Source organism: Sparus aurata, chromosome 5 (genome assembly GCF_900880675.1).
Source record: "Sparus aurata chromosome 5, fSpaAur1.1, whole genome shotgun sequence".
Classification (NCBI taxonomy): Eukaryota; Metazoa; Chordata; class Actinopteri; order Spariformes; family Sparidae; genus Sparus; species Sparus aurata.
The window spans coordinates 15055239-15343596 of record NC_044191.1 but is presented as its reverse complement, the minus strand read 5'-3'; the positions used below and the strand labels follow the sequence as shown (position 1 = coordinate 15343596).

General features: G+C 43.0%; 3 protein-coding genes and 1 long non-coding RNA gene across 8 annotated transcripts; 3 read left to right on the top strand and 1 right to left on the bottom strand.

Moving 5' to 3' along the window:
- Positions 1-103014: 103014 nt before the first annotated feature.
- sema4c (sema domain, immunoglobulin domain (Ig), transmembrane domain (TM) and short cytoplasmic domain, (semaphorin) 4C) lies at positions 103015-213010 on the top strand. 2 transcript variants are annotated; one of them, XM_030417157.1, is made up of 17 exons: positions 103018-103660; positions 135482-135599; positions 153827-154035; positions 171043-171197; positions 176223-176285; positions 179172-179270; positions 179667-179760; positions 180321-180440; positions 182466-182617; positions 185460-185635; positions 198931-199075; positions 199655-199868; positions 204149-204264; positions 206335-206492; positions 207483-207574; positions 207803-210371; positions 212180-213010. In XM_030417157.1, the coding sequence occupies exons 3-16, from the start codon at positions 153912-153914 to the stop codon at positions 208696-208698; spliced, it is 2604 nt and encodes an 867-aa protein (XP_030273017.1). In that variant the 5' UTR covers positions 103018-103660; positions 135482-135599; positions 153827-153911; the 3' UTR covers positions 208699-210371; positions 212180-213010. The 2 variants fall into 2 exon arrangements, with proteins under 2 accessions (XP_030273018.1, XP_030273017.1); XM_030417158.1 differs by lacking the exon at positions 135482-135599 and having other exon boundaries at positions 103015-103660.
- On the bottom strand, positions 162907-191371 carry LOC115581776 (uncharacterized). Its single transcript, XR_003984067.1, has 3 exons — positions 191133-191371; positions 170302-170423; positions 162907-163108 (listed from the first exon to the last, which is right to left on the bottom strand). It is a non-coding gene; the product is annotated as an uncharacterized LOC115581776 (long non-coding RNA).
- A 2837-nt stretch (positions 213011-215847) lies between the features above and the next one.
- Positions 215848-234764, top strand: cdca2 (cell division cycle associated 2). 3 transcript variants are annotated; one of them, XM_030415660.1, is made up of 15 exons: positions 215848-216048; positions 216588-216780; positions 216934-217070; positions 223027-223192; positions 223559-223710; positions 224131-224277; positions 225240-225372; positions 225836-226167; positions 226377-226428; positions 226533-226607; positions 227071-227189; positions 227310-227375; positions 227611-227679; positions 232658-232823; positions 232988-234764. In XM_030415660.1, the coding sequence occupies exons 1-15, from the start codon at positions 216046-216048 to the stop codon at positions 233884-233886; spliced, it is 2709 nt and encodes a 902-aa protein (XP_030271520.1). In that variant the 5' UTR covers positions 215848-216045; the 3' UTR covers positions 233887-234764. The 3 variants fall into 3 exon arrangements, with proteins under 3 accessions (XP_030271520.1, XP_030271518.1, XP_030271519.1); XM_030415658.1 differs by having other exon boundaries at positions 215849-216048; positions 227608-227679; XM_030415659.1 differs by having other exon boundaries at positions 215853-216048; positions 225243-225372; positions 227608-227679.
- A 16704-nt stretch (positions 234765-251468) lies between these two features.
- Positions 251469-287785, top strand: kat6a (K(lysine) acetyltransferase 6A). 2 transcript variants are annotated; one of them, XM_030416464.1, is made up of 17 exons: positions 251469-251737; positions 253161-254708; positions 268781-268889; positions 269938-270053; positions 270770-270851; positions 271147-271261; positions 271546-271862; positions 273466-273578; positions 274737-274852; positions 275487-275628; positions 276615-276776; positions 277528-277621; positions 277763-277994; positions 280459-280660; positions 280749-281468; positions 281703-281964; positions 282067-287785. In XM_030416464.1, exons 2-17 carry the CDS (start codon positions 253917-253919, stop codon positions 285432-285434), a joined length of 6942 nt encoding a protein of 2313 aa, XP_030272324.1. In that variant the 5' UTR covers positions 251469-251737; positions 253161-253916; the 3' UTR covers positions 285435-287785. The 2 variants fall into 2 exon arrangements, with proteins under 2 accessions (XP_030272324.1, XP_030272325.1); XM_030416465.1 differs by lacking the exon at positions 251469-251737 and adding an exon at positions 251986-252107.
- Positions 287786-288358: the final 573 nt, after the last annotated feature.

Here is a 288358-nt window from a genome sequence, read left to right as displayed (position 1 = left end):
TAAAGACATCCATTGTGAAAAATTCATAATTCAAAGTCCTTTTAATGATGTGATTAAAAAGTCATTTGAGCTTCTATGAATCTCCCCCCCACCCTAATGCACACACACACACGCACACATTATTTTTTCTCTATCCTTCCTTTTTACCCTCTGCATTTTGTCTGCAGAGTGAAACTTTCTAATTTGCTCCTAATGAAGGCAAACTCCTAATGAGCCCCCGGCCCCCTCCACCTCGTCTTGTCCCTGTTTTTTTTTGCTTCTCTCCTGAGCAGCTTTGATCTTTTAGGGCGCACTTGATCATTTGTTGCCCCGTGTTTGGAGGCCGATCCATCGCGGCTCATTGCATAACAGAGTCCCCAGGGAGAGTGGCTAATGGAGGATGAGTGGCAAGGTGGCTGCTGATTAAGTTTTTTATCGTTGGGTATGGTTTTCATGTGATTGACTCTGATTCCGATTGCGTTCGGGAATAGACAGCTGAAATGAAATTCTTAGCACTAAGGAAACCCGGTTCACACTTCACAGTGGCATTCGAAACAACTTCATTTGAGCAGAGGAGCATCTCTTGTGGTTCATTCCATATGTCCAGACAATATAGGTGCATTGAAATAGTAATTCATACACAATGACATATTGAAGGACTGAGGCCAGGCGTGAGGCGGCCTATATATATATATATATATATATATATATACATATATATATATATATATGTATATATATATATATATATATATATATATATATATATATATATATATATATATATATATATATATATATATATATATATATATATATATATATATATAAGAATGAAGGTCGCCTCGGTGGATATCATGGAATCATGGATAAGGTAGAAAACCCTTATAATGACATATGTTCACAGCAGCAGTGGGAAAAGTAATTGAGGAGCTGTAGTTTTTTAAATGGCAACACATTCACTGTTGCCAGAGCCAGCACAAGCTGTACAGACAGGAGTGCCAGGGTGCTGAGGGGGCATAGAGATGATAATAAAACACAGCAGTGATACTGGCAAATTGCAGATCCATGTGCTCACTTGGTGCTTGTCAATAGATCGTGTCGACTTGCACCCCCATCTGCCCAGACAGCTAACAAGCAATTATAATAAACTTCTTAAAAAGAAAATAAGTTGTCAGTTCAGTTTTGCACTTTCACATTAACAGGTCTGTGACCATTCCACCTGGGCTTGTAAAGAGAACTACATGTGGAAAACAAAAAAAGTCAAAAAAATTATCTGGGACTTTATTTTGGAGATGTAAGACAGACTTCCTGTATGACATGTTTGTGCAGCCATTGCATTTCATCAAAAAATCCATGTGTTGTGTAAACTTCAGCCGTGCTTAAAGGATAAGTTCACCCAAGATGAAACAACATGAATTAACATAAGTCAAGTCTTCAGATGCTCAGAGGTGCAAAAGTGATGTAAAAAGACATTATTAACACCATCGATGTGCGGCCATGTTGGTGCACCCACTACAGACCAGATGCAGGCTCACACTTTCAGTTCAGCAGCCACAGTGAAGATTTCACCTGACTGTGCTGTTGGTGGAGGCACAGCAGCTTCAAACTTAACTTTGATTACCAGATGCAAAAAAGCATGTCCCTGTTTTTTTTTGTTTTTTTCGCAATTAGGTACTAGTGACAGTTCAAAACCGTTTCTCAGTACACAACCTTTCATATGACCAGAATCCATCGTTTAAGCTTTAGTGTGTGTGTGTGTGTGTGTGTGTGTGTGTGTGTGTGTGTGTGTGTGTGTGTGTGTTTAGAAGTGTGTCCGTGCCTTTAAATAAAAACTGGAACAACAGCAAGATATTTCATTGTTGTAAGTGTCATAACGTCAGATTAAATATCACAACACGGCGAACAAAAACCAATAAAAAGAGAGACTATCTATATTTCACAGCTGAATGGCGCTATGCTGTGTGGGTGTGTGTGGTGGCTAAGGTCAGGATCAGGGGTTGGAGGGAGCTGACAACCTAAGGAACAGGGCTCATTTATTTTCACGTTGGTATATTCCATGGCCTCCCCGACTGTCGTTCACTAACACTGTGTGTGTGTGTTCTTATTTATATGCAAGTACGTGCATCTCTGTCCAAGGCAGCATCAATCCTCGTATTGTATGCTTGCATTTATGTATTTCTGTGTCTCCCTCTGCATCTGTGTGTCTCTGTGATTTTGTGTGTGTGCTTGTGTGTGTGTGTGTGTGTGTGTGTGTGTGTGTGTGTGTGTGTGTGTGTGTGTGTGTGTGTGTGTGTGTGTGTGTCGAGACAGACAGATCCGTGGGCACAGTAGCTATTATGGAGCCGACAGAGCCAGGGCGCTCCATTAATAAAACAGGCAGAGGCAGAGGCAGTCGGAGGTCGGTCCCTGGATAGCTGGCCTGGCTTTTTCCATTGTGTGTGTGTGTGTTCGTGAATGTGTCTATGTGTTTGAGTGCGTAAAAAAAAAAAAAAAAAAGATCCGTCATTGAGGAAAGACCACAATGGGTTGGTTAGAATAATACGGTTACAGCAACCCCCTGCTACCAGTACCACCCTGCTGTCCCTGTGTGGTCCTCTGACTCATGTTGCACACACTACACACACACACTACACACACACGCACACACAAATATAAACACACACAGTCAGTGGTCATACGCCAGCTGCCGACAGAGTGTGTCCAAAGAAAGATTGTGGTTTGTCGGTGTGTGGTGGAAAAGGTCTGAGTGGGCGTATCAAGGTGAATTGTAGGTGTGTGTGTTTTTGTGAGTATGTGTGTGTATCCATTTGTGTGCGCTCGTGTGTGTGTGTGTGTGTGTGTGTGTGTGTGTGTGTGTGTGTGTGGACAGTTGTGCAAACGTGTTTCCTGCGTCCAGTCTTGCTGAGGGGTTAAAATAAGATGAAGCAGGAAAGGGATGAGGAAACAGTGTATCCTGCAAGAGGTAGCGCTAAGGACATGCGTGCGCACACACACACACACACACACACACCTAAAACATGTATTGAAGCACACTTGAAGACCACGCCTATGTGCAAAAGACGCACACTCCCTTTTCCCACTTCTCGCCCACACATCCACAAAACCATTTGTTCCCACCTTCCCCGGAATGAACAAAGACACAGAGACGCACAGCTAGAGTACACACACACACACACACGTCACCTCGTGAATCTGACTTCCCCCCCCCCCGCCAAAAAATTTAGCAACTTGTCCAACATAAGAGGTGAGTATCGCGCCGTGATGGAGCACTGCAAAACAACACCATTAAAATAAATGGTCAGGCTGTCACAGCATCAATTAAACTGGCAGCCTCTCTCTCATGCGCACACACACACGCACGCGCGCACACAGATCAAGCTGACTTTATTTCTCCTCCATCCAAGCTCTATCACTCATCCCACATCTCCTCCCAGCTCCCTGTAGGCCCCTCTCGTTCTCTGGCTCCCTCTCCTTCTCTCTTTTATTTCATCCTCTGTGGCTCGCTCATTATCTCTCTCAGGCAACAGTTTTGTCTCTCTGATCAATCCCTCCTGTCTTTCTCCTTTATCCAGACCGATCCTTTTCTCTCCCTCCTCTATTCCTCTTTCTTTTTTTTTTTTTTACCCCTTTCTGAATTTCTGACATGGCCATTTGGCCTTAGACATGACTAATCGCTATCACAGCTCATCAGACTGCTGCTTTGGCCCCACTGTTCTGGTTTGGCCTGCCTACTGTGTGTGCTTGCGTATGTCTGTGTGCGTGTGTGTGTGAGTTGGTGGGGAATAGGCTCAGTCATGGTCGGAGTGACAGTGCCAAAACTAAACATGGGGTTTAGAGATGAAGGGCTTGGTAGGAGCAGCACCTGGTGCCAGCTGTTGCAACACTTTCTCCCTCTCTTTATCTCACGCTCTCCCTGGCCTCTGGTCTCACAGCAGTACAGTGACGGTAACAGCCAGTGACTGCGGCGCACTTTCACTCTGGTTTGGAACCTCCTGTTTGTATTGGCCTCCACCACAGCGCCGGGCGTAGTGATCCTAATGTGGGTGTGATGAGAATCACGATTATTATCCTCGACGAGGCTGTGGAAACACATCTTCTCTGTCAGAGTCTCGTTACGAGTGGGCGGGCTGTGCTGGAGAAGACGACAACTGTGGGCTAACACGTCAATCGATTCCCATCAAGCCCACCACACCACCCCCTGATGAGTGTTGAAGTCTGAATAATGAAATCCTAAGAATTCAGAAACTTAAAATTTGATTCTTGCTTTTCTGAGTCATGCTTGCTTTATAATCATATTTAATTTTGAAGATGAATAATTCTGATTTGAACAAAGTTTTCTGTGGCTTTAAAAACAGTGACATACTCTCTGCGGTGTCCAGCTTCAGAACATAGGATACAATATGATAATGTCTGTCTGTTATTCGCAAATCTCCAGAACCATTCAACCAACCTCGGCAGGTTTGTTGCTGAGGCCACACAGAAGTGCAGTAACAAATTTGGTTAAGACATGTGCCATGTTCAATATCAGTGCATTTTGAATAAACACCACTCTATTCGGCAGCGGGGGGCGTGGCTTCTGCACTGGTTTTACAAAGCCCACAGTATTGACTTAAAATGTTCTCTTTGATCCAACCACCAATCCAAAATGTAAACGTATTGCATTTAATTTAATGCAAGTAAAACCTTAAAACCTCAAAAAGTAGCACGTTTTCACAATGGGGGAGTTAGAACACAGACAAAAAGACACAATTCTGAATTGTTATTTTAAATGTCTGATCAAATTTCTGTCAGTTCAGTAACAGTTCATTGTCTAGCTGTCTGAGCTCTTAATGCTCACACAAAACTGTCACCAATACATTTCGAAAAAACAGAGCAACAAGTTGCTTTACAGAATGGTTTCAATATTTGATAATGAAGTTACAAACCACATAATTAGATGACTCAATGAGCTCAATCTAATGTCACTAAACTTTCAAGATACATTTTGTGTCCCAAGAGGAATTATATAAGAATATTTTACAAGGCCTGAATTGGTTACATCCAAATGTTTGTAGTTTTAGTTGATAGTGTTTGCCGCCCACGTACTGTTTACATCCTGAAAAATGGATCATCTGCTGCTTTAATCAGAGATAAATATGCTATAGAGGCAATATTGGGAAAAAAACAAAAAACATTTATTCTAGTTGTTCTTTTTGAAGTGCACATAAAAGGAATTGGATAAATAAGCCACTTGCACAAAATTATTAATCTGACAGCGCAGGATTCCTTATTTTTAAAAAAGGGCTTTAAACTTTTTTTTCAGCCACTTTCTTGTGAGCAACAAGGTCTGCCATAAACACTAATAATTTTGTTTATTTCACATGAGCATTGTCTGTTGTTGCTGTTTATTTCTGTCTGTGTTTTTCTCACTGGTTTGAAGGGGGGCGGGGCTCAGTTTGAAAAAAGTGATGTCACATACATCCGTGCACCAATCAGGACTGAGCGACAGTGAATCAAGGTGGGGTTGTTTGCTCACGCTGACTGCCAATCAAATCTAATCAAGCACGCCCACACAGTCTGGATGAAGCAGATGAGCTTGTTTTTTTTACCGTTAACCTCAATAAATAAGACTTTTTTTTTTTCCAACTTTAACTTTGTGTATTTAGTCCATGTTATTAGTGTAGCATAATGCTTTAGGAGTATTTTTGGGAGCTTTCAGATATGTGCTTAACATCCCCACCAGACTCATGCCAATTAGTTATACATACTCTGTTTTTCTGATGGATCTTGGTGACTTTGTTAAACTGCGAGAATGATTCAGCTGCTGCAGGGACAACCCACGCAGGTTGTTATTTTTAATTAACCCAACCTTTCCAGTCCTGTTATTGCCAGCTTTGTACATTTTGCTTCTGCTCTCTCTCCCCCCCCCCCAAGCAATTACTTCGGACCAAGACATGAAACCAGAAGTCTGTCTCTCCAGCAAGCCTGTCCCGTCACAGCTGTGCACGATATACATCATGATGTAGTCAGCAGTACAATGCGTGTGTGTGTTTGTGTGTGTGCATGTGTGACGGTGACCTAATTGCGGGGAACTGGGGCTGGCCGTTTCCTGTGTTTATTTTCTTGTCATTAGCGGTGCACGGAGGGGAAAGGCAGTTCCTTTCTTGGTCACTTGAACACTCAGTTGGCCTCTTCATGTGACTGGAGACAAGGTGAAGGGGAGCAAACACAAAGCCCTTCTTACTGGGATTAGAAAAACCTTTTAATGAGGCTAATAAAATATTAGGCACGCTCCCCTGTTAATTTACTTATTGCTCTTAGCTCATGCCAAATTACAGGCTGAAGTGTGCTGGACAGTCGGTTAAACCACAATAAAAATTGTACCTTTATTTAAAATCCTGGCTGGTTACTTACAGAGCAACTTAAAAGTGCCACAATAAGACTTATATAAGACCTATATCAGCTCATTTAAAAGAGTGTATGGTAAATCTGAAATGAAGTTTACAATGAGGTAAAAGTGTCATGAAGCATTCAAATCAATGCCACGTTGCTTTATTACCACAACTTGCATAGAGGATTGGCAGCCTTATTTTCTATTACCCTTTCGTAGTTAGATTACATTTGGCATTATGTAATGAATAGATTTTTTCAATTCGTGACTCTCCAAATAGCCCAACTTTTCCATCCCTTAAGGTAAACGTGTGCTTCTCCACCTCTGTTCCTTAGCCTGCATAAACAGTGGCATAAGCCTGCAGATAAGAAAATAGCGTATCACTTGAAATCAATAGTCCTCAATAGTGCCTTATCTTTTCTAGCTGCCAATCCCATGTTGTAGCTGACTGGCAACTGACATATGTGTTGCCAGATTGGTTTGATACTTTCCAGCCCAATGATTGCTCAGACTCTAGCAAAATGTAATATAGGAAATATTTGCAATACACAACACAAGTGGATCCTGAAACAATAGCAACAATTTTGTGGTTAGGGCAGGATAGAGCAACTAACGTTATCACTAGGGCTGAAACGATTCATCGAGTTACTCGATTAACTCGATTATACAAATTAAAAATAACTAAAATAATAAAAAACTCTGCCTCGAAGCCTCGTTAAATTCCTGTGACGCGCACTATACGCGCAGGGATCTGATTGTTCCAGACGGACCGTTGTTCAGGAAGCACACCAGCGCGTCATACATTTTGAATTTAGCTGGCTGGGACATTTTAGCTCTGTATTTGTAGTGATATCGTGATGCGGTTTGACCAGATATGATGTTTAGCTTTGATGTTTTTAACCTCTTCAACCCGAGCTGCGCATGTTGCATTATACATGCGAGCATGCTAACCATTAACATATTAATTCAGCACACCCACTTAACGGGAAGAAGCTCGGCTAAACGCTCATGATAATCATTTTCACCTAATCGAAACTCAATTCCGACACCAAGCAACTAAAGGAGCACGTAGAAAAAACACGCTAATGGCGCATGTCCGAAAAATCGGCGTTAGCGATTACGCTACTTCATGCTAATGCTACATACAGCATGTCATATGAAAGCTGGGACTCTACAAATTTCAACGGTACACGTCTCATCACTCTGCGCCCAAAACTCACTGAAACAGCCGCCGAAGAAGAGCAAAAATAAACATCACTTTATACAGACATGATCATGAATTACGTGCTACATTGGCTGTTTTGTGATTATAAACTCTGTTTGAGTGCATTACACCGCCTCCACTGGCTAATCCAATGTGTCTGTGTCACTTTGAAATGATTCCTGACAGTTCAGGATAAGTTTTGGTTCCAGGAGGACAGGTATAGTGTGGAGTAGGTAGGACCCTAGTCTTCCCACACAGTGTATTTGCCTCCTTGTGATTGGCGGATTAGTGTGATTATCATGGATTTGGGGACTGAAGACTGAAAAAGTCTTATTTATAATTTACTTATTTTATTTATTTATAATTGTTTTATTTACATTTATTTTTTTTATAAATTGTACACATTGTGTACCTGTTTGGCTTGATATTTTATATTCATTCTTTGTTCTCAGGTGGGTAATTTGCAGAAGGTGCAATCCTTTTTTTGTAATGTTGTATGAAGAAAACAAAACCAAGGCCAAATGGCCTTTACTATTTAAGTTTGTATTCACAGTTTTACATGTTATACATGTTTTACAGTAAGTTGATTTAACTGTATTGTTGTTTAATTATTGGCACTGGCACTTAATAAATGGGCTTAGTTTTAGAGCCAAATGTTGGAGTTGGAATGAATACCTCTGTTTTTTTGAGAAATGCTTGATCATTTTACAGCCACATCATTTTCGTTATGCATCATTTGTTTTGGTTGTTTAAAAACGCAAAAAAAAAATGTATCCGATTACTCGATTAATCGATCGATAAAGTGCTAGATTAATCGATTACAAAAAGAATCGATAGCTGCAGCCCTAGTTATCACACACTATGTTCTTTTGCCTTGAAGAGACACTCAATTACGACTGACGATTAGCTAGTTAGCTGGACATGCTAACAATTGCAGCGTACATTAAAGCAGAAAAACACTGGATGTAGTAGATAAAACAGAAAACAACTTTGCTCCTGTGTTTCTCTTTAAATGAGTCTGGCTATTTCTCTTACTGCAGCCTGTACCACGGGAGAAATCTGAAGCTTATCAACCCTGTCATAAATCTGCTGAGCAATCATTGGACAATCCCTGTTTGGTGGACTGCCTTAGCGAATAGTCAATTCCTTGGATCGCTACAATAAACTCTGTCCAGGAAGAAGCATGAGCGCTCAGATGATGAGACACATTGTAAACAACCAGAGCTAGGAAAATACGACCCAAGCTGTTGAAAAAAATATTGCCACAAAGAGCCTTTTTAAATTAGGGAAACCCTCCTCAAATGCTTCTCTGTTAGCATGTCTTCTGTCTCACAGGACTAAGTGAAATTGTACATTGTATCAACTGGCAAACAGACCATCTGTAAATGATACACAGAGGACTCTCTGTGGACAGGGCTAGAATTATCAGGCAAGTGTGCTGAAAATTGCTGCATAATTGGTGCCCACTCAGGTTGGGGGAGGGAGTCTTTGACATGGTTGAATAAGAACTGCTTTTTCGGCTGGAAACCCAATTTTCTTTACGACATAAATGAATATTGGAAATTTGGACTTGTGACAAATGTGTTAGAGGCATGATCACATTCCCAAAATGATGATATAATTAGGAAGTTGTTATGAAGTTGAATATTTTTTCAATGCCAAGAAATGCAGATGTTATTGTACAAAGACCATCAGTGTCCTCTTTTTGCAGGCTTGTTATTTTTGAGAAGCTTATGATTAGGTGTCAGATTCAACTAAAATCCTAATCAAACACGGCAGATAGTTATTGTTGGACAATGTCAGTGTCAACAAGCACAAAGCCCTAGTGGGAAATGAACGTCAAGCTTAGATGTTTTCATTATTTAGTCAGCGTGCAACTGCTGCGTTTAGATCAAGTATTTCTGAGCTGTGTGCATTTCAAGTGGGACTGAAATCTGAATCAGACTCGCTAAACACCTGGAGTCAGTTGTACCTACTCTTCTGACATTTATGAATCACCAAATTAAAGCATGTTAGACCACACAACTCAATCTTATGCAGAGATTAGTTGTTACTTTACTTACCAGATGTAGACTGTTGGTATGGAGACTGTCACTGGGCGCCTATTGCCAAGCTTCCTAAACGCTATCTGTGTGAACTGTTTTCAAAATCCCCAGCGCTGTATGAAACAACAAAAACCTCTGAGTTAGCATATATGAAACCGGCAAAGTACCCGAATGCTATCCAGTTTGGTAATGGCACAAATGCAAACACCCAACACTATTTTGCCGGGGTAAACGGGCATAGGCAACCAGAAGGAATTTTGGCTGGTAGCCTATGAAATGCTAAGATGGGTCACCAAATATACTTCAGAAGCTGTTAATATACCTGGACAGCCTGCCCAAGTAAAATGTATGTGTGGGAAACACTGCTTCTTTTTGGCAATCATGGACAGGAGTACAGTAATTTTCTTCTGCATTGTCGATTGCTTTTGATTCAACAGCACGGCAGATGTTTACGAGCAACCTATGCACATATGGCTATCCACCTTATTCCTAGCCCCTATGAATACCTTGGGCAAATTATAGGTGTGATGTCTGGTGCATCCAGTGTGGTGTATCATTTATTCATATAGTTGTAGGTAAGTGTCTTCATAAAGTGAATATTGCTAATAATATTCTTAAAGCTCAGCTAACACTTACAAAGCCAGTCACTGTATTTCATTTCTTATGCTAGGTCACCCATCACCCATAATTGTTTGTCCAGTGACCTCGGGAAATGCGTCATTTGACACGGCATCACTGAGTGCCGTCCATCTGACTTTCTTAATGAAATGTACTCTATTTAATGTTAGAAAAGGGTATTGGTTCATGACCCAACTTTGGAATCCTTTAAAAGCAGCAGGGGAGGAAGATTGTTTGAACATCAAGGTAACCAACAAAATGCTGTATCTCCAGATAGATTCAAAGTTGAAAGTCTGAGGATTTACTAACAAGGGAAAGACAATCCCGGGGCATTTCACTTTGAAGTCAGCCAACATGGGTTTGTATTACTATCATTATAATTATTACCAACCCAGTAGAAGAAACTAATCTCAAACTTTGCCACTCCAGCTCTTATTGAACCTGTTCCAGCTGCACTCTGTAGAATCGTGTCAGCTCTGAAGTTTATCTTCAAGCGAGTGTTTGCTTGGATGCATTTTTGTATAGGTGTCAGCATCTAGCATCGAAGGTGTGTGTGTGTTGTTGCTAGTGTGAGACCATGACCTTTCCTATCCCACCGGGGACATCAGACTTGGCAGAGCAGCCAGCTTCTCGAAACCCAGGAAGCAGAACAACAAAGCAGCATATTCAGACCTTCCATCTCGCATTCCCGTTGATGAAGTTTATTGTGTGAATATAAATATCTCATAGTCCTGTGCTGCATGGGTTTCTCTGTTTCAGCTCTTTCGCAAGGCAAATTTTGACTGCAGAATACAAACACCAGATCAGAAATGAGCTTCCCTACAGGGAGACGAAACGGAGGCAGGCTCAAGGTTGAGTGGGTGAACTCCATCACCCTTGGACTCTGCAGGATCCGGTGGCATGCTTGAAACAAATCTTCTGATTGGCTGTAAAGCGTGAAGGCGTAAGGTTTATCATGACCTCTTCTTTTCGTCCTACAGCTTCCTCTCGATAGCCATCATCGTTTTTATTTGTACTTTTTCTACCTCCCTCTTCTAACTTCCTCCATTTTTACCTCCTCGTCTATTGTTCTGGAACCAGCTGACTATCCTTCCATTTCCTCTCTTTCACCCTTTCCCTGAGCCATCTTCACTTCCTGTGCACCCATTATATGTCTATCCAGCCTCTCGCTATGCTTCTGACATTTAAATATTATGCATCCAACCATCATTCTATCCACTAGTGCTCATCTCTCCAGCATCTTTTCATCACTCCTTCTATTTCTTTATGCTTCTGTGATTGCTCTCCCTTTCTTGCACCCCCCTCCACATTAACTCCCTCCCTCCCTTTCCTCACCACCCGTCACTCTTCGCCTTCCTGCCTTTGTCAGTCTGAGCTTCCAGGAATTCATTTGGAGGAAGTGTTGCTTTCCAAACTTGATAACATCTCACCTAATCTCAGCTGTTTCACGCACAGTACACATCAAGCTGATACACGGAATCCATACTGTACAAACGGCATTTTAAAGGACCAGTTTAACATTTTGGTTTTGCTTTTCTGTCTTTTTTTTTTTGGGGGGGGGGGGGGGGGGATCTTGCAAAGATTAAGGTGATAGATAAGATAGATATCACTTCCATGTCTGTCTATTCAAGCTGCACATGGATTCTTCAGCCAGCAGCTGGTTAGCCGAGCTTTAAAACAAAAATGTTTGTCAGTCTGATTAGACTGGATCTACCTGACCCACTGCAGACTATAATGCACTACTTAACATGCTATATATCATATAAAACCAAATACCACAGAAATGTAGGTAAAGGTAATGTGTGGGAGGTTACCAGGAAACCTCCAGGAAGTTTCTGCACTCAGCCAAGAAATAATCCAGTACATAACCCAGTGTTGAATCATTCAATTTATTCAACAGAAGTCATCAGAGTCAAAAGAATAATTCAACATTTTCCACCATGGTAAGTAAAAAAGAGTGGGGAAAAAAGAAAAAAGAAGTGGTGACTGTCTTTGAAGCATCCATGATGTCAAAATTTGAGTTCATTACTTGATCATTTATACTCCTTTACTCTGTGATGATCCACTGATCAAAAGAATGAAGAGGTGTTTTTAATCAGAATAAGTCCATCCCTCGTCTTCTTTTTGAATGGAGACATACTTTCTGTTCTTCCAGCACAGCGTAACGCTTCCACCTCTCTCTGTTTAGCTGTCACCACAGGACAGCCCCTGGAGGATTGCAGGCAGTTTGGACGACCAATCAGCTCTTCAATGTATCTTTGCTGCCATGGCTACCAGTAAATGAATAACCCTAAGATTTTGCTTCATATGTTAACGGATCGCCAAATATACTTGGGCCCGCCTTAGTAAAGTATATGTGTGGGAAACACTCATTTGATAGGCTACATGTATTAGGAGACAGATTGGGTTTAAGGTACCTTGTGTGCAACTCATAAGCTCTCTAAAAACAACCAGGTGTGTTGGCGATCCCTCTGCTCTACACAGACACCAATGTTGCAAAGTAACTTTCAAATGATAGTAACTAATGATATGTAATACATTACCTTTTGGAAGTAATTTACCCATCAATGATCGAATGTCTGCTAGCTTTAGCTTCCTAGTCTGGAGTTTCTGCTGGCTGCAGAGAAGAAATAGCCCGACCCCCCTCTAAAACCAACTTTTTGTTCTTACACCCAGGTTTTTGTATATTAAACAAACACGATATCTATGTCTATAATATGTTGATTATTATGCTTTATACTTATTTGCATTGAGACTCAGACTAGCAGTTTCCCCATGTTAAGGGCTGCTGGTTGTAGCTTCATATTCATTGTACAGTCATGAGAGTGGTATCATTCTTCTCATCTAATGCTCTGTAAGAAAGTGAAAAAGCACATTTCCCAAAAAGTGCCATAGCCTTACTGGTGTGATGGATAATAAAAGATGAGTAAGCTATACAATCTTCCTCCTATGTGTTTTAATGTGCACCTATTAAATTGGCATTAACCCACCACCACACTCCTGACCGAGGAGTTTTTAAAATGTTAAAGTAATTAATTGTGAGGTAGAATTCATTAAGTGTCACTTTAAATACTCAAACTGTTTCATCAAAGTGTCATTATTTTGCTAGCAAAGGTCTTAAGATGCTTCAGCTAATTAACTTTAATGATGTTCCATAATAGAGTTTAATAGTCATGCCAGCAATCAATTTGTCAGAGCAGGTATCGTATTATTTTTGGACAGTCTAATTTTGGAGAGAAACTGCACGCAAGTGAAAAACTGGAGGACACACAGAGAGAGAGACACACACACAGACACACACACACACACACACAGACACACAATGACCATATGTTCATATTCTCATCATCTCTCTCGGCGGCTAAATCTTGTAGGGCAATTCGATAGTTCCTAAATACTGGAATCTGATCGTGCAGACTGACTCACAGATAGTAATCATCACTCTAAAGAGCTTAGCTAAGCTGCTTTTAACACATGATCAGCGCTACTGCAAGCTGAGAGAAGCGCTACACACCCACTCCCTTCAGTTCCTCCAATTCCCAACTCATATCCTATGCTGCCAATTCCTCACAAGTCATACAGTCTCACATTATTTAGCCTGCCCTTTTCCTTCAAACGAGGTGAGAACACGTTTCGTTTTTTTTTCTTTCTTTTGATTAATTCAACAAGTCTTCAAACAAGTGGCATGGGATCTACCATACAGCACTCCTCAAGGCGAGTCAAATCATATCAGTTAATATGTGAGGAAATTACTTGGTGATGGGGTTGAACTTGTCTTGCACTTACTCTCTGTGTTTCGTCTTTTTTTTCAAGGCCATGTTGCATATCTAAAGAGGATTAAACTTTAAACTCACAACAAGGGGGAAGAATGCCCAGCAGCACAACCCAAATATGAAGATTAATCTGTTTCCCTAGCCTAAACCTTCTGCCAGCAAGATGCAGGTGAGAGGGTCCGATGTGGAGTTTTCTCCAAACACCTTTACCGAAGCAAAACAACAATACCTTTGGGTCACACAGCACTCTCTCCTAATGAAAAATAGATGTCCCAAATAAAATATGGATGCCCCTGAAATGGTACTACAAGTGTATATCACAAACATGTGTTGAGGGGAGGCGAAAGCAACATAAAACTGTCATAAGGCAGCCTTACGTTGAAAATGAGAGAAAACACTGCACATGGGTGCACAGGAACAATATAAATTACACACTTCCTCTTAAAGCTGAAAGGGAAAAGTACAGTTGGATTTTCCCTCTGAACACACAGTTTGGGTTTTCATTTCTACACATACAAAGTAAAGGGAATAAAAAATGAGTGAATTTTGTTAATATCAGCTACTAATCAACTTATGACTCATCGGTTCTGCTCACACCACAGCTGAAGTTCTTGCCTTAGCCCACTATTCCTCTGAGTTAAAATCTCAAGCTGAATATTACGAGGCTCTGGCCCATCAAATTTGTATGAGTATGCATTTTCAAGCTCACCACAGGTTTAAGGGGCCATCTTTATTTGTTGTTGTCCTGGACTGGTCTGACTCCTCTTTCTTACATGATTTACATTCTTAGCATTCTGTTTCGAAGTTGACATGGCACAGATACCACTGTATGTGTATATATTGTTTTTAATGTTACTATTGTTGAGTTGCCATCCCAAAAATAAACATTTTTGACAATTATGTGGTCCTGACACAGAAACTCACTATCTGTCAGTGTTGGGAGGTAACACATGAGTTAACGCATTACTTTATCATTTCAGCCATGAGTTGTGTGTTCACTCATGATAAGAAATTAACTAAAGACAATTACAGTGGTTAATTTTAGTGGTGCTCCATAACTTGGACATTTAGGGACTCTTATGGGTGATTGTCTTACCAGGATTTATAGGATGGTTGGCAATTTTTCTGAAAGCTTGGTGCAGGGGCTGGAGGTGTGTGGAGGCAGCTAGCTTACCAGTATGCTTAATGAGGAACTTGCAAAACCAGAGTTGTCTCTGTGGAAGTAGACTCTCCCTGTGTAGACATAAAAAGCTCATCCCAAGGTAACAGAAACACAATGGTTCTTATTTTCACAAATAAAAAAGAATGATGACTAGAGACCATCTTGGAGTGGGATCACACTAACCGCGGCACCCTTCAGCATGTAGTAATGACTACTTGGCACTCACAGGTCGGAACGTCAACATTATTACATGAGTACTCAGTACAGATGGGTCCAATCTTGTGCCCATCTTCAAACTCGGGTCTTCATTTTCATCTCAGCCACACGTTACCATCTTGCATGTCATGCAACATCTCCCACCAGGCCTACATGTTGCTATGACGACACACACATACACACGGTACACAGAAAGGTGGAATCATTACTAGCCGATTCAGTCGCAGCTAGTAAATATTTAATTACATTTTCTAATTTCTACCCACGGGACATTTACACCCACAATGGTAAATGTTTTTTTGCAGGCCCCCCTTTTAATGATGACAATATTTTAAAGCCCCTTACGCACACACACACACACACACACGTATATCCTCTGCTTGCAAACTCTGATACAATTCATTTTGAACATTGTCTGCAAATAATATGAAACTGAGACTTCACTGACTGACAACCCACTGCAAAAATTAAATAAGGAATAAGTCACTGCATCACCAACCTACTGTGTAGCAGTCCAGTAAAGTGACTCTGTTGTGCACGGCATTTGAGCATCTTTTTTCTTTTTTAAAGAAAATCAGCAGGCCTCTCTCTGTGTTCTGGATGTGTTGTCTCCATGTGGCGTCTCAACTTGTTTGGCTTAATACTGTCGGATAAGCTAATGTTTTGAGACACAGAACACACTGTGATCTCTCTTCATTATCCACTGTTGGTGAAGCCGAGGGCGAGATATGCCTCGTCATTTTCTATTCTCTTTGTTTTGGCTGTCTGGTAGCCCCCCCGTGATGACTCAGGCAGTGCAAACCTCCTCCCTTTTTGGGAACCACTGTGATGAATACAGACGATGTGACATGTGGGTATGGAGGCTTTGGAGTTGGTAGTTTATGCATTGGTTGTTGGATTAGTTACTAGTCTTTTTTCTTTTTTTTTTTTTATAAAACTTGATGTAGGCCATATTTTTTACATATTGGTTTGGCATAGAAGGAAAGGGGACAGAATTGTCAACCACCACTGCCAAGACCCTGGCACCCTCCCTGTGAGTGCTTGACTGTGTGCTCCAACAAACCCAGCTGCCACTATTCACAGCTGGGAAGGGAGTGAGGGATCATGTCCCTGTCACCACACTGTTCAGAAACGGGGGGAGTCTGCACGGAAGGAAGTGGGATCTGAGTGGATACCATGAACCCTCCATGTTACATCCCCCGGGTGACGTCCCTGACTGGAGGGAAAAACAATGACACCGGCTGACAATGAAGCATCACAAGTCTGCTTCTGCAGTCACAGTGCGGTGTTATCAAAAGGAGGCCTTGGCACAGTACAGCAGGAGAAGTGCCACGGCCTTGGCAGTGGCAAGCGTAGCCTGGTATCTTAAGAAGGATATCCCGGGTCAGAGGTTGCCCAGCGCTGACAGGATATCCTCCCCTCTTGTCCTCTCTCACTGTTCTCCCCTCACACCCGACAAACGTCTGTTTGAACAAAATGTTTAATCCCATTCTCACTGTTTAAATCCTGACTGTGGGGTGAAATAATTTCAATTCTTTCCACTATTGTCTCGTGTGGCACGTAACAATATGAGCCAAATTGCCCCACTTGTTTCGAGATAAAGCAACAAGGCGACAGTTGAATTGAACAAGTGAAAAAGTCTCAGCCCAGCAGCATATTTCTTTCCAACCTTCACCCAAAAAGCTAATTGTATGACTTGGACGGTAGATAACTTGATGAGACGGATCCTTTGTTTTATTCCTAGCCCCATCTGGACCGTGGGGGCAAAGCCTTGAGATCTGGAATATGCTGACAAAGTTCAGTGTGTGTGTGGGCAGGGATGTGCGTTTTAGTATGCGATGCACAAACTTGCTCTTCCTTCCACCTTTATATTAAGAAATACTACAGATCTCGATGATTCAGGCAGTGAGCTTGCTGTAGTCATGGACAATGAAGGCATCACCTCCTCCAGACACGGCCTCTTCTTCAATAGACCTGTTGTTTGTAAAACCCTGTGGATGACATGGACCGGACTACCAATCATTATCCTAATAATAACTGACTTTCATTATAACACAAACCAGCATATGACCACTGCAAGCAGCTGTAAATCACCATAACTCTGTCCCCAAACACACTCCCATTGAGCTACTGTGCCGCTCACTATTATAATAACTCTTATTGCCGTGAAATATGGAGCCTCTATTCATACCCGCCCTCAGCAGAAAACAGAAAGGGCCAGAAAGAAGACATTAAATATTGAAGTGTAGACCATTAGGAGTTTCCTCTCAGCATTCTGACGTGCCATTACTCTCCGTGACAGACTGTAAACCAATGCCCCTTCCCATAGCACGGCGCAGTTCCTGAAACTCCGCCGCTGACATCATGGGGTTTAATGAGCGCTCAGTCACAGCCCCGAGGATCATGACTCGGGCACTTCTTTCACGTCATTGTGGGGAAGGGAGTTTTAAATGTTTACATAATGACCGGCAGGGATGGGAAGAGTTGTAAAATATCCTTCTCAAGTGGAGACCCTTTTGCTGCCAGCCAATCACCGATGAACACAATGTTTCATTGTGTTTTGACCTGTAATTGTGTATTCACAAGAGGCCAACGACACATTGAGGTACTATCTAATTTTGATGATTTGCTAACAACACTTGACCCTTACAGGCTGACAACAGTGCTTACTCTGATAAAACATGCAATAAAGCAGCTGAGTGGAGGCTTCACACGTTGCCAGCAGGCCTGATGGGAAGGTTTTCTTGAGTGTCACTGTGAGACTAAAGTGCATAAGAGGGTATCAGACCGAGTATTAATGTTCGTTCTGAGTGACCTGACCAATTGGATGGCTTTACAGCCACTGGTTTTACACCCGGCACTCAAATGCATCTCGGCATACGTCCCGATTGACAACATGTGATCGATCTCACTTCCCTGCTCTAAATACAAGTAAACATGCACATCAATGGCACAAACAGATACAGTGTTTCTTTTTTTCAACAAAGAAATATCTTCATGTTTAACATTTGCCGAATTAACAAGAAGGCCCAAACAGTTAAGAATATGTTGCAAACGGCATTTCACAGTGTTTATAAAGTTTTTTAAAAACAAAGTTGAGAAATTATTTAAGGTAGTCTGGGGAGTTTCCACAGGAGTCAAAGAAGTTTCTTATATTGGTTGCTGTTTACTTTATTTGTAAAATATGACTGCATTGCCATAAATAAAATGCTATTGTCATATCCCATAAATGAATTAAATTAATGTAAATGGAGAAATCAGTGTGTTTCAAACAGCTGCTGAATGTTGGGATGTTAGATGCACTTTACACACAGAGACAGATGGGCTGGTACAGCAGTAACACTTTTTACAAGGAAAGAAACAACTTAATATATTGCATTTAATGCGGAATTTTCAAGAAAGCATGCATAATTTAGAATTTGTCGTAGCTGTTTGTTACTCACTCAACAACTCTTAAAATCATGTAATTTGTAAGGGTAGACTGGTGATTAATGCAGGTAATATTTTAATGCTTAGCTGAAAACAACAATGTGATCACTAACACAGAGTTTATGTCGCAGCGAACTACATAGAAATCAGAGGGTGTGTAAAAGAATGGCCTCTTGAATGTGATCCTCAGAGCGTCTTGAGGGCATTCACACCCGCACATAGATCTGTAGACCTGTGCTCGGATCACGTAGGCCGGCTCTTGATATCAGGTCTCAACAGCCTCTTAGTCTGAAAGTGCCTAGAAAAAAAGCACTTAACATGCAATATCCTAAAATCTTGCCTCAACCGAAATCATAATGTCTCTCAACATCTTATATGTGCATCTATTTAGATAAAGGGAAAAACTTATTTCTATGTCAGGGGACATTTAAAAGATACTCTGGCTGAAATTATGCAGCATGATCGTTCCCGTGCGATGCAAAAATAATGAGATGACAGAGAGTTTGAGCCAGATTCTGTTCATTAAAAAACATTAGGGGGGGAAGTTCATGGTGGTTCTCTGCGCAGACTGTCCCATTTTTTCCCTCCACCAAAATAGTGTTCTCAGAGCTCTTGATCAAGGCTATAGGTGAGGGTTGCGTAAATAATTTGGATGTGATGACCTTCAGAGGATTGTTGTTAACCTCATGTAAATCAGATTCTCTGCCTACAAAATTAATCAAAATTGGTTATATAGCACAACATGGTAAAAAGGGCAAAAAGATGCAAATGAAAGCTACTAAATTCTATTTCTAGCACCTGTGTAACTTATGTTCAACAGAGGCCATTAGTGGTATTAACAGGATAATGGTAAATGGAGAAGTAGAGAAAAAATATCAGCTAACTGATACAACTGACTGTAGTATGTCTTTTACACAGAAAGGCTTAAGTTTGCACTAAACCCCTTTAGCTACTGGTCATTATTGTTATTATTATCATTATTATTATTATTATTATTAGTAGTAGTAGTAGTAGTAGTATTAGTATGAGTATTATTATTATTATTATTGTTATTAATTATCGAGCTTTATTTTACCTAAAAAGACAGACACACAGAGAACGCATGTTTATCTACAGTGGTGTCAAGATAGAAAAAATCAGCAGACAACAAAAGCAACAAATTATTATAGCTAAAAGATAAAATACAAGATATGCCATGGAATAGATAAAAAACAACGACGAACAAATCAAATCGAAAAAAATTCAATAGATACAAGAATTATAAACAGATGAAATTACCGTATTTTATTTTGACAATACTGGCAGCTTCCTCCGGAGCCACAAAATATAATATAATACTTTTTTCCACATATGCAGTAGTACTCCCCAAGACCTGTAAAAACACTTTAATGTGTAACATTGGTGAAGTTTCCCTTTAAAAGCATTTACAATCAATTACAACAATATCTCAAGCAGTCGCTTCTAACGAGTGCAAGTTTACTCCTTTTTGCAAACTATGCTATCAAGAAGCATAGACAACAGACAATATCAGACAATAATGTTTTACCTAATTTGGTCGTGATGAATGGAATGTGAACACACCATGATGATGGGAGTTCACAGTTAAGTTGGCTGTCACGGTACAATTAAAGCCTCCTCATGGTGGCATTATCAAAGAAAGAAATGAAAAAAATTGGACGGGTACACAGACGGCACCAAGTTTCTGTGTAACTGTGTCATTTTTCTAAAAACAAACACATATTTTAAAAGTGCCATGGCTGCATAAAGGTTCTGTAGCTTTAATGATATGCTGTTTTTCTTCTCTGAAGAGTTGAAAATAAATTGGGGCCTGACCTGTATTATTTGTCTCAGAAACTTCAGAAAGTGGTTATCATTTTGTTTACTCACTCACCTCCACATGTGGCTGGTCTGGGGAGAAAGAAGCACCTCTAAGTTTCGAGTGCCTGGCATTTATTGGCACGTAAGATTGTCTCTTAAATGTCCTTTTTTGAAATGATCTTCCTTCTTCTTCTTCTTCTCTTTTTTATGGCTAACCAGCAGGCAGACTTTTTAAAAAGAGAGAACATAATAAGGAGGTAATGATAGAGAAATGGCAAAGTGCAAAAGCAAGGCAGGGAGGCCGATAGAAGTTTGAGAGCGAGAGAGGAAGACAAGCAGAATTAGACATGCAGGGGCCGAGAAACACTGAACGGAAAGGAGTAGCCGGGGAGACGGATACCTAGAGCAGTACCATGTTACTACACAGCGCCGTATCCCTGCGAAGCAGACAGCTCTGCGGGCCAAACAGTGTTTTATTCATGCAAAAGCCGTCACAAAAAAGTGCTAGGACTCAAGGCTGTTCAGGCTGTTGCTCAATTATTCATCAAGCAGAGAAATGTATCCTGATTGAAGTTGCTTTGAACTTAGGGCATAATTTTTCACAGCTGTTTTTTTTTTCCCTCCTTTTTTTTCAGTTGTGTGTAATTCACCGCCAAACAGAGCTGCATCTCTCAACCCTCCAACCCCATCGGGACTCTGACTGTTAATTTATACCACTGTCAATTATTTATAATGTAAAAAAAAAAAAAATCATTCATGCTAAATTAAGCCCTCATAATGCTTTAATAGCCAGGGAGTTACAGTATACCATGCTGCTCGTGCATAATGTCTTTTTCCCTTTTGATATTCAGCATTTCATTTTGACACATCAGGAAGTGAATGAGATTACCGCGCTATGCTTTAACTGAGGCCATTGGTGTTGTGGTATCTTTGTTGTGTTTTTGTTTTTTTACTCTGTGCTACGACTGAGCGTACCTCATCCAAAGGCTGCATGAGTAATTTGTCTTTGTCAGAGTCGGCGCGTGCGAGACACTCATTGAAATGGGTGCGCGCAGGAGAAAAGTGTATTTTGGATCATTTCCTGCCTTGTTACTTTCATAACACCTCACTATAGCTGAATCACAGTCCACATCCTTGGTTTTGTTTGAAGCCAGCATCACTTAAATTGCAGCAGCATAACCCGTGTATTTATTTCATTCCTCTCCACACACACACTTTTTAATGTACATTTCTGCTTGCCTTAGGCCAATCTGAGCCCATTTCACCCAACTAACGTGCCCTGACACTGTGCTGGTCTGAGTGTCAAACTGCAGCTCGGTGGAACGTGATGCCGGTGTCAAACGTGTCGTCCCTTTTTCTCTGTCGACTGCTTTTTCCCCTCCCTGTATTTCTCTCTATACCTCAGTCTCTGGCTCTGTCTCTCCCCAGCTCTGCTTTACCCTTTTTTCCTCTCTCATTTTCTCATTTTCCGTCACTTTCCCCTCTCATTTTCCCTCTAAATTCTCTTTCTTTCCCCTGTCTTTCCAAAGACAGGCTTTTGCGGCTAGCTCAGCGGGCCGGATCTTATTTCGGTGTCAAATAAAAAAAAAAAAAAAATCCCTGGCAAGCTTGCCTTTCTGTCCCAACGGTGGAATAAAAGCGAGACGCGTCGTGTCATTTGGAGGCGAATGACACAGATTACTCCACTGGCGCACAAGCAGACACGAGGCCTCCAATTAAAAGGCCGTTACGTGGCGGGGGTGCGCAGCTTGTTTGGGTTCTTTCACATACTCGTGGGCTGCGGCCAAGCCTTCCATCCACTCCTATTCCCTCTGTTGTGTTTTTTAATATTTGTGTGAGGGTTGAACAGTCCCCACACAGACAGACAGACAGACAGACAGAAGAAAAACACAGTCCACGGCAAGGTTTGCTCGTCTTTACTTCTAAAGCGATGCAGCATTGAGCTTGTGTTTAGATTTTTAGGATTATATTGAGGTTAGGGTAAAGAATAAAAAAAACCTATAACACTGACGGTGTTTACAGCAGGGATGGTTATTACATTGTTTTCTCTGTGACTTTCTGTTTGAAAGTTTAACCCACATGTTTCAAATAAAATAAAAAATAGATATATATCTGTCTGCATGATGGTGTGTTATATATGTTCCTTTATGACATGCTTGTTGTTAAAGATCCATGTGAAGTAAACCATGTCGGGTCTGTCAGAATTCTTCCCAGTTGCAAACTTGCAGGTAGGCACACATCACGGATAGGACGAGGGATGGGACGGTGTAAGATTTTATCACAGATGCCAATAAAAAAAGGACTAGAGTTGTGAATTAGGATTATGGGGACAACCATAAAGCGTCGTAATTGTGGCACTGATGAAAGATGTCTCCCCTGCCTACCAACACCTCCAGATTGCACTCCCATCTCCGTGACCACCATTTCTGGTGCTTTACAGGCTCACATTAGGCTAACTCATGCCCCGCCAACCTGCAGCGATGTCAGAGGAACGGTGTAAATAGCAGCAACTTCACTGCTTGAACTGGTTCAATTTTGGGCATCACATATAATCAAAGAGCAAGATGCAACATTGAAATATGTGAAAGTGTGGGACTGTCGTGCAATAAACCAGCAACAACGATGTCACATTAGCGAGCTTGCCAGTTAGCTACTGCATAAAAGTAGTTCAAAAACTTTCTTTTTAGTAAACTCTGTGGTCACAAACAATGTTCTCAATGCTCGTGTTCATGTGTAGAGACCCTGGTGATACTACGAGCAAAGTTTCATGTTGTGTTGAAATCACAAATAAAGCCTCAGTTGCTTTTTGGCGAGAGTTTCACTTTAAATAAGATCATTTTAAGGCCCCTCTGCTTGACTTAAGTATACGTAAAGGATTGGCACTCCCCTGTCGTTATTTAGTTTGGAATCCATAGTATTTCAACATGCGATTGAATTTCATTTGGAGCAGATACAATGTCCAGACTGTGCTCTCGGTCACGACAACAGGCTTACGGTTTTGGAATGACAAAAAAGAAGCAGGCTCCCCCTCTTGTTGCAAATTCAAAATGAATCTGAAAATCAATATAGGGTGTACATTAGCAAGCTAGACAGTTTTTCAAGTCACTCCCGTCAGGATGTTAATGATTATCCCAATTCATTATTATACGAACAACGGAAATCCGCCAAGATCAATTTATTCCCAACGTTTCTTTTTTTCTTTTAGCGCTCTACAATAAAATCTGATACCCTCCCCTCCCTGCTTGCAGGTTGTTTACTGTCTTGACTGACGAGATAGCTCTCATGCATTGCCCTGATTTCCAACATGAAGGTGCTGCATGTAAAATATTTACTTGCTGCCAGCTAGTAAACAAGCGCCCCTTGCTCGCTTGTTGGGACCAATCAAAACTTTGGTCTAAGGACATGAAAGCCTCAGACAGCATGTGGCGTGTGGGGGGTGGGTGGGGTGTTTATGTTTGCATGTGTGTGTGTGTGATTATGCATGTGTTCATTTTCTGCTCGTGTTCGCGTACTATCTGAGTAATAAACCTGTGCCAAAGAAGAGCCAAGAGCACCATGTGGCACCCCGCTGATCCCAGGAGCCTCGGGGCCTCTACTGCTGCATTTGTTTCCGTCAAATGAAGAAAACATGGCAATTTTCAACTCCACAATCACGAACATGAAAACATGCCCGGGTAATGTGGCAATGTTTAATTCCCAGCCTTGGTTTTTTAAAAAAAATGCACACGCTCGTGTCTCCTCGGAATAAGAAGCAGCCTCTTACCACAAAGAGAATCTTCATGTTTAATATATAGGGTGTTGTTTATTTAATTTCCATTGCATCACTATTTCTGTTACCAGGGGGAAACCTCAATTAAAAGGGTTACAGTTTTTGTTGCGCGGGCTCGGTTAGTGCGTTAGCGCTGGAGTGCGAGTTTTTATCTCCACTGCCTGATTAGCATATTCCATCATGTTAAACAAATAGAAGACAATGAGGGCCTTAGGGACGAGGGGCAAACGTGTGCACAGCATACAAAGAGATCAATCTGTTTCCAGTGGCATACAAAGGCCTGTTGTTAGAGAGCCCCTCATTGGCTATGCATTACAGATTGATGGAGTTCCTGTGTTGTCAGACCCGACTTTAACACCCGCACTGCACTAGCTAATACTGTATAAGCAGCAGTGTGGCGCTCTCTCACTTGTTATTAAGAAAAGCCATTTTGTTGTTTATGATGCAGAATAAAATCCAAATTGGCGGCGGAAAATACAAAAAAATATGAAATAAAAATCAAACTGCTCTGTGCTCCACAAAGGACACTCCGTTTTCCCCACATTTTTAATGGTAAGATACTCCCCGCCCGCCTCTCCACATACACCACTACACCACTCCTCCACTCTTCTGTACTTACTGTACAAGCAGGAGCTGCTGATAATTGGCTGATAGCCCTGCCTGCTGTTAGTTTCCTACATCCAGAGAGCAGTATTGTAGATCCCTATTGCTAATTTAAGGACTCAGTTTCTCAGTCAGCATCAAAACAAAGGCTCCTAATAAATAAGCAGCTCCTTAGCAACTGCCTATTAAAGACAGCAATCACCACTGTGGGAGCTCATGAAGCCTTGACAAGAGTCATGGGGGTCAATCATGTTAAGTGCACGTTTACTTTTCCTTTCAGTCTCTGCTTTGCTACTTTATTACCCCTCCCCCCCAACCCCCCAACTTCCCAGACCATAGTTGCCTTCTCTGACTTCCTTCTCATCTTGTCCTCACATGTTGTGTTGTTCCATTCACTCTAAATGCAACACATACCCAGCCAAAACGGTGCTTTTAAAGGGGCTCTTCGTACCGGTTTGCAAGAAAGTACTAAGCATACTACTAACTACTGTACTACTGTACTAACTATGTATTAATCGCTATTTTATTGGCAATATGTGGGCAGAGTGCAACGAAACATGAAAAATTTGGCCTTCCTCACCTCTCTCGGTCGTCTGTACAAGCATGTGGACAATTTGTTTTAGTTGTCCAATGCTGCTGGACTGTGGATTTTCTTTGTGCACGCCTCGGGTCGGATTCTGCGAGGCAGTCATGAGTATGTGACTGTTCAGGTTCCTCGAGTGTCTCATCTCCACTCTGCTAACAGAGAGCAACAGCAGCTAACATTAGTTTAGAAATCAGATAACAAAAGCAAACGACCGGCTTCCAGCACAACACAGAAGCTCCTTGAATACTCAAATCCTACAACTACAAATCCACTGCACCCGATGCTGTATACTCACACAGAACATTACCCACAAATTCTCCACATAAAATGAAAACTCACCATTTCTTCTCTGGGACTAGTCAGTCTCCCTTTCTTTGATGTGATTGGTCAGTCCCCCTTACGGTTCTTTTCAGGCACCTGTTTACAACGTTGCACAACATTTGTTCCTTGACAGATTAAGAGTTCACATTCTAACAACAACTGCAGACAACTGATTCGCCATTCAAGATTAAATAAAAACATGAAGAGTGTCATATCATGGCTCTTTAATCTTGATACTTGATGTTGTAATGAGTGCTTTATTAGCAAAGGCCTTCAATCTGTAACGTGGAAGGAGTCCCTCTGAGTGATGAACTCATCGAAAATGACCCCTCTCTTCGGCTCCACAGAGCTTTATAGTCTCTTTTTCCTCACTGCGTTGGTTTTACTGGCTTAACTTTACTGTTTTGTTCATTCTCACTACTCCCATCGACCTTGTTTCCAGACAAAGCACGGAGCTTTTTCCAGGAAAAATCTCTAAGAGAAAAGAAAAAACCACACACTCCACACTACCTTTTCAACACTAAAGCAAGCATAGTGGAGCATTTAATGGCTGGAGAGTTGGTGGAGAGCACAAACAGAGCTAAAAGGAGACTGAATGTTGGAGTTCCTTCTTTTTCCAGACATCACGGGGAAGATCTCCAGAGGACGAAAAGCCATATCATATCGTCATATCAACTTTGCAGTAATAAGTAAATTTTGTGGTTCCTGCCCTGAGTGGCTTAACATCAGATACTGTACTGTTTACATACTAGGGGTGGGTGATACTGCAAAATTTGGTATCGATCTGATACCAAGTAATTATAGGGCCAGTACTGCCGATGCCGATACCGATACTGATACGATACTCTTTACTTGAAAATTAGTTGATCATGATTATGATAAAAATGAAACACAGGACAAAGATTTTAGCAAAATAAGAAAATAATATTTAACATAATTAATAACCAATAATCTATAACCTATAATCTGCATGTAACCTAAATAGGAATACTAATGTTCCTACTACAGATACACAAAAGGGTTATTATATTCTGCCATATTCATACTTCAGAGTGAACCTGAGTGAGCGGAGTGAGAGAGGTGGAGAGGAGCACTGCGCATTGAGCGGACTGAGAGGGATGCTGCGATCACACAAACTCTGTGAAGAAATACAAGTGATTTGCTGAACTTATAGAAGAGAAACTACAACAAAAATATAGATCTCATCGCGCTAGTATTGATCCGATACCAATACTCACCTTGGTATCGATACTATCGATATTTGGATCGATCCGCCCACCTCTATTACATACAGTAGTTTACCTCTGTATTTTTACATAAATACTTTTATGAATGGAGAATTACTGATACTGTGGTACGGCTGCTTTTACTTCTACATGCTTCTACTTTCAACATTGTATAACAGGCCTATTTAGCTAAAAGGACAGAATTGATAAAGGTCGGGTACCAAGGGTTCAGACTTTTACATTGCCTATGTCTGACCAGCTTAAATGTCTTAAAAGAATGCACAATTGATTTTGTTCACTCCACTTTAGTTTTCAAAACTAAGTAAAACAATATTTCCAAAAGTTGCATGCACAAAAAACTATGCACCTTTTTGATCCTGGCAGTAGGTTGTCAGTTTGATTCTCCCATATCATCTCTGCTCAAACCGCCTGGGTTAACACTTTCATATAAAATAAGAGTGTTTTTGTGCCAAGCAACAGACATAATCAATGAAATGGGCTAATATGCTGCCCCACCGATATGATCAAAGGGCCAGCAAGAGGTTGTTAAAGGGCCGCTAGTTGAATAAGTCTGATGTAGAACTTTCTGGAGGAAGAAAGTTGAATCTGTATTCTCATCCCAAGGTTGTCAAATATTGATGCTTTGGGTTGTCGTTGGACCCTCCCCCACAGAGGCACAGCATCAGTAATTAAATACCTGGCTAAGAGAATCACAATTCATCTAAGTTTCTGCAGAAAGTTCCACATCGATACTGGAAATAAAGTGAAGAATGCAGCCAATAAATGTGTTTCAAACCAAGGGAAATGCAAATGATATCTGCTGAAGACGTTGGCAGTGTGTGTGACAGATCCACAGAAGCTCTGCTCAGTTGGGGAAGTGAATCACTACAAAAGCACAATTCAGCCTCCGTTACTCTCTCTCTTTGCAAAGGAAATGCCGCGCCATTTTGCAGGCAAGGCAAGATCACACGAAAGATACCGTAAAAAAAAACCCCGCCCCGCCTTTAGTTCCCGTGAGTAAACAAGGAAATAATTAGAGGTACGGCGCACTCATAAACACATTTATAAAAAAAATGCATTCTCACATTCATCCTATGTACTCAGAAAAAAAAAAAAAAAAAAACAAAAAAAAAAAGAGCAGCGGTAATCCATTGGAGCACTAAAATCAACAACATCGCTGTGAGAGGATTACAAAAGCAAGGATTGAATGAAGGAGAGCTTGGACAAAAAAATAAAATAAAACATGTGCCGGAGGATAATTGTAGGTTTAGTCCATTAATGCAGTTTATCTTTTTCATAAGGTTTACAGTGTTGCTCTGCCGTGTCCTTTGTCCTCCACACACTTTGCACACTGCGAAAAAAAAGCAACAACACAATCTGTTTTACTTGCAAAGCACACTTATTTCACACAGGCGGGAAAATGAAAAAAAAAGATAATTCGCACGCATACTGTACACACAGGCCCTCAGCAGCTGGCATGGACACGCCCAGTTCAAACAGCACAGACCTTCCCAGCTTCTGCAGTTGAAGATGCCAGGGATAGTTGGTGGGGTTGAACTTGTCCTTTTCCTGGTGAATGCTTTCCTCTGGTTGCATCATTGCATGTATTTGCGCTCCGTCGGAGACCCCTAAAACATGCAAACGTATACAACGCCTGTCATGCGCTGACGCCTCTGGAAGATAAAGACAAAGTGGGGAAAAAAAAAAAAAAAACGTGAGAACAAAGCAAAACAGATCATTATGATGCACACAGGTGCTTTTTAAATGTTCCATAATTGCTGCCATTTCACACACTTTGTCTATTGATGCCTGTTTCCTACACTTCCTCCTGCACACATCACTAAAACCCGTGTTTTCATTCACGGCACGTCACGTTGAAATCAAGTTCCATTCAGATTGTTATGCAGAGATCTGAACAAATTGGAGCAAAAGACAGAATTTAGTTTGAGCAATAAATAACAGTGATATAAACAGTTCCTATTTCGCACGGAGCGGAAGGGAGAGAGAATTGGGCTCCACGGCGACAGGCAATATCACATTTAAATGCTCTGCTGCTCGGGCAAGAGGGGAGGACAAAGGGAAGGAAAATGAGGAGAAAAAGAGATGCAAACAGGAACAGAGGATGAGGGGGAAAGGGAAGGAAGGGGGAGATCGATAGCAGGAGAGAGTAAGGAGCAGACACAAACAGTGGTGGGGAGGGGGGAGACGGGGGGTAGAAATGAAGTGGGGGGGAGGAAGGAGTTGATTTTTGTAAGGCTGTGCCTCCCTGGCAGTGGAGATGAGGTGGAGACAAATAGACATGGAGGCGTTTGAAGTCAAGACGGGCTCCTCTTCACTGAGCTCCGCTATCTGATGACAGAGGGGAGGAATGGATGGGGGGAGAGGGGGGATGTGGGACTTTCAGTGTGCAGGGAGACTGAGGAACAAGGCAGTAACAGGGTTGTAAATATTAAATGGAGAAAATGAGGAGAAAGTGAGAGCAGAGTGAAAAAAAACAAAAAAAAACAAGAGGTGGCTACAAAGAGCGACAAGGAGAGATGGAGGAACAGAGATGAGGCGAGAAGATGAGGGTTTTTTCTCAGCCAGAAGAGAGCGGCGAGGAGCGAGACAGAGGCAGCTTTTCATACTCCAGGATGCATTTAGCACCACTCCGCCTCAACCTGATTGAATTTTAAATTGCGTCACGAAGTATGTTTTATTAGCATGCCAATATACGTATAAGAGCATTATGATAGCAGCCCGCCTGCCTGCAGAGAATTTAGCTTAGCACTTTATGAAATAACACTTTGCACGATTGCCAAGCAATCATGGGTAGGAGCTTCAGGGCTGTTGCAAATGGTTACAATTAAACATATTAATAGGGCTCAGATTACACTACTATCCACATAATCACATTGCTTACAGTGCTTATCTGGTGTGATGGCTTTCTGTGAGGCTGCTCTCCACCTCAGCTGTTATTACCCAGCCTGGCATGAGGAGCTAATCTTTTGTCATTACACTATCACACAATATCTGTTGGTGCCGCTAAAGTCAATAAAAACCAATTAGGCATACTTTAGCGAGGCGGCTTTTCCTTCTATATGCGTGCGTAGTGTGTGCTGGTGTGCATGTTCCCGCAGTAGAGACGGGAGACAGCAGAGAGCTTTGAGAGGCGGCAGAGAGTTGCAGCTGGCACATGTTTCTGCTTGACTTCAAGGTTCAAGAGTTGAGGCCTTATCGGTCTGATTTTCCCTCTGAATCCTTCACGCTCTTTACAGAACACCACAGACCTTTAGGAATACCACTGTAGAGAGCCGACTACAGTATGGTGTGCTTGATACCATACAATGTAGCATCTGTGATATACAGTAATGTAAAATAAATCTACTATGTATCACTTTACTGTACATTGCTCTTTTGTATTGTGTCTTAGACTCTGCTTTGCTTTAGAGTAATATGAGCTGATGAACTGCTCTCTATACAATCCCATACTATATTTTAGTATAATATACTTCACTGTACTGTTCTATGCTTCACTGTACTATGCTATAATTTACTGTACTGCGCTGAACTATACTGTACTATATTACACTATACTATGACTTGCTTTACTGAACGTCACTGTTGAATAGTATTCTATACTACGCTGTGCTTTACTTACTACTACTTAATACTATGACTTGACTTACTATACTATATACTTTACTTTTCTGTGCTTTTACTTTGTAAATTCATTAAAAAAAACACCTCACTATACTATATAGCGTGCTCTGCTGTGGTCTCTCACATACTATACTACACCGTAGTAGTATATATTGCTATACCCGGCCTTATATTCTCTTTTATGCTGTGCTGTGCTTTACATGCACCATACTATACTAATACAATCAAGAAAGACCTCTTACGAATTAGATTATTCAATGAGATGTGTAGATCAAACATGATAAATGTGAATAGTGTTTGGCAATTAGAACCCACTGTGACACGCAACTTCATTTTAAGAGCGTAATGAAGCTGTGCATGGTGCAGGATGGAGTCCTAAACGTGATGGAACCTGACGCTGGTGGTGGTGGAGGTGATTAGATAAATGTTGAAATTTGGATGGGTTTGAAGAGGAGAGGCTTCCAGTGAGCTCAGACCTGGGGCATCGGAGGTGAATGGGGTGGACGAGGGGTGCGACGATTTGCACTAAAATGGCACCTGACATCAGCAGAGAGGAGAACAGATTCAAAGTTTGGTGGCACTGATACGATTGGCTTAAGAAGATTATGGCATAATCTGGTTGGTTGAACTGAAAGCACACAGCTAGAGACTGATGACTACGAAGGAAGCCACAGGTGAGGGAGAGAATGTGATGTGAATAATGAGCAGCACAAAGATAGTCTTCCTGGTTGAACTTGTGCTGTGGTGTACTACATGGTACTTTACTGTCCAAAACGTACGTGCTCTTAATTATTCTTCAGTACAATACTATACTAAACTGTGCAATGAGTTGCTATAGTGTGACACACGTCCAAGTGCTTTACAGCCTACCAACCTAATATTAAACTTTATGTTTTAATACTGACACTTGGTTCAGATGACAGGCATTGTTCCACATATTATAGGATCATGTCACGAGTCTGTAGCTGTAGCCTCAGTATGACTGTCTCTGTCTTTGGCTTCAGTGCTGCTGTCTATGTCTTTGTCTGTCTGGAGGCAAGTCACACAGTCTATTCATTAGCCCCCTTCCTGCTGCCTGATAGGCCAATTGTTTCTCACTGATGCACCGTGGGAGAGATCCACACCAGGGGCAGGCTGTTTTTGTTACATCAGGAACGAGCAGATAGCAGACATGTTGAGAACAGCATCCACGCGGTTTTTCCAAAGGAAGAGGCAAATCTGTCAGATAAAAAAGTACGAGTCCGTGTAGGGCTTTGAAGGCCAACGGCAGCTCGCTACATACTTATCAGGCTGGTGCTGACAGTAGCAAAGAGCTAATGGGCTCATCTGCGAAGCGTATTGACAGCGCAGCTTGACTCAGTTCTGTGCCAGACTACTCAAAGACAGCATTGTGCTTTATTAGAGGTGAACTGTGACAGTTTTGAGCAGTGCAGTGCAGAGCAGTGGTGCCTCACGCATCTAAAGACCCACCCCTCAAAGAAAAAAGTCAACTTCTTTGTTCACAGAATTATTTTGCAACCTTACGACGTTGTGAAAGCACTTTCTTCCGCCTCAGATCTGGATTTTGTATGTCGTTAGGATGATGGCTGCCGGAGAAGAAAAGGTGAAAGCAAGTAGATGTTTGGTTTACAATTCAAAAGGAAAATGGAGACAGGATCTTGCTTGTTTGCAATCTCAACAACGCTCTATAATTGCCAGGCTGTCTATAAAGCTACTTGGCGAGGCAGCCATTTGTGCTACAACTATGGCAAACTCATATCACTGTTGTTGTAGATGAAATACTACATACCTGCAGCCCCAGTGCCTTTGTTTTTCTCATTTGGATGAGTGTTACATGGTAATGTGGTTTACTGCTATGCTAAATGACCTTCACGGCCCTTAAGCCATTGGAAGCGATGATATCTTGCTCTTTTTTGTTAGTTTAGAGTTTCACAAATGCATTTTTTACTGTGGCCTTAAAACAAAAAAAAAGGCCTCTGCATCGATCCCGATATAACTCGTCCTCGACTCTGTCTCATCAAAGGTCATTTATTTCTAGACAGCTTCCAACTGCTCTAAACCTCAAGCACATGACTGAAGTCCTGACATTTGGTGAAGCAAAACAAAAAATTCACTTATCAGATCGAAAAGCAGAGCAAATTTCATTAGGCACTCCCTGAATGCTGCCGCTGTTTATGAACCGGTTATGGATTTAGCAAGCCAACAGGGATCGTCGGGATTACGTGACAAGACAACTCAAATTATTCATTATCTTGCTAGTCTTATTCCAAGATGACACAAAAAAAACTAATTATGAATCCTGGTAACAAGCTAGAACTGTTTTTCTAACTGTGCCCAAGGTCGCATTGCCAATTAATGTTTGCAGAGCTGTGGGTGTAATCCCTGTGGGGGGGAGAGAACCACTTCTCTTCAAGCTGTCATCTCCTGTGTTCTTTCATTATCTGTGCTAATCAGTTGTCCACTGTTGGCTTGTGAAATCTCTGTTGTGCTTCTCTTTGTCCCCAGTGCAGAGCTGATGTGGGGTATAAGTATTGTCTGGTGTTTAAACATACTGTCCATCAACTGGAAGACAAAGGATGGGAAGAGAAAAGCAAATCCTGGGCTCTGTTCAAACCTTGTGTTACTTTATTAATTCATATTTTGGATATGTCAACTCTTTTGAACTGCATACACACACACAGAGAGAGAAGGAACTTTCAATATTTGCAAATATAATGATATTCCAAAATTACAGCAATACAAATAAATTATGTATATAACAAAGTGTTTTTCACAGTCGCTGCAGTAAAAGTAATAACACAGCATGCCTTTTCTCAAGTTTTGTCTACTGTCTGATTGGGATTTATTGTCTGGAACTTTAATTGTACTTTTATGTTCATAGTAAACACAATCAAAAATTTACTTTCAGGGCTTCCTACCGCATAATTCTGCTGCGTTTCTATAAAAGTGGAAGCTTCAGAGAGAAAGAGCAGAGGCACTACATCACTCATGAGGGACGCACAGTTAATCTAAGGTAAATGTAAACTATGTCATCTAGCAACTAAATGTATCATCGGACGGCATGCATCATGCAAAGACATGATGTATTGATCCCTCACATTGAATCTTCACCTTGTGCTAGTTAATCAAAGCAGAGGAAAAATGGAGAGTTTGGAAAAGTAGTGAAAAGTAACTCAGTACCGATCAGATGGGAATGTGTGTGAAAATGCTCACCCCACAGGAGGTCAGACACTCGGCTGATAATCACCCTGCATTTTACTCCATCTTGAGTCAAGTTTCATCATATCTTGTGTTTGCTTTTGTGCCTGTGATGTCTGGAGCCTTTTCGTACATTGATTAATTTTTGGAGGCACAACCTGAATATACAACGCCAACATCTTACTGCCTTGAGTTGTGCGGAATGTATTGACAGTTGCTTATTTGCACACCCAGCAGACTTAATCCCTGATTGGTTGCCTTCATTCTCCACACTCGACTCAATGTGATATCTCATGGTGTATCACTTGTTATGTCTGTTTTTCTTGCGGGTCTGATACAGGGGTTTATGAGCAATAGTTTCCCTCAGTGATCACACCAACCTCTGTTGCCTCCATCCTAGTCTGCTGCTCCTCTCAGGGTTGCTCATCCTTCGCTTGTCACTCACTCACCCTAGCACTTCACTGCCTGTGTCTCTGGGCTTGGCAGAACAGACAGGCTACCGCTGCTCCGCTAGCCAGCCCAGAGACATTGCAGCTGCAACAGCCAAAGAGATTGCTATGTTTACTGGGGAAACTACAGCTTACAATCCACTGGCTGTTTTTTTTTTATTTTTTTTTTATTGTTGTTGTTGCCATTGGTTTGTAAGACAGAGACATAACCTGATAACACAGACAGCAACTGAAAATACAGGTAGAAAATAGCACGTTAGCTAATTCTTGTCTCGTTTGTGGTGTGACGGAACAGTTAATCACATTCAGAGCACCAACCTTCCACCCACTGGTTGTCCAGCAGACTACTAGGGCCCCAACAGTGGTGCGTGCCGCGAACAGGCACTCGACCACATGCACAGGTTCCACTGATGCCCCTTCTTTTGTTATCCAGGGGTCTACCAGGGTCACAACAATCTCTGTCTGATTGTTTTTCTTTTTTCTTTTTGATAGGAAGAAGGCGGGTATCAGTAACTGCTTCCCTCGCCTTCTCCTGTCAAAAAATATATACAATACAACATACACTATAGCCTTCTGCAAATACATGCACAAGAATCACAAAGGGGTTTGTGTTTTTTTTTCAGCTCAAAATTACTTTTAAGTAAGTTTTTTTTTTCATTGAAAACAATGATACTTTCAAAAGCAACACTACCCAACGCTGATAATAAGCAAATATGCCAACTGGGCTGAGAACAGCTTTCTGCTTTGACTGAGACTGATGAGGGTGAGGAGTTTTAAACAGAACAGTAAAGGTTGTTAAACCAAAGTAATTTGCTGAAAGATGCTAAAACACGGACAGAGCTGAGAGGAACTGCATTCACGTGATAATTCCCTGTCGTGCTGTTACTGCAAGCACATCCTTTCACTTTACAAATGGCCATTTGATTCATTGTTTGTATAAAATGTTCATTAGAGCACCTTATCAGTCCTTTCACAACATTATCATCTTCGAGTGTTACCACACAGTGTTAACAGTTTTCACCCGCAGCCTTGTGGCTGCTGGTATAGTCTCTGTCTTACTGTTCTTCACTGAATAACTTGGATCCAAGTAAAACTATCTGCAAACAGCTGCCCTGCTGAGGTGTCTTTAAACAAGGCACTGAAGCTGGACCTGCTCCACACAAGCCGGTCTCGTCCTCAGAGCTTCTCACGGACGGCACCAAGACACCAAAACAACTATTTAACATTATAATTTTTATGATAATAACACGGCACACTGTCATGTACAAAGTCTGAGTAAACACAAGCTGGTGGAAATCAGAGCAGCAATTACTATTGCCTGCAGAGTTTAGAGGTATTAGCAACCATTTCCATCAATAAAACATTAGGGATTAGCGGTCAATTTGCTGTGTTTTATTGACGAATATTTAAGGCTGATCGAAATGCAATCACCAGGAAACCATCGCAACTCAAACTAATGAGTCACGTCTGTTTATCTCTCCCTCCTTCCATCTTTTCAGACTTTAATTGTATGGCTCTCTTTTTTACTGTCGCTGCTTTTCAGGCAGCCAGGTGCACTCCTATACAGGGCATCTTACATGGGGTTCATTTCCGTCAGCACTCTGGCAGGGGACTAATAGCTCAATGACGGTATTAGGATGACAACTTTGTGTATAATTTGCTCAGTGTGAAGAGCACACTCGACTTCCTGTTGACTCACATCAAGCGGGAAAAGAGATCTGGGGGGTGGGGGTGATGGGATGACTCAACAGATAAAGATTTTAGTCAACTTTGGGTGCACTTGCCGGGATTTTTTTCCAAACATTTCATTGACAAAAAAACATGATGTCTTCTTTCATATGCTGAACAACAGGCCTTTTCTGCCCAGAGTTACAGAATTTTCAGAGGCCAGAAGAAGTTTGTCCTGAGAGCTGTGGAAGCGGAAGCTCCTCTCTTTCATTTTTCCCCATGTGACTTGAATGCACCACGAGACAGCGGCGGGTGGAGAGGGTGGGTCTGTGCTTCTTCCTCTCTTCCCTGTTCCCCGGGCGTGGCAGCAGCAACACCTCAGGGCTCTCTTCCCCTGCTCTCTGTTCTGATGTGCCTCCCCTTCCCCCTCCTCCCCCTCCTCCCCCGCACCATACACTGGCTCTGCTTTCCCACCCCCCTCCTCCCCTCGCCGGCCCTCCCTGGCTTTTGCTGTTTGATCGCCCCTACATGAGCCGCAACTCCCTGCAGTATGCTCGAACTTTTTTTTTTTTGCACTTGGGGGGGTGTGTGGTGTCGTGATGAATTTACAAGGCACACATACAGACAGTGGGCAGGGTAGAGACACATTCATATACACAGAGAACGAGACCGTGTGAGAGAGAGAGAAGGGGGGAGAGCCAGCGACTGTGAAGTTAATTAGAACATCCTGTGTCTACTTCTCTCTCTCTCTCTCTCTCTCGCTCTCTCTCTCTCTCTCTCTCTCTCTCCCTCCCTCCCTCCCCTCTATCTCTGAGAGGCTTTGATGTGGCTTAGTGCCTGGAAACTTAATGAAAAATGTATAATAGCCTTTCCGTTTACTGTCTATCCCCCCCCCCCCCCCCCCGTTTCTATTCCCTCCTTCCTCCTACTGCTACCTTAGGGTCCTGCCTCCATGACACGGTGCTTTTATGCCACATGGGGCAAGTTTCCGAAAGCTGGTGAAGAGAGCAGTCTGTCGGGCACAGATTGGTCCACGCTGAGTTGGCTAACTTTGAAAACGCCATTTGCATTTTTGAATGACATTTGCCCCCCAGCAGCATTTTGAGGTTGTTGTTTTTTTTGTTGTTGTTGTTGAGATCTCTGTCCACACTGACTCCACAGGCCAACAATTGCGTGTTTCCATTGCTTTAATTTGAAGTCCGGCTGGCTCATTAGAGCTGCAGCGAATTGAATGGGGCAGCCACCGACTGCAACATTTAGTTTCCCCCCTCTTTTGTTTCAAATACTTTCATGTAGCTGAGTGAAGTCGAAAAACAACGCTTTCTGCTTCCCAAGAAGAACAAAATGAGCGCTGTCTTCAGTTTGTCGCTCCTGCGTGTCTGGGGATATAAGCTTGGTTTTTGAGGTTCAGTTCACAAAGAAAGGCTTCCTGTCGCATCTCCAGCATTTGAGTTCATATGTATTACTGGATGTTCAATGTGGGACACACACCCACAACTACACAATTTAGTTGTTCTCAATCACATAATATCTATGGGGGTTTTTTTGTCAGGCAATTAAATTGATTGAGTACTTATTATCAAACCAGTTTACTCATTCTAGTTTATAAAAAACTATGTTTGTAGATAATTCTCAATAAAACTCCAACTTCTGAATAACCTTTATCAATAGAGTGCTAAAGGACGCCCTAAAATAAGTTAACTTTTTGACTTCTGGTACCCTCAGCACAAAGTCAGTGGGTTTTTGAATGGGCTTTTGGTAACATGTCTAAAATAACTTCTGTCAATACAAGCTCAAAAGACGTTCATGTTTTGTTCTAGGATATGTAATAAAACAAATCAGTATATACATACGTTTGAATTAAAAAAGCATATATGCAAAGGCTAAGAAATGGTGGTTGCTAACAAGTTACTAAATAAGTCTACAGCGGTTGTTGGGGAATCTAATTGTCATCATTTTGTCTACAGTATAGTGTAGTAAGAGGCTTGTGTTGGTGATGTTGAAGCCATGCAATCACGATATAGTTCATCCACAGTTTAAGATTAGATTTATTTTATGGAGACTGCAATTTTCTTTAAAAAAATCTGAAAATTGGAAGAAGGAAGAACCTTTTTAATCACATATCACACATTGTACAACACAGTGAGACGAGTTCTCTGCATTTAACGCGTCCTGAGGGAGCAGCGGACGCGTGACATGCTCTGGGACCAAATCCAGATCTTAGCCAGAATCTTAAGTCAAGGGCACTGACACAGAAAAGTCCTGTTTATTTGTGATGATTTCTTGCTGAGCAAAATATCTCAGCCTCACTGTCTTGTTTTCAGGAATAATCCAGAAACCGATTGAAAATTCCCATTTTGTTTTTGTTGGGGTGACCAGGTCGATGCTGATTTACAGGTTAGCCTACAGAAATACGTAATTCCTGCAGCACTCAACACTTTTACCCACGCCATAGCCTGCCTGCTTGGTAGCATCACACTTCCTGCTTCTCTAGTGCAAACGCAGAAGACTGTGACTTGAAGTTTCCCCAGGAAACACACCGACCCATTCAACTGTACCACCACATTCTCTTCTTGGATTTTACTCCGCTTCAGAAGCTTTTGCCTGCCCGATGTGGGCGGTCCCTCAACGAGCAACGTGGTTGCGGTTTGAGCCCCACATGTTCCAAGTGCAAATATGGATACAAATAATATAGCTGGTGCATTTAATGGTGGTGCAGATACAGCTAATGGTGGGCTCGTTCATCCCTATAAATGAGCATTAAATAGTCATGAAGGTTACCTTTAACAGTAAAGGCTGGAGGAGTACACTAAGTCAGCATATTCTGTCATTTCACTTTGTCTGATGGAAAAAGAGTTAAAAGCTGTTGTTTGACTACATATACAGAAATACATGTGAATGTCGGCAACTGTCATGTGTGATTAGCTGTATTAATGTTAAATTGAGGGATCACAGAGAGATTTAGATGTGGCGGAAACTTGTTTTCACTAGCTTTTATCCAGAACAGCTCCCGTTGAGATTTTCATTTTCATCATTTTTCAACAGCTCGGTTTTCCTTGTCCACACTAGAACCCTGATTTATCCACTCTAAGCTTAGCTTTGGGCTGTCCTTAGCCTTAGCGTGGGTGAAGTGATGAAGAAAAAGATCACTTTTAAAAACATTTTCCAACTTCTTTACTGAAAACAGCCTTGCATTTACAAAAATGCAAGGTGCTGTGATGGTTGGTCATGTTGTTTCAGCTACTGGTGAGTCAATGAAATCTGATGCAGGAATAGTTTGAGTAACTGATCCATGATCAGGCACCAAAACACAACACAGTTTACACAGGTTTAAAGTGCTACGAGGAAGGGTTTTACACGTCTGGAAAGCTTTCACAGCAGCGATCACTTTAGCTTTCACCCCGAGACTCTTGAGGGAACTAGTAGAAGTACACCATTCATGGTAACTTCAAAGTATAACTGGCCATGCGGCACCTTTTCCGGATGACAATGAAGGCATTGTCATAAAAGTTGTTAACTTTTCTGCACTTTTTAGCCTCTGCACCAGCACCCCCGCTGAGTCTACGCAGTCCTGTGAAATTGAAATGAATGAGGTGCTGCGTTTTATTACCCAGCGCTGTTGTCTGTGTGAAAACAGCTTCGACCTGCACGTACAACAAACCTACGGAAAACAAATGTCACTTTTTGTCACACAGGGCGACTCTCTCCGTTTCCACCTCCTCCCTCAGTTTTACCATCCTGTCCCCCCCCCCCCTCCCTCCCTGCCTTCCCACCTCCTTCCTCCCTCGGCGGTCGCTTTCTGCCAGTCAGCACATCCCCCGGGCGGGGAGTTTGATCCGAGCCTCTTCAACTCTCCCTCTCTCCTTTCTCCCTCTCTCTCTCCCGCTCGCAGTCTGTGTTTCCTTTCAGCTGCTCGCTCTCTGTCGATTCGCCACTCTCGCACAGAAGCGGCCTCCATTACTTACCGTCAAGTCCAAGTTCAAAGATGACATTCTCTGACTTTACTAAGGCCCGTCACTTCGACTCAGTGAAGTCGCCGCAGTCGCGAGGGGAAGGGGAGAAAAAAGAAACGTGTGTGATGAGTGACGTCACTGGCTAGAAGGAGACGGTGTCAAGTGTAATCCATCACCACCGATCAGCGTCACGTGGCTATTAACATGCTTTTGCCGCGCTGGCTATCAAACAGGGTGTGATGAGCAGTCACCCACCAGAGTTTTCCACTTCTCACACTCATCGGATGATGGATCCTTTTTTCCAAATGCTCATTAGCCATCCTCCCTATTTGCGGTTGGTGCTCCGCCACTGTACCTGTCATCTCTCATTCAAATCAGCATCTCAGCTCCGTATCCTCGCCTCATTTCATCCCGGCTTGTTCGTAAAGATGAGACTCAATTTTGCCTCTCCCTGTTCCTCCTCACTGTCTCTGCCTGTTTCGCGTTATTCCCAGGTGTGTTTTTCCGCCTCTTAGATGCCTGTTTTGATAAGCACACGGCAAACACATTATATGACTCGGCACCTTTCCCCCTACTTTCCAATCTCCCGCTTCTCTTCCCGCTTTCTCTTCTCCCAGGTTTTCCGGAGCTATATTTGCTGGCGCGTTTGTTTGCAGATTCATCTCCCCCTCGTCGAGGCTTGTCTCGGTTTGTTACCGACCGCTTCATCTCGCAAAGAGGTGGCGGGAACACTCGGTTTCTCAACATTTCTGCCTGCTTCAAACAGCTACCTGAGCTCCTTTAATCCCCATCCCCGTGTTAAAACTGCGCATCTCGCTTCTTGCGATAGCGTTCGGGGGGAAGAGTAGCATTTGTGCAGAATCAGTGTAACTTGTGTGCTAATGGTTGTGACTTATGGAACATTACCTCACTGACACAGACGGCTTAATTCTTACGTGCGGAAAGAACGTCTCTTTCTTTCACTCTGCTTCTCATTCCCCTCTCACACCCCTCCTTACTTTTCAACGATGCCTTCACCGTCTCTCCTCCTCCTCCTCCTCCCCTGGGACCCTTCCTCCATCACACTTAACTCCTCTTCAAAGCCATCTACTCCACCTCGTCCCCCGCCCCGCGTCTCTCCCTCTCTCATCACTATTTTGGTTTTATGAGTTGGATGTCCTCTGTCTCCTTTATGCACCCATCCACCATTTCAGAAAGTAAAGTCAAACACACACACAAACACCCCCGCCCTCTCCTCCTCTCCGTGTCCTCGTCGGGTTGAGCAGAAGGTCGTAGTCATCAGCAGTCCATTAGGGCACAATGGCAGGAGCTGTGCTGCTCCGACAGAGTGCAATGTGCTGTTCTGGAGGCACCAGGGCCAGAGCATAGAGAGAGGTACTGACTGGCCCGGCACCCCCAGCAGACAAACAATAACGCTCTTTCCACTCGTGGTGTGCGGCTGAATGCGTCGGCTCTGTACCCTTTGCCAGCAGAATGATGTGTTCCGTCCTCCCGTGGCTCCCGCTATTGGCACTCTCAAATAGGAAATAAAACGGGGAAGGTAAAACTTCATAAGCTCAGTAAATAATGCATTTGCGCTCATGTTATGCAACGGTTCTGACATTTTCACAGCAAACCACTGACGACAAGGTGAAACAGCTTCGCAAGGCACTCGAGGCTCCATCAACTTTGGATCTCTCAATCTGTGCAATGAAAGAAACAGATTGGAGCAGCGGGATAAAATTGTTAAGCTCTCTATTTAAGCAATGCCTTCGAATTGACTCGTCCTTTTTACAGAGTGCAAACCACAGAAGTAAAGTGTGTGCATCTGACATAATAGGCCCCGTCTGCTAACAGCTCTCAATCAACAGCATTTTCTGCCAAGATTAAGAGTTTTTTGTTCAATGTGCTTTTGCCCATCGTTTTTCCACAGCCGCTTTCAGCTGAAAAAAGGGGACGTAATACTATGCAGCTTTTGTTTGCATTAATTCTATCAAAATGAGAAGTAGGATGATGGTTGCAGGGCTGTTTGCGCTCATGTTGCCAGCCTCTGTCAATAAAAAGTCATCAAATCACACCCACACAGCCCCGAAGAAGCAGATTAGCAACGTTATTAGCCTTGCTATAGCAATGTGACTCTGGAGGTGGGAAATTGGTCGGTCCACCACTTGGCAGCCATTGAATTGCTATAAAATCTGTTACAGAAATCCATGGTGCTGAGAGGTGGATCCCAATGACTGTGCTATCCACCTGACTTTTCATCTAGCACCTGCAGCAAGTCCAAACCCATCCAGTAACATACTCCATCATCCAGGCTGCGGAGTAGCACCAAATCAAGTAAAGCATTGAATTTCTCCATGCTTAAAGCAGCTGTAAGTTATATAGTTTTTTGTTAGAATAAGTGTTAAATAGCTCCTCATTCTAACAGTAATCATTGTAGTGTTTGGTCAGTAAACCACGTCTCTCCTCCCCCTGCCCATGCAGTAAAAGAAGACATGTTCTGGTATCCCTGCCCACTTTATCCGATCGAGACAGAGAACTCCATAAAGAGGTGGCCCTGTCTGCTAGTGAATACACAGAGAGCAGGATCCTCCTGTTTGCTGATAGGTCTGATAATTGACGCTTTAACTGCAACAGTGAATCAGCTTGAATACTTGATTCAGGAGCAAACTCGTGCAAGACAAAAACACATTCCCTTCAGCCTCAGCTGTGCTGTGTGTTTAGTGTTATTTAGCTAAGCCATCATGGTGCAGTAACATTAAACCTTCTACACATGAGCGTGTTAGCACTGTCATTGTTAGCATGTACAACAGCCTGCTCGTAGTCTTGTTGAATAACATCACGTTAAATTCTTAATAAATAATAACAAGGAATGTTTTCCTAATTTTAACTTTAAACGTTGAGTCATGAATATTTAATGTCACCGCAAACTTCTTTAATTTTGAGAGCATGTTTTCAGGAGCTTTAACAGCAGCAGACTCTTAGCTGGCATGTCAATCATTAGACAGTAATTAAACAAATCATGGGGGAAATTCACAATGCACCTGATGAGGGGACACTGAATGCACAGAGCAGAGGACTAGATTGAATTGCCGACAGATTTTGCAGCATGTGCTCGTTTAACTCCATTGTGGTCTGCCTATAGTTTTAGATATACAGCCATTATTAAAAGTGCCAGAGAGAAGCTTTGCTCATAGGACGGAATGGCAGCTGTATCCACAGGTCACACAGGAAGAAGGAGGAGGCATATTTTATTAATCCCAATGGGAAAATTCAGTGTCCTCACTAATAATACATGCAATGATCAAAACTAAAATAACAATGTATGTAGAGGTGTCAGAGTTAGGGGGCTGTATTCGTAATCACGAGCAGTTAGAGGTTCAGTGTCTTGCCCAAGGGCACCTCAGCAGTGCCCAGGATGTGAACTGGCACTAACAGTCTAATTCTTACTGGTACGAGCGAGTGTTGAACCGGCCACCAAGGTAAGGTTCTGTTAAATGTTGTACACCTACAAATTTGTTTCATCGGTATCACTGGTGTGTTTCCAGCCTGTTCTAACTCCTGGCTCCTAGCACAAATACAGACGCATCAGTGGCCCCGTGCTTCAGGTACCCCACTAGTGTCACTTCTTCATGCGCCCCTCGACTGCAGTTGTATAAAGAGTGGCAAAGGTGGTAGGGTTGGTCAGGGTGGTTGGATGGGTCGTTCGCTGGACTCGTAAGAACTGATCTCACTTACAAGACTGAATGTAGATATTTTTGACCAAAGCTGTGTTTTCCTAAATCTAACCAAACCACAGCATTTTCACAATGTCAATTACAGTCCAAAAGTCAAAATATGTAGTGTTTGTTAGCACACTTTATATGAAAGATTAACCGAACACTGCACATGTATTGCAGCTCACTTGACCGCAGGGCCTTTCACATGTACAACAATGGGGGTAGGTTGAGCGTCATCACTTAAAGCTGAAGGCCACTGACAGAGCTGTCATGTTTGATGAGCTGGGAGTGAAAACGTGTTGATGTTTCTACATGAAAAACTACATATTCTAATCGTAGTGACTGAGTTGTAAGATATGGAGGACCAAACCTGACATAAGTATAAATAAATAAATAAATAAATAAATACATAAATGCATAAATAAATACATGAATAAATGCTTAAATGCATAAATAAATACATAAATAAATAAATAAATGCTGAAATAAATGTATAAATAAATAAATGCATAAATAAATACATGCATAAATAAATGAATAAATATATAAATGCTGAAATAAATGTATAAATAAATAAATAAAAGTATAAATAAAAGAATAAATGCTTTTTATTTATTTATACATTTCTGTTCACCTACATTTATTTATTTCTGTATTTCTTTTCACCTACATTTATTTATTTCTGTATTTCTGTATTTCTCTTCACCTACATATATTTATTTCTGTATTTCTGTGTCCATATGTAAATGAGGAGGTAGGAGTTCCTAACCTCAGTCAAGAGCATGATTGGTTACAGGAGTGTGCTCGATGAGGGTCTACTACTTCTGCCTTACTAGCAGCGCTGATTCCTGTACACTGTACAGGAATGTTGCTGGCTACCAGCAAGCCCGCTCAGCTAACTGTTAGCTGCAGTTGTTGACATTTGTTCATGTAGCTCTGGTTTAGTTATGAATTTGACTGGCGTTCATTTTAACTTGCGAAGGTCCCAGGTGTGCTGGTGGTGTGGTTTGAGAATCCCGTCTGGAGAGAGAGGGATCCTCAGCCATGTCCGCTAACCAGGAAAAACGTTCTGCTCATCGCTCCAAGTCATGTATATGTGTATTCTAGACGAGCGCTACAGAGCACAAATCGTCCAAAAGTGCATGTTGTCGGTCTCATATCTTTGTCGTGAATGTCTGTACTCTCAAATAACTCATGGGTGGAACAGGCTGAGGCATTTGTTCACGCCAAGCGGCTCGAGAGCGGCGTGGAGACCCCTTTTAGCTCTTATGTTAGCTGTTAGCTGCTCGCTGTAGCGCAGCGTCCAGGCTACCTTGTGACACCGGTTACCATCGGGTATTTTTCATTCCGCACTGTTCAAATGGTCGCTTAAAGCCATCGTTCCGAGCCGCATACATCGTTATTAAGCTGAAGCTAAGTCGGTGTGAAAAGTGTACACTGTCATACAGCCTGCTGGTCAAACAGTCTGCAGAGTACGTTGACATCCAGCCCGAGCTCAGTGTGAGGTCAATCAGCTGTAGCAAATCGTGAGACGTCCAGATCAACCTGTGATACAAACACCAGTAGCGACAATGGTTCATAGGAAAGCCCAGACATGTATCTCACTCTCGGTGGTAACATGTGTCAATAGTTAACCTGGACGCTACGCTCTTAGCGCTGCAGCGAGCAGCTAAAAGCTAACTAGCAGCTAACTGCTAACAGCGGTGTCCACGCCGCTCTCGAGCCGTTCGGCGTGAACAAATGCTTGATACTGTTCCACACATGAGTTGTTTAAGAGTACAGAGATTCACGACAAAGATATGAGACCGACAACATGCACTTTTGGACGATTTGTGCTCTGTAGCGCTCGTCTAGCAGTGGTTTGCAAGTCGCAGCCCCGGCTTCTCCGTGTGGATAGAAGTGTTCAAGCCACGTCAAAACGAATACACGTATACATGACTTGGAGCGATGAGCAGAATGTTTTTCCTGGTTAGCGGACATGGCTCTCCAGACAGGATTCTCAAACCACACCACCAGCACATCTGGGACCCTTGCAAGTTAAAATGAACGCCAGTCAACCTTTCACACTGGTCGAGGCCATTAAGATAACTGGAGCTGTTTACAACGTTACAGAGAGCGAGGCTTGAGATCAGGAATCGTTTGCTTTTGTCTGGCTCTCCGATTTGACCAATCATGCTCTTGACTGAGGTTAGGACCTCCTACCTCCTCATTTACATATGGACACAGAAATACAGAAATAAATATATGTAGGTGAACAGAAATACAGAAATACAGAAATAAATAAATGTAGGTGAACAGAAATACAGAAATAAATAAATGTAGGTGAACAGAAATGTATAAATAAATAAATGTAGGTGAACATAAATGTATAAATAAATAAAAAGCATTTATTATTTTATTTATACTTTTATTTATTTATTTATACATTTATTTCAGCATTTATTTATTTATTCATTTATTTATGCATGTATTTATTTATGCATTTATTTATTTATACATTTATTTCAGCATTTATTTATTTATTTCTGTATTTATTTATGCATTTATGCATTTATTTATTTATTTATATATTTATACTTATGTCAGGTTTGGTCCTCCATAGTAAGAATCTTATGTGGTAGTCGAAAATGTACAAGTATTAACAAATGACTTTATCTTAAGTGCAGTATGGGAAGTATTTTGTTCCTGCTGCTGGCAACAAATGGTGAGGTATAAATATAAAAGTGATTATTTGTGGAGTATTAAGTATTTAAGTGCGCCCTTACAGGCATCAATATTCCGCTACATTGAACTTGATGGCACAGAATTGGTTGAGCTCGTAGCCTCCAGCACAAAAGCACTGTGGGATGTTGGACAGTTGTATACTTATTTTTACTTTTTTTGCATGAATTCTCAGACGGTCTCATCTGGAAATAGGAGTTATTTAACAGCTTCACACCATAATCGACCTTGTCTGACTCACTTCTGTCTTGAATGACATTCTGGCCATAACAATATGTTCAACAGTTTAAACAGTACAATCACAAATAAACCTCTGACAGACAATGCCAAAGTCCTCCTGCCAAAGCAGCACTTAAAACCTCCAAATTGAAGCTCCCGCTCCATTATCAGACACACAGGTCACAGATGGTCACAGATAATAGGCTCTTTAACGGCTGTTACTGTTTTGGCTTTTTCCCCGCGTTCCCCTTACCCTTTCCTCTACATGTTTATGTTGACAAAAATGGAAATGCGGCTCCAATCAGCAGTGTCCACAGACAGACGACAGGCGGAGGAAAATGGGACAACAAAAAGAAAGTGCGACCATACCTTTCCCATTAAGCTTTAGCATAGGCTAATGAGCCTGTCCAATCCCAGCGAGCAAACATCAAATTAACTTTGCGGTGTGAAAAGCGGATATTGTTACAGAATCCAGCGTATGCATTTATAAACTTGTCTAATCGGTGCGCACTGACTGTTTGTGGGTTGCTGTCATCCAGATGTAATGGTAAACAGAAGAAAAAAAACAGCACGCCAGATGCTGTCTGAAAATGGATGCATTTATGTTACAATCACAATTAACTCCCACCACCTGTGACAGGTGCTACTGTTACCTGCTGTTTGAGTTTTACAATACACAAATTGGTAAATTCCATCTCCCTTTTTCCCTTTAAACGCCGTAGACAACATTATAAGAGACATTAAAGACATGGTGTGATAAGACGTCTTTTAGTAATTAGCTTCGTTGTTGCTGTGTGTGTCTGCCTCATCAAAGCTGTTATTTGGACCTAATGCTCACCGTCACTAAGACAGCGAGAGGTAAAGATGTGCACGATCGTGTATGCTGCTGCAACGCTCATGACATACCTCATGTTTGTGTGTGTGTGTGTGTGTGTTTCTGAGTTAGCTGTTTGTCTGGAATTTTCCTTTTTTCATTTCAGTGTCGGTGACTTGCAGACTGCGCTAACCTTTCGAAATGGCACCGGCTGTCCGTTTCCCTGGCAAGAACTCCAAAAGAATGGAGTGTGCCGCCAATAAGGTTGGCTTGGCTCCCCTCTGTCTGAATTACTCTGTTTCGGTCAATCACTCCATCCCTGTTTACGTAGGACTCAATTTAGCCGTGATTGATTCTGCACCCGGCGCGCACACACCCGCGCCTCGAATTCAGGACAAGAGTTTGGAAATTGTCAGCCATCGATTCTCAATTCGCCCACTCCCGGAGGCAAAATTTGTCTTTTGCATTCTCGTCATGGGGGCGCAGCTTAATTAGTTTTAAGATTTGTTCCACTTGGACACAAATGACAGTTAATGGTTCTTGTGGGACTTTGCACACAGTCTGTCGTGCTATTGGAATGGCGTGTAGCCCAGCTGTGAATGCAAGATGTCTTAGTTTTTACAATGGATTGATTAAGTTGCCAGAAGGCTCCGATTGAAGGAAAACTCTAATTTTATTCCAGACAAAACATTTTCAGGAGCCATGCCTCAGGCCGTCGGAAACACAGCCCTTTTTTTTTTTCACTTTTACTACATGCACTTAAATTGTAGTCATTTAGCGAAAGCATTGCATCATGTGGATCTTGATAAAAAATGCAACAGAACCTGAATTCCTAATTTGCCAAACATGAATGCACTTAATGAGAAGTGCAACGGGGAAGAGAAGCGGCAAAATACATGTGATAAATATTTAAGAATGGCACAGACTGTGAAGAGCAACAGCTACAGTTATCAAAGTTCAGGTCAGGTGTTGGAACGGCCTCATGCTTGGGATTTCTCATCATAATCACATGACAGATACTCATTCTCGCACGCAAATCCGAGTCTGCTCTCCCAAACCTCTCCGCCCTCTCCTCAGATTTACTGTCCTTACAGATGACCCCCCGCTGACAAAATGACAGATGGGACGTGGAGGATTTCTGACCTCACCGTGCAAGCAAAGGCGAGCTGGTGTGCCTCAGAAAAAAACCAGGCCACGATCAGTCTTTTTTCATCCTCCACTGTTATATTTCTGGAGGACATATTGGCATGAGAGGAGGGAGTGCGTCGGAAAGGTGACCGCGGCGCCTGGTGTTTGGCGAGGAACAAAGTGGAAAAACAACGAATGGAAGCTCTGCTCTCTTCCTCAACCTTGACGCCCCAATCCGTCTCCTTCTCCCTCCCTTTTATTCTCTTTTCTTGCACCAGCCTCTCGTGTCTTTCATCCTATCCTTCATCCTTCATATTGTTTTTTTTTCTTTCGGTCGTCGCCCCTCTCTCTCTCTTTCTCTCGTCCTCCCTCCCCTCTCCCTGTCTGCTCTCATGTATCTCGCTCCTCTTTTCTCGTCCGCTGCTCTTCCTCACCCATCTCCATTGTCGATGCCTCCCTCTCTCTCTCGCTTCTCTTCATGTCTTTTTGGCCACGGTCCCATTTCCCCAATTGGCTTAGTGGCAGTCTAATCATTCTCCGACACCCCTGCTGTCGTCTCTTCTATCTCTCCGCCTGCCGCCACCCTAATCCTCTGATCAGTAAACACCCTTCTTCAGCACACACTGCTTCTCAGCAGCCCACTGCCTTCCCAGTGTACTTCTCCACGGTGCATACTGATGGTCCTTCCACTTCCTCCAGGCAAGCGCGGCACAGAGTGACTCTGAGGGCAGCACAAGTGAAAGATCCAGTAGAATACTCCTCAGGCACGCCAACGGACCGAAACATTTCTGAAACTGTTCAGCCATCCAGTCTGACTCCCTTGCATCAGTTTGCTGGTGAAAGGATTTCATTAAGCAGTGACTGCTCACATGAATTAAGTAATTCTACATAAATATTCCTCGATGTGTTAAACATCGTGCTCCGACTCCATTTTAGGGCAGTTTCAAGTGATATGTTGCTCTTCAACCTGCTGCCTTAAGATCATTTTGATACGCTGGTTTTATGTAACTGTAGTCTTGCCAAACACAACCTCCACACTGTGCAAATCTGTCCATCCTAAAAAGTCAGTCATTTTGTGGAAATGAGTGAATCGGTTTGTCAACAGGGTCAGATCGTTTCACTCACTTCCACTGCAGGTCAGTCAGCTTCTTCTGGAACTTTTCTTCTCGGCTACATTTTGCCTGGCATTCATAAACCTCCATTTACACTGCATGGGATGCTGTTGATAGTGTTTGTGATGCTGAAAAGACAAATCTGTAATCAAGACCATTCATACGACCATTCAGCAACACCCACATTCTGTTCAGTAGCAGAAAATCTTTTACCTCTAATTCAAAGTTTTTTTCTTGTTTTTTAAATCTTTGCTTTCTACAACAACTGCACATAGCAGTTACCACAGTATTGTCAAGAAATGCAAATGACAACAGCTATGTAAAATAAACGAGGGTTAGTTTTAGGGCGAGCGACTGAATCACAAGTGATTCACATTTGTTTCCATCACATTACGAGTTACAGTTTCTCCAGACAGTCTTTCCATCCTAAACTGGGGACAGCTCTGAACTAAGAAGCTCACTTGATGTGTTTAATGACATCAGCATGTATATGAAGATAATCCCACAGAAAATGGACACTTGACGCATTTACCTTCCCCAGAAAAGCAAGTTTGCCTTTCAGTTTGTGTTTTTTTTCTGAATCTGACACATCAGACGACAGTGAAGAATAGAGAGCAGCAGATCGTAAACCTCCTCAGACTACATCCAGGAGGCCCCCTGACAATGCAATGGTGGTCACTTTTTGTAATGTGCTTCAGTCATCTTTCAATCTTGCTCAAACATTTTTCAGTGCTTAAAATGAGACATGTGGAAAAGTATTCAAAGACTGGCATCCTTAACTTCAATGCACGTCACAATATCACGCCTGACAAGGGGCAAAAAATGTGTACGTTCCCCCAGATGTTGTGTTTTTCTTACCTGCACAATCTGATATATCCGTGTTGGCATTGTTCCTGGAGCATTATAATTAATGTTGCTCCAGGACCGTCACGGTATCTGACCAACCATGTTTTTTTTGTTTTTTTTACTTCATAGTTTAACGACTTGGAAAAAGACTGGAATAATACGCACACTGGAGAAGTTATCCTATCTAACATCTGTTTAATGTTATGAAAGGGTCAGTTTAAACCCAAACCAACTGTTCCTAAACCAAACCAAACAGTGGCAAACAACTGAAAAGAAACGCAACAAGCTGAAACTGAATCATACACCGAAATGGTGTCTCAAAATTATGATGTTCCATTGACAATACGAACATTCAACACGTTCTCGTTCTTTCAGCGGGATAAAGGAAAACGCGTCATCATATTCACTGATCATTATCAAAGGCAAACTCCATGTAGACAGATAGGGCAGGCAGGAGCCGCGCTGCAGCAGCTGCTCGGCAACTCAGCCACCACTCCGTACACAGGCATCCATTGTGTCCAGCCTGTTACACTCTGTATGAGCTCATACTGTGTTTGAAATGCCCGGTATGTTAGATGTAACGTGAACTGTGGATCACATTGAGGAAAACTTTGTACTTATCCGCAGCAAGATAAAAGTTGGCATTTAAGTGGTTTATTCCAATGCAGTATCACCACGAGCTTTAGTATATATGTCTGCTGCTGTGAACCTACATTCAATGAATTGCGTTCAATATGCTTCTAGGAGCAGCACTAATCACTACAGAGATGATAATTGGTGTCAAAATGATGAACAAAAGTCATACACCTAGATTTTTCAGATTCATCATCTTAAAGTTCAAGAGGCAACTCCCTCTTGGCTCACTTAATCCACTCAAGTCAACCTAAAACTCTTCTTTCTTACCCACTAAGGAGCTAATCACTAATCAGTGTGCTTGTTGTTAACCTAATTAGCTGCACCTGTAGCTCCTGATACTCATGCGAGCACCGACAGCATTAAGCCTCCATTCAGCATCGGCACGATGGCAGTCCAGCTGAGGGGTAATGTGGCTGAAGGATTATAAGATTCATCCCCGTAATCGGGCATTAAACCCAGAGGACGTAATGCCAAAAAACTAATCTATGTGATATCAACAGTGCTTTAAATGTGGAGCTCTCTTCTTGTTAAAATTGCATTAACTCAGGGTCGCTGCAAATTGTTTGAAATTCATTGAAATGTTACAGTGACGGCAGTGACTCCATAAACCACATGACCATTGCAGCAACCGGACCTTCATTACATAAACGCAACTCTGCAAGGATCCTCTCATGGCACAAGTCAAGACAGTTTCCCCTATCATGTAACTGCTCCGTTTCCCCTCCCAAGTTAGAGTTGGTGATCTCGACAGAACTCTCCTCAATCTCAATCAATAAATCACCCGGTCTGCTATTCACCTCGCATACCGCTGCCTCTTACTTACTGCATCGTCATAGTCTCATCATCCGTCTGGATTCTGCAACTCTCCTTCCGGTCACCCACAATACAAACTCACTGGTCCAGAATCAGTGCCGTTATCACGAACCCCTCCATCCACCAATGTCTACAGCAGCTCCACTGGCTTCAGTCCGCATGACTCAAATCTCTGCTAAATTCAAGGCATCACAATCTGCCCCCCATACCCATTTCTCCATTCCCCTCCTCTCGACCTCCGTTCATCCTCTCATTCTGATGATGTCCCCCTCCCGTTCCCCCATGGGAGCAGAGCTTTCAGCGCTCTCCCGGCTCGGAACTTACCGAAATAAGGAACATCACACACTATTGATAAGTCCAACTCAACACACTGTGTAGATGTTAAATGAATTTCTGTCATTTTACGTTTTCTTTCTTGGACTTTGGCAATGTATGTTTACAAGGTGTTTGAGGCACGAAAGGCGCTATGAAAAAATGTATATTTTTTATACTGTCATGTGTAAGTTAGGCATTAAAAGACTTGGTAGTATTCCCTCAACATACCTATTTACATAAATTATGATACATTGTGTGGTTGAATAACTCACTACGAGACGTTTAAGACTTCATTGACTTTGGTTCATACTGAACAGAACAGCGTCTGGATTAAAGTGCTTGTTCAACCTGGCTGTCCATCCCTAACTCTCTGCCATGGAGTGGCTCACTGAGCAGAAAACTAATACTAGTGATTCACAAAAACATGCAGAAGCAGGATTCTGTTTTTATGCACTACATTTTTGGAGAAACTCCCAGCAAACTTGCAGTTTGCTCCTAATCTCAGTGGTAATTCCAACTTTCCTGTTTGCCAGAGCATTTGATTCAATTCAAATTGGGACAGTTCATTCATATATTTAACCACACTGTAACTAAACTGTATTTTCTATTCTCCTGCTCAATCTGTTCTAATAAAACTTGACAAATCTGATCCATTAAATATCAGTCTTTTTAATTATGTAATGGTTTTTAGTCACATCCAGATCAGCCTCAGTATGACTGTTGATGCTTTTACAGAATATTCAGCATGTACACTTAAACTAAACCTGTTACTGTTACTTCCTTATATCATATTTCTTTTTCACATTTCTGTTGTTTGGTTTTATTAAAACACTTCCTTGTAACCAAGAATAACCCTTTGCATCACAGGTTCTTCATCACCAAGTCATCTGGAACCATCAAATGCCCAGGGTTTGAATTTGAGTTTTGTAAAAACACTTAACACTGTTAAACGCGCAACAACATACAAAGCCATCTCACAAGCGCTCCGCCCATTAAACCCTCAATCTTGTTAGGGAAATTTCTTCTCTTTTACATTTGAAAACACAAAAAACTCGAGAGAGATCAGACAAGTAGCCGTCAATTAAAGTCTTATTGTACCACTATTGTTTTATTAATTTCTTTTAAGTCTACTTGTTCTTTAATTCATTTAGAATTGTTCTCTCTTATTTTCATAGAAGTCTTTTCACTTTCATCTTGCCTTGTTTGTCCTGCAGGACTCGTACCTGCAATATCAAAGTTTTTAAATAAGGAAGAACAGTAACACAAATAATACATGCAACCTCTTTTGAATTTCTGAAGACTTTTTTATGCACCCTCTGCTGTTTGATGAGCCATGAAAGTAACTGTATGTAAAATGTAAATGAGTCTTGTGTTTCAATGTTTTAATTTATTGCCATTACACTGTATTTAAAATATTATATGCAATGTCATGAATTCTAATGTTACCTTTTCATGATGAATAGATTAACCTATTTATTTACTCTAATCCTCTCAGCACCTGGATTTACCGAGGATTACAGTCCTGTTGTGTTTCTGCTGATAACCATGACGCACTGCAAAAATGAGCGTGACAGGCCACAATTTAACATAGTGAGCAAAAAAAGATGCTCATATTTATCATTACATCATTACAAATATGCCTGCTTTCCTTCAGATAATAGACGGATGATTGTACACATATTCCGAACTCATTTTGAATGTATTCAGCTATCCACTTGGATATACACAGATTAAATGAGGCATAGTCAAAATTGAAGCAGCAGCGGTAGATATACCCGGACTTTTAATCCCAACATGGTCAGAGCTCCACACCAAAACAGTTCCCATAATACAACTCAACGATGCCTTTAATTACACCGGAACTGCCTCCTGAATAAGCACTTACGTCAAGCGCCATATCTTCAGTTTGAAATACAGACATATGGTTAAAAATAGCAAATCTCAAACCCAAACAACGATAACGCTCATGACATCACATGGTCATGTTGTCACACACACTCTGTTTCCACCGACTGAAAGCTAAGCAAAAAATGCCGATTTTAGTATTTCTTTAGAAAAATTCCTGATTTTTTTTTTCAGCTATCTGCTCGGAATCCACTGCATCAGATTGGTGAAATTAGTTACAAGGCAGCATCGAGGAACACTTTAACCTGCTCTCTTAAGGTCATAACTATTTGCATGATTTACACAGCAGTCCTGCCAAAAAAAACCTCCACGCTGACACAAATACTTTTTAGAATGTCTTTTTCTGGAAATCAATCAGTCAGCATGTCAGCAGGTTCAGATTGTGCCATTTTGCTTTTAATGCGATGTCAACATGTACAAGAGCTTGCCTGTCGATTCTTGCCTCCTTGCGTCTCGTTCCTAGATGTTAGGTTGATGCCTGTTTTCGTGCTCCGACACCTAAATGAATAACACCACAAGAGTATCGGTATGCATGAACACAGTCAGAGTTTGTGATTCTGCTTCACGCGGTGGAGGATCAGGCAAATTGAAATGCAGCTGTGGAGCTGAGAGACAGTTTGGTGCATCAGCCTCCCCTTGAGGGATGGACCCAGGATCAACTCATGCTCCCCAAATCTAAGTTTTGATCACCAAGAGTCTAATGCACAAGTGACCTCTGATCAGTCAGGCTCTGGGGGCCACTTATACCAACTCCCTGTGCTATTCGTCAAACTGACAGCCAGTGATTGGAACATAGACCCAACAGAGCTGTCTGCCAGTCTCCAAGAGGGTCTGAGTGTGTTTGTAGACTCAAGAGGAAGGAATGACAGACTGAGTCACCTTTACGTTTGTGCGCCTATGTACATCTAATGTCATCACATCAGCACCCCATCAGCATTGTGCATCTATCATTTATCAATGTGCGGCTGCCATGGTAGCAGTTGCCGGAGCAGCAGAGAGTTGGGCCACTCAGACGCTTCAGTGGTTTCTATAATATTAATCAGCTGTGTCATTGCACACCTCTCCATCCACTGCCCCTCTCTCCTTCAAGGCAATGATTAATAGATCCATTAATGAAAAAAAATTGAAATGCACTTCACGTGCACTGTTTTGAAGACTATGTTTTTAAAATAAACTTAAGGTAGGTCCAAATAAAATGGGTGACTTACTCCCATTAGCTAATTAGCTTAGTTAGCCGTGCAGCTATGTTTGCCCTGTTAGCTGAGTCCGCCTGTACCATGACCGCACCATCCTTATGCGACCAGCTGCAGTGTTTATCTGGCAGTGAACTGAAATAGCATTGTCTCACCAACACTGACTAAATTAATGTCTTGTTGAAAAGACTTTCATTCATTCTTCATTATGGAATTGTTGCACCATGCTGTGATGACGGTAAGGAGATTGAGGTCAGGCCAGCTATCAGGTCGATCAGACACAGTCGCAGCAACAGGGTCACAGGTCCGAGGAAATGGACCTTGTCGACCTAAGCCCTAAGGTGACATACAGGAACGTGCACACAGAGTACGTACTCTTAAGTCTCGTCTAAACCCGATGCTGCGGGTGAGGCTGTTTAGCAGCTGCAGAAAGAAGAGAACTAACAAAGACACTGACTAAACAAAAAGTAATTATGGAAACAAACTGATCAGCCAACAGAAATACTGGAAATAGGGATACAGCCAGCCTGGCTCTGAAAAATGTTGAAATAATCAGTGTTGGGCACGTTACTTTAAAAAAGTAATTAGTTATAGTTACTAGTTACATCTTCCAAAAAGTAACTGAGTTAGTAACGGAATTACTCCACTACAAAAGTAACTAGTTGCCAGGAAAAGTAACTATTGCGTTACTTATTATAATTATTATTATTATTACTAATTATTCCTCCTTTTGAGCTCGGCATTCATTTTAGCTACTCGGCATCCATGTATTTAGAAAATGTATTTCTGCATGGCAGACCGGCACCTGTTCTCCCTGGTATTTTTGCCAGTGAGTGCTCTGAAGGAGTCTGAGTCAGCTGTTGATGACAGGAGCATGTTCTCAAAAACATACCTGCCTATCACTGCATTCAGTTCAGTCTGTTTCAAGTTTTTGTGAAGCTGGAGCAGAAAAATCCAGCTGTAGCTGCTTAGACAGCTCCGTGTCCTTCTGTGTTAGCGGAGCTCACGTTAGCCACACCTGGCCTGCTGTCACCATCAACAGTGTCAACAACGGTGTTTTTGGCCACTAGTTTTGTAGAAGCGTGTGCCGTTGAGAGATGATTCATTAGATAAGAGTTGCTTACAACGGACGTAGACAAAAGAGATTGAAGTAGTGTCTGCACTTCCACTTTGAAAACGTTAACTTTCCCTCCAGACTCGCCATTGCTGCCACTCACCTCTGCTAGTTAGTGTGTGCGAGGCTGCTGTGTGCGTGTGTGGTTTGTGTGTAAACTGAAAACTGCCTCTGATTGGCTTACAAACTCTCACTCTACCTTAGAGAGCCAATCACCATCACTTATGCAGTTGTCCCGCCCCTCCCTCGCCAAGCTAAAAAAAAATAATAAAGTAAAACAGCTCTGCAGCTCCGGTGGCTGAAAGCCGAGTCGGATGACAACAGCTTCAATGAGCAGCTTCAGTTTGTCACGCGCCACATTTAATAGTCGGTAACGGTAACGGCGTTGTAACGGTGGAAATAGTAATTAGTTAGAATACTCGTTACTGGCACGCAGGTGGTCGAGCGGTTAGAGGGATGCCACATACGCAGTTACTGAAACGTTACTGAAAAAAAGTAATGCCTTTTATTATAACACCGTTATTCCCAACACTTGAAATAATGCATCTAAAACTCACCCAAAACTCATATTTCATGTATTCAACCTGTAGAAAAACTGTATAAACAACATATACATAACAAAAACTGCCACTGAAGAAGTAAGAACTGTAGAGGTGCCGGTAGTTACATTTTGCTCGCATACGAGAGTCGTGCTCACCGCTCCCCCCGTTTTTGTCTTTTGTGCAGACCTAAGCAGCTAAAAACTAGCGGCTGGCAATATTAAGCATGCACACCTAAGAGTGGCATCCATCTTCTCTTCTACGCATAACTCTCGAAAAGAAAACAGGCGATTGTTTACCCCGAGTTTAAGACGTTTAATGAAAGAATGATGAGATGGTGGTGGTTTAAACTCCTGAAGGTAAGGCGTTGACAAATAAAAATAAAAGGACGGCCCATTGACCTCAAGACTACAGACAGGATATTGTATCAGCACTAGCACCGTAGCACAACCTTCAAATGATAAACAACCCTGCAGAAAGCTCAGAGAGAAATCTAAAGTTTGAGACTGGACGGATGAATAATGCTGTCATGACTGCTGACTACTGAACTTATCACTTTTTTCTGACTTTTCATCACAAATGGAGGATCCTCTGCAGCCAAGCAGGTCAGGTCAACCAAAGGCCACGTAGTCGCAGTGATGACTCATGACTTTTGTCGTCTCTCTCTAAACTGATGAGCCAAAGAAACAGAGATGCCATCAACAGAGATACAAAACTTCTTGCTGTCCTGCCTGCTAACTTATTTAACGGTGCTCCGGGTGAGATCGTCTGCTAAAAGACTCACCTGGAAAATGTCTAATATATGCTAAACAATGCGAGAAACGGCTTCAGAGACATACACAATGTGCAGCCTTTGAATGTTTGGAAAGTCCCTCGAGTGTAACCGTCAATCACCATTACGACCGGCTCCCTAATGATGGATGGTAACGCCTCAGAAGTGGTTGTGTCTTCATGTGCTTAAGGCAGGGCAGGGTCAATTTCACACACTGACTCGTCTGTTGAGGGTGACAACACGGCTCGGCTTTCACGGCGCGAGGACCAAAAATAGGGTATCGCCCCCTAAACACCATCGCCAGCAGTCATTATGGAGCTTTTCCCCTCTCTTTAGGATTTCTATTTCTGTCCAGCATTTCACAGTTTATCTCTGCTCCTCTCCCTTCTTCCAATCTCCCAGTCAAATTGACTTAAGTTCATTTGAGTTCCGTAATCATTTTAATTGCATTCATTTGGATGATTAAATTTGGTGGGGGGGGGTCAACAAAAAAAGTTGAGATTTCAAAAAGCACGTGAGACAAATGATGAGGACAATAACCAGAGCGGGAAAAAAAAACAACATAGTATAGAAATGCTGAATTTGGAAAGCAATGCTTGAGTTAAATATGCATTATAAAATGAGGAAAAAAAAAACAGACCATCCTTCAGCTTCTCTCAAGTCTCTCAGTCTGTGGTGGCAGGGAGTTATTTTGCTGCAATGATTGTACGTTTTGGCATTTCATCAAGTAAATCCAGCAGCATTCTCATTATTTGTTTCCTTTTGCTTCTTTGTTGTCATGTTGCCAGTTTCTTTTGGAAAAAGGAAAGACTTGTGATTTCTTTGTCCGTGTGTGTGTGTGTGTGTGTGTGTGTGTCTGCGTGCGTGCATGCGTGCGTGCGTTCCATTCCTCTATCTCTATCTGTGTGGTTGCCTGGAGTTTGCAGACTGCATTATTCTCCAACTCAGCTGTAGTTCTGTGTGCAAAGGTGATATATTTTTCTTAGAAAACTTTGGATTTCCAATTTCCTTATAAGAAAAAAGGAAAAGTAACCCAATAATCACTCTTAGAAGCCACTACTGTGGAAGGAATTGTATTTTTAAGATACTTTAAACTTTGGCCATAGACACACTATTAAGTGCAGACACTTTACAAGTTCAAGAGTTTAGGAATGATTCATTGATTTTTCATCGAGGTCTCTTTTAACTCACCACTACAAATGCACTAGGTATACAGCCTGAGGGTATTTTATCTGGAGAGTTATAGTCAAAGGAAAAGACAAGTGCTATAAGTCCGGCCATCTCCTCTTGAAAAGAGCTTCTCAGCTGGTTTCCCCTTGACACCCTCAGATTGATCCACATTAGGCTACACACTTCAATTAGAGTCTGAGGCCATTCATGGGCTGGTAGTCCAGATAACTGAGAGGATCAATTAGACAGAAATGTAATAAAAGTTTTCAGTCAGCAGCAGCTGCACACATATCTACTTGTTGAGCAGATGCGAATAAAAGAGGTGGTCAAGCGGAAACCCTGTGGAAATACATCACCACTATGAATACCTGTCAACCTTGAGACCTCAAAAATAGGGAGGATTTAGGAACCAAAGCACGTTTCTGGGGGTCCAACAATAATGCAGAAGAACGCATCATCACATGTTGTTGCTGTACATTTATAGCCTGCAAGTTTGTTTATAAGAGCAGCTTGTTATTGCACTCAATCTGTTTTCACTGACTTGTCTTGCAGAAAAAGCAGAATGGCAGCTGTGCACACGGCATTGCCTAAAATGTGGCTAAGACTAATAAGCATTTTTTACTGAATCTAGAATAGCTGCCAAAACTCTGATCAGTCATGATATTTACATCAGATTTTTCTACATCCCAAATATTGATATTGATATCAGCTGCTGCTGGTTTGTTGGCCGGGCTCGTGTTATGCTATCGTGTAATATATCATATTTTTCATATCCTGTCACGCGTCTAACATTTTCTTGGCGTTAATGACTGACTGGCTTAGAAAATTGCAGGTGCTGCCTCACCAGTCAGGCTGGCTGTCAGGCACACATCATACTATTTGCTACCTGCGTTCAGTTCCTCCGATTTGAATCATTTCTTGGTCAGTGAAATTGAACTTCGAGCTTATCCTGCAGCACAAAAATGTTTTACATCCTGCTTCGTATCCTCCGCTGCTCGACGATCACCACATCACCAGGGTTTTTTTTGCCCGTTCTCTTTGCGTGTGTTTGAACATGACGTCAGGAGAACGTAGACCCCTCTGTCTGTGGAAGTGCTTAAGGAAAGATTCTCTGCCTGCTCTCAAAATCATAATTTGAATTCATTTTTCAGTGTGCTCAGCAGCAAACTATCCCAGTTTGACTTTGTCTTTCACCGACAGTTAATGGCTTTGAAAGCCGAGAGCGCTGCGCTTTCTGCTGCAAAGGGCCACTCTGTCTGTTTCACACACTCACATTCACACACCAGCTATTTCAGACACACTGCGGCTCTACTACCTATGTTTACATCACTCCTGCTTCCTCTCTGTGCTCCATACACACATATACAAGACCACTCAAGACCTTGACCATGAACGTAATGTAAAGCCAATGCTTGATTTGCCAGCATTCTGACCAGGCAGCTGCACAGCATGTTTTTCTTTTCATCCTCTGGAACATTTTTCTGTGGCACATACACTAATTTATAACAGTTAAAGTGCACAGGTGTTTTAGTAGATGTTCACACAAATACATTTTTGCATGTAGTCATCAACATCAACGCAACATCAACCAAATAATTAGCCTACAGAGTAACAGAAACAAGTAATATAAGCAACAAGTGTGTGACCATGGATACCAGGGATAGAGTCCCATCTGTAGCCTGGATGTGATTTTCACCGCAGTTAGAAATTGAAGTCGGCAACATGTGCAGCAGGAGCTGAGTCCAATGAAAATCTCAGATTAGTTGTTGTGTACAAAACGACTTCCTCTCTCGCTCATGGACTACTCACTATAAGGAGACATTGCTCCCACTGAAAATTAGATTTTGGATACTTTATATAAGTAAATCATCATCATCATTTTGAATCATCAGGGGGGTTTTTTTGGTCCACAGTAGGAATTATATACACAAATACAGTGCAGAAATTAACAATGGTAATGATAAAATTTGTCCACTAAATTTTAGGTAACACTTGGTAATGACCACCATTAATTAATGGTACATTATGTTACTTAAACATATAGTTAATCACTGTTAACAACCAATTGGATGTTTTATAAACCATTTATTAAGCATTTGTATATTGTTCAACCTAATAACTATTAACTGATGTTTTATTGAACCACACATTTACCAATTTTAATTATGTTGCCAATTTTAAACAAGGATTGATTTTGAGCACAACCTGAATCTTCCATTTTTTGCTGTTGGGATTCTGAAACCATTCCAACCAAGGGAGACTAACTAAGAGAAGCGGTTTAAAAGTCATTAATAAACTAATGTATTTGTAGTGTGCACAACAGGGAGTTGAGGACATTTGATGAGACTTTTGGCAGTGAGACCCCAGCAGCATTATGTCGACATTTTGCAGGATAGCTCCTATCATGTCCCATGGCCTATCACAAGCCTTCTGAGGATATCTCCTGATGGAGCGTAAAGTGAGGAACAGCCGAGCAGTCGGTCTGGATGAATGTGACGTGGAGTGGGCTTGATATCAGCTCACTGGGGGGACCCACTGAACAGCTGGCTTCTGATGAAACTGGAGGTAAATGTCCTCGTGCTGAAATGACATCTGACAGCGGCAACAAGAAGAATGGTTTCAAAAGTTTGACAGCGACGAGATGATAGGCGCTCAAGTCTGACAAGACTGGTCAATAATGAAAGCGGCAGAGGCTCCGGGATGTCTTTATTTTTATGTCTGGTCCAAGACTCAAGTCGGTAAACTCAGCTGAAATCATGAGGGTTTGTTGTCTGAATTAAGAAAGCTTCCTCCTCTGGGTTAAATAGGTGCAATAGTCCTTTAACCAGAAACCAGGTCTTTAACCATATATTTTAATTCACTAAGAATAGTTTGCCTGTGTGTGGTGGACCAAATGTAGATCCCTGCTATGACGTCACCCATACTCAAACATTTTGCCGTTGCCACATTGAGTTTTTGGAGCCAGAAGTGACCATATTTGGAAAGGGGTGGAGCTGGGAGGGATATGATTGGATCTGACTAAGAACCCATTTTATACAGTCTGTAGTGTGGCCCAGCTTTTTGTCCTCAAAGGTGACTGTGTGAACTTCATTCTCACAACATGTATCATAGACACACACACACACACACACACACATGCACACACACATTGGGGACTGTATAAATCCACGTCTCGGGGCTATAACTCATTTCACATCTGTGTGTCATATAACGGTTAGCTACTTCTCTCTCCCTCCCTCTTCACCTCCCTCATCACTCACACCGCTGCCTCCCCTCTGTCCTCCCACCCCCTCTCCCTCCATTCATCTGCCCTCCCCCCCCCTCTATTTCTGTCTTTCCTCTTCCGCCTAGCTGACTTATGTCTTTTCCTGTCTTCTATTTTTGTCCTGCTCCATGTCTCCCCTTTTCTCCTCCTCCTCCTCCTCCTTCCCACCTCCCCTCTCTTGTCTCTCTCTCTCCTCCTTCTCAGGGGTCCTGTTCTAATTCAGTACTCATCCTCCAACCTAGTTTTCTGCCTACTCTAATCCCCCCTTTACACTTTAACTGCTCATAGGGATGAACAGTACTGATACTTGTGCAAAGGGCCTCTCCCAAAACATCTCCACAGCTTCCCCTTTTGTCTCGTCCCCCTCACTCCTTCTCTTTCCATCCCGTCTTCCCTCGCCCTCCTCTTTCCATCTACCCTTCTCTTGTTGCTTCTTTTTTTTTCCCGTAATCTCCTTCTTCTCTCTCTCCTCCTCTGACATTACAAAGTCATGGCTGGCCAGAGGGGCGGTTAAGAGAGGCTTCTGACAGCAAGTTTCAGAGAGGCAAACACACATCCACAGCGAGGAATTAAAGAGACGGCTGCTTATCCGTCCTCAACACTTCTCAGTCCCCTTTTTTTCTTCCCGAGTAAACAGCCGAGTCTCTGCTATTCTGCTGCCGCCACCGCCACCGCCGCCGCCACCCGCCTGCTCTGACAGCCCGCTTAACACAAACATACACACACCTGTCAGGCGTCGCAGACACACCCACTGACAAATGTTCAGTTTTTTTCGGCATTTCTTAGCTGTGCAGCTACATACCTGTTTGTTTACTTGCAGCACTATTTTCCACAAGAGAGCGCCCATGAATGACAGATGTGTTTTCCCTTGTAATCACATTCTGGCACTGTTTCTGCGAGAAAAACATCCCGAGCATTTACATTAGCAACAAAGCAAAAAAACGCCTTACCAGATACTTGTTCACCTGTGAAGAATGGCGAGAAGGCCTTGACGGAGCAGGCTGAGATTAATCCTCAACCCTCCTGCGCCGGAATAACACGGGGACAAATGAGCTGAGACTTATGGGAGGCTGCTCAGTGAATAAAATGCCCGTTCTCTGGCATAATTACTTTCTCTTCTGACAAATTCCAACAAGATACCAATAGCCGTTTTTCCTTTGTATTTTGAACAGAAAAGGTTTTTTTTTTTTTTTTTCAATTTAGCTTATCAGTCATCCTCAATTTCACCAAAAGATGTAAGGTTTGCTGAAGGTGTTTCTTTTTGCGAAATGGAAACACCTTTCGTGAAGAAGAAGAAGGAGAATATATATATATGATGCTGTTTGTCTTCCTTGCGAAAAAAACAATCATTTTACAGTTACAGATACATTAACATCCACATATTTACATGTTGGATAGTTTAATTTTATGTTATTTCATGTATATTTTATGTATTTTATTTAAGGCTGTTACAAGTAGTGTGATGACTTGTGGTTCGTTTTTCAAGCGTTGTGTTTAGAATAATATGCTCAAAAATCCTGGGAAGACTTATGTAAAATGTTAATATTCAGCAGTTAAATGTGTCTATATTTTTGGACTTTTTGCAAGAGACATTTATCTGTTCTGTTTGTGAAGTTTCCCATGATGTCATTGAACGACCTATTTCAACATCCAGCTTAGGGTTGCTTATTTTGTATTTTTTCAATACTTTATTTTTACATGTTTTGCCAGTGGGATTGCTCTGAGGGACACCTCATATATTTTGAGGTTCCATCAAAAAACCTTTGGAGCTGATTCTTAAGGAGAGGAGTCAGGTACTATGTCTGCAATATCACATTCATCCCTCTCAGAGTGAATCACAGATTCTTCACATTCACAACGCACTTCTGTTTCCAACACATGCTGTACATGGTACACACGATATGAATAATGTGCTTTGAACTTGTTTGACATAAAAAGAATGGCAAAAACCAAGTAAGAGAGAGTTCCATTCATTTAATCTTTCCAACATCAGATGCAGTGTTACAGTCCATAATCAACTTTGGTTCATGACCAGGCCCAAGCTCTTTATGAAGACGAGGAAAAACTCAAACTCAAAATCCTAAGGTCATGTGGAAATTGGTAGGTAGCCTTGGAAGAGGCAATTCGAATTGAGATCCCTGCAGAGACAGCTGGGGGCTCAACAGATAATGAGTCCGGGTCGGTAACTTTCTCTTTGGTTCATTTTGTCTTTATTGTCCAGGTTCCTCCAAATGAAGACATGTCAGGGGAAGGATCCTGCAGGGCACACAGCCCACAGAAGTGAGGTGGGCTTCGGTCCATGATCAGCAGGGAGACAAACAGGGTCAACAGGATGCTGAGCGCAGACCTGGCAGTAGAGAACAGTCTTTCCTGCGCTCTGTAGATTACGTGTGGTGATGTCCTGACTGTGAAAATGAGGAACCTACCTGACTGTCTAATATATGAATCAGGCCTGCAGCAGGTGGAGCGCTGAGCTTTCTGAGGGCGGAGTAGTGCTGTAGCTACTCCAAAGTGGCTCGCTCCACAGGGTCACTCTCCAGACACATGCAAAGTCAATTATTTGCACTCTCGGTTCACCAGGTCAAAACTGAACCAGGGCGTTTTCTAGTTTGATGTCCCGGTGAAAGAATCCTTTGGCGTGCATGTCGATGGCCATGTCCACCAGCTGCTTAAGGATGAACTGAGATAGAGAGAGACAGAGTGGGAAGGAACTGTGAGGAAGTGTTTTCCACTGATCCATGACAGGGTGGAAAAGTCTCTTTGATGACTTGATGATGGTGCAAAATGGTGTAAAAATATAGTGAGAATATACCAAAATGTGCTCAATTAAATTCTGATTATTGCACTCAGATATTCCTGGCAAACAATCAAATTGAACAATATCAAATCATTTCCAATGAATGGCTTCAATCAGTGGATTTGGCCAACTGTCTTGACAGTGCTGACTTTTCAGGGAAACAGAGAACCAAAGGTCTAAGACTGAGGACGCTATTATAGCTTGTTACCTGTGTAGACCATTTTTATATAGTCTCCTCTGTCAGTGTATACCAACATCCACAATTTGAAAAATATGTTTGAAACCACTACTTATTTTGTCCATGGTTGGTGGTTCTGGAGTATCAGTGAATATGAAAAGTCCCACATATTAAAACTCTCTGGTTATGATAATATAAAATAATTCCCTCTAAGCACAATTGCAATTGTTGATGAAGGTTCTCATTCATCCAGGTCAACAATCTGAATTGCTAAACCTGATTCCTGGCTGTGGCATTGCCTTTCTTTGTGGAGCTTGCATGTTCTCCTCTCGGCTGCGTGGCTTTCCTCCAGATGATCATGTCTCCCCAGTATCAAAACTTATATGAGGCTTATTCCATGGTCAGTGGTCCTCTGGCATCAGTGACATGCAGAGACACTATAATATACTCTGTATGTGATAAACAAAGATTCTTCTTCTCATTAAGGTTGACTAAGTTATTCTGGAGAAAGAAAGCTGATTATTGTGCCTAAGCATTGGTCAGTGTTGTGGGTAACGCGTTACAAAGTAACGCGTTAGAGTACTCTAATTACTTTTTTCGTGTAACATAACGCGTTAGTTTCGTGCGTCAAGCAATCAGTAACTTCGTTATTTTTTGGAAAAAGTAATCCGTTATTTTAAGAATTTCTCCGGATAAGGAAAGGAAAATCCCGACTGCAGCCTGCTTTTTGTCAGACAGTACTGTCCCACCTGCGGATGTGTCAGCGGAGGCGCAGCGCTGTGATGCGTCTGTGCCCTGCTGCTGACCTACGCTACCTGTGTGTGTGTGTGTGTGTGTGTGTGTGTGTGTGTGTTCAAGAGTGTTTTCGAACCCCCGGCAAGATGGCAGAGAGGACAGCTTTTGCATCGTGGAAGTACGCACATTATTTTCAATTCGCCAGCGAAAAGGACAAGAACATAACGGTAAAATGCACACTCTGCGTTGGTGAAAAGCTTCTGTCGACCGTAAAAAATTCAACTTCAAATTTAAAAAAACTTTAATGAATTAATTAATAAAACACTATGTGGCATATTGCTGTCTGTCTTTCCTGTTAGTTATCCTGCAGAGATAATTTGGTTGGATGACTAACATTATTCATCATTGTCACGACTTCTCGGTGCATTTAAAGGAGGCTGCGTGTGTGTCAGTTAAGTTGCAGCATGTGCGAGGCGCTGCAAATGGCTTTTAATTTTTGGTAACGCATGAGTACTCTAACGTGCTGATTACTTTTATTTGATGGTAACGTTGTAACCTAATTAACTACTTTCCAAAGTAACTATACCCAACACTGGCATTGGTATTTACCAACCTGGAATATGAAACTCAACAATCTACTGTATTTCTCACTGCTTTGGAATGGGCTTAAAACAAATAACCAAATATCTTTTAACCCGAAAAAGTTAATCTCATTTTTAACTAAACCCTCAAGCCACTTTGTTCAGCTGAAATGCATTGTATATGGCTCCATATCTTGACATTCAGTGCCAAGCATTTGAATTCTGCTTATTGTTTTTATGAGTATGCAAAGACCACTGCCCTTTACGAAACCTGCGTCCCCGCCCCCCTGTCTGAAACTGCAGACCGTGGTTGAGGAGGCAGCGATTGAGTTGAATCAAGTGAACGAGTAGTTGAGTGGGATGAGTAGTAGTAGATTAAAATGCCTTGTACCTGCCAGGATAAACACTTGACAGACACACCATGTTGACATTGCTATAAAATGTGTCACATCACATTCACAAAACACGTTTATGATCTGACTTTCAGATTGAGCGGTGGTGGTTTCAACCTTTGTGAGCGTGAAACCAGGGACTAATTTTAGGGAGGCCACAGGACAATTTCCAGCCAAACCACTGGGGTCTAGTCCCACTTTAATGAAGGTGTAGGGTGTAAACTAGCCATGCGTGGGACAAAACAATCATCATATTTGTGTCATTGTTGCTGCTAATGCTTGCACATTGAATGTTTAATATTGTGAAAATGTGAGCAATATTTTTTGCATCCCTGAGAACTTCTACCATAAAAAGAGGCTGACATCCATCCCTTATACATCATTTAACATGTGCACATAACCATGAATGTACTGTACAGTCCGTCACAGAGGAGCACATGTCAGACAAAATGGCTTTCTCTGACAGTCATGGCTGTCAGCCTACAGGCCTCAGGCGACATCGTGCAGCCGTGCCCACCCCAACCTGGTACCAAGGCCTGACAGCCAGACACACACATACACACACAGTGGCAAGTTGGACATGGTTGCAAAGCTGCATTCATGGACATGTGTGTGTTTGACCCTTTGACCCTTCAGACCTCTACACAGCATCATAAAGTCCGACTCAACAGGCCTCACATGCACATCATCCCCAACTCACCATAATCAGAACCGCCCGAAGCATTTTTTTTCATGCTAATAGCAGATCGCTGCAGCGGCAGACGTGAGACAGCAGCACCACTTAACAGCCAGCCCTCACAGCTGGCTAACCAGTATCCACAGCAGCAACATTTCCATGTTGTCACCAGTCATTCATTGTTAAAGTTCTGCTTAAGCAATCGCGGCTGCTCAGCAGAAAGGGCCCATGGCGACGCGTCCCGCCAGCGTTGCCTGTTAACTCAAATGTAACACGTGTCCTCCGCTTCACCCCCACCAAACTGGGACTCGGAGGCAGGCACATAAGATGCAGCCGAATGGCTTCAAGAACTGGCAGGTCCTCGGTGGTTTTCAGCCAGACAGAGAAATGGAGCCAAAGGAAGAATGAAAATGAAGTGAAGGAACACAAAGTAAAAAAGGCAGCCCTATAAGAGAGTAAAGCACTGTTAAACAAAAAAAATAATAAAAAAAAGAAGAAGGACGAGGAGGAGGGATTGATTAAGAGAGAGTCATGGTAATGAGCGGGTCGCCCTTCCTGGGTTGCCTTGGTGGATTGCTGCCATCTCCACGTGAATGGCCTGGCTGATTAGCCAGACAGACAAATGGGGGGATCATGCATCGCTACAACTAAAGATGAGGCACCAAGAGGAGAACAGGCGACCAAGGGTATCTGCAAGAGAGATGATAATGTTCAAAGTCGAGCCAGAACCCTGTGGCGCACTCATTTCTCCCTTAATTAGATGGCAGTTCAGCTAAAACACCCGCTCTCTGACTGAGGCAATGCCATGGGAGCAGATTGGTAAGGTGTTGATCCTGGATGTGTAGACTGTTTGTTGGGCCTCATTCACGAAACATTCGGCATATGAACAGATTTGATACTAACTTGGGCGTATGTAAAAACTGCCCCCCCGCCGCCGTGGATTCATTCTGTTCACATAAACAGCTTTGGGTAATCTGAGAACATCTCTGGAAATACTTGTGTGTATTTCCAAACAAGAGTCATTTTCAGGATAATTCGCAGGTGTTTTATTTTCCTGTCTCTACAGTGAAAACAGACTATTATTTTTGCTAGTTATAGCCTCAATAAAGGCTGGTTAACATCACATTATTACTGAATGCGTCCTTGTAACCATTTACATCATTTGTACATAATTATGCACATTAGGCTATGTATGTCATCAGTTTTGCATGTACATGGTCATAAGACAGAGCTACAGAGATATGTCCAAAACTGTGAGCCTGCTGATGAAGTTAAGTCAGTGGATCATGAAATGAATACCTGTACCAAATTGTGTGCCAATCCATCCAACTTTAAAGCGAGGAATCTCCGTATGTCCTTCAAGAGCCGCTGATCCGATCTACTTCTCACTTGGCAGATTTGTTACTGAGGACACAAGGAAGTGCAGTGTAAAATGTAGCACAGTCTGCACACATGACACATTCGACTTTAATACATTTTGAATAAACAGTGAACACCATTCCGTACAGCAGCGGTTGTGTTGCTACAACCCTCTGGCTTCATGGCTCTGCAGACTGAAGCTGGACACACACTGCAGGACTTTGAAAGTCCTCAATGATTTTGAACTTCGAATTGTGTCTGTCTGGAGAGAGACTCTCTGAACAAATTTTTCTTCTCTTCTCCCATTGATCCCATGGGGAAGGAGACGTACACAAAATAAAATGAGATTAGCTGTAGTGCCACGTTTCACTGAGGAAAGAATGAAAGCAGGTTAAACGAGTCTGGGGGAGAGGTGAAACGCAGTCATCGTGGGTTTTCGTCAGCGAGAACTGAAGGTGAGATTTTAAGTTTCTGTCAACACTAGCATGCAGGCTAACGTAAGCGTCAAGGGCTAGAATACTTACCGATGCTTAGTAGCCCTGTTAGTTGCTGCGGGATGCCTCTTTTGTTGGTTGTTGTGGTCCTACATGGGGAAGTACTGATGTGATAATCCAGATTTTAAATCAAATATATTTCATTGTATCTGGGCGGCCCTAATGAATCAGTGTGCATTTCGGGAGGCCGACTGGATGTGTAAACCCCTCACATTGCCAGATAATCTGTGCAGAGCAGCACATTTTGAATGGGCACCGCACCAGTCCACTAAATGTTGAGATATTTCACTTGATAGGTTCCACTAGAGGGCCTCACCAAGGAGGTCATCCTCTCAAGATCTTGGATATCTGTACCAAACTCGAGGCAACAGCTGCCAAGATATTTCAGTCTGAATCTTTGACAGTGGGCTGACTGACTGTCAAACATGCTGTCCCTCAAGACGGAACGCTAATGTGATTATAAAAATAGCAATGTTGAAATCCGGCCCAACTGTAATTTGTATGTTGTAACTTAAAACAGACATTTGAACACGCCCCAAAATAATTTTAGATGATTACAACAAACCCAGCCTTGATGTCTGAATGTCTTGAGTTGGTGAGATTGTATCACTAATGGATGGGCCGTTTCTGCTTTGCTGAATGTGAAGACTTGCCAATCATCAATCCAGTGCTCACATTCATTTCAGGGGATGAGCGAGTACACCACTGTCTGTATCTGTGTTCGTATCTATTCAACCAACTAAATGATCCTTATCTGTCATGTTCCTGTCATTTTACTTTGTGTTTGTGCGTGTGTTCTGTTTATTGTGGTGTCTTCTGCCCCCTTTTTCTGTGTTTTTCAGTCAATGTCAGTTTCTCAATTGAGTCTCCCGTCCTGCTCTGCTCCTGTGTGTTTGGGTTCATCTCCCCCCGTTATGTCTTTGTGTTTTTTTGCTTCTCTTGGTTTGGACTTTGTTTAGCTTTCATGGTTTCCTTTTCTTTTATTTGGATTTGATTACAGCTCTCAGTAAAGCTCACTTTTTGTTCCTCACCTGCCGGCTTGTGTGTCTTACATTTGGGTCCCACTCTGTTTACCCTGACATTATCAGTGTCCATATCTGTATTCAGAGACAGCAGCGAAACTATTGATGTTGTCAATTTAAGCCTGAAACTATTGAAGATGTTGCCTATCATTTATTTATAATGGATCGGAACGTTATTTTCTTCAGCATCCAAACTTGGCAAAATGTTTTTCATCACAAGAATGAGAGAATTATTTCCAGTAGAACTTTTTTGTAACCTTAGATGAATAACCTTCACTCCGTTAACCAATGAGAATTTGCCTCCATCACAAGTACAGGCACTGGCTCTGATGATGCTCATGGTGCTCACTCAACCCAAGCCATTTCTTTCTTTTTTTAACTTCAGCCCAGGTGCTGGCTCTATTTTGCCTCACAACAGCTTAAAATCTTTGACCCCATTTACACCCCAACACTTCACACATCATAGGTAAATTGGATAACTAAATCTGACCTCAAAAATATAAATGCACCCAAGAAGCATTCAGGATAGATCGAAATGTGATTGCTTAAATCACCTCTGGAGGAGGTTTGAGACGCAGCCAGATTCTTAAAAAAGTGTAAATGCATCCAACTCGTCGAGATGCAGATGTAATCTTTACTCCCACCACGTCAGTCAGCAGTGTGAAGTTTCCAGTGTGGAAAGAATTTCACAATACATCCATGACCTGTCTCCTCCGTCCTTGAGATAACAGGAGCTGAAGTTACACGAAATTACCCTAAAATTAGCCGCTGCTCTCTGTGTCATTAAAGCAACAAAGAAGAAAGGCTTCAGCTATTTCTACGACTATCAGATACAGCACTGAGCTGCTGCACTACTTATTTTTGTGGGTTACTATAGAGCTTCAGGTACCTATCCACCTCTTCCTGAATGAGCCTGATTTGCATGTAGCCCAGAAAAACTAAAGGCATTTATACTCAACGTGAAATGAACATACGGCTATGGACGGAGCCTTCTGTCCATACTCTGTGTTTATTTCAACCGTATCTTTGCACGTTTTCTGATAAGTTACGGCCCAAGGGGGACAGTACCTCTGTTAGTCGTGGGCGGTGGTGTGGCCAATTGTTTAAGCGTGACACAATCACAGGCCATCAGGAAAAAGTTTCAAAAGTTGGTGAGAAGTAACATCTGGATGATGTTATTTTGCCCGGGCACAAAAACAAACAGTGGATACAAAACAGCTGGGAGGAGACTGGACGGGAATTAAATGTGATTCGGACAGTGGCGAAGGAAAAGTGGAAACCGTTGTGAATCGAAGCTGTACCCTTCGGTGGTTGTATTGTTCTAGAACATGAAGGACACATGGAAGTGGGCAGTGACGGTTGTATTGTTGGACGGATGTATTTCCGGAAGTCACGGGAGCTTAAATTAGCCTTAAAACAGATTGCAATCAGATATGCCATGAACAGAGGCATACGAATGTGTCCTAACTGCATGCGACTCAGTGACAAAATCAGCTTCAGTTCCTCGTTACCTATTTGAGTGTCCTAACTGGCCTCCAGCAACACAGTGCAACCTCTTTTTTTTTTATTTCCGTTCCTGCCGTTCACAGGGTGTTGAAAATGTTAGAAAACACACCAGCTCTTACTGGCCGTGTCGTATGCCATTTTCTGTAGAGGGATACCTAAATATCACAGTTTAAATGTCTGTTTTCTGTATAAACCGTAGCATCATAGTAAGGTAGACTATCTTAGCAAACTCACTCGACCACATTTTTAAGTGCTTAAGACTCCAACCTGCTTTCCAGTGCACACCTGATATGGTGCATTTTACATGATGCAACAGAATGTATATTTAACAATTCATCGTGCCAATCAAAGTGTCCTAAAACTCATCTGGATTTTCCTCTGTGTACACAAACACTTCAAATGACAAGTGTAAATGGGGCCTGTGAGTCATGTGTTTGGAAACGCTCCACTGGGATCTTCCATCTTGAGTTTCGGTGGCGCGTTTAAGCTGCTAACATCCTGTGACGATCCCGGGAGGGCTCTGAGGCAGTGTGTTGGATACCAATTGATCCATGTTTAAAGAGGCTTTAATTGCTTGTCTTGACCATCATTACTACATAGTTATACTTAACATTGTCAGTCCTGGCCATATGGCTCAATGTCTGTAGCAGTGGCGAGTGTATAAGCAGGGAAGCGCGCCTGAGTTTATCATGCATGCATCTATATTCTGTACTTGAACCTGATATGAGTGTTTCGTGTGAACGCTAGCCTGCACAGATATTATTTTCAGGCTCGCCCTCTGTTGTAATGATGGTGGGAATCTGGCTGGACAACAGCTTGTCTGTAACAGAGACCCATTCAGAGTTCAGACGTCCTTCCCAGCAGCCCCCTGAGAGCTCCACCAAGAGCGAGAGAAGAAGAAGACAGGGGAGGGTGGAGGGGATTGGACACAGGAAGTCATTACAGTCTGCATAGAGATTGGTTTGACCCCAGCGTCCACCCCCTCACCACCATGCCCAAATCCTGACTGGACACAACAGATGTTAGTGGAGGTGGAGTCAAGGGACCGGGGGGGGTTGTTAGATGACAGCTGTACATTGTCTGTCCACGCCAGCCATTGTCTGGAATGGAAAGGGAAGAAAAAAGAGGCAAGGGGGAAGAAAAGAGAGGGAATTGTTGATTACTGGTTTTTGAAACTGCATTTTGTGCAGCGCCTTGGCAGAAATGCCAATAATGTGATTGAACTAATGGCAAAATGAAGAGAGAGAGTAGAGAGGAAAATAAGGGAATGAGAGGAAAGGCCAGAGGAGCAGCCAGGCATTGTGTGGAGTTACTGGTTGCGCTGTGGACACAAGAGTCCTTAAAATTAATGGAATCAGAGGCACTTCAAAAATATTAGAAAATCTTAATTCTATTGCCTCTTCTTGATGGAGGTCAAAACTGTTTCATTTGAAAATTTAAATGATGTCGTTTTCACCCAGCCATGCTAAATACTAGTTACACCAGAAGGTTATAAATCAAAATGGTGTGGTCAGTTCAGAAGATTAAAATTTCATCAAAACATCAGCTCTGTTGCATTTAGAATCGAAGCATATTAACTTAAGATATGGGTCATAGCCTATGAAAGTAAAATAAAGTTGGATAGCATTTATGAAACAGACCTTTTTATACAGTATTCATAAAAGGAATGGATAATTTATTAGCTACATATAAGGTGTTATTTTGGTTAGTTTATTCATGTGGTTCTACAGGCTGCCCGCTGTGGAGGCAGATTAATACCACAGTGCTCAGATCTGATGAAAACTAAGAAAGAAGGCAGGATTAACCGAGAAAGAGGGACAGAGACAGATGGACCAGAGAGTGCAAGCATCCTGGATGGTGGACAGCCGAGGCTGACAACTTGATATAGGTCATAAAAAATCTGCTAGGTCAGGCAAGAATACCCAAAGGCGAATGGGAAAATTCATGACTTTCACATCACATCAGCAGTATCAATTTACACAAAGAAAAAAAGGAAAAATGAAAGCGAGGCATCAGGAGAGATAGGGCGAGAAAGAAGAGGAGCAGAAGCAGAGGGAGCGATAATATTGCTACTGATGCCAGTGGAAACCAAAGTGGAGAAACATCTTTTCCAAATGTCTCACCGCTGCAGCCAAGAGAGGGAAAAAGCCAGCAGGGCTCGTATCGATGCAGCAGAGGTCTGGAGAGATCGAGAATGACACAGTTAGGCTTCTCCCGAGGGGAAAAAGTGATGAGGGTTGTTCCAAAATCAGCTGTGCACACATTACTTCTTACCAGTGCTGACCGGCAGCACACAATTAGAGAAGAAAAATGATGGCGGTTTAAAAAGGCTTGAGGTTGAGTCAGTTTGTCTCTTTTACAGAAGCTAGAAAATGAATTAGATAGTGTTGAGAGATGATTATTTTTCAGATAATGCTTTCAAGCCTGGTGTTCTGGAAGTGCACACACACAAGAATACACAAAACCAATGCAGACACATTGACAGGTTATATTCTTTACTTGTTAAAGCTGTGCTAATAACAGAGAATTACAGAGAATCACCCAGCTTTGCTGCTCCATTCTGCTCTACGCAGCATTTTGACATCTATCAGCTCATTGTTTTGGTCTTACGACATGCGACTTCACTGTTGTGATTCACAGCTCGTATCAAAGTCAGCTGGCTCCAACAGATGCTTCTTGTCTGGCACCAAACAGCAAACAGACAAAGTTAGCAAGTACTTGGTGGACAAAGTAACACATTCAGCAACCTAAAAGGCAGATATTTCCTAAAAGATTTGGTGAGACCAAATCAGAGCAAGTGGGAAACTGCCCATCTTGTATTTTATCATCCTGTAAGTATAGGGATATAAAGAACAAATATCAAGTAAAAAGCAAAAAGCCCTCAAAGCTACACAACAACTTATCTGTCATTACCTCTCAAGTCAAGCCACCTGAACCATGTCCCTGTAATCTGGCCTGTCGCCTCTCTGTTTAAGATGCTTAGTATGGCAACTGGAATTATAATCATGGATGAAAGAAATGTAGTTGCCTATTTATAGGAGACGGAATGCAATTGCAGTTCCGGCTGTCAAAATCACAGATTTGATTTGGTAAACTACTGCCATCCACCAGTTTCCCTCTTAAGAGGTTTTGTAGAGATTAGACAAACATCACACTGTGCCTTTGATTTTGAGAGCGGTCTGTCGCTGCATAATCAAAAGAAGCCCTTGTCAGGTAAACGTTATCAAAGGTTCTTTTAAAACAGCGTTAATTGATTTCCTTTGGTGCTTGAGTGCTGCGGAAAAGGCTGGAAATGCAGAATTGATGTATAATAAAGTTGATAAGGCAAATGTGTGGGCAAACAGTTGAGCATTTACTCCTCCAGCAGACACGGAGCAATATATATACTGTTTCTAGTCACCTGGTAAATGTCACAAGTCCAGTATTAGCTCTCAGGTTTCGTCTTCACCAAATCCAGAGGGAAATTGCTTCATCTGGTGTTTTGTCTATCTGCCAGTGTTGTGCTCTAGGTAGTGCACCATAGGTTTTCACTGAAAATGACTAACAGATTTTTGGGGGAAGGAGCTTGATATAAGTAGTGAGACTAAAACAAAACAAGGAAAACACCAAGCTGAACAACCAAAACAATGAGCCGAAATATGCTAAAACAGGCCAAAAAGCAGATGTGATTAATTCCCATATTACAAATGTTTCCCTGTTCATTTTTGCTCAGCTGTATCCATAAGAAACTCTCCAGTCAGATATCTGCAGCTTTAAAGTTGTGGCTGCAGGTAAGACACAGGGACTTTGACATAGCTTTAGTCAACTCACTGCTCACATCTCCTCCTGGCATTTTATTGCACACTTTATTGGACCATTAATGCCTCTGCCCTGCAAACAAAATAAATCCAGAGAGAGAGAAAGCGCAATTTTCCTGATTTAGTCTCCCCCCTCTAGTTTTCTATCTCTCACTCTCTTGTCTGCTGGCTGAATGCTGGCTGGTCATAACAGTCAGGTGTTTATTTCTGCCCCATGTCTAATGCAGGGCAACCACGGCGCATGGACGACATTAAAAATTTACAGCTACATCTTCTCCCCCTCTCCATCCGTCTGCTCTCCAACAGTCTGGACAAACAGCCCACCAGCACACACATCCATCCACACACACATCCAAGCGAAAGGTTAACTTGTAGTGGAATTCATATTGTAGACCAACACTTGTAAGATACTTATTGTGCGCTCACGTGAAAGGATCCACAATTAGGACTCTTTGGTTTTCAGTTGTTGTTTCAAACAGACATCCAGAAAGTTACTGGTGTTTTAATTTGACTAAAAAACACAAGTAGATATCTGATTAGAGTAGGAACATAATCAGCATCGCATTTGCATTTTTCTTACCATGTTCCTGTTCTATTAAGTGGACACTTTTTTTCAGAGCTGTCAGCCCCACTTAAGCACCTTGTTTGCTGTAATCTGTGTGGACAGGATCCTCTCGCAACAGGAAAATCACAACAAATTTGGGCCCGCGGGGAAATAAAACCTGAAAGCTCTTTCTGAAAGCCAATCTTGCTCCTTCTTTTAAACAAGCTCTTTTCTGACATTTTTTGGAAGAAAGCTTACTCCTTTTCTCACCATTGGTCAGATCAGGAGAGTGCCATGATGTGCCATTCTCATATCTTTCCATTAAATGTAAAGCTGGAGCCAGCAGGTGGTTCACTTAGCTTATCATTAAGACTGCCGGGAAAAAGCTTGAGTGGCTTCGGCCCAAAGCTAAAGACAGAACGAACAGAAAATCTACCCACCTCCAGAAATTCACAGGCCCAAAAATAAGATATAATATTATTTCTGGAAATTACACTGAAAAAGCACTGGTTATTTAAAGGAGAACTTTGGTCGATTTAAACATGCAGCTTCATTGCTCAAGCTACCCTTGACTTGCCAGTACCGAAGACGCGAACAAATTTGGTCCAGCCATTACAGAGCCCCGTGAACGGAGACGTAGCATTGAACGCTAACAGCATGGGGTCAGAACTTTAGACTGTGTTTTAAGCGTCTTAACATGCTCCACATCTCACACCAAAAGTTATGCAACATCAGCAGACACCTTAGCACACAGCACTGTAGCGTGTATGACTCAAAATGAATAAAAAAGTAGTTAAAACAATGTGTTTGTGCAAGGAGCTACTTACCTGTTTGTTGACATCGGCGTCTTCCGGTAGCTAGGCTAAACTAGCTGATCCGTCGAGCGTGCATTTACTCCCTCACTGGCGGAGACGGAAACGTAATCCAGCATTTTCGTGTTTATGTTCATAATGTACATGTCCATGTTACAGCCTGTCATGAGCCATGAGCCTTACAATAGCCTATTAAGCCTGTTTAGTGCACACTCGATGGATATGCTAGTTTGGTCTAGCTACCGGAACACACGGATGTCAACAAACAGGTAAGTAGCTCCTTGCACAAACACACTGTTTTAACTACTTTTTTATTCATTTTGAGTCATACACGCTACAGTGCTGTGTGCTAAGGTGTCTGCTGATGTTGCATAACTTCTGGTGTGAGATGTGGAGCATGTTAAGACGCTTAAAACACAGTCTAAAGTTCTGACCCCATGCTGTTAGCGTTCAATGCTACATCTCCGTTCACGGAGCTCTGTAATGGCTGGATCAAATTTGTTCGCGTCTTCGGTACTGGCAAGTCAAGGGTAGCTTGAGCAATGAAGCTGCATGTTTAAATCGACCGAAGTTCTCCTTTAAGAGGACTCGACATAAGTGTTCAGAAGAAGAGATGTTTGCCTTGAACAGAGAACGCACCAGTCCTAAGTGCGCCTCTGAATAGTTTCTATCTCAAAGAAAGTAGTCAGATCCCAGTTGTATATCTTTTTGCTATCACTTCAAACTGAATTGTTGCTCCTAAATCCCCCGTAGGCGAAAAAGATGAGATAATGAGGGAATGATTTGTTCAGAGTCAGGTAAGTCAAAATGGATATTGAATTGAGATTACAATTGTAGGTAAGGTAATAGCATCTTTTGGACTTGATTCATGTCTTGCTTACTGTCTTGCTCTTTAAAAGGCGATGAGGAGCACCGGGGTGTACGATCTCAATTCTATCTTCTCAAGATCACTTCAGTCTGAAATATTTCCCCTAAAAAAAATAAAACCCAGTGGGGGAAAACAGGAGATAACAGAGACAATGAATGAATAAGAACCAGCCCTGAGAGTTTGGAGCAATTACAAAGATCTCAACTGTAAATCTCTGTAAAATTAATTTGATCTAATTGTTGCTTCTAAAGCCCCCCAGAGGAGAAAAATATGAGAATGAGGGTGAGAATGAAGAGTCGGGGCATTACACCGTGTCCCAACTAATGAAGCTCAGCGTGAGCTCGATCAGGAATGAACGTTAGGAAGTCCTATCGTTCAATCATTCACAACTCTCTCCCTCCCCACTGATTAATCAGCTGTCGATGAGCGTTTCCTATTTCGTTTAGACCAACCAGATTTCTCCACGACTTAAACAATGAACCAATCATGTCCTTGCTGTCCTACTTTAAATCTCTTCGACCAGGTCCAGCTAATCACATCCACATGTTTAGCCAATTTCATCACATCACGTCGACCACCGGGCCCAAGGCTCCATCAGTGGGGGTTCCTATACTGGTCAGGGCTTCACACTTTAAAAATAATGGACATCACAATGGGGCCTAATCGCCAAAGACTCTCATTTCTCATCTGATTTGCACATTGGAATAATTATTCATCCAATAAATGAAGTCTCTCTAAATTTGCGGCATGAGCTTCAGTGAAAAAATCAGCTAGACTGCACTGTTTTCTATTGGAATGTCTGACATGACCATCATGACACAATACACCAATTTGAGCTGTGTGTCAGACAGCTTGTTGTTGTTTGGTCCTGCTGCTCATGTTGAAAATGCGGAAATAGTTAATTCATAAATTTGAAATGAGGAGAGACTGATGTTGTACAGCTACTAAACTACATCTACCAAACAAAATAGCAACTGGCTGGAAGGAGATCAACAGGGAGCTGAAAGTTTCTGTTAACAAAAAAAAAAAAAAAACACCAGAGCTATTAACAACCTGCTTGCTTCTGTCTATATCCCAGTCCAGTGAAGAAACATCCAGTTATCACAATATAAGATGTGTTTTCTGTTTTGAAAGTACAAACCCAGGAAGATAGCACGTACTCACCTATCTTCTGACCTCAGGTGCACAGCTGATAGGTACGTGGTTTGTTTACATGACGTAACTGAAGTGCATGAATAATGGATCCGGTGTCGACAGAGCTCGTCTGAGGTGATGTGATGCAATGCGATAGTTGGGCGCTTACTTGCTGTCGGGACGTAGTGCGAGAAAAAGAGATTTTTGAAATCCAATAAATTAAATTACGTCTTCAGTGTTACCAACTTGATGTTCAAACCCAAACAACACCGCTGAGCAAATGTAAATCCACTGTTAGAGCAGTCACTCTAAACCCATGTGGTTCATGACCCCTGAAGTGAAGGGTGAACTGCTTCTGATGTGACCTGTGATGGGTATGTGTACACATATATCAATAAAATAATCACTGTAATTACAATAAACCTTGTAATTTTTACAGAATACTGTAAATGCCATAAATCATTTAAAGCATCAAACACTGTTGGGTGTTTTGTATGTTTTATTGAACTATGTTTTGTACATTCAAAAGTCTCACCATGCTCGGGTCTTCATTTTACCAAAGTCAGTCAGTATCGGGGACTAATTTAGCAAATATGTTCATCAACATATTATGTCTAGTATTAATGTAAAAGAAAATATTTCAATCGTCCACTTAGTAGAGCTCCTGCAGCCAGCACATCTCTATCGTGTAGTTATTTTTTAGTGACTTTTTCTGAATTTATTGAACAGGCTGCTATTTTAGATATCAAGTATTTTGCCAAACAGCATCTGCACCAAAGGTTATGTACTTCCAGACCCTCTCACATCACAGCCGAGGTTTGAGTGTAGAACCTTTATACATCATAGACGAGGAACACATTTTGAAATCACTTTTTAGTGCAGCATGATTTGGAAAAAAGGTATGTCCCTTCTTTCTGATGGCGCTGCACAAAGGGCACCACTCACTGGCATTAGGTTTTCCTTTCCAACTTAATTTTCTCTGCTGTGGAGGAAGTATATTCCTGACGATGCGAAACAAGACGAAAGAGCCTCCCTCCATCTTTCCTGCAGAAACTGACCGGACCGAATCTGTTGGATTACCTGTCGCAGAATGTCATGACAACGAGCTTAAATAAGCAGAAAAATGCCCAAATTGCCATTTCTATGAAGCAGACAGGAGAATAAGTGAGTATGTGACTAAAATACAAGATGACATCTAACTTTTGGTGAGAATATTCATTAAGCTCTATTCCAAAAATGTCAAAGTATGCATTGAAAAAAAAGAATCTGGGTGGTTGAAAATCTATCAAAACAAACAACAGTTCAACCAGGAGAGACTAGTTCTAAAGGAAGTAAGGAAAACATTTATTACGGCAGATGATGTGTGATATATTACAGGAGATGATATGTGATAAATGGTCTTGTCAGGAGCTCTTCAGCGCTCAGACTCTACAGGGAGATCTCGTGATTGAAGGGCGTCTGCCCTGAGCAGGTGCAAGAGGAATGCTGGTGGTGGCAGACAACTCTTCTGAGACAGGTAGGCCGATGAAACAATGAAGCTGATGAATCTGTGAATACTGAGCGGTGCGGGGAGGCGGTGCTGATGCGATACCTAGATAAGGACAGTGAGCACATCCCTCCTGTCTGAACTTTGGCTCGAGCTCCATTAAGAGCATAGACAAGGTCTGTGTGCTGCAATTCATCTAAAGGGGCGTTCAGACCGAACGCGATAGACGCAAATGGAGCGGCAACTCTACATTGAAAATCAATGTAAATGGCGCGATGACACGCAATTCAGGCGGCGGCGCGAATGGAGGGTTTGGTGCAGCGCGAATGAAGCGATGCGAACAAAGTAGAAAATATCCAACTTTTGAGGCGGCATCGCGCCGCGACATCCAATCAGCGACGAGTTCAAGCCGACGACGTTACTTCCCTCACATACGGTTGTTTACGGTCTCTCAGAGCAACGATGGAGGAGAAGCTAATTGTAGCTGTGTGTGGGCACCAGGTGATGTATGACACCGCAACTGACCTCAGACAGATGGACAGGCGCTCCGCAGCTGAGATGGAGCGCCTGTAGTTGGTGTCCAGGCGGGAGATCCTGGCACCGACCCGAGCTAACAGGTCCTCGAACTGGGCTCTGGTCAGCCTGAGGTACCGCTGGAACCGGTCGTCATCCAGACGGATGAAATTCCCCCAGCTCCATGCGTCTCCGAAAGGACTCCGAAAGGAACCCAGACACGACGGAGGGTGGTTTTCCGGCGTTTCTGGGACTTGTACAGCAGGTACAGTGCAGCAACGGTGGTGATATCAGCCATGATAGACGTGGAAAGAGAGCGGGTTGAGAAATATCGGTTCAAAAATGAGCGGGCAAGCGCGAATGAAGCGAATGTATTCACGTCTGTCGCGTTCGGTCTGAACGCCCCATAAGAATGCTAACAGGGCGCTAGCAACATATGCAGACAGAAGTAGCACACACTTGTATCCTGAAGCCACATCCGTATGTAGCCGTTCATATGAACAAACATTCAAACACCAAAAACATACACACACACACAAACACACACACACACACAGACACTCCTGAGCCTACAGCTCCAGCTCCGCCCATGTAACCACATCTCGGGGCGCCATTGTGCGCGGCCACTCAAGCAGGTAATTCGCTGACAATGAATAAAATGAGATGTAATTACTTTCAAGCAGTCACTTGTTGAGCGCGGCTGAATGGGCTTGAGGAACATGTGTTGCTCCCGGACTCCATTATTGTCGAGCCGCTGTGCATTTTACAGTAGCCAGACAGAGGTTAACCCTTCGCGATCAAATTGCCTGCCAGCATGCGTGTGAGTCGGTGTGCAAGTGTGTTTTTCGATTGGCCGGGAGAGGGTGGGTGGCAGAGGAGCAGTTAGACGTGAGCGTGGTGGAGCTGGGAGTTGTGGTGAAAAAATAAGCCTCTGGCTATCATCACAGGAAATGGCCTGAGACATCCACTTCTCCGTCTCGCTGCCACCCACCCTCCTTTCGCTGTCTATCTCTCACACTGTTGCTATCTTTCTTGTTCATTCGACCTTTTTTTTTTTCTCAATGCCTCTTGAGCTTTCTTTCCCTCTCTACCTCCTCCTCTAACCTTCTTTCCCATTCCTAAGATAGCTCTCTCGTTCGCTTTCCATCTCCATCTTCCATCTCCCTCCACGTCTCCGCAGCCGTTATCTGTTTTTGCCACTCTCCTCTCCCTCCCCGCAACTCCTGCACTCGTCTTCCATCTCACTCTTTAGACCGCAGACTTTTTCATTTTCGCGTCCGTTTTTTAATTCTCCCTCTCCTCCTCGTATCTCTTTCTCGTCCTCTCTGTCTCTCCTCTGCTCTGTCTGTCTCGCTCTGCTCCCTCTGGTGTACCAGAACAGGTGGAGGACAAGCTGATAAGTCTCCGTCTGACACTTTTCTCACCAGCAGCCATCATTTGCTCTCAGATCCCGCATTACTTGAAACACACCTCTGCTGTTATCTGTGTATATATGTGGATCACACCGCATCTATGTATATATGTGGCTGCATTACAGTCAGCAGAGATATATCTGCCGCCTCTGAACTGTTCACACAAAGGCAGCTCTGCCTCACCACACCAAGGGAGCAATTCCAAGCGATTTCATCAAGTCCTGTCTTGGTAATTTTCATCCTCTTTTTTTCTCAGCAGCCCTCTTCTTTCCACCTTTTTCCTCTCTCGGCTCGGTGTCATTCATCTCAAGGCACTGCTTGTAATACCCACGCGGACACACCGAACTCTTGTCGCGGCGGCATGCGCACACACATGCATCATGCCACCGTATCTCATATTGCTTTGGCTGGATAAGGTTGAGCAGGACCGGAGTCAAACCGTTTAACATATTACCGGCTCCCAGGGGTTCCTGTTTATGCCCGCTCACTCCGGAGCAGATGAGCGAGATTCCAGTAGCTGCTGTGCATTAAGCAGATCTCTGCAGCTCGAGGGCCCCCGCGGACCGCCGCATGCGACAAACGCTCATGGCGCGCAAAACATGTTGAGGATGTTGACGAATTTAGGCTGTTAGAGACATGCAGACACATGCAGATGGCGTGAAAGCACATGCACGGCCATGTGCAGTAGAGAGACAACAGGCAGAATGAGAATACAGTTTGCACATAAACTTTTAAGATGAATCTAGAATTTTTAGTCGAATCTTGTGTTGGGTTGAGGAGCGCCTCAACAAACTCCAATCAAACTGTCTAAACTAGGCAGTGGTGAAAAAAATATAAAACAAGATTCTGTCACTACACTTCATTTTTCTCTGCCTAAAATGCTTTCAGAAACATATTTTATCCTCCTGCTAAGCTGCAAGAGATAAAGACTGTGTACTGGAAGTCGCCTCCATATTGTTTCTGTAATGTATAAAGGAGGCTGAAAGGACTCAGATCAAACTGCTGCTGATCAAATAAGAACCATAATGCTGTTCACTGTCAATCCCTCTACCTTAATGCTTTCAGAAACACATTTTAGTGTTCTGTTTGGATGTAATACAGGTTGTGTTTATTGGTCCGTGCAGCGCTGTGCATTCTGGTTGTTTCTCTTCCTTTGCAGCAGAAGGGAACACCACAGCACCTTTTTTCTCTATAGTCTCTCTTCATTTAACACAAATTTAAAAACTATTTCGATCTTTCTTCTGCATAGACAGCCCAGTTCGATGCCGTGGCTATCTCTCCAGTAATTAAATACTTCTCAAAGTCAAAAACCATGGTGGCAGAACATACGATAGACTGTACATGGATTTGTTGGATACCACTTGACTATATTTATCTTCTTATCATTACTGGAGCAAAAGTAAAGCATGGCCTGGGGGTGATGTCACGGAAATAGCCATGTGGGTTCCTACATTTGAAAGCATTTATTGAAGACATTCCAGCCTCAGCTTGTCAGACTCAACTTGGTGTTGTCAGATTTGGATCAACTTTCATCAGCCTAAGCGGTACTCTGTCAGCCTCAGGTGTCGTTCATCAGCCTATGCTGTACTTTATCGACTTTAAATGAACTTTCTCAGTATCCTAAAACTCAAACCTCTCATGAGGGGAGGATGTCACAAGGAGTTATTTTGTTTTGTTCATCCCAAACCATTCATAAGCCTGTCACCATACCGCTAGCATCAGACGTTGCGGTAGCAGTTGCTAGGAGCAGTTAGCTTTTCTCACACGGAGCAAAGAAATGCATCAGTTTGTGTTTATTTTTGTGTTTTGACGCACAACAATACGCACAGTTGTGGCAATCTCATCCTTGTCACCATTTTCCTGTTTTTTTCGTGCTTGTTGCTAAGCAGGGGGCGAGCTATGAAGGAAAATAACATCCCCGTTCCTGCCTAGAGATGTCTGATTGGTGTCCCCGACTGCTGAAAAATGCTGACAAAAGGCACAACACAGGGTTCACATCGTATGGGCCAAAAACTTACCAAATGTTTCTGTAACACGTTACATGCACTGCCTCTGAGAAAGCTTTAGTCTAGCCATGAATTGATGCTGAGAAAGGCCTTCTTTAAAGCTAGGGTCTACAATCCTGGGGAGCTAGCAAGAGAGCTAGCAAGATTTGAAAGTGGCACCTCCTCTAAGTTTCACCCCCCACTCCCCATCCCGTCAGTGCTCCGTCAAAGCCACGCCCCCACAAACTTGAACGCGCATCTGTTAGTGGGACTCAGCAGGGAAAAGGAGATGCCGGAGCAAGACGCAGCAATTCAGCTGAATTTAGCACGGAGCAGACAGGAAGTCAAGCGCTAAAATAACAAACTACATCCGGTTACTTTTCAGAATAAACACTCCGTGTTGACACCAGCACACATCGTGAGCAGGCCAGCTGTCTACTGTACTGCGCCATTGCGGACTCAAACCGCAACCGGTGGGGATTTCCGGACAGCGGAGCAAAACCGGTTCGGAGCCGCAACGCAGCTATCCAGTGGAAATTGGGCCGACTCATTAGGAGCTCCCGGCTGACGGCGATGCGCGTCCGTCCGTCCCCTGGCTGACGGAGTTGATGACCGTATGTCCGTGTCCTCCACCCCCCCCCCCCCCCCGACTGACATTGACGACCGTTCGTGCCTCCCCCCGGACAGACGGTGCGCCGCAACACTAAAAATTTCTGGGGAGAACCCTGATTAGCCATTCTCATGGCTAAAAACAACACACAAAGAAGCTAACATTAGCATTGTGCTAATACGAGCTACAAACGTAGCCAAGTTGGCAAACCTCACATATTTCATTAAAATAACAAATCCCCCTGAAACTAAACAAATAATTACCTGTCCAACGCAAAGAGAGCAACCTCTGCATCACTTTTCAAGCCCTTCACATGACCCAGTTGTCTCCACCACTCAAACGCCACACTGATGTTGACTCGGTCCGACTTCTTTCTTTATCCAGAGCCTTTTTCGTAGCAGCCTTTTTAGCCTCAGGCTTTCTTTTCCTTGCCTTTTTAGCGGGGTGAGCTGTTACAAGTAATGCTGGCTGCATTTTCTCTGCCATTGTAACCAAATGAACGTCTTCTCCTGCAACTCGTATTTCTGCAGAGGAGTGTGCTGAATATTTCCGGCATCAGTGAAACGTAACGTGTGCCGGCGCGGAGGAGGGAGAGACAGAGGACGAGACATGAAGGCATCTGACCAATCCGTGCATCTGACCAATTCGGGCTGTCCGGGCCGGACGGCATGGATTGGTCAGATTTTTCTCAGTCCTACAGCTGCCACAGAGGTCCGATTATTTTCGTTCCTTTTTCTGAATACATAATGTATTGTCTACTCTCAGGATAGCAGGATCATTTCACCCAGTATAACAAAATGTGTTTCTGAACAACATTACAGACCCTAGCTTTAATGTACACTTGAATTCATTTTCAGAAACTTTCAAAAGTTTTTCAGGTTTATGCAACATAATTGGAGATTTTCCATGTATATATATATATATATATATATATATATATATATATATATATAGATAGATAGATAGATAGATAGATATATATATATATATATTGCACTGTAAGTTTCTAATATATCCATGCTTGCCGACCTACACAGAGACACACAGTATGGTACACTCACATGAACTCAGCTCTGTCAGTGCAGACTGACCTTGTTACAGTAACAAGTCACATTGCTCACCACACAGCAGTCAGCAGTGCGTTCACATGCTCCTCAGCACAACAAGGCCTCTATGCTGCCGCGTCCGTTGGGAGAAGGGGCTCAAAATGTATCCAAAGGGCTCCGGCTGAGACAACAGAGGCCCGTGTTCTCCTACTGCTGCTGCTGCTGCTGCTGCTCTGCTCCTGGCCTGGTCGAGGGGAGCACAAGGGCTGCTGATGGAGAAGAGTTTCAGGTTTCAAAAGGATTCTTTTTTTTTTCTACTCGGCTGGGTCAGGACGAATATAAACACAACACAGGGGTGTGTGTGCGTCTGTATGGTGTGTTTATTATAGCATTTTGAACCGGATTTGAACTGTTCACAAGGCACCCAGTATGTGTGTGTTGTTCATATCCAGGTCGCCAGTGGAGAGCCGCATGTTCTGTTCTCATCACCACCTGATCCTACCAGCGGCTGCATGTGTGTCTTAACACGTGTACTTGTGTGTACACAGAATGAAAATAGTGTACAGTATATGAGAGAGGAAAAAAAGTCACATGGAGCAGTTATGTCACACAGTTAAAGTCCCAATTCATCCCACATGTGCTGTGTTATCCAGGTCTCTGCTCACTGAGCTCGCAGCCCGCTTTTTAAAAACACCAGCACAATGTGCCTCGGTCACATGGTGAAACTGAGCTCGGTCAGGGGACACCACCCTTGGGAGTGACAGAGGGGGGATTTAAGTTCAGAACCAGGAAGTGTTTCGATGAAAGCAGCAGGGCCTTGGGGGAAGTTTCTCCACCCCTCCTCCTCCATTTTACTTTCTCTGCCAGCTTAAACACATCTGTCCTGGCCTGACCACCCACCCCACGCCCAGGGCCATACAGCTGGAGCCTCCAGCCGGCTTCAAGTACTTGAACAGGAGTAGTGAAGTTTGATTTGATTAAAAAGATTTTGTAACAATTGAGTACAATTTAAATAAGATTAGAAAAACATTAAGCTGATTGGAAATGAAAATTGTAAAGTGGGATTAGGAAAGTAGGATACTCTAAAGCCTGAGCCTGGTGATATAACAATGTAAAGACACCATGGAAACACCAACTGTAAAAGTTACAACTTAATCACTGCAGATAAAATCCATCACTATTTAAAGCTTCATAAACATGTTCTTTAAGTAGACGCATTTTCTTGAAGAGTTCATCTCATCGATTTTTTATTTCTTTACCTTACTAGATTGTTACAAACAAGGTCATGCCTGATATTCTTAATTTGACAGCTGTCTGCAGATCTGATCCAGTAATTGACGAATATCTGCAGCTATTACCTGTTAGGGTAAAGCAAACTGTGAGAGACAGGAAGTCAGAAACTGAAACATTGTTATAACATCTGCTTAATTTTCTGAATATAACATTCTGTGTTGTCACCATGACAGAAATCTCAAAAAGGGACAAATCGAAGCAGGTCGATCCTTCCAATCCTTCAGCTGTTGCACAACACACATGCAATAAGTGGAATTCTGGAGACAGCCAGTTCTGTGAGCCAAGTAATATACGGACTGTGAGAGTTAAACGGGATAGCGTCACCAACTCGATTGTTGTGTTTTCTTTTCAATTCTGTTATTTCACAGTCTTATACTTGATGAGTTATATGCCAAACTGCAACTTTCTTGAGGTGGAAAAAAATCTTTGAAATTGACAAAAACCCTGAAGGAAAGATGAGTGTCTGTCCTTCTTTTTCCTGCCTGTAAGGCAGTTTCTTCAGTTTTATGAAGCTGACTGGTGAATTACACAAAGTGTTTTTGTTAGACATATGATATGATGTGAATCTCTGGCATTGTCTATGCTATCAGGGAGAGCAACTGAAGGCTACATTAAACCTCCAACCGTGCTTTGCCACTGACTAAGCAGCTCCTATTTCCAAAATTATGCATGCATCATGTTGAAAGTGGGACAGGTCTGCCTTTAAAGAGGGCGATTTCTACCTTGAAGTGCTCCACATAAACCCTTCCTACCGGTCATAAATATGACTTACAGTATTCCAGCCAAGTTCTTTTGGATGAAGGAAAGCAAAACTACAGAAAAAGTAAGCTTCAAACAGCACAGAGGTACTTCTACAGCACAGAAGGTAAGATAATATGCAATAGAATGAAAAATGTCAGCAAAAAAGAAAGTAGGCACTAAAAAAAAACAATAGCGACGTTATATTTGCTAGCAGGTGTTGGTTTAGCTTCACCGTTTTATTACTCCCCAAAGGTGACATCTCTGAAGTTCAGGCAGCCGCATTTCATGTTGTTCATATGTGCTTGACTTAGAATTACAACATTTCCAGCGGTATTTGAAGGCAGCATAATTACTGAGGCGGTGCAGCCCTGTCCCCCCGTCAACCCACCCTCCACCCCTCTCAGGGTCTTACTGGGAGGGTTGTTAGAGGGCTGGTTGTGTTTTCTTTGTGCGGCTAGGCCTCGCTATCACATTACTGCACACATGCTGATGCAGCAGCTCCCGCAGCCCGCCTCTCCCAACGCCACCCCACCCCCCCTTCCACAACCCCAGCACTGTCCCAGCCCTTTCCACCGAGCCGACCTACAATGGAGTGAAACAAATTGCCATTTCAATTTAAGTGAGGCCCCATTACAGCTTCCAATCACAGAAATAAGTTGTTACTTTTGTTATCGACACTTCTAAATATAAGATTAAAGTTGAATTATCCAGGGAATACATCCCAGACCCCACACCCCCAGACGTTCAGATTCATTTTCAGAGAATTAGTCATCGTCCCCTCACGCATCGCGCTGAGCTCAGATGAGAAATGGCAGAAAAGTTGGCTCTGCCTGGAGGAAATATTCTCTAAACTTTGATTTTTATCACGGAGCAGAGAGAGGGAAATTAAGTCGAGTCCCAATTTTAAAGGATCAGACGATGCAACAGACAATTTTACAGCAATGAAATATAGTGGTGTAAAAATACTTCTCCAAGGGAGTAATAAGCAAATTAATATCTACATTTTTGAAAGGGGTCCAAGAAATTGTGAGTTACATTACCCGGCATATTAATCTCACTCCTCTTTGGCAGTTGCTTGCTCTCTCGCATTCAAAATCGGCAATAACTCGACCGCCTCTCTTGTCAGGGAAACCAAAGAGATTTGGCAACCAATGTCCTTGCAATATGTTCACTTAATAAAAATTAGGGACTGTGAGAAAATTATTCAGTTGGAGCAGGGCAGAGAATTCTCAGCTGTCAGGATGCTCTTCCAGCATTAGCATCAGATAAAGGGGTGTCCAATAGTTTCTGTAACTTTCTGACTGATATAACTGTTCTGAGTGGGTATGAGCCTCAACAGTGCGAAGCCAAAAGAGGTAAAGCGTAAAGATTTTCAAATGACGATCACAAAAGATGCATCACCTTTTTTTTTTTCCAGCAGCTTTATCTTTTAAAAGAAGAGCCGCTGGACACTCTCATTTTTCTTCTTTTTTTTTTGCTGTATTTGTAAAGATGAACGTGACAAGAGAAACAGATGAAAAACAGAAAGGAAAACTCCTCTCCTGGCAATGTGGAATCTATATAATAAATCTCACAAAAGAAGATTTTTTTGAGATGCAAAAACTTTTGAAAAATGGAAATTCCAATAAACACTTTCTGACAAGCTCTCCGCCCACAATACCTGTTGCTGATATTTTGGTCCCAGTCGAGGGTTTCCAACTGTGCTTAAGCTTAAACGTTATGATGAACATGTCAGATGAACATTTCGATCATCTATTGATTTCTTGCACAGAAGGCAAAGGCTTAAGAAATACTGAGAGGGAGAGCTGGCCTCAAAGTAAAAAGAATTTGCAGTACAAGAGCACATTCTCTTCTAGACTTTCCACATGTTACTGGACTGAATGGGCTCAAATTATGACAGTAAAACGAGTCATTTCGCAGGGATTGTGAAGCTGAAAAAATTGTATCCATTGTTGTACAGCCGCTTCGTTTTGGGCCCCAGTGCATCACGTGATGATGTAATCGCACAGTTTGCCCACTGTGAAAGTTGGCTTCTTTCCGTGAGCTTGAAACACACCTAGCTGAGCCACTCCAAGTTCAGGTGGTCCACAAACATCCCAAACCAGCAGAAAAATGCCCTAAAGTTTTGATAATGTGTCTGTTTTTTTTATTGATACTAGTGTATAAAATAATAATAAATAGCCCAACACAATTAACACCAGCAAAGATGGCATTTGTGGAGTCTGAGGGGATAAGGGTTGGGGCTCAACCTGCCTGATGAGAGGGTCAACTGTTCTACCATACAATAGTGGAGAGCACCAGCAAATGTGTTGAAAACTTGTTTGGGATAGTTTAGGGAAAAGTTAACTGGAGGACCTGATAACAGAAGCATTGTTTTCTCTGTTGTAACTTTGGTAGGACTGAAATTAAAATAATGTTTGATTTTTTGACAAGATTGCATGGTTTTTTGGGGGGGGTTTTTTTGCCACCCTCTGTCATCGCAGACAGGGAAGGGCTCTTTAATTGTACAAACACATCTAAACCTGACCTTTCCACGGGACAAAGATGATAGCGGACGGGGCAGGAAAGCCACCAGGTTTGGTTGGGGAAGTGCGGCTACAGTAGTGCCCTGTGTAGCAGCAGACTGAGGCAAAAGAAACAGAAAAAGGATCAGTCGGGGTGTTTATTTTTCCTCCCAGTAGAAAAGGCCTTCATTGATGGTTTTTTTGGATACGCTGCCCTTTTGCAGACATGGAGCGGTTTTGACCTGGCCTTTCTTTCCGTTTTCCTCCCTCTCCTCTCTCACCCAGGAGCTGGAGGGGAGCTTGTAAAGTCAGCAGCCATACGCTGCGTTATAAAAATAATCCAGGTTTTATTGGGATTGCCATGGGAGGGTGGCATGGGAGGGTGGCGGCGGGGATGAGGGGGCTGAGGGTTAAGTGTTATACAGCACAATTCACCTCTCTTACTAGAAAGAGCTGCACTGTTATATACTGTACTGACTGCTCCACACACACACACACACACACACTGGGAGACAGAGGAGCTATTGGAAATGGTGATTTCTTGGAGATAGAGCACAAAGGTAGGAGTGTTGGTTGATGCGCGTTTTTCCGTGTGCATGGGAAGAGGCAGTATATGTGAATCAGCGTGTGGGGGTATTAACAACATGCTGGTATTTAAACTGCTCCTTTAACAATGGGGCTTAAGTCTCTCGCCAGTGCCCACAGTCTGTCTGCTAATGGTACCAGTCCACTCACTAACCCAGCAGGACGGAGACACTCCAGTGACTCGAAGGAGTGCCAGGAAATGCTAAATATCACTAAATGATCATATGGAGCTGCTTATAAATGCCACATCGGCCTGTAGACATCTAATTTTTGCCCGTGCAGGGGGTGTCTGATAGAGGTATCCAGGAACCTTGCAACAGGGAAGCAGATATGTCAGGTCGTACTCTAGGAACATCTCAGTCTAGTTGGTTTTGGCTAAAGGTCATCGAATAAATGTGTCTGAGCAAGTTCAGACGCCGTCCAAGGCATTTTCAGGGGCGATGCAATAACAGCTGCGCGCTGCCAGGCCCACATGTGGCACTCAGCTTGAAGGACAAAGGGCTCTAGTAGAAATTGATAGATTAGAAAAGGGCACGGTCAGTCATTTGTCTTTTGTTTTCCCTATCAGAGGCCTTACAGTGTTGCTGTGTTGCTGGGGACAACATTATAAAGCATGAAAGATTGCCTAGCTTATAGGCATTTATGGCAAGTGTAAGTATTTCGACTGTTTTTCACGGTTGAGTGAGTTGCCCTTTAGGATTGCAAAAGATGCCTTGGAAAGGCATTCCTCCGCCCAGGCTCCAGAGAATGCAAGACGTGGCGTAAGGCAGGGGGGCTTTGGCAGACAGAGAGAGCTCAGTGTCTGTCCGTCATTGTCCAGACGTCTGACGGGCCATCCGAGGTCACGGCAGCGGAAAATGCCCCCGTTGGGACGGGCAAGGGTGTGGGAGGTGATAGCGGCTGTCTCCAGAATTCAAACGCCGTCAACCCTTCATATCTGTCTCATCGCTAACAAGATGAACCTGTAAAATTAGCCTGCTGAAACTGGTAGTTGTTACTGTGGCAGAGGGAGTGCCGTGACAGGGATATTTGTCAAGAATTGGATTATAGCAGATGGCTTTCTGAAACCTCAAACCAGTGTGATTAGATTTTCACCGTTGTACACTGATTGAAGGATGATTGCATTAGATGACACTGGGGCGGAAAAATACAGACAACACAAGCTTGATTTCAGCAATGTGGCGGGATTGTAATCCTCTCTTTGGCTCTCACATGGGTGCCTTTACCAGGCCATTGTCCTCCGTGATCAACAATATAGCTCAGTGGCATCTGAGTGTTTTGCAGGTTTCAGAGAATCAACATGGTCATTTTACAACATGGTTATGCAGACAAGTAGTCCCTTTATGCTACATAAGAAATATATAATTTTGTTTGTTGTGAGTGTTGAGGAAGAGGATGAGTCTCACAGCCTGAGGTAAGAAGCTGCGCTGTAGTCTGGTGCTATAGCAGCGGATACTTCTGTATCTTTTGCCGGATGACAGCAGGATAAACAGACTGGTTGGGTGGGCGTTGTCTTCTTTTACAATTCTGTGTTCCTACACTTTTTTCCACACTGAAATATCTCTACTTTTCCTTTCGTTATTCCCTTATACGGCTTACTCCACAATTAGATTGCCATTTCAGTTTATTTGTAAAAAACCTGCTAAGCCTGTTAGCATGCTGATGAAAGCACTCACCTCAAGTGGCAGTCTTGCAGCTGTAGACTCTGCCTTGTAAGATTTGGGAGATATGCCAGATCCAGCAATCGTGTGATTTCGCAAGTTATTCCCATGTAATCCGATACGCAGTGGTCCAACCCATCAGCGCCCAAGAACTACTGGCAACTCTGGGATTGGTTTTCTATGTGATGAGCAGCAAGAGATGTGACAGTTCCTTTGAAAAGAATAATGGCGGCCCCCCCAGATGTGAGTGTAGCTACTGTAGCATCAGTTAAATCAGATTCGTTATTGAAAAAAGAGCAAATAATGGCAATGAAGGCTTTCCCTTCGTGAAAAATATGTTTCTGTGTGGCTTTGGCAGGAGTTTGATTTACCAGCTGGTTCCTCTGGTGGTAGTGCTCTCTTGTTGCTTGGCTAAAGTTAGCCTGTGATGGATGGAGTTTCTAGTGGCGCCTGGTTCTGTGTAACAAACCATCTGGTGGATATCGCACTGTTTCCAAATTCCATAGTACGGTTGCTTATAGTATATGAAATGTACTAATTGTCTACCAGATACAAAAAGTCGACATACTTTAACAGTTTATGTAAAAAGGATATATATATATATTGTGTGCTTGCTGAATCATGTCGATCAGATTGCATCCTTGGAATATCCCAGCTAATTCAATTTCACAAATATTTATTATAGGATTTGCAGGATTTTTTGTTTTGTTTTCTGTGGTGTTAACAAAAGCTTTCCGTGCAAGAATAGCATTCATTAAGGGAGAATGGCGTCCGTCAACGGCACACTCAAATAGCTGGGGGTTTTAGTCTGTATACTGACAGTTTGGAGTGTACTTAGTTGTGTTGCTTTTCCAGTGTCACCCTACATAATGAAAACCTGCTTAGATTCTGCATGTATTTTGAATTTGGGACACAACTTAAGTCTTGTTAAATCTCATCAAGCATTCAATGTGGATGAAAAATGCTCCGTCACAGAAAAACACATTCTCACTGTGGAGTTGCTGAAGCTCGCTGTGCTCAACATTTGCGGCATCTCTCTTCGAGCAAACGAGTGAGCACGAGCGATGTGCATTCATAGCCAACCTCCAACAAGCCCGAGGCAGAAAGTGGCCTTTCAAAAAAACTGTTAAAACAGGGATTGTTTTTATTCTGGGCGAACTTTTGGCATCCCAAATGATGGTATCAAAATTCAGATGTAACCAGAGCCTCTTCCTGTGTATCTTCTGCAAAACAACAGTACAGTGTAGGAGTTAAGCTGCCCATGGATAATTCCTCTCATGTTTGCCAGAGTGTTTGCATATGCACAGCTGCTGAAGAAGATTCATCAGGCACTTTGCAGGAAGGAGAGTGATGGGAGCTGAGGGGAAGGGAGAGCATTTGGTGCTGTTTATTGGAGTAGGCCAGCCAGGGGGCCAGGGGCGCAGCACAAGATCGAGAAGGGAAGAGAGATGCGGGGGTCCCAGGGGCCCCAACCCTGCCTCCATCAGCAGTTTTTCTCCCTGCGCTGACAGGCGGCACACTCTCGCTCCGGGACGGGAGAAATCCCACTTTTACCATTTCCAGTGGAATTTAATAACCCCCTGAAAGTATTCCTCTGAAGAGGAGAGAAAATTAGCATGCTGTTATCCCATCGAGAGAGAGAGAGAGAGAGAGAGAGAGAAAGAGAGTACAGCAGTGAGGCCGTCTCTGCAGATATCCAAATTCAGCAGAGATTCAACACTGATTTATAGGCTTGGCGACTTAGTGAAATTAAGTGAAAGAAACTTGGGGCCGAACCAGTGGTTTATCTCTGTCATCTAGCTGATCTATCACCTCGACTTTTAAGAAAATTAAGCTCCTTTCTATTGTGAGAGAAAAGCGCTCCTTAACAGAGCTACCTTGCTCTGACGAGAGAACTATTCGTGCCTTTCTAATCAAACACCGCAGTTCCAACTGCAGGTCAGATCAAAAAGATGAGGAATGTTTATGAAGCACTAATGAAAAGCGTTTTTTTTTTTCTTTCCTCCCTGAAAATGCTCTGATTAAAACCTTGCTTGTCACTTCCGATCGCTCCTTAATGAATATACAAGTTGAATGAAATGATGCTCTGTTGAGCTGTAATTTCCGTCTTCCATCGAGGGAGGGAGGGACTCATCATATGGGCCATGCTTTAATACACTCATCTCAATAGATATTAACCACCAGGCGATTGCAGAGGCAATGAAACATTTGGGCCATTCATTTCAGATGAAGACAGGAGATTTCTCCACTTCGTTCCACAAATGTTTACCCATGAAATTGCAATGAGATGAAATGTGACAGATCAGCATTGGCTGAAAGCGGTTTTCTGTCAGAAAGCTAACGTTGCGAAAAGACCTTTAGATTGATTATGACAACTTAGGTTCTCCGCCGTTTAGAATCAAACAGCCACCGCTGGGTGTTGAAATCATTCATTACTTTTCATCTCAATCTCTTCACTAGCCGACTGAAGATCCTAATTCTGTTCTGAGCTCGGTTCTGCCTGCTTTAAATGGACTGGTGTCTGTCAAGAGGAGAGTATGATACACGTGTATAACTGTAACTATTTAGATGACAGTGATTTTAATTAGAGTATACACGCCCAAAACTTGAGCTTTGCGTCTTCAGCGTCTTCGGCATGAGCGACAATAGACCCACGCACACATGAACACGTCTTAACATCCACCTGTGATGTTCAAAAAGCTGTGAATTGCTCTGCGCTATTAAAAACTCCAGGAGAGAATGAAAAGGTAACACGAGGTAAATGCTCTGAATGTCTGTTTCCCAGCTCTAAGCGATCCCCAGTATAAACCTCAGCCAGAGCAAACCCAGAGACTCCCCGTGATGGAAAAGTCCAAACAGAGCAGACTGAGGAGAGTGATGCAAAGAGAGCAGAGGCTCATGGGAGATGACCTGTGCTCTGCCTCGTAATGAGACTTTACCCCACTTTCTCAGCACCTGGCCTGCTTTTTCTACATTTGTTCCTGTCGCTACTTTTCACTCATGCAGACCTCTGCGCCGACATTTCTGGGACACATTAGGCACAAAACAATGATTATGCACGTTGAGTCCACCGGTTGAGGATACATGAAAGCATGGATTTTGTTTTGTCCTGCCTGGAAGCTGAAGCTCTTTAGGGTTTAGTTCCCATCAATACCAGCAAAATCTCTCTCTCTCTGTTGTTGCCGGGGGAAGATTGACCTGAATTGTGAATCACTAGAGTTAATCCCTCCTACGTTTACTATATGAAGAGCTGGATTTCCCAAGCTGGCCCCATACAGACCATCCTGGGAGCTAACAGCGTGGATTAAAGCCGCATTCTGCATCAGGTTGGTGTCTGCCTGCACCCTGTAGACGTCTCAAGTCTTTGTTTTGAATTAGTCCTGTTGCTAAATTAAAACTGCGAGAGGGAACAGGACGATTCAAGTGTCACAGCTGCAGTAGGACAGATTGTAAAGGTGCTAAGCAGAAGTGCAATTAGACATAGTCACAGATGAAGTGGGGAGATGATGAAGTCACAGTAAAAAGTGAAACACAAAAGAATTGCACTAGAGCGAATTAAAAAAAGGTGTTGTGACAGCAGACAGGTAAAAATTGACTTATTCCACAGCTGAGCTGCAGTGTGTGAAGTGGGTGTCTGATATAGGGAGACAGCATCGAAGGGCAACACTTGGCAGTCGTTTGAGTCCTGATATCAGGTTTTCATTATCACATTATCGTGTTGTATCGCTGCTAGAAAGGTAAAACTGTGGCTTCTTTTTGGGGGTTTTATGGTAGCCAGTGCCCCCTACTATGACGACGTGAGAGCAGAAAGAAACCAAAATGAAGAGGCGCTGGATTATTTACATGATACAGAATATCAGCTGTTATCTGCTAGGCCCCAATTTTAGTGCAGTGAGCAGCGAAATATCTGCTATCGTTGCGTTGGTGTTGCTGTTTTGTGTGGAACCTATTCACTTATTTATTTATTTATTTATTTTTTTTCAGTTGTCTGCAGCAGTTTGGTTAAGTTAAGGCAGCCAAAACTAGTTGGTTAGGTTTAGGAAACGATAGTGTGGGTCAAAATGCGCTAATTCACATTGTTAACCACTTGTTTGAAAAGAGAACTTCTCCCGTGTGCACGTTGCTCTGGCCTTTTTTTTCCCCAAGTCGCAAAGCCGCACAGAATGTAAATGATGCCACTAGAGGTCTCTCAATCAAAATGACACAAAGAAAAGACAAAAGTAATGTGGGATCATGGGAGTTCTTGTCTGCTCCCGCCGACCTCCGTCCTCGCCCTCTAACATGTCATCTGGCGTTTCACCGGGATTTACCGAGACACACACTGTTACCTTGAGGAAAATTACAGATAGATTTTTCTGTCGGGAGCTTTTTGGATAATGTAAGAACAGAAGGTCCTGTTGGGTTTTTTTTTTTGACATTTTAATGTTTAAATGTGACACACTAACTCGTCGATATCAGATTGTGCATCTACAACAGCACCAGCAGCAGCAAAAGATCTGCACAGGTGGAGCAGTCTGTCATCTGAGTGAGCAGCATCTGTGATGACCAGGAGTTTGGCCAGCATATTACTCTCCCTATTGAATCAAGAGAACATCCTTGAATGGTGCTGGCCTTCCTCATCATTCTGTCTAGTCTCTTTCAGTCTGCTGCCCCAGTAGACTGCTGCATACAAGATGACAGATGCCACCACAGAGTCAAAAAAAAAGATTCAGAGGTGCTCCGGCAGACTCCAAGGGACCTTCGGGTGATCTCACACCTGCTACGTTTGGTGCGTTTTCCTTAGTACAGTTAATTTGGGCTGATGTGAATCAGTCTGTCGCAAAGACGGGGTGGACCCAGGTGCCGTCATTTTGTGGAAACTCCAATGCCAGAATAAATGTTGGAAGTGTACGTTTCTTTCTGTTAGGCTTAGGCACAAAAAAAAAAAAAACACTTGGTTAGGAAAAGAACTGTGGAACTGTAACACAGATGGATATTGTCCCGACGTCTCGTTAAAAGTAACCAGCGGCTCTGCACAAATGCCGAAACGCCGTCTTGAACAGTGGTCTCTCGCTTGTCAGCCGTCTCACCCAGCTGTCACACCAGCACCATCCCCTTCTCCTGACGTCAATGTTATCTTAGAGGCAAGAAAAGGGAATGTGACATAATGCATATTGAAGCAATTTTGATCAAATATAATAAAAGAAGCGTAAAATGCCAGCATTTTAGTCTGGCTGTTGGACTGGCTGAAACCGTGTGAGAGGAGCCTCATTTCAAACGCCAAATGGCTTTTAAATCTGTGTGCTGAATTGTTCACAAAGTGATCCTCCAGTATGTATCATTTCTTGACCAGGGGAACACATATGAAGCGTCAGTATTTGGGTGTGGGGATTTACAGACATCATTTAGTGGAAAGGTGTTTGATTTGAGAAATGCATCCACCAGCAGCTCCTCGGTCAGGCTTGCACTGAGTTGGAGGCACCGCAGAACAAAGCCGAGCATCAGCCTCCTGTATTCACCCTCTTTTCTCCTCCGGTGACTGAGTCATCAGAAAATGTTTGGCCGTGTCAGTCTCCTGTGTGTTAGCCGGAGTCTGACTTATGGCGGATGAGAAGAATCGCAGCAAGGACAATCCTGTCAGACAGTCTGTGATCCTACTTACTGTTGGTGAGGTAGTCAACAGAGCCTCATTCATCCACACAGACACTGCACACACACTCAAGTAACCTGTGATTCATTGAAAGAATCACTCACCTTAAAATGATCTGTTGAAAATACTTTTTCAAAGTAAAGAGTCAAGTCTGCATCTTTTCACCATCTCATATTAATTTGTGCAACAAAAAAAAAAAACGCAACACCTCGTGCAACTGGAATGTTGTAATTACTTGTGCACCCTTGTAATTGTTTATCAGATGCTGTGAAAAAAACAGTGAGCGAGGGCTGCGAGCTGTCGTCTCGCTATCAGCCGCTATCTTTCTTTGCCGCTCTGTCAGGCATTAGCCGGTAATTTATGCTTTCACACTCTCAAGGCCTTGTGCTCATGGCGGCAGCATCGCTGCATTCGGCGAAGTTTTCGCTTTCAGTCTGTTGACGGCTGTACATTGACTGATAAACAGAAACGCTGACAAATTGAGTGCTCCTTCACGCCCACTGCAGGTGTTCGAACAAAAAAAATAAAAATATTAAAACGGGAATAAAAAAGGCTCCCATTGGAGCGGAGGTGTGAATTAAACTCCAGCTCACTTTGGCATGATGCATTTTTGAAGCGAGAGAAGCCAGTCAGAATCTAAATGTGCTCTTTTGACGGACAGTTCAAACAGACACTTTTGACCATCTTGCTAAAAAGTGAAGCCAAAGAAAATTTATATAATGATATATGATCAAGCAACTCGAATTGAGTTGCTTCTTGGACAAAATTACAGATTTCAAGCATGGCAGAAAGAGTGCAATACCATCAGATCAGCACCGTGGATTCCTTAAGTCATATCTGGATAGCTTTCAGGGGCCTGGGGGCCATGAAACATGCTCAGCATATAGAGAACTGAGTGAGAGATGAGTTAAAAAACACCACATAAAGTTGTCTGATACATTGAAACTGTTATTTATCCTGCGCCGGCTGCACAGTGCATCAATAACAAATTGAACTTGAGGTCAGGCATGGAGCTTTACACATGGCTGCTTCTCCACATAATACATCTGAAGTCTATTTTATCCAACCTTGGGTGCAAATAATCCCTGCAAATTAATTTTCATCCTAGTCTTTCATTTGAAAGTGTTATTGACTGGAAATAGACGCGGAAAACATCCAGGGAAGGTCGAGGTCTGCTCATTTCTTATTTAAAAACGCTTTCTTTTTATTCAAATTCCTAGAAGGCCGTACTCACCGTACTAAGAGCAGCTCTCCAGCATGCAACCCACATTTTCTCAACAGTGTCTCTTGATGTGGCCTGAGGCCGTGCTACTGCTCCCTTTTCATCACTGAGCTGTTTTTAACACGCCGCCGAATGAGAGTCCGACTTCCAAATTAGTGTCCTAAATCCAAACTCATTAACTCGCAAAAACCAAACAAATCTGTGCCACTGCGTCTACAACCTGATGCGTGTTTGAGATCACAAGCATTATAGCTCAGCCTTGTTTTTTTGCTAATCTGTCTGTGCGAGGATTTGGGCGACTGTCTTCGCGGCGCTCACATCAGGCGGCATGTGAAATTCAGGCAGGCAGTTTAGCGTTGGGATGGGGATGAGAGGTGCGAGACGTGTGCTTACAGGCGGCGGGGGAACAGCGGTTGAAGTGCTGCAAGTGTTGCTGCGGGAAAAAGATATTACATCAGATAATCGAAGATGAGAGGAAATGTCTTATTTTCAGTCTGGGTTTATTGATTACCGCTCAGGTTAAAAGGCCCCGCGGTGCAGCTGCTGCGAGGAGACAAAAATAATTTTCAATATTTTCTGTGCTAATCCACAAAGATTATCAATCTATCATTTGCCTGTTAATCTTTCTGCTTAATCTTTGGATCATAATCCCGTGTCTTGTTTGCTATTTCATGTTTTTGTCCTCCCTGCCAGATTATTAATCTTACAAGATAAGGTCACCCGGAAAAGGAAAATCCAGCCATTATCCGCTCAACCCCTTGTTTTGTTGTCCACGGAACATTTCTCGCAGCATTCTCACGAACGGGGGCCGATGAAAGTAAAATAACATAAAAATGGCTCCCAGCAGCTCCATATAACTCTCCAGAAGCCCTGAGATCCCAAAATTGATTTGCAGACATGTTTTTTGCACCGTTTTTTGAGGCCAAAAATCTTCACTGTAGCTGCTAAACTGAAAGCGTTAGCGTGCGTTGGGTGCACAAGCCAAAATGTGTGTTAAGGGTGTGAATATTGCTTCTTCAATCTGAGATCTAAGGGCTTGGATTACACCAGACGAGCTGTAATGTAGTGATTTTGTGGGATGTTTTGGTTTATTTTTTTTACATTTTAAAACAAGTCCCCCTGTGCTTCAGGTGTTTAGGGGAATGCTGCAAGGCTGTTTGCTGTGAAGCTCCAGAAATGAGTGAATCTTTATTTTTGGGTGAATTTATCCTTTAATGCAACACATTTGGCCTCTGATTCCTAAGACGTATTCATTTATTCTTGCAGTGTAAGTCAACCCATAACTTGAACCAGTTTGTATCAAAGCCGGAGGGGTAACCTCCCAGCATGCACCGGGGCGACAAAGCGATGGACAGAAGTCTCATTTCTAGTGTGATCCTGCGTGGTTACTGATGTTACTGATGTTACTGTGCCTTACAATGTTCCTCAGTGTTTCCCTCAATGCTAATGTTGTTACAGTTGGTTATTGAAGGGGAATGTCATCGATTTTACGCATTAGGTTCTGTTAACAAGTCACATGGGGCGCTACTCAGTCAGTGAAAACTGTTTTAGACTTTGAAAGAGAGCAGAAGACATTACATAACTTACCCTGATGACATAATCAGGGTAATCTTGGGTTTAGCTTCGACAGCCAAAATGTGTTGATGGAACTAAACTCATATTAGGGAATAAAAGTTATAATATTTCCTATTATTTTGTCTTTTGTCAGTCCTCCAGCTTTAAGAAAGTGCCTAACTAAATTCCTGGAAAACCCCTTTAAGAGTACATATACATATTTATGTTTACCGTACAACATGATTGATGTACGTGTTGATGATTTGCTCTGCAGTGTGACTGAATATAGCGTGACTTTGGTTGAGGAGTGGACATTAATCCTGGCCTTTCTTGTTTGTCCTGTCAAGGACAATGAATCTCTTTATGTTTAACAGGCTAGAACTTGAAAAACACAGTCATGTGACATGGACATGATATAATCCCTTATTTTTGCAATAGGGAAATAATGTTCATTTCAAAGGTAGTAGAGTAGAATCCATTTTAACGGCGTTATTAATGACATAAATTCAACGTTACAGCACTGCTGTTGTTCCAATCAGCTGGCCCCTCGAGTGGCTGCTAGTTTGGTGCGCTACCTTACATTGCGGAGGCAAGCTCGCAAACATTAACGTTGCCAGTGCTAGTCAACAACAGGTTAACATTTGCTTTGACTGTCGATGTATTATCTTTAAAACATTTTCATCAGTCTGACCTTTTAAAGTGCACCGGAGGCTTCAGGTTTAACAGAGAAACTCTTCCTCCTTCGGCAGATGAATTTGTCGACAGTCTTCTAGTGTCAGACTCTGCTCAGACATCATTTTACTCAGCTCAGACATCCGAGTGAAGTAAAAATGGGCTAAAAACATTTTTTGAATGGGAAATAGCGCTCCTGTATCGATAAAAATGACAGCAGAGAAGCAGCAATTCACGTTTGGAGGAAAAGAAACACATGAAGTACATCCGATCCTAAATTCTGCCGTGTTGCAGAGATGCATGAGAGAAAAACAAATATGATTGTAACATTTGTTCGAAGGCCTCGTCTGAAAAGAGCTCAAAGACTCATGAACAGCAGATAATGTTCCCTCAGCTCGGCAATAACAGTGAAGGCAATAATAATATTGCTGTGTTAAAGCTGTATCGGTCTCCAGCTGAATGTTTTCTCTGCCGTAGAGGGAGAACCACCATCACTCTGGTTCGCAGGGCAGGTCTGGACCCGGGTGCCTTGCTCACCGGCTCGTCCAGGCAGGAAGTGGTGAAGAACCAGACCCTCTTGTCTAACAATGCTCTCTTTAACAGACGGGGGCCACCCTGCTCCCCCCCCCCCCCCCCCCCCCCTTGTTATAAAGGGACCTCAGGTCAGACCCCAGGTTGGGAGGCACTTTGCTTCACTTTCCTCACAATGAAACTGTCTTCATCAAGCAGCGTCTGGGCTGCTGGGGGACCCCTCTGTGTTGGGGCCCTTGTTCGGAGAGGCTAATGGGCGGAGACCTGTTAGTTAGTGTGCCTTTTCTTTTTTCTTTCGTTCTTTAAACCTTCCCAGGTCCCTGCTGTGATGCGTACTGCAGAAGTAGGCTGGGGGCGCGCACACACAGTCGCACACACGCCGCAGCGCACACGCGCAAACACACACACACACACACACACACACACACACATCATTTCCAGTGGAGACTGGCACAGAGACGCAGCGCCACGACCACTCCGGTATGTCTGCTGGCCACGGACCGCTCAAACTTCTGCGCAGAGAGAGAGGCGGACACATCCATCCGGCTCGTCCCAGATAGCGGATTAAATTCACGCTCTCTTCTGTTTCTTTCCTTTTTTTCTCCCCCCTCTTTTTCTCCTCCTCCTCCTCCTCCTCCTTCTCCTCTGGTTTCGTGTTACAAAGCCTTGGGAGGGAGTTGCGCGGAAAGCCCAGTTCCTCTGTGTAGAAACTGAATGACAGGATCATATGGCTTGATTTCGCCTCACAGTCCTAAAAACATTTTTTATTTTTAGGAGAACAAAAAAAAAAAGAAAGAAAAATCGAGGCTGTAAAGAAAAAAGAGGAGAGAGAGGGACCGCGGGGCGAATTCGTCTCGAAACTGATGAGGATGTGGAATAATTTATAACTCCAATTCAAAAACAAACCCGAGATAACGGAGAGAGAGAAGGAGAGAGGAAAGGGGGGAGAAGCGGATACTGGATCTGTCGTCAGAACGGAGAGGAAAAGCGCAGGACTGCGATCATCGGCACCGTCGGCGGATTCACAAGGTAAGTTTGGAGCCGTTATTTGTCGTGATGGTCGGCGGTGTGGACCCGTAACAGACGATGAGGGGGGAGAGAGAGAGAGAGAGGCAGGAGGTGGAGGTAGATCCCGATCCCCGAGTCTCCGGATCTCCAACTGTTGCCACGAAGCCCTTCTTTTTTTTCCTCGGAAATTAGGACGCCTGCTTTCAGACACAATGCGCCGTCTGAGCGGACCTCTGAGGGGCTGTTTGGTTGTTTTCTTGATTCGGGGGAGGGAGAGCTCGGTGTGGTGCAACTTTATCTCCATTTCGCGCAGCGTAAACACAGCGCACTGCGGTCAGGAGCGGCTGGAAGGGGATCAACTCCCCGGGTTTACCTACTGTATGGCGTGTGTTTGTGTGTGTGTGCGTGTGTGTGTACAGTATGCACTGCTGCACGATTTCAAACTATACCCTGATGCATCACCCTCATCATATACAACGTGTGTGTGTGTGTGTGTGTGCTGCTGACATATCATCACTCTGCACCACCTCCTGTGGACAAACGTGCTCCTGAGTTCAGTCTGACGAGCCTGTGGAGCTCTCACATGCACTTTTAGGAACCTTTTCTTCCTCTTCTTCTTTCTTCTCCTTCTTCTTCTTCTCCTCCTTCTCCTTCAGTGTGCTCCTGTCGTCTCCTGGCATCCACGTAATCTCCCTGTGATATTCCCTAACTTACTTTGTGACTTGCGAACAGAGAGTTCCACAGCCCACAGTGATGTGATGGCGGTAGTTTTCTGCACTCACATGCTGAAGATGCACATTTTTTTTCAGACCTCTGCTGTAACATAGAAGATGGGATTTTAAAGGGCTCATCTCCACGCGGCGGTTATAGGTGTCATATATGACAAGAACTCAACGCCATAAAAGCAAAGAGTCCTTTCAGTTGCTGCCTCTATTTCCCGCTTGCTCAGCTGACACTCAAAAAATTAAGCTCTTCTGGTGACAATAATCCACCGACTTGAGATATTACTTTGGAGTGCTTTCCCCCTCATATTTCCCCTTCCAGAGTTCCCCCCCCCCCCCTTAATGAAGTAAGTATTAGCTCCAGTTGAGTGATTATTGTAATTACTGAGGGAGGGGGGCAGGCGTCCACGCCGGACAGTGAGCAAGGATTTGTGTAAGAAACGCTGGTGGTTTAGGAAGAGGAGGAGGAGGAGAAGTGGGGGGTCTGCCTGGTTTTTCTTGTCTTCTTCTTGTTTTGTTTTTTACAAGCTGGATGGTGCCACTGGCAGTTAACTAACAGACATTACGAGGAGGGGGGGGGAGTGTGTGGCCCTTCAAAAAAAAGACAGTGTAAGGTTTTTGCGGGGGAAGTTGGTGAGCAGAGTCGTGTTATTGCCTCGTGGGATGGAGGAAGATGACTATATATGAGCTTTATAGCGCTCGAGCGCTGGCATTGAGCCCCCTAAGTTGACATTTGCGGCGTAGAGATGCAGCGGAGGATAATCCCGCCAAAATACACTTTGCTCACCTTTTAATTTGTGGCATCAAGTTCGCGGGGGTTTAATAGGGAATAAAATTCCTCACATGAATGCACAGAGTAGATTAGACAAGACTGGAGCAGGCTACACGGAGGTACGTGTGGAAAGCCGGGTTCGGTCGTGGAGGGTTTTCCTCCAGACATCTGCATTATTCCCTGAGAAAGAGAGCTTTGAAAATCCAGTTTTATCCAGGGCAGGTCCAACAAAGACACACACACACACACACACACACACACACACACAAACGTATGCGCACACACTGCAGCTCTCTGGCCCCAGATGTTAATGCCTCCATTGAGAGAGCCACAGGACTCCTGCCGACTTGATCTCTTCATTGTCGGACAGACAATGGACCCCACATCCTGACCGCCAGCCTCCTTCCCATCTTCCCCACACACACTCCTTATGCTACCCACACACACACACACACACACACACACACACACACACGCACACATGCAATTAAAGAGCACAGTCTTGCAGACAAAGGACCGCACGCATCCCGCATATGTACAGACAGGCATGCTTTTACAGTCATGACGTGTTTTAGATATATATATATATATATATATATATGTTCTATGGTGGTGTTTGAGTCGGACAGATGTGAAACAATGAGTTGTTATCCACAGCATGTGTGTGTTTATGTGTCCTGTCCGGGTGATGTGTTCCACACTGCTGGGGTCCACTTCACGGAGAAGACAGAGCAGAACTAATGATCACTGTCACGACATATTCATAGCCCATCAATCGGTCCAAGTGTTTCGTGGTCAGAAAATAAAGAAAAGATGCCGTCAAAGTTTCGAGGAGTCAAAGACGACGTCTTCAAATGTTTCGTTTTGTCCGACGCACTCCCTCACACCCAAAGGTGTTCGATTTGATCGTACAAAACAAAGAAAAGCTGCAAATTCTTACATTTAAGAAGCAGGGTGATGTTTCTTATTTCATTATTTTCCCTTTTTTGAGTGTTTTGTTTCAGTCATCAAAAGCGTTGTTGATTCATTATCCTGCGTATGCACACATGTGACGTTGGTTCTGACACCAGCGGGCCGGCATTGCATCACAGCCGTTTCATCGTCACTGCGCCAGATGTCTCCTGTCTGCTGTGTGTGTTTGTGTGTGTTTAATTGTCATCTCTGTGTCACGTGCATCACGTCAGTGCAACAGATCCCGATGCCCACATGGTGAGCAGCTGAATGCACAGCAACCGTCCCGTGATAACAGGATGAATTTTTTTTTTTTTTTTTTTTTAATCATGGAACTGAAAGGCTTGGCGTACGGGGAACACACGCGCAGATCATTCAGTCTGTTGTCACGCTGCTCGTTCTAAGCTGCTGTAAGAGCGTATGGATCTGAATTCACTGACGATAATGTAATTTTCAATGGTGGTGGAGATCTTTTTCGCATCCTCCGCTAAGCAACAATTGGTGCGCCAGCTTCCCACAGGAGGTTTTTTTTTTCTTCTTTTCATTCCACCAAACAATTAAATTTCCCGTCTTTCTTGTCTTTCAAAAATCTGTTTCAGAGGCTTCTGATTTGCTTTTGTTTCGACTCTTTCAAACTGCTCTGTGTTTCCTGCTGAGCTGAAGGGAGTTTACATCTCGGGCCATGCCCTCTGTGCTCTGATGCTGCATGAACGGAATCGGCCTGATTCATTTTTTGATGCCTCACAGTGTGTGTGTGTGTGTGTGTGTGTGTGAGTGTGTGTGCATGTGTGTGTGAGATATGGTTCATGGCAGGCCAGATGCAAGGTCTGGAGAGCAGAAGCAGATGGGTCGTGTGTATGTGTGTGTGGGGGGGGGGGGGGGGGGGAATAACACACACACACACGGGAGGCGGGGCCGGGCTGGACAGGCTGATGTTTAGAGAAGAAGGAAGGGAAGGGGCTTGTTTACAAGAAGACCATGATGGTAAATGGGCTTCAGCAGGGTGCAGGGTCAAAGTGATACAAACCTTTCTCTGCACGTGTGCCTGCTTTATTAATGCTATTAGTTCATTATAATAAACACAATTAGCTATGGGGACGAGCTAAAGTGTGTGTGCATGTGTTTATGTTGAGAGGAGGTGTGATATGTGCACAGCTGTGGACGAAAAATGACACAGTCACACCAGAACACAAGTCTGGCTCACAGAATCACACTGACACACACTGACACACACTGACGCGAAGGATCTTTTACACAATGACACGACGACACAGCTCGTGGCGTCATTTTCCGTTTTTAGTTTGCCAAATTTCAGTACGAAACCCGCTCAATGTGTTGCTTCTTCTAACGAGGATGTTGCTTCTCCTCCTTCCTCCCTAACGTCCTGCTGTGTGTCCTTATTTCTTTTTGCCTTCTTCCTGACGAGGAGGATAAATGTGAGGCTCTCTCTCTCTCTCTCTCTTTTTTTTTTATTTTTTTTGTTTTTCCACTGACCTTCTCCCCTTCCACCATCTGCCATTTTGAAAAAGTTTTATCGCTTCTCGAGGAACAGTAGCCTGTAATTCTTCCTGTGCCCTGAAGCAGTATTTCTTTGTGCTGTAAAAATCAAACCGGGAGGAAATCTGCGGTGGCTCAGATAGCTCAACGCACTGCAACAGACAAAGTGGACAGGGCACCAGCAAACAGACACAGACGCATTAGAATGAAAAGTTAAGTGCAACCAGTGTGAAAGATCGGTCCAGGACCCTGGGCGGATACTTCTGTATCTTTTGGCAGATGGCAGCAGGGCATCATTACTACGTCTTCATGTCACTGTGGGCGACGTGTGCCATACTGTCTGAGTGCACCGGCTTGACGCGAGGTACAAGACAACAAAAAAAAATATATGCATTTCTTCAAAGGAAATAATACACATCGGAGGCGTTAGGGCCAGGGTTGAAATGTCACTGCTTTTTAAATCTCACACGGAAAAGGTCCTGGAGCTGTCTCGACAACTTCAGCAATTGATTTGACTGATTTTGCAGCTGGGAGTAACGCCTCTACTTTCTTTTTCTGTGGAACAATCAACAGCTCACTCAGAAATCAAGTGTTTTTACACCCAAACGGTGTACTTTGTAGACGTTCCTCAATGCTACGTGTGCATTCTGAATCCCTGGCCACGTTACATTCCATGGCAGCATTATCTTAAAGTCCCATATGTGCAGTATTCTCACCGTGCTGATGATATCCGATTGGTGTCTCCATCTTTGCCCGTGTTTTTATTTATTCGCAGTGTGCCGAGCTCTTCCGGCTCTTCCTGACTCATTTGTGTACAAAAAACGTTTCCAACGTCTCAGATGTCGTGCAGCCATAATTCATTGTTGTTAAAATCCTACAGAGGGGCACTATTAATATAGAACACAAGCTGCGCAAAGGCGGAAGCGCACACACACATTCTGCACAGCCCTCCGGCCCCCTTCTCGGTGGCTCGAAGGCCCGCTGAGAAGTTTCCATCAGGCAGTGAAGATGGATCCAGAGGGTTTTGGCAGCGGCTGTGATTGCAGTTGTTCCGAGACGGGGAGCTTTTGCTCTTCTGCAACTTGGCCCTTCCCTTTGAGCTCTCTCACTCTCTCTCTCTCCCTCTCTCGTCCTCTGTCTCTCGCCCAGCTACACTCGCATATTTTTTCCCTCCTCTGCCCCTCTCTCGCACTCGTTTCGGGCTCAATTCGAGTAGCATAATGAGGTCAATTTTTTGCGTTGCCAAAGTGTAAGCACTTAACACTTACATAGCTCAACTTTAATTGAACAGACAAGTGCGTATTCAGGCTATTGTGAATGAAAACTATGCTTGCATAGAGGGGAAAGCACTATAATCCTATTGGAGGCTCTAATAGTAGTGCCAGCACTCTGAATGCCACCATTATGGATCCACCTCTCTTACCCTCAAATCAGTTGAGTTAGATTGAATGAGGTCTTATTGGCATTGTTGTCAGAAATTGACATTATTACCCGAAATTGTAATACCCTCAGAATGTGGAAAGCAAGGCAGTAATAAATATTTGTCACTCCCCATGAATGATGCAGCTCCCCTTTGGGCCAATCAATAAATAAATAAGCCCTGAGGGGGGGAAAGTGTTTCCAGGAACGTCAGACTGGTGGAAAATTCAATATGGTGCATTCTGACGCACCCGGAGGCAAATCTGTCGAGCCGGCGTAGCTGGATGCACCAAATGCTTTAGCTCTTGCGGCGTGGATGTTTTGTTTATCGAAGCCTTTCATTCTGACCTGTAATTTCCCCCCCTGTCGTCCTGATAAATGTAATTTCAAAGATGTCAGAATGTGGCGGTGAGAGGCATCACCCAAATCTAATCAGCGATGTCTGAAACAAACGAACAAACAGATGGAGAAGTAATCCATAGCTCCCCGCCACGGCATAAATGTTTGTGTGCTTTCTTTTTCTTTTCTTTTTTTTGGTGAGGGGGTTTTTCTCCGCACAACACACTCTCTATCTGCTGCCTTTATGCGTGATGTGCTCGGAGAGTTACTGGAGGCCTTTAGAAGGAACTCGGTGGAGCTGCTCCGGGTGGCTCGGGTCGTCTGCATTATTTATCAGCGGTGGAGTGGAGGTGGAGGAGAGCCCTGACCTGCTTGTTGTTACCAGCTGACCACTATTGGCCATCTGCTGCCCGCCAACTTCTCTCTCTCTCTCTCTCTCTCTCTCTCCCTCTCTCTGTCTATCATTACTTCGCTCTTTCTCTCTCTCTCTCTCTCTCTCTCCGTCTCTCTCTCTCTCACGATCCATCTCCATGATGCTCTGCTGTCTGTGTTCGCATCGGACTTTCTATCAATAACTGGGTTTCCATCCAAGTTTTTATGGAAAACAGGACACATGGAGTCAGAGGGGTCAAATGGATTTTTTTGCTCACTCGTGATTTAGAAGGAGGGTTCAGCGCGACCTGTGTCAGGAAGAATTGATGACTAGGCATTTTTTCAGGAGGCAATTGGCATACAGTGGGGTCAACATCATATTTATTTATTTTTTTAACAAAGAAATATAACATTAATAGGAGAGTTTTGAAGGTGCTGGGGGGCGGAGTTTGGCTTTTTTTTTTTTCCAGCTTTAAGACGTTCTGCTAAGCTAAGCTAGCAGGGGTTAAAAACGAGAGACTTATTGATTTCTTTCCCTCCGTCTTCCTGGCACAAAAAGCAAATAAGCGTATTGCGCAGTTTGTCCGACTTGTGCTTTAATGAGCTGTCTGCGGCAACATGCTCTCTCCCAGCTAAATCATTAAAGCCCGTGTCCACATGCATACGGCCGTACCCATTTAAAGCGAGCTATCGCCGGCCGTGCAGTATGTTGTTTTCATCTCCTGAATGAGTCAAAGACAAGAGAGAGAGAAATCTTCTTCACATTTGATACTCGTCCAGTAATTTCCTCTTCAGATAGCAGCTGGACTGATCTCTCCCCGCTTCCTTCTGTTTCCTGGGTCTGCCCGTCCTTGGCTGCAGTCGAAATGTCTAAAGCTGGATTGGGGAGAGAGATAGTAATATATGCTCGGCCAAAAACCTTGTCAGCGAGCCAACTGTGTTTCGGGGGCACCGTGTAAGGTATTAAATATGTTTTCTGAGGCCCCCCGACGAGCCTGTTCGTCGTCTGCTCGTTGTTTTGTTTGTTCCGACTCAGCAGATGTTTTCTGGCTCGCTTGTCCGCGCTGTGTTCTGTGTACGGGGGACCGCCGGAATTGTTCTCTTTTTTTTTGTTATTCTGGTTTGGGTGACACGTCGAAGCTGTTCGGAGCCAGTGTGAGGTTCCCATTGTTTACTGTCAGTCGCGGCATTGCTGTGTGTGTATGTGTACTTTGCATGGAGTTTGCATATTCAGCTCTTGCTTCTTATTGTTTTTATGCATTGATTCCGGCGCAGTGTATGCAAATGTCTGTGAGATAACAGTAAAAGAAAATACAGGCTCATGGAGTGGATGTCTGAGATTGTGTGCATGTGTGTGTGTGTGAATAATGATGCAGATGAAGTGGGCAGCAAGAGGAAAGCAAGCCCCTGCCCTCCTCCTTTCCGTGTTAACCAGAGCATGGTGGTTTGTTTTTATGACAGCCTCTTTTTTTTTTTTTTTTTTTTTGGCATTGTTCTGGTCCGATAGAGCTCGCCCTCCCTACCGTGGGACTGGCCGTTAGTGGGCAGGAAGTGCCGGGAGCGCGCAGCGTGAGAGCACACACACTCACACACACGCATACATGCATACTGTAATGCAGACTCCGGCCCCTCCCGAGCTATCGCCCCGCACTCACACATAAAGTTTTGAGAGGACAATAAAAAGTTGCCCCGCGGCTCGCAGGCTGGTAAGCTGCAGCTTATCCAGGAAGGCGCTGCAGCCGGGCTAATGGCCTCTCTCCAGGGTAGGCACTACAGAGGGGCCCATCCAGGCTTATCAGCAGCAGGAGGGGCCCCTACACGGGTGCTCTTTGAGAACTGTGAGAGTAGCTTAGCTTTCACAGAGGGCTACCTCCGCTTATTTCCTGTTGTTCTTGTCTAATGTTATCTTGGCTGTACAGGAAAATCAAGGCTAGTCTTTACTGACTCCAAATGAAAACATAGATGTTTACCCAGCGTTGAACCTCCAATTGGAAATCAAAGTTAACTTGCACCTCTTGATGGAAGTTCAGGTCTTACTGGGTAGTCAGTGCTAGTGTTTTTTGTTGAAAAATCAATGTTAGAACAGTGTGGCTTTTACTTCTTTCTGGTACCACGGGACCCTTTTGGCAAGTGTGCAGAGGATCGTGGGCAATTACTGTTTAAATATCTGCACAGCAGTGGTGCATTTTTTTCTTATTCTTTTATTGAGTAAAGTCAAAGTAAAGAGCCAGCATGATTTGCAGGATATGACTGAAAGTGAGATAAAGTGACTGACTAATCAGATTTTGCCTCATGGCTGCAAGCATGACGGCTCCAGCATGACTGAGCCCCTGAGTCACTGCTCCTTCTCTTCCTCCGTAGAGGAGCAGGAAGTGGTACAGTTTACACAGCAGCTGCAGACTCCACTGCAGCGAGGTAACCAGTCGCTGTCGCTGTCGCTTCTTGTGAAGGATTTGCGAAACACAACCCTTTCTTTTGGCTGGATTGTGAAACAAATAAAGGCAGTACAGTACCGTGCCTAAATACCTTGAACCTGTTTGTTTCTGTTGATGCTGCCGCCTACTCTTCTGCTTTGCACATGGCCCGTGGTAGATGTGATGAGATCCCACATACCAAGAACAGCACATACGCTTCATAATCAACGTAATTGATCAATTAATACTGAAGCTGGATATACAGAATGATCCTGACGTGAAGAGCATCTTTATACCAGGTGGAGACGTGCTCTGATGGAGCCTTCTACTGGTGGCCATTGAGCAGATCAACTGGACGAGATGGGAGTTTACTCATTAATCCCCAATTATCTTTTTAGCGTCGGCTTAGTCTTGCACAAATTATATATTTTTGATAATTGGACATAACATTTTTGAGGATTTATTAGATTTTAGGCCTTCTTCGGTTTCAGTTTGTCCTAGTTTTTTTCGCAATGGAACATTTCTTTCTGATAACCAAAATAACAACAAAGAAAAGACTATATTCTGACAATGACAATACTTAGACCAGTCGCCAGGACAAAATGCTGGCAGTAAGCCTCTCTGCAAACCACTAGTACTTTCTCAAAGGCCTACACACCATACTGACTTTGACATTTCAACAATGGATTCGCTTGTAGTCGTAATGGTGGTTTCTCCAACTAGAACTGATGCCAGTGGAGGTTGACGATCGTGAAGACAACATGTCAGACGACCATAGACTAGCAATCTTTTTCTTTTTCTTTTTCAAAGCACAAAGACGTCTCTATGGCAAACTTTCTCGTTGTGATCAAAGAAAATGCAGCGGTTGCGCAGCAGTGGTCTCTGAAAGAAGTCCCATGGATGTAACCGCAGTGTAAGTATGTGCATCGAGGTTGATCAAAGAATGGAAAGACGTTTATTCCTGTGGTGTGTACAATTAAAGCATGATACAGCTTGATCATGTATGATATTTCCCTGGTGTCAGGTCGGTGATATCAACCAGTGGAATCCAATACGGAACAATAACTGCCTGTGGTATCTGCAGTGGGAATCCTGGTAATCCCCTGGATCAAGTATAAATACAGATTTATGGATTAATTTCCCCGTGTCAGCTCCCACAGGCTTATTGAAACATCACTGCTATCTTGACAGTGTTGGTTGTTGGTGCTAGCTCTGGTTAGCACATTGTTAGCCTCACCTCAAGTCTAGCGTCTCCTTTGAGCACAGCTGTATCAGCAGCTGCAGCTATAATAGTCCTGTTGTTGAGGTGTTGGTCTGGCGTGTGTGCCGGGGAGGAGGTGAAAGAGAGAGTCAGAGGCTGAGTTTGCCCCCTCACCCACCCCTATCCTGCTGCAGACTCACCTTTGACCCCCGGCTGGCTGAACCAACCCCCCCGTCCTGTTCCCGCTGCTCTTTTCCAGTCCACTGCTCGCTGCATGATGTCTGTCTGTCTGTCTGAAGGGAGGGATGGAAAGAGAAGAAAAGAGATAAATATGCTCAGTGGGATGAGGCAACAATAATATAAAGGAAATGAGATAAAGGAGGAGAGAGAACACATATTGGGAGGAGTACAAGGTCTGGGGAGAGGGGAAAAAAATAGAGAAAGGTAAACAGGTTGCCAGGTTTGGTCTAGTCCTGGAGAGAGACAGAGATTTGAAAGCGAGAAAAGAAGCCAGCCTGCGCAGACAACAGCCCTGAGAAACCAAGATAAGAGCCGACCAGCAGTCAACAATTACGCCATCAATTTCCAGACTGGCTTTCACCCCCTTCTCTCGCTCGCTCTTTCAATCTTCCTCGTCTTTCGCTCCTTGGTCCTCGCTCTTATTCTGTTTCCTCCCCTTTATTCCCCACTGCTGCGCTCCCGATGTGTTTTTGTAATAGAGCTCTCCACGTGCAGCCTGTTACACACACACACGCATGCACACATTGGTGCCTTCTGACAGTGAAAAAGATTACTCACCACTGCACTTTAAGTTTGCTTCGATCACTTCACTTGATGATTCTGGTTAATACTTAGTACTTCTACACTTCTGACGCTTTGAGCTTAGCAGCTACAGCGAGGACATTGGCTTTAAATTCTAGAGCGTCGCTAGAAATAACAAAATCGTTTGCGGCTGTAACAATAACATAGCTGCTGCTTACATGCAAATGCATTACCAAGAACATAACTAACAGTATTTTTTTTTAAGGCTTACTTTTATGTCACATAACTGTCTTGTGAAAACCATGAATCTTCAGAATGTCATGTTCCCACAGCCCTGTTTCTAGCTCCGTGACGGGGCACTTTCCATGCAAAGTGCTTTTAAATTGTTTATGCTCGGGTTTTCCAAACACCATATTTTGGGCTCTGTACTGTTGCTTCAGTAAGAATTTCCTGTGAATAAGAGCTTTCGACAGGGGATGGGGACACACTATACTTTCCCCAAAACTTGCAGTTAGTGTCATTCGCTCATACTCTTTGTTATTACTGTAATTATGAGTCTAATGACAGATGTGGACAGGAGGGTAAGACGTCATCACCTGTTTATTACGTCCCTGCGTCCAAAGTCTCAAAAGCAAAATGCACTGTCTCCTTCCTCTTAAAAAAAAAAAAAGCGGTTGAATACAGATTTGGTCATAGATTACCATGGCAACAGCTGAAGCTTATAAGCATTCGGGTCAACCCTTTTTTGTGCATGAAATAGTTAGAGGCAATTGTAAAGATTTAGGACAAAATCCTTAGTTCTGTGGAAAAGGCATTCTAGTGCAGCCAAAAAAAATCTAAGATCACCAAATGAGAATGAGCTGCCGTGACTTGAGGGAAGGATCTGATCGGACCCCCCCTTTACACATTGTGCCACGCAGATATGGAAGGCCACGTGCATTTTCTCACACACTCTCACCTGCGCTAACACATTCACGCATGCAGGCATTTGCACGCAAACCTTCATATGCGCACACACGCGTCTGTCTTCTCTCTCACTCTCTCACACACACACACGGCATATGGAACGGTTTATCTCGCAGTGTTGTTTTTCTTTTTTTTCATACCTATTAGGGAGTCTTTTTTAGGAACACCAGGGAGGAGAGAAAGGCAAACTCTTTAGTATGATTTTTTCGCCTGAGGTTAGACCAACCATGGAGAACAAACACACACACACACACACACCCCGAAAACTCTGAGCCACCCTCTGCCTCTACGCGTCAAAAAATCAATAGCACGTCTCTTTAAAAAAGCCTGAAACCTAATGGAAAGAGACAGTGAGAGAGTGAGAGGGGGATGCTGATCAACCCCACCAACACACACACACACACGCGCACACACACCCTGCTCGCTCTCCCTCTTACTCACTTTCTCTGCTGATTGTGCTTTTTCTTCCTCTCTGTCCATAGACAGATAGATAGACAGATAGATAGATAGATAGATAGATAGATAGATAGATAGATAGATAGATAGATAGATAGATAGATAGATAGATAGATAGATAGATAGATAGATAGATGTGTTACAGTAAGGTAGGGAAGGCAAGAGGAGTCGTGTCAAATTGAGGCGACTGAGTTAAATCGCTCTCCCTATTTAAAATTCATTGACCGTCCATCCTCCATCCCTCCATCCATCCCATCCTCTCATATCTCTGCAGCTGAACAGCTCTGATTTGTGTACCAGGATTAAATTCCTCAAATTTGTCTTTCACTCCCTGTGGGAGAAGACCGTGCTTTTTAATTAATTGATTTTGAAATGAAGTTAGCAGCCGCGCGTGTGCGTGGGTGTGTGTCTTCGCGGTTAAGCTGGGTGTGTGTGTGTGTGTGTGTGTGTGGTTGCAGCGGAATGTGTCTCTCTTTCTCTCTCCCTGACGCTTAGCCGGGTGGCTGAGGGGTGTGGATGTGTGTTTTGCTGAGTGTGTGCCTGCGTTCGTATCTGGGCCTTTGTAATTATCTACCGTCGGAGGAGCTGGAATGGAATGGATGTCGATGCCGAATCTACAAATCTACAGTAAATCTGGAGTGTAAAAAAATGACAATATATGGTTTAAGAGGGGTTATGTGCCTTGTGCGTTTAGTACAGATTGAACAAATGAGATATAAAATGCTAATTAGTGCACTTTGGAGGTTCTGCTAGGCGGGCTTTGTTACATCAGGGCATAGCCAGGCTAGCTGTTTACCAATGTTTCCAGTCTTTGTGCGAAGCTAAGCTAACTCATCTACTCACCAGTCAGTCTTCACAGGCCGACTTCAGTTGCAAGCTATTCCCACTCCACTCGGCAGCTCATAAACTGATCCATTTATATAAACGTGTGTATTATATAGTGTAGTAAGAAGCTTAGCGGTGGCGATGTTGTAGTCGCGTGACCACAACGAGGTTTGTTAGCAGCCTAATGTTAGCTTTTCCACTTCTGGCGCTTAAATTTTCGCTTCAGAAAATCATAAAAGTGATGTACAAACGTGAGAATTACCCCGCTGAACAAAAAATATGTAAATATCATAAGCTTGTGCTTGTGTCACAGAGATTATTTTCTGCCATAATCCAAAAATCCAATTGAAAAACACATCGTCCCTGCAGCACTCTATGTCATACGTTTAGGTGTTGGCTAATGATGATCGTTACAAGTGTTGTGCTGTTCGTGAGCGCTTTGTTAAACGTTAGTTGGGGTGAACAGACTGAAGCAAATCATTTCCTGAAAAGATCCGTTCATCGGTCGGTTCAGCTGTGCTCTCGAGCGGACGTTGGAGGTGTGTTCAACATTAAACACTGGTCTATGACCACAGTCAGGATCGATGACATTATGTAGACTAATACTCTATGTGTAGGCTGACATTCAGTATTACTGTGCATAGTGCTATGTGCATGCAGCAGCATTAAGCACACACAAATAATGTAGCTGTAAAGATCATTGACACTCACGGATTGTGGCGTTGTAGGCCACACAGACGAGCACTTCAGCTGTTGTTCCACTCAGCTACATTTTGAAACAGACAATATGTAATTTGTATGAATACAGTTTAGTATGGCAGATTTTAGGAAGTAACTGCAACTTCCTACCTGAGGACGGATTATTGCTTTCCACAAACCTGAACTTCCACTGAAGTTGAGATCAGCCTTTACATTATTATTCATTATATGAGTGAAATATGAGTAGGCTAAAGGGAGGCTGTCACCTAACAATGCATCAACCTCACCTTGACAGACACGCCACACCCGGTTTTTATCTCAAACATGCAACAGTTGCAGGTTGTGCTGTAGGATTACTGATGAACAGATACAGACTTGACAAACAGCGCTGAGCCGCTGTGATAAATGGTAATCAGAGCCGACATGAAAAAGGCTTCCCTCGGAATAATTACATGCTTCTTCATCTTTTTCACCAAACCACCTCACCTGTGCGACTCCTTTTTTTTTTTTTTTTTTTCCCCCACCCTGATCCAAACCGACCTGCTAAATAATGTAGGGTTTGTAACTGTGGCTGCTGTTGCTGATAAAAAGTCGCGTTAGTCTTCATTTGCTGAACGTTCTCCTTTATCAAGTTTTAAACCTGTTGGAAAATGTATCCGGGCCGTGCAGTTTTTACAGCTTTGCGATGAGAAGGGCAGAAAATGTCTGAAACTGAAAAAGCTAAGGTGTTAGCTCACTGTGAAAGTCACTGTCAACACCTCGGTTTTTCGCAGTACGGCCTTCCACTGCCTTCACGTTACAATGCAGTGGAGCAAAGTATCAGGTGTGACTTTAAACATGTTAAATAACCACGAGCCTCAAAAATGTAAAAATGTTGGAACAGATGACTGTATTTGCAATTTAACGTGGATCTGGAACCCCAACAACTGTTTCAGGAGGAAGCTATCATTAACCAAAGTGATTCAACACATCAGGTCAGGTGTGCTTGTTAGATGAAAGAGGACGGGGGCTTATTTAGCGAGAAGACGGTTAGCAGCTGGATGAGTCTCTTCGTCCCCAGCCGCTTCTGATTAAAATCCCCTCATAAAAAAATTATAGGCGGCCAAGTCGTAGCCACTTAATGTGAGGGATGGGTCAGGTAACTGTGAGTGTGTGTCCTCGCTCCTTCATGATTATTAACCAGTGTGTCTGAGTGAGGGCGTGAGCGCTCTGCTGCGCTCTCTTTGTTCATGTGTGAGTGTGTGTGTGTGTGGGATTTCTCTCTCTTTTTTTTTGCAGCTGCATGGACTCGCTTTGTTCCACAGAGCTGCTGTGTGTCATTGAACGCCTAACGTATTATGTGGCGCACAATGCCGTCCTCGCCGCAGCATGCTGCCTCAGCGCTCGCAGCCTACGAGGAACGTCAGCAGGCCGCGGTGTGCCTCACAGCGCTGGTGGTGGATCTGCTGCATGCTGTCAGACTCACGCCGTCTGTCGCAGTTTGTGTGTGTGTGTGTGTGTGTGTGTGTGTGTGTGTGTTTCTTTGTGTCTGTGTGTGTGCCTTTGCCTTTGTTTCTCTGAGTAGTCTGTGTGGCTGTTTCTTTGTGTCTGCTTGTTGTGAGAGTGTGCTAACCTTGTGTATCTTCATCTCTCTGTGTCTGAATGTGAGTGTGTAGTATGTGTGTATTTGTACCTGTGTGTGTTATTATCAGGTTTTGCGTCCTTGACTGTGTGTGTGTGTGTGTGTGTTTGTATGTCTGTGCGTGAGGGTGTGCCTCTGTCTAAGTGCTTTGTGTCTGCATCTACTTTAGTCTTATTAATTATATATATATATATCTCCAAATTGCGCCTGTGTGTGTGTGTGTGTGTTTGTGTGTGTGGGCGCACGTGTGTGTGTGTGCTACCACCGTTGTATGACAGACAGAGCTCCCGCTAGACTTTATTAACAACATTTACTAAAAAATCTGCTGGGTATGTCTAGGAGATTAAGATGTGCACGCACACATGCACACACACACACACACACACACACGCTGACAAGACTGACTCACACAGGCACCAAGGGTTTGAGGGGAGAGGGAGAGTGTGTATGTGTGTATGTGGGGGCGAGCTTTGCAAAAATCAACAAAAACATGCGCCGCAGCGTTCCAACACATTCATACTCACTTTGTTCTCACATATTCCTGTTCTGTCATACATACTGCGTCACGTCTCCCACTCAACACACCAAAAACACACACACACCGAGGCAGTTTGTGATTAGGATGAAGGCATCAGATGCTTGTGTTTATGATTTATGCATGTGTGTCTTCTCACCTGGGCTCCAGCACTCAGTATGATACCTCACACTTAAACACACACACACACACACACATACAAATCCTCAGACACCTGAGAAAGTGCACTAGTTTGCCAATGTGACATCAATGTGTGTGTGTGTGTGTGTGTGTGTGTGTGTGTGTGTGTGTGTGTACTCAGTGGAGCAGTAGCAGCAGTTGGAGTGGGCCCATCAACTTATTGGAACGCAGGATTGGTCAATTCCTCATTATTCATTTAAATGGAGGGACCACACAGGTAGAAGCTATTTAGACCTGAGAGGGAAAAAAGAGGCAGAGAAAAACCTGAAAAGTTAATGCAATCGTGCTGAAAAAAGGGGTAGAGGGACGTGAGAGGATTGATGTCGTTCTTATTTTTATTCATTAAGTACAGAGCAGGAGACTGGACATGGTTAGCCTTGCATTAAGCACAAAGATTGTAAGCAAGGGAAACAGCTAGTTGACTAGTAAACAAGCAACCTTGTTATCTCTGAAGCTCAATAGTAAAAATATTGGATCTTACAACAACAACAATGTACTAACAGACATGTGCAGATATGAAATAGCCAGATTAGCTGTTATCCAACAAATTCAACATGTTAAATTAACATCAATTTTGTATTACTTCCTGGTGTCTGGTCGAGCTGGAAGCCACTGCTCCCGGCTGTTTTTTTTTAATAGTTTGACAAACATTGTACCTCAAGACAGAGTCAGGCTATCTGCCAGCTTTCAGTCTTTATGCTAAGCTATGCTAAGCACATCCCAGCACTATCCCTAAACTTCAAACACTATGCTTTCAAATGTCTCTTTTAAATCTGAGAAAGGAAGCAAATAGGCATGTTTATAGGACAGCCGAACTATTCCTTTATATTCATGTCTGACATTTTAGGAATTAGGAAAAAGGAATTTGTTCAACTGTGTAACTTCTCCTTCATACGAATACTTTAATATTTTGTTAAAAAACTTTCTTTTATTCCTGACAGATTAAAAAACATTCCACCTTAAGAAGGAGTTGGGCTAGTTGTTTCCACCTGCTTTCACTCTTTATGCTAAACTATGCTTACCGTCTTTCAAGTTGTTGCTCCGTACTCAGCGAACAATCATGACAGCGGAGTCAATCTTTTTTATCGAAGCCTTTTGAAGAAAAAGCTAAAAACTCCATTTCCCAAACTGTCATTTTATTCCTTCACACAAAAGTGACTGAAGATAGACTAGACAGTGTCAGACAGCTAAGTAGGCTGAAAATGAGAAGAAACAAGGAGCCGGAGAGACAGTCCAATAGACACCGAAAAGTCAGAGGAGCTGAGGAAAAGAGAAAATGGAGTCTGAAATAAATGGAGAAAACTCATATAGAGAGAATGGGAGCCGGAGAAGTGTCTGAGATGATGAAAGAGAATAAAAAAAAAGTGAGATGGAGCGATGCAGACAAGAATAGGAAAGCGACAAACACTGCAGATAAAACCGACAGATGCAGAGTGTGTGATTGTTGTCCTCGGGAGCTCTCTGACTCCTGCTCAGTGACCACAGGCCTCCTCTGCACACAATTTATTGTCAGTCTTTATTTGATTTCTTTATACCGCTGTCATTTTCCCCCTCCCAGTTTGCCACCCAGACACCCTGGCACTTTTGTTTTTCCATTGCAGCAACTTAATGGCCTACTTCTTTCTTTCTCTAACCTTGACATAAGGAGTGCTCTCTCATTCTTGTGCTTTTGCAGAGTTGTGCTGTTTTTTGAAATTGTAGTCTCTCAGCAGCGCTGCGGTAGTTTGCAAAGATTGTAACTATTTACCTCGGCGACTTTCACTTTTTTAAAATGAGCTGTCTTTGGAACCAGTTTTCTCTTGAATATCTCAGTACGTGCCCTAATTGTAATATCATGCGATAAAAAAGAATGATAGATGTCTCTTTAATTTGGCGCATCCTGTCTCAAGACCACTGTGTATTCGCGTGCTGCCTGGACTTCTAATAAGCCGGCCCACCACTGCTTTTTGTTATGTGCATATGTGGCTTCAATTTAGCAGACAGAGGACATATTTCAATCTCAAAATTGACTGCTGCGCTTTTGATTCAAGGGCTGACAGCATGTGTCAGCCACCAGCGAGTGTCGCATTTATTCAGAGGCAGGTTTGTTTATGTTGATATTATTCAAAAATGGTCTGCAATTAGTGACGGTTGATGGAAAGTTGAGAAAAGCTTCCCGGCGACAAAGCTGCGTGCCATGACAGTTTGTATGAATAAATTACGGGTTCTAAAAAGCTGATCTTTATGTATTGGTTAGAATAATATCAAGCTGATTTTATGGAGGCTCCATCTGTGATTATGATGAACATGTAATGACTTTTCTCTGGAGCTTCCGTACCGTCAGCAGGTAGAACCCTGCAGTAAACCTTTCATTAAAAAGCTGGTAACCTACCCCACATAATTTGTTTGTATGGTTTTTATTGGATGTCACATGACGGTGTAAAAGTGGCTCCAGAGAGTTCTTTCCATCAGTCGAGTTTCTAAATTCTAAATAACTCGCCAAGTTGTGGACAATCTGACTCCATCTTCCATCGATAGCCCTTCGCACTCCTACTGGAACGAGCAAAATTTATCCTCACTACATTACAATGCAAGCATTCTGCTCGCATCGAACGGCCTGCAAGTGCATTTAACAGGTACCATTACACTTTAACACGGTTTCTCACCGTCCATTACAGCACCATTGATTCCAGTTAGGCTCTCATTGGAGATTGATAAAGTGTAAGTGAGCCGAGGGTTTGAGCGGAGAGTTTCATCTCGTCTCCTCAGTTCCTGACAGTTTAAAGCACATCGTGCAATTGGCTCCGGGCCCGCTGTGATCTCATGACGAGGTGATAGAATCCGCGTTGGTCATGGTGTCTGGGCTGCCAGTTGTTTACCATTTAGCGCGCTGCAGAGCAGTGAGACAAATGTAAATGCCAAGCGTCTCCTCACTTCTATTTTAGAGGAATCATTGAATTTGCATCTATATAAATGCAGGAATACGCACAGGCATAAGGTACAAGGGTAAATACAGTCTCCCTCCAGAGGACACTTCAGTTCTGATCTCATGTGAGGATACAACAGAAAAAATGGGCCCTCAGTGTAGGAATAGTGTACTGGGATGTCCCAGTGCTTCTGAGGTCTAAGCTTATAACTCATCCCAACAAAACAGTGAGCTCAGACCCAGCTGGCAACGTTTGTGTTTGTACCCTCACTGTCTTTGCCATCTCTCCACTGCGATATCCAAAAGGAGCACAAATACCATAAAACAGCTTCGCTGAGGTGGAAAAAGAAATTGCCTTTTAACCAAATGTTAAATGCAGCCTAACCAGAGCGAATGGTGAAATTCACCAGCTGTTCTGCATTTACTGAGCAAGACGATCTGCTGAGGTCGTGTCACATGCTCTGTTCCTGAAGAAGTGGCATGACTTGTAATTGTTCTTGTCACAGTATGTACCTCATGTAAAATAACTTGTTGCGCTCAACAGAAAGAACCTTGTCTCGTGGTGGGATTCATTAATGTGATGATCATTCACACCCTTTGCTTCTCCCGCTATGGCAAAATGATACAACACACTAGTTATTAAACATACATTCACTTCATAAAGCTTTTATTTGTTTGTTCTACTGGAGCACCGCTGTAGTAAACACTCAGTGTTGTGTAACTCAGTCCCATGAAGAATACTCTGGAACAAGTAGCATCATAAGTAATGTGTCTTGTATTTGGCAGCAGCAACAGCAGTTTGTTTGGAATAACTAGCAGAAGACGCCTGCCGTTTAGCATTATAAAGGAAAAGAGTGCCACCTACAGAAACCCAAACTTTATCAGCCGAGCTCCCAAGTGAAGAAACATCATATCAGCCGATGATTAAAGCAAACGGGATCCAACTAAGGAAGGGTTCAGACCTGCCTCCTCATTCCTCCCCATCTCCTTTGCATGAGAACAGTGCATTGGCTCAGCAGGGGCCTAGATGCAAAGAGCGGCAGCAAAAAAAAGATGAAGGCTTCAGACTAAAGAGGGATATTAACTTGAAGGAGGCACTCCTGATGGAAAGGTCAATTTTGGTACAAAGACTTCACCTTTGCTCATGAGTTTAAAAGCACAAGATCAACGTGTTTTATTCAAGTCAGAGGCGGAACGAGTCATTTGGACTTCAGGGACAGGGTGTGGTGTCGGGCTGTAGCATATATGAATATCTTATTGTGATATAAGACTGTATATGATCATATCTTGATAAAGCACAAGTGTTTTTTCCTGGTTTTAAAGGCTGCGTTACAGTAAAGTGATGTTCTTCTGTTCTACTTTATACTTGCCTTTACACTCTTAGTCATTATATTCACATTATTGAATATGGTGGTCATCTGGACAGTAAAATGTCAAAATATCGGGGGGAAAAAGGGCGCTAAGGGGGCAGCAGTGGCCCCCAAAATGAGGATGAGTGAGATAGAGGGGTAGGCATATGAACAGAAGTGTCAACAGGATAAAAAAAAAATGTATTCAGATCAAGACGCCTTGTGTCTGAACTGTACTGTAGACTGGAATCTCTCTCTAAGTCACCCTTGCCATTCAAAATGATACTAAAAACATGAATGTCAGACACCATTTATAGTGACGTCAATACATAGACAGCACCCCCAACTGTGACTGACTGCTCACGTCCCTGCAATATTGATATTGAGTGTTTGCCTCAATCTGGAGGTGTCCTGGGCACGTCCAACTGTGGAAACCACAGGGCAAACACAGAACATACTGAAGGGATTATTTATCCCATACGGCACGAGAACACTTCAGGATCCACCAGCAAGAACTAGACATAGCTAGAGAGAAGGACATCAGTGGTTACCTTGTCTGGCCTGCTGCCATCGTAATCTGGACCTAGAGAAGCGGTGGGGAGTGAAGAGATGGATGAATGGAAGCAGAGCACTGTGTGAGGATTGTAAAATCCCGTCTCAAAGTATTAGAAATCCTCGTGCTGTGTTTTGAGGTTTGATCAAACCTTCCTTGATCGTATTTCATCCTTTCACCAACACCTGTGGCAAAACACAAACAAACAAACACCTGTATTGTTTTAACAGAGCCGGATCCCCGCCTGCACACAGTTGCAGATACACCTGTCCCGATGCTGTCACTCAGAGTCCCCTGCTCAAGGGCACTTCAGCATGCCTAATGGTTGTTATGCTGCATTGATCCGGGGTCAGCCTAATGTTCTAGCATAAGCCCAGCAGAGCGCAGCTGCAGCCCCATCGCATGGAGCATCACACACACAAACATTAAGAGGCAAACACAAAGTGAATAAATCCGAACCAACACACACGCAAAGTAGCACATCGGCAGACGTGTTCTGTAGCTTTTGAAATTTTAGCTTCCTTCCTCTACTTTTGTTCCTCCGACTTCCTCTGGCACACACTTAGCACACACCTTTCCTCCGCCCTCAGGCACGTCTCGCGGAGAGCCATCCCTCTCCTCTCCTGTCAGTGAGAACAAATGAGCCGGGGCATGTTTCTTAGTGTGTGTCCGTACGTGTGCGCAGGGCAAACTTCCTGTCTGTCCAGAGTTCCTCTCTTCTGCTTCCCCCCAAAACACACAAACACACAAACACACACCCACACACCCACACACACACACACCTGTTCTGCACTGTTACCCTCTGACAGATCACTGACATGCTGTCTCTAGGCCATGCTGCACTGTGCATGCGTGTGTGTGTGTGTGTGTGTCTCTGTGTGTGTGTGTGTGTGTGTGTGCGCGTGCATGTGGTTACAGACAACCCCCCTACTGTGTCTGTCTGCCAATTGCCATTTCTCAAGGAGCTAAAGGAGGGAGGGAGTGTGGAGTGAGGATGGAGGGAGTGCGAAGGCCTTGATGTGAGTGTGTTTGTTGTCAGAGGGTTTATTAATAAAGATGACCTCAGCCGGAGCTGCTCAGGGTGTGTGTGAGGTTTGTGTTTTTTTTTCCTTTCCCCTCTCCCTTTGTGACTCCTTGATCGAGTCAAATTAATGTTATTTTGAGAAGAAGAATTCCACCTTTATGTATTCGCACATACATTTTAATGCCTTCTCCCGTCCTCTCTCTTTCCCCTTTGTCGTTTTGTGGCAACAGTCTGAGGTTGTTGCACTGTGTTCGGACTCATAATGCGTCTTTTGCGTGCATGCAGACTCATCTGTGTGTGGGTGTGCGGGTGGGTGCAACGGGGATAATCCTTCTTGATATAACTCCTTTGTGTCTCAGCGTCCGTGGATGTGATTATGTGCTTCATTATGTCGGCCTAAACAGGTTGAGTACGCCGTGTGCGTGTGTGCGTGCAGACGTCAGTCACCTGCTGTGTGTGTTAGGCAGAACAGATGTCATCACAAGAATAGAAAGATGAGTAATTTACTTCAAAGCACGGGGTGTTTCTGCCCGCCGTCGGTCCAGCTCTCTGTTTTACTGCCACGCAATTGCACAGTTGGCTCTATCTTGTGACCAGTAACATCTTGAAAAGGACGCCATACCCGAGCACAAGAAAGTGAACGATTATATCCTAGATTTACCAAAACTATGGGAGTCTGGAGGCCTGGCCATAGGACTCCCAGAGTTTTGGAAAAGACTAAATAACCTATCTAACAAAGAAAGCCCTGAAAACAGCATTACCAGACCTTCATCCTCAAAAGAAAAACAAAATACCAACTGAGGACAAAGACAGAGCCACAGTTAGGACTGCTCCATCAGTAGACGACGGAGCTCCTCCTCCTTCATCCTCCAACCAGGGCTAATTGTCTGATGAGGAGCACCTGAGAGAAGGGGAGGAGAACAGAGGAGGAGCGCGTAACACTTTGTCACAAGTATGACTTGGTTAATAGTTAAGGGGTCAGTTTGTTTAAATGGTTAACTGGTCACACCTTCATTGGTGTCTGGACATGTAGATGATGTTGGTCTGGTCAGTCAGTGTCTCTATACAACGATACAAAGGAGGATCATCCTGCATCATATTGAGAACCATTGCTGTCTGAAACTAACTGGGCTCCTCATTCTGTTCATTGATACATAAACACATCTTTTGCAGCCATTCCTCAAATGATAAAGTAATGGGGGCAGGATATTTTACAGTTTAACAATAAACTTTATCGTCTGAAATGACATCAGCGAAACAATGAACTTCTCTCTTTCGGCATTATAATCTCGCAAGTAATGGTTTCATATTGGTGTTTATCAGACAACATACACACCTTTACCAGTATACCTATGACAGGCCAATATCGACCAGCCAATGCATCGATCAGGCTAACAACTAACAAGCGAAAAAAAAATCCTTTCAAACTGAAGCTGATGCTACCAACATGTAAAACCTGTGTCCTAGACCTATAGTGCTATAGAGGTATATTTGCATTTTTCCAGACTATATTTGTTCTGTTACTTCCATCTCTTTTGATATTTCTTTTTCTTCTCATTTAATTAGATTGAGCAGTGCAAGCTTTGTTTCATGGTTCCCATGACATTCTGTATTTAGTCTCATAGATGTGTTGCTGTGTTGAGCTCTTGTGGCAGGACATCTTTTACAGGATTCGAACAGCTTCTCCTGCTTGAACTCAAGTTCAAATGTAATTTTCCTGTGCTGTACTTGCTGTAATTTAGCATTTACTGACACTTTAAAGTCAGAGTCAGGATAAGCAAAGTTAGGTGAGGTTGATAAACTGCTTGTGGAGTCAGGTTAGGTTCAGGTAGACGTGGTCAGTACTGGGAGGTGATCTCATTTGTTTGGCTGTCGAGCTCCCCTCTGTACCCCTCCCACAGGGCTGGAGCAGGAGCCTGAGTGGGACAGCCAGTGGAGCAGTGGGCCCAAGGGGGCCTGGCAGTTACCATGGAGGGGGAGGGCGGACCTCACTTTGCCCTCTGTCTGCCTCAGCACGATGAGCACAGAGGCCATTAGGGACAGGGTCCTCCTGCTGCCTGGGAGAGCCACATAATGAGATAATGCATGGAGCTCACGCTGTTACTGTCACCTACACACACACACGCACATGCAGGGGCAGATGCAAGTATGCACATGTGCGCAAATGAAGCTCCACAAACACATAACACCCAATGGAGATATGTCTGTGGTGCACGCACACTCACTCAAGGGGGTAGGTGCATGAATTGATCCCCGCTCACACATATTACTCTTTAACCTTCCTCTCCATCAATAATCCTCCTCTCATGTAGGGTTCCCTGCCTGTTTGTTATTTCAGCTGCGGCTATGACCCTCAGCCAGTTACATTTTGTTGGACAGACGGCAGCAGCAGTGAGAGGAAAGCTAATGAAACAGGATATCCCTGCCTCTGGTTATTCCACAGGAGAGGAAGAGGAAAAATCACACTCGTGTTGACCTTGAATGAGTCAATAAAATCACAGCATATGCAGAGAACTGCTGTATGTTTATTCCGTTCACTTTGGTGTCATTGTTCTACGGGGCCCACGCAAGACCTGAAATGCTGTGCACTCCCCCATAATGGTTCAGGGTCTCTTTGAGGGAGACACTGAGTCATGCCAGTCAGTCTTCTCTGAAAAGTCCAATCATATATAAAGTCAAGACCGACGTTGTGAAATTATGAGCAGAGAAATCAACCTTTTCAAGAATACTTGTAATAGATGCTTCTTGTCTTATTTGCACATTATTCTAATAGTCCTGAAGGTCATGAAACATGACTCTGTTGCATTAATGTGCGAGTCAACCTTCAGCTTAATACACAAAGAAACACCTCTGTGTTTGTGTAGGTATCTCTTTTATGGCAGGAAATATAAGAGTCTGAGATGGAGCCTCAAAGTAAAAGCAAATTTAATTGAGACTTTGTTTTTATCCAAGTCCAAGAAGAGCATATCAGAATTCACACACTTGCTCTCCAGTATGCCGCAATTTATTCTCCATGTGTTTTGATTTCCAAACTACCTTAACTATAGCCCACCTTTCATCCAACCTTTCTAAATATATTTTTTTTGCAAAATAGAATATTTACTTGTTCCCATCAAAAGATATTAAAGGGTTGAATCTCCATTATTTCTGTGCAAAAAAGGAAACTGTGTCTCCGACTCTATTAGCTATATTCTATAGCAGCAATCATCACACAGTGTTGAAATACTATATAATCGTGCATCCTTTGTGATAATATGTCAAGTTATGGTGAACTTGAGCTTGGCTTTATGTATTTACATATTCCGCAGACACGGAGCAACATTAGCATTCATTTGACTAGACACCATTCATTTCTGTCCACCGAACAAATGTAAATCTGTCCATCAAAAAAACATATTTCCTCAGGAAAATATCTGGCTCATAAGCTGCTACATGCTGACTCGCTGTTTGGTGCGATTTATCAAGAGTTTTCTGCTGAAAAATGCCAACTGAAAAAGGAGCTGATGAGACCCGTGAGAGGAAAGAGAACCTTACCCAGTCAGCAGAATAAATGTTGGCAGTGTACGTTTCTCTTCTACATATTGACTTCACGTTTCTTTAAGTTGAGATTCGACTTGATGGAAAAGTTGACCATTGAGACCCCTGGATAGAGCGTTGCAGGTTTCGTCAGAGGGCACCCCAGCAGGAGGGATCTGTTTAGCTTAACTCCTTTATGAGACAAATATTGGGAGTTGGCTTTGTTGTGAAAAGGCCAGAGACCAAGCCAGTTCTTTACCATCACATCAGTCCACTTGTGCAAACAGACAACACACGCACATGCACGATCAGAGACCTCCAAACCCATGCACTCACCGTATTCCTTTTACAAGGCTTTCCTCTTCTTCACATACAACTTCAAACTCAAAAATAGACCTCTTTCGCTTGAGTGAGATCTCATCGGCTGATTTCATCCCTTTTATCTTTTGAAACAGATAAAACCTTGTGGAGTGCGTGCCTGTGATATAAAGCACTCGGGCTCATGTTGTGGATATATTGACAAATGTAAGCGTTTTTCCTTCCTCAGTTTAGTTCACACACCAGGTGCTGCTCAGTATTTCGTGTCCACGGTGGTTCCTGTGTGTTCTGGCACAGTGGGAATAATAATCACGGCTTCTCAGCTCAAAACCAATATCTGTTGCCAAAAGCACCCAATGCAGGCTCCCCGCCTCACACAGGAAATGAGTGGATGATAGTGGAAAGGTCCCACTTCACTGAAAAAAAAAATCAAAATCACAATCGCTTTATCTGTCGACACAAATGTGTGTGTGTGTGTGGGGGGGGGGGGGGGGGGTTGTCACGGCACAGAGACAATAGGGCTTCAAACCCGCTTGTTCACGCTGCCAGAAACTTGGCCCATGTGTTCAGGCTGACTGCGGTGCCAGAGGCTTTGATAGCATCTGTGCTGTGGGCCTCAGTTACAAAGTTCAGAGCTGGCAGCGCAGGTATTTTCCTCTGGTACTGGTAATGTTAACCACGTCCACGACGGTTGCAACCGTGCTCTTTTTTTTCCGACAAAGAGCTGTAGAGAAATGAAAGTCTTTGAAGGTCAATAAGCAGCGCAACAGCTAGACTTTGTTCTCCTTTTTGTAATTTTTGTCTTCTGGGAGGTTTTAGATCCCCAGTGTCTCTGAGAGGATGCTACATCCTCACAAGAGGGGCAATCTGCAAAAATGTGCATTTTTCACACTTTCCAATAAGGCACCTGTTATAGAGGTTTTATTTGATATAATGGCTTCATCAATGTTTAGTTAATAATTTACAAAAACTTTATAGATCATTTATAAGCCATTATTAATAGAGGACTCCCGCAATTAAGGGTGCAACAATTGATTGGAAGGTATGAAATCATCAGACTCAGAATGGACAGTTAGAAGTCGATGCAGTAGAACCAGATAGACAGATACCTTAGCTTTAATTTCATGCCTGTGCAACTCTAATGTTGACTGGTCAGAGACTGGGTTGTGTTATTCCAGTTGCCGCTAGTGTAGCCTGAAGCCGTTAGCCTCACGCAGTGCTCAAGGGTGAGCTACAGAGTTTCTTTCCTTTATAAACCCCTGATTTTTTACATTTCAAACTTGTAGACTTAAGCGGCAACTAACGCTGCCTCAAGTGACATTATTTGAGGCTTCGCACAGCTCCCTATTGAGACACAAATGCTTGATACAACCTTTTTTCATAAATGTAGTACTACCACCAACAGCTGTAAACTTTGGTTTGTGTAAATTTGGTGCACCATCCCTTTAACAAACTCATTTTGTGCTATGAAGTTATGAAAAATCCCTTAAGCTGGTGTTCATATTAAGTTGTCACACAGAATTCAAATTATCAATAGGATGTGAAGAAACAGCATATAGCATGAATTGTTTATAGCATTGTATCTATTCAAGTTAGCAGGCTAACCAGCTAGCCCCAGGCCATACCGGTCCAAGGCTCCTGTGCTAGCAGTGTAAACACCAAGACAATCCTGGTAAATCAAGCTCCCAGCCTGAATTGCTGGCTGCAAGGCTAAGTACGCTAACTAGCTAACAGTAGCAGCAGTTAGCAGTTAGTCTGTTGATATGCTGCTATCTGTATTGAGTATGCATAAAACAGGACACCAATTCTTACACATTGCATCTTCAACTGTTACTCTTATCAATGGTTTATAACTCATATATACTTTAATTACAGCTTATATAATTGGTACCAAATTAACAAATCCAAAACTACATAGGCTCTTGGTAGAGCACATATCTACGTCACAGTCCAACATTCTCCATTATTTCAATCAAGCTTCGATGTAAATCTGCTAGATCTGGATTTGTAGTGGTCCAGGCCACATTGTAATTGTTCATAGATACCATCCACCTGAATATGCCCGATTATCTCCATCAAAGTGACTGCATTATTCCCTGAAAAATAAAGAAAATAAAAACCTCTCTGTGTTGAAGACAGTGAGAAAAAATCATCCGAAAGGTTAATGAGATCTGTTCTGGCCCGAGACCTTTCCTCAGAAATGTGGAAATCCGTTCAGTAGCTTTTATGTTATCCTGCCGACAAACCAACAACCCAACAAGTGAAAACATACCCTCCTTGGCAGCGGTAATAAGTGTGCAGAATAACGTTTTGTTAAAATGTCAACATTCATCTTCAAAGCCACATCTCTCACACCCCATAACAGCGATAGTAACAGTACAGACAGAATATTTCACATAAAGAGTGAAGCATGAAGAAGACAAATGCTAAACCGTGCGCTGTGTACATCAGTCATTTCTATGTCACACTGAATAATCGATCCCTCAATTGAAAATGGATTGACGACTCTCATGAGGGATCTCTGAGGGAATTGACTTTGTTGCACCTCAGCTCTGATAATGGCCCCGGCAAATGGCAGCCACCTCTAATTTCACCTTGTAAATCAGAACTGTGATGGGCTGCACTTAGAGGGGTCAGAGTTCAAAACTAAATCACTCTGGATAACAAACACTGTACAGTCAACCATTGCAGTTTAAGGACTTTTTCTCCAACTCTTTTTAAAGGGGGTGCGAGTGGTGTCGGGGGATGTGGCTGGAGTGCTTAGGGGGTTGGAAGTTGGCATTCATCGCTCAGATGTAGCTCTGACCTTGGCCAGATGTCCACCAAGATGGAGTGTGTGCCCGTTTATACGTGTGTCGGCAGCCAGGTTTTCCGAGTGTGCTCGGCTCTAATAGGGACTGGCAGGCATTTTGTTGGGCTTTATTGCCACATGCCTCTTCCAATCCTGCTGCTGATTAGAGCTGCCATTACTGGCACACACACCCACACACACACACACACACACACACAGACATGTACGTGCACTCTTACAAGGCAGACCCACACACTTTGGCACGCACTCAAATCTCGGGCCCCTTGCATGTGATTAGCATCCCATTGCGTTGTCTTGTGCAGCGATCAAACGGAGCACAAAGTTGTGCTCTTGTCGAGGCGCACTGGAGGAAGTGACGGGTACATCGTCACTCCACTTTTTACTCTGCTCATCAGGGTGCTGTCAGCTCAGACAATGTCAAATTTGGTGCAAAGCAATTAAAGGCCTGGGCTGTCACAATCGGGCCTGATAGGGACGGCTCAGGAGAGCACATCAGTGCACACTCACGTGGGTATGCGACACATCCTCCCACGCGCGTGCACACACGTACATTTACAATAAGCATGCAAGCGATTAGCTCAGAAAGTGCAGGTTTAAAGTGTTAGTCATTGCTGATTCACAAGCGGCTGGCTGGCTTCCACACAGCTACACACTGTGCTGCCTGTCAGACACACAGGCAGGCAGCAGCTGGAGGTGTGTGTGTGTGTGTGTGTTTGTGTGCAGGTGTTTCTGAAACCCTGTTTTTTAACCAGAGCCCTCTACACCCCATCCACTCTGCTCCTCTTTGGCCCTGCATGCGTATGTGTGTCAGTATTGTGGAAATATACGTGTGTGTGGTTTTGTGCATGTGTATTCGTGTGTGTGTGTGTGTGTGTTTGTGTGTGTTTGTGTGGAGCCTTGTAGGGTTTTGGCTGCAGTGTTCTCCTGGAGGAAGCCAATGGAAAGCTGAGGTCTGGATGACTTACTTATTTAAGAAAAAACCACCAGAGATGGCCAGTATGCTGCTGTGCTGTCACATACTCGTGTGTGCGTGCGTGCGTGCGTGCGTGCGTGCGTGCGTGTGTGTGTGCGTGTGTGCGTCTGAGTTCATCCAGCCTCGTAGGTAACCCAGCCAGTGGCCTCAGTAGCAGCAGTGTATTTCATTTCGCGGAGATTTCTTTGCCTAACAGCCTTTAAAGTTATTCTGCTGCTGTTAAAGCTTCAGCAGACACGCCATCGGTTCAGTCCCAGGTGGAGACACTCACCGAAGGGTTAAACGCTCTACCAGAAGCAGCGAACACACACACACAAGCACGCACACGCACATGCACACGCACACACACACGCGCACTCGCTCTCATATGGTGAGTTACTCCTCATTGCCGTGAGGTTCCTCATTAAGTCCAAATTCACTTTCCAGCACATTTAATTAAACTAACTGGATTTACGGAGGACCTGCCATCAAATAGAGTTTCAGACTTTTACGTAACCCGCTCTTTATTTTTCTCGCAACCATCAGAAGATGTTTCATCCTGTCTTGAGGTTTGTTCAACCTAGTGGATGGCAAGTCAATGGTGGGTTTCATATTGGCACTGCCTGGTGGAAACCATGAGGATCAAATGCTCTTTCATGCATTGAGAAAAAATGTGTCTCCTCCTTTGGATAAATAAGCCATTTAAAAAAACTAAACCTATTGGGTTGTTTGAAAAATGTTTCAAAGGATTGAAAAAAAAAAAATAGCTGTTTTTCATAGCTCATGAAAATAAACATTTCGGAGCTGCACGGTTTTCACAGGACTTCTAAAATACATACTTTATAATATATGATTTGAATTGTTCATGTACATTTACCAAAAGAATTATGTCAAGGTTCTGCAGACAATGTGTGTGTGTGTGTGTGTGCGTGTGCTCAATCGATAAAGTCTGATGAACATCACAGCTTTGCAGTCGATATAGTGCAATACAGTCTGCAGAGTGTAGCTAAGTTTCCAGTGTCTGCTTTATTGACAGCCCTGAATGAACTATGATGGTGTCAGAGGTTTTGTTGTTGCCTTTGTATGCTCGCTCTCTGTGTAACACAAGCCAGCCCATACGTTACTGACAACATCTGCCTGGCCCTCAGCGCTCTCACTGTGATTAGTGAGCTATTGATGTTAACATGAATCTTTGCCTCTACACACACACACACACACACACACACTGGCTGAGACTTGGCAGTTGGTTATTTGATCTGCAGTGTGAACCCTGGGATCCAGTGAATGTGAGCTGTAAGGGTTCAGGTGTGTGTGGCTTTGCGCGTCAGCGTGTCTGTTTCATGTATGTATTAAGACAGAACAGTGATTGAAAAGGTGAAAGTCAAGTTAATCCATGCACATTTTAACACATGGATTCAAATAACAAGCTGTCCCTCCTTATAGGACACAGAAAACTGGCAAATCCAAAATGGCAGACACAAACATGATTCATTTTTTCAAACAGATAAACTGATAAACTTTGAGAGAATATAAAGAGAAATAAGAAACTTAAGGACTCCTCACAGGGCTACTTAGTGAACTACTCTAGCTGGCTGGCTAACCACTGACATGCTAGTCACTCAGGAACATGCTGTAGTTTTTTGAAAAGCTACTTACAAATGTATTGTATGCTAACCAGGTGCTACAGTAGATGCCATTTAGTCTTGGAATACAGACAGTTATCTCCGCTGTAACTCCACAACAGACACGGTGTATTTTCTCCGATGAAAGAAGGCAAGTGGAACACAGGTGTGTTTTCCGTGAAGCCTTCTTACTGCCCTGGCATTGAGGTTCCAAGGCTTTTTGTCGTTTTGCTAAGCTAACATTTCCTTGCTCCGAGTTCTTATTAAACATAAAGATTTGACAGTTACATCAGTCTTCTCAACTTACACTTGGCAAGAAAGGAAATACACGTGGGTCCCACTTATAGTAAACCGTGTGTAGTATCGTGTATTAGGGAAGCTTGTATCCGTTTCACACTCGACGGCAACTCCAAAATGGAGAGCACCGCTGAAGCTGGCTAGCAACATTTTATCATCCACATGTCTGGGTTGGCCTTTGTTCCACTAACTTCTGCATTGTTGTCATTCAGCGTTAGCTTTTATTGTCTGTCTGAAAAATTAAAGCATGCTTGTTTACTGTCCACATCTACTACAGAACTTGCTTTTGGGAGAGTAAAACCAACTGTGCTCTCACGAGGCAACAACAATTCATTAGCGGTCAAAAAACTACATCTCCCATGAGTGCAGCAAATTCCTGGCTGGCTGGCATGTCGGCAGTTAGCACGCTAGCTATAGTAGCTCACCAGCTAGCCGTGTGAGCGTAGTCCTTAAGTGTCTTGAACTACATACTTCTGGTAGACCACAAATGAATTTCACTGGATTCTCTCCCTCCCTCGCTCTCTTTCTCTCTCTCTCTGTGTGTGTGTGTGTGTGTGTACATCTGAGCGGCACAGCTGTTTGTTTGTGTGTTTATGAGTGCTTATGAGTGTGTGCTGAGTGCCAGGTTTTTTTTTCGGAGAGAGACATGAAAGCAGCCAATCTCACATGGACGTACAAGTGTACACACACACACAAACACACAAACTTCCAGCCCCCTCACTCATTACCCTCTTCTTCTTCTTCTTCTCTTTGTCTCGTTTAGGCCAATGTGACCTTCATCTGAGTGCTCAACATTCACGAGGAAGCACGCAAGGAAAAAACTGAAGGAGATTAAGACGGGAGCGCACAGACACGTGAGGGAGGAGAAGAAAAGCAAGCAAGTAAGAAAGTAAAAAAAACAGGACAAAGGGTGGAGAAGAAAAACACAGCGGCATCTTTTCTGCCTCCTTCTGAAACCTTTCCTTGGTAAACAGGACGACCGGCAGAGCGAATGAGAGAGGAAAACAGAGGAAAGAAAAGAGGAGGGACGGGGAGGGCTGGGGCATGTAAAATGAGCGAAAAGAATCAAAAGAAATAAGAAAGAGAATATGAGGAGGAAGAGGAAAACCACGCAGGGGGGAGGAGGGGGGCAGTTGTCAGAAAAAAGGACATGGAAATTACAGGCTTTTTCAGGTGCTCCCGGTAAGAAATTATTCTGAGGCGAGACAAAGAGAAGAGAAATGCAGAGGGCTGAGAGATAAGAGAAGAGCAAACAGAAAAAAAAAAAAAAAAGGAAAAAAAAGAACGAAAAAGTTGGGCAGAATATTGGATTTCCAAGCATTTTGTTAAGAAATATGCTGAAGGTTGTGTGTGTGTGTGTGTGTGTGTGTGTGTGTGTGTGTGTGTGTGTGTTGTGGGTGTGTGTGTGTGTGTGTGTGTGTGTGTGTGTGAAAGTGAGGAGTTCTTGTTTCACAGCCAGGAAAAAGTGAATCTGACGGACCATGCACTGAATTTAAAATTCAGGTGTACTGACACTGCATTTTGTGGTGTGTGTTTAATGCACTTATTCATCATTTCCTTTCTAATCAAGAGTTTGGGTCTAAATGCAGTTATGGGGCTGTAATTTAGACTACTTTTAGTTTGTTTTGCTCACCGCCCAGCTGCTTGAATGCAGACGGCAGAAGCTGATAATAATTTGTGCTTTTGATAATTGCTGTGCGCTCATAATAAGCTTTGTGAGCGCACAGTAACATCCTTCTTGCCTTGATGTTTGTCTCTCAGGCTACTATTTAACCATCTAGCTGGTGAAAGCTGTTGGGATTGCATACACGCCAATATGAGCAAGAACAAAACTACCACAAACATACATGACGGGCGCCTCAGAGCAACAATTTGCTCCACAACTGGGAGATTTAAAACGCGGCTAGCAGCAGTTAGCAACTAACTCAAGGAAGGAGGACAGCTGCCGGAAATGTCACAACAATGTCCGGGAGCTGCTTAACCCTCTGAGAACGAGAAGTACCACCGGGGATGGAATGAGATTGTTATGCTACTATTGAAAACGTGCTGCCCGATGCATTATGGAAAACGCCGCGGATGTGCTACACTTAACGCCGCCATGCTAACTAAAAGCAAACACTGGGAAAGCAGGATGTTGATGTTGTGCAGTGTACAAAAACAAAGTCAACCAAAAGATGGCCATTTATGTGGTTCGCTGGTATTGCACGATTTCTGTATAAAACGGGCTGACGACTTCTTCTGGTGCCCTCTTTTTCCTGGCAACCTCCAAGACTGTTTGTCTTTAACATCTCCTGCCACAGAGTCCTTTAAATGACTGTCCCTATAAAGGTGCAACATGTGCAAGTTTTAGTTGGGAACTTTTTGAATTGAATGTGAAAAAGATGGGCTATATACGTGGAAGTTAGCGTGCTAACTAGCTAGCTCGAGTCTGTGTGGTGCAAAGCTCCTGTGCTAGCTGGTGTAAGCGACAACTTTCCGAGCCCTCTCATTTACGTTCAGTCGTCTGAGTGAAGAGAGACTTGAGTGAATTGCCCTCGGATAAAAAGAAGTCATTTGTATACTAACTTCTCCTACAGAATACAGGGACGCATAGGCATAAGAGGGATGCACTTAGAAATACACACACACACACACACACACACATGCACGCACGCATACGGTGACGACAACAAAGCCGCATGCTCGCACACACACATAAACACATGAGGCGTGAAAAAACAGCCCCAGGGAACATTTTCTCTGTTCCTCAATCCATATTTCCTCCGCAAGTGTGTGTGTGTACCTCTCTCACCGTCACAATGCACTCACCCCTCGTTCCCTCTAATGATTCCGGATTTCTCTCTCTCTCTCTCTCTCCCCCCTCTCACCGTCTCTCACAGTGTGTGTTTATCTATGTGAGGATATTGGTTGCCGATCATAAATAGCTTTCTCTGACAGGGTGCCATCGCAGAGCCTCCGAGAGCCTGGGGAGGGGGGGGGGGACATGACAGTGAGAGGTGAGAGATGGAGGGATGTGATGGAGGGAGATGGTGGAGGGGGAGGAAGGAGAGAAAAATGCAGAAATGATGGAGGCGAAGGTCATGTACATCAAAGCAGCTTGACAGGTGTCAGGTATGGAGATAGAAATGCGCTGCACTTATATGCACGCCTTTGTACGCAACCAATTGCAATGCAAGAAGTGTTGTGTTTGTGCTCACTAAGAAGAAACTTGCACATACAAGTGATACAAAACAACTACAACTACTACAACAACTACAGGCATGAATGCTGAAGCAGCCGAGAGGGTCACAGATAGGCCTTTATCAATAGTAACTCAACTCCCCGTCTTCTGCTTTACCACTGTTTTGATTAGCTTCCTAAATGAGGTGTCAATGGTTAGTTTCAAGTCTTTTTCAACACCCTTGATATTCATTTTGTATCTGATGGTCCCATTTGGAGTTGACGAGTGGCCAGCGCCCTTGAGTAGAGAATCTCGACCCGGAAATGTCGATCGTCAAACACGCCGTGATACACAGAGACTTCGGTTCCAGGAAGTTCTAAGAGCACAATTAAAATGCATGAATACAGAGAGATGGAAGCACAATGTTTGGCAGTTTGTAGTTATAGCAGTATTTACGGATTGATTAGTTTACAGTTCTTGGCGTAAGCGGAGATGACACAACTCTCTACTCAAGGGCTCTGACTGGGTTATCAGTCGGATCCAGTCAGGATATCCTCCCCAGCTGGTGGCCTCTCCTCCAAATATGGTCTCCTCTGGCTCCCAAAAAACCAAGACGGCGACAGACGTAATGCCAAACTCGAGGCTTCGACCCCTACAACAAACCAATGTGTGATGTCACAGTGGGTTTGCACTTCACAGTCCTTACAGTACCTCAGAGGGCATACAGGAGGTGTTTTTCCTGTGGGCTTTAAATGTTCTGCAGGAAGTGTTGAGTTTTACTGAGGAAGTCGCTGCACCCAACCTAGAAATAGGTTCAGCACACAGCTCTTCCTAAGACCACCAGATTGAAAAAAAAGGTGATTTAATATGAACAAAGAGGTGTTTTTGCAGCAGTGTTTCACATTTAAAGCCTCCCAGTGCCTTAAAGGGCTTAATTCTTCTCTGTTCAGGTAGACTTTTAATGTGAAGCATCCGCAGGAAATGTTGACTTTCTCTCACACTAGAATCCTTCTGAACAAAAAAAGCCGCAAAGAGGAGTTTGAAGCTGTTTTGTGAATGAGAACAAATTATCCTGATGCAGATTGCTGCAGATTGATGAGCATGGCACAGTGTTGTCTTGATGGAATTAGTGCCATGCAGCATGTCGAAACGCTTTTAGGATTCTTTATCATGCTCGCCCTTTTTTGAGGCATTCGAGACTCACGATATATTACCTTTGTCGCAGTGAACATGCAAGAGGCCTCTGCTGCCAGTTGGAGGTATATTGACACACAAGCAGAAGATGATGGTTTCCTGAGTGCCCAGGCAGGCACACATACACACACACACATACACACATGCACACACATGCACACACACAGGTTCTGGTTTGATGAGGTGAGCGAGTGTGAACCTGCTGCATCTTGCATTCCTCCGTCCTCTCTCTCCTCGCAGCAGTACTCCTTGTCTCTCTATCGATCCCGGCTTATCTTCCCGTAAACCTGGACCTCTTTTCTCTCCTCCTCGCCCCGGCGCCTCCTCCCTTCCTCTCCTCCCTCCTCATTGCTATCGATCAGTCCGTGTGTTCAACAAAGTATAGAGCAGGCAGTGGTTAATGTAGAGCCGGGCTGGAGGAGCTCTGCTCGCGGTTTGCGTATCGTCTTTCCCTCCTAATGGGCCCAATCAGGCTCTAATAGACCCTGAGTTAGAGCTCCGAGGCCGACCACTCTCTCCTCGCTCCTCTCGCCTTTCACTCCTCCTCTCTTCTCCTCGACACATATCTGTCCGCACTGTACGTCTGCCAGGTGCATTTCTAGCTGATGACCGTTGATTCCACTAACTGATCCGATAGCTGTCGTTTGCAGATTTCTTTTATACATTTATTCATCCGGGAAAGGAATTGCTTCTGCTGAGTATGCACGCGCTTCTTCAGAAATGTCATGCCATGCATTTTTTTTTTTTTCAGTAATGCATATTCATTCCTGGGAGCTGCCCAGTACGACCACAGTCTTCTAATTTTGGCCAGTGGGAAAAGCCCTACTACCAGAAAGTCAAGTCTTTCATGTCTCCAGACTTTCTCTCAGTCACTGAACACATTGAGACTAGCAGGGCTAAGTGCCTTGCTCAGAGGCATTTTCATTGTTAGTAGTTGTTGAGTCAGGGGAAAGTGTCTCCGGCTGTTTTCCCTTACAGCTTGTGCTCGCCTTCCAGACATTTGAAGGGCTTATGAATGATAAGTGAAACACCAGAGTAGAAGAATAAAAGTGTGTAAAAGCCAAAGGCAGCGGGGGGTCACTTCTCCGCCAATATATCAAAAATGAAGATTCTTATCCCCCTGTATTGTCACGACCAGCCATCACAAGTCTAAAAAAAGAAAAGGAAAAAGAAAGCCGATGTTGTTCCCAAAATTTACAGTATTCAACTAACTACAAAACACGATGAGCTCCTCCTGCTTCAAGCACATCAGTGCTCAGTGGTCTTTAGCTCCAGTATATGATGCATCAGTTTTGCATGTGAAAAGTCTCGGCGGTCAAGTCAGCACTATTACATTTTATGCAACATCTGGATAGACTTCCAAAATAGAGGCTCAAAGTTTGCAAAAATATGTAACTTATAACATCAAGTTGCAGTTTTAAAACAAAGCGTGCTGACAATAAGCTTGTAATGTGTGACATATTATGACTTTTGGAATGTTATTCACACTGTCAAACTGTCGCCATTAATTAACCGAAATAATAGAAAACTAGGGGGTTTGAGAAGATCATTTTATTTAGACTGTTGTGTTTGTTATTTTATTACAACTTCATGGATTATTTTTGCCTTTCTTGGTTACAAAAACAGAAGAAGTCTGTTTTGGGTCTAACTTGACACAACCAGTAAACATGTAAAGCGGCATAACAAGTAGATACCGGCTGTTTTTAAGCGGTCACAAGCTTTGTTGGGAAACAGTCAACTAAACTACTTAATTTGGTGGTCAATCCAAGAGAGAACTCATCCAAAATGTCCGTGATAACTCCTCATTACACAGGAAACGCACACAACAACAGCTGTTGCATTAGGTCAAATTTGAAGCAGGAAGTCTGTGATGCGTGTTTAGCCCGTGTGTGCGCTTAAGCTGTCACGCATATGCAAACTGTTTGCCTGTGTTTTTTTCTTACCAACAAGTTTGATGAACCAACAGTTTGTTTATTAAATGTCTGATTGTTGTTTGTCTTGCCTCATCAGACTTGTCTTAACAATAGGAATCAGGATAATCAGAGAGCAGTTCACATCTGGCCTTCAACTTCAACAGCAATGCACAGTTTATTCCGGGGAAGCGTCTCTGCTCATAGTGATGCTCGGGCGAAGAATCCGAGCAGGCTTGACACGGACTGATCCCAAACTCACAAATCCCCTGCAGAGCCCGAGATGTACAACATCTGATGAACATGAGCACATATTGAGAGAACCGTTCTAAATTCAGCTAAATCTAAATGCTAATACGGGAGGCGGCTGGGGAGGTTGGAAGGAGCTAAATGTGCTGAGAGCAGGTAGTGGTGCGGCGGCAAGATTGCAGAGCTCAGTGCTAACGCATGCAGGGTGAGTGTCTGTGCGGGGCGTCTAGTGTCAGAGATATGGTTGTGGCCATAAACGTTTGGACGTTATGTGGAGGATGTGACTCTCAAACACCTTGTAACCGCTGCAAGGCTCCGCGGAAAGCTTTATGTGCCTGAATAAAGAACTCGACAATGAAAAGCCTGAGCTCACAGCGTCACTTTAACCCTCGAAATTTACACTACAGTCGCTCGTGTCTCTTTCAGTCCGGTTTTCTCTTTATCGACTGTCATTCTATTCATCCCAGCCGCCCTCCTTCGCCACCTGTCTGCTGCTGGTGTGTGTAGGCTGTTTTCTATAGGAGTCCAGCTAGGTGTAACCTTTCTGCCCTGTGGCACCTCACTGAGATCCAGAGCTCTGCGCTCTGCGTGAACTCCTGAACTTTTTGCCGAAAGAAGAACTCAAAGACCGGAGCTCGGGAGAGGGGAGGAGGACAGAGCGAGTGGGAGAGAAAGCGAAAGGAGCGCTACTGGACAATTAGCCCCCCTAGGAGCATAGTGGGCGGCCTCCCCAAGACAGAATATACACTGCGAGTGTTTCAGAGACTGGCAGCCAGACGGAGAAACTGAAGCGAGCGGGAGATAGTGTGAGCGTGGGTGTGTGTGTGTGTGCGTGTGAGCGTAAGTGTGTGTGCGTGTGTCATAGCGTTTTGCATACACACGCCCAGCGGTTGTTGTTCCGAAAATGAGACAGTACGTCGGGCGCCCGCAGGCGTCAATACGACCATTTCTATTATTCAGAGCTGATTACAGCGCTAAATCGTACAGCAGTGAATACTTTTTAATGAGCTTTGAAATAAAACAGAGAAAGTTTGTCAGCCTTTTTGTTTGTCTGAATCTGGCTGGCGGGTGAAAAAAGCATATTTGCCGGAGTGATTTTATTAGTGCGCTGGCGTGTGAGGAGCAGGTTGCAACGGAAGTGTACGTGCATCTGTGCATGTGGCATCGCTTTTTATGTTTGGTCCACATGAATGTGTGGGTGTGTGGTATTATCTCCAGTATCCAAACATGCCACAAAAAACAGTGTTAGTGTAAATGAGTTCATGCGCGTTCGGCTTTCATTCAGAAGCCGGTCTGCCGCCTCGAGCAGAGCTGATCGACCTGTGACTACATGGCAATCAGGGGGCTAGCACACTCTTATGTATGCGCATTGATGACAGGTCAGAGCGCTATACCAGCGCCCCCCGCCTCCGAGGCCCGCGCACAGGGGCAGGCAGGTCGAGTCAGGCCAGAGTGCACGTGCGTTTTTACCATTTCTCGCTGCACTCATGCGTGCTCATCAGAAACAACATACGCTGCGCTGACAGCACAAGGTCAGCCAGAGAAAAAAAAACAGAGACGGAGCGCAGGATGGAGAGACAGAGGGAGAGGAGAACACAGATGGCGTGTCTGCTCGCACATCACTAACCTGGTTATTGTCGACATAGAGGAGAGATCTGGTCTCTTTAAATCTCAAGTAACAATAAAACAGGTTAGAGGCTGGAGAGGAAACGGGTTAACACGGCTAATCTGTACATTTCTGACTGACGTAAACTGATTATTTTTTGCACTCTTTAATTCTGCGTCAGCTAGTGATATCATTCAACCAACTGGACCAAAGTCCAGAATCTTTAAATGGTCATGCTGTGATTAATTCTGTGAATCACAGCATGCTGAACAGAGTAAGTTGGTTCGATAAACAAACTGAATCCCAATTTTCACGTTGATGTTAACAGTTTTCTGGTTATCTTACTTATTTTACTGAAGTTTACAAAAAGTAACTGATAGAAATAGATGTGATAGAAATGCATATGAATTGAAAAAATGGCTTGATGAATTATCAAGTGATGTCACAACAATCAGTCAAACACTTGATGAGATATTTATTCATTTTTCAATTCATGTGCATTTCAATCATCTCCATTTCTTTTAATTATTTTTCGTCACGTCCGCCCCTCGTATGATTTGTCCTCATCCGGCAGCAGAGACTGACGTGTCATCTAATGATAAGCAATCTTGTCAGTGTCATGTTCAGTTGACAAGGAAGCTAGAAACAGGAAACCTCTTCTTTCTGTAAGATAATTTCACGTCACCCTGTCATAATCCGTGCTTGTCTCTATCCGTGGTTGAGTAAGATGACATCCTCTTCATCCCACACACCAAACCTCGATTGACTCAGTTGTTTTAACCCTTATCATTACATTTATCAATACTTTTTATCACAATGTCATGATCAAAACATTTTTTGATCTTTTACGAGGTCCACCAATACAAAAAATATAATATGAATCACTGTTTATGTTAATTTATTTCTTCGTGAGATAAAATACATTAGATCCCAAATTCTGAATGGTTTTGTTGAACCTGAGAACACTGGGCAGAATGACACTGTGCGCAAGAAGTAATTCTATTAAGAAAATATGGGATCCAAGTGCTATGAAACCCCTGAGGGACAAAGGAAAAACACATGTTTAGGGATTTGGAAGGAATAATTTTTTTCACCTGTTCTTAAATCATTAACAGATGAGAAAACAACTTAGACATAGAAAATGAATCAACACATTTTTGTTTTTCGCTTGCCCTCAGGGGCTCCAGTGTAGTACCATTTTGCGTCTCGAGAATACAGTTCAATAGGTGTTGGATTTTTGCCCGTGGTCCACCATTAAGTTTGACTTTCTAATTTTAATTTTCCTTTACGGTAAAAAGTGAAACTGCATCAAAAAAATTGCCACCTCTGTCAGCTATTGTTGACGCTGAGAGTTCAATAGTCATGAATTATCTCCATGTCCACTCCATGAGTGTGTGTGTGTGTGTGTGTGTGTGTGTGTGTGTGTGTGTCTGTAAGATCTGCCTTCATTCAACAAGGGCTCACTACCACAGACCAAGTGCACAGATGGTCCTGCTGTCCGATTAGCTGGACGTCGGTCTCTCAGGTTTCATCTCCCCTGCACCTCCTCTTCTATCACTTCCTTGGGTCTGAGCAGGTGTTTGGCCCCTAGTCAGAGTCCAAATCAGATCCATTTCATCTGTAATCAGCTGGAGCCTCTGGCACTGATGGAAGAGATCAGAGCTCCGATCAAAGAATTATAAGCCGACCACGCCTGGCCAGCCGACCATGACATGGACAAGACGGCGAGGTGGAGGGGGGGGGTTGATGTGGGCGAGCGGGCAGGAGTTACAACAGGGATGAAAGGAGAGAAGATGGAGATTTGAAGGCCTGCAGAATCTCCCGGGGGAGAGACATGAAAGATCAGGGTGCTTTGGGGGGGGGGGGGAGGCAGCAGGGAGGCTAAGATGTTACACTCGCAAGCTCTCATGGGATTTTATTTTCTTCTTTCTTTTTTGACATTTCCATCATGTGGAAATAGGTTGTTTAAAGTCAAATGCCGTGCTCGGTTCCGCCTCAGTTTGAGGTAATTAAGATGGGAAGGGAATTCCAATCACAATGTGAAAAGAAAGTCGATGACATTAACTTGGTGCAGCTCAATTGCTCGATGCCACCGCCGCCGGTTAGCGAATCATTTAATGCGTGCAAATATGGGAAATCGTGCGCGCAGGTGCGTGAAAATCGATGGGCGACTCACATATTGATGGCTGCGGTTTTTTAGAGGGGCATTTCAAACACTTTTCGTAAATGTGTTAACATGGTGTCGGACGTTTCAGAAGAGGCACGCTCGCAAATCTCTCCCATTCATCCTCTACGTTCGCACACCGCGCGCAGAGGATCAAAACCCGCTTTGATTATCAGCCTTTCATCTGTGCCAGCTCAAGAAGAAGAACACACACACACACACACACACACACACACACACACACACAAATAGCCACAAACACACAGCTCTTTAATGTGAGCTGGTCAGTTTCATACCTATATTCACGGATATGCTAGTTAATGCTATCACTTAGATGCAGACCCGTTCGTACATGCTATTGCTTCCAGCCATTCAGACCATACAGGCTCTCACACACAAACACACTCTCACACCTGCTTTATGAGCCCACCTGTGCTTTTGTACAAAGTGTGTGTGTGTGTGTGTGTGTGTGTGTGCGTGTGTGTGCGCGTGTGCGCATGTTTTCTTGTCAGCGGAGTGTCCACATCTGCTCCATTAGCTCCACACTGTGAATAAAGGCAGTGCATCAGCTCTGTTGCGTTCATCCGTCTTGTCACTGTATAGGGAAAAAGCTCACTCACTGTCTTTTTTCAGCCCTGTTGCACGCATGGCTCTACAGCAGTGTATGAATAACTAAGAAGATATACCAAAAAAAAGTGCAGAAGTCCATGTTGACTTCTCTCACATCCCACAAGTCATCAATTTTGCAGGGAGCGCTGCAACATGATACTCCTATTTTATAACCATTTTGCTCTGGACTTGAACCCAAAACCTTGAAATCTCTTCTGTGATGCATCGCCACAACTGGAGCCATTGAATATTTTTACATTTATATTCAAGGCCGTTACCTAAAGCTGTCATACAGGGCAAGATACTGTGTCTGAGCTCTGACCGCCCTGGTTTTAAGGACTGATCTGTGATCAAAACGTTTCAAGTGTAAGAATTGGGGGAATTTTCATATGATACATCTTCTCGCAGGGCTCTCTGGGGGGTTCACACACTCCACTTTTGAACCCCCAGAATACATTTGAATCACAAAGATGAAACTAGGTGAACTCTGGTCACAAATTAACATTTGGCAGTGAATCTCTCTGCGTGGGAAGAGATGAACAATTTATCTTTCGGAGCCGTCTCGAAAAGTAAAGTTCAAATAGGTGAGCTGTGCCACCAATCAAACCGTTCCATCCACAGCACCCATTTTTCTTTTTCAGAGACATTTACTGCCAGTGCGACGGAGATTCCACAGTTGTCACAGGTAGTAAAATACCATCAAGCTAAGAAGCATTTCTTTTCAATTGTTTGATCTTTAGGTTTTTTTCCAAAACCAAGCGGAAAAAAATCAGGCAGTGAAATAATTTTAATCTGTCTCCAAGAAACATGGACTTTCTGTATTCTCAGGCAGAGTTCTGTTTTATTCTGCATTGTTACAAGATAGTGACACTCGGTTTCAAGCAGTTTGATTTGTATGGGAACCAAGTTTACACCAGCCAACAAAAAGGCTGTGAAAAAGAGAAAGATTTTCATGGGTATTGGAAAATGGCCTCTAGATAACCCTACACCACAGATGAATGTAGATAGATAGATAGATACGCTTTATTTTCAGACTCAAGGTCCATGTAATACAGATAAGGATGTCAAAGTAAAACTACTTTTAACTTGAAATGATTTAAAAAGACACATACACATACTCCACAAGGAAGTGATCAAAAATCAAAATCAGTGCAAGGTAGTCCATCAGAAGAAGAGGAAAAGAGAGAAGAGGAAAGATCAGATTATGCAGGACTACTGAGTGGAGGCAAGATAGGCAAGTGAAACAGGAGGCAAATGTCAATAAAGGGGGGAAGGTCTCGCACAGCCGCGTCCAGATGTCCCCTCCACAGAGTTAACTGAGTCTGCATATGAATGTGGACGGAAGTTGACAATTCTGTCAGTTGAGTGAAATTCAGATGTGTATTTCTTTGTGTTGGGATCTGTTTCACCCATTTTCAGCAACAAACTGAGTGGAGTGGAGGGCTCGGGGACAAGCTGGAGGTCAGGTCATATTGGCAGTTTGTCAGGACGGGCCTTATATTTAAAATTTTTCCGATTAGGCCAATGTTGAAAACCAGCGGTCTCGAAAAAAAAAAAAACACATGTACATCCAACCCTCTGTGCACTGGTGCTGCTCCAGCTCCCCCCGTTAATGATTTCAAAGTGAGGGGAACGCGGCTTCAAATGTCCCCGAGCCGCTCTCAAACGCTCCGTCCACGAGGTGTGAAATCGTTTGATCCAGTTTGTTCTATTAAGGTGAAACAGCTTGTGTGTGTGTGAGAGAGAGAGTTTGCACTTGTGCGTATTTGTGTGTCTTTTTAAACACCCCCCCGGAGCACTAAAAAAGTGGAGGGAAGGGGGAGGGGACCAGGGGAGGGGGGGTTTACAGGAAGGAAGGAAGGAAGGAAGGAAGGAAGAGAGCTGACGGTAGCCGCTGTGTTTGTTTTGCAGGGAGGCGAGAGGGGAGACGAATGGTGGGAGCTGTCCTTTAGTCCATCCGTCCGTAAGTGTGTGTGTGTGTGTATGTGTGTGTGTGTGTGTGTGTGTAGGGGCAGTTACGGGTTAATGGACATTAAGTCTGTCCCTGTAGGATAGGCGGAGTGGAGGGCGCTGGTTGATGCTCCCTGGCTCTCTGTAACCCACAGAGGGGTCAGAGGTCAGGGTGAGAAGTCAAACAATGCCTGGAAGGACGAGCAGTCAGCTGGGACTGCAACAGAGGTCAGCGTGTGCTGTGTGTATGTAGGTCAGAAAAGGGCTGCCAGGAAGGGAGACGCGGAGGGAACTGAAGGGCAGGAAGAGGACAAACGGAAAACACAGGCGTACAGCGGTGAAGAAAAGAGGACGGACGGATGGGGGTTGGAAACGTTCTTCGCATCCACCTTTTTTTTTTTTCCCCGACATCCGCTCATTTCGAGGAAAACGACCCTGCTTTGCTTCTCCCCGCAGGGACCCTTCTTACCTCCAAATACACGCTGACAAGAAACACACTCAAGCATACATTCAGGCAAAACACACACACACATGCACACACACATATGCACATACAAGTCGACAGGCACCTCCGAAAACACACACGCACACAGGAGCTGAGCAACCTAATCAGAACATGTGGCCTATTTCTCTGTATGTTTTAATGAGCTCTCCATTGTGAAGTGCTGACTGATATTATTAGGCTACCGTGTCTCAGCTCATTAGTTAAACCAGGCTCAACAAAAACACCAGCAGCTAGAAGATGATTTGATACCGCCTGCAGAGTTATGTGACACCGCAGGACCTTAAAGAGGCCGTGGCGAGACACGGAGCGAGCGAGGTAATTTGGTCAACCGCGGCGGGGCGCAGCTGAATCCCGCGTCTTACGACTCAACGAGGAATCGTAAGAGCGGGTTTGAAGGAAAGTGGAAGAAAAAATACATCACAGGCCGACTCCAGCTGCCTCCCCTCGGCGTTCGTAAAGCTCCCGCCGGATGTGGCTTGAAGATTCAGTGAGCAATTTTAGCAGCAGCGCGGTGTCAAGTGAAGAGGAGTCGTCGACAGCAGTGATAGAAAACAACACTGCAGCTAGCTAATTTGTTCCTAGTTGACCGTTATTGCTCTGCGTGAACAGCTCAATTTTCTATATTGGAGCCGTATGGTATGGGGTTCCATTAGTATGGAATCTCTCTGCTATGTGCCGGTAAAGCAGCTGAATGAGTCGAACTGACCTGACGACTGTCTTCGATGCTTTCTGAACGGTTTCTGCAGTGACATGCTGTCAAAGCTAGGACTACTGGTAGAAAGGTAACCTGCTAGCATGATTACTGCCAGCTAGCCTCTATTGGCTGTGTATGATACAGCACTGTATTATTAAAGTGCTGTATCATAAAAAGGTGCTGGAATGTGGTTTAATTTACTCAAGTACTGTATTTAAACCCCCCTCCAGTGAATTTCGCTATTTTTATGATAGTCTTGTATTCCTGTCATGGCGATATTGATGAGCCAAACTGTCTGTTTATTTTGATGACAAATAGCTTAATTTTGTGCTCAAAGTCACTTAATTTAAGCTGTTCTCTGTTTGAGGAAGAACGTTGTATGTCAGACAGGAAGGAGTGGCTGGAGGTGAGCTTTAAGTACCTGTGCTTCGCTTGACTACTTCCATTTTAAGCTAGGTACCAGTTGTTAGCCGCGGATAGATACGAAGCCATATTCACTTTATTTATGCCAACAGAACATGTCTATCTGATCATTTACGACACATTTTTATCGATTAAACGGGAGATTTAAACCGCTCGAATGTACGAGTGTCGAAATTAGAATGTGTTAAACACGTTCGCTTAATAAACACTAATCACATGTAGTGTGACACGAGAGTCATTCTGCATACAGTTGGGCACACTTTGCTAATGACGCTTTTACTTGTACCTTATTTTTCAGTATAAAATGATGAATAAAGAACGGCTCAGTACCGTCATTAATTGTAAAACAATAAATAAACATTTTTTTTAAATGTATTTTTAGATTCCTGCTGAAATGAATCCGTTTAAAGATTTAGAAACTCAGATCCGCCATGTGTGGCAGCGGTGGAAGCAATTCATAGATAGTTGACTTACTTGCTTCTAGGGTACACATAGAATTATGCAAATAAGTGAATAAGTAAATTATCTGTGTAAAGCGATTACTTTAACGTACATGTCGTATTAAACAGATAAGTAAATCATCTGTAAAGTGCTTCCACAGTCACTGCAGGGACCACACCAGCAGTGGGTTTGACTGTTGTTTTCTGAGTTTTTCTTTTTCTTTTTCTTATTTGAAAATTGAGTCATTTCAGTGGGAATTCAATATGTAAAATTATATTTGTTGTTGTTTTACTATAGTGGCATTGAGCCATTCTTTATTCATCATCTAATATTTCCCCAGCGACACATTCTAAACTAGAGCTTGTCTTTTATTGTGTAAAAGAAACACACACATTCAAGGATTCTGTGATTATATAACCGTGAAAAAGAAATTGAGAAGTAATTTAGGGATATCAAAGCAATCTTTTCAATAGCAATAGAACCTGATCCTGAACGATTCAGCCATCTCATGTTGTAGTGATGCTATCAGCGGGTGAAATCTGATGCTGGAACCGCAGCTATCTATAAAGGCACTGCTATTAACCCTTTGCTTTAACTACAAATCCGGCTTTGCAATACAAGTAGTCAAGCTTACAAGTATACGGAAAAAGTAGGCAGCTCTCACGTGACCCTCGCCTTGCAGGTCATCTTTGTCTGTACCAGCTTTTTCCTGTCACGGCAGAAGGGGGTTGCAATTATCTGTCCAAGCGTGCACAGGGTAAAAAGGAACCATCCTCAACGTAGTCTTAGTCCCTACCATACTGATCGTAGTTTATTGGGGCTGTAAAACACCTTTGCCTGGATTTGAAAATCAATGTTTTTGCATCTTGGCAGTGTTATTAGTGACAAAATGGTTCTGCTGTGAGTTTGGGAGAGAGGAAAAGAACGGAAGACGGGATGAAAGAAAAGTGGCAGCAAACAGAAAAAAAGAGGACGTGTTATTGAAAGTGAGATGTACATTCAAGATTTTTAAGCTGTTTCTCAGGCGGAAGCTTCGAATCTTCCGTCTCCTTCACCATCCTCTCGTGTTTACACGCTGGCTCTTCACTTAATCCGGCCTTCAGGATGCTCACTCTCCTTGGTTACCTCTCAGCATAGAGATGGAAGCGTGAATGAGAAGAAAAGAGAGAAAAAAAACTGTGAGCCTTCTGCAGTGTCTTCAGACATGCTTCTTTTTTTCTCTCCATAACTCTCCCTTCTCCTCTCTCATCCCTCGCTCCCTCCCTCGCTCCGTCCATCTCAATCTCAATCTCGGCTCACTCAAGCGTTGGCCAGCGAGGCCTCCAGCATCGATCTAATAAAGCTGGTAGTCAGCACAGCGAGGCTTGAGGAGCTTTCACCGAAACCCAGTGTTTAAGCACGCTCATTTAACAGCACGTAGCCATGATCTGATCTGGGGTGGAGGGGGCATTTTATTTTTTTTTCTTCTTTCAGCCTCTTCTTATTTTCCTCTCAAAAAGTAATCAATAACAGTCACATTGATTGGACGTGGGCACACAAACACACACACACACACACATCTCCAAATCTCAATTGCCTCCCCTGCCAATCTGCCAAATAGACCAAATGGTTTTTGCCAGCTCTGGAGTTTAATATTCACGTGTGGGACTTGAATGTGAAATGTGCTTCATATACAGACAGATTTTCTGTCTTTGTGTTGGGTTCAAAATATATATAGTTTGACAATGTGTGCCTGTTTAAAAGTCATCGATTCCACCTCTCCAATGAGGCGCCATGTCGTTTGCTGATATGCAACACTGTCTGTATGTGTGTGTGTGTGTGTGTGTGTGTGTGTGTGTGTGTGTGTCTTTGTATTTCAGTTCTTGTGAGGATATGTCCTCATGAGAATCCAAACATTAAGAAAGACCCGCCTTTCAGTTCAGTAATTCGTAAAGTATCGGAATAATCAGACTTGGTTTAGATTGTGGTTTGTGGGAGATGCAGAGGGTCAGTTCACCAAATTAACTTCACAACAAAAACCCTCTTTTTTCATGTCCCCACTCCAAGTAATATCTAGCCTCGCAGTTAGTTTAGTTGTTTTGTTGCTGACATATCCGTCTCTTCCGAGATTTTCTGCTGCCATTTGAATACAATAGAAGTGAACAGACATTTTCTTTTGGTAATCTCAGCGTTTAAAAATGACCTTTGAAAGTAACAGTGCCATATTTTCTACATCTAGGAACACCATGCTTTGAAGTGCTGTCATCAGAATTACTTTCCAACACAACACCAAGGCCCCCAATGAGAAGGGTGGACAGAACATTTTATCAATTATCCTTAAGGTCTTAGTGTGCGTCAAACCAGGTGCTTCTCAGATTGTTTCAGAAACCAATTCTCAGTGGTAGAATCAGGCAGCACTGCTTTTAAAAATTTATGCAACTTCTCAAAAACGTACAATCGGATTATCACACGCCAAAGACACTTAAAGCTCAGGGATCAGCGAGCTTTCTGCATGTGGTTCTGCAAATAGGTACGAACACTTTTGCCTTAAATGTGCAGTATGTAATAACTGGCAACCTGTCGAATATATGCAAAACAAATGGGGGAGCACATCAGAGTAAATAGCTGTTAACCTTAGCCTCTGTTGGCTAGTTAGCCCAGTTAGCTGTACAGGTAGTAGTCCAGACTAGAAATTCAGAGAACTAGTTAGAATGGGATCTGCTCACATTCTGTTGATAATTCAAGTTAAATTTGGAATTTGAACTTAATTTCTCACATATTGCCCCTTTAGCACACTCTCAAATGACAGGTGGTACATCCTGGTTGAAGCATACTAAGGCCTTTAGTAGGCAGAGACAATCTATGGACGTTGCTGTAGGCTGCATAAATTTATTTTTTTCTTTTGTGTCGCAGCATAGCCACAGCAGCAGAAACCCCAGAGACAGATATTTCACTATACTTCGACAAATAAAACCATCTGCATGGCTAGACACCACTGGGGAGAATGTGTGGTTTTTAATTTATTTGACCAATAAATCAGTCTGGTTTTTTCAACAAATGCGACCATCACCTTGCAGTTTTGTAGAGGAACAGGCAGAATAAGTAATTTCTCTCTTAGACTTGTTATCTCCCACTTGGCATCATTGATCGGAGAGGTTTGTCAGCACAGGTTGCTGCAGTAAATCCACTGATGACAGCACTCCAACACACACACAAAAAAACTAGGAAGTTATTCTCACACTTAAACACTCTACTAATGAAAAAAGAAATGTATTGATCCAAGGCTGCTCCTGCTTGATGTTGCCCTTAATAAATGTTTCATCTTGAACTTGAGTGTGTTTCACACACATGTGCCATTAATTGATGTCACTGAGTGCATAAGAAATGACTCTATATCATAAAATGAAGGTTTAAGGGCTGGCAAGTACTCACATGCATACAAAAAGCAAACTTGAGAAAGTGTCATTGTGTGTGTAAGTATTATTCTAATGTGAAACTCCTCCTCATCAGTCTCACCTGCAGCCCCCGTAACAAGTCAATCATGCCGTGCTGTTATTGGCCTGTAATGCCGCTCTGTAGCCACACACTTGACATGTTCATTAGGTATAAAGCAATTCATTTACAACACCGTGGTATTGGATTGTCCTTGCCTCGACATTCATTTCCCAACACGTTGGCGTTTGATGCGTTGCCAGCGCCAATTAACTTTGATAACTCAGCCCCAGTTTAATATACTGCTGCTGAATTGGCTTGACAAGAGTGCGGCGATAAGCTGTTTCTGAGCTTTTTGAGTGGCGATAGTAGGATTATCGCTCAGAGTGAGGGAGGAACAGGGAGAACTTCCCTGCATAACCCCCCCTGGCCAAAAGTCATTAAAATGTTTGATTTGTTTTTGTTGGCAGACACACACACACACACAGAGGCACACACACTGATTGCAGCTATGTCCTCGTTGGCTTTAATGATTTGCATAACTCATTTCTGTTTTACATTATTGTGGATTTCGATGAACATGTTCAATTATACACTACATGTTTTCAAAGACGGAGATTTATCTTCTGCTGCAGCTTGAACAAGTGAATCGTTTTGTGTGGCCTTTTTGAAAAATGTGCGAGTTGTAGATACTGTTCTGACAAAAATTGTTTCTGATAAACAACCGAGGCCCAATAAGAGAAGTGAATTGCTGCTTCCAGCTGATGTGTTGGTTTTTCTTTCTCTCGGCAGGCAGCCAGGAGCCGAGCTGCTCTCTCGAGCCCCTCTCATCAGCTGATTGATCCCTCCATCCATCACTCAACGCCAGCTCCAACGAATGGGCGCTGACACAGGAGCCATGGGTGGGACCAAGGTCTTGCTCCTGGTGTTTCTGGTCGGATGGGAGAAGTCGCTGTGTCTCAACTGGAACCCAGTCCCACGCAAGACAGTTCGATACCAGGGTGAGTGAGAAACATGATACCAGCTGATAGAAGAGTTAGGCCTCAGGGGGAATTGATGCTTTTCCGGTCAATGCCAGACTGGAAGAATTCCTGAAACATTTTCCAACTTTTATCTTTTCTTTTCCTTTTGATGTCAACATATTATTGACTATCACCCTGAACTCAGATGCACAGTACAATTATCCAATCAAATGTTTTTGCCAGCATCCTCGCACAAACCTCACGTGATATTACTCTGCTAGCTACATACATGCTAACAGTAAATGGTGGTTTTACATGGTGGGTGGTGTCGGCTAGTGGCCCCAAATTATAAACCTCACAAATATTTTAATTAGACACAGAATACACACAGTTAGAAGTTGTATTTTTTCTTTAATATTGTCTTTCACCGCCTATGATATTGCTTTGCTAGCTACCTACAAGCTAACAGTGGATTGTGGTTTCATATGATTGGAGTTCGCTAGTTGCCCCAATATATTTGATCTGATAGACTATATTGACCAGTACGCATGAGTCTTCATAGATATTTTAAAGTTTGGCAAAAGAAGTGAAAAGGAAGGGCTTTGCTGTAAAAATACTCAAGAAGATTTCTTCAACATATATTTTTAGCATACATCAAGAGATAAATTAAACAATTAGGCTACAACAGGGGACACAGAATTAGAAGGATATATAAATGCGTAGTAAATATAATTTTTTATCTTACTGTGTCTTTAAAGGCCTACTTACAGTGGAAATTGGTGATGTAGTGACTACTCGCAGAACTAGATGGTGAACTTAGCCGCTAACATGTCAGCCAGGCATATGGTAGCACTAGTAGCTCCTTCAGAGATGCATTACACCATTGACTTCTATGTGAGTAACTGTCTTAAACTATTCCTTCCTTGTGGAGAAGTTTATAGCATCCTCATACAGAGTGGGGGAAATGGAAGAACATGATGAGCACAACTGCTGGACAGCTTCCTCCATTTGTTTGTTTTTCTGTTGTCTCAAAGATCATCATGATCGAGACAGCTTGCTACTGGTCAACATGCAAGCTATTCCTGTCAGAGTTCACCACAGTTGATCTTGATTCTAAACATTTGTACAGATTTACTTTCTTTCCCGGTACAAAATCCACCGAGTCGTCACCATAAGACGGATTTTAGGGACTGACAGCTGTTGGTAGGATCTTCCAAGTTGGCCCCAAAGTGATTTATCTGGTCAGACATCTCATACAAAACCAATGATGGCGAATATGGGTCCCATTACAACAATCAGGGAGGATTTTCCATTATACCACAGGTGGATGATTTCTGATTCTGTAAAGAGGCCCGACATACACCCTGTGTAAAACAATACATCAGTCTAATCCTTGCGCTCAACTGCATTTGCACTCTTTATCTCAGCCCTCCTCTGCAGCCGGGCCCAGTTTTCTTCCCTGAACAATGCCAATTGTTGCAAGCTGAGAAATAGTCTTTTTTAATCCCTCAAAGGGGAAGTGCTGCTTTCTCTCTCTTGGGGATTAGGGAAATACTATAAAGAGAGGGGAAAATATGGGGGAAAAAAATATATTTCCTCACCTCTCTGTGCCACCTATTCCACCTTTCATCGCATATCTACCTCTCCTTTCCCTTCTCCTCCTCCTCTTTCTTTTTTGCCTATTATCCGTCTCCTCCCCTTTTTTTCGCTTTGTACGCTGCAGCTCGTCGTATGAACCCGGAATGCTCTTACGGCATTTCCACAAAGAGCTCCGATTTCAGCCGCTCTCGAGGAGAATGGCGCTCGGTGGCGGTTGCAGTGGCGGTGGAGTGTGGGGATATTTCAAAAGCGGCTTTCTCATGCTGCTATCTTGAAAAAACCCTCCTCCCCTTCCTCCTTCTTTCCCATACAGCCCTCCTGCCTTCTCTTATCCCTCCGTGCCACAGTCGTCGCTGGTGTTGCGGTGGGATGCGAGGGAGGGCAGAAACAATTGATAGGGCGTCAATACTTTCTGGTGAAAATGCTCCAGTGTGACAAAGCCATCGTTGGCAGAGAGCAGCCCAGATTTGCTGCATTTTGGCCATTACAAAGTTGTGGTGAAGGCTCACCACACAGGGCAAACAGGGACAGCTGCAGACACATGTTCTTATATGGAAGGAGCAGAGAGAAACGCACTCCCAAAACAGTATCCCACTTTGAGTATTTTTCTGAAAAATAAATCTGCCTGCAGAGACAAGATAACTCCCTCCGCTCCTAGTGCCGTTGCACTTTTATGTAATGAAGCTCTTTGAAATGAAAGCCTTGTCATGAATCGTTGGAGAAGGCGCGTCACGTCACTCGTGTCACACTTGGAGTGTGGCACTTGAGCTCGGGAAGATTCTCAACGCAAATTGATTTGCATTGGAAACAAGTGGGATTATCTCACCCGCTGACAGATTTCTCCACTCGGTTAAAGAAAAATGAGATTTTCAGGCTCAATACTGGGTTAAATGACTTATATGGATGGGTTCTCGCTACGGTGCTGAGGAGGAGATAGGAGAGATGGAATGGAAAAACAAAGCTGCAGAAAAGAGGTAGTGAGGGAGGGATTTGAGGGGAGAAAGGAGAGAGTGGGGGGGGCTATATAATGGAAAGAAAGCAAAAGAGAGAGACAGGTAGTGAGAGACAGAAAGAAAGGCTGGGGGAGAGAGGCCAGTCACTAACTGCCTTAAAAGGACAGAAAGTAGCTCTAGAGAGCGACATAGGGAAAGGAAAACACACACACACACACACACAAACACACACACACACACAAACTCTGTAGGACACTCACCCTGTGTTTCATTTCACACTGAGGCATTTCCCTGTACAGACACACAGCATCCATATTAACTTGTGTGTGTGTGTGTGTGTGTGTGTGTGTGTGTGTGTGTGTGTGTGTGTGTGTGAGAGAGAGAGAGAGAGAGAGAGAGAGTTGCTGTTTGCATGCAGTGGGAGTTTGCAAGATAGAGACAAGAAGAAAGGCAATGAAAAACTAGAGTGAGAGAAAATGCGGGGGCACAGAGGGCATTTGTGTTTATACCTGTTTGTGTAGAGAGAGAAAGAGAGAGAGAGAGAGAGTGTGTGTGCGTGCGTGTGTGTGTGTGTGCGTGTGTGTGTGTAGCTGTGTGTCTGTCTATCTAATCCCCCTTTGTTTATGTGTGTGTAAATGTGTGTACTGCTTAGGCTGGCAGTCTGAGGGATTTGGAGCTCTGGGCAGTGTGTGTGTGTGTGTGTGTGTGTGTGTGTGAAAGAGAGAGAGAGAGTTGGGTGGGTGGGTTCTTGTGGGGCAGCGATGGTTGAAGAGATAATATTTAGCCGCACACACACACACACACACACCCCAGCACCACCACCGTCGCCAGGCAATTACGTGGGGCTTACATGAGGTTGCAAAAGAAGAAAGACAAACATCCTCTGTGCGTGCGTGTGTGTGTGTGTGTGTGTGTGTGTGTCTGTGTTTCCCTCGCTATCAATCCACCTCTTCTTCTCTGTCTTTTACTTTTTAAAAGTCACATGTTGACATTTTGAATTTCGGTATTTTGTTATTCCTCGCCAGCTGCTCGTCACATTCATAGAGGGGGAAAAAAATCATTGTTGGCTCCTAATGAGACACTTTATGTCCACACATTATGTATCGCCGCCACCAAGCCGCTAATGAGTGCTGTAAATTTACATACTTTTCTTTTCTAATCGCTGACACAGTGCATGTACCTTGATTTATTTGCACTAAATGCGGTTTATATTTCACATTTATGTGATATTGTGCAAATTTCTCATTTGTTTTTTTTTCTGCTCAAAATCTTCTCATCCATAAATTTCAAGCTAATGTTTGATGAAAAGGTTAATGTTGTTCCATTGTTGTCTTGTTGGCGACAAATCGCAATGAAAAGACTGAAATCAACAAATATATTTCAGTCTCTCTCTCAATACTTTTCATTTCCTATCCTGTCTGTGGCTCTCAGCCCCGGGTCCATTGCTTGTCGGCCAAGTCTGAATCAGCTGGGCACCAGTAATAGTAGTAGTTTTTAGCAAATGTCGCTCATTGAGGAGTAAATATTCCATGTGTTGAGGACTATTTTAAGATTTAGATTAATACACACTTGGGTATTTTTTGCACGTTGACATTGCATGTGGCTTTAACTCAAAATAAACTGCAATACCTATTTTTACTCCGAATGGAGAAACATGTTACGCGGGGCTCATTGAACGTTTTGTTCACTCATCTTTGGACAACAGTGAAGGTCTGTGGTGCAGACAGATGAGATGCATCAGGCTTTACTGACTCAACAGGAACTACTCGTTGGTAGGATGAAGAAGTCATTGTTCTGAATCTCAGACTGTGAGAAGTGTCAGATTTTAGAGTCTCAATTCTAGTTCACGTCCTAAACTTTGGGTTTCAGGTTGTTTAGAATGAAAAGGAGCAGTAGCATTAGCCTAACTTGATAGCTGACCTCCCATCCAGCTAATATTTTACAATGTTTAGTTCTGTTTATTAACGTTAAAAGACAACATTTAAGCAACCGAATCTGGAATACAGACATGTGACCACACTGCCTGTTCAATGGCTCATTAGTGTTTGAAATGTTAACATTCAAATAACTTATGCTAGTTAACCTTTAGCTAACATTGGCTGAGTTATTGCTAATGTAAGTTAAAGTTTTTTTCTGACTGTTGGTGTCCTTGTTTCCTCCCTTTCACCTGTGCCTTTTCCACTCTGTCACTGCATCTGAGCTGCTTTGTCCTTTTTCCTTTCCTTCTGAATTGGCCACACCTAATTGGAACAACCATTATGTTATTTTGAGCTACCCTCATGCCCTTAAACTCTACTGACCACAGAAAATCCTCCAGCTGATAACACCACTGTCATCTCCTGCTCCTTTCTGTCCTTTTCTTTTCCCTTTTCTCTTCTTTTTTTCTCACACATCTCGTACACTCCTTAACCCAGCCCAACGACAGAGGCCAGTAAGCCGAAACTATGACAAAACACAGCAGCTGTGGTTACACAAAGAAGGGAAGAAAGAAAGAAAAGAAAGAGGGAGGGAGGTGAAGAGAGGTGACATAGAGCCCTTAGAAACTTGATATTTGGTTTGAACATCTAGCCCACTTTGATGCTGCAAATGAGCGCTGCATCAAGAGAAGCAAATGCATGCATCTTGATTTAGACGAAGGACGACAGAAGAAGAGACGTAGCAGAGAAAAAACTTACTGAGCAGAGGGAGAGTGAAAAGGGCCAGGCCTCTGACCTCTAGAAACCTCTCTCCCTCGCTTTCTCTCTTTTTTCCCCCTCCTTTCTGCCTCTCCGCCATATCTCCCCGAAACCCTCCAATTACAGTAATGAGTGGTTGAGTGCGAGGCAGAGGAGGAGGCAGAGAGAGGCTGTGCGTGACTGGGAGGATAGATGGAGGGAGAAGGAGGGTGGGGTGGAGGAGAGAGATTCATCACTGCTTTTTATCTGCTATGAGTGTCACTCATCCAATGACCCTGCGCTGATTGGTCAGTGAAGATTAACAGCTGCGACCAGATGTCAGGACCCGAACTGCTCTCTGTTGTCATACTGACTTTGTGAGGGCTGACGTGTGGGCAAGTGGGCATGTAGATTAAAATGGAAATGCCACTCGAAGGCCGCACTTATCCAAAGCACCTTCTTGTGGCAGAGTGCAGTGGTTGAACTCAGAGTCTGGTTTACCATCGCTGCCAACACATTCAAAATCACTGCTGCCCATTCTTCTCTTATCCTTAAAGCAAAGGAGAATAGTTCATACAGACAAATGAAACATGATAGATTCACATACGAAAATGTGATTTTACTGATATTTTACGTGTGAAAACAATAATTGTACATGTAAAATCGCTTTTTGATGGATTGAATTCAACTTTGCATGCAATGTGGTTCACCACGTGTCACACTTATTTCAATTACACGTTACATGTAAAAAAAACTAAATTGAATTTAATGCAGACTCCAACATGAATCTAATGTCTTTATTTGATTATTACATATACAATCAAGGGGAACTTTAACATAGGCATAATTGGTTTATTATTCAAGTTTTGCACATAAATAATGCATTTCAAATTGGTTATTTTGTCCCCTGTATGAATCACATATCTAGTTATTCAGTCATGGTAGAAAAGATATAAAAGCTTTGCATTCAATGTGACACTTTGCATCGAATTAATTAAATATAATTAGATGGAAGATTTATATGTAATTAAAGGACCTGAACCCTTTTTTCCTTGCTGCAGTTTGATTAAACACATCCTCATATATCTACATGACTGAATAGGTCAGTTTGGTTAGGCAACAAAACTACTTGGTTAGGTTTGGGGAAAAGAAGCTGTAAAGGTAAAAAATTATCAGCACTATACAAATGTAACTTAAGTTACATTGCACATGATGCAAGTCAAATCTGTTATGCCGTCACCTGACTTCCTCCTTTGTTGCTGTAATGGTTATTATGGCCACTAGAGGTCGGCACCTAACATTAAAATTCAAAGGGTCATGTTTCTGCTGAGGAGAAGCTGGTTTGGTTACGTATTTGTTGCAGAAATCAGAGAGTGATTCAAGAAAATCATCTTCAACAGCTTTCAAAGTCAAGTAGCTGATGAAGTCATTTAACATTTACCAGCTTGTGGATCTCAAATGATTCCCACAGTCCAATTTAATGGTAAATTGAACATATTTGGGTTGTCGAATATAGTGAACTGCAGAGTTTGTAATGGCCGTTTCTATGCATTTTTCAATGGCATTTTATAGAGTAAATTATTCTATCATTTAATCTAGTTCTTGAATTGACCTTGATAATCAGAAGTGTTCTGCCTTGAGATGTCCATGGTCATGTAAATGCGGCATATTTGGATACAATTCATGTGCAAAAACGATGCATTTTGGCTTCCGAATTTAGAAACTTTGAAACAGAAAATACTTAAAGTAAGTGTCCGAGCTTTGTGAATGGACTAGACCGCATGTTGTACCTTACATAGCTGTGTTTGCCTCCGCAGATTGTCTGAGCAGGGAATGGGCCTATTTCACTCTGACTTCTTGACAGACTTCCACACAAACATCCAGAGTGTGAGGATGTTATTATGCTGGGTTTGAGAGTAGGGTTTCACAGTCTCAATGGCTTTTCATTTCAACTAGATTTCCCGGTCTTGTGAATCACCAAATACTTGTAATTGTAGTCATATAAAACATTCAGTGAGTCAAATGCCAAACTCTAGCAGTGCCGTGCTGCACCCGTCGAGCCTCACAGGCTCCCCTCTATCTCCCTTTGTGGGCGTCTGTGTGTCATCACCACTAAGTTGTAGAGAGAGGCCTAACTCTCTCCAGCTGCTGTACCAGTAGTACATGCTGAACCATGACGCTGGAATGGAAAAAAAAACCTCAACAAGCTCTTGATTTGTGCTGCTTGTTGTGGATTGCGATGGCGACCCCCCACCAAGCTTGGCTGTGTTACCCCCACCCCTTTCATCTGCTGGCTTCAGCCCCCCCACCCTCGAGAACCCTGGGCTCACTTGATCCGTTGTTGTGTTAATCCACTTCTACCACTTCCTCTCCTCCCACCCTCCCATCCCTTCATCTCATCGTGCAATTCTGGTGGTTCAATCGCTCTACTGCTCAGACTGATTTTTTACAGAAAACAATGATGGTAAAGCCGCAGAGGAGATTCAAATGAACCATTACCGACAAAAAGAAGGGGCTTACACATTTAGGCCACGCTGACACAAATAATTATTCGGCTTAAGAACATGTACTTTTATTATGTATTCATCAAAGTGCATGCCATCATTCTTTGCTGCATGTGGATTCAGTCACAAACAAGTACATTCTAATATTCCTTTGCAGTAACATATAATTTATGACAAGGGAAACTCAGTCAACAATTGACAAAACATATTTTTGTCGATCTAGCTAGTAAGAGCACAGATATCTCCCTCCTCCATGCTCTCATTCTGTCGTACACCTGACTCTCCTGTGAACTTGTCGTCTGTTCAACAGACAAAGCCTGAGCACCCACGGGGGAGTGTGTGTGCCTTTGTGTACGCTGTATTGTTTTTTTTTCCTTCAAAGAGGGGTACCTGCTCAGATGAAGGTATGTATGCCTGCCTGTTTGTGTGGGCGCTGCGCAACGTCTCTCCCTCCTCTGTGTCTGTCTGTCTCTGCCTCTCATTCGGTGTTTGTCGCTGCTTCAAAGCTCTCCCCAAAATAGGCCTTTAATCATAGTTTGGTGTGTGAGTGGCTCGGCGGTTAGAAGCTATAAGCAGAGGCTGGATGTATTTATAGCAGACAGGGAGAGGGAGGCTGCGTGGAGCTCCACTGGAAGGCTGATGGAGGCAGATTACAGAGGCGAGGGCCCCGGATCGAGACCTTTCCAGCCAGCCGTGAAAGCAACAGGCGCTTTCCCCCCCTCCTTCTTCTCCACCACGCATGGGAGTTCTGTTTGGTCTGGCTCAGAGCTGATGGGCTGGGCTGGACGTTGCAGCAGCGACATGACCCTGACATGCCCCACAATGAAGTGTGCACACGCGTACATGAAGCGCAGACAAAAGCGCACTATGACAGTTTCCATGGAGTCGCGCTACTTAATGTCACCATAAAGCAAACAGCTTTCCAGTAATAACAAAAGGCTCAACAATAAAGTGGCGTAATGGTGTTGGTGCATATTTCTGCATTACTGCTTACCACTTTCCAAAGAATCACATCCTCCTCGTTTCACTTCATTTCTGCGCTCTATGAAAATATCCTCCTCGGCCTTGAAACTAGCTGATAATGACTAATCCATCAAACGAAAACGTTTTTTGTCCTTTTGTGTTAAATTCCAAGAAGCAAAACACATTCAACACGAGAGCGTCGTCTGCCGAGCTGCCACCTTTTTATTGTGAGAAGCGAACAAATTCACATTATGCTTTTCATTAACGCTGCGCTTGTATTATAGTTAGCGACTATGAATCCTCCTCTCGATAATGTTTTGTCTGAAGCGGGATTATCGCTGCAGGCTACTGCAGTCGTAATGTGCTCAGGGATCGAGTGAAATTTCTCCATGGTGGTGCACTCAAGGACACTCCGCCACCCGACACTCAAACAGCCAGCCTGCAAAACATCAAATGCACAAGACACACAACAAGTATAAACAAAAAAAAAAAAATCAATGCGAGACGGCTAATGTGAAATTGGTAGTTTCAGGCGGTGACTCTACCAGCTCTCGGGTCTCTCAGATGTTGCAGCTTCCTGTCATGAGCCAAATAGGAAGTTGTTTTAAATAGGCCTTTTTACAACACTTCCATTTCATGCTACTTTTTACCTCAGCACCACTCCATCTCACAGGGAGGCATTGTTCTTTTTTACTCCTCTACATTTATCCAACAGCCATAACTACTACTTGTAGAAGATTATACATACAAATAAGGTGAGTTTGATTGCATAATATGAGGACTGGTTAGAATAAACCATCCAGAGGTTTATCCAGGTTAGCATTTGTTAGCATTGACCCCAAAACTTAACAGAAAGAAATCATCATCATCAGCACCATCACCATCATCATCATCATCATTGTATTGCCAATAATAATTCTGTTATAATGTATCTGATACTTTTGATACTGTTATTATTTCTGCACTTTTAAATAGATGCATTTTTACATTTGCATTAGTGAAATTAATTATTTCACTTACTTTTTTCTTGATACAATTTTTACCCTCAAATATCTACAATAGTATTTGGACTCTTTCATAGTTATTTTCCTTTTCCTGCCCTATTCAAGCAGTCAGCATCAAGTGCCATACATCATTTAATTCAGGAGAACTTTCAGTCTGTCTCATTTAAAGTCCATATTTTACATTTGCTTTGTCTGAGAATGGATTAATTTACCAAAATGTAAAAAATATGCCCTTTAAAAGTGATTTTTGATACTGTGAGCTTAGACAAGACCTCAGGAAGTTTTATTATATTATTTATTATATAGTATTGTTATTTTAAAAGTGTTTTTTTTATTTTCTTCCACAACTGACCTTTCCTAAGTAAGATAAAGCCTGTTACTAAAATGTTGTCATCTTGGTTTTTCCACAAAAAACTGTGTAACTAACTCATCTTATATTTCATTACTGACAATGTAGATCTGTCCAAAACACCTCAGAGAGTAAACAGGGGGGTTATGAATTAATAACAGAGAACAGTGAGTAAAAGTGACTTTTCTCAGAGGAATATTTCATCCATTGAAGATGCCAGCCATCTAAGTCTTAAATGGTTAAAGCAATATAAGATTATTTTATTTCATCAGTTGAGACTTTGATGAAAAGAATGACCACTCTCGAGTTTGTACACCAAGTATGAAACTAATATCAGCAGCTTGTTAGCTAACCCAAAACATGTTGTTTTTACGCTGTAGTGTTTGTGCAGATTATCAGATTAGATATTACATGTCACTTAGTGAGCTTTAGAGGTGCTGGTCAGCAGACTTTGTTATTCTCCACCTGCTACAAGTCTGTACTGAGTACTTAAAAACTGAAAAATCAGGACGTTACAAGCTCTCTGTGATGGTTCTTCAGGAATGGTTCACTTCTGAAAATATTTGAAGAAGTTAATTCTTGTCAAGTTAATTCTCATTCTTCGGAAACCATCACAGAGAACTTGTAACTGCCTGGAAAGAATCTTAAAACATATGATGTGCTTTGTAAAATGGTCAGAGGAATTTGTCAAGTAGCCATAAGTATAGTTAATGAGCAAAAAATAGCAAATGTGCAGCTCCAGCACGATCATGTATCCATACTAATACACATTCATCAGTTTACTGTCACTTATTATGATGCATTCCATGTATTCACTCCAAAATTTTACATAGAAATTGCTGGAAACCTGTTTTGTTTTCTCAAAGTTTTCTTCTCTTTCTTTAAATGTCATGTATTGTATAATCCACCCACACAGACGCAAATCTAAAAGGCTGTCATACTGTCTTTGTCTATTTTTATTACCCCTCCTATCACACCCTCACACCCATCTAAAGACAAACACACACACACCCACACAGAGCCAATGAAGAGGTCTTGTAGTGCAGTGATCTCAGATCACCTCTGTCTCCACTGGTACTGACCTCGGTCAGGCCCTCTGAGTTGTTTATCTTTTGTACTCTCCCTCTCTACCCTGACGTTCTATTTTTGCCATCTTGTTTGTATTTCTGCCGTCATCTGTTGGACTCATTATGCCTCCCCTCGTCTCTGCTCTCCATTTTTAATACGCACTCTTTTATTTATATTCTCCCTTTTCTTTTGTTCTCTGCAAACTGTTGTCTCCGAGCATCAAAGGCCTTGTAATTTAACTCAAACCGCCTTTTACACACACGCTCAACAGGTCCTTAAAGTGATGGAAAACTGACTGAACAATCCAAACAAATCCACCTGAGAGCTCCCGAAAACAGTTGTCTATGTCGTACATGCAGTAGGCAAACAGTGGCATTGCCATGTACACAGCACAACGGTAGTTTACTTGTTCTTTGGAATTCGTGAATCAGAACATGTTGTTGTTGTTGTTTCTGCTCAGTCATTATTAGAACAGCAGATTCCTTCTTTTCTTCTCCCCAGCTATAAAAACATCAAGAAAGTCCTAAAGTCTCAGATGCTGTTTGCATAAATTTGAACTTTGAACAAAAAAACCACACACACATTGAACCACAGGTGTGTGTGTGGTGTGCATGTTTGTGCATAGAGCCATCGCAGCAGCAGGTAGCCTCAGGGCTGCCACAGTGTGGCTGCAGATGGTAAGTGCATCTGCCCGTATCGCCTCTTAATGACAGAGCCGCTGATCACTTCAAACAAGCCACTCGGAGCAAAACTTTCCCTCTGCTGGTGGAGAGACGTTCAAGTCACTGAGCAGGTACCCTGGAGAACCATCCAGGACTCTGCCAGTGTGTGTGTGTCTGTGTCTGTGTGTGTGTGTGTGTGTGTGTGTGTGTGTGTGTGTATTTGTTTGTTTGTTTGTGCTGATGCAGTGTGTCTTCTACACATAAACTTGGAACACATAAACACACTGAGAATATACAGACGTGCACTGATTTGCGTGTACAGTGTGTGTGTGTGTGTGTGTGTGTGTGTGTGTGTGTGTGTGTGTGTGTGTAACTCTGCAGAAGTGTGTCAGCTCTGGAGCTTTTTTGCCTGGCTGTGTGGAACACAGCAGATGTGCTCAGTTCTCCCCTGAGGATGCCAACTCTCCCTCCCTCCCTCCCTCCCTCCCTCCCTCCCCCTCTCTCTCTCTCCTCCCTTCAGTCACTCTCATCAGGCTCCCTCATCCGTACGTACCCTCCAATGTTTATACACCACTGCTCTTCAGATAATAAGCTGACTTCTGTACTTATCCCCCTTCCTTCCTTTGGTTACTCATTCCCTCCTCTCTTCCATTTCTCTCCTTGCATCCTGCTGTGCTCTGCCTCTGACAACATGTCACCTCTCAGGCTTTTTTTTTTTAACCTTAACCGTTTGACTGGCCGCGTTTTCTATGATGTTTGCCCAATGTTTACAGTTTAACACACACCCACACACACACACGCACGTTGGAGCAGGCTGGTCGCAACAAGTAGAGGGTTTAACTTTGATGGTCGAAATGCTTTTTCAGCACTCATCCAGAGTCAACAAACAACAACAACAGTGGGTATCCTCATGTATGAGTGTAGTCAAATGTGAAGTAGATGTATAAATACTTGTGAATTATATCAGCTTTTCCCAACTAGGCTGCCAGGCTGTTCTCTTAAAAAAGATCAAACAAAACATATTTTCAAGGCTTACAAGATATGTTTGGTTCATGTGACTGCTGGTCGCAACTGTACGGTTCGGGACATCTCAAGCTGTGCTGTGGCAACAGTGCACTACAGCCTATTCAACATGGGTTGGTGGTGTCAGTTTGAGGCTCAGCTCGCTTAATGTTCCATTTTCCTAACCATATAGACATAAAAGCCTATTCTTGTATTTATACTGTAGAACAAAAGATGGAACAGTGAGAAGAAAAAAAGAAAATGACAAAAAAAATAAATAATAACAATTCGGGGAGCCTTTTCAAAAATGTCACGGGATGCAGAATAATTATGCGAAGGACTCTTGTTTACCTTGATTCTGGCACCTCCGTTCGTCTTAATGTGCCACTTCATTAGTGTTTTGAAAGCAATAATATTTTCTTCTTTTGGAAATGAAATCACTTGCTCCGCAGCAGGTATGAAAAGAAATCATTGTTTATTTGGAGCAACAAAAAAACCCCAAGCTTATGGTTTCACGATTAGTGAATTAGTAAAAAATCAGTTTTCGCTCTCACTGTAGACGTCCGTCAACAGAGAGGCACAGTTTCGCGTCACCTGGCAGAAAATGTTGTCATTTGTCACAAATATAAAGTTGTGCTGTTGGGAGATAAAAGCTCATTTTGTGCAACCTTGCTTGGAAATTATAAGAATAATATGAATAAAAAAACAGCCACCTCAATTCCAATCATTCCGAGCACTTTCAGGACTTTCCATTCAGGTTGAAAGTTACGCTTATTTTCTTGTTTTCTCTTTCCACCTTCAGTGCCTTTGATGTGATTTCCCTCAGTTGACAGGAACGTAAGCGCTCTGTGAAGGTGAAACGTGTCGCTTCGTGTGCGGTGGGTATAGAAAAGGATCACCTTGTGCCTGTCAAGAGCAAAACATGACCTCAGAGACTGTTCAGTGACATCACTGGCGTCCTTTCGCTAAAATGGTGACTTGTGTCAAGCTTTAAGTAACAGGCCTCACTTTTTCTAACCCTCCTGTCTTTCGTTTCACTCCCACACACATCCATCCAGCAAAGCCTGCTCCATGTATATAAGTCTATTTAGTCCCAACTAGGCCACAGCGTCACATGTGCAGTTAGTCACACCATAAATCACACTAGTTCCTGCTGTTCCCTCTCTGGATTTCAGCTGCTATTTTCAGTCGGGAAAAAACGGTGAAAGAAGTGGAAAATATTCATGCTGTGGAAAACAAAAAAGGGAATATTCTCATTTAATTTATGCGATCGCCTTACGTGCAGCGCGGGGCTGTCGTCGCCTCGCGTTTCGCTTACGTTCCATCGGCCCGGATAAAGTGGGGGAGCGGGGAGGAGAGGGAGAACAAGGTGACACTACAAGCAACAAGAGGGTGGATAATGAAAACTAAACACCGTCCTTTCTCCCGTTCCTCCTGTGTCTGTCTTGCTTTCTCATCTTCTCTGCACCAATAGTTTGTCTGTATGCTAGTCAGGGGATTTGAGTGGTGTGTGTGTGAGAGAGAGTGAGAGCGGGCGAACAGTAAAAAAAAAAACAGTGGGTGCATCTTTTTAAAATTTTGATGAAAAAAAAAGTCGTCTCTGGTTTTGCAGCAAACCCACCAGATGGGAGCGTGGAGGGAACATTTTGTGATTTTTCTCATAATCCTTGTCAGATTGTTTGTGTCGGTCCACGGGCAGCGAAAATGAGGAGCGATCCAAAAATGTGTGCAGTCCTTAAACAAATGAGACGGTCCCTGGAGGAAACGCATCGATTCTGCTATTTGATCAACGACTGCCTTTACAAGGAGGCTAATATTCCATTAATACTCTGAGTGATAGCCTAATCAGAGGAAAAAGGCCTTATTTAGGACGTGTATTAGAATGCGATTCGCATGGATGTTCAGCCCAGATAATGAACAATCTAATCACACCTGCAGATTTACTCCCCATTATAAGCAAGTTTAAGCTCTGCATTCGGCCCACGTTGTCGCTCGCATCTAATTTTTCATTCCCAATAATGCCTCCCGGTCCGGCTCTAAATCCCTGCATTGTTGTGTGTATATAGGTGCCCTCTCCGTCTAGCCTAGATTAAGCTGCTGCTCTTAATGCTGCGCCGCTGAGTGTATCAGGCTTTTAACAATCTTTAGTCTAAAAAGGCAAAACACAATTTAGGTTGTTTTCCAAAACAAGATTAGCCGCTTCTCTCAATTTGAAAATTACCCTTCCTAATGGTATTTGTATTGAACATGTGTATGAATACAAACCTCCTGGCATCTGGCTCGAGAACACACTCACTTTTAAAGCTGGCATTAAAGCGGCGGCTGATTGAAGCTGTTGGAGGTTAGTTTCTTTTATGGATGAAAAGATTGTGATTCCGCAGATTGTGCAGACGGGCACCCATTTCTATCAGTCCTAGGGTGGTATCATCTGTATTCATCACTACCACCGCTACTTTAAAAGCTCTCAACGCTGCTTTCACTCTGCTGCTGGATTCATAGCTGCTGGCTGTAATGGGCGCTGCACTCTTCATCAAAACGAGGGCTGGGAGAGCAAAAAGGAATCACTGCTCCTTGTTTGTTTGCACAGCTTTTCTAAATAGACGACCACCTTATCTCTCTCCTGACATGCAGATCTGGAACTTATCGGACGCGCCCCTGCGGACTTAGAGTAAATACAGAGCTTGTGAAGCTGAGTTTCATCCTGCAGGAATCCCGTTGATCTTGAAGCTTGATACTGCGGCTAGTTGCAGCAAACTTTGTAGGGCCTGATGAGTTGTAACATTTAGAGCTGGGGGTTTTATTTTTTTAGATATAGCTTCAGTTACCTTCATGTTTTTGTTATTTTCCCCATTTTTGTTAACTTGAAGTGTTTGACTGTTGTTTCTCAGCGTGTTTAAATTGTGGATTATTGTGCGCTACTTTGCTTAGGTAGTCAAGGACATAGCGGAGGTGTAAATGCTTTCAAATTGAATCTTGTATCCACTTAAATGGAATGAGAGGGCGGATGGTTGAATAGCTGCCGGATTGGGAGACACTAACAAGCTAGCAGCCATTTTTTCAAGCAAAACTGAATACATTTATTTTGGCCACACACAGAGGCAGTGCAACAACATTACGAAAGTATTTTGAAAAAGTTGCAAGTGGCGCTGGCGAAGATGAGGATGTGAAAATTAAGGGAGAAGCTGCACTAAATGGGTAAAATCATATATGCTGCAGGGACAGGCTCAAGGGAGGGGCTTCCCATTACTCTTCATTGTTCTGTTCTCATGCTTTGATTGGATCAGCCCGTTCCTACTCCCAACGCACCTGATGTTTAAAAGTTTGGCATCTTATGTTAGGCAGGTTGCATAACTTAAGTCAGGTGGCGAGTGTCAAGTTTTGTGACTTACATCAAATAAGTTACAGAAGTGAATGCAGTTTAACCCAAAGTGTGATCTTTTCCTAAGCCTCACCAAGTAGTTCTTGTGCCTGGACATAACCGAACCATGACCATTGTGCAACGTTGATAACAAGCCGTATTTTGATAATCTAACCAGACTTTCCATACTTGGTATTGTTGCGAACTTGACTGTGGAGGCGTGGAGAGTCAGGTAGACGTCACAGTTTGTAGGTTAAGGCCGCTGATCAAGCTGTTGTATTTGATGAGCTGTGAGTGAGAACGTGCCGGTCCTGAAACAACACAGATGAGAGTGTAAAAAAACACAGTTAAGTTGCAAGCCATAAAACCAAAACAAGCGAGCTGAAAGGTGTTAAAATGCTGAGAGATCTCAAGAACCGTGGAAATGTTATGTTGGGTTTGTCTCTTTGAGCAACATCTTTCCCTGCCTTTTCTCATAATGAAAGATTTGAGGATTAAAGGCAGGTAGGAGCCAGGTAATGGACTGCAGAAAACCTTGACAAGCACATTAGCTGAGAGTTCATGAGCGGGTTATCTGGCTGCAGGGTTAAAATGTGACAGAGCTCTCGGGGAATGTGACTCCGTGTTGTGGCATCTGAAAGTTGTGTAAGAACAACACACTCGCAGCTCCTTGTGAGAATCAGAGATGAGGGTGAGATGCCACGTGCACAGCCCCGGCAGAATGCATTAAGCTATAGATGGTGGAGTGGGCGAGGCTCGGTGGTGCGAATAAGCTGAGACATCAACAATTCAACAAGGAAGCTGTGAAATGTTCTTCTCGGGTTTTTATTCAGTCATCTGTCAGCAGATCAGCGGAAAGGAAAGATGATCTGTTTTGGCAGTTGTGTATCATCAGTGATGTAACGGTGCATCTGCGCGTGTTTTTTCCAGATGTGCTGGACAGCATGGCGAGGTTCAGCGTCCAGGGAGTCTTCAACTACAGCATGCTGACTCTGTCCGACCTTGAGAGGGTTCTGTACGTAGGCGCGCGGGAGGCGTTGTTCGCCCTGGACCCCAACGACATCAGCAAACAGCTACGGCCTCAGGTAACACACACGTCAACACAAGTGAATGCACACACTGACTCGCACACTTTTCAAAGGCGGACTTAAGGGGATTAAAATTAAATTCAATATTGGAGAGGAAGGTTTTCAGGAAAAATAATTATATTCACAACACTGACTGACTAACAGTTGGTGGAAACACCCACACATTCTGAAAGGCTCTGGTAGAAATGTAAGAAATTAAATGATAACACGTGAGATTTGATATCACAGAGCTTCATGATGGACAGCTCAAGAACAAAGAGCGCCATCTCCTCCACACGGGCCGATTGCGTACCGAGCACTGCAGAGATAAACACACATTTCAAATGCTTAATTTAAATACACAGCATTCAATTATGATATTAACTGTGATATAATTATTCTAGAAAAAGCTTAAATATTATGGAGGTTCAGCTTGGATAGCAGGAGAGGAGAAAAACATAAAGAAGAAGAAGAATCTTGCTGCCTATTAACTTTCAGATTGACCTTATTTTATTCTTTTTTCCACATTTTTGGACTCAAGGACATTTGAGAACACACACACACAAACACACACACACGCACACGCACACACACACACACACACACACACACATGCTGGCAGATAATCAAAGAAACAAATAATGCCATAATAAAGTCGACTGAGTCATACAAGTTGTTTAGCATTTTATTGGTCTGGCCCTTACTTCTGTTATTAAATCTTTGGCCGTTGTAGAAGCTAATAATGTTCGAACCTTCCAGCAATTTAATACCTTCTCTAAATATATTAAATTGTCCTCCTCCAAGGGTCAGAAATATAATAAAATGTATTAATTGCTGCTGTCGGCTAAGAGTCCTCCAGAAAAGAACCTTACTTTTGCTTTGACCCAAGAGCAGTTTTTGAGTTTAATAGAGTGTTTTTGGAGCGGGTTAAACCACAAACCAAAGTGCTACAACATTTTTTATTTTATTTTTTTCAACAATAGTAAAACATGTAGGGCTGTACGGAGGCCTGAAACTGACAAACTGTAGTTCAACGTTTTCATGCAATCACTAAAAGTTGCTGTAAAAACAAGATACTAACACTTCAGAATGACATTGTCACAAAGAAACTTCTTACAATTTCATTTAGGAAAGACGTTCTTTAACATTATCAGCTTTTGAGCTATTTTGGACTCAGTTCAAATGTATTTCTGTCATTTTTCAAAGGTATCACTTTATTTGGAGGTTATTTGCAGTTGCTAAAAGCCTCCAATGGCTACAGTGTGAGTAAGCTGCCAGATATGAAGATCATAATATGTGTGGCTGTTGGCTTCAGTGTTTCACTCCTATCAGCACAAAACAGTGTGAGCATGTGGGAGTATTCGGGCGCTCTCACACACAGTCTCTGGCCCTATACCTCAGAGTTTATGATGCACTCATTAGATCATGGTTTTACTGTCCTTGTTTTAATTTGGGTGTCTTGTTTCTCCTGCCTCACACTCCAGGGCAAACCTGTGTGAGAAGGACCCTATAAATACCCTTGACGTGACCTGACACGCACTTACACAAACAGTGATGCGGAAAAGCCTCAGAGGCTCAATCTGGTTTTGCTTTGCTCCCTCAATAATTGGTCCATATTGCAATCAATACAATTACAGCAGTCCAATGGATGTGCAGCGAGCCGCCCGCGGCGGTTTGGGGATTGTTATCTGATTTACCGCCGTAATGAGCAGTTATTAGATGCGCGCACGCACATACACTCGCGCTGTCACACGCAACACAGGCACAAGCTGTTTGAGTGAGGGTTATGAGTCTTACAGTAATGATAAGACCACCTGTTGTCAGCCCCCGGTGTGCAGTGCAGAGGAAAGGAGCCAACACAGAGAAATGACTGCACGAGGGCGAGGGAACGGTCTATCCCCTCTGTCGCCATCTGCCCATCACTCTCTCACCCCTCCTCCCCCTTTCCTTCCTTTAGTTGCTCCTCTTGTTTTTTTTTCTCCACCCGCTGTCTCTCTTCATTACTTCCACATCTGTCTGTCTTTATCCCGGAATAGTTTCTGGGGATATTCTTCTCAGTATTGTGACTTTTTTCTTTGACGCACAGCTCCCATACGTCTCGGAAGTGCTCCCTTCTACATTATTTAGTTATGTTCTCTAAATAAAACCAAACCGTTACAGTTTTGACAAAATTTGCAATAGTCATGCTCTGTCCTACCTTGCTCCAGCATTTTAAAGATGTGGCAAATGCTGTCTGAATGACATGTATTCAAGTGTCCTTGCTCTACAAATGTGTTTTCTGAGCCGTCAGTGTACTCTTACTCTTAGACTTTCAGCCAGCTCTTTGGGTTACAGGAGAACCAGTGGTCTATTTTTATTCATTAGCTAATGGCCAAAGCTTACGTGGACTGCATTATTTGCATGTATGAGTTAAAACGTCATTAGCATGCGCTATTCAAAAATACTAAAAAGAAAGTGGCTGGCTAATAGCACTGAGCTCCTTCCCAAAATAAATGTTCCCACTTCATTTTCAGAAGGTTCAGACCTTTCCACTGACTATGTGAGGTACTTATTAACCAGACTTACCTTCAAACATTTGCCACATTGAGACTCTACAATATGTTTAAAGACTCTAATGGGAAGAGAGTTGAGAACGTGTGTCGAAGAACTGCTGCTTATTATGAGCACCGTGAGTTAATGTGAGGTAGAGGACTTTTACTTTGGCGTATGTCTCTTTGTAGGCCATTAGTCATTAACACTGAGAGCTTCTACCACATGTCAACTTACTACTGCCTGATATTTTTGGTACAATACCTGATGGTAACACTTAGAAATGGTACATTTACAGTTCAACTAAATGAATAATGTTTTATTAACCATTTATTAACAAATACGTTCAAAAATTAAGATTTTTCAAAAACCTGGGCCTTTTATTTACATGTTTTGGTTTGTAAAAGATTCATATTACCAAAAATCTTCCCAGCTGGCAGCCACAACACAGCTGCACTGGTTGCAATGTAATCCTATGTGGCAACTCCGACGGTTAAAGTTGGGTGTTTGTTTTTGCCACTCACTCGAGAGATTGCAAAGTAAGTCTCATCCTTGAACGAGATTTGTTCTTCTGGTTACAGAAAAGAACAAAACAAAACATCCTATCTCTGTAGGAATTATTTTTGTCAGTAATTCTGTAAGACATCTGAAATAACAACCCTTCTGCCTGTCTGTGGCAAAAACAAGCACATTTGGTGGATGTAACATTGCTGCTGGAGTTGCCCCCAAAGGATTACTTTCCATGCTTTGCAGCCGTATCGCAGCTGCCAGCTGAGGCGATCTAAAGTATGGATCATTTACACACCAGCAGAGGTAGATGCAAGGCCCAGGTTTAAAATTACTGTAATTCCCATTCACCAACACATTCCATTCAGTGAAATAACTATTAAATTGTTTGATTAACGTATAATTTACCATTTATGAATTGTTATGTACCTGATCAGTTGGGAGCAAATGAGGAGTGGATTTCTCTGATAAGGTAAAAAAGTAGAGCGTGCCTCACTAATGAGAATTCCTTCGGAACCAATTAGTAGTAACCAAAACTAATTGTTTAATTTTTTGCTTCATTTTATCTTGCCTCCTTTAAAAGCTGAGTACATTTGTTAAAAGCACAAATCATACAGGTAATATTTCACAGCCATTCAGTTATTAAATCTTGTCCATTAGAACTCCATCATCTCTGCAGCGACCATGGAAAGAATTAAATTTGGCCACTCTCTGAAGTGTTTAGAAGAGCAAAGGTGAAACATCTTCTTGTGCCTTGCCAGTGAAATAATGTGATATCGGATAAGAAATGCTCTTTTCAGAGAATTCTAACTTAGCTAAAAAAAAAAAAGGAAATGACTTGTACTGACTATATTAAGATATAAAAGTCAGTGTTGTAAGTCTATTTTGTGCAGTCCATCTGATAGTGCAGTTTCGGGCTATAACCCATTGTTTGATTGCTGTTGCTTTAACTCCAGTCAAGTAAATCTGAGTTTGATACTGAATGTGCTACCCGCTCTCTGCCTGTAATGGCCAGTGTAATTATTTCTAATTGTGCGGAAACCTCTCAGTAAACACAGTTCATATTTTAGACCTCTGTCCAGTTCAGCCATGTGTCACGCAGTCATTGAAAAAAGCAGCTACTGTAAATAATACTGAACAGCTAGGGTCGACATAAAATGTGGAAGAATGTGCACGTCTCTTTTTCATTCGCTCCCCCCTTACGTGTTTCAGCAGAAGCCTGCCTTTTGGAGGATAAAAGCTTGTCAGTGGAGTAGTACGATTGCATTATGGTGCACTTTCTCGACAGTCAGTCTCTGATCCTTTAAACATTGCTGTAATCATTAAGGAATTTTTGCTGGAGTAAGGACCCCACAATTTCCTACCTACCGCTAACGGTGTGTGTGATGGGGCCAAGTCAGACGCAGCGCTGCCAGCCAGTGAAGCTGGCTCTCTGCGGTGGTGCTTTGTCCCTGCACCCTCTGGGGGGCTCAATCTTTGGGCTCTTTTAACTTAACTGTGTCTTCAGCTCATGCTGAACTATTATAAGGTTGTACAGTGTTCCCAAAACCACTCTGTACCTATTTGGTGGGTTAAAAAGGACTACACACCTTTGCGCGGTGTGTCATTTTTGTAGTTCGGTCATAGAACATTTTCGTTTCTCAGCACCGAAATGTGCTAGTATGATATAAATTGTGTCATTCTGTGGTTGTTGCCATAGTAACAGCAGCTAGTGGTCATAAGTGCAGAGTCTACATGCTGAGTTCAACAAACTGGTAACAAGGAAAGCGTGATTTTTTTTTATTTTTTTTTTTGCCATGGTGTGCACCCTATTAGAAACAAATGAGGTGGGGACATGTACTCATTTATTCACAGTGTGGATATTTTTGCGGTCTCTACGCCAAGAAGTGAATATGTTGTATTAATACATTCTAGTAGAATGTATTGCTTATGGGCCAGAGGGAGACAACATCATTCCTGGAGACGACGTGGTGCCCACATTAAATCTGTCTCTTTTCTTTTCTGCAGATTGACTGGCCAGCTCCGCAGGATAAGAAGAGGGAGTGTGTTGCCAAGGGCAAGAACAACCAGGTAACATGGATTCCAGCTGACACAGTGTCACAGTCGTTGGAGTTACCTGCCGGGCTCAATAGCATCGCGGCAGTATTTTTTTTTTAAGACAGTAGTTTATGAGAGCAGCATTAATCACTTCACTTTGCTCAATTACATTTTGTCAAGTCGGTGTGGGGTTTCAAACTGGAAACCTTCCAGTCATTACATTAGCTCACAGTGCATCTCCCAGACAGGGCGAGGATCAGCAACTTTTGAGGGGGGGGGGGAGAATTCAGGAAGTGTTTTGTCTTGAGCAAGTCCTGCTCCAGAAAGAATCTCATAAGACACAAGCTGAGGCTTTATCGATTTGATGATAGGCTACTAATTACACTGCATTAAAGTCTAAGATTAAAAAAAAAAGAAAAAGAAATACAAACACTGTTGCTAATATGTAATTACCTTGTATCAACACAAGTGTGGCTCTATGTCGTTGTTTAGAAACTTCTTTTTCTGCTGTAAGGCATTGGAAGGATGCAAAGTGATCTTGCCGATGAACAGTTAATTATCATTCAGTCAGCAACATAAAATGTTAATGGTACAATTAAGGAACTAAAAGTACATTTGGTGAAATTGGCTTTTGAGACCTATGAAATGAGACCTAATATGCTTTTTCTTTTTTTTTTCCTTTCCTAGACGTGTTTTATGAATATACTTGTGCATGTAAAAGATCGGGTTATGCCAAAGTTAATAGGTTGAAGTCCGCACCGAGAGAGTTTCCTCTCTCCCACAGAATACACTGCTCTCTAAAAGCCTCGTCAGTAGCCTCGCCTTTAATTCTGTGTCCTTATGACAACACTCTACCTCACAGAGCAACACATTTGCATATTTTATTCCTGGCGGCTAGGTTGGCACGTAGGAATTGACTTGGCACAGTTGCCCTGTTGCTGTTAGTGGTACTGGGTCAGGCCTGCGTGAGCTGACCAATCAGAGAGGACCACTGTAGATATTTGGGAAGAGACAGGAGCTAAAACAGAGCTCTTCAGACAGAGGGTGAATACAGAGCTGCTGCACTGGATAGTATCAGTAAACTGATGTGCTTTTTCAGCATTAAAGCATGTTAACATATTCTAGTAATAACCTAAACTAAAATTATGAACCTGAAGATGAGCATATATCTGCTTTAACCATAGATGAGAGGGTTAATACCACTCTCATGGCTGTCTTTAAGTATGAAGCCAGTTGCTCAGTTTAGTTTATTATAGTCTAGCTTAGTGTACAAACTGTAAACAGGAGGTCATACCTAGCCTTACTCTGTCCACCAAGTTGTAAAAACAGGCTAGTTGTGACCCTCTGTTTCCAGTCTGTATGCTAAGCTAACAGCTGCTGGAAGTCGCTCATTTAACAGAGAGACATGACAGCGCTATCAAGGTTCTCATCTAAATCTCAGCAAGAAAGTCTGTTAATGATGTAGCACAGTTGGAGAGGCATTCTTCAATCAGATAAAAGAAACAATTAGCAAATCTCATGATGACGCTCCATATGTTCTGATCTCGCTGATCGTCAGTGTTTCCGACCATGTAGTTCCTTCCCCTTCACTTTTGGCACTTTTGTAAACACAGAGGAGTGAACTGGCCCCAGATTCACACTTCAGTCTCAGTGAGAGCTTCTCCCTGCTCGGGCTGCATCGTGTGCATTTGCAAGCAGTCTCGTTTAATATTTTATAGAAACACACAGCTGTTGGAAATGAAGCTAAAACTTCTGTCATTGCTCAACACTAACTTTTAATGTGGTTTAAGGCAAGAAGTTCACTGGAATTCAGTAGCAGAAACACCACTTTAACTAAAGTTGATGCCGAAGAAAAAAACATGTTGATAGATGAGTGTAACAAGAGTTTTAAAAACACTCCAGTGTTTTCAAGCAGTTATAAAAACTTAATGTGTAGTCCAGATTCACCTTCTGAAAAACTGATGTTTTTTATGTTACGGGCTGTTCTGTAATACAGCATGAAGGCCTGTGATCAGGACGGTTGAGCCCAACACATATAGTTATTTATATATAACAGGCATTGGCTTGCTATGCAACAATAACCATATGGTGTTTACACTGCCTGTCATTACGTTTAATGATTAGTCTTTTTATGTAACGCTGTAGTTGGGGCTTGTAAGAGACCGTCTGCCAGACAGATCTCATCCTGATTATCCTCACTGATTGCAGGAGCTGTAAAAATGAATTTTTACAGAACTCATTTTGTCCGTATCACAGCAGAAAGATACAGATAATGTTTTGCTCCAGCAATGGCAACATCAACTGGATGCACTGAATTATTCATTCCACTAGCATCATGTGTGAGCATCTGTTTCCAATTCCGTTCAAAGAGCTTTATTGTTCATCACAGAGCAGACATTAAAGGCCACTTGTCATAAAACGCTGCATATATTATACTGTTAATTACACACATATTCTTGGAATGGAAACAATCTGTCGCTTTCTTGTTCGGTTTAAAGGTTAATCAGATGATGTGGCTGCATTGCTACATCGTCTATTAAGAGTTGTCCTCAATAGTACACTCAACAGTACGCATAAGGTGTGTTGACTGACATCATAAACAAATCAGAATACAATGTAGTTATTGTAGGCTGCTTATGTTCATCGTCTTCACCTTCAAGTACAAGAAAAATGGCACGGTTTCTCTCGCTGACTGACCAACTAAAATTTTAAAAATCTCATAGTGCATCTTTGAAAAAAGATGATCATCTTATCTGTCAAGGTTGTGGAGGCGAATTTGGTGAATTTAATTGTTACACTGAAGCATCGGAGTACAAGTTAATCTCAGAGGATGTGTGAGCGCACGCTGAGAAGTCCTCATGTTGAAAAAGGCTTCAGCACCGATTGACCCTCTAACAATTCCTCCACTCTCCTTCACAGACCGAGTGCTTCAACTACATCCGCTTCCTGCAGAGCTACAACGACACGCTCCTCTACACCTGCGGCACGTACGCCTTCCAGCCAAAATGCACTTACGTGGTAAGCGCGTGTCTGTGTGTGTCAGTGTGTGTTCATGTGTGTTTTCTCTAATAGTCATGGTGAGCCAGCTCTGACAGGTGTCAACTTGAAATTGTCTGTCTGACCTCGAGCTACGACAAAGTAAAAATAAATGCAATGGAAAAAAACGTATCTCACGCTGTGTTAGCTGAATGTGTGAATGCTAGTGTGTGTGTGTGTTGGTGTGTGTGTGTGTGTGTGTGTGTGTTTGTGTGTGTGATGCTGATGCGATAGGACAGCATGGTGAGGGGCGAAGCTACAGTTCTTGTAATGGACAGACAGAGCTTGCAGCTGTGACATGTAGGTCATAATACACACTGGCCACGAACCACCTGTGTTTCTCATTTTGTGTGTGTGTTTGCATGTGTGTGCTTGCAGAACGCCGACGATTTTACCCTCACCGGGGCGCCGGAGGACGGGAAGGGTAAATGCCCATATGACCCTGCCAAGGGGCATACCGGCCTGATAGTGGGTGAGTACAAGTGTGTGGGATAGTGTGAGTACATATTGTATATAGCTTTATCTAAAAATGCATGTGTATAGACTAACTGTTGATAATATACGGAAATACAAGTTTTAAGATACAGTGTGTCCAAACTAATGAGATGATCATTCTAGGATCATTTTAAATAGAAAATCCATGATTATGCATTAACATTCACGTCAACACCAAACAGTCAGCTGCTGTTCTTCCATCTCAGTGGTTTGAACTTTAAAGTGAGCCGCACCGTGTTTTTACAGCTCCGACCGAAGCATAAAACGTCCATCAACTCTCCGCCGACCGCTCCCGCCGCATTTCCCATCTGTTTCGTAGCCATGCGATTGCGCCGAGAGTCCAGAAGACCAATTCAGACTTTGCATGCTGCATTCACTTGAGTATGAGCGGCTTCAGCGAGCCTACAGGCGCCCATTCTCTCATTCTATTTTGTGTCTCCCCGCTGAACCGCTGACCTTTCTCCTCATTGTGAGCCCGGGCAATTGTGGCAGAAAAACACAATTCCAACTAAAGCTTGCATTTGTTTGTTTGTGCAGATAAGGAGCTGTACTCAGCAACGCTCAACAACTTTCTGGGTACGGAGCCAGTCATTCTGAGAAACCTGGGCCTACAGCACTACAGCATGAAGAGCGAATACTTGCCCGCCTGGCTCAATGGTAAGTGAAAAAGAGGACACAAGAAATGCAAAGTGAAGGAAAAAGTGCAAGTTTAAAGAGGCAGGGAGGAAAGGGAAGGGGAAGGAATGGGTAATTTATGTTTTTACAATTTTCATCAATTCTCATGTCTGTATTTGACAAAGTTTTGTGCAAAAAATTCCCAAAAATTGACAAAGTTTCTTGTCACTGGGAAATGAATGGTAGAAAGCAAAAAGGCTTTAAGAAGGACGGTGAATCTGAATGACCCTCATTGCACAGTGTACAAAAAAAGTGAGTGACTGATGTGAGAACGAATGACAAAAAGAAACGGAACATAAGAAAAAAAGAAGTTACTAAAATAAATAAAGTAAATCAAAGGCTAAAGGTTGTAGGCGATAATATTTTACATGAAAAAATCCCAGAGTGAGAAAAGGCACAATAACAAATAGAAAAAAGATATGTAGGCCTGAAACATATAGTAGCTTTAGCTAGCGAGTAGCTTTAGCTAGCGAGTTCCTAGCTACACTGCTTATACGACTTATGTGTTGCTTTGTAAAGGCAATACAAAAGGCTACAAACAGTACAAGGATACCTTCCAGCTGTTACTATTACTGTAAGTTCATGCAAACCACAGTGTTCTTGGTAAGTATTAAACAGGATGCCAGTTGGAAACCTCTGTCCTGGAATAATACTGAGAAAAAAGGTTAAAATAATGGATGAACACCATTTCATCCACACTTGTACAAAATGAATCTGATCATTACTATTATATTAGTATTATTCTGCATCAGCTCGGATTCAAGGTTTCCTCCAAGACATTGTGAGGCTGACAAAATTAAATGTATTAAAATAAAATAAATCACATTAGAGGGTGATAGCACTGGCTTCTTTTTTAACAGACTTCATAAAGAAAGAGCCAGAAACATGCGAAAGAACAAGAGAAAGAGGAATGAGTTGCAGGAAATGAAGCGCGGGACTCGGCTACAGTGAAGGATCGTTATCTTTTGGGGGAGAGGAGTGAGTCACTTGGAGAGAAATGAAGGGGAGAGAAGAGGATGAAGTCACAGCAAGAAAATGGGCGATGAAAGAGGAGACATTAGGATAGGCAATGAAAAGAGGGGGGAGAGGTGAGGGGAATGGAGAATGTAGGGGGGAGGAAGGAACGAACATACAGATGAGGCTGAGGCTTGGACCGATCTGTCCGTTTATTATTCATGCTGATACAGAGCGATTATTAAAAACTAGACCAATGCGGCCAGCCTCACCTTAATTTAAGCAGCTTCTGACCAACCTAAAAACAATTAATTGAACTGTGTTGCAGTATAGAATTCTTGCACACCACGAGGGCTTAAAATGCTGCTCCGGAGGTTTTAACACTGAAAAGAACAGCACATCAGGGGAAACGTTGTATTTTATTTGCGTAGATATGGTTGAATTTAAAGACCCCAGCAGCATGAGTCAAGAAATGTAGATATCTGCCTTTTTAAAAGAAAACAAAAAAACAACAACATATATAACATATATAACATACATACATATATATACAGGGTTCTCCCCAGGAATTTTTAGTGTAGCGGCGCACCGTCTGTCCGGGGGGGTGCGAACGCTCGTCAACGTCAGTCCCGGGGGGGGGGGGGGGGACACGGACATGTTTTTTTTTACCACCTAATGAGGACTGAGTGTAGAGAGATTCTGAAAAAGACAGGGAGGACGGGAGGAAGTGAGAAACACAAAATGGGCCGCTAATAGTGAACAGTCGAGAGACAGAGAGCGAGAAATGACTGGGGGAGAGATGAGACGAAAGACAGAGTGATGATAGAAAATATAGAGGTGAGAAGGGGCGGCAGGGAATGAGATGGAGGTGTCAAGCTTGTGTGTGTGTGTGTGTGTGTGTGTGTGTGTGTGTGTGTGTGTGTGATTCAGTCCAAAACGCACCTGCAGGCTGAGGCTGTCTATTTGTTCGGTTGTGATGTATGTCTTCACCGTCATGTAGAAATACAGTTTCTGATACCGCTCTTCTGTGTGTAAATGTTTGTGTGCGTGCAGAGCCGGACTTTGTGGGCTCGGCCCTGGTGAGGGAGAGCAGCGGCAGTAAGGACGGAGATGACGACAAGATCTACTTCTTCTTCAGTGAGCGAGCGTTGGAGCTGGACTGTGACACTGAGCTCACAGTGGCCCGGGTGGCCCGCGTCTGCAAGGTAATAACTTGCGCTGATCATCAGAGCAGATTCAGTTAGGAACCTTTTCGCGTGACGAATGTGTGTGAACTGAAGGAAAAAGAAAAAAATGTGCACAGGGACTGATTTTCAAGCCCCAACACAAGTTTTAGGTCCGGAATCATAGTTTCATGCGGGCTCGGCTTGAAATCATCTGTGTTCTGTTTTTCTCCAGCTGTTTTGGCAGCTGTTTCTGAGCATTTAATAATGTGAGACAGCAGTTGCTAACAGTTTTGGGCTTGCAGACTTCAACAGGAGGTGCCAGTATAAGGAGGCAACCAGTAGAGCTGTTTTACAGCTATAAAATGTATATAGAGTAAATAAATATACCTATAAAGCTGATAAATCACACTTGAATTAGCTACGGCGCAGCTAACAGTCGGTTCCAGCAGTGTTGGCTCTGCTTTTAGGTGGAGCACACAACTTTCTTAAATAGCGAAAACAGCAAGTACTGCTGTTCACTTCAACTTAGAATGAGTTTTTAATTTCCCTGTCTGTGAATCTCCAGACTCGTATCCGGACTTGAGGGCAGAGACTTGATGAGCATCCATCGAATTGTGCGACAAATGTAGACTAAACTGCACTGTTCTGTCCGCATACAGAACATGTGCTTATGCAACAAAAATACATCGTGTGAAAACTAAGCAACAGAGCTTTAAAATACATTGTTTCAACTTTTAATAAAGCACAAAGAAAAAAGCTCTTCCTGTTCTGCGCTGTGAGTCGACCACAGCAACAGGAGCAAATGAATCCAGCTCAACACCAGTTTACTAACAATATATTATGTGAGCACAATCACACTGACATAGACGTATTTGGTAATTAATGTATTCATTTGCCTAATTAATGACCTCATTAAGATAACTGATTAGGTTTGATATACCACAGTGATTACGGCCAGACATCAGAGGTGCTTCTCGTTGCGAGGCGAGGCGCTAAATGAGACTTTGCACTGCAGTTCTTCTGTTTTTGTGCGATTTCAGTGACCCTAACACAACAGAGGTTTTGTGTAACGTTTCAAATGCGACCAGAGCACATTTAAAACTACAAAACATAGACAGATTGTTAACAGTCTGAGGAGATGTGTGTAATTAGGTGTACAATATATTATGCGCTGTTTTATGGGAAGTGCCCTTTAATGTCTGCACCGTGATGAACAATAAAGCTCTTTGAATGAAATTAGAAACAGATGCTCACACATGATGTGTACTGGAGCAGTGAATAATTTAGTGCGTTCTGCTGATACTACTGTTGCAGCGGAGGAGCAATGTGTGCATCTCGCTGCTGTAATATGAGCATTTGCATTTTTTTAATTCATTTTTTACAGCACCTGCAATCACGGAGGATAATAAAAATGAAATGATGCGTCTCTTTTGAGCCCATAGAATGCTCTATAAAGGGGCTGTTCATCAATCTATATAATGCAATGTTTGTTTTATGTTTGAAAAGTGTTATTATTTGGCATTTCAATGGCAGCCATGAACATATTGAGGGTCTAAATGCTACTGAAGAGGTCTTATCAATGAGACAACCGCTCAGCCTGACAGCTCACATGGAAAAAGTACATTGTATGTACAGAGGTTGTATTTGAATTCATTAGGATAATGAAATGCAACAAAAGCAACAGCTACAGCATAACAGAGTCGGAAATTCCGCAACTAAAGTACTGTTAGCTTTATCTGAGCACCAGGTTGAACAATAGAGCTTCTTCAAGTGCTGTTGTTGCATCTGTGGCCACACCCAACAGTGACGTCACAGTGCACTGACCACGTCCCAGAGTACACTTCTACATCATTGCAGCAAGAGCAAAAGTTAAAGCACAACAGGCCGAGAAGAAAAGGTCTTCTGTAAAGTTGTCCTACACATCACATTCTTGCAACACATGGCTCATGCAATACCTTCCACAGAAAGCCCTGTTTAAGATCTTTACTTGAACTTGCAAAGAGGTCAGCACCATTAAATCCCCAGGAAGATAAAGATCCCCCAAAAACATAATCAACGTGCAACGCATTTATTATTTGTGTCAACATGGTTTTGTTTGATAACTTGTTTAAAGTGTCTTGTTATTTATTCTAATTTATTTAATCCTGATTTCATTTACTCCTTCTGCCTCACTGAACAAAATCTATGATATGCAAAAAATACATTTTTATTTGTTAAAGTTTAACTGTGTGATTTCACTGACAAGTCCATTGTCAGCGTTGATGAAGGTTCTCGGCCTCGGTAATTCTCAGTGCTGTATCGTAGCCAAATGGATTTGTTTGTCAGTGTATTAGCATGAGTATGCTTATGAGATGTCACGTTTCGAGGTCTCTTGTGTAAGTTGTATATTAGACTACAAATGGCTACATAAGGTTGTGATGTTGCAAAAGCACTTGTACGTACTGGTTTTAAACTGAAAGATTAATAGAGGACTGTGAACAAAGCTTCCAGGTGTCAAGCTCTACATGGTGAAGCTTAAACAGTAACTACACATTAAAGTATGTTTACAGGTCAATGTATGCACCAGGTTTTGAAAAGGAAGAAGTATGCATGGAATAAGCTGTCCATAAAGCGTCTACTAGTGTTACAGGACTGCAATGCTATATCAGTTTTCAAACTGATGAAACTCATTCACTCAAGGAATTTTATCAGATCACATGCAGCTTCCTCTGGAGCCACAAAAGGCTTTCTACACTGTATCATACACGCATTTGTACTACCCATGACCTGTAAACACACTTTAATGTGTCAAATTGTTGGAGTTACCCTTTACACATCAAAATAATTGATGTATAATAAACCCGTATCAGCCATTGATAAGACCCGATGTGTCCTCTCTCAGGGGGATCTGGGTGGCACCAGGACCCTGCAGAAGAAGTGGACCACCTTCCAGAAAGCCCGACTGGAGTGCTCTCTACCCGAGCGCCACGTCTCCTTCAACAACCTGAGGGCCGTCTACACGCTGCCGGGCCAGGACTGGCGGGGAACCACCTTCTACGGCATCTTCCACGCCCAGTGGTGAGTCACTGTGAGCATGTGTAAAGGAGAGTTTGACACAGCTCGATTTCACTCCATCCTCCGATAAATGTGAGTTAATTATGACATGTGCCATGTGCTGTCAGGGCAGGACACTACATCACTTTGGCAACATGTCAGATACGCAGATTTTTATTAAATCATGGGTCAGCCAGTCACGCTGATATGATGGCTCTAATTATGTACTTCATGTGATTAGGTATTTTCTGTATAATTACAAGTTCAATAAAACTGACAGTGATGAGAGTTATTTTAAGTGGCTACAACTCAAGTGTGCTCGAATGTGTTTTATGGGTGATTTAATGTCACATGGACTTTAACTTGTTCCAGATGATATTGAAACCATTAGCTGAACATAATCAGATTGATTCCATTTGGTCCCCTGCTTCAAAGAAAAGTACACATGTTCATCCGCAGACTAAGCTTTTTACAAAGATTCCTTTAAGAAAATATTGGGTTAAAAATGGACCCAGCATGTGTTAGTGTTGCGGTGTTAATTCTACCAAGTATCAATGGGTAGAAAACAATCCAATAGAAGTGCTGTTGAGATCCTGTAATGCAACAGTAATGGAAAAATAGTGAAAACATCCCATTTTTGTAAATTTAACCCAATATTGCTATTTTGACCAAAGTTGGGTTGGGTTTGAAACACTACAGGAAACCTAGCGTAATAAATAAATAACCTGGTTACATTTACAGAACAGGATAGAAATGTTAAATGAAGCCTGGTCAATATTTTTCTTGTTTCACTTTGTTGACATCTTACAGTCAGAGCTTTTTACAGAGAGTATTTTGGATATCTCCTCAAATCAATCAGAAAACAGGCCTTCTGTCAACAGCCAGAGAAAAAAAGAGTATTTGCCATGTTTTCCAGAATAAAATGTTCTATAAATCAGTCCATGAATGATACATGAACAAACCCCTTAGTGAAAACCTTCAGAATATAGATAGGAATGAAACTAGAAAGTCTGGTATACTTACTACTGATTTGTGGCTCGGAGTCTGATAAATAAACTCATTTTGAGAAAAACAGGGTTTCAACATTTGAGTTCCATGAAACGTCCCTTGCTGATTACTAACATTGAGATAATTATTTTTGGAAATATAGGTTGTCTCAAAAATGTTGTTTGAATATGAAAATAAGGCATTGCCTGATTAAAACTTCACACATTTGCATAATTTTCCAGACTATTAATCTAAACCTTGGATTGAAGCCAGGTTTAAAATTCCTGTTTTCGTTTTGTTTACATATTAGAGCCATGGTCAAGTATTTTTGGGGCCTTTTTTATGGCTTTATTGATACGACAGTTGAAAGATGACAGGAAAAGGGATGCAAACATTTCCAGAACAAACATCTGAACTAAAATAAACACCTCCATGTATATTTTGGGTCCTGTTATGGAAGCAAAATAGCCCCAAATCTTAAAATTGACAACTGCATGAAAAGTGGTTTCACCTACAGCATCTTCCTTTAAGCCAGTCTTTCTCAGATGGCTCAATCACAGACTCACCAGTCTAGACCAGTAATTTGGTTGAAACAAATCAGTGATATTACTCATTACTTGTTATAACTTCAGACTTGGGTGTCATGACTATTAATTTCTTCTTGAGAGCAGAAATTCATCACACCATTGGTTATTTTAGGGGTAAACAACATCTCTTGATCATCTGGGAGACAAAACAGACTTGACGTTTTTAAATTTTTCTAGCTTGATAAACTGAATGTACGATGCAATAATCATTTCTTTTTTTCTCTCTTTTGTAGTAACTATGGAGAAAACTTATTTTAAATGTGATAATTAAACTCCAAGCGGGTATTTAAAAGGATGTCGACAATAGTAAGTTAGTTTTGATAAGTGCTTGTTGTTTGATTGGTGGGATAAAGACCGACATGTGTTGGACCACCACATAGCCAGACTGTAATGTGTTAATGAGTTACTTATCAACAAAGACAGAGGAGTGAGGGCAGGAGGTTTTTCTTTGGGAGGAAAGTTGGAGCCTCTCTCCGACTGAGGGTAATGCCCTTTGATGTGAGTCTTTTGTGTTCTTCAGTAAGATACCATATCGCAAAGTGAACCAGCTTTGAACTTCAAGCTTTGTTTCCTCATTCAGAGTTCCTTCTGCTGCTGGAAAAAGAAAGGCTTAATCCTTTTTCTCTGTGTGACTCGCCGGGGATTCCTTAAAGCCCCCTGGCTTTGATAGAGATAACATTAAGATAATTGGACATTATGTAAATGATGACTCGGAGTTCAAGGCATAATCTCAGTGAATAGGCTAGCTTTTTAACTTGCTAAGACATCAGCGCTGTCCTTTGGTGTTGACGTTCACCTTATAAAATCTGTGACACTGCTGCCCATTAACAATGCTGCACCAGACTGGAAGAGCACTCAGTTAATGGACACAAGCTTTTCTGCCCAGTATACTGCGGCAGTACGCACTCCTTTTAAAGCTATGTTTGGAGCTGTCTATCTTCATGATTGTCAGAACAACAGCATTTAGCCCCAAAAGTCCCAAATAGTTGCGTTGTGTATAGCGATTCAGTGACCTTGGAAAGAGGAGGTTCATTTCCCAAATGGATTTGTCATTTATGAATATTAAGAAAAAATGTCATCCCAATGTCCCTCGCAGTGCAGGCTAACTTTGTGAGAGCCCCAAATCAAAAATGGCTACCAGCAAACAACTTCAATGGAGGTTATTTCTTCAGTAGATGCACCCACTGTGCTGCACAGCATGTTTTCTGTTTTTTTAATGACAAATTTAAGATGGTGGACAATTTTCAGCTACAAAAAGGTACATTTTTCAAGGTGTTTATAGAGCTGTAATGAAAACTCATAGTTGAGTTTGAAAAAGTAGGTTTTCATTGATCATAAAGGTCAAAAAGGTCAACAATTGTGGTCGATGAGAACCAAACTTTCATTCTCCATGGTCACAGAATAACACGATAAAACGTTGAAAAAAAAGTGTTTGTTGGAATAGAACATTAGCGTACATTAGTACACGTAGGGCTGGGCGATATGGACTGATAGTCATATCCCGATATATTTAGGCTGAATATCGATATACGATATATATCCCGATATTTTTATGCAAATTGAGAGCAAATGTTCAGTCAAAATCAAAGCCAAATATGACATGTGGGTGGGAATTTCGTCATTTTAGGGGCAAGTCCATTTGGCCTTCAATTTTTTTTTGTCAGGGGCACCAAGGCCACATGACAGGGCACAAAGATCACTGAGTAAAATTTGTTGATTTACTTTCAGACTGATAACATAACATCCCAATTTATAATAAGACATGGATTATGTATTAAAACATTTTTTAAATACCAATATCAAGTTAATGTTACATTACAAAACAGTTTTTTTAAGTAGGGTTAGGGTGAGGTGAGTTTTGTGACACCTTACTGAATATTAGTGTTACTGAATATTTCTCCCAAATAGAAATTCCCCCAAATTATGGCATAGCACATTTTTTCCAAACAAAAAAATTATAGAATAACCAGCAGGAGACCACTGATGTGTGGAATGATTTTGGCGACACTACACTCTGAATAATAGTGAAGTTATTGAATATTTTTTGTAGTTTCTCTTTTCAGTGTTGCACTTTGTAGACGGTCCCTGCGCCCTCGTCTCACAGCTGGCTGACCATACAGACCAGAGTTAATGTCCAGACGCTCCATTTGATGAAAATACGGGTGTAGCTCGTTGTCTACCTTACTACGATAGTAAAGAGCCGTCAGTTGTGTTTTAACAAGGTTTCACTTATGAGTTATTGATCCGGGAAGTTCGAATCTGTAAATATATTTCCAACTTTACCGGATTAAATCCTACCACATAAGTCAGTTACGTATCATGTCAAAACCGGCTGAGCTCGCTCGCTGTGCTGTAAGTTTCGTTGTTCAGTTTTGAGAAGCTGCTGCTGTGTCAGAGGCTTTCACGTGAGATCATCGTGATGATGAGACTCCACCTGCGCGAACTGCGGGCTCACTGAAGTTACTGTGAGTGACTACTGTGCACTCAGGTGGCTGTAATTCAAGACAAGCTCGCTACGCTGTCCGGTGGCCGTGCGATGATTTTTTTTCACGGGGCATCAAGGCCAAAGTGCGGGGCAACAGCGGCCACCAAAGTGTTTGTTGAAGAGTACCGGAGTGTCTGTTCCAGCCCCTCCCCTCTCTGTGCATGAAAGAGGAGGGGCGGGGGGAGCAGTGCAGAGAGCTCCGGGTCAGCAGCTTGCCCGGAGCAAGGACCACAGCGCAAATTTGAACTATATCGATGTATGCAATATGGTCTAATTCCATATCACATTTAAAAAATATATCGATATAAGTTTTATATCGATATATCGCCCAGCCCTAAGTACACGTACATCAGAATCTACATAATAAACCTGAATTTGTATTTGATTAGTTCATCTGAATCTGTTGATTCTCCACACTCACTCCTCTCATCACTTTAAAGCCTGAAACACACCGCGCCAACCGTTTGCCATCTGAAGTGTTAGGGGAGACTCAAACGAGTTCGGGAACATATCTGTTCGGTGTGTTCAGCTGCGTTGCAAGCTTTTGGAACCGCGTGGACAGCGGCAGCTTCGATTAAACTTGCGAAGTCTGAGCGCGCTGGCTGTTGGCCGTCTGAGCCATTGGATACTCTGATTGGTTTCGTGCTAGCTGTATGATCATTCTGATTGGCGGTGTGCTAGCGAATCAGCGCAGTGTGTGGGAGGGGCGGAATACTTATGACCATTAAGGACCGTACGATAGAGTGGACTGTTAGCGCCTTCAACTGGTTAAAGGGGAAATGGCTAGCAAAACTCATCTCTCCACGGAGGAAAAGCAGCGCTATGTTACAAAAACAAGTATTTTAGGATTTGATCCACATGTACTCCCAAATGGATTACTAACCCCGCTTTTGTCCGCACAACATTTGCCAAATATTTGTTTTGGCGATAGTTTCATTTACCTTGCACACAACCCTTTTTTTGTCAACGCTGACAATAAAAAGTGCGACTTGAAATTCAAAAAATCAAGCTGAGCTTCAGCGTCTGTCTGTGGAGGACAGCAACACGGCCAGGCTGCCTGCTGGAGGGAGGAAGAAGGCGAGGAGCCTGAGATAAAAATTCGGGGATGAGTTATCAGCAAACGGGCACACCACGAGAGAGTGTCCCGCAAAATGATCAGGGTGATGGAGAAACAAATGTCCGCCACCATGAGTGACAGCAGAGATGAGGAGTTTCCTCCGCCGCAACAACTTCACTTGCAGAAGGATGCCAGAGAATTCACCGAGAAGCTGGCGAAATTTGTGACATTTTCATCCCGGATTTTTGTGAGGAAGGAATTAAACACCTGTTCCAAATTGCCGCCTGGTCTTTTAGGTGGTTGAAACAAATAAACGCCCCGGCTATTATTTGGTATTTTACGGGTGCTAATTTCCACTTCTGCTAGCTAGGCTAACTAACTTCAGTTCAGAGTCAACGAACTTACCCAAATAAAATTATCACTGCACGGCCTGGAGTGTTCTGTCGGCGTCCAGTGAATCCTTCTAATTGCAGCTATCCACTTCTGTCTCCTTTCTGTGTTCTTGGGAATGTTATAAAATATGTGTCCATCTTTGTTTGACTTGCAGTTATTACAGCCTACAGAACAGCAGATAGACGGCATTGTTTACATTAGACTACCGTAGCTCCGGTCCTAGGACGGTCTTCAAGATGGCGCTGTGACTCATGTGTGACGTCATATGTACTCCGTTTCGTCATTTCCTGTTTTCATGTTTTGGAGTACTGGCATGAGACTAGTAGGGCTGTAACGTTACACGCATCGAAGCCGAAATCGCTACACTCAGATCCACGAACCTGTCTCGCGCTGTAAGAAGGCAGAATCGCAACACAACTACCAGTCCAGATCCAGTACTATGAGCTGTAAGTAACACCACATTAACACCACAGCGGTCGTTCGCCAATTCTCCGCCATTGTTCGTTCACACAGAGCGAAACACCGCTGTTAAGAGGAACCGCTGCGTAATTCACACAGAAAGCCGGCGTTGCGGCTCCTAAAGAGACGTGACGGTGCACGTCATGATGATGACGTGTGTGTGTTTTCAAGGGGTTTCCCCGGTGTCTCCCCTGTCATCAAAACCCGACGGAGGCTGTCTTCCGGGGTAAAGTTCACTAAAGTCTCGGTCCGGAGGGCTGACCGTCGCGGAGATTTTTTTTCATCATAAACAGTCCAGTGCTTTCCACAAGCGCCGACTGCCGGCCATATAGCCGACAACACAGTTAACTCCAGCCGGCTACTTTAATGACTATTATTTTTCGATTTTAATAAAGTTAAATGTTTTTCTAACAGACTGACAATAATGTCAAACTGAACCGCACTCATTAAAATTGTGATTCGCTGTGCTTGTACTGATAATAATCACAAATTACTCCGATCATCGCCGACTTCATTGATCACAAGGGAGAGAAACTCATCCGCGGCCCCGACACGCGGTGTGTGTGCGCGCGCACTCAGCGGAGTCAGTGTGTCGGCCGTCGGAGGCAAGAAACAGGGCTCACCACAATACGCTTATTTTGTCACCGGTAATCCACTCTTCTCTTCCAGCGTCCATTTAGCAATACCTGCGACACGTGCTGGCATCAAAAAACACTGTCGGTTGTACAAATGAAACCAAACGGACTCTAAGAGTGTATTTTCATTAGTTGCTAAGGGAGAAACGTTCACTGAGTGTTTAATTGTGTAGCCACCACTGCAGACTGTGAAGGTGTCATGCACCGACAATAAGATATTTACAAGCCCAGAACGCCTCATGATGCAATATTATGTGAGCTTGTATAGCCTATTATTTATTATTTTCAGTGCGCAAATCATTGGTGCATTAGCGTCTGGCATACTTAGTTACACTAATGAATAAAAGAAGATGCGATATTTTGTAATAATAATAATATAATATATAGAGTAGATATTGATGCTGATAATAATAATAATATTAATAATAATAATAATAATAATAGAGCAAATGTCTGAGAAATTAATATAGGCTGCCTGTTCTGCAGGCACACTTAGGCTAATAATAATAATAATAATATGAACGGTTTTGGAGTTCATATTCTTCTCCTGCTTTGAATGTTCATGTTCATTGTTTATTCCTGCCCATAGGTGTGGGAAAAATGCCACCGAAAAGAAAATGTAATCAGCAGACTCTGGAAGGCTTCTTAAAGAAGAGAAGTGGTCAGTTGAAGTGCTTCAGAATAGTATGAGTATGAGTAAGATTCAGATTACTTTATTCGTCCCAGAAGGGACATTCATTGTTGCAAATTCAGTTTTTTTTCAGATTATTTATTTCAATGGTAGCACTTATACCATAATTAACCAGTGTTGGGGAGTAACGAATTACATGTAACGATGTTACGTAATTTAATTACAAAATGTACGTAATTGTAATCCGTTACATTACTGGGAGAAAATATGTAATTAAATTACAGTTGCTTTTGGAAATTTCAATGATTACGACTTAAGTTACATTTGAAAAATCGCCGCCAAAGCTCGGATTAATTAAATAGTTTTTCGCCCCCCTGGATTCATGTTTGTTTTTAGTTTTTTTCATATCAACATTCTCCTTCCAAAACTGACGCTTATGATTGGCTCTCTCTGGTCATGTGCCATTCGACTCAACCGACAAACCGTACGGCGGCAGTCAGACTCAGCAGCAACAGTGTCGGCTGCGCACAAGATGTTCCTGGGCTGGAAATACAAAAAACACTTAATACAGACAGAAGCCAGGCTTCCCCGTATTACAAAGGTGGCTCTCTTTTTACCCGGCTAGATCACCATGGTAACTTATGCTTAGCTCATAACCTGGTCCCGACCAGGTTCTGTTCAGAGTTTAATCATAAAATCGGTTATAAAAGCGCCGCTATTTCACTATTCAACTCATTTACAGCTGACGTCACCTTTACTTTGAAAGTCCAGTCGAGCTGGATCAGAACGGAGCATTTGTGCGGAGGGAGAGATCGCGCTGATCCGCTGCTGTTTACTTTCTCTCTGAGCGTCTCCGCCTACAGATGTTCAGCTGAGGGGATACGCTGCTCAGCTGTTGATCCGACTCGCGTCAGAAGGTCATTTATTTACTTTTATATACAGTCAGTCACCACTGAAAGAAGTTGTGCGCTCGCAGCGGGACAGATACTTTAACTTAATGTCGTGGCGATGAATAAATTAATTGTTTCGCCTGTTATGCCCAAACGCAAATCTTGAGTAGGTCTACTCTGTTTTCTCACATTTAAGAAGGTCTTTGTACAGAGACAACATGAGATTTGCTTGTAGCTACAGCACCTAAAAAACCCACTGTAACCTATTTTCATACGCACACCCAGCCTCGCTTTCAATAAAACACACACTGGCATTTTATAATTGCGATCAGTGAAATATATGAAAACAATATAAAACACAGTTCAAAACAACAGTTGTTGTTGCTCTAAAGCTTCATATTTAAAAGCAGCTCAATGTAGAGCTGTCAGAAATTAAAATCAGCCTCCTCTTGTCATATTTGGAGCAACACTGTTGCCTCAGGCTGTGATCAGGCTTTTTTGTATCGCTCATACTCTGTCCATTAAAACAACCTGCTCCTCTTGGCTGAAATCAGCCCGTTGTCGCTCCACTTAGTGAGGAAGTGAGCCTCTTTGCAGTACAGGCCTAAGGTCAGACTCATAATATATGGTTAAACCTTTGAACTGAAAGGCTTATCACACTATAGGTCTTAAAATGTGAAAATGGTTAGCAGTTGAAAGATTTCATTCAAAATTAAGAAAAGTAATCAAAATGTAATCAAATGTAATTAGTTACATTACTTTGAGAAAGTAATTGAAATAGTTACACTACTATTACATTTTCAACAGGGTAACTTGTAATTGTAACCAACTACATTTCCAAAGTAATCTTCCCAACACTGTAATTAACGTAGGCCTACATGTCTTATATTGTTACTGCTGCAGTATGTGATTTAGTAAATTCTAGTCATGTGCTACATGAATTAGACACATGTTTGTTTTATAGTACCAGAAGAGGAAACAGCAGCCCCATACAGGTCCAGAGCAGAACCAGAGAGGGACACAGAAGAACCATGCAGCTCCACTGCACACCCAGACAGGGAAATGGTAGCTACATGCAGCTCCACTGCACACCCAGACAGGGCAACAGTAGCCAGGTCCACAGCAGACCTAGACAGGACAACAGGGCCAGACAAGAATATTGTCCCTCCTTCTGAAGTCATCACACTATTGGAAGAGTACTTTCCAGAGGCAATGAAGAGCAAGACTCTCCACTCTTCTTACACCTGCTCAGGTGTGTGCTCTGCTCTTTCAAGTACAGAGCTGTCTAGACTTAAGGAGGGAGGCAAGACCCTGTTCAAACATAGTTGGCTAACTAATAAGGACATTGCTTATTCAGAAGAGACAGGTCTGTGGTGGCTGATATACATTGAAGAAAAGGGGATGTTCTGCTTGCTTTGCAGAATCCACAATTCCTCTAACAAGTTAAATAAACAGGAAACATTCAACCTCTCAGCCTCCATAAATTTCAAACAGAGTGCCATTAAAGAACATGCCATATCCAATACACACAAGGAAACCTATCTAAAAGAGATGGAGAGAAGACATTCCTCCTTGGCTGCTCAGTATCAGTCTGCAAAACAAGCAAGAGACACAGTCACAACCAACTCTTTCCTTTCCACGTACTGGCTTGGCAAGGAGGAAGTGGCAAACTGCAAGTTAAAATCTCTCCTAGAACTGGAAGAGGATTTGGGGCTCTCAGAAATGAAGCATTTTCAACAAAGAAGCCAAAGAAGCCAGAAAAATATGAGACTACTTTTAGGCCAGCTGATTAAAAAGAAACTTATTTCAAAAGTTAAGGATGCCAAATACTATAGTATTCTAGTGGATGAAGTCTCTGACATTGCTGTGATGGAGCAGTTACTAATTTACATTGGTTATGTTGATGTTCATGGAGAGACTCATTTTGACTTCCTGGAAATCAAGGATGTGCTTGAAAACAGTCCATCTGCAAATGCAGAAACCATCACAGAGCTCATCATTGAGGAGCTGAAAGAATGTGGATTGCCTCCTCAGAATCTCTGTGGTTTTGGTTCAGATGGCGCAAGTGTCATGACAGGTTCCAAATCAGGGGTTGGAGTACGCCTGAAGAAGACCGCAGTAATTATGATTCGAAGTCATTGTATTAACCACCGTCTTGCACTGGCATGTGGGGACACTAATGACTTTGTAAAGTACATTCAGGTTGTTGAGACAACATTGAAACAAGTCTGGAAATGGCTTGAATACCCAAAGCACTCTGCAGCATTTGTAAAGGCCTGTAAAATCACAAGAAAGTTGGATGTTGAAGCTGGGAAAAAGCTGGACAAAAAGCTCAGTGTTAAAGTGCAGAAAGCATGTCGCACAAGGTGGCTTTCAACAGGCAAAGCTGTTGCCAGTGTTGGCCAACATTTAGTCCCACTACTCCAGACTTTCAGAGACATTCAAGATAATGATGCAACTGCAGCTGGTCTCTTACAACGTATGAACAACACTAAGTTTGTTGGTACACTACTGATGCTTAACAAAGTGCTACCTCACCTGAACACGTTGTCCAAGATCTTTCAAAAAGACCACACATGTTACTCATGTCTGAAGCCATCTCTTGAATATACAAAAGCTATGATTCAGGATATCCAGACCAACTATGATGTTGTCAAAGACCTGAGTGACCATGTTGCTTCTGATGGTCCATATGCAGCTTTAGAACTCAGTGGTGAAAAGGATCCTAAAATCATGCACTTTCTTACAACATTGGTCCAGAGCTACAGCACAGAGCTTGTGAAAAACCTGGATAATCGCTTCAAGGAGGCCTGCCCTGTGTTCCAGGCCTTCTCTGTCTTTGACCCTACTTGCCTCCCAAAGAGCACAGATGTACAGTTCCTGAACTATGGAGATGATCACATTAAAGTTATCTGTGAGCAACTGCAGTTCAACACAGACCAGGCTTTAGCACAATGGAGTAACTTTAAATATGTCATGGCAGGTTGGCGAGTTCCAACCCATGTGCTGAAAGGTGAAGATATCTCTCCGACAGCTTTCATCCTGAAAAAAATTTTCAAGGAGCAAGCTATCCTGAAAGAGGCCTTTCACTTCATTGTTGACATGGCTACAGTTTGCCTGTGTCAACCCCTCTCTAATGCAGTGGTAGAAAGGGGTGCTAGTGCTGTTAAAAGAATAAAAACCAGACTGAGGAGCACCCTTAAAAATGACATGCTTTCTACCCTCCTGCACATCTCCATAAATGGCCCAGGAAGAAGATCCCCTGAGTGTCAAGAGATGTTAAATGAAGCCACCAAGCTGTGGAGACAGAAACACACCAGGAATCTCCCATCTCTCAAGACTCTTCCCAGAGTTGGGGGTAAAGATTATGCTGAGGTCAACATGCCAACACTCATCAGCACTGGAACCCAAGTCAATCTCATTGAGGAGAAAGAAGATGAAGAGGAAGGCTTAATGGATAAAAGGGTCCAGGTTGAGGGAGAGGGTGTTGCAAGCACAAAGGATAATCTCAGTAGGGCCCTTTTTGAGCTGGGCATGGACTCTGATCCTGAATGGGAAGATAGTGACAATAGTGAAGATGATTAAAGAGGGAAATGGGTATATAAAACTATTGGAAAAAATGACTCTGAAGTGCTGGTAGCATTCTGGACTTTTGTTTAGTAATGTTAAAGTTGACTCCTCAGTTGTCTGTACTTGTTTGGAAATTGATTTTGTGAAGACAGCATAGAACAATGCTTGAGAAAGGCTGAGACTATTATTTGTTTTATAAGTTATTACTTCAGAGTATTTTTATTTTAGTTTACTACCAAGTTTTAATAAATGAAAATAAATATAACTGTGGTGTTATTATTATTCATTATTACTACATTATTATTATTATTATTACATTTAAGACCAGTGTATAAGATCGTACCCCCCCCCCCCCCGGGCTGGCTACTTATGTATTATGGCTGGCTAGTCTGTGTCTTAGTGGAAAGCCCTGAAACACTCAGTGAGTTAAAGTTTTTTTTTTTGCCGGTGACAGGCGCTGTTTATCGGGCAGAAATGTGACGAGGAGTCGGTAGGACGGGCGGGAGGAAGGAGGCTTCTCCACGTACAGCTGCGGTATTTTTCCTTGTTGTCAAAGATAGTTACAGTTACTACGTTACCTTCGTTTGGTTCTGTAACGTTGCTTTGTGGGACATTTCTCTGTATTAAGTTGAGTGAGGGATCTGTGCAGTTAACAGACCATCAGATAGACATGCTCTCCACAATACTATCAGACAAGTATCATATGCAGAAGTTATTGAAATGTTACATAAATAAAATGTTTAATAAAAAAAAAAAAATTGAGGTTTGTATCGAACCGCGGGTCAAAAATCGTGATACAAACCGAATCGTGAGTTTGGTGTATCGTTACAGCCGTAGAGACTAGCGCCACCGATGTTAAGGAGACTTATTGCATCTTGCGCAGGCGCAGAACATACACGCTACTGTGTAACTGGCAGCCGTCAAGGTGGTATTTTTCAATGCAACTTTTCTGCCAAACAGGTCAGACGAGAGGCAACGGAGTGGTCAGATAAAGGCAGTTGGCTGTTGGTTTGAGTCCGGGCTGTGTGTCGGGGCCTTTACTATCATCTGATCATTTATGAAGCGTGAGCTGCTGGGGCCAGAGGGGGTGGTTGGTGATGCAGCCTAACTTTGCTACTTCATGATTACATGTCATCCTGCTCTATGGAATCTGGAGTTTTTCATTTTTTCGGGTGATAGAGTGCGGTTTATTTATGACTATATTTCTTCATATCAATATGTCAGTGACGTAGTTGGAGAGCTAAATAAAAAAAAGATGTTTTTATTTTTATCACAGAAAGACTGGAGATGTATCAAACGCATAATCATTTAATTCACTCAGTGACGGACGGTTTGAGCTGTAGAGTTAGTAATTACCAATACTGAACTCTGATTGTGACTGAATTGTTTAAAAGCTCCTTGACTGTTTTTCTTTTGTAAACATGTTCATTTTAAGATCATATTCCAAATTGAACATGGCACAGAAATCTATATTTTGCTACATTTCCCCATATTCCATTCTGTTTGCTGTACGTCACATTCCTGGATGTTAGTCTGACTGCATTCAGAAGCTTCTCACTACTGTAAAGTCACATTTCCACAAAATGAAGACAGACCGCACATCACTAATTGTCACCATGTTTCAGGGGTGACGTGGATGTGTCGGCAGTGTGCCAGTACCCAATCAGTGAAGTGAAGAAAGTGTTTGAAGGATCCTACAAAGAGTACAGGGAGGCATCCCAAAGGTGGGGACGCTACACCGGCGCTGTCCCTGTCCCACGGCCTGGATCGGTAAGAAACTTGTTTCAACCCCTGTACTGACACATACAGTTTTATCTATGATGTTTTGTAAAAGTAAATCTTACCAGGCAACTTCAGGAAGACAGAAATTAATATTTTCTTCAAAGTGACTTTATGCACCTGTTTTTTTGTCAGCTTCTGCATCACAAAAGGAAAGATGAGTGGGCAGAGGAGGGGTAATGAGAGCGCAAGGGAGGGAAGTAGAAATGGGTGGCTTGGGGTACTGTAGGGGGGGAAAGTGCAAAAGTTGGCATGATACAAAACGCTAAGAACGTAATGATCCAGGACGAAAGGAAAGGAAGCACAGGAAGGGGTGTGATGGCAGGCGGAGGTGAGAGTCAGAGTGAAAGAAACATGGATAATAGGAGAGAAGGGAAAGGAGAGAGGGTGGGTGGGCAGTCATCTCTAAGCCAACCAGCCATGCCAACCTGTGCCAGCTGCAGCTAAGAAGTTTCCTCCTCTTCCTCCTTCTCCCTCTTGGCCCTCTCACTCTTCCCTTCATCCTTTCCTCCGTTCCTTTCCGTCCTCCATTTCCCTCCCCTGTCTCTCCACCCTCTGTCTGTGCTGCAGTGTATAACTAACTCTGACAGGGAGAACGGCTACACCAGCTCTCTGCAGCTGCCTGACGCCACGCTAAACTTTGCCAAGAAGCACCCGCTGATGGACGACAAAGCTCTTGCTCGCCCCCTGCTGCTCACCAAGGGTGTCAACTTCACGAGGCTGGCGGTTGATCGGGTGAACGCCCTGGACCAGCGATCGTACAACATGCTCTTCATCGGCACAGGTACAAACAAAAAATGGTCATTATTAAAAGAAATACCCGCAAAAATCTGAAAAGTATGTTTACAGTTAGATACACCGAAATGGCAGCAGTCAACAAGGAAGGAGTGAGTACTGAATCAGGAGCTACTTGATAATAAGTTCATATGAATGAGTAATTTCTTAATAACTTCAATTCAAAGACTACAAAGTAGACAAAGATGAGTTACTAGAGAATTGACATACTGACCACTTTCTTTATGTTGAGTTGAGACGACTTTTTAATTACTAATTAAGTAATCATTAACTACTCTTTGTGCAACAACCTAGGTAAAACATGATATTTGTAACTACTAAGCATTGTGTCACTTTAATTGTAGGTGCATGAAAAGAGTAAGCAATGATTAAGTAATGAGTAATTAATGAGTCAACTTGGTAAATATTTAGAATTATGTATCAATTTACTTGAAGGTGCACAGACATCTAACTAATTATTAAGTAATTAGTAATTAATGAGTTTTCAGCTGGTTGGTAGTTACTCAGGAACAACTCATGAAGAAAGTGGTCAGTATGACGACTCACAGATACTCATGAACTGATCCTTACCTAATGATTCATTTATATAGTATATCCCATTATGTTCTGTAGTAACAAAAAGCTTATCACAGCTATTCAGGAATGACTGATCAATGATTCATTAACTACCAAGATGTTCATGATTCTTTCTTCACTCATTTCCTAATAACTGCTCACATTTTTGTGTCCTTTTATTGTAAAGTGTTACCACAATAATACTTTCCGGGTGCTACCTGATTACAGCTTTAAACCAGTTATTATCCATTCTACATAATCATATTGATTCAGCCTTTACATATCTTGCATGTTTTTTCAATAATCGCAGCTCAAGTGTAATGTTCTTTTCAGACCTTCTCATGTTTTTTGTATGTATGTGTGATGCATCAAGCCTGCCAAGTGACACTATTTACAATGCACACATTTTGACTATGTCTAACCGAAATTCACATTGCTTACAAACAGTTTAACTGATACTTACTTGCTTTCGTCTCTTATGCTTGAACTGACAGTAGGACTGCTTTCAGTGTTTACATTTCAACTTGTGTGTTCATACTAGAGGTGGGTGCAATTCATTGATGTGGCGATGCATCACGATGGATTTGGCATCAATTAATTAACGTTGATGCTTTGCTGCAAGACCAGAACAAAAAACACGGAACCGCAACCTTAGCGCGCGCGCCGCCCAGACCATATTACCAATAATCGAATCGACAATCGTTATAATTGAGGAATCGAAGCTCCAATAATCGAAATCGAAGCAAATCGTGAGGTACCCTTGTTGGAACACCCGTAGTACATACCAACTTGTGTGTATGTTCAAAGTAAGTGAGTACATTTTTAATCCTCTATGAAAATAATAATTTAGTATTTTCCTGTTAGGTTATTGGGTCACATTGACACCACACTAATCAGCTTTAAAAGTGACAGTGACCTCTCATCATTACCTCTATGACACAATGCAGATGAGTAAATTATCCCTTACAAGCTAAGCTATTGATTAACAGGTTGGGATTGCATGATACAGTATACCGTGCTTGTTATTCTGCCCACTTTCTGTAGTACAGTGTTCTCAATATAGCAGTGAAAACACATCCTAGGTTACAGTCTTTCTTCATATCCCCCTGCTCCCCCACTGTGGTAGAGTGTGTGCTGGTGTCTGTGTGTGTGTTGAGGGAAGTATTTGTTGAAGAAGAGATGAGAGCTTGCAGGCCGTGGCAGCAGTCAGGGACAGGTACTGGCATTAGGTATGGTGGCACAAAACAACATGCCATCTGGCCAGACTTCAGCTGGGTTTCAATTAAGCACTTGATTTGCATGCTGAGATCCATCTTCATGCATCAAAGGAAATGCCTACGTATGTGCGACTTAATTAATATCTCCAGTCAGTAGCTATCGGGCCCGTATGCAGGTGTCCCATTCTGGCACAAATCTGAAGTCAGCCGGCCTTCCCGGAGCCTTAATCTTGAATAACACAGATCTGACAGTGGATTCCAGGGAATGTGAATTTGAATGCAGCCCATCTCATGAATGAAGAGGGACTCGTCTACTTACCATTCAGATCACTGCAGCAGCGGAGTGACTGTGGCAGCTGACAGTGTGACAACAGCGAACCCAGGGCTTCTCTGCTGGCAAGCAGGGGGAGGCCAGCCCGGACACACACATGGACACACCGACACACACGTGCTCACACACATGAATAACAATCACAAACTGATATATGCAGATACACAGAGTGATACGCACGCTCGCACTCGCCGAGCCAAGTGCAGTCATCCCCGCTTGTCGTGCTTCACAGCACAAACTCAACAGGGCCCTTGGCAGACGTGCGCTCATAGTGCCAATTGGGCTGCAGGCTTGATTAGCTGCAGCATAGCGACAGCTGATGTGAAAAGAGAGAGAGAGGGCGCTTGTCGAGACTGTTTTTCAGAAGAAGAAAAAAAACGGGCTACAGGATTGAGGGATTAGCTGACACCGGTCCCTGACGCCGCAAGAAGCAAGTGTGATGATATGCCTGCTGCTTGCTGTGTGTGTGTGTGTGTGTGTGTGTGTGTGTGTGTGTGTGTGAGTGTGTGTGTGTGTGTGTGTGTGTGTGTGTGTATGTGTGAGAGAGAGAGAGTGTGTGTGTGTACATGTATTTCGATATCTCAAGTCTCCAGTTAGCCACCGGGTTAGCTTTTCATAATATCCGTGACAGTCTCTTAATCAAGAGGACCACACAAGAAAGCTCGTGTCAGCACGCAACACTATTCCATCCGCACGCACACACACACACATCAAGGTCACCCCACCAGCTGTGCCCGAAACACCTTTCATCACAGGGGATCTAAACTTGTTCACAATGCCCTACATGAAAGGAGCAGAGGATCTCCTCTTCTTCCTCCTCCAGCATCAGCTCCCCACACACCGCTCGAAAACCTCTTCAAATGTCTCTGATAATATTACCATTACCCGAGGTCCTAAAAGGCCAGGAACGGCATCTGGACTCTTTTAAATTCACCTTCAAATAGTTACTCGCTGTGCTGGACCCGACTCAGCAGTGCAGCTGTACATTCTGGCAGCAGGAGAGGTTGTTTTCTGTTTCATTTTTCTGTCTCTCTGAGTTGCAGAGTAGCATGAAATTTTTGTGCAGCTGGCGTTAAAGGTTCACAAATTGAAGTTGATGAAAGTTGCAGACAACCTGATGACTCTGTAGATACAGTACGTGAATGTGCTGTGTCATTTATCATCTTGCTCTTCCTGTGGAGAGCACATTCTTTCTTGACTTTCGTCGACCTCTTTCACAGCCTGCATTTTTCGACTGAACAGGAAAAGAACAGGTGTAATTAATAACAATAATTAAGGCCGCATTCTGCTCCAGTTACAGGGACATTGATATTTGCAGGCTGGTTCTCCCCAAATATCATTGAGGTTATAAGTTTCACCTGTGCTTTTTCGGCCATGACAAGTCTGAATTAAGCATTCAGTCCTAACACTAGACGCATGATGAAAACAGACCAACTGACAACAAGTAAGAGAAAAACTGGTTTGAATATTCTGGGGACTAACTAACAAATGAAACACAGGTGAGCAGGGGAAACTGTAGGAAAATGTCAAAGTGAGAAAGTGAAAGCAACACATGAACCACAAAATAAAATGGGAAATAATTCAACCAAAAACTCAAACCATACCACACAGTCAGTTGGTTTTTTTGTGAACAGCTGCTAAAGAGTGCGTTTGCTCGCCTATATGAGGATTTTCAGCTTGCGTTTCAATATTTAAATCAACTGTCTCGGCATCAAAGGAGATTGTTTGTGTATTATGATCTCTCACCATTAATATTTTAATGAATGTCTATGCAGTCACAGGTGTGAGTCTGTGAATGTTTGAGCACGTCATTAATATTAAAGTAAAATACACTGCCGTCACAGGTGTTTGTTTGCACATCATTAAATATTGAATGACTGATATGCAGTCACAGGTGCATGGGTAAATGTGTGATTTCACATCTTTATTATTCAAATGACCTGGTGTGCAGACACAGGTGTGTGTGTGTGTAAATATCAATAATGTAAATATCTTCTTATCAATGCTATTGAAATGAGCTGGTCTGCTGTGAGAGTGTGCGTGAAGCTATCTGACATGTTTTCCATGCGTGTAGGGGACAAACAAAGTCCATTACACTGAGATGAACTTTAAGTTTGACTAGAAGTGAGCTGAGCTGAATCTTCTTGCCTCTGTTGTGCTCTACAGCGGAGGGCTGGCTGCAGAGGGTGGTGATTCTGGGCTCAGAGGCCCACGTGATAGAGGAGATCCAGCTGTTTGAGACAGGCCAGCCAGTGGACAGCCTGACCATCTCCCACTCCAAGGTAAGGACAGGGGAATAAGATGCCTCTGAGTTTAGGGTTGTCACAAGAACCGATACTTCGATACCAATTCGATGCCGACACGAAAAAAATAATTAAATACTTGCTTTTTTCTGGTACCGTCAGAACCGAATATACAACTTTTCACCGGCGAGCCGTGTCGATTCTTGGCGGAACTGATAGGGGCAGTATACACGTGTGAGCAGCACAGAGCAGTCAGCGGCGCTAAAGAAGAAGACCTGCCGTCTTAGAAAAAAATGGCTTTAGCAAGTGAGAGTGAAAGCACAACACGTCGGCTCGTCAACAAGACAGGTACAGAGTCGTGTGTGGAAATATTTTGCATTCGAAGCGGATAAATACGGAGCAATTCTAGACTCAAACAAGTCGACATGCAAATTAGTATCGAGAATCGTGGAAATTCACAGGTATTGGTATCGACTACTGAAATTCTGGTATCGTGACAACCCGAGTTATTTCAAAGAATTGGTTTTCTCAGGGGGAATTGTATTCCCAGTCCGTGAAAACAGTTTTATGATGTCTTCTGCGGCTCTGGAGGAGTTGGAGTCTGGAAGTCTGAGAAAGTATCTTTTGAGGGTGTCACAGAGGTTAACTTGATTTATTTAATTTTTTTGGGGGAGATCAGATATTTTGAATGGAAAGTCCACATTACAAATTGGGGGCATGGAGTTTAAAAAAAAGTGGATGTTTACCACACAGGGAGTCTAATGAAAAAAACAAAGTAACAAAACATGACAATGTGAGTGTTGACCATGAACTACAAAGTTCCTCATTAAAGAGAAAAATGAAAAAGAGAGCTTGAGAGATTCAAATGCACAGCTGGCCAACGTCGCAGTCAGTTTCGGAAACTGTCGGATGCACCCTGCCAATTATAATTGGTGCTGTTCTCATTTAAGACACATGACTTCCATTAGTTCCAAATGGAGACTAAAATTCTCAAGACAGATAGGACTGACTCTAAATGTAATAAATTCATGAAGGCATTTCAGTTCATTAATCTCTGTCTGGATACTAGACTGAGAACACGTCAACAGACCAGACTCGATACTACAAATTGAGGCAGAAGGGATTTTAATAAGGAGAAAGTAGCTCCTCTTCTTTTTTTTCGATCATTTGAGTTTAAGCTTCCGGCTGCTCCTGCAATGTCGTACAGTCTAACCATGTGCATACTGTCGTCATGGACTGCTAGCTATATTGTTTTCTGTCTTTAAGAGAGATATGAGTCATCTTAATGGTCTCTCAGGGGAAAAGCTGTTCAAACTTTCTTTGTTTTCTTGGTGATCTCCTGCATGGCCAGCACATCTACTGAGGCTCTGTACTTCATCTGATCACATTCCTCGAAAATTGTAGCTCTGGTTCCATTAGCTTGCTTTGCTGTTGCATCACTTGTTCATTGGTATTCAGAGACGGCAGCAGGACTTTGTCTGTTGCTGACACTTACAATCATAGATCCATTGACAGCAGACAGACAGTCAGCACGGTGCCATCGGCCCGGTGCCACTCAGCAGATGTTTTTATCAACTCTGCCCTTTTTCAGATCAAGTGTCGCCTCATGAATCCAAAAGCGTCCTCACAATAACAGTAATTACAATCCTTCACTGTAGCAGGGAGTTGAACCTCTGCCCCTGTTGTTTTCTCAATCTCCTGCCCTGTCAGCTGAGCCTGTGTGTTGACTCCAGCCGTGTCCCCCTGGCTCTACAACGGCATGTCCCCCAATCAATGCAGTTCTGACGGGGCGTTCCGAGCCCTAAAACCCACTGCTTATCTCATTAATGCCGGCTTAGCCACGACCAGACATTTTATAACAGCTTTTGCGAAAAGAGCGCAACCCAGATTGGATTGGATGAGGGTCGGGGGGGTGAATGTTATTGTAATTGAGAGTGATTATCCCATTATCTCCTCTAACTCCTAACTGAGTCACTCTCCCTGTCTCCCTCTGTTTATCTTCCTTCTTGTTTTTCATCTCTCTCTGGTTTCCGTCTCTGGGTGACGGCTGGACCTGTTCTTTGTCTTCCTCTTTCTCTCCCTTCTTCCTCTCTCTTTGTCTCTTTGCAGAAGTACGTCTACATCGGCTCTCGCTCGGAGGTTCTCCAGCTGCCCTTGGCCAACTGCAGCCGCTATCAGTCTCTGCAAGACTGTCTGCTTGCCCGGGACCCCTACTGCGCCTGGGACAGCGAGGGCCGGGCTTGTGTCCGCATCGACCTCCACCGGGGGTGAGAGGAGTACCCATGTGCACCCATGCATTCATACTAGATACTACATAGACAGTGATATCGCTTTTTTAAGCCTTGGCATTGATATTTTAAGAGAAGCTACAGATTGTATATATTTGAGAAGTCTCTGAGACACCATTAAGATAGTATGCACCCCTTAAACTCTGTATTGACACCCATACTAATCAAAGTCCTTTGGCTGGATATAAGCGGCTCCTCAGGAGTGAAGTGCAGGTTTTAAAGACTTTCACTCTGCAGCTGTTGCGTAACAACCTCCTGCTTTGCATGCTGTGATTTCACTGGTTATCCTTGTGAAACAAGTCAGAGGACACCTTCTGCATATCAGAACTGAACTTTTAGGGCATCTATGTTATAATAAAAGATCGGCCTTTTATTATACTAAACTAAAGTTGCCTATTTAAGGACATTTAATGGTTATTTGTAGCTAAAATTAATTATTAAATTAATTTTAAAGGTGCACAATGTAAATTTTGGGGAAGACATTATAATTCAAAGAGAAAGATCTTCATTGATTGATTTGTGTATTCCTATCCAAACTAAATAAACAAATCTTTGTTTTAATGGCTGAATAAACTCACCTTGAAGGACAACACAGTTTTGTTCTGTTTTACTTTGAAGCTAGAAAGGTGGCAGGATCCGCCAAATATAAACAAACAAGGTTCCAGGGACCTTATTTTACTTTGAGGACAGCTTGTTTATTCAGTTATAAAAAAAAAAAGATAATTGGACTATTACCTCATTTATATTGTAAATGTTAAAATTCTGAATTTGAATTTCTTCTCCAAAACTACATAGTGCCTTTTTCATATGATCTCTATAGCTGCTGGTTATTTTGAGTATCGTTACTATTACACAACAGATTGCACACAGACATTGGATCCATTGTTGTTTGTGGTACTGTGTGTCTCTCAGTTCTAGCGAGAGGCCATTATTAATGTTCCGCTCTGCTTTCTGCCCTTTTCCCTCCAGGTCCACCTCCTCCCTGTCACAGGACCTCATGCTGGAAAGGTTCAGCCGGGGAAAAGCCAAGTTCGACAAGCCCGTCTCCATCCCCAGCCCTGGTGAGTATATGCCCACACTTCAGTAGTGGCCCCTTGTGGGGATTAAGTGTAACCGCAGGAGTAAGTCCAAGAGAATGGACTTGTAGCTGGGCTGAGTGAATACATTTGCACTGAGTTGAATACATTGAATTAAGTGGAGAGCTGGCTGCTGTAGAAAATGAATTGGAATTATTATGGATGATACCATAACCCCCTCTCTTTTCTACTCCTCCTCTTCTTCCTCTGCAGAGCACTCCCGTCTGAGGAACATAACAGTAGTGGTGGGCTCTGACATGGTGCTGCCTTGCCAGCTCGTCTCCAACCTGGCGCAACCCTGCTGGGTCCTCAACGACCGCGAGCTCCAGCTGGGTGACCCTGAAGCAGGAGGGCCTCGCTTCGACCGGACCCTCAAGGCCCTCGTCGTTCCTGAAGCGGGCCAGATGCAGGCTGGACGCTACATCTGCTACTCTGAGGAGCAGGGGGTCAAGTTTCAGACAGAGCGCTACCAGGTGGCTGTAGTAGCCAGCGCTCCGGTATTCATGGAGGCTCGGGCTCCAGACAGCAGCATGGGGCTCTTCTGGGTGCTGGTCATCACCCTCGGAGCGGCGTGCCTGCTGCTCCTTGTAGCAGCTCTATACCTTCGCAGGAGGCTCAAGCTGGCGCTGGGCAAGGGAGCCGATATGAAGCCTCTTGAGAGCACTCTGGTCTACCCCATTACCCTGCCCAAGGAGCCGCCCACGTTTGTGCCCAGCAAGATGCCCACAGACGAGGACCGCTTCTGGGAAACAGGCGCCAACTACTACTACTCGGACGGCTCGCTGAAGATCGTTCCCGGTCACGCCCTTGGGCCCAGCAGTGTCAGCAGCACGGCGTCGCCCAGTGCCATTCCCGGCCAGCCCATCCACTCCCCCAGTCGTCTCAGCCTCACCAACATCCGAGGCTCCGGTAGCAATGGCTACATCCGCCTCAACCTGAGCACAGCAGGGGAGGAGAGGGCTAGCGGGGCTGGCGCTGGGGGCGGCGGGCTCGGAGGCCTGGGCATGGGCGGGAACGACTACTCCAGCCCCTTCAAGGAAGAGCTGAGACGCACCCTGCAGCAGAGGAGCGTGCTGCCTGATGCCAACCCAGAGGAGTCGTCCGTCTAGGCATGTCCTCCTCCGTCTCCATTCCCTGAGTTGGAAAAACAAAACAACCAACCTACCTCCCTCCTTTTGAGGATGCCTGCTCTCTCTCTTTCGGTGACACGCCGTCACTTCCCCATGCTCTCTCTCTCTCTCTCTCTCGCTCTGCCAATGCCTGTTTGGCTCACTGTAGACATTAATAGCACACAGCATGTCAAATATACACACTCATACAACATGTTCGACCAACATGCACTTCTGTTATTATTGTGTTTTGGGCAACATGCAGTCATGTTTGTGGCTTCTACTTTCTCCACTGTGCAATTGCCACTTGTGTAAATTGTGTATTTAAAAAGGCTGAACGCAGAGGAGAAACCACCTCAAGCATGGAAGTGAATCAAATGGCGTTACATGTTTTCTGAAGGGCACATTTCTTTTACGTTGAGTGGACCAAGCGAGGCTTTTAGCCCCTCGCGCTGAAACCAGTTGACGAACGGCAAACGCAACTGACTGGAAATACGAACTCTCTGTCCTCGTGTTCCTTTGAGACTTTTTTCAGCTTACTGCACTTAAAAACTGGAAGCGCGTCTTCCCTTTTTGTATTCGTGAGCCAAGAGTGTGAGAGCAGTATAAAAAGACTAATTAATCTCGAAGCAAGACGACAATCACATCCCCGTAGCAGGAGCTGTACGTGGGACCGAGAGGAGAGGAGAGAGAGCGAGAGACAAAGAGAGAGGAAATTAAATGGAAAATGAAGTGAATTGGAGTGAAAGACGCAAGGGGGGGGGGGGGGGTTTTGAATGAAGGACAATCTCTCAAGACTTTCTCTGCTCAATTGGTATTTTTTTTTCCCCCCATGTTGTATTTACCCCAGAGAAAGTCCTTGATCCCTTCCACTTTAATTTGTTGTGATGGTTGGTTTGAATTAAGACATTTTCTTGTTGTTCTTTTTCTCTGTCTTACGGACTACAGCAGTGTTCAAACAGTTATCAAGTGACTAACGGCTCTTCTCTGTGAATGAAAATGTGAGGGCAAGCGCTTACATTCCTCTCTCAGCCCTGCACGGTGACCTTCAAACGCACCTTCAAGTCCAATATACTACAAGTGCACTCCAAACGACATTTATTAGAGTCGGAGTGTGTAACAGATGCGTGTTTTGTTTAAGCTCTTTTGGATGTTTGTTCTTCTCTGTAGAAAGAGAAGGCTATTTGCATTCAGCTCTTAGCGGCGAAACAATAACTGCACACTTAATTCCAAATTGAAGCTGACGTGAAGACATTAGGCACGGAGAATGTAGTTGAACCCTAACTGTTGCGACCACTGTGGATGTCTCAATAAGTGCTTTATATCTTATGTGTTTGGTGAGGGTGGTAACTTGCACTGCCAAGAAGGAAACTACCCCTCCCACACACACACACTAACACACTCACAGTCCTCCTGAATGCCAACCATCCTGGACTGCAGTGTGTTTCTAACGCACCCTTAAAGCCCCATGGAACCCCTCATTCTTACCGACGCCCAGAGACTGAACCAGGGCTACTGTGGACTTATACAGAGGAAGAGCACTGTAAAACACACCATCATTAAAAGAAGACACACACAGTGTTGACGGATGAATGGACCGACAGACAGACTGAATGCCGCCGTGTTGACAAACTGCTGGCTCCAGGCGGGAAGCAGCCATGAACCAGAGAAAGGTATTGTTCCACTTAATTAAAATGAAGCAAACAGATTTAAGCAAAGTCCTAACCTCTAACGATTTCCAATTTGCTTTTTGGCTGCTCAGTGTAGTGTTAAGAATTATTCTGTGTATTTATCTGGCTTATCTGGCTGTCTCTAAAGCTCAACTTATCACTCAAAGGAATAATACAGCGTTTTGGGGTAATTTGCTTATTTGCTTTCTTGCTGAGAATTAGATGAGATCGATACAGCTCTCATATCTGTCTGTTAGAAATGACGCTGTAGCCATGGGACACTTCGCCAAACTAGCATAAATATTGTAAGCAGGGGAAAACAAAGTTAAAAAAAAAAACAAATAACTCTCATATCATGTTGGTTTAATCAGAACCACAAGTTGTGAATCTTGCAAAGTCACTCTTCCCTGACAGGAATTCTCTGGCATATATGCCCCACATCCATCGGCGTTAGTCCTAGGGGGGGGACCGGGAGGACATGACCCCCACATCATAGAAAGAATATTATTTTTTCCCTCAAATAAGCCTGTATCATACCACACATTACATAAAACACATTTCTTCTCATCAGCTGTCTTCATTTCTGCCACACTGATTTACAGGTCACTCTTATGTCTGCTAGCAGTTAGCTGAGTTTTGCTGGCTATCCACAATAGCATCAGCCAATGGTTGCAGCTGTTTGAATTTGATTCGATGAGAGGAGCTGGCAGTACAGTGTAGGTTTCTGTAGCTGCCGGCGGTAGTGTCTGTTAGTGAAGCTACAGCACGACTCTGGAGAATGTAGCCTAGTTGTCCCCCCAAAAGTTGATAGCAGATTTTTGCTTCTGCAGAGATCAAAATGAATTTTGCCCTTTAATACTTTTTTTTCATATGGATAAAACAAAGGACATGTTAGGCAGTCAGACATTTATACCTGTGGACAGAAGCAGGCTAGCTTTCCCCCTCTGTTGTCAGTGTTTATGCTAAGTTCAGCTAACTGTCTACTGACTCTAACAGAGTTTGCATGAAGACATTTGAATTGCTACTAATCTATAACATATTGAATAAAGGCTCAAAAAATTAAATGCTAATGTAGCCCGGTTGATGAAGTTGAATGCTGCATCCTAAAGTCAACGTTAGCATTTAGCTCAAGCACTTCTGTGCTCGAGTGCAGCCTCACAGAGCCGAGAGAGTGGATGTAAAAACGTAGTCTTATTACATCATTATGTTCTGCACCATTTAATCAGTCTACTTCTCATCAAAAGCTGTCCTTGTGCACACTTTTATTAAAGTGGGGGGAGGGACAGGTGCATCCGAAGTTTCATTGCAAAAGATAAGAAAAGGATCTGCACTGCCTGAAGCCTGTGACTAGAACATTTTATTAAAGAAAAAGTGTTTCAATCTGACAACGATCAAAATAAGTCGACCTAAGGTCAGACTGGAACTTCGGTTCAATCACAATGATTCAGACAGCACACTGGACTTTTTTATACCAATCCTTTACTCAAAACTGACAGATATAACTACATAATAGTTTTGCAGTTGCGGCAAAGTCTTATATGCCCTTATTAATTACTTAATCTATTTCTCTAGTCACACAGAATGATTCAGCAGGGTTTATTGAAGTGCCAGACTAATATATCTAAATCGCCAACAGGCCGATCTGCCAAAAATGTGATGTGTTCCATGGTCATGTAATGATGTCCTGAAAAAATATAACCTACTTTCTGATCTTATTTAAGGGAAACTGTGAAATACAGCGAGGACGGCATATGTTTGCTGTTACTAACTTTGTGTTTTATTTTGTCCTCGTTCTGTGCTTTGTCCGTCAGGGTTGGCTTTTGTTTTTTGGAACATGTCTGTCGGGACCGGAGGAGCACAGCAAGAAGGAAGGGGAGGACAACCTTGTTTTCCCCCCACTGTGTACAGAGTGCTGAGAGAGATGTAGAATATCAAAACAATCCCAAGGTTGAAGAGGTACTCAGCCATCAGCATCCTAGTGTTGCATGATCCTCTGCAAGTGGACTGTCCATCTTTGATATGATCATCCTTGTACAAGTGCATCATTTTGATCGGTCACTTTTGGACTTTTACAGACACTGATAATGTGGAACACTAATGCTCTCTTCTGAAAAAAATAAAACAAAAATATGTCTGATTTTATGGTTCAAGGGTTGTACAGGAATTCATGGCTGCGTTTTCCACATGTTTACTTTTTCTGTGCCTCTTCACCTTTTGGATAAGCCAAAGTAGACTGCAGTTGCTTTTGTTTCTTGTTAAATTGCTTAAATTAATTTTGTTTGATTCCAGATCGATATTTAAGTCTCAGCAGTCCGTCCACTTAACTACACTGAGCTGATGCCTGCAAGCTTTCTGCATATTTTATCTGCAGCTAAATTTTCCCTGAAGCAAAACATGAAAATGGCTTGCGGCTGATGGACTTCCTGTTTGCTTCCTGTTTATATGTCAGTAGTGATCTGCTGGGCTCATTTCTTTGTCCCCCGGCCTTCATGAAAGGCTGAATAATGTACCAAAACTTTACATATACATAATTTAATGTTTTAGCCCCTAAAACCAAATAAGCATCTGTGATTCAAAGCAGATCAGTAATGGAATGTGCCCACTTGATATTATTAGATCCCCTGAAGCTGTCGGCTAAAACATTTTAGCTCTTTACACTGGTACTTGGTTATGTCTTAATATATTTCCATTTTACAATTGGGCTTTTGTTTTAACATAACATGTTGAAAATTAAAAAAAGAAAACAGGTCCACACCTTGAAAAAAATGCATGTGTAATATACTTTATGTGCATTTTTTTTTTCAGTTCGTCTGCATTTGTTTGCTAATAATATTTTCTCTCACACAAGGCTTTAAGTTCTGCTGTTTGTTTTCTTTCCGCATTATCTGGATTATTCGATCATCACTAGGATTTTGTTTTTGTCCATTTTTGCTCGTCTGTTATTGATCTTTTGTTTGTTTTTAAAATATGTTAAGTAACTTATTTCACTTGTACAAACATGTTGATATTTATTATCATTGTAAATATGTCCTTATTTTTTATATGTGTATATATACACAAATAAAAATAGAGATATACTTGAGGTGTGTGAGTTCGTTTGTCCACCAATATTACACGTAAAGGGCTGGTGTTCTGTTTATTTGGAAGTAATACACAGCCCATAGAAACAGTTGTGGTATGTTTTCTGTAACTCTGGAGGTGCTATGTGACCCTGATGATGTCATAGTGATGTTACCAGGATAGCTACAAGATACAGGGTTGCATTATAAGAAATACAGCCAAAGTGTTTAGGACCTTAAGTCAGGATATCTCTGCTTCTTCTGCTTCAGTTTTGACCATTCAGTTTTTATATCTCTTGTAAGTCACCACATGTTATGGAAGTGCAACACTGAATCACCAAAGAGTTCCTTCCACAGGAAGTGACAAATAGGTAATTATTAAACACTGTTTCTAGATTAAAGTGATTTAAATCAGGTGTGTATATGCACGCACCACAGAGCCAGCAGTTTAACCTCCCATCTGTATGCACGTTCATCCCCTACCCAGATGAGGCCGATGATGACAGTTGGTTTATCTGCAAACTTCAAGAGTTTAACAGACGGATCTCCCGAGGGGCAGACATGGATGAAGAATAGAGCAGTCGGGAGACCACAAGGCCCTGGGGGACACCAGTGCTGATTGTGCCGGTGCTAGATGAGATTCTCATGATTCCTCTGACGGGTGCAAAATGGGCAAAATTAGATGGATGAACTAAGATCAACAAATTCAACACAATCCCTATGTCTTATATGAAAAAACAAATTCTGATAAGATCCACTTTTCCAAACTCAACCTTTAAACAAGTGGTGTCGCTGAGTAAAATTCTTCAGAAAGCAACAAAGAGACATCATAAATCATAAGCTTAAATTGTAGGAAGAGTAGAAGATGATTAGACAAATCAAAGGCAAATCTTTGTAGTCCAGTCTTTTGGTTTCCAAAACTCCATGCATCACTTTGTTGGCCATTCTACTTTCTCAAAAAAAGGCTTACAGTTTTTCTTCCATCGTAAAACGTCTCCTTTTGGACAGGATCTCACAGGGTTATTTCATCTGAGTTTTTTCATTCCCTCTGCCTGAGCCGCACAACAGCAACACCAGTCAAGCTTCCATCGATTGCACAGCCTTGCCAGGTGTCAGCAGAAGAAGCCACATGCTTCATGTGGTCGACAGTCCCGGCTGTGGAAAGAGGCTCACAGTTGCATCTGATCTCAGTGTACTCAGCTGCGCCACAGCCTCTGAAACCTCACAAAAGGAGGAACACCGTGTGTGTTTGCAACTGGTGTTTGTGTGGGTAGGGATTACTGAGATTTTCACGAGTAGACCACCATTCACCAACCTGTTTGGGCTCATTGATTTTCAGTCACACGGATATATGTAAAACCATTGTAAACCGCATGGAAATATGGTGATCTAACGTTAAATACATTATTGATCGCTTTTCCTTGAAGTGCAATTCATTTTGGTTCATGCAGGTCGTTGCTTGGCTAAGAGCTGAACATCGAAGCTCATTTACTTTTATTTACCACAACTCACTGTTAAAAGCAACACAAAAAGAAAGGCCATAAATGGACACAATGTACCGTTTGCCTTTGCCTACATCCAACATCTCTGTTATGTATAAGTATAATACAGTATGTCCCACTAGATGACCTCCAAATGCTGACAGCTACCTGTCTAGCTGACAGATTGAGGGAATTCTAACTCTGAGCATCAGGTCAGCTATGAACCAGCAGACTGAGAGTGGGATGCACTCCAGCTCCAGCTGTTCGGTTACAAAAAAGCCAACAGATGGGGCCCCACAGTCTAGGGAGAAAGTTCTGGTCCAGCTGGATCACTGGGAGATTTTATTTATTTTTCTTAATTTTAGCCCAAAACATGCAAATGATTAATTTTGCTTGCATTTTGTGCATACAGGCTGAAGATCAGTGTTTGCTTAATATCAATAAATTGGGAATTGGATTTTATCACAAGGGCACATCAATGACTGAGTCAATGCCAGGAATTTTTCATGCTGCTGAGAAAATAAGTTTCTGAGGTCTGCTTATTTTTGTAGATTTTAAGCCGCACTCCATTCACAAACCTGCTTCTTTACTGTCATGTTGATTATCTATCTATCTATCTATCTATCTATCTATCTATCTATCTATCTATCTATCTATCTATCTATCTATCTATCTATCCTGCTTTAACGTTTGCAGGTCACGTGGCACACTGCTGGGCATATCTATTGGCCAATTCATATTAAACGAGTTCCGGTCGCTTTCGAGCCCTTAGAAACAAGGAAGTTAGTTCCTCCGAACAATACATTTCCACAATTATTATTGACATTTTTAACAACGTGCTTCGTTTTCCGCAGCACTCTACATTTATAAACAAGACATTATCGAACATAGTGCTTTCTGAAGTTGTTAAAGTGTGTGTCGTTTACGAGCGTTACTGACGTATCGCGGAGGGATCGTCACACGGCCGCTTGCTCTGGCGTGGAGCGTAATTTGAATCACTCTCGAGCTCACTTTAATCGTATGAATTGCATAGTGGGGAAACGTATTGAGAAACCAGTACAGTTTTTTTTATGACGCATTAGCCTATATGTGTTTTATTTAGACAGCCTACAGTCCTGTCATTTACCTTAAATTTACATGGTAAGTATTTAACTCGCTGTCACTCCATTATCTTGAACACTGCTGCTCGCTAACGTCCCGTGTGAACAGCGCTGTATGAGTCAGAAGTAGCTAACTAGCTAATGTTAGCGTTCAACAACAACAATTAGCTTTTTTAATTTTAGCTACTCGGCGATTCTGTAGTTGTAAAGCTGATACCCAACCATTCAGTGCATCATTATTTTAGTAATCGCATTCATTATGTATATAGCATTGCAAGTTAACGTTATTCGTACTTCGTGCAGTTTGTTTCATGTTAGCAGGTGTGTTTAGCTAACTATATTAGCATCCTGTCAATATTTGGTAAACACTAACGTACCCTTTGTAACCGTCTGGAGTTTGGCATGAAATGTTCATCCGAAGTGCTGAATTCATATCATTGTTCGCTGTCACGGCCTGCGAGCGTATGACTGACCACCCCCCTGTTGTCATCCATCTTTCCTCCAGTAACGACTGTTGGTACATGTTCTTGTGGTTCAGCTGCTCTTGAATCATAAGATGTGTTCATGTTTTCTATACAGATGGCTACCGTGGAGAGGAAGACTAGAAGTACTGAGGGAGTTCAGAAGGAGAAACTGTTGGCCTCCTCTGAAGAGGACTCTCCATCTGTTGTAAATGACACTTCATCTCAGCTGAACTTCTCTGAGCTCACGCCATGTCAGTTTGGCATCTCCGTCCAGAGTTTTACCCCAGCATCACTGTCAAAAAGCAAAGGTGAGATGACTGATCCTTTTTTGATGGCAACTTGCTGCCACTTCATTTACATAGCCTTACAGAGTCTTGTGGAGGTTGTTTATAAACTGTACAATATGAACAATCCGGAAAGAAATTAGTTACTGAAGGCACATTCTCTCCATCTTGCTCAAGAAAAGTCTCGTCTAGCACAGTTAAAAGCAAGGCGGAGGTCCAACATTGGTGTCCGGGGCTCCCCAGAGACAAACTCCCTCATCTGCTTCATGGCACGACAGAGGATGAAGACTCCACCAACTTTCCAAACTCCAGAGGTGAGATGCTCCTCAGTACCCTTTTGTCATTGGTCAAAAAACAACAATAACATCTGGCTTTTGTCCTTAATGTGAATAGGTACAATCTGCATTCACTCTTGCATGAAAAATGATTTTGTAGTAATTATGGGTGTTAATATGCTCCAGCTCCAATCAATGGGGATAGAAACACAACACCTGGGTAAACACCCTTTTATTTTTTTGGCCCTTGTCAGGCATGATGCTATGACTTGTGTTGAAGTTAAGAACCCTGGCTTGTTAATAATTTTACCTTTTGCGATTTTAAGGGAAATCATTTTCCCTTTGTCTCTGTTTCATGCAATGCCTGAGCAAAGTTCTGCTGATGTAGAGTTTGAACAGGAGACTGAAATGAAAGATATTTTAAAAGCTACTTTTGGTAGGTGCTTTCGTATCCTGCCAGTGGCCTTACTGCGGATGTGCACCTCTTAGCAACTTCTGTCATCAGCTCCAGAAAAATGATGTGCCTAATTGAGGAATATACTGATTAATACTTTTGAAAACATGTTTAATTTCTTGTGGATGTATTCTGTTGGTTATCTGATCTGCTGCTTCCCCGTGTCTGACATGTTCGTGATGATAGACGAGACACAGAAAGAAAAAGAAAACAGAAAGGCAAACTAGTCTCCTGACATCATGAAAATAATCAAATTCCCTTCCCTTGTTTGTGGATTTACCCACATTTATAAAAACCTGCAAATACATGCAAATTTTTAGAGCAAAAGTGGTATGTGATGAGAAAGACTTGCACCCCTGTTACCTCATATTGGACTGTGAGCCACTGTTTTACACTCTGGATACTCTGTGTGATTGTAAATGTTCTGTTTTTGTTTATCAGTTGCATGCAAGGACTGTCACTGCCACAACTACATATAGCTGTACATAAATTGCAGTGTTTCATATCTGCTGTCCATATTCACGTATGTTCACTTTATACAGAACTTGCTTTAATCTAACAAGAACTATTTGCTGGCCAATTTACTTCACCAGATGATATTAAATGAGTTGCGCTCAGGTTAGCTCATTGGTTTTCGCACCAGACTCACTCACATTACTTTCAAGAGACTGAGATAAAAAAAACAAAAACCAGTTTAAACGTAATTTATTTTACTTTTGATAAAAATGAAAATAGTAATTTGTGTCTTGTAAACAAAAGTCTTTCTAAATAATATCTTGTGGAACAACACATTATTTTCAGCAAGATGAACTGAGGGCAAACAGTCTATAGCAGTGGTCCCCAAACTTTTTTGCAGCACGGACCGGTTTCACGTATGACATAATAATGACAGACCGGGGGGAGGGGGGGTAATTACCCAAAGTGTGTTCCTTTCTGCTCCGTAACTTACTAAGGTAACATGCAGTCTCCAGCAGTTGTCCACATGCCGTCCCCGCAGCTGCAGTTCAGCCACTTTATCAGCCAACTTGAATACAGTTGTCTATCTCCCCCTTCTTCCGTCTCATCATAATTCCTTTTTTCTTTGAAAAGTAGCTACGTTTGTTTTACACTAATTTTAGCTAGCTTGAGGGCTTATTTTTTAGGGTATACCGTGACTGAAACAGGTACGTGTCAAGAGCGCAAACAGGAACAGACGGATGTTGTTGAAAGAGAATCCGTTTTTCAAAATGAAACAACTTTCAGAGTATGGTCGTCAATATAACAGAAATAACATAACGTATTTATTCTTTCTCTGCGGCCTGGTACCAAATGACCCACGGACCGGTACCGGTCCAAGGCCCTGTGGTTGGGGACCCCTTGTCTATAGGATTTGTTTAATAACACACTTGCTTTTGTCCATATACAGACCTTACAAACAGCACTGATCAGTTGTATGCAGCCATTACCAGCCTAGGAAGCACACCAAAGCAGTGTTAATATCAACAAGAGCTTTATGCATCAATCTTACTTTAATGCTGCAAATAAACAGAGCAGAACAGAAAATAATGGGGCTCCCACTGTGACAGTGAAAGTTGAATGACAGAATGACTTCTGGCAAATGCTGTTAAGTAAAGCAATATTATGTATGAGGATTGCTGTTGTGCTGAAAATTTCTGCTTGGCAGCTTGCCACATGCGACAGCATGTAGCAGAAACTCAACAGGAAAAATCTCATTCTTATAGCGTATGTGTGGATCGTTAGCCAATGTTACATACAGTATTTTTTCATATAAGGAGAATACTTAAATCAATGTATGCAGTGAAATAATAAGAAATCAATTGAAGCTTATAAGTATAAACCCACCATCAAACCATGCAAAGCAGAGCTCAACCAATACATTGACTGTAGTATCCTGACTAGTTTGAAACAGCCTGTGTATTGGAGAAATCAGTTCAGTTTAAAGCTCCTGTTTGTAAGATGATAAAACTGACGCTTTGGGTTTCCCTACTCGTCAGATACTGACGCTTTCAGATGGTGGCCGACCCGACCTACAATCCTAAAGCGTCAGTATCTGATGAGTTGGGAAACCCAAAGCGTCAGTTTTACCATCTTACAAACAGGAGCTTTAATTAAACGTTTATAGCTGTCTATAAATGTTCTACTTCCACACTGACTGTGGTCTAATACTCAATGACAAGACTGTGTATTGCTCAAGGGAGCAAGCTGGGCCCTCCATGGCTTCTCTGTACTCAAAATACTAGTTCAAGGAATACAGGGATGTCCCAAATATATTGACTGCAATATAGCAAGCTTTGACTGAATCAATGTGGTGAGAAAGGTCAAACTATGTGCAAGTGTTATAATAGTTGAACCCTTGTTTCAACTACCATGTTGAGTACAGAAACACACACTGCCTGGCCCAAAAAAGGTCACCATCTGAATTGATCTAAGTAAATAGCTAAGCGCCTTCCATTGCATAATTACTGCAATGATTAATATCTTTAAGCTGGTTCCAAGTTATTTAACCTTAACTGATGCAGTGAGTAGCTTCTCATTTCTTAACAGGGGTGTGATTCTTCCGGATAAATCCTGAAATACGGCTTTTCCGACCTGAAATTGAGGCTCTCGTAAATCATGCAAATCTGGGCGGGTATTGGTAAACATAATGACCACTCACCGCTGTCAATGTTTTTTATGCCTGTGATTCATGTCTTCATGTCACTCCACAAGTAGTCCATTCATTTGTCACGGTGGAACTACATTCAAAGCAGAGCTCCACCAAAGAGCCTGCAATCGTGTGGGGCGAACTATTTCTTTCTTAGCTGAAGCCGACAATGGAACAAAATTAAATTTAAAGAGAGACATAGTGGAGTTCCTATTTTGGTTTTGACAAGTATAATAAATTCTGTAGTCTACCCCTTACATGACCTGGCAAGTGACATTATTCCAAAACGCATCAGAATAACTCCACCAACATGGTTAGAAAATACTGCCTCTAGAGCCAGCTGCACAACGAGAAAATGTCATAGCATGATCAGAATAGCCTGACCTGACAAAAGAAAAAATAATTGTATTTAAAATTTGGGGTTGGCTACTGTCTTGGATGAGATTATTAGATATTTTCATGCAGTAATGTGATGTACGTGACACCAAGATGCGAAGTAAGCAAGACAGAAAAAGAAAGTAAACTGTGTCGCCGCGTCACGGTAGGTGCGCCATATATTTTCCTGCTTTTTTGACCAATGCCAATCACACCTGTGCTTAAACAACCATGACACATCCTGTGGTTGTAGAAAAGACGTTACTGTGTTTCAGAAGGGTCAAATTATTGGCCTGCTTCTAGCAAGATTGCAGTAGAACTCAGGGCCATATTTAATGCCGAAAGTAAGAGCACTTCCACACACACAATGTGAAGAGAACTCAAAAGATTGACACCAAACAGCTGTGTAGCCCTAAGAAAACCACTTACCAGTGAGGTTTATTGGGGGGGTGAGGCATCAACTTGCTAGGGAGCATATAGATATATAGTTTGAGTCCAGATTTACCCTGTTCCAGAGTGATGGCCGCATTAGAGCGAGAAGAGAGGATGAAGTGATGCACCAATCATGCCTAATGCCTACAGAACATGCCTGTGGGGGCAGTGTTATGATCTGGGGTTGCTTCAGTTGGTCAGGTCTGGGTTCAGCAATATTATGTGCCCAAATAATCAGGTCAGCTCACTACCCGAATATACTGAATGACCCGATTTTTCCATCAATGGATTTTTTCTTCTCTGGTGACATGACAGTCCCACGATTCATTGGGCTCAAATTGTGAAAGAGTGGTTCAGCGAGCATGAGACATCATTTTCACACATGGATTGGCCACCTCAGAGTCCAGACCTTAACCCCATTGAGAGTCTTTGGGATGTGCTGGAGAAGACTTTACGCAGCAGCAACTCTCCCACCATAAATACAAGATCTTGGCCAAACGTTAATGCAACTCTGGACATACATAAATGTTGTGACATTGCATGAACTTATCAAAACGATGCCAAGGCAAATGAGTGCAGTAATCAAAGTTAAAGGCGGTCCAACGTAATATTAGAGTGTATGACTTTGTGTTTTTTTTTGTTTTGTTTTGTTTTTTTAGGCCAGGCAGTGTATTACACTGCATTACTGCTTTTTATAACATTATAAAGTACCAGTTCATAGAGAACTCATTAAAGTAATACCTCACCCAATATTTAATTATCAAAGACTAACCATGTAGACCTGAAAGGTTGTTATTAAAAGTTATTAACAGAAAACATGTTGGTCCCTTTGTACTCTAATATAGCAAGTCTCCATTGGCAGAGTGTGGATTAATTGTATATCTTGGCAGAAGTATGCATAAAATCAAACTTTTGAGCATATAAGGGAACAAAGGAAAGTGCTCTGTGTTGCAGAAGTGGTTTAAGAAGTTCCATTGGACTTCCATTGGTGATTTTACTATTAAGGGGTAGGGCTGGGCGATGAATTGGTAGAATTGATTAATTCGAGTTTGTAGTTTAGGACGATCTTCAAAAATCAAATCTGTTTTCTCTTTTACTTGCCCCGCCACCGCTCCCCTCGCATTGACTTTCCACAGAGACACAAACACGACATGGCTACAAGCCAAGAGCGTGTTCCTAAAAAGGTACTGTCTCGTTAGTAGCTTGGTTTTGTGGCGTCGGACCTGGAACAAACCACGGCCCGCTGCTAAGTTTGTTCAAAGGCTGTTGCAACTAAAGGCAGTGGTCCGACCCATTTATTTCAGCATCTCAAACAGGCGCATGTATCAGAGTGGGACACTTGTTGTTCACTACTAGAAGACCATGGCAGCCCACAAATACCCGCTAAGAAGCAGCCAACATTAGCGGAATCATTTAATCATTGTGTTCCGTGTGACAAGAAAGGGTCCTGGTAGACAGCTTTTACGGATATAGTCACGGTGCATATCGCTAAAGATGTATGTACAGTGGAAAAGCTGGAGGTTCTTCCACATGCAGAAAACATTCGACCCCAGGTATGTGCAACAAAGCCGCAACAGGGAATATTTCAAGCCAGAGGTAGCAGACAGGCTTGTGAAAGCATTCAAATAAATGCAATGCTTTTAATAATTTCTTTTGTCGTTTGAAGTTTTGTTTTAGAGAAGGAAAAAAAATGAATAAAATCATAATCGAGTCTGGTGTGAAAAAATCAGAGATTAAATTTTTAGGCCATATCGCCCATCCCTACCTTAGGGGTAAATTCATGGTCAAATTCTGCTTAAAAGAAAGCTTTATACTACTCTCGTGTGAATGGTAATAAATGGCAATAACTTGCCTGTTAGATGATGCACAGCTCAGAAAACATAATCTTCTGTGTGTGTGTGTGTGTGTGTGTGTGTGTGTGTGTGTGTGTGTGTGTGTGTGTGTGTGTGTGTGTGTGTGTGTGTGTGTGTGTGTGTGTGACAAATGCGCTGCCTCTCAGTAATACCACTTCAGTAATTTCAGAAGTCTATGAGCTGTCATGCTGCATCACTGAGCAGATATGTTTGTTTTTTTGCCGTCTCAACTCTCAGCTTGTCAGAAGTAGCCCCTTCCTTCCCCGGGTGGCCTCCACACTGAAGCAGAAGATGGCCTCCTTCCAGAACCTGATGGATGTGGAAGAGAGTGAGGTCTGTGATCCGATGCCAAGGCAGGACCGCAACACTGGAGGATGCATCAAGACAAGAGATTATCTGTCTGGTGAGGCTGCCTCATTGCCACAGGATTAATAGTTTCATTTCTCAATAAGGTTCTATGCCAGTAGGATTTCTTTATGATGTCTAGGGGCACTGTTCAAAAGTAATGGATTAATGCACAGCACAGTATAAGCCCGACGCTGACATCATCTGACCCAACAGCACTAATTTCTTTTCAGCTTGGTTGACTTCTTCAACTGGCAGGTTTTGCAGCTTTTTTTTGCTAATGTGAGACTTTATCTCCATTGCTTTGATCAAGCTATTTTTCCAAGCGGCATTTTTTATGTTTGTCTAATTTAGGATTTTTTGTATTTTTTTTGTATTTCACTGATGTGTCCCCAAGTCCCATTTGTTGTTGTATGTTAATCAGATGGGTACAGCTGTGATGGAGGGAAGGAGAACCACCCACCACTGATGACACCCACACCCAGCAAGAGGAGGTGCCTACGCCCCCTAGAACCCTGCCAGTTGGAGATTAGAGAGACCAGCGCTCCTATCCTCCACCTCAGTTTGGAGCAGGAGGTAAACTCACTCTGTCATGTACTTATTTGGCTGCCGTTAATAATTTAAATAAAAGCTTTTACCTCTCGGTTCTTGGTTTCCATTGAATATGCTGATTATTTATAACTCCTCTATGAATGAGAGATCTTGGTGCTACACAGCATCCTAAAAGAGGAAAACAAGCACTCTCAAGTAAGCCAAGTTTGATTTAAGTGCTAGGTATTAAGCTTTATTTATTTATCACTGCATCTTTTGGTTTTTGAACTTGAGGTCTTCACTTGTATCCAGTTAAGTGCAATATCAAAATGTAAGTCTTTTGTGTCATTCTAAGCTCTAAAACAACAGTTTGGCAAATCTGTATTTTCTCTATCCACAGTAGTAGTGTTGTAGCAGCGATGCTGTGAACAGAATGAAAGCAGTTTGAATTTGTCATTTCCACAGGAGGACAAAGAACCAGTGACACAGGCTGTGACAGAAGGACTGCTGCCATCCAGTGAGGCTGTGGAAGAGGCTCAAGCTGTGCTTATATCTCCTCTCCCTCATGTTGATCTTGAGCTCCAAGACTGTTCGCCTGCTAAGAACCAACAGGTTAGGTCTAAATCCAGACTGCAACACACACACGCACACAAAAGTTAGGAATGAATCACAGAGAAACTGATGACATTTTTAGTGATGCTTCGATGACACAAGGCTTCCCACTGGGTTACTGCCATTTGAGTAACTGAATGTCAAAAAAACATCTAAAATCTGGTGCATAATTGACAGCATAACATGATTCAGAAAGAATTCATGCAGAAATGTTAAAACTGTAGAAGTAAAGTGAAAAGATGTAACATTTAGTGACTAGGCACATAATGTCCTGAATAAAATATGTGATGTAATGGCCTTTGTCCACGGGTCAGGTTAGAACACTTTGGTAGCAGCATGGTGCCGATCAGTAATGGTATATGCTTCAACTGTAGCCACACAGCAGGTGATAACAAAGCAGAGTTACAATATTGTTGCGCTGCTTTTTGACTCTAAAATACTCAGCATGTCTGATCACGCGGAGCACTGGAGAGAACACACCATTTTAAGAAATGTTACAATGTCTGTGTTAAGTATTTTTTATTGTTTGGGCTACTCTTACCTTCTTGTTTTTACTTCTGTCAAAGTTATAGCACCCACAGTTTTCTGATCTGTGTTCCTAGGGCTATATCAAAGCTGTATAAATGGAGATATTTGTTGTGCTAAGCTACTGCTAACCCAACATTATCTGTCCCTGCCTCACAACAGCTGTAAGAAATGTAGTCTTTGTCACTTAGGTCTTGTGTTTTTTGTTTTTTTTTCAATGGATCTACTATTAAATGTTGCAAGAAAAGAAATGTAAGAACATCTACTTTGAGCTGATTAGATGAATTGATTAAAATCATTTCACACTCAAAAATACAAAAATTGAAGTGTGTATCATATACATTTCAGTAACATTCACTTTTACTCAACAACCTGCGCTGTGAAGCTCCTTGAACCACAGTCCAACAGAACGGGAGCTCTCATGTGTTCTCTCTCAGCAGGACTGTGTCTTTGAACTCCAAAGCCCCAGCAAACCACCACCTGATGCTTCTGCAGCGGCATCACCTGCTCGGCCCTCATCCTCCTTCCGCATCCCCTCTCTGCCTTCTCTGCTGGAGATGAAGCCCACAGGTAAACACACAGTGCTCTCTGCGGCCATGCAAGAGTAACTGGCCTTTTATCTTGGTTTAGCCCTGCCTTTGAGGCTCGGTGTATGTACTAAGCTTGATGCAGTTGATCCAGGCTACATACCAGGAGAGTGTCTGGGTTGATTTTTGGAGAGGAAATTCATATTAACTAACAAGTTTTGAGTATTCTGCGTTGAAAAACATGGTGTGTTTTTGCTAGAAGGGGAGTGTAAATGGTTTATGTGAAATCCCAGTATTGATATCAAATAACAGACCAAAATTGGACAACAGTTGTGCACTATATGCTGCAGTTTTACCACATATTAATGAACACCAAGAACCATGTAAACAATCTAAGAGATTATAGCAAAGTATCCTTACTTTCTGCCTCTTCATACAGTGTGTAATTAGGCCAACAAAAGGTCAGAACTTTTATTTATGCATTCAAGGTTTTACTATCTTCGCAGGAGAGGATGACTCCACAGAGACATCCAAGGTTAAGAACAAGAAAAAGAGTGTGCGCTTCGGCGTTCCGCTCTCTCCTGAGTTCTTTGATAAGAACCTGCCCCCCAGCACCCCATTACAGAAGGGGGGCACGCCGGCCCGAGCACCCACACCAGGTGGCAGCTTAAAGCTGCGCTCATTGCTGAAGACACCACAGAGGAGTGAATCCCAAACACCACAATCCCAGCCAGACCTCAACAGTCCTACTGCGTTTGGTGCCTCACCTACACTTGCAATGCCTCGCAACCGCAGGATGCACTCTGTGGGTGACGACAGTGAGGAGGAGGATGGAAAGGTAGACAAGATGGCAGATATTGTTTCTGTGATGTTAGCATGGTGTTCATAAAGGGCTTTACTGTCTGTTTTGTTCTGCTCGTGGTCAGTTTTTTTCTCTTACTTCTAACTTACAGCAAGGGAAAAATTCAGAGGAGTTGTGTTGTTAATATTATTTACAAAAAACAGGATAGGACCCACCATCTGTTCTCCTTTATTTTCTGGTCATAGATTGTTTTCCCTTCAATGGAGGAGATTGACTCTGCTGTGGCATGTGATACAGGTTGGTAATTACACTTTATTTACAATGAGAGTAATAACTTGCTGTCATTAGGAGAGTGCAGTCTGTTTGTTTGATGACAGCTCTTTCCTTTTGTTGCATTTCAGAAAGCACATGGGACACTGAGCGGTTGAATTTAAACACTGCTTTCCAGGAGGAGTCTCTTTCTCAGAGTTTGACAGGTGAACTGCTGTCATATGTCTCTATTTTCTCCTTTCATTGTCACTTAACTTTATGTCTTCGCCTCATGTTCACTGCCGTCTCCTGACATGTACTATTGTGTCAAGCTATAAGACAAAAACGAAAGGGTGTTTCTGTGTGTGTGTGTGTGTGTGTGTGTGTGTGTGTGTGTGTGTGTGTGTGTGTGTGTGCGCGCGTGTGTGCGTGTCTCTCTCCACTCATTTCAAATCGCTTAAGAAACTATGCTAGTTGCCATTCTACTACAGTATAGATACAATATTGGGGAGGTCAAATTGATAAACATGTTAAAAGAGTGTTCAGATATCTAAGATATTACAGGGCCTTAATCATTTGGATTCAGCAGTACCAGAGTCAAGTGAAATTTAATCTCTGTTCATTACCATTTACCATGCTACCCTACATTACTATTTTCAGCTTTACCTCTAACTCCAACCATTTCCTCAGAGTCTGACGCTAAACCCAGCATAACTTCCCAGATGGATGCCCAGAATGAGCTGACATCTGTGCCAGGGCAGGAAAAGCAACTTGAAGCTCCAGCCCAAACTAGAAACCGAAGAAAAAAGGTGTGTCTGCATCTGTTTCTAACATAACTTTATTTATGTTATCTTAATTTTCTTTCAGTAATTCCCATAATGTGAAATTTCCAGTTCTGACACCTAAAACTTTTTAAATCTCCTGAATAGCGGCCAAGACCAGAGCTTGAATCCAGCAACGAGGCTCCAGCTCGCTCCGGCAGTCGAAAGAGAAAGGTCTGCTATTACCACAAACTGCTTTCAGCTTGATCTCACTTGTACAAATCTCCATTAACCAGACGAGATTGTCTCTTTTATAATTTAGGGGTCATAACATGCTCCCATCTAATCTACTGTTTAATTCCACTGGATCTGAACTTAATCACATCAGAGTATATCCACTTTATGTGTGTGAGAGAGTGTGGCTGTCTATATAACCTATCCTCACGCCAACTCTGTGTTCCCCCAGCAGCCAGAGGAGAGCGAACCTGTGAAGAGGTCGACACGCTCTGCTGCCAAGTCGGCCTCAGGGAAGATAAAGGTGAGCTGGCTGAGTCGGCTCGTTTGATTTCTCTTTAAACCACTTCACTGAAGTAACTGCAGACATGGAGCTTACAGCTGCAGTCTACCACTTATTTTGGCTAAAAGCTCTTGATGCACAGTATGTTTATAGGCCACCACAGATTTATCATCCTCAATACAGGATTATAAATAATGGGAATGCCATTATAAAATCAATTAATACATAATGTGGTGCTAAGTTGTGCGTGAGCGGGGAATCAGCACTGCTGTCACAGATGACGGTACAAAGCACTTAGACAAGGCTGAAAGATATTTTGCTTTTTTACTTGGTTATCAAGACTCATATGGTTGTGGTTTTTGTTGCTGTTGTCAACAAATCTTCACTGAAGGACCAAAACCAACAACTAATTAGTCTCAATAATTTTGACTTCCCTACCCTGTCTGTTGCTCTCAGCCTTTCCTCCCTACTTGCAGTTTGTATCTTGAAAAATAAATCCCAAATATGAACACAGAGTCCACCTCTCGGTGTCCTTCTGTAGTCCTGCAGTGTGTCGGCTCATAACACAGTCCACTTGTCGTGCTTAATTCTTAACTCAAAACACCCGCTTTCTTCTCCAGTAATAATAAATGTATTTCTGCATAGGCAGTGCGTGTTTCACGAGTAAAGCCGAAAAACTGTCGGTCGGAAACCACAAATGTAGCATCATTTTGAGGAGCTACCAGCCATTGCATCTTCATGCATCACCTTTGCTTTAGGTAAATAATGTACTATTAGATTAATTTCAGTAACTGATTTGTTACGCTAGTAAGTCCAGCAGCAGCACGATGTATGTGGAATCAACTCAAAATAAACTACAGTGTTTCCTCTAGGATTTTTTTCAGCAGCGGGGGCAGGCTCTCCGGGGAAAAAAAATAAATATTTAATTTAAATTTAATTTAATTAAGGGTCCCAGCCTGATAGCCTGTGCTTCCCTTTACATTTTTCTCCTCTACTCTCATCTTTCTCTCCTGCATCATCACTTTGCTCTCCTGCTCCTTCACTTGGCTCTCCCCCTGCTGTACTCTGCTCTCCTTTACTTTGTTCCACTGCTCCACCCTGTCTAATGTTACTTGTCTTATACGATTACATAAAACATTAACGTTAGATAATTTACACTCACATCACATCTGATTACAAGTGTGAACACAATTTTTTACCTAACCATCATCATTTGAGTCAGTAAAAGGCTAATGATACCTGACTAGCGTCATCTTCATCAGGTGTCTTTCTCTTCTTTGAGAAATATTTAACAAGCTCATCTGAAAATGCAGTCAGCAGTTACATCATGGCGTGTATATATTCGCTTAATGCTATCAATTACTTTACTCACGTTAGCGACACTGAGTTGAGTTGGCACCGGGCCCAATTAATTAAGCTACCGATATGTTACGTAACCTTAGCTGGCCATCAATATTTTGAGAATGTCTATTGAACTCATAATAGATATTATAAGTTTTCTTAAGCTAATAAGTCTACCTTTTCTCCGGTGAGTCGTTGCTCTATTTTCAAGATGACACTCTGATTCTCCGACCTGGTGCCTGGGTGCTTGACGTGATGTCACCTTCAAGGCCTCGCTCTCGCGAGTAATTAATGTCGATGGCACCAGTAAGTTCTTGGGAGGGATGGGGGGGGTCTACTCCTAAGAGTAGATACTGAGCAAGATAGTTATCTAGTTTACCTCAGCACTCGCGACACCTGACCCAGTGCAGGACTCTGCTGTGAAGGTGGAGATATGATGCGGCGGTGGTGTATTTGCGACAATTTAAAAAAATTAATTAATTAATTTAATTTAATTTAATTAAATTAATTTGAAGGAGCAGCGGCTAGGATTTAGGAGTGGCGGGCTATGACCGAGAGGGCTGCCACTCCTAAATGAATGTAGAGGAAACACTGAACTACAGTACCCATGTTCATCATAATGAAGGAACAGGTAACACCATGTACATCACTATGGCTCACTGATGCATTTGAATAGTCTCTTAGATAACAATGGAGCTGTCTGGCACAGAGGAAGGAGAACAGGCTGTGGATACACACAAACAATACTTGTTAGTAGGATTCTTTTTTTCTTCTATTTTTTTCTTCTTTTTTTAGTGTTTTCATTACATTTGATAATAATGAGAGAAATACAGAATATCACCAGCCTGATCCCTTTAAAGCCATTCAGACAAGATTAATTAATATAAGGGATAATCCAGAGTAATACAGCTGATGAGTCACAAGAGCTCTGCTTCTCTCTAACTGCACTGCACACATTGTTCTGGATGGAAGTTTATCCAGGGCTGCAGTACAGCAGGTTCTGTGTCGTTGGCAAAACATTCCCCTGTGCATCAAACAAGTTGTTTAAAGGCAGTCTGGATAGCTGTCGCTCTTCCTTACTGTAGCTCATACTGCAACAGTCCATTTACTGTGCTTGTAGTATTTGGCTCTTTCAACAGTTTAGATGTAGATGTAGTCAAATTAGGTAAGCCAAATAACTTTCTGTTCTATCATTTCATGCTGCAGAATGAGAGCTGATGAAATGTAATTAAATCAGTGAGTAAATACTCCACTGATCCACTGTACAGCACAAGGTGTCACTCAAGTGGGACCTCAGTTATCAGAAGTTAAAACGAAATTGAATTAATTCCACCTCAAACATGAAATAGTACATGTCAGAGGGTTTAGCTTGATGCATAATACATTTGATCACTGTGTTGGGGAAGGGGAGTAAGTGACGTTTTCTCCAATAGTGTGTGCAATGTCAAATTATCTGAGCTCCTGTAGAGAAGATGCTTTAACTATAAACTGTATGATTAAAGTTTATGATAACTTTGCTGTATTAACAGTTTTTTTCATAGTAAATGTTATAAAGTAATCCCCCTCCTGTGACCTAGAGTTCAAACAATGAGCCACAACTTAAATGTCCTGAGGATGTAATCAAAATAGTGTGTTCTAGGGCTGGGCGATATGGCCTTAAATCAATATCACGATATATTGAGCAACTCACCTCGATAATGATAAATGAATGATAAGTAACACCCCCCCCCCCCCCCCCGCCCGCACCTAAAAAAAAAGAAAAAAAAATCCTGTGTATTTACAGAAATGCCACTTTAAAGGACTGTAAAACTACACTGTAGTTAAGATTTACATTATTTATTTAGTAGTTAAGAACATCTGATAGGCACACGATTGAACAGCTGAAAAGCACAGATTACTTGAAATGACAACAACTGAACAAGTTTAAAAGTATAAAATATACAGTCCCTTATAAACAAATTCTAAGCTTCTTGCTTCTCGCTTTTTTTATTTCTTCGAATTGAATCACGTGGTTGTACTGCAGGTGGTGGAAGAGGTTGGATGTAAATAAATAAACATTTTGAGGACTTCGAAACAGAATCTAAGACATGAGACAAAATAGTAGAGAAGTTGACATTGCTGCTTAATAATATGTTAACCTCTTGAGCATTAGAGAACTTTTTTTACCACTATTTTCTTTATCATTATATATTTTTGATAGACACAGAATCTGTTTCAGAGGTCAGAGGGTCACATGACATGGAAGCTATTGAGAAAAAACATCAAGATTTCTGCATATTAGTATTCATATAAAATAGAGGAAGCACTAAAGTACAATAAACATAGCTGTGTCTCATTCGTCCAGTTTACTAATACAATCTGCTGCTGGAGTCACTGGGCCCCATGTCATGGAAGATATTGAAAGAACTGCAATTATTTTGTATTAATATATTTATGCAATTTGATGACAGTCCCTAAATCAGTTTCCAGCGATTCAATGCCATGTTCTGGGAGGTGAGCTGACCGTCTTCCTGCTGCTCACACTGGGTGAACCTCAGTAAAGTCGTGGCTGGACCCGAGTAGAGCTTAGAATCAAGCCCGACCCGAGCCTGTGCACGTTGTGTCCGAGCCCGGCCCGACACACTGAATGTAATTATGAGCTCGAGACCGATTTAAACCCGACAACTGTTTAATACGTGGGCTGTTATAACTGACGTTCTCGACTACAATTGCGAGTTGTTTGAACTACAGAAATCTTAATGAATAATGCAACAAGTGCCGCACTTAATGCACTCGACAAAGCCGACAAAAGTTATTATCACGGCCCACGACTTGTTTAAAATGGGTCCACACCTCCGACTTTCCTCCAAACTTGCTCAAAGTTAATTCTACTGTTTTTATTTTTTTCTTTACATCTTCATGCTCCATGTTGCACTTAAGCTACACAATCAGTGATGCCGGTAACGCGTTACTAGTTTTGTCATTTTCCTTAGTAAAAAATATATATTTTTGCTTTCTTCTTGCGTCTCGGGGAGTGACGTCACGTACGCGAGAAGTCACGTTTTCCAGCATGAGGACACTCAAGTGTCAGACCACGCAGACACACAAATGCAAACAACAATGGAGGGAGGAGAGAGATGTGCGTTTTCTAGCTGGAAATACAGTCATTATTTTGAGTGAATAAAAAACAAAACACAAATGTTTGATCAATGGACGGCCCGGCCGAAGACAGTGGCCTGTTGCAGCCTTTGAACGCAGCATCATTACACAAACTGTCCGCGACTCACAGCGAGAGTGGGTTCACTTGATTACTAACCTGGCATAGCTGGTGTTGCATCAGCGGGTGGAGTTTGCCATCAAATTAATGTAAAAAAAGCACATCGGTATATGCCGGGTTAGATTAATCAAGTGGACCTAACATGTCCCCTGTCCCTAGTGGATGTTATGCCTATGACACCGAATATACCGACATGGCCAAAATGACGTCGGTTATCGTCGTAAATTTCGGTATCGGTAAATTTTCGGTTTATCGCCCAGGCCTAGTGTGTTCTACATGTAGAAGAAATAATCACTGTGCGTCATCTGTGGGGTTTTTATTTTTACCAGCTTACAGCAAAATTCAGTCGACACTGAAACATCTGTGTAAATCATTTGTAACAATGCTGATTTCTCTCCACAGATGACCTCCACAGCAAGACGTCAATGGAGCAAGGATGTAGACCGCTCCCTGTACAGCTCTCGAGCGTATGCCTCAAAGAACCCCACCTTGAGTCCCATCACAGAGAGGTTATCTTTGATCGGCCAGTCTCCAGCAACACAGCAGACTCCCTCCACGGGCTGTACAGGTAACACATCAGGCAATTACCAACATTATCTTATAGTAATAGGTAATTATGGGTTTGCTTCTATGATATTGATTCGGGGGGGGGGGGGGAGGTGTAAGCCCTGATTCCTGAAAAGTTCAAACTTGATAAGTTCAACCCTGTTATGTACTCATTTCTCCCGACAGCCCCAAATCATGAGAACCACTTGAACCCAGAGATAACCAACGACAGTCAAACAACAGCTGAACCCACTTTGATAGATGCCTTAAAAAACCCTTCAGAAGATTCCATCACATCTCCTAACTCGAGTAAAGATAGCACTGCAGGGATGAGCAGGAGGCTGTCTGGCCCGAGGCTCAAAGGGAGCGGACTGAAGAAGAGGAAGGTCAGTGTTGCTGAACTGCAGACTGGCGGAGCGATGGAGGAGCATTGTGAAGACCAAAACTCTACAAGCCTGGAGGTATCCAGGGAAACCCTGCTGACCCACGCTGTACCTCATCAGGGAGGGGCTGACATGGAACTTAATGTCCAGACTTCTGCAGCTACACACTGCACAGACTCAGAGGGAAAATTAGAATGTGATGTTAGTACTGATGCCCCCTCCTTAGACTGCCCTCCTTCAGGTGAGGAGTCCAACAATGCAGAGCCAGCCCAGAGAAAAAACAACAGGAGGAGCTCTGCAAACAGCTCACATCTACAGGAGCAAGGGAACCAGGTAGAGGAGCACCAAACGAGCCATGAAGTGGGGGAGAGGCCTGCAGCTGGCCAGCAGGAAAACACCATCAGGTCAAGCTCTGATGGTCAAGAAGAGGAGGGAGCCACCAGTTTAGACCTAGCCCCCTGGCAGGCTGACTTTAATTTTGAAGATGTGTTCAAACCTGTGGCCACTAGAGGGCAGCGCTCAGTACGGCGTAGCCTGAGGAACCAGAGCACTGCAGAGCACAGTGCAGGTCTCGCCTGGCTGCCTTGGAGCTCCCCAGAGTCCAGTAAAGAGGCCCGCAGGAGAACCAGAGGGAGACGACTCAGCGCTGCTCCTCCTGTCCAACCTTCACTCCCTGAGGAGACACTGGATGAGGCCTCATGAGACTTTTAAATGAATGAACTAAAACGAAAGGGCGACATCTGATACATCCATTCCACCTTCATACAGACCTGCCCTGTTTTATTGAAATTAAACAGAGACTTTACAAATAACAGCTTGATTGTTTTTATAAGAGCTAAAACGTCGATGCTTCTGCTCCCTGTGAATTATTAGAGCTGACCGGTAATTTGTAGCCGGTTTCCCTCCACTAACCAAAGCCAGTCAATACGCTGAGAGCCAAATCATCTCTGCTGACCACCTCTTGATCAATATCCAACCACTCAGCTGGTAATCACAGCGCATCTTCAGTCTCACTCTCCAAAGTCACTGGATCGTGCATCTCCCAGTCAATATCCACTCTTTATGGATAGATGAACATGGCCATACTGCATTCACCATCTGTCAGGCAAGGCTGAGGCTGGTGAATAGTAATTGAGGGAGAAAATGTGACTTAGAAAATGTGAAGTCTAATTAATAGACTCAACCAATTCTGTTTATTTATGGTTGTTGGAATGGTTTTGTTTTTCATTTTTGGGTCTTTTTTTTTTCCCCAAAAAAACGAATGTCTGGAAGCGGTTGCTGTATAATTATTATCTGAACTTTTAATGGATGATTTCAATATACTGTCAATGATAAATAGTAATAGCCTGATTGAAACTGTCTTATACATCGCATCAAATTTAATAATAAGTAATGTGTTCTCTTCGAGTTCCCTGAAATGTCCAAATGTACCCTGCTAGACTCCAATTCTGATTAAATGCTTTGGTTGCATGTAAAGACACCTCATTAGATCAAATTGTGTTCATTTAACCACATGATTTTGACTCATTTGCAAGGAATTCATCCAGATAATAAAACAGCCGTTATCTCTGCAAATGTGACGTTCCAGCTGTGTGGTCAGTTCACTTCCAGCTGCAGCTGCTTTCCCTTTTTCATAAACCAGGACCCTTTGCCATAACTGAATGCATCGCTGCGATAAATTACCATTCTGGTCTACACTTTGAACACAGCCAAATGTGTGGAAGTAAATTGACCTCTAACCTCAGATTCACCACTAACAGATTCAAATCTGCTGCTCTTTACAGGCTCCATTCATCTGTCAGAGAGGACCGGAAGGAGCAGTTACAAATTGAGTTTCAAATTCAGTTCACATAGGAATATTGGCTCCCAGAATGATGCATGACTGTAATCTATCCATCACTGGGTAATTGACTCCCTCCTTTTACATCAAGTCAGAGTCACTTGGCTGAAGGACACCAGAGGTTTCTCGGTCTGAGCGCGTGCCAAGGACTCTTCTGTATTCCCACTAGAAGACAAATGGATTGAATCATTTAGCTGCTAATGCAGTTCTGGGCGAGCACAGTGGGGCTACTGTGCCATCTGGTGGAGGAGCTGAGGAGCTGCAGTCACCAGTTACTCATCTGTCAACTTGATAAGTGTGAGGAGATGAGAGCAGTCACAGGAACTGATGTTATCATCAGCACAGGATATAATGTGGTAGACGCACATTCGTAAATGTCAAAAGGGGGTTTTGTTGGGTGCCGCTGCTGAACGAGAATCACTTCTGTCTCGTGTGTGCCTGTGTGTTTTTACTCAAAGCGTCATGTGCTCATGTTATGACCATTTTAAAACTTGTAACTGGGAGCATCTTTGTGAATAGGCTGTTTTTCAATGTGTGAGCGCACAGCCAAACTGCTGCTCCTCTGTAACAGAGGATGTGGGGTGTGTTTTGTGTCAGGGAGAGAGCGGGAGAGTGTGTGTGTGAGGGGTGTGAAGCCGAAGCCCCTGTCCCTGGCAGACGGGCATAGTGAAGACGGCTTAACACAAGAACAATGGGGTCCTTTGACCAAAACGACGCCCCCAAGACATGTGGCCTCCCTGTCACCGTGGCAACCCCCCATGGGACAGGGAGCGGGCTGACAGCTGGAGAGGAGGACTTACAAAAAATGGAGTCCATTTCTTTCCACTGAAGCTCCCCTGCTCTACATCTTTTCTCTCCTCCTCTGCTCGAGAGCCTTATGAATGTGGGTTACGTCTCATTTTACAGCTTCATGTGTTTGACCTTAAGAGCCCAACTCCAGCCTAACCAACTCCTCCAGACAAAAAAAACAGAAACACAGAGTTGGAGGCACCACAGTAAATCAAGTCTTTATGGGCCCTTGCTGCTGTCAGTAGAGAGCATTGATCTCATTGACAAATACGGGGCTGAGCCACAAGATTTCACATTCACTGTACACTTGATTTTACGCCTCATTTTAAAACGGATGAGCACTTTCTGTACAGACACAAAGAGGCATAATCAGTTATTTGTACTCCCAGATTTAGAGACTTTGGTGTTTCAATTAGTTAATTAGTAGCTGAAAGGCATTAAGTTGTCCCGCTGCCTCGGTCCTTTTTCTGCTCTCGGTGCTGCGAGCCCCCTATTATTGATGCTCAGAGGCGCGCTCTCTAAGCCCTGCACATTTCTCCTACGGGGCTAAAGACAGCAGGAGCAGAGCAACAAACAAAGGCAGGACAACAAGAGACCCTCGAGCTACTCTCAGTTTGGTTTTCTGTCGCAGTGTGTGTGCGCGTTCTACAGCTGCGGCCGGCTCAGTCCTGCTTCAAACAGCTGCCTATAGGTGCAGCACCCAGACCTCAGACAGCAAGGTGTTCAGTGTTTTTTTTTGGGTGTGTGTTTAGTTGAAAATTGCTTTGCAGTTTATTGGGGACGTCTATAATGTACGCAGCAAGCACATCCACGCTGTCAATGCAATTGCTGTACTGGAACCGCTTTAGCCATTAATCATTTTGTATTGGACAAGAGCCTGACTGCGTCTCATCACAAGCAGTCCTGTGAATTACGGATCGGTTTTCTAGCACTATAAAGCATATATCTAAAGTCAACGCTGTAGGTTTTTTCATTTACTTTAATACCCAATGTGCAGGATTTTGGGGGATCTATTGGCAGAAATGGAGTGAGATATTTATAAGTATGTTTTCATCAGTGTTTAATCACCTGCAGCTAAGAATCATGTTTTCGTAACCTTAAAAAAAAAAAAAGTTTATGTTTACAGAGGCAGCAGGTACTCCTCCTCGGGCTCCACCATTTGTCTACAGTAGGAAAGAATGGATTGGACATACACTGGCTTTAGAAGATGGCCCTTTGCACTTTCAGCAGCCACTGTAGGGAAGGATGAGATGAGGGCTGTTGAGTTGGTTGCAATCGGCAACATTACCACTAGATGCCACTAACAGCCGCGCGATGGAACATCTTGTTTTGTATTCCGGTGCTCATGTACGTACGTGAAAGCACAGCTCGTACGTTTCATGCCAGCCTGCAGCAGCTCGTCATCTAGAGATTCAGAGTCTTGCCTATTTTTCTCTCTCTCATGCAAAAATGTATCTGAAAATGATATGTGGACAGTCGTGTCGACATCGCACCAGTCACCTTCGCTGCTGCTTCAATGTCTGTGTCTGTAGAGTGTCAAAGATTGAACGTACAGCCGTAACGTAGTCGTCACACACCGCTGGCACAGGACACGTGGCCTTACCATAAGTCCTACACACTGGACCATTTAAATTATTACGCTTTCAAATCAATCTTATTTATGCAGCCCAAAATCCCAATCACGTGTCCTCAGTGGGCTTTACAATCTGTACAGTGAACGGCACCCTCTGTCCTTGGACCCGCGATTCTAGGATTGATACAATCAAGACAATAGTGTCAATCTATATTTACAGCTTCATCTGCATTTTTATTGGTCTCCATTAAAGTACATAAAAGCCTCCAGTGTCTCTAGAAGGGCCGGCTTGAAGTCTGATTAACTAATGTCATTTGAGTCTTTGTCAGTTTGGTCTAAAGACTCCAAAAATCTAGGGTTTGGAGTCAGAGGTGAGTTTTAGCGGACCTCATCTAGGTCGAAAGCTAGCATAACACATCCGAACCACAGTCCTATAGCATTGTGGGTAACGTACTTATCTGATTTTGACAAGGAATAAAAACACACCGGTTCAACTGCGTCAATCAGTTTTGATCCTTTGTTTTCCTCCGCAATCATGTAGCTGAATGAATTTGCTCTGATAAAAGGAAAAACCCAACAGGTGTCTTAGAGTAACGCGCTGTTCCGTACTGAGCCTGCAGAACAGCTTCGGTGGTCTTCGTCAGGCCGAAGATTATTCGAATCCGCGGAGCTCTACTGGAGGAACGAACGCCGTCTCCTCCAAAAGATTCTCCTGCATTTATATCAGGTGACAATCCTTGAGAAATGTCTTTATTGTGCTATAAATAAGTGCTCGGGGAGTGTGAGCAACTTGAAGTTGGTTTGCCGTGTCTGCAGGAGCTTTTATAAAGTGCTGTCAGGCCTGTCACTGTCTGCAGGTTTCTGCTTTATCTGGGAACACATGCAGAGTGAGGCCAGAGGAGGAAAAAAGGAGACAACTGGTAACATCCTGTTTGTGTCAGGAAGCCAGACGATTTATGGTAAACAGGAATTCTTTTTTCACACGGGCACTAACAACACTGTTGGTTTTCCAGGTAACAGCGTAGCAGATGAATGAGGCCGTCAGTCACCATCACGACTGTCTCAGTTGTTAATAAAAAGACGTGCAACATGTCAATGCCACCAGACTAACTGGGCAATGATGTGCATTTTAAAGGGGCATTATGTAGTTTGGGAAGAAAGAAATTCAAACTCAGAAGTGATAGTTGCAATATTAATGAGGTAATAACACGCACTCAGATGTTTATTTTTTGAGCAGGTGAATAAACAAGCTTCTCTCGGAGGAAAATAAGGCCCCCAAGAACACTGTTTGAAGCTAGAAAGGTGGCAGGGTCCGCCACATAAAGTGAAACAGTATGAAACGGTGTTGTCCTTGAAGGTCAATTTGTTTATTCAGTTTATGCAGTCAGGAAAATAAAACAGAGTTTGTTTATTTAGGTTATTCAGACATAAAGAAAAAAAAATCGATCAATGAAGCTCTTTCTCTTCTGATTAAAATCTCTTCCCCAAAACTACACAGTGCTCCTTTAGATTGATACAGTGTGGACGTGAACACTTCTCCAGGACACATTCATTCGGAGTTCGAGTCAGAATCTAAATTAATTACCATTAGGGGCAGAGGTAAATAGATAAGTAATAAGCGAGAGAGAAAGAGGGAGGGAGGCTTGTCGACGCCTCCGTTTCCACCTGTTACAGACAGGTTTGGTTCTTTGGGTAGATATGTTTCTTTCAGCTTATCTTTATCAATAACATGAATAAAACTAATTAAGCATATTTCAGAAAATCTTTATTTGTGATTACTATTATGTCGGTAATTGATACGTTACTGTAATGAACCCCGCAGATGTATTATTTTAAAGCTCAGGTCGCTCTGGCTCCCACATAACTGGAACCCTTCATTCATCAAAAGGTGTATTAAACAAGAAAACAGCGAGAATATTGTGTTTGGTGATATGTGGAGCGAGGTCGTGTCCAAAAAGACAGAAGGACTGAGGGCAAACAGCAGCGTCAGTGGGAAGCGTGGTGGTGAGAGCTGCCCTTTGACATACCTGTACACACCTCCACAATGTCTGGGCATGTCCCAACTGGATTTACTCAACACTGATACAATGTGGGTCTTTTGTCTTCTGTCTTCAGATGACGTCTGCTACAGTCCTAACTTTCCTGAGATGTTTAGTCAGACTGAGAAAATGGACGGAGATTTGATAAATGTTTAATGTCCGTGTTGGAGGAAGCTTGAACTTTATCCAAAAGTTTTGGTGGTGCATCCGAGAAGATGATTTTACTCTTCGGTGGAAGCACGACTGCAGATGTTTCGCTAAAAAAGAAAAATCTACTTTGCTGCCTAAAATCTTGAATGCATACTGAAAAGAATCTCCTATGTCTCTCTGTTCCTAACACTAAAAAACATCCATGAAATCAACAACAGCCTTCTTTTGAGCCATTCAACATCATAATCGCAGACAGTTTAATGAGAAGGAGATATTATCTCATGTCTTGTGTTTCCAGTTGACAGTAAGAGCCTTTTTAAAGACGAGTAAACACTTACCAGTTCAAACTTGGGATATTGAATGGTGTATTTCAGGTTGTAGAACAAAACTTGAAAATCTCTCAGGCTTGCTTGTTTGAGATATTTAACCGAAAACCTATTAAAGAAACGTATTTTGCTACAAAAAATCAACTTGGCTGGAAAAGTCATGAATGCAAGATGAGAAAATCTCTTCTATTTCTGTGTTTCTTACACAAAACACCCATAAAATCAAGAAAAACCTACTTTTGAGCTATTTAACATTTAAATATGATTTAATGCCTTAATTTACCAGTTCATCGCATCATTTCTCTTGAAAACAAGCAGCTGTGTGTCCACACACAGTTTGACGGGTCAGATTTTGTATTTTGTATCCACAATTTTATAATCGATCATTGATCCATTTTGTATCCATGGAGACACGTTGAAACTGCACTGATTCTGCTTCCTCACATCAAGGACGTCCTGCTGCGTCTGAATCTGCTCTGTTCATATGAGTTTCCTCCACGTTCCAGAAACATGCGCTCCCTCTGGACGTGGATGTGGGCTGCGTGTTGTGCAACAGTGTGGTGGACTGCTGACCTGTCCGGGGTGCCTTCATGTGGCATGCTGTGAAGAGTTTCAGAGTTTCTGCTTGTATTTTGTAGAAGCAGAAAAGAGCAAAGCACATTACTCTGCAGGCCTGAATCCTAAATGCTTAATGATATCGCAATCCAGTCCGTCTGAGACGTACTAGTTCTGGGCGGAGGAGTCAACTGAGCCAACATCATTGACATTTCTTCCTCCGGAGAAAGGAGGCAGCCTGCCATGGCAACTGGAAGACGAGAGCTATGGCTGTTTCTTGAAGAAATCCCTGAAGAGAAGCTCTATCTTCAACTCTGTGTTCGGCTGTGTGAGCATCCAGCTGAAGGGCACTGAAGGCAGTTACTACTTGTTCTGCAAAGGGGCCTCAGAGATTCAGCTAAAGAAGTGCTATAAACTCAGCTCTGGGAAGGAGAAAACGTGTCAGACCACCAAAGGCCAGGTTTTTATATGATATACATCATGGTACACGGAAAAAATGGTAGCGAAAACACATGAAACAAAACACTCACAATATATACAGTACACAAACGGTATATACTCTAATTGATCGTACATTGATTGATCGGACTACGCATTTTTGTAGGCTAATCCAAAAGCTAGCATCACCCTGCTTGTCTATGGGACATGGATTTTGGATTATTGCCGAAGAATAATCTCTGTGTCAAACACAAGTTAATGACCGCTAACACATTTTGTTCACAGATAAACATGACTTGTAGCTAAATGAAGCCAGAGGCGGATTAGTGAGTAGATGAGTCTCCGTGTTCGGCACAATTTACCCCGAAAACCTCTGTAGTCTTATTAGGCCACTTGTTAGCAATCGCCTTTTTGACAGACATGTTCACACTTTTATAATTAAAACATGGAGTATTAACTGACAGGTTTTATGTCATGGAACAAATCATTAAACATCTTAACCTTGTGTAACCCTTCCCACAGATCTTACTGCAGGCATCGGCTCAAAAACAACTTTTTAAGAAAAAACATTCACATGCAAATGTATCTCCAGGTTTTAGGACTCACCCTGGCAGCACTCAGTTATGCTGAAGGTTTTCTGCTATGCTAGCAGCCAGAAAATGTTGGTCTGCACATATTGATCAGAGGTCTTAGATTGATTGCCATGACATTTTGTACAGACACTCTATAGAATTCCCAGAGGATGAATCCTGATGACTTTGGTGATCGTGCAACGTTTCCACCACGAGGTCCACAATCATGTTTCTTGTCAAATAATGAAGCTCTGGGCTTCCCGACTTGTCAAAAACTGACACTTTGGGATTGTGAGGACAGGTCGGCTGAGTCATTATTTGATGAGTTGGTAATGTGACTCAAAAAATCTACTTTTCTCACAAATGGCACCTTTAAAGAGACAGGAGCTTTAACAGAATACAGGGCTGCAGCCGTGGACAGTATGAAGAAACCAATGTGTTTTTTCAGCATTAAAGCGTGTAAACCTATTCTAGTAGTGGCCCAAAATAAAACTGAACGTGAAAATGAGCATAGTGTGTCTTCTTTAATCTGCCACACATCTGTAGTTTTAGTGTAGACAGCAGAGTGACAGCTCCGTAGCTTTCACCGAAGATATTGTGATGAAGAACAGAAACTTTCATGAAGTATGAAGTCTGTTTCAAGACACATCTTTACACACCGTGGCGTGGAATTATGTTTTTTATGGACAGATTCCTTATAATAATAAATAATCAGAACACAACGTGCTTGCCAAAAGCAACCAGTCAGTATTCTACTGAGTACACTCAAGGTATTGTGAATTTCCAACATCCATGAACACATTTTGGCAGCATCCAGGATTTTGTGATTAAAGGCCAGTCATGGTTCAAGCATGACTGTGTAACTATTTGCTCTGAACTCAGTGTTTTCTGTGTATTAATCTACCCACTGAAGCCCTCGCAGAGCCGGAGGTGACCTGATCAAGATCTGCAGAGGCTGGCCGACTGCTCTGTGAGAAATGGGCCAGGCTGACATGTGTCAGCCGTGATAAATGAGCAGGTGTTTGGGTCGGTGTTAAGTAAATGGAGTCATTATTGATGACCTCAGAGCTCCCAGTGTGTTGCCAGTTATCAGTGATGGCTTCCAGGCCCCCGCTGCAGTAAAAGGGGATGTTGTGATTCTGCGGGTCAGAGGAGGAGGAGGACTCGTGGCCTCGGGGCCAGGCTGCAGTGTCTGCCATGGTGGGGTTAAGTTGAGATGCTTGGACTGATGACCTCTAAGAGGGAAGTTCAGTGGCACAGACGCTCTGTGGTCTTCTCTGTGTGGCCTGTGTGTTACTCGCTCCTCTCATGATCCTCACAGCTCAGAGTTACATTCAAGATTTTATGCAACTTTTTTCCTAAATATACACACAATATCAAAATGATATAAATATGTTATTGACAGCTAGAAATAATGTGCATTTCTGTTGGGGGTAAAAATAATGTGCAGCTTTGGCTGCTGAGTTTGTCACTTCCTGCCACATCAAGTGAGAAAACATTGTCTTCTTACCGCCACCACTTCCTCTTGTCATTTGTTCTTTTATTGTTATCGTTTCTGGTGTGTATGTTTATATATGCATACATACATTACATGTACATATTTAATGAAATAAGATGTATACAGTATGTGATATATATTCTGTTATATATGTGTTATTCTATTTCATTATTCAATTAATTGTGTTATTCACACAATTGTTTTTGATAGGTTCCGTCTTTATCTTTTTCATAATTGTAATTTTGCTTCAGTGACACTATAGCAACTACTGTTGGTGGAAGTTATGAATCACTCTGCTGATTCAACCCAATTAAACTGGATTTAGTGTTTTTTTCCAAAGCTAATGCAGTGCAGTGGGACATTCTGACTGTCCCCAGTTCAGTAATACATTCAGTCTTTTGTTTAAACTGTCACATTCAGTTCAGTACAAGCACTGTTTTTTAAGGTTAATCACTTAGTAGCTAATTCTTTGCGATAGTTATCACATCACGATTGTTTCTCTGACTTTCACAGAAAAATGCACAGTATGTAATTGCTGCCACTAGGGGTCTCCCAGTGATATCGTAATAAAACACGACGTAGCGTAGGTTCAAGAGAATTGCTTAACGACCACCATTGCTGATGAAAATCTATTTTGAAACATCTGTTCGCAGATGAGGTAATGTAATAATAATAGTCATTTGATTTATTTAGTTAAATCATCGCGTGATGCACTGGGGCCCAAAAAGATTTATTTTCCCAAAAGCTTACATTGTGAAATAAGTGTAGATGAATCTTTTGGAGCATCACAGCCCCGCCGGAATGACTCGTTTCGTTGTCATAACTGGAGTCATTCGGTCCAATAGAATATGTAAAAGTCTAGAAGAGCTGCATGATTAAATTATTCTATCTCCATTCAAGTTAGCCAGGCGCTAAACAGCTAGGTTGTCTGATAACCTATATTAAAGTGGGTGAGGGTTACAGCTGGATTACACATGTGTAAGGCCAACTAAACAAGGCAAATAATCATCAGTATGAATAGAAATCAATTATTTATCCCTCTTTAAGATTTATTGTCAGCCAATACAGAGCTTGAAATGTATTCATCATAATAAAAAGCGTAACCCTCCATTCCATCCCAGTATCTGTCTGTTTCCGGGCAGGAAACGTGTGTGTGTGTGTGCGTGTGTGTGGAAACCCTGGATGGATGAGCCATGATATATCATCGCTCTCCGCAGCAGCTTCTGTTGTCTCTCTCCATATGAAAAACACAGCGAGCCCTCTGTCACTGTCACCTGGGCTAGATACTGTTATCCTATAGGACTGAAGGTATTTATCACCTTCACTGTGATACGTATGCGTGTCGCTTTGTTACACGTCTCTCAGGATTATCTGTGATTTTAATTTACATCAATGTGATTACATAACACGCTCCATCTGTTGCGTTTTGCTGGCGCAGGGGGGAGACAAACATGCATATCTTCACATAGACAAGAATTTAATTATTCAATTAGGGACCATATTGAATGAATAACTGATTCACCACAGTTTACATAATAACAACACAGATCATTACTGCCTCCGTAATGCAATTTAGGGCGACCGTGGAGGGCTCATCATTCATGGGAATGTACACTTTTTTGCCCCCATTACCATGCCGTAATCTTATAGTGGCATCGTTAATATAAATGACGGCGAACTGAATGGCTTTTAATATATATCGCATGGCTGATATTGATGAAATCAAGGAATCACATCATTTGCGTTCACTCATCCATTAAGCGACATAAATCTCGCTCCTGACTCTTAATGGAATTGATTAAATAGGTCTTCATGTTCTCCTTCTGGTGTGAGAAAAAAGCTTGTTGTGTAAGTGAACACTTGGTTTAAAAGAAAAAAAAAAAAAAAAAAAGGAGGGGGGTAGCCTGTAGTTGGGAGGGATGGAGGTGGGGGAGAAGTAGACAAAGCCTGCTGAGCTCCAGAGGTTAAGTCCCCCCACCACCACCACCACCAGGCCCACAGGAATGTGTGTGTGAGAGGGTCCTGGAGGCAGCATTGTTGTCTGTGGTGCATCCTGCTCTGCAAACACGGCAGAGCTGCCATACTCCAAGACTCTGAGGCTTGGACTTGGGAAGGAGCCTGTAATGTGGGAGGTCTGGATACCAAAGAGCCAAACAAGGCATCATGTGATATGGTTGCTGTTTGTTGTGTGAAGGCGGATAAAAAAAAAAAACCTCTGTGGAGCAGTCGTTCAGTCATAAATTAACTTCTTCGCTCTCATGAAAAAACACTTTAATGCTGGTTAAGCAGGGTGATCACAGCAAACCTCCAGAACTAATACAAACTAATGGGCGTCGCAGTCTTTTAATTATCGGCTTTTCCATCTTTACTGTTTACACTTTCACTGTACTAGGCACAGCATTTTGACTCAGTGTACACTGTCTTTTTTCTTCACTGTCTAGACTTGTCTGGTTTGCTAGTGTGGGGAGGTTTTTTGGGGGGGATTCTTTTTTTTTTTTTGCCTATAGCTGCTGGTGGTTATGCTTTGGACTGAACTGAGCTGCCAGGCTGCCATAAACAGCAGTGGATAATAGAGCCAAGCAACGGCTCTTGTTACTGAAGAGAAAAGGTCACTTATTCAGTTTTCCATTATGTAAAGGAAATGGTTGACATTTTGCAAAATAAATGGGGAATAGCTAATGATTTGTATAAATGTAGCCCGTGTGTTTTTGCATTAACTGTGAAGCTAAGGCCCAGATAAAGTTTGCTTAGCTTCGCATTAATACTGGAAACAAGGGTTTTAAATCCACCTTCCATCATCTCAAAAACCCACTAATTGACAACATGTTAAATCTCGTCTGTCTGATATATACAATAACTTTTAGTGTAAAAGTGTAGATGACAAGTTTTGGTTATGCAGGAAGTTACGTGCAGGACTTGTTCGTGGATTAAAGATAAAAAAAACAGGATATAATGGTTTACTTTGTGAGCTGAAGAGGTGCTGGTGTATACATTTTTTTGTTACATTTTACCAGGCCTATGCTGGCTGTATCTTACCGTTTCCAGTCTGTGGGCTATGCCAAGCTAAGCTAAGCTAAGCTAAGCTAAGCTAAGCTAAGCTAACTAGTCAATGACATAACCTTCATACTCAGTGTATAGACATGCAATTGGTATCAATCTGCTCATCTAACTTTAGCAAGAAAGTGAATAAGCGTATTTCCCAAAATGTTGAACTTTTAGTTTAGCAAACTACAGTTTTTAGGTGTAAACGATGCCCCACGTGATTGGTTCCATGCTTAATGTGGCTGAGAGTTCCATCAACAGGGCTCCAAAAAGTAAATAACATTATTTTCCCTAGTAAGTACTTTGACCTTGTTTTTTATGCAGACGATGCAATGCTACACGTAGAACCCAGCCCCTTCTTATCTTCATCTTCATTGTCTGTAGTTTGTTTCTCAAAATTTTGAACTGTCCTTTAAGCTGTCAGTCTTAACCATGAAACTTTTGTTCAGTCACGTATTATGTCTGCACTTGATGATAGACAACATTTTATGATGCTGCTCCATCTCTCTTCTCATGTTTAAATCTTGCAACTCCATTACACATTCACTGTCAAGGCTACTCAACTTGAGGTATTCATACGTACACACTATGTAGTAACACCTTCAGGTAATATGCACCCTATAACTGGAATGAACAGCAACTGTCCTCAACCTGGATTTGAAGGTACTACTAACTGATTTTTATGATCTTAATTTATTTTGTTGGATTGTTTTTGTCTGACTACACACATATATATATATATATATATATATATATATATATATATATATATATATATATATAGATATAGTTCTCATATGTTGACAATGAAAGTGTCATGGTCTCAGGTCTCTCTTGAAATCTTGATCTCAGTTATCCAACCTGTTAAACAAAGCTGCTTCTGAACCATGCCTTTGAAACTAAGAAAAGTAAGGAATAGATGTGTCAGAGGTTTTCCCACTTCAGCACTATTGATTACTGTGACTGGTTCCTCCTCTCCTGTACTTAATAGTGTTAAAGTCAGAGCTATTTGTGTGTGTTAATGGCCTTGTCAGAGGCCCCTGCTTGAAATGTACTTACACTTAAAACGACTGTTAACCACTGCAGGACAATTGATTTGTCAAACAGAGTAGTTGTGGACATATTCCTCCCTGTCTCTCCGCCACTACAAGTGTACTCTGTGGTACTCTTAGACACTTCTGTCTCGAGTGAAGGAGGCGGTGTTTTTTCAGGAAGATTTCAGACAGGAGGAGACCGAGGGAGAGCAAGAGGTGTCTGGCTTGACTTTCTGCTCAGCGCCGATAAGCTGCACTTCACCTTCCAGCTGCTCCCTGTCCCTTTGGATTCAAGGCAGGGGAGGGATCAGGGGCCACAGGGAGGGAGGGAGGGCAGTTGGGTGGATGGGAGGAGGGGTTTGGATGGAGGTGGGGGTCACTGGACGGGTGGGGGCATGCTCTTGGGCGGACTGGCCCTGGAAATTTCCGTTGTATGTTTCAGCTCTTTTCAGGATGGGAGGGGTTTGGAGTTGGAGTTGGAGTTTGGGTTTGGGTTGGGGGGGAGTGGTTGGGTTGGGGTTTGGGGACTTGGCAGTCAGCCAGCCACAGCAGGAAGCTTGCTAGTTTCACACGGACAAAAAAAGCAGCCCTGGACAGTGCCTGGCTATCTGAGCACAGCACTCCAATCATCACCCAAAAAAACAGGAACTCAGAAATGAGGTCTGCACAGGTGGTGGCACATATTGACTGCTGCCTACTAACAGCTGCACTCAATATTCATATTTACTTATTTTATGTTGACAAAGTAAAATGTATCAGCCAGAGGATGCATTTCCTGTGTTTCCTTTCAGCTGAGTCACTTCCAGACTTCCATTTGATAATGTCTTATTCTTCACTTGTCATCACTTTACCTGACATTTCCCCGGCACAGAAGTGGCCATGGATTCAGCACGGGTTGATTATAATTAGTCATGTGTCAAGTGGCCTTGTTTACTTGGAAAATGCCCCTCAGCTAAACTAAATAGGCAAACATCCTCATTTACTGAGCCTAAACAGGCAATCAATCAGATCCTATTTTAAGTATGTTTCACAATAGGAGATCTGACATGTAACTGCAAGGGGATCTAAAATAAAAACAAGAGCAAGACCTATTCAACAGCAGTATGGAAAGTGGCCAGCTCACAAATAAAAAAAAATGGTAATATAAAACAGCAGCAACAACAACAAAACAAGCATGGTAATTGTAGCATGAAATGTTATTTATTTATTTATTTTTAACTGAATGGGATGCCGTTCGTAAGTTTGTTTGGCTTGGCGATGGGCCAGTTTTTTAAGCGGAGGCAGGAAGAAGCGGAGCAGAGCGAGAGCCATCAGGCCCGACAGCAGGCCTGAAGAGCAGGAGGTGCTGCTGTGCATCAGGTGGACAGGATGTGTGTTAATGTGTGTGTGTGTGTGTGTGTGTGTGTGTGTGTGTGTGTGTGTGTGTGTGTGTGTGTGTGTGTGTGTTAGGGTTGCAGGGGGCAGGTGGACACTGGTGCAGCTTGCTGGGGGGCTCAGGGCCCCTAGCAGGTGGATGCCGGAGAATGGAAATTAAAAAAGGAGGGATTAAGGGGATGAAAGGAAGCAAAGGATTACTTGTCTCCTTTTCTCCACCAAAGATAGAAGACAAGCCGAGGGTCTCATACCAAAACATCCACTTGAGATGTGGGCAAAGTTTATTACCCGAAGCAACACATTTTAAGCATATAGATGATTGTAAATCTGTTCATATGTAAAAATAATCATTTCAAAATAGGAACAGACTTTTTTCTTCATGCTGTGTAGCAGTGGTGAGAGAAAAGGTCCATTAGCCAAATGTGTTACATGTTACCTAAACATAAATACACATACGGGTCACAGGTAACTAATATTTTTATTAACCATCATATTTTGATTTGAACCTGAGAGTTAATAACATTTTTGCTCAAAGATACTGGTTTAAAGCAGACATTCAGCAGTGCACATACCTGCACCAAGGCCGAACAGTCCCATTTTATACTCATTCATTGATAATAGCCACCTAAATATATATATATATATATCCTGTCCTTGAGTGACAGAAAGGCGCCTATGAAATAAAATGTATTATATATATATATGTATATATATATATATATATATATATATATATATATATATATATATCACTGCTCCTGTACAGATCAAACACATATGTGTTAATTGGTAGTCAGATTTCGATAACGTTGAACGATGCCAGGCTAGATGTTTCATGTTTTCCAGTTTTTATGGTTTAATGCTAAGCTATGCTAACCAGCTGCTGGTTGGAATGAGAGTGTATCAATCTTCTCATGCAACTTTCAGACAGAAAGCAAAATAAGAACATCTCCAAACTGGGAAACCACTCCTTTGAACAATTCATCTGAATTGTTGCTTATTAATTTTCTGGCAGCCAAGTAATTATTTAACAAACTCATCCTTTCAGTTCTCCCCTATTTTAAATAGTTTTAAGCAGCATACATGACTTTCATAATGCTGGAACCAGCAGGCACATGCTGTGAGTCATCCCATAACAATCTGCAACATCTTACAAAGGTGAGTTAACATCAATAAAGACGTCTGTAAATTGAGATTAAGCTAATTAACCCTCCTTTAAATCCCTGCCCTCAATCCCCTAATTACCAAACAGCACTCATTTGGAATAAGTGAAAGTCGTCAACTTACACCTCTGAATGAAAATCAATACGATCTTATCTCAGTTAAAGTGAAAAGATCCCCCTCCTCCTCCTCCTCCTCCTCCTCCTCCCCCTCCTACACTGTCCTGCCCCACACAGGTTAGTTTTTATCTGCTGTTGTGTATTGGTGAACATGGCCTCGGCAGTGGATTTTGGCACACAACATTATTTATTCATGGCGGTGAACGATGGATGTGGTGCGAGCTTCTCCCGAGTATTGTCCATCTGTTAGCTGGCCTACTGTACACACTAATGTAATATGTGAGTCCTCGGGAGGCGTACTAATAGCCGCTCATGTGTTGAACGCTTCACACTATTTATCTGTGTAATAACACTACCGTTAATTATAATTAGTGCCTTGTCATTGGAATGTGATTTACCCGTCCCCTAAGAAGTGTAAGACAAACAGCGAGTAAAGTGTGACCTTACCAGTTTTATTTGATCACCAGTGGGCTGACAGCAGTTCACCCTCTCACAGGACACCCTCCAACATGGGAAAAACCTGAGGTCTAATTGCTCCCATATAAGACACTTTATAATGCGCCTCTGAGGACTGCTGTACACATCATTTTACACAAAGCTGCAGATAATTTAATTTCCACCCAGGGAGCTTTCAGCATTAGGCTGTAATAGAAAAGGAAGATTGCTGCCAGATTTCTGACACAAGTGCCTCTGTATCACCATGATCATGAAATTGAGGCAGCAAGAATCGGATTTTCTCTATTGATTGTTTTTTCATCTGAATACCAAGAAGGTTGTGCTTATGTTGCTCAAACTCCCCCCCCCCAACCCCCCACCCCCCCAGGTAAATTCATTCATTGTGCAGAACTCTCAGTGCTTGAAGGTTGTGTTTGTCAGAGGAGTTGACTTTTACAGTCTCATTCCAAACTCCTAAGATATTGACGCACTGGGATGGTGTCCGACCCAAAGCGTAAGCACTTGAGGATTTGGGAATGAGACTCAAAAATCAAATGGGACTTTATATATTCTTGCTTTTTACACGGTAGTTTTTCAATCTTTCTCCAACATTTATTAGGCCGATAAGTGTCCAGTGTTGATTTTAAAATCGAGCACACTGAAGATCCGAATGCACCGAGAGTGAAACCTTTGCATTATGTCGCTTCCATCTGTCACCAGATGCCGTGATTCATGGCGCAACACCCTCCCTTCTCCAGACATAAATTATAAGGGAAAAAGGTGTTAGTCTCAGCTGTCACTTAATGAAACGCAACAAAGTGGATCGGCTGCAGACAGTTTACGTAATAATTTTCCTTTGGTGCTGAGATAATACTCTGCTTCACAGTCTGAGGAGCGGTGCATCAGTGAACCACTCTGCATAGACAGATAATAACACGCTTTATCATGTAGCTAGTGTAATACTCCAGATAGCTACAAGGCAACATCTGATCATCTCCGGGGAGTGGAGGGATCTGTGTGGCTGGCTTCCCATCTTCAGCTTAAAAAACACACAGCTGCCACAATAGACTGCAGTGTGGAGGGGTGTCTCACTTTGATCTTTAAATACCCTCTAACGTTAAGGCACGCTCATTGGCTTTGATTTTTTTTTTTTTTTTTTACAACCGCTGGGCAAAATGCAGACGCTCCCTTGAATCTCCCCCCTGTGTAGCTGTAGTACAGCAGAGAATGCGAGAACACCTATCCTCCCTTTTCCTTTTTTTTCTCCCTCCTCCCTCCAACACCACCACCATCTGTCCCTTTCTTCCATTTCATGTGCTCAAGCAATATCCACACCCCTCTCATAGCAACAGCACAGCGCCGCCGCCTCCCGCGCCTTGCAGTGGATTTTTCTTCCCCTGGATCTTCGCCTCGCACCATGCAGACGGTCCCTTGGCCCTGCCTGACGGTTCAGTGTTCCCCCCTCCCCCACCAGCCGTGCTCCTGTTTCACTCAAAGATGGCGTCGGCTCTAGAACCCCTGGTCTGTGGCTGCATTTTTAGGCTTGTTGTTGTCTCCGTTTCGCACGGTTTTGGCACCTTCTCCTCGGCGGCTCGACACGAAATTCCGGTGAGTAGCAGCGGAAGCCGGATGGGGGAATACGGGATTTTTTTACACGGTCTGCTTTACCCGAGCTTCCCTCGGAAACCAGAACCGGACCAGCTCGGGCTTTCTGGGGAACCGCGAGAGGTAGAGGGAGAGAGGGGTACGGAGGGATGATGATCGCGGAGGTGGGTGGGGGGTACGGAGGGGGGAGCCGAGGCCTAGCTACTCCGCTCCAGCGGCCTTGTCTTCACCGCACCGCAGGCTGTAGCGTTACGTGGGAGGGCGGTTGGTGGAGGGAGGAAGTCAGCGAGGTGGGGACCGCTCGCAGGGACGCGTCTGAGCGGGCAGAGGCTCATCGCCCATGCCGAAGGCTGAGAGGAAGGCCGCGAAGCATGTAATACTGCAGAATCCGCGGCTATGATATCTTCATTTTTGCACTTGCCCGCTAGCCGAGATGGCCGTCTGCAAGTTGCATTGTGCATTTTACAAGGCCGCGATCTCACGTTGATATCTGAATGACATTCAAAATGAGATTATTCGCTGTGTATGCTGCGGTGTGCTAGTTTGTATTGTCTGAAATGTCGGCCGGAGGAGGAAATGTTTTGTTTTGGAGCCGGAGCGCTGGCTAACCTCTCGTTTCACGCTGTTTACGTTTCGGGTTAGCGGGTAACGTTAGTAACATAATCGTAACGTTAGCTCGTTGGCTAGCTCCAAATGGTAGCTTTCTAAACAACAGCTGTTAGCGGGAATGCTTGTTGTCAGACACTTAGCTGCCTGATATAATATCAGTGAGCATGAACAGCACCGCAGGAGACTGTTTGGCAATGCGGCAATTTACTTAGTAGTGATTTTTAGCTAGCCTCTCAGCTAATGTTTGCTAACAGTCTGTGTTTTGACTGCATCATGTTTACGTTAGCAACCCCAGTAGCCCAGTGGTCAGCTCGCTCGTGCAGTTTTTAGGGTGATGTTTACGCTTTTCGTACCTCCTCGTTGCAATCTTTATTTGACACATTTGTGCCATATATAGCGGTTATTGGAGGTTGTGGGCATGCTTATGTGTTGGCACTACGTGTGTCAGACTCTCTTTGGTTCTCTTTGGTCACTGGTTGCCATTAAATATGACAACTGCATGGATGTATACAGAAATGTCTAGCAAGCTGTTAATATGCATAGTGGTAGATGGAGTGCACCTCTTTCTAATTTCCAGGTTTGTTTGCAGTGCTCTCTAAGGGCATGCATTGCTTTGTTTATATCTGTGTGAGGGCACTCTATGATCTGCCAGTGCTGTAGTATACGCTTTAAAGTTTCTGCACCTGATCATCAAACTCATCATTGTTAGAGACATCTTTGTTGCCATTTTTTCCTGTTGCATTATAAGAATGGCTTACACTTTCTGCAAGGTTTTGCTAACGCTGTCTCTGTGTGCTATTTTCTTTTTTCTGTGAAGGTTTCCTCTGCTATCGAAGTGCGGTAGGCATGAAGGTGATCAGCCCTTGCTGCTCCCTGGGGTGAGATATCTGTTCTGTCCCAGAGCTGAGAGGCCCTGACTGCTAGAAGAGTGAAAGACGGCGAGAGAGAACAAGTTAAGACGAGGAAACGTGGATGCAGGAAAAATCTTGTGGAATTTTATACTCTGTGGAAAACAGATTTACCCTCACCTTTATCATTGAAACACTGATTCCACGTCTTGGAGACTATAATCATCTTCCACGCCTCACATTGAGAACTGGCGAGTTTGCCATTGTCCATGCATAGGTATTTTGCAACAGGCTAAGTGGGAATGTCCTCATTTCTCTGAAAGCCTCTTTTTGTTGTCAACATCTATTCTACCCTACCTTTTTTTGCCTTGGGAGTTTAAATTGTAATACACCTGCTACTTTCTTCACTCCCCCTGCTTCTCGCCAGGGACCTTCACCTGGCTGGAAGTAGGTGGTGGGTAGACAGCTTTTTTCCCGGGTGGTGGGTTGGCTCTGGGGGTTTGTGCTATGGTCAGCTGCTCATTACCGGGCTGCTCATACTCAGCTTCTGAGGGACTCTCTGTGCGACCCCAGGACAAGGGATAGTAAGCAGGTAGAGGGCAAAGAGGAGGAGGCGGCGGCGCTACGGCGCAGGCCAGGTGTTTCCTTGGCTTACAGTTCCTGTGTTTTGTCTGTGGTCATTACGGTAAGGCCTCAGGGCCCCCGCAACCACTCAGGCTGCAGCAATGGTGAAACTGGCCAACCCAATGTACACCCAGTGGATCCTAGAGGCCATTAAGAAGGTGAAGAAGCAGAAGCAGCGACCATCAGAGGAGCGGATCTGCAATGCTGTCTCCATGTCCCATGGCCTGGACCGCAAGACGGTTCTGGAGCAGTTGGAGCTTAGCGTCAAGGATGGTACTATCCTTAAGGTCACCAACAAAGGTCTCAACTCCTACAAGGACCCTGACAACCCTGGGCGCATAGCTCTGCCCAAGCCCAAAGGTAGTGGCAGCTCTGGAGGAGGTGGAGGAGGAGGAGGTGGCAGCAGCAGCAGCAGCAGCAGCAGCAGCAGCGGCAGCAGCAGTGGCGGTGGTGGTGGTGGTGGTGGCGGTGGTAGCTCCCACTCCCATTCCCATTCCCACTCCCACTCCCACTCTCACTCTCACTCTCACTCTCACTCCCACTCCCACTCCCATTCAGGGAGGAAACCGGGACTCGACTGGAACAAGTTGATCAAACGGGCACTGGAGGGGCTCCATGAGCCTGGCGGCTCCACCTTAAAGAACATTGAACGCTTTCTCAAGTGCCAGGCTGATGTGGCGGCCTACTTGTCAGGCAGCGGCTCCATGGGGCCTGGCCTCTTCCACCAGCAGCTGAGGGTGGCCCTGAAGAGGGCTGTGGCCCATGGACGTGTGGTCAAGCAAGGTCCACTGTTCCAGCTCATCAGCCGCAGCAGCACCTTGGATGACGGGACTGGGACGGTGTCTCTAGAATCACTCCCACCTGTCCGGTTGTTGCCCCATGAGAAAGACAAGGTATTGTCTCTAAATGTACCTTCACCACAAACAGACATGAAAAACAGTGTGCATGAACCCCAGACTTACACATGTTGTTACAATATATTCAGTAGTAAACACTTGGACACATTTATTATACTCATTATTGGCAGGTCAAATGGATGTGGCTCTTTGGTCTTTTGGCATCACATATGTCTGCTAAAATCACTACTATCCTGTTGAAGCTGACACTGTAGTTGAGTCATTTGCAACAAGAATCAAATCCTACGTCTTCCTCCAAGTAAAACTTTTTGGAGCAACAAAAAAAAATTGCACAGAACTCCCTTTCTGGGGGATTTTGCAGGCCATAAAACACACATTCCACTTGCACAATAGTTGCTGCACACTGAGAATCGTCCAGATCTATCAGCTGGCAGTACCCCAGATGTTTGCACTGCATTTTCTATGCCTGTTCAAAGTGGTTGTGGACTACAAGACTGTAATTACTACAGATCAGTCAGGTCTTTTCACTGTGTGAATGTTAGTTGTGAGTGTTCATCCAGAATATCGTGTCTTGGTTTCCAACAGATAGCACTTAGCAGTTTTTTTTTTAGAAGTGGCTGACAAGGGATGGGGCAGATGCCAGGGTGAGCATCTCTCCACCAACTGGAGTGCGTTTCTTTGTGTTGAAGATGTTGTCAGCGTGTGTTTTGGAGAGCAGGTCAGAGTATAGTTAGAAAGACTTCACTGAACCCAGCTGGTCGGCATTACATTGCTTTGCTGGGTGATGTATGAGAGACAGAATCCCAGATGTGTGTGTTCTGGTCCAGACGAGCAATGCCAGAGTGATGCTGGGTGGGCGGCTCGTGGGCCAGTTTTCAGCAGCGGAGGTGGCAGAGGTGTAGGAAGAGGTCAGAGTCACATGGCTCCCGGCCTCCTGCAGGGAGTGTGGACCAGCTGCAGGGCTGCTCCCTGTCAGGACCTGTCAGGAGATTGGTGGAAGAAAGGAAGAGAAGGAAGGGGAGTAACACAGACAAGTGAGAGAGAGGTGGTCTGTAGTGGTGCCAGAGGAAGAGGCCGGGATGACGCAAGCTCCAGGCCTCTGTAACCAGAAAGGGAGAGAGAGGCAGAGACATAGAGGGAGAAGAAAGAGGGAGAGGCAGACATGCAGGCGACAGAGGAGAGCAGAAACACACCCACTTTTGTAACCTGATCAGAGAGAGCGGCCGGCTGTTACCCTCTGCTTCTAAGGGCTACGGACGTGTGTACACACACATGCATACACACACAAATATATGAAACCATACAACTGCATTCATAGAAACGCAGATTGGCCTACACAGACATAACACAAACTGAGGGCATGCTGACACACACATAGTTCACATGTCATAAATCCTCTACTTCAGATTCCAACAAGCAGCTTGTAAATAAACCCTTTGGCACAACTCACTACTATATGCCAGCCTAGTAGCCCATAATTGGATCATATGTCACTCAGGTTATCAGACTGCCAGTAGACATGAAAGACACTACATGGGCTCTAAACACTGTTTTGACTGGCTATTGGCTTTATCTGGCCCTTGTGTGTGTGCATGTGTGTGTAGAAGGCCATGCAGCCACGGAAGCTCGTGGTAAGGGCTCCCATACACATACACACAAAGTAGGATTAGCGTAGAGAGCAGGCTGGAGTCACATGGGGTCTGCCTAACACAGTGACCTGCTTGGCTGCAGATGGTCCACCTCTTAAGACGTGCAGAGATCAACCTCCTCTCTTCTTCTGACTCTCCCACTGATCGGCCTGCTGCTCTGCCTCCCACAAAGAAAGGAAAACACAAAGTGATGCATACCTCAGTGTGAAAACAGTGTTTCTATACAAGTGAATCTATATTTGATTGATCTTCATATTGTCCCAATAAGCTCTAAATCACAACTGATATATAAGTGAATCTGTTGCCCGATATGCACCAATATGAAAACTCTAGATTTACAGAGATTGTAATGCAAAGAGGCACCAAATTGGCACCAAAAGTAACCTCTAGTCATCTCTTTTCAAACCCATTGAATGAAAACTCAACACTGGCAGAAAGTGCATTTAAATGCAAGCAATGTAGCTTTAAAGTGGACAAATGGGGAGGTTTTGTTGTTTGTCTCATCTTCAGGTCACTTTGGCCATGAAGGAGGTGCAGAGAGGAAGTTGACATTTGTGTCTGGCATTCACACAAGCCTGTTTACTCTCCTTCCTGTGATGTTGCCTTCATATATCTCTCTAGAGGATACGACCGAATTGCAGCTCAATCATGTTCGTCTTGCGAGTGCCTATTTGTGTGTTGCTGATGTATGTCAGTCGGTGCCTGTGTGAGTGGTATATGCGTCAAAGAGATAGTAACTGCGCACCGAAGACAGAGTTTTGGTGTTGCATGATCACTCTCCTCCTTTCTCCTGCTCTTCCACTGATGCATCATCGCAACATTGCCTCGCATGATTGCTAACAGTTATGAGTGTGAGAGTGTGAGTGAAGGCAAGAAGGGGGGGAGGAAAATCAAAACAAATGGCTAAGCACTGGCTTTGACCCCATTTGTGGGGAGATTTGTGTACTCAACATGCTGGTGTTTGTGTCAGAGCGCTCCATTCAAACGGGATCCCAGACCCTATTTCTGTCTCCCCCGTCTCACCCTAATAGGGTACCATTGCCAGGTCATGAAGGGGGAGGCAAATGGGGGAGCGAAGTCAACCAGGGGTCACGGATACATAGATGGCAAACCTCATTGCCTCCCTGAGCGCCCGTTAGCAGTATGAGGCTATGGCCATTAGGTGGGATGGGCTTGACGCTGAGCTTTTGTGTGTGTTTTTGTGTGAGTATATAGTGTGTGTGTGTGTGTGATGTTCATCCCGTCATAATAGGCAAGAGCAATCTCGCTGCCCCGCGTTTGCCCTCTCTTCAACAGCTGGAGCGAGGTGAACCAGAGTTCTCGATGTCGACGTGCAGTGTCATGGTGAGGACGTGTGAAAAAAAGCAACGCAGTCGCATATTCTGCTCGTACATGGTGTAAGGCTGGTAGTGATTTCCCTCCGAAAATGTCCCACTGACCTCTTAACAGACTGGCATCCTGCACCTAATGTTTGCTTTGCTGGTAGTGGTTGTAGCAGCTACATTAGGCAACTCATTATGAAACGTAATGGATATATTTATTCACTGTAATTCATTCCACTTTGCCGGTATTGGATCGTCCCCCCCCCCTCTCTCTGACATCGCACATTACCTCTGCGTGTGTTTGTTCAAGGTGAAGACATCATGTATCGTCACTCAGAGGACTGTGAATACAAAATGCCCTCAGACATCGATTATGTGCCTTTGGTGCAACCTGCTTCTTCGTCTTTTTTCCTCTGTTCCCTTCCCCCGTTGCTGCTACATCATGTCGTGTAGTCACAGGAGATGATTTTGTGTGTTGACTGGTTGGATGGAGGCATTCTCAGGGTTTGTGCTACACCACAGGAATGCTGGGAAAATTACTAAGTTTGGTGCCATGAAATGGTCTACAGTGACTCAATTGTCGGCTTTTCTAGAATTTAAGATTTTGGACTGCTACTTTTCTTTTGGGCATAGAACTTATTTTATTTGCCTCTATTTCCCTGACAGGCAGTTTCCATTTTGCCAGAACCCTGGCCTCAGTTGACCCATTATTAGTGCTTAAAAAGTTAAAAAGGCTTCAGTCTTTGAAGGCACCAGCTTTAACCTCATGCTGCGCTGCTACCACAGACCCAGTTCTTGTTTGACATTTAGCAGTACACACCAGCAGAGAAATGGAGAAACTGCAGAGCATTAATTTATTGGAAGAGTCCATTCACACAAATCAGGACGACCATATTGTCTTCCTTAACTTTGGTGGAATTTAATTTTACCATTTGTGTTGTTATTGGGCAATTTATTTTTAGTGATGTTACTCAAAATAATGAACAGACCTAGCAGTTAACAGTTGTCTTTAGATACAACAAAAAAAACTGTCAAGAGTGAGGTATGTGTTGCATGCAAAAGGGCTGCAACATAAGTAGACAACGCAAAGGGTTTTTGCAGCTTTGAATAACAGACTATTATTGGTAGTAAATCAGAGATGTGGTTGTGATGCAATATTCAACATCATATAGTTATCCAAGGAATCAGTATATTTGCCAGTTTCACTGTCTGCCATGACACAAATTTGGATTGATACAATTCAGGGGCCTGCAATGTAAATGATACAATATCGTGAAAAAGCTGTGACACTTACTCTCTACATTTCCTCATCATCTTGTTCTAGGCTGTTCTTGGCTATTTGAAAGTTTAGGATGGAGCTGCACTTCAACAGACAAGGTGAAACAGATGTGCCAAGGGATATGTCATCATCTTAAAAATGATAATAGAGATCAATGTTTGCATTGATCACATTGGTTTTTGATCGTTAAATCTATATATTGATCCTGATCGATGGATTGTAACACCCCTACCCAGTACTTGAAAAGTAGAAAACGATCATTTCATTATCATTATATGATGATCTGTGTACGCTTAATCAGTTTATCGTCTTGTCTAAAAAATATCAAAAAATTTTGTATCAAGCTCATCACAATTTCATGGGGCTCAAAATGACGTCCTCAACTCTTTTGACCAGGAAACAGTTCAAAACCCACAGACTCTTCTCATTCATCACTCATTGTCATCACAAATGAAAAACAAAAGCAGCAAATCTTCATATTTAATCCTAAAATGGCAAATGTTGGAAGGTTTGCTTGAAAATGGACTCAAATGATCAAGCTATTATCAAAAATAGGTGTTGATTAATTTTATTGTAATCAACTTATCTAATTAATTTATTTGTTTGTTTATTTAAAAGGGACAATGCACATCAATTGACATTTTCAGTTTACACTCAAAATGTAAATATGCCAGAGTTAGCAAAAAAGCTAATTTTCGTCTGTAGTCCCTTGGCAGGTCAACACATCATCACATTACATTAGTGGGAAAGAAAAGAAAAAAAAAACTGACAAATCGTTGCTGCTCTACATGCAAAAGAGATGCCGGACAGTGTGTTAGTACTGTGCCAAAGCTCTGCCTGTGTGTACTCTTAGAAGTCATTTGTCTTTTCAGTGAAGGTGTTCCAATTTGACCTTACTGCCCGCAGGAGAACAACCAGGAACAGACACTGCTAGCCACAAGTCCATAGAAACAGCATTAGCAGCAGTGTCAGAGCCCAGGGGGAGCAGTTACCTCGAGCTCACTAGTGACTGTGATGTGAATGGCATTTGGCACGGGAAGTGTAGCTGTGTGAGGCCTTGCGTATGGCTAACCTCACCACCCCACAAATAGAGCCAATGTGTTGAGCAGCTGTGGAAGTGACGGCTGGAGCACAGCCAGGCTCCGCTCGGTTTGATGCAGTGATTTAGCTTTGTGCTCCCTGGCTAACCTCAATTTTAATGGAGAGTGATGCTTGGCTGAAGGCAGGGCATGCTGGCACAACACAAGGTCTTCCTCAGGTTGTTGTAGATGTCACAGGGAAATGTAGAGTTGTTCATTTCCAGGTTGGTGGGTCTACAGGGATTTTAGATTTGAAATGTCATGTTTCCTCTTATAGCTTTCAGCTTATTTCACTTGAATATCCATGCAAGCGTGATTGTGTGTTCTCATAGGAAAATGTTACATTGTTTGTCTCATGATGACCAGTGCTGAGTACATTTTAAAGACTTATGCAGTGCATGTGTTTGTGTATTGGCACTGTTAGCACAGTATGTCCTGTAACAGTGATCAATGAGTTTGTATTCAAGGTGGGGGTGGCCATAAGGGAAGTGCGGTGGTGGTGGGGGGGGGGGGGGTTTACTGAGATTGGGCTCCCATGTTAATGAGATCCTTGACTTGAGACGAGACAAGGACAACAGCAACGCTTTTCCCTCTTTCTCTTTTCTCCCATTGCCTTTTATCCTTTCTCCCCTCCTCCTCCTCCTCCAACATTTTTCCCTCTCCTTTTGCCCTTCCTCCATTGTTCCCTTCTTCCTGTCTCATGTCCTCTTGTCTTTGGATAACAGAAGCCTCTTAATAAAGGGGAAATCAGGCCATCGCTAGTTGTTTTCTATGACCGATTATCTCCCTGTGTAATGTTTCAAAAAATGCTGTATGTTGCCTCAAGTATTAATTTCAGCCATTTGAAAATGGAGAACTAGGCCAACACTGGAGTACGATGCTACAGGATACATGGAGCGTGTTTGACAATGTTGTGTTGAAGCGGTCGAGCATGAGTGGGTGTGTCAGCTGGGTCACCTGTCCGTTAGCATGTAGGCGTGTGTTTGTAGAGGAGCCTGTAACTTGTAAGACATGTTTGTTTGGCATTTCAAGTCCACCCAGTCATTTGCAGCTGGATGCTAACAGTTGCCACAAGGCGTGTCTTTTTGGCTCGGAACAAGATTTTGTTCCTGAATCCTCCTTACGTTAGGGAAAACAGATGAGCACATGCCAAAGCATGAACACACAGGCTCAAAATAGACATGCACGCCTCCACACACATACACAACACATCTCAAGTCAAATGATGGCCGTGACACTTAACTCAAATAGTCAGTTGATGTGAGAAATTTCTTGAGCGCTTCTGTGGTTTAAGAACATTCCTGGCAGCCAGCACTGGCTGAGGTAGAAAAGGCTGAAACAGGGAGGAAAAACTGCTCTCGGGAGGAATCTGAGGATTGTGTTTCGCTGTTCCAATATCCCTGTCATGGAGGGAGGATTAGCTTTTAATTTTTTAGTATCTGTTGGGGATTAATTTACAGTGGCAGCCAGTAACTGAAGCCTCACTGTAACGCACGTCTCAATACAAGCTGTCTGTGCACGTGAAAGGCGACGCTCGCTTGTTGGCTCGTGTTTACTCGAGCGCTCACAGTGCGAGTGGGAGCAGTTGACCTCCTGCGGCAGGGAAGGGGTTAAGCGTCAGGAATGATTGAGGTGTTGGTCGCACGCAGGCTGCTCGGAGGACTGCTGCTGCAGATTTTCTCTCTTTCTTTACACTTTCCATTTCCCTCGCTCTCCTGCCCTCTGGATTCTTATTTTTGTCCTCGCTCTGTCTTTTTTCACACTCCTCTCCTCCTCCTCTTTCCTTTATTCTTGCGGCTGACTTCCTTTTCTCTTCACTGACTGTTGGTTTGTTTTGCAGACCAATATAGCCACTTTCATTGTGCATAGGGAGATGAATAATGGCTTGTTTTGGAATTTTGAAGTGTAACCCAGTACACGATCACTATTTCATATAATTGAACCTGTGACAATGTAAAATGGGTTCAGAAATGGAGAGCTGCTGCTGATAGACATTTATCCTCCAGTAAGGCTCTATCTTCCTTTTCTGCACACTGCATGTCTCTGCTTATCTGCCTCTCTTTTCACCTTTTATTCTTTACAACCCTCTCCCCTCTGTTTACCTCTTTCTTCCCTTCCTCCCTCACTCACTCACTCTGTACCTTTGTTTCTCTTTCTCTCTGTGTCGCTGCGCTGTTAGGTGGCTGGGTAGAGGGGTAGCGGGGGATGTTGGAAGCAGCCTGACTCAGAAGGAAATGAACCCAATAAATCAAGCTCTTGTCCCTGTCTCCTCCCTTCCAGGACCTGCTGCCTAGCCCAGCTCTCTGCAGCTATGTGCATTTACACTGTTGTCCTCCTCGCAACACCATCCTTAGTGAATGTCAAGTTATGGTTTTTCCCCATTTAAACAAGTAAAATAGGCGCGCAGGTGGTTGAGTGGTTAGAGCGCATGCCATAAACGCAGCCGATCCCGGTTCAATTCCGGCCGGAGGTCCTTTGCTGCATGTCACATCCCCCTCTCTCTCCCATATTTTTCTTATCTGTCTACTGCTTAATAAAGGTGTCTATGCCAAAAAAAAAAGAAAAGTAAAATAAAAATGAGTCGATCGGTTGGTTGATTTGACATGTTGTAACCACTGGCATTTACCTCCTAAAAAGCTTCAATGGAAGTGATATAAATTATGGTAATATTTGAGGGAAAAGTGTTATATGAGCTCTCCTAAAAACAAACTCAATACTAATATCAGTGTGATGATTAAGTATCTGCCTCTTAAAATACCACATTATTGCAGGTCACAGGCTGACTTTCTGCTAAGAGTGCACGTTTGGTCAACTAAAATTTTAAGGCGAACGACAACTAACTTTTTATGACATAACTGGCCATTTTCCTAAATGTTCTAGCCTCTTGTCCACATGCAGACTGTTTTAGTTCACTCAACAGAGATTGTTGAAAACACCCTCTATTTCCACTTGATACGTCTCCGCTGCGTTGCGTCTCTGCCACGCCAGCGGAGCAGATATGTTTCACTTTAGTCAATGTGTTAATCCCCACCAGGTCTGCTGCGCTGCGTGTCTGCTCCGTCCCAGCTCCGGCAGTCCGGAGCCCTCCGGCACAGATACGCAGGACTTCTATTTCTGGCGGATGCCGGAGCACGATGCAGCAATTCAGCTGAATTTGGCACCGAGCCGACAGGAAGTCAAGCGCCGAAATAACAATATAATATCTGGTTACTTTTCAAAATAAAACACTCCGTGTTGACATCAGTACACAAGCTCTTCTGCTTATCCTTCGGTCGGGAACTATGGAGGGCGCGAAGGTCTATTTCCACTGGATATGTGTCCGCTGCAGTACGTCTCCGTCACTCCAGCAGAGCTGATAGGTTTCACTTTCACTTCAGTCTATGTGTTAACTACCACCAGGTCCGCTGCGCTGTGTGTCCCTCCGGAACAGATACGCAGGACTTCTATATATCTGGTGGATTCCGGAGCACGACGCAGCAGACAGGAAGTCAGGCGCCTAAATAACAATATAATATCCGGTTACTTTTCAAAATAAAAAACTCCGTGTTGACAACAGTACACAAATCTCCAAAAAAGACACAAACACAAGCTCTTCTGCTAATCCTTCGGTCGGGAACTATGGAGCAGAAAATATGACGATGCTTGCATAGACCTTGGGTTTACCGTGAACACGGTCGGAAATGAGGAAAGACCTGTTTGTGTTTTATGCCTAAAAACTCTGGCAGCAGACAGCATGAAACCATTTTGATAATCAGGTGGTTGTGTCCAGAATGCTGCAACTCATACAGTGGTTTATACAGATAAATAAATAAATAAATATTATCAGGTTCTCAATAGTATTCAATTCAGGGGGGCGTGAAAAAATTTCTGTCCTCTTGGGGGGGGCATGACAAAAAATAATTGAGATCCACTGCTCTAAGTAGAGATGTTGCAATATCATTTTTCCCTCCAAAAACCTGAACATCGCTGCTGGCAAGTAGCACCGCCTTGTTTGTTCTTGCTAATGCCAGCATCAGAAGTAATTTCTGATACTGGTATTGGTCGGGCGTCCCTACTGCTAAGGTGCAGACTACAGTTTCTGTGAATCTGTGTGCACATGTAAGGTTAAATCTACTTGTTCATGTAAAACTGAGCTTTTGGGAAACAGTGACATTCACCTCAATTCACACATGAGCCTGATACAATATCAATGGCTGACTACTGGTTTGCTTATGTTTGGTTAACTGCTACGATTGGCACACATGTTTGAAATAAGTATGGACATGTCAATGAGCTACTTTTGTTTACATTTTAAAAGTCCTCTTAGTACCATCCCAATTTGTCAAACACTGAGACTTTGGGATTGCAGGTCAGGTCCACTACAATCCCAAATTTTCAAATTTGACCAGTTAGGAATAAGACTCAAAAATCAACTTTCTTACAAAGTGGACCTTTACTTTGTAAACTACCTTACTAGGGTCAAAGGAAACTAAGCTCACTAGGCATTCTCAGAGTGTTCTTCTCTGGTCTCAACGGAAAGTTAACAGTGGGTCAGCAAATCGTCTTAAGTTTGAACAATGAAAACCACTTTATTGTGTCTCTAAAAGAATTCATCTGCCCCAGGCTTTTTATATTTTGGGTTAATAAGGCCTTTTTGACACTGAGCACAAAAAGAGGAGGTCAAGGTCAAAACAAATCTGTGCAGATGAACTTGTCTTGTGAGAGTTGTGGCACTACTGGGAATGAACAGCAATAATCAAGTTCTATATTGGATTGAGATCTGGAGTCTATCTTATCCTGTCCAGCTCCAATTGATCGGGCAACAATCATTACCAGCCAAGTTGTAAAAAATGTAATCAGGGGGTCTCTATAGAGGCCCAGCAGAAGAGCCGATCAGATGAACACAGGAGACAGTTTCTCTATGTGCTGCGAAAATGTCACAGCCACACACATCACGGGACTATGCAGCTTACAGATAACTTACTTTCCCTCTACCAATATCGAGATGGATTATCAGTGCCCTCTCGGTTTAACCAGCACAATTTATTAGCAAGGTCATGCCAGCAAGCCGTTTGTGACTGAGGGGATAGATTGACTAATATCACATAACACTTATAGTAACGTTACGTCTCTCGTCGCCAGCTAATGATAATAACTAGCACTGACACAGCGGTGTGGAGAGAGAAGACAACTGTAACTGCAGAAGGAGACACACTCTGCTGGAGTCAGAAGTAGTCCATTCAACTTATCATTTGAGATTGTCAAAAGTTTGTGAAAAGTATTTTTTTGTCGTCTTTTGTGATGGGACAAAGCACTGCTGTTTGTTTCAAACATTACAGCATGAGAGCTGACTGAGCAGACAGTTTCTGTTCAGAGGAACATTAAGTGTTAAACAGTGAACTGTAGTTTAATGTGACAACACAATAAATAAATGTACTGAAGTAGAGTGTGGAGTTACATAAGGTTGATAAAATGTATACTCATGTAAACAGATACAAATAGTGACCCGGTGGGTGAGAATAGGCTTCAGGGCACAAATACATCACCACAAAGACTGTGACAACTGAGACTGAGAAACAGAATTATTCCCAAATTCTGTGTTACCGAATTCTGTGGCATATTACCTTTTTTATTATAAAATATGTTGAATATAATTGTTTATTTCATCAACATTATAATGCCACTAAACTAAACCATGCCATTAATAAATGACAAATTTAAATGACAATAAGTAAAGAAACGTCCTTTTGATCGTTGATCGGCAATCTGTATCAGCTGGTACTGCTTCCACCAATCAGCCACCAAAATCCCAATCCGCGCGCCAAGGGGTCACACTTATAAAACATTGCATATACTAAAAGTGTACCTGTGCCCAAAAGCCAAAAAATAAAGACATTAATAAAACCTGGCGTATGCCCAACAATGCGCAACTTCCTTTTTTATAGATCCCGAATCAACCTGGAAATGTCTGCACATGGATCCGCCTCATATACCGCTCTCTCCACACCCACATTCAACCATAAATGGTCGGTGCCTCATGACATGAGCCGTTGATCAATGTTTTTTTGCAGTAAATCTTGGCCATAATAAGAGACTAAGAAAAAACACATTTCTGGCACAAAGAAGGAGGTGTTGGTTGGTGAGTTGGAGGTTGTAAAGCATATATATCGTTAATGATCTTTCACATTGTCCGCCATAATGGTGAGGACAGTGGCAGTCCATGCAGCATTATGTCTATGTGGCTGTGCAGCATTCATATGTTTACAGCGATCAGACTGGCTGTTCCACTTGCAAAATGATTGCGACTATCAGTGTTATCCCCGACCCTGGGATATCATTTGAAAGTGGAAGTTTGACACATTAACATGATTTATTTATTGATTGAAGTTTAGTTCCCATGAACTGTATTATTATTAGTGTTGTTGTTGTCTCTACTATTATTAATATTATTATTATATTGTCTGCATTATTGTTAGGATATGGAGGATAGGATTGTATAGGATATGCGTACACAATGTGTATAATTGAGACCTCCATGTGAATGACTTTATCTTGCTGTGCTACCGTGCAGCTGAGAATGTGGAAACAGTCGGGCAGAAGATGTCCTTTGCACAGTGTCTGCTAGGGCTGCACGATATATCGTTTCAGCCTCAAAATAGATGATGCAATAGTCATATCGGAGGAAATGAATGAACTCTACTTTGCTACATTCTACAACATTTTTCCTGCTTAATATGAACAAAAAAAAAACAGAGCATCCATAGGTCATCGCCAAAATAATTCTGTCTGATATAAGGTGATTGACTCTGATTTGCAGCCCTTGTGCCTGCCATTTCAGAAATAGAACACTTCAGCTCCGTCAGAGTGGCGATCACTTGTGCTCTTCTCACACAGAGGACAGCTTGCTCTCGGCAGCCTGTGCAACAGTTACATGTTTCTCCAATGAACATACTGTGCTCATTGAGGATATTCTGTGTCTGGTGAATGTTCTTATACTTCTCTCTTGATTGGCACTGTTAAACTCAGTTTGGTAGAATGATTCTTTGGCTTCGTTACATGGTTTTTCTAACAACCTTGACTTTGCATCGGTTGAGCTTTCCAGGTGCAGGTGTATTTAACACTAATTTACTCTTCGCACCTTGATTACACACACAGATGTGCCTCATTCAACGCATGGTGATTTCTACAACCCCTGTTCCAAAAAAGCTGAGACGTTGTGTTAAATGTGAATCAAATCAGAATGCAGTCATTGTGTGTTTAGCTTCAGCAGTTTTAAGTAGTGTTCACAAAGTGGTGAACCTCACCAACTGAGCCGTTTAAGGATTCCCCTTTCATACCCAATCATGAAACCATCACCTGTTACCAATGAGCCTGTTTACCTGTGAGATGTCCTAAACGGATCATTTTGGACTTTCCCAGTCTTTTGTTGCCCTTGTCCCATCTTATTATGTTTAATGGCATTACATTCAGAATAAGCACATATCTACAAAGATCAATGAAGTGGATAAGGGAAATCATTAAATAACGGGGTCTTTGTACTGTTTTCAGTTGAGTATGTCTAAAAGGACTCACACATTATCACACTCTGTTTAATGTTTTACACAGCTTACCTTTTTTTAGAACCAGGGTTGTGAAAACAACTGGCTGTACCAGTGATGATTTTAGCAGCTGGTTTCCTGAGCTGTTGATGACTTTACGCTTTAAATTTGCATACATTTTAAGATATCTATTTTGTTTTCAATCTTCAATCCACCCACTGTTGTTAAACAAAATATGGTAAGAAAAGGTCATAGGGGGTTTTATAGGCACCTTGAGTCATCATTCACTATCACAGATTTTAAAAACACAATCCTGGCATGTGATGCAACTAAACTTAATTTGTATACAGCACCTTTATGCGAGTTGTAAACATCACAGCCACAGTATGAAGATTTTTCTTCTTTTCTTGTTTTTCTGTGACTATAATACCAATTTGAGTTGTATCTGCTGGATGCTACTGAGCAGTAAAGAGAATGTGTTGCTGTCACTGCAGTGTACTCTGTGGTAGCAGTAAGCTACCACTTCCCCTCAGGGCTCAAGCAACTTTCAAGGAGAGTCACCCCATGGCCCCTCCCTCCTCTGTTAGCGCCTGTGTGAAGTGCACCTGCAGTGCTTCAGGGATGTGATTTTTCAGCTTTATTGGACACACAAGTCCTATTTGATGTCTAACATCATGTTTAGTGTTATCCTGCCTTTTGTTTTCCTGGACACAAACCTGGCTAAGGTTTGTGCCTGTGTGCGCATCCGGTAATGTGTTTGTTTTCTGTCTTGAGTACACACCTGCTGACATGGATTGTGTTTTTCGGGGACACACTAAAAGATTTATGCAGCCCCAGAACTGAATGTCTGATGGCATGTTTCACAGTACGTGTCAAAATAGGACACGGTGCAGTGGAATTAAACTCCTCAGCCAGTAAAACCAAAGGAACCGAGCTACAGCGTTTGATCAAACAACGCAGGAGTCAGCAGAGACACTGACACACGATGGCAACCTCTAACATGACACATCACATAAATTATGCAAGCTTGCTCATCGCAGAAGTTCTCATGCTCTTCATTATCCTAAACTCTCTATTCACAGATCCACATGCTGTATGGTGTCATTGTAATACACACAGCCACAGTCAGCAACTGTGGCAGGACACACAAGGCCACTTTGTTGTTTTCGTTTGTCCAATTAAGCTGTTAAGTTGACTGACAGTTTCAACTTTCTCTCCCCTCTCCTGTGTCCCCTCTCCCGTCTGCTCTGTCCATCTGCCAGCCGGTGGCAGAGCCCATCCCCATCTGCAGCTTCTGTTTGGGGACCAAGGAGCAGAATCGTGATAAGAGGCCGGAGGAACTCATCTCCTGCGCCGACTGTGGCAATAGTGGTGAGTACTCCTTTGTGACCAGTAAGACCTTTATAAAAACCCTAGCACCTGTTTTGGTCTACGTCTTGTGAAGTATCACAGTAGTAGCACAGATGTGATTGGTTGAATTAAATATGATCTCAAACTTTGTCTGGTAACGTTTTATTTTTTATTTTTTTTTAAGAAACAAAAAGGCACAATGATAAGCATACATCCTGGAGGTGTAATATTATGAAGCTGCTACCACGTTTTTTTATGCATTGCACTCACACACACTGCACCTAATCTCTCATTGTTTTGACTTCGACTTCGCTTGCTTTCAGTGATTACGCTTCAGCTGACACTTGCATCTCAATTTATCCCTTTTTCCCCCCTCACACAATTTGAACTCCTCTCAGCACTTTAACTTCAACTGATACTTGAAGTTTTTGTGCTGAAAGCAAATTTACACTTTCCCTGCCTTTTGAACTTTTTTCACTAATTGCATTTAAGCTGCCAACTTTTTTGTATTTCAGCCATTTCAGATTGTTCAAATTCTGTTTTTTGCTGTAAGAAATGTAGTCTATATTCTTCATAGTTGTTCAGTTCTGTAATTTTTCTTTTAACTGTGACCTTTTTGGCTAATTTTGCCATACTTAAACCTGATGAACACAGAGGTTCAATACAGAGAAACTGTGTCCTGTGTCTGGTCTATATTTTCAGAACAATCTTATTTTCTCTAACAGAAGTTGTAGTACTCTCACTAAGGCCTGACATTGCTTACTGAAATCAGAGCAGAGATTGTGTTGCTCCTCTCTCTTTCCTCAGCGGGTTTCTGTCCCAGATGAGGTCGTCTTGTTTGCTAGTCTTCAAACAGAGCAAAAGCATTGCTCTGACAGATTGTCATTTATGTTTGAACACTCTTTATGCAGCCAGGTTTGATTCAGTGAGGGCTTTCAATTCCAAAAGGAGCTTCTTTTTTCCCCTCCTACAATGATGCAAGTGGGTCACGGCTGTCAGTCAGCAGCAACAGAAAAAATCCTGTGACGTTGACGCACTTGTTTGTGTGTGCGTGTCTTTCTACCTGCAGGCCACCCGTCCTGTCTCAAGTTCTCCCCAGAGCTCACAGCACGAGTCAAGGCTCTGTGGTGGCAGTGCATCGAATGCAAGACTTGCAGCAGCTGTCAAGATCAAGGAAAGAATGCGGTGAGTGGATGAGCGAATATGGCGGACTGGCAGCCTCACAGTGTCTGTGAACACTCTCGTCTCTGCTTAAGTGCCAGATAGAGATGGTGATAGACATATCTGTGGTCCTGGGATTGAGCTATTTTAGTCAGCCTTTGCATGATTTCACTCGTTTCTCGTACTTGTCAAGTGAGGTATCATTGTTATTCAAGTGTTTGTATGGAAGTTTAACAGTGAGACAGAATGCACAGCATACTGCCATCTATGAGGACGGAGTATAAAATGGAAGTAAAGTCGTAATTAGACTTTATTTGTTAAATTCATAAATAAAATATTGTAAATGCACTTTTATATGAAAAGCTTTTGATATGGAAAGCTCATCAGAATTGACTCAATAAAAAAAACACACTTTGGCCCATTATAGTGTTTTAGCTTTCATGTTGTTTTATCAGTTACAGTGCTTCACTGTTGAATTAAGTCAGTGCCACAAGTTCATGCAATGTCTGCATTTGGTAGTATTGTAAGTACCAAAGCTAAAATTAACACACAAACTGTTCCTCAATCAGACAATCAAGTTGTTAAGAAAAAAGTTTTTTATGCACCATGATAACCAAAGAGGTAACAAGTTTCAATTAAATTTGTGTAAAATTCTGGTATCGTGGCAACCTTCCTGTATAACTGGCTCATAAAGACTTCTTATGACTTTGTTAATCGATACTTGTGTGTGTTCTGCACAGGACAACATGTTGTTCTGTGACTCCTGTGACCGGGGCTTCCACATGGAGTGCTGTGATCCTCCCCTTACGCGGATGCCAAAAGGTAAATGAACAGAACTGCCCCTATAACTAATCACGACCTCTTAATTTCCTATTTACAGCCCACATGAAGTCAACTTGTATAGACACAAACATTACTACTCTAAATGATACTGTAGTCACACGGAATGATTTCTTATGCTGTTGCTTCTAACTCTAATAGAGCCCCTAATGCCTCACCATTAAGTGCTAATGTATTCGATACGTCCCAGAGCATGTTGGTATCTGTGCTAAAGCCTGTCTTGTCTAATCCACCTCAGTGTAAGTGAAGCTGCGCTTTTTCCCTCCCTCTCTCCCAGGCATGTGGATTTGTCAAATCTGCCAACCCAGGAAAAAGGGAAAGAAGCTTCTACATGAAAAGGCAGCACAAATCAAACGGCGCTACAACGCACCGCTGGGGCGGCCCAAGAACAGGTAAAGAACTGCCTTCAGCTAATGGCGTCTTCTTCAATGTCAGCGCAGAGGAGAGGCACAGCAAGATGCCATGTTTTTGCCTTACCAGAGTGCAGACGAGCTAACAGCCACAACGCCTACACTCCAGAATGAGCTTACAGCTATTTTATCTTGTTTTAGTGTTTCTCCTCTCTTTTATAAATATCTATATATATCAACAATAATGTAGGCTCAGTTGTGTCCCATAAGCAGAGCTGCATTACCTCCTGACACAGTCTTAACCAGACTCTTTACTTCCTCCACAGGCCGGGGCGGCCCTTTAAGAAGCTGGGCGGGCGTGGTCGGCGAAAGCGCTCGGCTTCGGCCAACTCATCCTCTAGCTCATCATGCGAGGGTTACCCAGGTGACGACAGACTGCTTTTTTCGCTGCGAGATGACGACGACCTGTCTCAGAGCAACCTGCGGTTCAACAACAAGACCAAGGGCCTCATTGACGCCCTGACAAAGTTCTTCACACCGTCGCCTGAGGGCCGCAAGGCACGGCAGGAAGTTGTGGACTACTCTGAGCAGTGCCGCATCCGAAAGAAGGCGCATCGCAAAGGAGAAGGAGATGACAGAGGGGGTGAGGATTGTTTTTCTGCTTTTGCACACATCACTTTACTGACACTGGAGATAAAACGAATGCCATTTTTTTGTACCTTTTTAACGTAAGTATTTCTTTTTCACAAAAAGTTGTTGTACAAGTTTAACAAAAGGTGTAGAAAATCTATGTCTGTGTATATGACATCGATCCTGACTAGCTTTTGAACAGCAACTTAAGATATGTATGTAGCTACAGCTTAGCTTATAACTTGGCTTTTAACATCTCACAAGCTTCAACGACCTAAATTGCATTAGTTGCACCTTAATGAGCCATCAGCATCATTGCATGATAAACATGGTGTATCTACATGCATACAACCAAGTGCTTGTTGTCAGCTAGATGGTTCGCTAACACGAAGACTCTGTACGACCAGCTGCTATCGTGATGCATAGACTGCGCCTCAGTGTCCCATTTTTAAAACTGATCCAGCCTTGATGTTACATATTGATTTGTCATTTCAAACCAACCAAAATTGTTAGTTATGCATAAAAAGAATTGCTTTGTAATATGAAGTGGCCCCCTGCAGTTTCATTTCCTCTGAAATTTCGTGGGCCACACTCACACACACAGTCTTGAGTATAGCACAGTAGAAGACAATAACTGTGACAGAACACAGGCTTGATGAACGTTCATTTCAAATTTCACTGGCACCATGGTCTGGGTTTGACCCACTTTGAAAATGTTATTGTACAACCAATAGGCAGCTTCATTCATGCTCTCAAACAAACTTTTCAAAAGACACAGGGTTCTTACAAAGACTGTAAATTTTGGAAAATGCGTAATTTCATTATTGAAAACTGTTACGTTTCAGTGTTAGGAATATGGTGAATTAGTGGTGTTGCGATATCATGTGTTGATGATAACCATGATATAAAGAAATTAAATATTGTTTTCATGTTAATGATACACACGTGATGATATTATCTGAATGATCCAGCAAAGATGTTCGGCCTTGTCCATCATTTGTTGTTGAGTCCATCTGGTTACCTTTTTGCTTGTAATTGAGTAGTTGATTGTAATTATTCTCTTCCTACACTTTCTTTTACTGATAATTAGACTATCTCCACCTCCCTCTACTTGTATTGAGGGTTATTTACTGCCAAACGGAGACAAAACATACAGTAAACAAAGTTATTTGATTGATAGCATTATTTCCCCATTGCATTTATGGTAACAAGTTAGATGTGGTGATAAAGGGTTGGAGAGTCTGGATATCTTCGGCTTAGGAACCTTGAAAGTGCTTGAATTTTAAAACAAGTAATGATTCAAAACCAGCAAACGTGTGTACTAAAACACATCAGACACATTGGGCACATTGGCATTTATGGTGATATGATTACTTGTGTTTTGGGAAACATTCATGCAGCAAAAAAATCAAATTCACTGGTTAACATGGACATCTAAACAACAGAAAATATTGTTTTATTATCAGAGTTAGTTTTAAGAACTGTTCATATATAAATGTCTCAACGTCTGTCCGCTGTGGCCGTTGTGAAAAAATCAATCAGCAGACATCTTGGCACCCCGTCTAGCAAACTTCTCACTAGATTTGCATTAATGTCTGCTGTGTTACGATTCCTAGACAATCAGGACGGCAGCGACTGGCGTGATGAAGATGACAAACTGCCTGGCCACGAGAACCTGACGGAAAAAGACATCGAGCTGTTCAGACACATCCAGGAGCTGGCATTACAGGTACACACACAAACTATGAAATGCCCTTAAAATGTGGTGAATAAAGAGACATGGGATGATGGGGAAGGAGTCGCAAAGGAGGGAGATGGCATCAGCAGGGGAACCTGGGAGAGACCTGTGAGTCTGTGACTGGGAGCTGGATTTCAGTGGTGATGAGAATGTGGTCGGAGAGCAGAGACAACAACACCCAGGTTGTAAAGGATGAAGTCACCGATGAGGTCTGTAGGATGTTGGCACATGTGTGGGTGGAAAAGGCAATGAGCTGTGATAGCCCTTCATATTTCAGCACTGAGAGAAATTAATGTGCTGTGAAACAGCTGCCAGATTCAGCATGTATATTAAAATCATCTATTGTTATAGATGCAGGTCAGGACTGTGAGTGTAGGAATCTGTCAGGATCAAAGATTTGGCTTTAAATTACCAGTAGATGCAAATAACAAGGGGTAAATGATGATGGTGTACTGCAGGATGAATAACGTGTAGTTTTGTCCTTGGAAATTTTCTTACATTTTTCATTCTCCTTATGATTGATGGCAAACTCAGACCCACAAAGTTTGTTTTGGTGTCGAGGGAAATCCTGTTTTATGGTGTTAACGTTGAGCAGGGCAGCTCTAATGACAGGTCAGCCTCGCCAGTGACCTGGGAGTGTTTTGTTTGGCCAACAGTCATATATAGGGAGTCATATAAAACGCTATTCCAGATTCAGACTGAAATATCCACACCAGTGTTTAAGTGCTGGATGTAGCAGAGTAGTAAGAGTTAATGATGTGTGAAAAGGGTCAGCATTATTATCTAGATTGGGTTGCAGTTGATTAGAGCACATGGTTCCCATAAAAGACAGGCACGGATGGGCAAACTGGTCTTGTAAAATTCTGACAGCTCCACTTATAGTTCCATCGTCGTGTAGCAGGCAGGCAGCTTTAGTCTCTCTGACAACTAAGATGTAATAAGAAGGTGTATGGCTTTTGGTCACTGACTTAATCAATTATTTGTTTTAGCTTTAATGTTATCTTGTTTGTAAAATCCCCAGTTTTCTCCCTGGCTGTCACTCTATTGTGTAAGATCCCAAGCCAGTAGTCCCTGGTGTGTAATCTGTCTGCTAATCTATTGTGTAGTAAACCAGGAATTGACCTTTCTTACTTTTCTTCACCCCAACAGAAAGTTGGTGTGACAGGTCCACCTGACCCTCAGATGCGCTGTCCGTCAGTCATCGAATTCGGCAAGTTTGAAATCCAGACGTGGTACTCATCTCCCTACCCCCAGGAGTACAGCAGGTAAGCTAACGCACCATAATGAAGCACAAGAGCTTAATGCACTTAGCTCCCAGTCCTGCTCGTAGGCATAGAAATCACCAGCAGCGTAATGGAGCTCATTATAAGGTTGTTTACAGTACCACCTATTCTGGCACATAACCATCGAGAGCCAGGGAGCTAATTTGGTTCAGATTTCCTGAGGGTGTATTCATTTTTCATGTATGTGTATGTATGAAGCTGTTTAATAGAATCTGGTCTACTGTTCTGCTTATCAAATCTGCTTTCATTAGGTGTTTGGAAATTGTAGAAGAGAACAAAAATGAACATGAAAAAAGCTCACTGACCCCATCAGAGTAAAAGGATTTTCATTATTGTTTAATTGCTCAATTTATGCTATAAATCAATTCATAATGTGGTCCATATCATGTTAAAACATAGAGAAAACATGTCCTTAACATTTTTAGACCTTAGGTAAGATATTTTTTGTTTTGCCCTAAATCCAAACACTCACACATAATTATCACACAAGATTAAGAAAACCATAAAGTATCCACATTTGAGTGAATTGACTGAATTAATGGCCTTTTAATTAATTTATTATAAGCATTCCTCACTTCTTCTCTCTTTGTGCTCCCCGTCCTTTTCCCCGATCCAGACTACCCAAGCTCTACTTGTGTGAGTTCTGCCTGCGCTACATGAAGAGTCGCAGCATTCTCTACCAGCACATGAAGAAGTGCAGCTGGTTCCACCCACCTGCTAATGAGATCTACAGGAAGGATGATGTCTCTGTATTTGAGGTGAGGAGCTGTTCAGAAAGATGGACTGAATAACGATGATAATTATTGAACTGATATAATTGACCTTTTAGAACTAACCTACTTTATATTATTATTTCTATTAGTCTCTTTCTACGGTCTGGTTTAGTAGAGGATTGTGTTGTTGTGTTTTTCTGTTATGGGGCTTTGTGTTGAAAACTTGAAATTCAGTAAACATTAAGTTGGTAAAAGAAATTATGTGAGTGAGTGATGGTGGGTGAAAATGTCACAGACAAAGATTGGACCCACAGTGAGCTACAGTCACGAGCCTTTGCCTTTCTTCTTCTCTTCATCTCACCTCGAAAATTACACCTCACGTTGTCACTCTGGTACACCTGAAACTATACACAGTTGTCAATAATATATTCCATAATTTCCAAAGACTTTAACCATGACCCACTAATTTTTATTTAAGACTGTGGGAGATTAATTACATGCATGGGGTAACTTTATGAATATACAGGATGTTGATCATTCACATTCCTGATGGTGATTAATTGACAATATTCTTTTGTTTATGTCATCAGGGAGAAGTCAGTGTAATTATTAGAAGAATTCATAATTACCAATTTACAGCGGAGCAGTTCTTCTGGGTCTCGTAGCGCAGCGGCAATTTAATTCAGTGAATTGTTGTCTGCAGGCCACTGCAGCTCCTCTTTCCCTCGCTCTGCAGTCCATCGTCACTCGGAGGAGAGCAGAGATAACTGGCGAGCTGCCAACCTGAACCTCCCTCCTCTCTCACTCTCTCTCTCTCTTTACAGCTCTTTGTTTATCTCTTCCACCCTCTCGATCTACCGGGCTCTCCAGAGATGGCTGAGATCATTGGCTGACACTAACTTTTACTCCATTCACCTTCACTCTGTTCCTCTTCTCTAACAGCAGCTTTGAGATGTACTCCTGAAGTTTCTTTGGCTGAACTGTTGTCATTGGTGTTGTACTAATGTGTTTTCTCACTAATCCCACAACAGGTTGATGGGAATGTGAGCACAATATACTGTCAAAACCTGTGTCTGCTGGCCAAGCTGTTCCTGGACCACAAGACCCTCTACTATGATGTGGAGCCCTTCCTTTTCTACGTCCTGACCCAGAATGACGACAAAGGTTGCCACCTGGTCGGCTACTTCTCTAAGGTATGGCCATTATGCTCCCAGCCTCATCCCTGTGCTGGATGTCAGTTTAGGATTTTGTTTCAGCATGCCGCCTTCATTTTTAACAAATACACATCTGTAAACTGCGATTTAGGGCTGCAAACTGCAATTCAATTATTGTTGATTAATCTGTTGATTATTTTCTCAATTAGTTGATTGGTCTATAAAATGTCAGAAAAAGATGAAAAATGTTGATTTGTGTTTAACAAAGATGACACAAGATGACATCCTCAAATGGCTGATGTTTTTGTACACAACACAAAGAAATTAAGTTTACTGTCATAAAGGAGGAAATAAACCAGAAAACATTCACATTTAAGAACCTGGAATCAGAGATTTCTGATCATTCAATAGTTAATTGCACTTCTACCTTAATCACCCTGCACAAACTTAGTACAACAACCACATGAACTGAAATGTAGAGGAAAGCATATTCAAATGAACCGACATTGAAATGCATTGGCATCACCCCACACTGGAGCATTCCTACAAACATACAAATGCTCGTGTTGTGTCCCAGATAAACACTGGGTGCTGTGAGCTCCGTTGCCCCTCTGTGGAGTTTGCAGTCGCAGGTGCTCCCATTAACATGCCGCCTCGCTGCCAAAACACAGCAGTTAGTGAACGGACGCAGCATCATCAACACCCTGCTGTATACCCGCACAGGCCTGCTCTGTGATGTAGTTTCCATGATTTGTTTTCTAATGGCGGAATGTGTCTGTGTATTTTCCAGGAGAAGCACTGTCAACAGAAGTACAACGTATCATGCATCATGATTCTTCCACAGTACCAGCGCAAGGGCTATGGACGCTTTCTCATCGACTTCAGTAAGGGCTTTATCAACAACATGGACACTATTGACCAAAAAAAAAAAAAGACGAAATGCATGACTTAAAAAAAAGGAAGCGATACTATAGTGTACATATTTTCTGTCTCACCGTGTATGTTTCTTGCCTCCCTTTCTGCAGGCTACTTATTGTCCAAGCGCGAGGGTCAGCCAGGATCCCCAGAGAAGCCTCTGTCGGACCTCGGTCGGCTGTCCTACATGGCCTACTGGCGCAGCGTGGTGCTTGAGTGTCTTCATGAGGTCCGTGACCGCCAGATCACCATACGACTACTCAGCAAACTGACCGGGATCTGCCCGCAGGATATCACCACCACCCTTCATAGCCTCAGCATGCTTGAGCAGCGAGGAGACAGGTCAGAGACGGGACCAGCACACACCTAAAAAAGACCACATTATTTAGTGCCTTATTAAATGGGTGAAGGACGCACTCTGGTGGTTCATACTGTAGTCTCAAACAAACTCTTATTTTCCCTCGTTTAGCATGCTATATTACTTACTATTGTGTAGTGAAAGATTAAAGGAGTATCGGTGCTCAGCAACATAGTATTAAAGGCTCTTGTTGAGCTTAACTCAAACGATAAAGAATATGGCCAGTAGCCAGGTTACACCTTGCATGTGAACAAAGGCAGGTTTTAAATTAGGCTTGAGTGGGTTCATTGCCCACATAGTCACTATGATAACCAGTGGATGCTGTCTGATATATTTAAGCTCCACTGAACATCAATAAAGGTTAAGTGTCCTGCTGCTGCCTTAATTGACTGACTGACGTTTTTAACCCTGGTAACACTACCAACAGTAGGAAACATGATCAGGAGTGGCTAAGTGTATTGAGCATTCTTTCAGTTTATATCGGTGGTTAAAGGGGCAATGTGTAAGAATTTTATTCGAAAAGTACCAAAAATTATCAACACGATGTGAATAGATAGCAGTCATGTCATTGTGACGTCTATGCATTGTGTTGCAGAGGTATCTACTGAAGTTAGCATGCTGACAAGCTAGCTCTGACTCGTCCTGGTCCAAAGCTCCTGTAGTAGCACTGTTAACACCAACACTCTCCTGATCCAGTCCCAGTCTGAACTGCTAGCCGCACCTCTAGCTGAGCTAACTAGCTAAGACAGCTACTGCTGGCTGCAGTTATTGGTTACTCTGCTGATATGATGCTCCCTATTTGTTTTGAGTATGAATTTGATAGGTGACCTGTTCTTACATATTGCACCATGAAGGGAATATCAATGTCTGACAGTACTGACCTGATAAACAGTGTTTTTGGAATATTTAACCAAAGACAGAATTGGCGACAGAATATTATTTCACAGAATGTTAACATTCTGAGGCTTAAGTTTATAACAATATGCATAGTCAAGCCTCCTAATGGAAGTAGGCACAGACATTCTGAAGGTCTGGTAAATGTTTATGTACATGGCTATCTGCATTCACATAAGAAAGTAACCATACACATGGCAGGGTTTCCCCCAGAAAACTTGCTAAGCCTGGTGGTTGGTTGACAGGGGCCTGACACAGGCCAGCAACTGACTGATGGCAGTGCTCTATAGGTAACAGATTCATGACTTAGTAGAGTTTAGAGTTGTTCCATACTGCCTTGCATTAAATCAATGTTAAAAGTTAATTGGTGGGCAATTACAAGCTTGAGGAGCCAGTGAAGGCATTTAATTCAATTATGGCTTCATGCTCCATATTAATCACTGGCTCGAATGCTGCAGCGATATATATTTACATTTGAAACAATGTTGCATTGTTTACATTTGCTTCTGCTTGCTGCCATATTGACGCTGGTGCGATGGTGGAGAGACCCAACATGAGCATTAAGCACATCTTGCCTATAAGTAGTGCAAGGAGCTTCAATAAAAGCTCTGGTCGAGGATCCTTGCATTGCCCGCTGGCGGTGGCTGCGACAGACTCGGCAAAACATACCTAAAACCGAAACTTTGACTTCATTAGAACAGCTACCGCTATAGCTTATCTAATGCTGAATTTAATAGTGGCGTTTTACTACTAAACCACTGTGAAATTAGTACTTAATACTGTTAATATTTTCACGTAGTACAAAATAAACAAAATAAAACTTACCATAATTGGTCAGGTACAGCCACCCGCTGTACAAACTAATTTTGATTAAATCCGCTGGTTCTATGTTTCCCAATGCGGCGAGGAGAAGGCTGCTCTGCCACTGCAGTGGACGACTAGCTAACATCCATGCTACATCCATGCTAGCTGCCTCATCGACCCATGGCTCAGCCAGTGTCGCGCCGCTGCACACCTGGTCAACAGGTGAACCAGCGAGTTCAGCGTCCCTGCCTTTGTTCGTCTGACTGCAGCAGAAAAAGTCCAGTGTTTTTTGGCCGTTTCTTTGTGACATCCCGTTATGTTCAATCACAAGTAGCCTAGTTTGCGTTTAGTGACAGTAACAGTGGTTTGTGGGGTGTTAGGTGAAGAAAAGACACCTGACCTCAGACCGCCATGTGTTCACGTGTTGACCATAAGGTGTCGCCATTGCTCTTTTAACTTCATTACTGATGTAAACAAACCTATTTTGAATGAATAAATAAACGATGCTTAGCCTGGCAAGGGGAAATTTAAGCCAGGCGGGCCACCAGCCTTGTAATACACTGGGGTAAACCCTGCATGGCTAAAAACCCTTTACAAGCTTTGCAGGCTAACATGAACATAGGTGTAGACGCACACATACATATTCTGACATACACAGCCTTATTCATGTGGTTTCTCCATACTTGCGTATAGAAAGACGTGCATACAGATTGATAATGCTCCTGTTTTTCCTTGCTGTGGTTCTGTCAGGCTGGTCCTGGTGCGACGGGAGAAGCTGGTGGTGAGTCACATGACCCGTCTCAAGGCCCGGCCACGGCAGCTAGAGGTGGACCCCGATAGTCTCCGCTGGACTCCTGTCATTGTAACCAACACCGTGGTCTCTGACGCTGACAGAGATGATGATGATGATGAGGAGGAAGATGAGGAACCAGAGGAAGACAAATGCAAGGAGGTAAATGCATTGAATTTATTCAATGATATAGTGGATTGATCTCAAAGCTGCTTAATGATTGATTGTATTTTACTTTATCTATAAATAGATAAAACCAAGTCACAAGGTTCCATCAATGTCCTGGCACATGCGCAAAGGGAAGAAGCGGGATGAGGACGATGAGGAGGAGGAGGAAGAAGAAGAGGAGGAGGAAGAGGAGGTGGAAAGAAAGGGCTTCCTGGGGTTTCCCATTAGCCAAAGCTCTCCAACTCCCCCTCCTGTTCGCTGTCCACCCCCTGCCCCAGAACCAACACGACCCCCTCCGCCGACAAATGGAGAACGCAGACCAAGGGGACGCCCACCCAAAAACTGGCCTTGGGGAAAGGTGAAAGACAGTGCACGGGTAGGACGGCCTCCTAAGGTCCGGCCAGCTGAGGACGAAGACGATGAAGATGAGGAGAGAACGAGTGGAGGAAAAACTGCAGCCTCTGCCAGCGGCCCTCCCTCCCTTTTCTCCCTGGACAGACAAGCAGAGTCCACAGCCTTTCACTCACTTGACATGGCCAGGCACCCCTCCATAACCCCGAACCGAAGAGGGCGGCCCCCAAGGAAAAAGAGAGGCCCTAAGCCCAGACTGACTGTAGGGCCTGGAGAAGGGCTGGTTCAGCTTCCGGTGGTTTCCAGGTTAAATGAGCCTCCACCTGTCAGGAAGAGCTGCTTCAGTGAGAGCAGTGAAGACGAGGAGGATGATGATGATGAAGATGATGATGAGAGGAGGGCATGTTCCCCACCCATCCTCACCAAGCCTGCCATGGGGCTGAAATGCAAGGTAAAAAAAAAAGTAAAAGTAAAACAATCTGAATTCTGATTGATTCATAGTCCTTCAGAAAAAATATTCTGGAGCTTGAAAAATCAAAATAAATTGGCATTCAGTTGTATTTGGAACTGGATTTATGTCGATGCTCTGAATTGTACTATAATCTTGATCTGGGTCCTTCAAATCTGTTCTTGTTATTTTAAACAAAATTTCTAAAGCACAACTAATTCCTCATGTTATTTCTAGAAGCCGCTGAGGAAGCGTCGCTTTCGCCAGCGTAGCCACCCTCACAGCAGCGTGGTGACAGAGACCATCTCTGAGACCACAGAGGTGTTGGATGAGCCCTTCGTAGACTCGGACTCAGAGAGACCTATGCCAAGGCTAGAGGAGGAGACGCCACTGGGACACCCACTGCACCGCTACCCACCAGCCCGCTCTGCTCTACGGTTGTCTGACCCAGCACCCAAAAGGGGCAGGCACTCCAACCTCACAGATTCAGAGGAAGACGGTGAGAAGACAGGCTTATGATGCTAAAATTGGCAAGAGTTATTGTGATTAATTATATGTGTATCTTTATCTAACACAGACTTTTCTTCTTGCAACCTGTTAGAGTTAACACCTGTGCTGAAGCCTGTGGCTGCTCTGCCAGTAGCACCATCGGAGACCCTAACGTCCAACCCAGAGGTTCCAGTCAAGAAGAAGAAAGGCTGGCCCAAGGGAAAGAGCCGCAAACCGCTGCACTGGAAGAAGCGGGGACCTGGAAAACCTCCTGGGCCCAATCAGCCAGATAGCCAGGCCCAAGGTGGGGATCCTCCACCCCCGAAAATCAAAATGAAGCCTGGCCGCAAGCCCCGGAGCTGGTATTTGCAGCGGGCCCAGGAGGAGGCAGAGAAGCAGGAGCAAGAAAGACAAAGGCTGTTGGAGCAGCAGCTGGACAAAGATCCTCAGCTGCTCCAGACAGATGACCGCAAGCGAGTCTCCAGAGCCAACACTGACAACAAACAGAAAGACTCTGATGAAGAAGATGACTATCTCCCTAAACCTGTCGAGCAGAAGGTGCCAAAGAGGCGAGGGAGACCGCCCAAGAACCGCGCCATCCGCCCGCCACCGCAGCCTGCACCCAAACCACCTCCCACCTCTGAGCCAGAGGAGGAAGAGGACGAGGAGGAGGAGACTCAAAGAGCCTGGGAGGAAGAGAAACCCAGCCGTCCACCATCTCGTCCCCTGTTGTCCCCTTCTTCTTCTTCTTCCACCCCAGGGCCCCGGGCCCCACAGTCCCGGCCTCAGGACACAGATATGGGTGACAGGGAAGAAGACGATGAGGATGAGGAAAGGGAGGAAGAGGAATGCGGCAGCATGGGCAGCGGTAGTATCAACAGGAGAGCAGCGGTCACGCCGGGCTCAGGAAGCAGGCGTAGTGAAGACCATGACGCAGATGACGAAGGTGATGGACACTTGGAAAACAAGAGCAACAGCAGCAACAACAGCAGTAAAAAGAGAAAAAGTCAAGACTCTGAAGATGAAGATGATGATGAAGATGAGGAGGAGGAGCCTGCCTCCCATCCAAGCTCTCCTCCGGTCAAAGAAGAACCCCAAGGTGGAGAGGCTTTTTTAGACATGGAGAACAGCGTGGCCCAAGACTATGTAAGCAAGCAGGAGGAGGAAGAAGAGGAGGAGGAGGAGGGTGAGGAGGAGCTGCAGGAGACCAAATGTCGACCCTCCTCAGCTGACCCCCAGCAGGAGGAGAGGAGGCGCAGAGAGCAGGAGGAGTCTGCTGCAGCAGCTGCGGCAGTAGAAACAGTTACGGCCATGTCTGTTCCTTCTGAGCCCATGGAGCTCCAGCCTCTGCACCCGGACGACAAGGATGTCACGCTGTTGATGGAACCCCAACACACACATCCACACTCTCATCCCCACCAGCACTCTGACTTCAAAGAGGAGCTTGGACACCACCACCCACACCACCCCCATCACCATTCCAACGAGCTGGACCTGGAGACTATGCAGGCCGTCCAGTCCCTGACACAGGGGGAAGCCCAGGATGAAGAGACTGAACCACAGTCACATCATGGGGCATACCAGGACTGTGAGGAGACACTAGCTGCCTGCCGGACCCTGCAGAGCTATAGCCACACAGGGGAGGCCGAGGAGGAGGCGCTGGCCTTAGTGGAGGAGTGTGGGGCCTCCCAACACAGCAGCCCCCTCCCAAACCCCCCAGTGCCGCCCCTGCCAAATCAGTCTGTGCGCTCAGTGAACAGTCCGGGGTTGCCCTCAAACATCATGGACACAACACCAGCAGGGCAGAGGGGAGGGACGCCTGGCCCTACTGGAGCAGGAGGCAGTGGTGGAGGTGCTGGAGGGGGGTACACCCAGATCACGCCAGAGCATCCTAGCTCTCTGTCAGCACCATCCCAGCAGAACATGGAGACGTCGCCAATGATGGATGTGCCATCCGTGTCAGACCACTCGCAGCAGGTGGTGGACAGCGGCTTCAGTGACCTCGGCAGCATAGAGAGCACAACAGAGAACTATGACAACCCCAGCAGCTATGACTCCACCATGGGCGGAGGGGGCAATGGAACAGGGAATGGGGGAAATGGAGGGGGAATGTCAGCAGCTGTAGTTGCAGGAGCTTCCACAGCTTCCTCGTCATCGGCCGCTTCTTCCTCAAGCTCGGCCACCCCATCCTCTTCCTCCCAATCTAACAGCTGCTCCTTCGTACCGGCCCCCAGCCTCACGTCTTCCACAGGAACTGGGGGATCCCAACTAGCAATGGGCAGCTGTAGCCTCATCCAGCAAACAGGACCCGGACCCAACAGCGGACCAGGTGCCACCAATGTAGGCAGTGCTGTGCCCCAGCCACCACCACCCCCGCCACCGTCCAACACTCCCAGCTGTGGTATCAAGTCTCCTCAGAGCTGTGGTGTGATCGAGAGGCCGCCCAGCACCAACCAGCAGCAACAGCAGCAGCAGCAGTCCCAAAAAAAGGTTCCTCAGCAGCCTCCACAACAACAGCAACAAGCCCCCAACCCACAGCCTCCACCATCAGCCCCCCCACCGCCACCGCAGCAGCAACAACAGCAGGCCCTGTCACAGTGTAGCATGGGCAATGGCTTTGCCTCCACACCCATGATTATGGAGATCCCCGAGAGTGGAGGCGGAGGAGGGGGGCGCACCCTGTATGAGCGAATGGGTCAGGACTTTGGCACAGGGGGCTACCCCCAGCCATCAGCTACCTTCAGCTTGGCCAAACTTCAGCAGCTCACCAACACCATCATGGACCCCCACGCCATGCCCTACTCCCATTCAGCCTCTGTCACCTCCTATGCCACCAGTGTATCTCTCTCAAACCCTGGGCTGGCCCCTTCACCCCATACTCCCCTTCCGCAGGGTCAGCCCACTATGACCCCACCACCTAACCTCAGCTCTGGCTCCATGAACCTAGGTTCCCTGCAGTTGCAATGCAACATGCCCACCACTAACATTGGTCTGGGACCTCCGCCGCACACACAGCGGCTACAGGGCCAGATGGCTACTGTCAAAGGTCATATTTCCATCCGGTCCAAAGCCACGCAGCAGCTGGCCCCGGCCCCACACCAGCAGCAAATCTATGGCCGCAGCTCAGGTGCTGTGGCAATGCAGGGTACGCCGCGCACCTTGGCGGTGCAGCGCGGTATGATGCCAAACCTCATGCCTACGCCGGCACCGTACAATTCCATGAACATGACACCCCTCAATGCTATGTCAGCTGGCTACCGCATGTCCCAGCCCATGATGAACAGCGGTTATCACGGCAATCCCCCTTACATGAATCAGCCAGCCCAGTACCCCATGCAGATGCAAATGGGTATGATGGGAGGACAGGGTTACCCGCAGCAGCCTATGCAGCCCAATCACCATGGCAACATGATGTACACTGGCCCCTCCCATCACAGCTATGCTGGTGTCCCAAAACAGTCACCTTACATGAGCAGATGAGCAGCCAAGAACTGAAAAAAGGAGACATGGGGCCAGAGTTGATACTCGCTGTACTTTAAATGTCCATTACTCCTGTTCACCCTCTCCAGTGCCATGGCAGGCACAAGTGAGCGGAGGTGATTGGAGACGGAGAGCGTCTTTGGGTTTCCTGTTTTTCTATGTTGTCATTTTGTCCCTTTTTATTTGGGCTCGTTTCCCCTCCCCCGCCCAGCTGGCTGTGAATGGGAGTAAGTCAGTAGTGTTCCGGGCTGTGGCGTGTACATGGACCTCAGCCGTACCAATCTGCTGCAGGCCAGGCCTACACAATCGTCTGTAATGTGGTTTCTCACAGGCCCAGGAGACTCCTCCTCCTCATGATGTGCAGGAGGAGAGCAGGGGAGGACAGGAATGACGAGGAAGATGCACAGAGAAAGACAATACAGGAGTACCTTGCTTTGTCTGACTGCGAATGAAAAAACAGTGGTTAACTGAATATATTCAACCATGCACACAATCTTTTCATTGATATGGGAAGCCTTACCTTGAAAAAAGAGACAATGAAACATTGTAGGCGGACTCTTGTTTTGTTAAACATAATGTTGAATCCTATTTTTGTTGTCGTTGTTTTTGTTGATTGTTTTTTGAAATACTCGTGTGCAGTCCGACCTCTTATATGCTTTGGTCTTTATATGTGTGGCATTCTGAAATGGTGATACACCTTCTCGCTCTCTCAGAAATACCCAAACATCTCTGTGGCCACAGACAGCTTTTCACCCAGTTCCAGAAAAGCCGAAGAGTGCAGCCTACAGTGTTTGAGGTGTTGAGTGGTTTTTAGAGTCTCTGGCTTCCAGGGTGGACGGTGTTGTACCAAAAACAGCAAAGACAGAGAGGAGAGGAGCGCATTACTGTCTTATTAAATGTCCATACATGAAACAAGTAGCATTATTTTCCAGTTTGCCACCACTCTGAAACGTTTAGATGTAAATATTCTGGTACTTCCCGATATCCAACACACACACACACACACACACACTGGCTAGCTGTCGCCAAATGATGGCTAGCTTAGGAAACATTCAGCTGTTCTTGTCCACACTCCACTGACAGACAGTGTACTATGTCAGCCTTTTTTAGCAGTTTAGGGAATGCAGAACAAACGGTGGGATTTCCATTTAACTGCTTTAAGGAAAGTCAGTTAACTAGAGCTGACCTCCCCTCCTTAAGTGTTAGTGACCCATAGAGGTCGAGGAGTCTGCTTCTGAATGGTGTATTTTTTTTTTCTCTGTATTTTGTTTATTATTATTATTTGTACTTTTCTTTTCTGCAAAATTCTGCACTCCCATTGGCTAGAAATATGGCGGTAGACAGTTAGCCTTTCTAAAAGGTGTGCCTAAATGCCTGATCTAGTGCATGGTTTGGCCCTCACATAGAGGCACACTCATATGAAAGCAGGGTCTGAGGTGAGTAAGTGTTTGAGGTCCTGTTGGTAATGGTGTTCAGCTGGCGGAGGGTGTAATGGTAGACCTTGTTGGTCCATGTACCAGTATTCAAAGTCAAAAAAGGAGTTTTCATTTTCTTACAGGCCTAACATTGCATACTTTATTTGTGTGTATTGTTTTGTTCTGTACTTATTTTTTGTTGTGTTTTTTTCTGAATTTTATCAGACTGGGCAGCTTTCTTTTATGACACAAGCTGACTCTTTTTGACTTTAGAAAACCTATTGTAGAGAAAATGTTTTTTCTATAATATAAAAGGAAACTCTGACATTGATATTGGTACTGTCATTTTTTTCACTTCTGTTTCAGGAAAAAAAAAAACAATACATATTTTTTAGCTCGCCTCTTGGGTAATAATTACTAAGAAATTCAAAATTTAAAAAAATTACCACTCACTTTTAGTGACTTTAAGATGCCTTTAACCTCTCCATTCCATCTCATCTCTAGAGTTTTTCTATCTTTGTGTAGTATATTAATGCTATTTTAAACAAAAGGACTACAAATATCTAAAGGTCACTTGGCATTCTTTTCTTTTTGTTTTTTTTTTACTTCTTGTGTGTGTATAGGATGACTTCCTTACATTTAAGAGGCATGTAAAAAGGAGCTCAGTATATTTCTGTCTGTTTATATTGCTTCCCTTTTTGTATCCTTTGTAATTGTACATGTTGCGTTGTATGCTAAGAGAGAGCGCAAAATAAAGAGAGGAGTGACAGCTGGGCACAGTGAAGGTTGATTTGCGCTCAGCGGCCTCAACTCTCTACTCTGTCCCTGTATGTATTTCCATTTATTCTGTTTTTTTTTTCTTTCTTTCTTAGCAAGTACTTTCAAAGAACTCTGTACATTTTAACATAAAATGAAAATAAATTATGTTGAGCCATTCATGTTTTCCTTTCTTCAAGTCAGTTCTACAGTTAAATTGTAGTCTAAAAGGCTGGAAGATGCTTTAATTATGCTAAATACCGTACATGTTATCTATAATAGTTTACCTTCTTGAATAAACCAAGTATTTTATCATTTAAATAGCTATTTAAAGGTCTAGACAAACTGTCATAACCGTACATACAGCAGACAAGTTAGTGGTGTACTGCAGAACAAACATCAAGTTTAAATTAAGTTACGTTTATTCCAAATCCTAATAACTTTTCTTGGGTGTTCTTCATCACATTTAAAGGGTCATTATGTAGTGTAAGAAATTCAAACTCAGTATATTAATATTTGCCATATTAATGATTGTAAAATTAATAACACAAATTCAGAAATATGTATGTTCCATAACTGAATTAACAATCTGTTATTTGCAGTTTGCAGATGCAGTTTATCCAGTCATGAAAACAGTTTGTTTGATTAGTTTATTTAGCCATAAAAAAAACAGTAAATGAAAAATGTTCTCTTCTAATTGAAATTTCTTCACTAAAGCTACATAGTGCGCCTTCAAAGGTGCAATGAGCAATT

What these genes read in the sequence shown, in the direction of transcription:
- cdca2 (XM_030415658.1), top strand. An exon ending in CAACTTTCCAAACTCCAGAG is followed by an intron (nt 217,071 to 223,026) that starts GTGAGATGCTCC and finishes CTCAACTCTCAG; the next exon opens with CTTGTCAGAAGTAGCCCCTT. An exon ending in GACAAGAGATTATCTGTCTG is followed by an intron (nt 223,193 to 223,558) that starts GTGAGGCTGCCT and finishes TATGTTAATCAG; the next exon opens with ATGGGTACAGCTGTGATGGA.
- kat6a (XM_030416464.1), top strand. Translation starts at nt 253,917, where the DNA reads ATGGTGAAACTGGCCAACCCAATGTACACCCAGTGGATCCTAGAGGCC. An exon ending in AAGATCAAGGAAAGAATGCG is followed by an intron (nt 270,054 to 270,769) that starts GTGAGTGGATGA and finishes TGTTCTGCACAG; the next exon opens with GACAACATGTTGTTCTGTGA. An exon ending in TGGTCGGCTACTTCTCTAAG is followed by an intron (nt 276,777 to 277,527) that starts GTATGGCCATTA and finishes TGTATTTTCCAG; the next exon opens with GAGAAGCACTGTCAACAGAA.
- sema4c (XM_030417158.1), top strand. Translation starts at nt 153,912, where the DNA reads ATGGGCGCTGACACAGGAGCCATGGGTGGGACCAAGGTCTTGCTCCTG. An exon ending in GCAAACAGCTACGGCCTCAG is followed by an intron (nt 171,198 to 176,222) that starts GTAACACACACG and finishes TCTTTTCTGCAG; the next exon opens with ATTGACTGGCCAGCTCCGCA. An exon ending in GCATACCGGCCTGATAGTGG is followed by an intron (nt 179,761 to 180,320) that starts GTGAGTACAAGT and finishes TTGTTTGTGCAG; the next exon opens with ATAAGGAGCTGTACTCAGCA.